Source organism: Jaculus jaculus, chromosome 3, assembly GCF_020740685.1.
Source record: "Jaculus jaculus isolate mJacJac1 chromosome 3, mJacJac1.mat.Y.cur, whole genome shotgun sequence".
Classification (NCBI taxonomy): Eukaryota; Metazoa; Chordata; class Mammalia; order Rodentia; family Dipodidae; genus Jaculus; species Jaculus jaculus.
Genome location: NC_059104.1, coordinates 179,176,180 through 179,387,306, shown reverse-complemented (window position 1 = coordinate 179,387,306; position 211,127 = coordinate 179,176,180). Strand labels below are relative to the sequence as shown.

At 47.9% G+C, this 211,127-nt stretch overlaps 1 protein-coding gene and 1 non-coding gene across 2 annotated transcripts; both read right to left on the bottom strand.

Annotated features, from left to right (window-relative positions):
* Positions 1–21,732: 21,732 nt before the first annotated feature.
* On the bottom strand, positions 21,733–21,838 carry LOC123459744. Its single transcript, XR_006636491.1, has one exon. It is a non-coding gene; the product is annotated as a U6 spliceosomal RNA (small nuclear RNA).
* Positions 21,839–36,484: 14,646 nt separating this feature from the next.
* Parva (parvin alpha) lies at positions 36,485–209,019 on the bottom strand. Its single transcript, XM_045145426.1, has 13 exons — positions 208,866–209,019; positions 90,712–90,801; positions 90,562–90,632; positions 88,121–88,223; positions 69,895–70,035; positions 58,735–58,850; positions 53,092–53,150; positions 50,538–50,557; positions 49,421–49,482; positions 48,792–48,860; positions 47,207–47,308; positions 45,606–45,678; positions 36,485–38,788 (listed from the first exon to the last, which is right to left on the bottom strand). The coding sequence occupies exons 1-13, from the start codon at positions 209,002–209,004 to the stop codon at positions 38,712–38,714; spliced, it is 1,122 nt and encodes a 373-aa protein (XP_045001361.1). The 5' UTR covers positions 209,005–209,019; the 3' UTR covers positions 36,485–38,711.
* Positions 209,020–211,127: the final 2,108 nt, after the last annotated feature.

The window sequence follows — 211,127 nt, the reverse complement described above, 5'->3', positions numbered from 1 at the left end:
AGACAGAGAGAGAAAGAGGCAGATAGAGAGAGAATGGGCACACCAGGGCCTCCAGCTGCTGCAAACGAACTCCAGACGTGTGCGCCCCCTTGTGCATCTGGCTAACGTGGATCCTGGAGAATGGAGCCTCGAACCAGGGTTCTCAGGCTTCACAGGCAAGTGTTTAACCACTAAGCCATCTCTCCAGCCCTGTTATTTATTTATTTGCAAATGGCAGGCAGGAGGAAGAGAAAGAGAGAATGAATGACTATGCAGGGCCTCTTGCCGCTGCAAGGAAACTCCAGAAGAATGCATTACTTTGTGCAACTGGCTTTACATGGGTACTGGTGAATCGAACCCCGGGCCACCAGGCTTTGCAAGCAAGTATCTTTAACCACTTAGCCATCTCCTAGGCCCATATATATGCATTTACATATATATATATATATATGCATTTACATATATATATGTGTGTGTGTGTGTGTGTGTGTGTGTGTGTGTATATACATATATATATATATATATATATATATATATATGTATGTATATATATATGTATCTTTAGGTCGTGAGACCGGCAGGGGTATCATGGAGGGGGAGATATGAAGAAAGGAGGTAATAAGACAGATGCGATAAGAAAGCAGCAGGGAAACTCTCCGGGGGAAGAAAGGAAACGGGGTGGAGGGGCGGGAGATACAGGGAAGTTAGTGGGCAAAAGGAATGATTGAGAACAAAGTAAAGTGACATACATGTATGAAAACGTTACATGTATGTTAGCCTAACAAAAATAATGTAATTAAAAAACCATGAAGATGTTCTTTTTAAATTATTCTTCTGATTTATTGACATTTTTTCTTTCTTTCTTCCTTTTTTTTTTTTTGTTTTTCAAGGTAGGGTCTCACTTTAGTTCAGGCTGACCTGGAATTCACTATGTAGTCTCAGGGTGGTCTTGAACTCTTGACGATCCTCCTACCTCTGCCTCTCAAGTGCTGGGATTAAAGGCGTGCGCCACCATGCCAGGCTGACTATTTTTTTTTTATTTCTTTGAAAGCATTTTTAATTTTATTTTTAAAAAGATTTTTATTATTATCATTAACAACATATAGATACATCATGTGTTGGTACCCTCTTTTCCCTCATCCCTGTCCCCATTAATCTACTGGGGGCCCTCCTCAGTGGGGTTGCAGGTATTGCCTATGGGGTTGTAGGTGATGTGTTGAGGGAGCAGCAGTTATGTTTTGGGGGGAGGGAATGCCTCTGGGCATGATGTCTCAACCTGTGACTCTTGCAATCTTTCCACTCCCTCTTCTGCAAAATTCCCCGAGCAGAGGTGGGTGAATTTTAAGTCTACTTCAGTGACGAGCTCTTAGGAGCCTTTGGATCTCTACTTCGGTAGGTGGTGAGTGTCCTCAGAGTCTGTCTCTTTCACCCTGGCGCTGATGATCAGTTTCACCATGGAAGCAGCATTCTTGCTCGTCTCCCCACTTCCTCTGTGGTTTCAGCTGTGGCTTGGTTGAAGTGTGAGGGGTAGTTTATCTCCTCAGTCTCGCTGCCTTCTGAAAAAGAACAGATTCTCCAATGGAGAGGGAAGTCAGCATAGTTTCAATGGTGAAGCACTATTAATTTAGGAGGAAGAATTGGATGTGTGTAACCCCTCTTTTAGCCAAAGACGAGTGAAAGCTGGACACTGGGGAGCAGTGTGATGGTGACTTCTGATGGGAAATCTAGAACTACACCCTTGGATTTATGCAAATTTTTGTATATGATGAGCATAGCATATTGAAGGAAAAAGACAAAAGCCCTGGGGCTTCCAAAAAGTGAGAGCTCAGGTTGTACCCCCCAAAAGAGTCCAGATAGAACATAGAGCTCAACATAAAAACGAACTATTAACATTCAACACGAAGTAGTGTATCATTGTGGGTGGGAAATTCACAAAATACAGAAACCAGATGGAGAAAGAAATCACTGAGCTTGATTAGACCGACTTTTAAAAATGTTTGAGTGGTAAAATAAATCAAAGTGCCTATATGAAACATTTGGGCCACATTGATACTATGTGGTGTTCCTAAAACCAATGATTAAAGAACATAGTGTCTCGTAGGGAAAAAAATTGGCAAAGAAAATGAATAGGAAAAATACAAATGACCAATGATGAGTGGAAAACCATTCAATGTCCTAATTATTTGATCCTAAGATATCAGTTATATAAAAATAAAATGTCATTTTTACATTCATTAAAATTTTTTGTTTATTTTTATTTATTTATTTGAGAGTGACAGAGAGAAAGAGAGAGAGAGAGAGAGAGAGGAGCAGATAGAGAATGAGCCCCAGCCACTGCAAACAAACTCCAGATACACATTTCACCTTGTGCATCTGGCTAATGTGGGTCCTGGGGAATTGAGCCTCAAACTGGGGTCCTTAGGCTTCATAGGCAAGTGCTTAACCGCTAAGCAATCCTCCAGCCCTTGTACATGCATTTTAAAATGATTTTAAAAACTGGGAATCCAACTATGAGCATGCATATTGGGAAGCAAAACTCCCAATAAAGTGATAAAGTGAGTTGAACTGATGCTGCATTATTGAAGTGGAAGATTCTTTTCTTCTGACCTAACCATTCCCTGTCCAGGTACCCATCCAAACCCTATCTCAAAAAAGATGGCTGACACCCAGAGAAGGACCCAAGGCCGTTCTCTGGCCTCCACTCATATATGCATACCCACACGTACGTGTGTACCCGCGGGCAGAGGTGCGCCCCCCCCCCCCGCACATTTAAAAAACAATAGCTGGGCTAGAAACATGGCTTAGTGGTAAGGCGCTTGTGTGTGACGTCTAAGGGTCCAGGTTCAACTCTCCCAGACACACAAGGTCATGCATGTGCACAAGGAGGTGGCACACATCTGCAGTTTGACTGTTGAGGCTCTGGTGTGCCAATTCTTTCTCTCTTTCCGTATCACTTTGACATTCTCTCTCTCTCTCTTTTGTAAAAAAAGAATAATTGGGAGCTGGAGAGGTGGCTTAGCAGTTAAGGCGTTTGCCTGCAAAGCCAAAGGATCCTGGTTCTACTCTCCACGACCCACATAAGCCTGATGCACAAGGAGGCGCATGCATCTGGAGTTCATCTGCAGGCTGGAGGCCCTGGCGTGCCCATTTTCTCTCTCTCTGAAATAAATAAATAAAACATATTTTTTAAAAGGAATAATTGGGCCATGCGTGGTGGCACATGCCTTTAATCCTAGGACTTGGGAGTCAGAGGTAGGAGGATCACTGAGAGTTCGAGGCCACCCTGAGACTATATAGTGAGTTCCAGGTCAGCCTGGACTAGCGTGAGACCCTACCTTGAAAAACAAAACAAAACAAATCAAAGAATAATTAGAAACTGCAACATCCAAGGGCAAATCCCACGGCTAGACCCTGGCAAGGTTGACTAGAGAGCCAAGGTCTGGCTGGACTCTGTGGTCTCTGTCTGCTCCCCGGGGCAGGTCACACATCCTCTCCCTCTGCAGAGGAGGGTCTCCATGTGCAGAACAGAAGACGGCCTCCCCACTGCTGCCAAGTCCCCTTTCCTCAATCCACGTGGCCCCTAGGGACAACCAGCACCTCCGGACCCCAAATCAAAACGCCTGCTTTGAGAAGGTCTAGCTTGACCCCTTTTAAGTCAGGTGCTCACTTGCATTCAGTCATTTGGGGACCAAGGAGGTGTCCATGCGGGTGACCTTCCTGGCCGAGGAGGTGCAGCTCCCCGGGTAGGTGGGCCATGGCTGAGCTTACAACTTTGTCTTGGTACCAATGTCACTTCGATACCACTTCTCTTATTCTTTCTGCTTAGGTTCTGCAGGTTTCCAGGTGGGGGGAGAGAGGGAGACAATGGGCACACCAGGGCCTCCAGCCACTGAAAATGAACTCCAGATGCATGCAGCACCACGTGCATCTGGCTTTTGTGGGTCCTGGGGAATCGAACCTGGATCCTTAGGCTTCATAGACAAGCACCTTAACTGCTAAGCCATCTCTCCAGTCCCTATTTTCCTTTCTAATGTGGTGACAACACCATTCATGAGTTATCTTGGGGTAAAGTGTGTGAAGATCACAGTTTCTAAGTTCACCATGACAATCCAACTTCTGTTAGCATCCTGGCTATCTCCCATAGCCTTTCCTAAAAGCTAGAGGGAATTGCAGAATTCTGGGGGCTCACTTGTTGCAAAACAGTATGAGACAGGACTTGAGGAAAATGCCTCAGCAGGTGGAAACAGGAGCAAGAGGGTGAGTTGACCACTGGCCAGAGGGAGCTGGCTATAAACCTGCCCCAAACAACACACCTCTTCTAGCAGGCTCCACTTTCCAATTTACCATCAGCTGAGGACGAAGCATTCAGAACACACGAGTTTGTGAGGGACATCTGATTTGGACCACCACAGGATGTAAGCTGAAAGGAAGAGGGGCCAGGGCAAAGTTCTCTCAAGTAACTTCCTAATATTCGAGAGCTGAAGGAATGGCGAGGTCAGGGACTGGCGGGGAGAGAGTCTTCCATGAGAAGCTCTTGATGGACCCACAGCTTGGCTTCCTGGTGACCTGTCCATCGTGGCCTGGGCAGCTTTTGGAAACATCAGGAAGGACAGTGCCAACTCCACTCCAGCCTGAGTTTGAGTAAGGCCAGAAACATGGTTGGAGCTCTGTGGAGCATCCTTGGGTCAGAAACATTTCATGCATTTTTCCAGAACCATCTTGGGTCATTTGCAGTGAGCCCTGCAACTCCCACACATTTACTTCTTAATGTCCCAAGGCCCTCACTGCTACCACGTTCCCATAGGAATGTGGCCGCCTGCCAGGAGACCTCATGTGTATTCATTTCCTTGGCTGGAAGGAAAAGGAGGCCAAGTGGGCTGGCTGATTAACCGTTTGGGCCCCAAGTTCACCCTGTAAGCATTCACTCAACTCTCCCTTCATGCTTCCAACAAACATCAAGCAAAACGGAAAGAGAAATATTTATTTATTCATATGCGCCCATCTGGGAAACAAGTCTCTTTAAAGGTAGGCTAATGGAAACCACATTCCTGAGTTTGTTGCGACAACATCCTCCACCCGAAAGGCATTTTCAAGTCATGAGGCTTTGAGAGGTGTGACTAAAAGCAATGTGACTGTTCTTTTTAAGCAAACATACTAGAATATAGAACATAGCCATCTAAACGAAGTCTCAATGGGCTACTTCCCTCCAACTACAGGATGCATAGATGCCTGTTAAATTTTTTTCAGAGAATTTACTGGTCAGTCTGGCACTCTTTTTTTTTTTAGTAATTTTTTTTTTTTCCTTTTTTGGTTTTACGAGGTAGGATCTCATTCTAGCCTAGGCTGACCTGGAATTCACTATGGAGTCTCAGGGTGGCCTCGAACTCATGGCAATCCTCCTACCTCTGCCTCCCGAGTGCTGGCATTAAAGGCATGCACCACCACACCGGCTACTTTAGTAAGTTTTTTTTTTTTTTTTGTTTTCTTAGTAAGTTTTTAATTTTTATTTATTTATTTGAGACAGAGATACAGAAATAGGCAGGGAGAGAGAGAGAGAACAGGCATGCCAGAGCCTCTAGCCACTGCAAACCAACTCCAGATGCGTGCACCCGCTTGTGCATCTGACTTATATGGGTCCTGGGGAGTCAAACCTGGGTCATTTGGCTTTGCAGGCAAGTGCCTTAATCACTAAGCCATCTCTCCAGTCCCAGTCTGGCACTCTTTATTTTGCTTTCTGCTTATCATTTGTCTAGCATTTTTTAAGGCACCTTCTATGTGCCAAGCTCTCTGTGGAGAGAATAGTGAAGATCCAGTTCCACTGAGGGTTCAATCGGAGGAGGTCCTTTGCCCCTGGGTCTAGTAGAAAATCAGCCTGACTAAGGTATGAAGTCCCCCCTGGCCTCATGTGTACTCTATCACCTCCAGGCAACTCTCCTGGCTCCTTTGAGTCGCAGGGTCCTCATTTCTAAGCCGGAGATGGTACTTCACAGAATTGCTCTGAGAGGGAAAGTCAGACAAGGTATATACCAGGAGCCACAGCCGAGAGGTGGAGCAGGATGAAGGCTGTGCATATGAGAACTCATGGCTATGGTTGAATGGCCTAGCGACATCCACGGTCTGCTCTCGCTGGATCACTTTCTTTTCTTTCTTTCTTTTTGGTTTTTCGAGGTAGGGTCTCACTCTAGCCCAGGATGACCTGGAATTCACTACGGAGTCTCAGGGTGGCCTCGAACTCACGGCGAGATCCTCCTACCTCTGCCTCCCGAGTGCTGGGATTAAAGGTGTGCGCCACCACGCCCGGCTCACATTCTTTTCTTTTCCAGGTAGGATCTTACTCCCAGGCGGGCCTCAAGCTCATAGTGATCATCCTACTTCAACGTTCGAGTGTTGGTATTAAAGGTGTGCATCACCACCCCCAGCTCTGAAACAGACTCTTAAAAAACAAAAACAAAAACCCACCATTTTCTTTGTGATACGAAGTACCATATTGAAAGTTTTCAAAAATCACATGACGAAAAACTGAAATCATCTTCATTCTCGCGCCCCTTGGCTACGAGTTCCCCTCCCTAAAGACCCCAGCAGGGCCAGCACCTGGTGTGTGTTCATTTCAGCTACCTTTCTCTGAGGTGGTGGCCCATGTCGCCATTGGTTGCTTGGCATAGTTTTCCTTTTTCTTCCAGGATTTGTGGAGGTGTAACTAGCAAAATAAAATTGTATGTGCTCAAAGTGTACAACGGGATGATTTGATGTAAAGACACATCATAAGAGAACTGCTACAATGTAATTAATTTATAGATTGTCACTTTGTATCCTGTATTAATTAGTTACTTTACCGTTGCTGTGACCAAATACATGACAGAAAGCAGCTTGAGGAAGGAAACGGTTTATTCAGCCTTACAGTTCTGAGAGAAAAGAAAGCTCACCGTTTGCGACAACGTAGAGGAAACCGGAAAGCAGCACACAGCATGAAGTAAGCAGAGGCAGGAGGACACAGAGGACTTGATCTCGCGTCGAGACAGAATCTAAAAACAGTGGATTCTTATAAGCAGAGCGAGCCGGGGCCTCCTGCCACCGCAAACGAACTCCAGGGCGTGCACCACATTGTACAGGGCTTATGTGAGTACTGGGGAATCAAACAGAGGCTGTCAGGCTTTGCAAGCAAGCTCCTTTAGCCTCTAAGCCACCTCTCCAGCCCCAATGGGGGATCTTTTGAGGTACCCAAAAGGTGCTGTTTCTACTTCTGTGAAAATGCCACTGAAATTTTGGTAAGGATCATTTGGGATTCTTTTCTACTGATCACGGAGCATGCCACTGACTGGATATGCCACCGTTTGGGTAGACGATATCTGATGAATGGACACTTAAACCATCTATAAGGTTTGGCCATGGGAACAGGGCAGCAGAGATCACCCTCATGCTTAGTTTGGAGTACTTCTAGCCAAATAAATATGGCATATGGCAAATCAATAAAACACAACGGTCTCCTAGAGGCAGCTCCCAGCAGTATGCTTGAAACTAATCTGACTACTTGGAAGCAGAGGATATTGATCTATCTGATCGGATACATTCTGAATGTTTCTCAAAAAGACTCTCACTGTGCTGGAAAGATGGCTTAGTGGTTAAGGTGCTTGCCTGTAAAGCCTAAGGACCCAGGTTCAATTCCCCAAGTCCTGCATAAACCAGACGCACAAGGTGGCACATGTGTCTGGAGCTTGTTTGCCGTGGCTGGAGACCCTGGTGTACCCATTCTCTGTCTCTCTACCTGCCTCTTTCTCTGTTAATAAATAAATAAAGGAAATATTTTAAAAATTCTCATTATTCTATTACACTATTGCCAGCACCCTCCCACCCCCACCAAAACTACGTACTGGAAAGGTGCAGAGGCTGAGGAGATGTCACCCAGCATGAGGGCCTGAGAGAGCCCGAGACCCCTTGAGTTTGATTCTTGGCACCTATGTAAACAGCTGGGCATGGCCACGCACACCTATAACCCCAGTCCTATGGGAAGAGGAAACCAGAGGATCACTGGGCTTTACTGGTCAGCCAGTCTGACAGAAAATAGCTGTTCCAGGTTCTATGAGAGACTCCATCTCAAATGCGGATAAGAAATAGAGGACACCTGATGTTCTTCTCTGACCTCTACATGCGTGTGCACAGGCACACATGCGTGCATACACCACCCATGCACACATGCACCGCACCACACGTACTCCACACACTTGCAAAACAGTGCAAAGTCTATATAACAATAATAATGATGTAAAACAGTGACGTTTTACTCAGTCCTGACTGCATGCAGTAACGGACACATGCTTCTGTGGCTGGCGTCAAGGACACAGAGAATCCAGCTGGCCACTTTAGGCCCAGCTGTGGAAAAGATTCATGCTCTAATTTTCTGCCGGAGCCTGACACAGTGAGTGCATTATGGCGTGCCACATGAGTTAACCAGGGTTCAGGTTCACACAAGTTGCCAGTTTGGAAGAAGAGCAGATAGCCCCTGGTGTCTCTCTGCTGAAGCTCAGGCCTGCAGTGTTGAGCTGAATTACAGTGAGCTTGTATGGGATGTTCTGGCATAAACCAAGTCCAGATGAAACCAGAGATTAGCTTCCCCAGAGGAATAATTATTTCAGAAACCTGGGGAAGGCACCATGGGGAGGAGCAGGGAGCGGACGCCTTTCTAAGAAGTCTCCCAACGCTGTCAGAGATGCGCCTCTTCAATACACTCCATGTCAATGAAAACTGGTTCTCACACCATATCGATTGAGCCAAAGAAAAGTTTCTGGTTGGGGTTGAAAACTACGTTAGATAAAGAGTTTCTCCTTGCCTTTCAGCGGGCTGCAGCCATCACTGCGATGCAGATGTGGCCCCTGAGCACGTCGGGCGGGTTTTGCTGGGACCAGGTGCTCTGATGCAATCGCAATCATCCCGGGCTCCCCGCAGCTCTGGACGGAGCCAAAGACAACATAGGCTGTGAGCACCCAGCTTACTTCATCGTCCTCTCTCCAGGCCATCTTTTCTCAGCTTCTTCTTCTTTTTAAAATTTCTTTTGTTTGTTTACTTTTATTTATTTATTTGAGAGCAACAGAGAGAAAGAGGCAGAGAGAGAGAGAAAGAGAGAGAGAGAGAATGGGCGTGCCAGGGCCTCCAGCCACTGCAAACGAACTCCAGATGCGTGCACCCCCTTGTGCATCTGGCTAACGTGGGTCCTGGGGAATTGAGCCTCGAACCGGGGTCCTTAGGCTTCACAGGCAAGCGCTTAACCGCTAAGCCATCTCTCTAAACCTTTTTACTTAAAAAAAATATTTTTTGTTTGTTTAGCTTCTGCTTTAAACTGAGATGGGATGACCGAAGAAATACCCTCAGGGTAGCCCAGGAATCTGGAAAATGTTTACTTCAACTCAATTCAAGAAGACTATAGTAGGACTGGAGAGATGGCTTAGTTTAAGGTGCTTAAGTCTAAGGACCCAGGTTTGAGACCCCAGTACCCACATGAGTCAGATGCACAAGGTAGCACATGCATCTGGAGTTTGTTTGCAGTGGCTAGAGACCCTAGCGTGCCCATTCTCTATCTTCCTCCTTCTCTCTCTCTTAAATAAATAAATAAAATATTTTTAAAAAATTTAAAAAAAGACGATAGTAAATACATACAGGGCGTGTTTAGGTGGCTGCAAGATGTGACCACTGGCTTGCACAGACTGTACCAACCATGGGAAAGACTTTCTACCAGGCTCCTTATACCACAGGCCTTATTGAATTCACTAAGAGCAGTAGGACGTAGGATTTATTACTCTTGTCTTACAAAAGAGAAAACTGGAATCAATAAGACTGATTTTTAAAAAATATGTACATTTATTTATTTATTTGCAAGGATATACAGAGAAAAGCAGTATGGGAGCACCAGGGCCTGTAGCCACGGCAAATAAACTCCAGATGCATGTGTCACTTTGCGCATCTGGCTTTATGTGGGTACTGGGGAATCAAACCCAGGTTGTTAGGCTTAGCAGGCAGGCACTTTAAGCATTGAGCCATCTCTCCAGCCTGAGACTGATTCTTTCAAGTTAGGACAATCAGCTGGTAAATAGAATTATCAAGACGTGAACTTGTATGCAGCCTGAAGATTGGTCCTCTGCTTTTTTTTTTTTTTTTTGCCTGGGCCACAGCACTGACCCCTAATGGATGAGCCTGGGGTGAGAAAGCTAAGGTAAAGTGAAGGGGAGCAAATGGGGGCTAGGGATGCAGCTCGGGTGGGAGAGTATTTACCTACCATGCCTGCAATCCCAGCCGTCAGGAACCACAGGCAGGGTGACCAGGCATTGTTTCAGGTTGCGTTGGGTACGCAGCAAGTATGAGGCCAGCCTGGGCTTACAGGAGCTCTTTGCTAAGGAGGTGGGGAGAGAGGGCAGACTAAGCAGAAGACAGGAGAAGGGAGGAGGGATGTGTGGAAAAGCCACAGAAGCCTGACTAGTGCTCATCTAGAGCCCAGCCTCTGGGGTCCTCGAGCCTGGAGGGAGGTGATTGATCAAATTTCCCCAAAGAATTTCCAGCACCTACCACAGGGACTTGAGCTGTTGCCAGTTGCCCGCTTCTCCGAGGGAAGACATTCCACATGGGATAGTCATGTCTCTGGAGAGCTCAGGTTTGCAGACTCCAGGTCCAGGGAGGGAGACTGGAGTGAGCAAAGGGCAGGTGATGGGGTTACAGGTGCACAGCACACGCCCCATGTAAGCCCAAGATGGGAACAGGGTCTTGTCCATCACTGTACCCCGCAGCCCTGCGAACTGTTAGCACATAGTAGGCAACCCTAAAGTGTGTACACCCAGCTGATTCAGAGAGCAGCACAAGTGAGTTGGCCCTTGTTTTAGATATTTTTGGGTGCCAATTAGCAGGAGGCAGACAGGAATTCATACTGCAGGTGTTCTGAATGCTAGGTTCCCAGCTATGGAGGTTTGGGAATTAACGCCTCCTGGAGAGAGTGTATTGTTGGGGGCGGGCTTATGGGTGTTATAGCCAGTTTCCCCTTGCCAGTGTTTGGCACACTCTCCTGTTGCTATTGTCCACTTTATGTTGGCCAGGGGGTGATGTCCACCCTCTGCTCATGTTATCATTTTCCCTGCCATCATGGAGCTCCCCCTCAGGTCTATAAGCTAAACCTCTTTTTTTCCCCACAAGCTGCTCTTAGTTGGGTGATTTCTACCTGCAATGTGAACCTGACTGCAACATGATCTTTGAGACAGAGCAAGGAGAATCTTCTAGAATAAGAGGTGACTATCCCTAGCCCCTAAAGAACTATTCTCTCTTTTCCCCATACAGAACAGAACCCTGAGTCTATTTAGGGATCCCATGCCTCCTCCTCTGTATGTTGCCAGAGTCACTCTTCATTGCCAAGGTTGGTCATTCGGCTGACCTCATGCTTATTACCCATGATTGGTTAGGGACGGTCAGGAAGCTCTGCCCTGGCCAAGGAGAAAGGTGTTTCTAAAGGTTGCCTGAGCTGGGTGTGGTGGTGCACACTCTTTTTTTTAATTTTAAATTTTTATTAACATTTTCCATGATTATAAAATATATTCCATGGTAAGGTGCACACTCTTTTAATCCCAGCACTCGGGAGGCAAAAGTAGGAGGATCACCGTGAGTTCGAGGCCACCCTGAGACTACACAGTGAATTCCAGGTTAGTCTGAGCTAGAGTGAGACCCTACCTCAAAAAAACAAGAAAATTAATTAATTAAAAAATAAAGGTTGCCCAGAAATATTTTGTTGCCTTAAAAGAGAAGGAGAATGGGGTTGGAGAGATGGCTTAGTGGTTCAGACATTGGCCTGCAAAGTCTAATGACCCAAGTTTGATTCCCCAGTACCCATGCAAGCCAGATGCACAAAGTGGTGCATGCATCTGGAGTTTATTTGCACTGGCGAGAAGCCTTGGTATCCCCATTCTCTCTGTCTGTCTCTATTCTTTAAGTTTCTCTGCTTATAAACAAAGAAGAAAATTTTTAAAAGAGAGAGAAAGAGGACAAAGAGGAGGAAGAAGTGGGGGAGGGAGGAAGGAGAACAAGATGGAAGGGGAGGAGAGATGTGTATTGGGAGGATGTGGTGTGTACCTATGATTCCAGCAGACAGGAAGGCTATAAGTTTAAGGCAAACCTGAGCTATATAATGAGACTCAGCCCCCAAAATCAAATACTATTTACCTACCTTGAGCTTAACATTTTTTTGGAATTTATTTTTACTTATTTATTTGAGCAACAGAAAAAGAGGCAGAGAGAAGGAGAGAGAGGAAGAGAGAGAAAATGGGCATGCCAGGGCAACCAGCCACTGCAAACGAACTCCAGATGCATGCACCACCTTGTGCATCTGGCAATTCTAAATAGAGAGAGAAAGAGGAAGATGGATAGAGAGACAGAAAGAGAGTGATGGAATGGGTGCACCAGGGCCTTCGGCCACTGCAAACGAACTCGAGACACATGTACCACCTTGTGTGTACATGGGTCCTGGAGAACTGAACCTGGGTCCTTTGGCTTTGCAGGTAAGCCATCTCTCCTGCCCGAGCTTTACATTTTTTGATTATTATATCTTATATTTCTGGTGTGCAAGGGTGTGTTATACGCACGCGTGTGTGCATATGGCACGTGCCTCACGTACTCACATGCGGAGGCCACAAGGGGTCATTCTCTGTTGCTTTCTCACCTTCCTTCCTTGAGACAGGCTGTTGCGCTTGGCCGGGGGCTTGTACCGGTCCTCCTCTCCATCCCACCGGCTGACTAGCAAGCCCCAGGGTTATCAGCTGCTCTTGCAACTGCCTATGATGGCTGGAAATGAGCCGCTAAGTTGAGACTACGTGGAAAACCACGTCTGCCCTTTGAGGATGCATAATGGTAATCGGGTACTTGAAACATCCCTGTGTCTTGTTATCTAGATGCATTTTCTCATGACTTAGACCAGTTAGGTGAAAATACTTTCTCATAGCTGATGGCTTCATAGCGTAGCTGCAGGGAAGTTGCTCATGTGGACAACACTAATTAAATGCAGCACATCACACCAGTACACAAGAAAAAAGACATCAAAGTAACATGACACCAACGCACGAGGAAAAAGGGACATCAAAGTAAACAGCACATGGCCTTTGGGGGGACATTCCAGATTCAAGCCATAAAAACGCCAGGCTAACCCTCATGACCGTCCTGTATTTTCTTGTTTTGGTTTTTTGAGGTAGGGTTTTGCTCTAGTCCAGGCTGACCTGGAATTCATTCTGTAGTCTCAGGGTGGCCTTGAACTCACAGCAATCCTCCTACCTCTGCCTCCCAAGTGCTGGGATTAAAGGCGTGTGCTTGTATTTTACCTATGAAATGGGGACAAAGGTAGTTCCTACCTTGGATAAAGACCAAATGAGAAAATGTCTGTGTTTTACAGTATGCACTCTTAGTCACAGATAATAAGTGAAGGGAATGCCCGTGAAAGTAATCAAGGAGAAAAGTCAGGCTTTCTCTCGTCTTGATAGAAAGAGAAGTGTGATGTTGAGGGCGTTTGAGAGAAAACAGACTCCTTGGGAAAGAGACCGAATTCTCTTGCCAGCTTTGGTCAGCGGCACAACTCCTCTCTAAGTGGCTTTAAAGGGCAGTGCAGCGGAGAGCAGAGGGCAAAAGGCCATGGAGTCCCTTGGACAGTGACCTGGTGCCACCAGCTATTAATAGCCTGTAAATCCGTGCATGGAGCCCAAGCCCCTCCCACCCCAAGGGCATCCATAGGGTCAGAACGTGCCTGCCGCTCCCCGCAGAACTCAGATGGCCCTTGAAAGGCTTCCAGTTACAGAGATGACTTTTTTGTCCCTACTGGACTGAGTCTGGTATTTCCTTCTATGGGGACCTCAATCTGAGTGGCCGGCCAAGTTCCCATTCAGCGAGCATGCAGTGACCTCTTTCTGGGTCCTGTGACACACACAATGTCATCTCACTGTCACCGCAGTGTGCACAGCGCTCATACAGAAACGGATCCCGGCTCGGGGGTGGTGGCCACCTGCTCAAGGCCACAATGGGGAGACTCAGTCGCCCGTGTCTAAGGCCAGTGCACTGACATTTCCAGTCCACGTGGACGTCTGCGAGCCTTCTGGACCCACTGCAGGGTGAACCGAAGAGGAGAGCTACGGCATGTTGTCCCTAGAGGAGCTGGCGTCCCCATAGGCATAGCACAAAAGCTAGGGTGTTGCTGGCCCGGGCACCATATTAGCTACTTTTCTCCTGAACAGTAAACAAGAAGCAACTGAAGAGAAGAAGGCTTATTTTGGCTCCGAGTTTGAGTCCATCATGGTGGGAAAGTCATGAGGGTGGGAAGACACAGCAGCAGGAGCATGAAGCAGCTGGTCACGTGTGTCTTTAGTCGGGAAGCAGAGAGAGATGGAGGCTGGTGCTCAGCTACCTTTCTTTCCCCCCTTTCTGCTATCAGTCTGGACCCCCTGCCCAGGGATGGAGCCCCCACATTTAGCATAGGTCTTCCCTCCTCAAGTCACCTGCTCTGGAAACACCCTTATAGACTGTCCCTGAGGTGTGTCTCTTAGACAACTTTATTTGTTTTATTTTATCTTATTTATCTGAGAGAGAGAGAGAGGGAGAGAATGGGTGCACCAGGGTCTCCAGCCACTGTAAACAAACTCCAGACGCATGTGCCACCTTGTGCATCTGGCTTATGTGGGTCCTGGGGAATCAAACTTTGGTCCTTTAGCTTCACAGGCAAATAACTTAATCACCAAACCATCTCTCCAGCCCTCTTAGGCAATTCTAAATAGAGAGAGAAAGAGGAAGATAGATAGATAGATAGATAGATAGATAGATAGATAGATAGATAGATGATAGATAGATAGATAGATAGATAGATAGATAGGGGAATTGAATGGATACACCAGGGCCTTCAGCCACTGCAAATGAACCGAGACCCATGTACCACCTTGTGTATACGTGGGTCCTGGGGAATCGAACCTGAGTCCTTTGGCTTTGCAGGCAAGTGCCTTAACTGCTAAGCCTTCTCTCCAGCCCATCTTAGGGGGTTCTAAATCTGATCAAATTGGCAGTGAGGACTGACCATCACAGGTCTGGGAGCAGGCAGAATCTTCTTCCCAGCAGGATGGAACCTGGCTTCATCACTTCCCTCCATGGAAAATCTTCGAGAACTTGTGGGATTCCCGAACACAGGACAGAAATGGGTTCCTTAACATTTCAGGCCCTTCACGATCCAACACCTGTCCTGCCCGAACTTACCCTCCCTCTGCTGTTCATCCTTGTGCAGATCCATGAGCTGTCCCCAGGCCGGCCGCTCTGAGGGCTGGGATTGTGCTTATTGACTTGTCAGATGGTCAGGGCCCAGCCCAGAGTCTGGAACAGCTGTGATGTCCAGGGAGTCCAGGAAAAGCTGTCACCTTTGTCCACGGGGCAAGTGGACTAGGACAAGGAGCTAGATAAGTAGTATTGGAGGAGGATATAGAATGGAGAGAGGCCTGCAGCCAAAGGAAGATCCACAGGAACGAGCTCTGAGGACTCCAGGCCTTGGGAGCTTAGCATCCTGTCCTCTAACATGGGCCGGGGGCTGGAGGGATGACTCAGCTGTCAAGTGCTTCCCTGCAAGCATGAGGGCCTGAGGGGACCAGAGTTCAAATCTCCAGAGCCCATGTAAATAGCTGGCTGTGACCACACATGCACTGTGGTCACTTGAATAGACAGCCCCCAATATATTCACTGTTTTATTAGTTTGTAGTTCGCATCTGCAGCCACCTAGCTGGAGGCGGTGTCACTGGGCGGATCTTAAGGTGTGGTGCTGGGTTTCAGATTTCAATCTAAGCTATGCAAAGTGCGCCTGGCTGGAGTTCCTCAACTGTGCTGTGCTGTGCGGCTTTTGGCCTTTAGGCTTGTGCTTCTCTGTCTGTGTTTGGTTCTGTGAAAGCAGGACAGCTTCTTCCACCATTATGGAACTTCCCCTGTATCTGTAAGCTTCAATAAATGTCTCTTCCTTCATAACTGTGTCTGGTCTGGAAGTACATCTCAGTGAACCTGAAGCTGTCTGCTACATGAATGTCATCCCAGTCCTGGGAAGACCATAGGTTCACTGGGATTCATGAACATCAAGCTCTGGACTGAGTAAGATTCTTTCACAAGGGGAAACAAGCCAGGCCAGGAGTGACAGAAAAAGACCCCCAGCAAACATGCTTTTCCATGCTCTGCGTGGTTTTTCCGAGTCCTCACAGCAACTCTGAAGTGGAGACCTCCCTTGTCCCTGTCCTTTAGTCTTGAGGGATACTGGAGAGGAGGGGACACCCAGGAGCCATGGATGAAAACAAACCCAGAAGCTCTGCCTTTGCATTGGGCGCATTGGGCTCTTCCCCAGCACCATCTTTCAGTAAATGCCTGCTCAGCCTTACCAGTGTGGCACTCTGGCCCAAGAGCTGCCTTGGGTTGCCAGTCTCAACTACCTGGGCACCAGAAAGCCACTGGTGTCCTCTGAAGAGGCATGTGTTCACTAGCCATGGTGGCAACCTGTAGGTTTTTCTGGAACATGCTTTAGAAGGCTTTAGTCCTGTCCTGCCTGGGGTCTGAGTCACCCTAAAACAGTCACACTAGCTCACACTCTGGCCTCACAGTCCTTGTCTTCCAGCCTTTTGGGGGGTTCTAACCCCATTCTCCAGTCCTCCTCTGTGGGCCTGGCTTCATAGGTGACCATCTCTGTAGACGCATGAGCTCCCTTTCTCTCTCATTTTCATGTTCATCACTTCTTGCTACCATTTCCTGCCTTGCCTGGCTCATGTTCCCAAGCAAGGATAGGAAGGAAGTCATGTTTAATGAGGACTTGGTGTATGATGCATCAGGCCCCGTGTGAGCCAGATGCACTTGGTGGCTCATGAGTCTGTAGTTCATATGCAGTGGCTAGAGGTCCTGGCATGTCCATTCTCTCTTTCTCTCTCTCCCTACCTCTCTGTCTCTAATAAATAAAAAAAAATAAATCTTAAAAAAATTTTAGTGGCGGAAAGAATGTAAGAGCCAAAGGAAGGGTAGCACTCATTACAACGTGCTCCCTCCAGACATAAAATGGCCTGGATATCCATGACCTCACAGTGCCTGACACTAATTATTCATAAGCAGATGATAGATTAGCATGGACTGCAGAGCCCCCCTACACAAGACCATCATAAGAGGAGAAAAAGATCAAGACATCAAAATAAAAGAGAGACTGACTGAGATGGGGAGGGGATATGATGGAGAATGGAGTTTCAAAGGGTTAAGTGGGGGGAGGGAGGGTATTACCATGGGATTTTTTATAATCATGGAAAATGTTAATAAAAATTGAGAAAAATTTGACAGAAAGCTGGAAGAAGCCATTCTACATGTAGTTCAATGGGAGAAGGAGATACCACCAGTGAAGATACTCAACAGTGGTCACTGAAAGCCTTATAATTAGCCAGCCAGGCCAAATGAGCCAACGGTGCAATAGTGGCATGTCTGTCATGGTGGAAACCAACTGCCCTCCAATTGGACTGGAGGCCCGCTCCATGGGGGGTGAGGGGACACATCCCTGATACTGAAAACTTAAACAGGGGTAGTCATGAGCCCTAGGGGTGTAACATCTGCTGATGTCTGGAAAAGTGTATATACTATGCTCATCAAATTGCCCAGTAAGCACTTCTCTTAATATTTATACCCTTATATTAACACTACTCTCACTTTGAGTAGAGAATCTTCTCTTTTCAGATGGCAGTGACCTTGGGATGACTCAGAAGGTATCATAATGCTGGAAAGAAGAGACTGGAGTACTGAGTAACATCTTGATCACACCTTCCAAGGCTCAGGGTCTAATGTGGAAGAGGTGGTGGAAAGAATGTAAGAGCTAAAGGAAGGGTAGGACTCCTTAACAACATGCTCCCTCCAGACATAAAATGGCCTGGATATCCATGACCTCATAGTGCCTGACACTACCTACACAAGACCATCATAAGAGGAGGAAAAGACCATGACATCAAAATAAAAGAGAGACTGATTGAGATGGGGAGGGAATATGATGGAAAATGGAATTTCAAAGAGGAAAGTTGGGGGAGGGAAGGTATTACCATGGGATATTTTTTATAATCATGGAAAATGTTAATAAAAATTGAGAAAATAAATAAATAAAAACAAAACAATTTTTTTTTTTTCGAGGTAGGGTCTTACTCTAGCCCAGGCTGACCTGGAATTTACTATGCAGTCTCAGGGTGGCCTCAAACTCACGGTGATCTTCCTATCTCTGTCTCCTGAGTGCTGGGTTTAAAGGCGTGCCTCACCATGCTCAGCTTAAATTTTTTTTTAATTATTTATTTGAGAGACAGGCAGAGGAGAGAGAGAGAGAGAATGAGTGTTCCAGGGCCTTCAGCCACTGCAAACAAACTCCAGGCTCATGTGCCACTTTGTACATCTGGCTTACATAGGTCCTAGGGAATCGAACGTGGGTCCTTTGATTTTGCAGGCAAATACTTAACCACTGAGCCATCTCCCCTCACAAGCACGTTCTCGTCGTCTATGCTTTAGGGCTAGGGGCCGCAGGGCACTGGGCTCTCCAGGCTCTGCTGTGCTGGCGCTGCAGTGTGTCTGCCTCATGGAGCTGAGGAACCAGCAGGAGCCTGACCCGAGAAACAAGTAATTCCCACACGGAGGCCACACATTCAGTCTCCCCCATAGAGGGCTGCCCTGATGTCCCGACCCTGACAGGGCAGGGGACTGGATCTACTTTGGGCTGTAAACATCTTCCAAAAGATACACAGGCAGAGTGGTGTCATGAAAGGACATGGGCTTTGGGGGTCATGCATCCCCTGGGTTTGCTTCACTCTGCCAATGCCAGGTGTTTGCAGCCTTAGCAAGTCACTTAAACCCCTTAGAGCCATCTGTAAAATTATGTGGGTTACCCCTCCCTGGGGCGGGGGCTGTGAAAGACAGGGTCTGTGTTTATATACAAAGGAGGGCAAGACTATACTTTGAGGTATCATTTCTGTAGTTCGTTACAAAGGAGGTGACCAGTGGTTGTAATATTGACCCAGGAAAATGGAGGGCAGGCTCCTCAGAGGCCCTTGGTGCCAGCCTTGACACCAATCTACTCTGCCCCCTTGGGCGAGTTCTGGTAGTTGTGAGGGGCAGAGCTTGATTGAACGAAGGATTGAATGCTGCTAAGATTCTGAGCATTTCATACTAAATCCTTGTAGCAGATAGATTCAAGTTCACTCTGATGAAAGGAACGGTTATTGAGGAAGGGATATTTATTGAAGCCTACAGATCCAAGGGAAGTTCCATAAATGGCAGAAGAAGCTGGCCTGCCTTCACAGGACCAAACACACACACACACAGAGAAGTACAAGCCAAAAGCCAAAAGCCAAAAGCCACAGAGCACATTTGAGGAGCTCCAGCTAGGCACACTTTGCAAATCTTTAGATTGAAATCTCAAACCCACCACCACACCTTAAGATCCACCCAGTGACACCGCCTCCAGCCAGGTGGCTGCAGACGCAAACTACAACTAATAAAAAACTGAATATATTGGGGGGCATCTATTCAAACCTCCACAATCCTCTCCCCTCTGCTTCCCTAGCAGCCCCAGGCAGGGATCCAGGGCGACAGGCTGAGAGATGTAGTTGCTGGCAGAAGCCTGTGTGTGTGGGTGGGGAGGGTGAGCACAGGAAAGGGCCCCATGGGAGATGCAAGGGACACTGGCATCTGTGGGAAGCACAGATCACAGCGACAGTTGTGGGGAGCACGCCTCACAGACACAGCCACTTGTGGGAACACACCTGATACAAGCAGTGGGGGGCGCACATCACAGACCACACCTGAGGGGGAGCTGGGACCCACTTTGGGGTCCCCAGGGGAGAGTGTGTGATTGTATCTTAGTCTGGCAGCTGCCTTCAGCAGAGGTCCTGGGGAGAATGGGAAAGTATTTTGGGGAGAAGGGTAAAGTGGAAGGAAGACAGCATGGTCCTGAGGGGGTCTTGGAGGCGCCAGAGTCCATTGCACAATCCTTTCCTGCTTCCAGGCCTCCCTCCCCACGGCACAGCTTGGGTTGTTGCTGGCTTTCCCTAGAGCAGGAGCGAGCAGTGAGCAGTGTGTGTCCAGGAATACTCAGCTACTGCCTGGGCTGCCAGAAATCCTGAAGGCAAAGGCTGAGGAATTCAAAGCATTTATGACTTAGCAGAATTGTTCCCAAACTGCAGACTTCTCCAAAGAGCCTTCTGGATTTCACTGCCCTCCCTCCTCTGCTCCGAAAACCGGCCAAGAAATCCCAGGTCCCGGTGCTCAGGGCTGTTTGCCTGCTTGGAGGGTCAGAGGACCTCTGTGTGGCTCGCTGTGTCTTGTGTTGGGATGTTGGGAATCCTGGCCCTCCAGTCCAAGGGAAAGGGCAGGGAGGCTGCAGACCGCGCCCAGGCTGGGGACTGCTAGCTCTTCTCTGACTTGGGCTTGGTGCCTGGCTTAGAGCCAGGGAAAGGGCTTTCCTGTGGGCTCCAGGGCTCTCCCGGACCAGATTAACACCTTTCCTTCAGGAGTGGCCTCTTTCTCACTCCCTGGGAGTTTGAATGGTGGCCATGGTAGTATAGATCGCATCTCCTGCACCATCCCAGGCATGATTAAATGGCCCAGAGGTGGGCACTGAATGTGCCCCGGTGGTGCTCTTCTCTGATTCTGGCTAGTTCCTTGCTGAGCCTCTTAGAGTCAGCAGCTCTCCCTGCAGGAGGCCCTCTCTTGGGGGAGATAGCCCAGTGGGTAAGAGTGCTTGCTCTGCAAGCATGAGGACCTGGGTTCAATCCTGAGTACCCATGTAAGAAGCTGGGCATGGCTGCTCATGCCCAGAACTCCAGCCCAGGAGAATTGGTGGTGCCAGGGCTTACGAAGGAAGAAAGGAAGGAAGGAAGGAAAGAAGGAAGGAAGGAAGGAAAGAAGGAAGGAAGGAAGGAAGGAAGGAAGGAAGGAAGGAAGAAAGGGAAGGAAGGGAGAGAGAGAAAGAAAGAAAAGAAAGGAAGGAAGGAAGAAAGGAAAAAAGAAAGACAGGAAAAAGTAGTAAAAGATTGTATCAAGGAAATAAGGTCAACGAGCAATCGAGGCCATTCTGCCTCTGGTCTTAGAAGGTGTGCACACGGAGTGTGCATATCCACATACATGTGCATATACTACACTCACATAACACACACACACCCTCTTCTCCATTCCCACCTCCCAAACCTCTCCTCCACTCTTACCCTATGTACTTGTGTGAATTGGATCCAGCCTCTGTAGTCATCCCCCACCTGAGAGACCATGCCAGGTGTGGCCCCTTTCTCTGGATCCAGCAGTATTCAGCCCCTTCCTCAAGTCCACACAGACACAGACTCTTCCTTCCCACCACCCCCACCCCAGAAGCCTCACTCGGGCCAGCTGCCTGCTTTCTCTGCCCAGAGGACAGCGCCCCAACCCCACTCGTCCCCAACAATGACAGGACACTTCTCTGTTGAAGAAGTGAGAATTCCTCAGTATTCAGACCCATGCCTCTTCCCCAGAGCACCTCTAAAGAACTTTGGCAGGAAAACAAAACAAAACATTAAGTACCCTCAAAAGAAAACCTTTGGAGTTTTGTTAAGTTTTTCAGAGTTTCTTGCAGGCAGTTAAGGAAGGCCCCTCCTCCTCTGCCTACTGACTCACAAGTAGATGATGTAAGCAAACGCATAAAGTTAAGGGGAAACACAGCATGTATATGTTAAAAGGACCACTGCTTCCCAGGGAGAGTGGAATCCCACTGACATTTATTTTTTTTTTTCAGGCTCAATTCACTTGTTCAGGGGCCATGCTCATCTTGTCTGTTTCATTGCAATTTCAGTATATGCGCTGCCAAAGCGAGCACTGACATGTGTGGCCTGCAGAGTCAAGGTTCAAGGAACCAGAGGCAGCAGGGTGCTGTGGGAAAGAGAAGGGGGACTTCAGAATGAGGTAGAGCTGGGTGCCAGTCCCAGGTGGGGTCTCTTTGACTCTCTGTTTCCTCTTGACAGGTAGGCTGTTACGATGCCCATCCTCTAGAGCCACGTGTTGGGCATTTGCGTATAGTCCAGCAAAGGTTCCCTGAACCTCTTTTCTTTAGCCCGAACAGAAAGGGGCTGGGGGCTCACGTTTTCCAAAAGGGAGTGGCTATTCCTCTTGTGAGATCCTTGGCTTTGGAAGGGCACAGGCTGTACATGGCACATCCAAAGGGGAGTGGCAGATCCCAGCAGGGATGTGATTACAGAGAGTCAATATGGGTTTGGAGGGCAGAGCATATGTGCATGGGGCGGGACGTGTGTCTGTCTTGTTTACTGTACCTGTTGCAGTGTGGCATCACTCTAGCCCATGCTGACCTGGAACTCACTCTGTAGTTCAGGGATGACCTTGAACTCACAGTGATTCTCTTACCTCTGCCTCCCAGGTGCTGGGATGAAAGACATGTGCCACCACACCCAGCTGATAGCTCGGTATGTGGGGGCTTCTAGCCACTGCAAATGAACTCCAGATACATGTGCTAGTTTGTGTATCTGGCTTTATGTAGGTACTGGGGAATATAACCCTGGTTATTAAGTCTTGGAGGCAAGCGCCTTAACCACTGAGCAATTTCTCCAGCCTGACTCTGTCCTCTTTATACAGCTCCAAACCCCAGCCCACTGAAAGGTGCCACCCACACTTAAGGTGGGTCTTCCTACCACAATCAACCTAATCGAGATATCCCTTACCAGTGATTCTAGGTCCTGTCAAGTTGACAGTGGCTAAGTTGTTAGCAGGTACTATTCATTCCATGGTTTTATGGAGTGAGTCCATGTTGGGGAACAATTAGAAACAGAAATGGGGTGACTAAAGAGTGAGCTTAGAGAAGTAAGGAAGGGCTGAGTGGAAGGATAGTCAAATGGCTCCCAGTTGAGCCAAGGATGGACATCAGATCTTTGATGGCTATTTAGAATCTGTTGTATGAAGATGATGATGTTGTAATAAGGAGCAAGACATTGGAGAAATGCCCCTAAATGTTCATCTTAGGGTGAGTCGTGTGGTGTTTGTAGCGTCAGTATGAACGGAGCAGGGTCACTCATCTTAGCAAATGTTCCTGAGATTTCATAGCAGCAGGGGCTGAAGGCAATCTAACTGGGACCTGTGATGCTCCATCACGCCCCTGAACTGTGTCCAGTGAGCCATCTGCCACTGCCATTAGGACAGAAGAATCATTTGGAAGGGGACCCTCATGCTGTGACCCTGTTTTGTGCACACATATAGATCAATGAAGAGCAGACATTCTTCTGGGTGAGGTGGTGCACTCCTTTAATCCCAGCACTCAAGAGGTAGAGGTAGGAGGACCGTTGTGAGTTTGAGGCCACCCTGAGACTACATAGTGAATTCCAGGTCAGCTTGGACTAGAGTGAGACCCTACCTCGAAAAAACAAAAAAAAGGAACAGACGTTGTGCACATGTTCCCTGACTTGAGTGCCTGACTTGCTTGTGGGTGTTCTGAGGGTGGCCAGCTCCGGGAGTGGACTAGATGTCTGGTCCCATGGTGTTTGGAGTCCCATTTCATCAGTTTAGACACACCTGTGCCACCATGGGTGAGAACACTTCACATGGGTGTTGAATCATCATGGGAGAACAGGAGAGAAAGCTCTCTCTCCATTTTATTGACAAATTGCACAGAATGTACATAGGTCAGACAGGCTTTTAATTTGTAAATGAAGAAGTATGGATGCTTGAGCTTTTTTTTTTTTTTCATTAAGTAGAATCTTTGTAGGGACACATCATGTGCTGGTACCATCATACCCTGCCCTCATTCCACTGAGGGCCCTCCTCCGGGGGATTGCTGGTATTTACCATGGCATTGTGAGCTGTGAGTTGTGAGAGCAGCTGTCAGCCATTGTGTGGGAGGGCAATGTCTCTGGACATTCCCTCCTACCCTGTGTCTCTTACAATCTTTCCATCCCTCTTCCACAAAATTCTCTGAGCCTTGGTGGGTGTGTTTGAAGTGTACTTCAGTGTTGAGCTCTCAGCAGCTTGTGGATTTCAGCTTGGGTGTGTTTTGAGTCTCCTCAGTGTCTGTCTTCATCACTCTGGTGCAGGTTGTCAGGCTCACCGTGGGAGCAGCGCCCTTGCCCTTCTCGCCAGTTCCTTGGTGGTTCCCCCTGCCTCTGGGTCCTGGATGTTGTGTGAGGGGTGGTTCCTCTCCAGCCAGGGAGTCAGCTATCTACTCTTGTCTTGTTGATAGGTTACGGTTGTCTTCAGTTCTCACTACCTTTAGCATCAGAGCCCCACAATTCTTGCCTGATTTCACCCTACAGAGCTCTGGCATGGCTATGCATCTGCCATCTTGACTGGAAGTAGTATTCTCTGGATGGTCGAATTTTATAAATAAAAAGCTTTCTGGTAGCTCCTGATTAGACCCATTGGTGATGAGCTTGGCTGGTCACAGGAGGTGACAGCCTTCGTACTGGGCCTGTATAGCATGCAGTTCCAAAGCAGAACCTTGCAGAAATCACACTGGAGAACCGCTGATGCAGACAGAACAGGTCCAGTGGGACTCAGAGAATTCAAACCGTCCCCATAGGTGTTGTATGGAGCAGAGAACTCAGAATGAGAAGAGAGAGAGATGAGAGCCCATGACCTTGGGTCCCTTAGCCTTAGTGTTGTCTCACTGCTCAGGACTTCAATTCAAGTGTCTGTTCCACAAGGGGTTCTACTGAGGCTGTTTAGAGGTGACAGGGTCTCCAAAAGTGAACTAGATGTGGCTGAAGACATGAAAGGTCCTCGGGCTTATAAGGCAGAGCCTGGGCTCTTCTTCTCTGACTCCTGGGGGAGTCCTTCCACTTTATGAAGTGGTCACCCCCTTCTGAGAAGGCCCTTGCTGGAGGATGAAGATTTCTGGAAGGATTGTCCTTTCCCAGAAAACCTCACCCCAGACCATACCAGACCCCAACCTTGGTCTCCAGGTGGGCTTCTCATTTGATCTGGGAGCCTCCCCCCACCCCCACCTTTTGAGCAAGAGCTCTGGATTCATGTCTTCCCTTAAGCTCTCCTTTTATTAAAGCTCTCCCTCCTCAACTCTATAATAAAATCTTTCTAAACCTTATCCTCTGGTCCATGGACCTCATTTGTTAAAATTTATAAGACAAGGATCCAAAGGCCACGGATTTAGAGTTCAGTGTGACCATTGATCTTCCAGGAGCCTAGCCCTTGCTCCTCAGTTTTTGCCCATCTAAGAGCTGAGATGAGGACCTCACACTCTCAAAAAAACCACCCTGAATTCCTGTATCACTATCCTCCAGTACCATAATCTACAAGGTAGTCTCTATCGCCCGAGCTGCTTTTAGAAACACCAAATATTTGCCAAGGGCATGTACCTGCAGGTGGGTGGCAAGACCATTGTCACGGTTTCCAGGAAGTCACAGAACAGCAGAAGTGAACAGCCCGGGCCCTGGCTCCAATACTGAGCCGATGTGCAGCAGATTAAATATTTATCTATTGTCCTGTCCACCTCAATAAAGCATAACGCCCTTTCATGTTGTTGCCTAAATGACGTTTGTGTGCCTTGGAATGCTTCCCTGGGCCAACCGATAGCATCTGAAGATGTGAAAACATGAAAATCGATAAAAAGAAATGAAAAGTCTGTTTCGTTGATAAAACATCATTCATCTTAATCACTGGTGCTTCTCGGAATTGCCTAACCCCTCTTTCAAATGGCAGCAAAACAGCCAGCTCCCAGGCGCCTGCAGAGAGCTTGGGGGAGTCGAGGCAGGAATACAGCCTACTCAGGTCACAGGGGCCACCAAGGAGAAGTGTTCTGAGGCCACTACCAGTGGACTGTTTTTTTTTTTTTTCACCCAGGATCTCCCATGTGGGAATTTGCAAGGATATTTCTGACATTTTCAAAGCTCTTGGAGGTCGGTTTGGGGGCGTAGCTCACTTGGGAGAGTGCTTGCGGAGCACACAGGAAACCCCAACACCACGCAGCCTGGGTGTGGTTGCGCCCACCTGTAATCCCGGCACCAGGCAGGGTGTGACCTGTCTATGGTAGGTGAGATATAAGTTGGCAGCATTGTAACGTTATCCTGCATGGTGGTCAGGATGAATTTGGAAAATGAAATAATGTATTTCACATCTCGCAGGTTCAAATAGTCAATGCTTTGGGTTGGTGGATCTCTGTGCCTATAGAGTCAACCAGCCCAGATCAAAGATAAGCAGAGAACAATGCATTGAATTTGTCATCACTCCCCAGACGCAGTGTGACGACTCCTCACCTAGCCTCTACTGCATCAGGCTTCGTAAGGAACCTAGAGACAACAGCATACACAGGAACACGCATGGACGTCCTCTGTAACTACTGCACACTTTATTTTATTTTAATTTTTTTGTTTATTTATTTGAGAGTGATAGAGAGAGAAAGAGGGGCAGAAAGAGAGAGAGAGAAAGAAAAAGAGAGAGAATGGGCATGCCAGGGCCTCCAGCCACTGCAAACGAATTCCAGACACGTGCGCCCCCTTGTGCATTTGGCTAACTTGGGTCCTGAGGAATCGAGCCTCGAACCGGGGTCCTTGGGCTTCACAGGCAAGCGCTTAACTGCTAAGCCATCTCTCCAGCCCTATTTTATTTTTTAAAAAAAATGTGTTTTATTTATTTGAGAGAGACAGAGGGAGAGAGAGAGAAAGAGAGAGAACTGGTGCACCAGGGCCTCCAGCCACTCCAAATGAACTCCAAATGTGTGCGCCCCATTGTGCATCTGGCTTACGTGGGTCCTGTAGAATTGAACTGGGATCCTTTGACTTTGCAGGCAGATGCCTTAACAGCTAAACCATCTTTCCAGCCCTACTGTCCACTTTATATAAAGCCCTTGAGTGTTTGCAGGTTACGGTGTCTGTGGGTTAACCCGGACCCTCTCAGGATGGATGGCAACACTTGTGCCCCCTCCATGGAAACCACATGTGGGGGAATGGCATCTTCTAGGAGGAAAAGGATGGGAGCACTGGTCCTCATTCTCATCTCGTAGTCTTCTTTGTTTCTTATTTATTTATTTATGAGAGAGAGGACTAGATTGGGGCAAGGGCTGGGTGGAGTCTCCACCTTCCTGTCTGGGTCCTCTTTGCTCTGCACCTGGAGATGAGGGCCGTCCCAGACCTCGTAAGCTCACAGCTTCTGCACACAGTGGGGAGGGCTCCACATAAGAGCTGCTGCTAATTGTTCTGAGGATAAACTGCAGTCTTCTGATACCTGTCATCTGATATGGCTTTCTACCTGTCGAACTTTGGCTCTTCTGGCTTTCCGTCCACTCCTCCCAGAACCAAGACTTTTCGTGGCTCAGGATGCTTAGCCTTCCCTGCCTTAGAATGGCTGCTGTCACTGAATTGTTGCTTTAGAATGTCATGTTTCTGGGCTGGAGAGATGGCTTAGCAGTTAAGGTGCTGAGGACCCAGGTTTGATTCCCCAGTACCCATGTAAGTCAGATACACAAGGTGGCGCATGTGTCTGGAGTTTGTCTGCAGTGGCTAGGAAACCTGCCTGGTGTACCCATTCTCTCTCTCTCTCTCTCAAATAAATAAAAATAGTAATAAAAAAGAATGTCAGGGGCTGGAGAGATGGCTTAGCAGTTAAGCGCTTGCCTATGAAGCCCAAGGACCCCAGTTAGAGGCCCGATTCCCCAGGACCCACCTAAGCCAGATGCACAAGGGGGCGCACGCATCTGGAGTTCGTTTGCAGTGGCTGGAAGCCCTGGTGTGCTCGTTCTCTCTCTCTCTGTCTCTCTCTCTATCTGTCACACTCAAATAAATAAATAAAAATAAACAAAAATAAATTTATAAAAAAAGGATGTCATGTTTCCATGGAACTCTTTTGACCAAATCAGATCACTTTCACAGTTTTTAGCACAGTTGTCTTTTTGTGTCTCTGGGGATTGGTTTCAGGGCCACCTACAGTCACCAAAATCTGCAGAAGCTCAAGTCCCTTTAATGAACTGACACAGCCTTGGCAGTGCATACAAAGTAAGCCAGACACACCTCCCCTTATTTTACTCTCCTCTGCATTACTTATGACATCTCATTACTAGAAATGCTGTGTGAATGGCTGTCCTGTATTGTTTGGGAAGTGTAAGAAAAAAGTCTGGATGTGTTCAGATGCCATTTTACTATTCATTCATCCATTCACTCATGTGCCAAGGTGCTCATGTGGAGATCAGAGGACAACATTAAGGTGTGTGTCCCCTCCTTCCCCTCTCTGAGCAAAGGCCTCTCCAGGAGTTTGGCTGCTGCAAATGCCAGTCTGGCTGGCACCAGTTTTGGGATTTTCCTGGCTCTTCTTGTTATAGCCATCTTGTAATTGCAGATGTGTGCGCCTTTGTGTCTGGCTTTACACGGGTGTTGGGGACGATTGAACTCTGGTCAGCAGACTTGCAAGCAAGTGCCTTTAACTATTGAGACATCGCCCCAGCCTCCCAGATACAAGTTTCTAAAAAATATTCATCATTTATTTGCAAGGAGAGAGAAAGAGAGAGAATCAGCACTCCAGGGCCACTTGCAATGGCAAACCGACTCCAGAGGTGCATGTTCCACTTTCTGCATCTGGCTTTACATGGGCACCAGGGAACTGAACCCGGGCTATCTGGCTTAGTAATCAAGAGCCTTAAACCTCTGAGCCATCTCCCTAGCCTCCCAGATACAATTTTTAATAAATTATTTTATTTAAAAAATCAGTGTGCATTTATTTATTTATATATTTATTTTATTTTACTTTTTTTGTTTTTTTGAGGTAGGGTCTTGTTATAGACCAGGCTGACCTGGAATTCACTATGAAGTCTCTGGATAGCCTTGAACTCATGGAGATGCTCCTACCTCTGCCTCCAAGTACTGGGATTAAAGGTGTGTGCCACCACGCCAGGCTAGTGTGCATTTATTCTACAAAGTGATGGGTTTTAAAATACCTTTTTTCTTCTTTTTTAAAAAATTTTTACTAACATTTTCCATGATTATAAAAAAAAATCCCATGGCAATTCCCTCCCTTCCCCCCACACTTTCCCCTTTGAAATTCCATTCTCCATCATATTACGTCCCCATCGCAATCATTGTACTTACATATATACAATATCAACCTATTCAGTACCCTCCTCCCTTCTTCTTCTTTTTTTTGAGGTAGGGTCTTGCTCTAGCTCAGGCTGACCTGGAATTAGTCCCAGGCTGTCCTTGAACTCACAGTGATCCTCCTATCCCAGCCCTGAGTGCTGGGATTAAAGACAAGTGATGGGTTTTATAAATGACATTCTTGTTCAAGTGTGTCATGTGCTTTGACCATACTCAATTCCTGTTGCCACCTCCTGTCCCCTGCTCCTACTGGGCCCGTCCCTTTATCTTCCCCAATAGTCTCCATTCTCTTTTCATGTCATATGTATGGCTTTATGTGATGGTTTAAATGCAAAGTGCCCCATAGGCTCATCCATTTGAGTACAAATACCCCAGATGGCAGCGCTGTTTGGGAAGGTTGTGAAACCATTAGAAGGGGGAGCCTAACCTGGAGGAAGCGTGCATGTGGGGGTGTGGACCTTGACGCTCCACATCCCGTTTTCCCTCTGCTCCCGGCTGCAGTGCGCTGGTGGCTTTTCACTGGTGCCATGCTTTCCCGGCCATGCTGAAACTGCCTCTTGACACGGCAAGCCTCCTTAAACTCCTCCTTCCATAAACTGCATCTCGTTCTATTATTTTCTTTCTTTTTTTTTTTTTTCGCCCTGGGGTAGGGTCTCGCTCTAGCCCAGGCTGACCTGGGATTCACTATGTCATTTCAGGGTGGCCTCGAACTCCCAGCGATTCTCCTACCTCTGCCTCTCAAGTGCTGGGATTCAAGGAGTGCACCAGCATGCCCTGCTTCGATCTGTTATTTTGTCTCAGCAAGAAAGTAACTGAAAATGTGTATGTGTGTGAGTGTGTGTATGTCTGTGTATGTGAATGTGTATGTGTATGTGCATGTGGTGGTTTGATTCAGGTGTCCCCCATAAACTTAGGTGTTCTGAATGCTACATACCCAGCTGATGGTAATTGGAAGTTGAAGCCTCCTGGAGGCAGTGTATTCTTGGGGGCGGGCTTATGGGTGTTACAGCCAGTGTCCCCTTGCCAGTGTTTGACACCCTCTCCTGTTGCTATTGTCCACCTGATGTTGGCCAGGATGTGATCTCCACCCTCTGCCCATGGCATAGTTTTCCCCTGCCATCATGGAGCTTCCCCTCAAGCCTGTAAGCCAAAATAAACCTCTTTTTCCCACAAGCTGCTCTTGGTTGGGTGATTTCTACCAGTAATGTGAAATTGACTGTAACAGTGTGTATGTATGTGTGTGTGTGTGTGTGTGTGTGTGTGTGTGTGTGTGCGCGTGTTCCACATATAGAGGAAAACTGTGATACTTATCTCTCTGGGTGGGGCTTCTTTCCCTGAATATGATGATCTCCAATCCCATATATTTTCCTGCCAATGAGATTTTATTTTTTTGCTTCTTATTTAATTTAATTTACTTATTTGACAGAGAGAGAGAGAGAGAGAGAGAGAGAGAGAGAGAGAGAGAGAGAGATTGAGAGAGAGAGAGAGAGAGGGCTCCAGCCACTGTAAATGAACTCCAGATGCATGCGCCAACTTGTACATCTGGCTTGGGTGAGTACTGGGGAATTGAATGTGGGTCCTTAGGCTTCACAAACAAGTGCCTTAACTGCTAAGCCATCTCTCCTGCCCTGAGATTGTATTCTTCGCAACTGAATAAAATCCCACGTGTTCTTCATACATTGCTCTGCTGCTGGACTTCCTAGGCTGATTCCAGAGCCTGGCTGTTATGAACAGTGTTTCAGCAAATATGGATATGGAGGTAACTTTGTGATATGTTGACTTAGGTTCCCTAGGGTATATGCTCAGGACTGTTACAGATGAGTCATATGGCAGTTCTATTTTTGTTATTTAAAAAAATATATATTTTCAGTCGGGCATGGTGGCACACACCTTTAATATCAGCACTCAGGAGGCAGAGGTAGGAGGATTTCCATGAGTTTGAGGCCACTCTGAGACTACATAGTGAATTCCAGGTCAGTCTGGGCTAGAGTGAGAGCCTACAGTAAAAAAAAAAAAAAAAAAAAATTATTTATTTATTTATTTGGTTTATTTTTATTTATTTATTTGAGAGCAACAGACAGAGAAAGAGGCAGATAGATAGATAGATAGATAGATAGATAGATAGATAGATAGATAGACAGAGAGAGAGAGAGAGAGAGAGAGAGAGAGAGAGGATGGGCATGCCAGGACCTCCAGCCACTGCAAAGGAACTCCAGACACGTGCGCCCCCATGTGCTTCTGGTTAACATGGGTCCTGGGGAATTGAGCCTCGAACCAGGGTCCTTAGGCTTCACAGGCAAACACTTAACTACTAAGCCATCTCTCCAGCCAGCCCTATTTATTTATTAACAAGGAGAGAGTCTGAGAGAGAATGGGCACGCCAGGGCCTCTAGTCACTGCAAATGAACCCCAGATGCATGTGCCACTCTGTGCATCTGGCTTTAGGGGAATCAAACTTGGGTTGTTAAGCTTTGCAGACAAGTACTTTAACCACTGAACCATCTCTCCTGCCTAATTTTTAGTTTTGTTTTTTTTTTTTCCCCCAGGATTCCCCACACTGATTTCCACAGCGGTTGAACTAGTTTACATCCGCACCAGCAATGTGTAAGGACTCCTTTCCCCCACATCCTCACCCATAAAAGCCATTTTTTTAAATCGGTACGTGGTTAAATTTAGTTTAATGTGTAGATGGAGCACTGGCTGTACTTTTCCTGCATGAAGTGAGGCAAATTTTTAAGTCACACTGATGCACTACTTCGTTCTCTCCACACTGTGATTTCTTGTTCAGTGTACACTTGCTGGACATGCGGCTAACGGCTAAGGGGAGAAGTCCCAGGAGGCACTCCTGCTGGAGCGGTCTCTGGTGGCACCAGGTAAAGGCCAGATGACGCTGAGACCCAACGTCTCCTCTGTCTTTCCTCAAGTCCAAATATTCATTAGTGTAGAAGACTGAAATGGGCCCCAAACCAGAAGACAAAACAAACCAGAAAATACCACCACAGCTGAGGGGGGTTTTGTTTTCTTCCATGAGGTTCATTTTCTTAGCCTGAAGTACCAAAATGCGACACTTTGCATGTCTTCACACACTGAGTCCTCTCATAGTTTTGCTGTCTTAGGAACACACGAACATATTAACACACGCCACCACCGCTGTGTGAAAGGCATGGCAAATTTTGGAGCTAGCCTGGGCTTATATTTCTCAGGGAAGAAGAACGGGTACTCAGAGTTTGTGGAAATAACCCTTGCCATTATACCTATGGGCGGCTGATGTTGATGCATCCTTCACAGAAACTGGAATCTGAACATGTTTGGGAAGCTGGTCTTTGGAAGCAGGTCCCTTAGCCAGTGTGATGATTCCTCTTCATTGGGAATGTGACTAGATTTAGAATCTTCGAGGAGGCGCACCTCTGGTCATGTCTGTAAGGACATTGCCGGACAGGGCTGAGGAGGGAAGACCCACCCTGAATGTGAGCAGCATCGTTCCATGGGAGGGTGCCTAGATTGAATCAAAATGAGGAAACAGGGCTGGAGAGATGGTTTAGCAGTTAAGTGCTTGCCTGTGAAACCTAAGGACCCCGGTTCGAGGCTTGATACCCCAGAACCCACATTAGCCAGATGCACAAGGGGGCGCACCCGTCTGGAGTTCGTTTGCAGTGGCTGGAAGCCCTGGTGTGCCCATTCTCTCTCTCTCTCTCTCTGCCTCTTTCTCTCTGTCTGTTGCACTCAAATAAATAGATAAATAATAAACCCCAAAATATTAAAATGAGGAAACAGCAGAACTCTAGCCTTCATCTCTCTCTGCTTCTTAACTGTGCATGTGACTGACCGGCCACCTCACGCTTCTGCGGCCGTGACTCCCTGCCACAACAGACTATGAGCCAAAACAACCCCTTCCCTCATTGAACTGCTTCTCTCGGGTGTTTTGTCCCAGCAACAAATACAGCCAAGTGGGTGACTCTCACCTCAGGGCCCTTGATCTGAGGATTTGTACAACTCTCCTGTATTTTCCAGTAAATCCGAGTGACTTTGATAGGAGAAATTCTCTGTAATGTTGGGGTTCATGAAGGGGTGAGGACATGCCCCTCTTGTATGACCAGGATGGACTATCTAACTTGGATTCCTGACTGTACTAAAGGCAGGGTGGATCTGAAAGAGTTTGCCACTTCAGCGGGGGAGAAACTGTTTGACTCCATCTAGTCTCATTTCCCAGTGGAAAAATAAATGGGTACTAATTTGGGGAGGTGGATTATGTATACATTTGCCGTAGTACTGGGGTAGGATGAAGCCTATGGGAACCACAATGTATACATGTTGTAGAGTCTAGTTATTGGAAAATTATAGCCCCAGAACACTGTTGATTCAAATAAGCTCCAATTCATTCTGTGGGGTTAACCCAGCAGCCACAACAAAATAGACGGTAATGACGAAGCTAAGCTAACAGTAATTAAGAAGTCCTGATGGCAGCATTGAAAACTGCAACCCACCCCGAGGCTGCTCTGATGAACGGCTGATACAGGAACCTGCTCCCAAACTCGGGAGGTAGCGACTCTATCTGCACGTGGGAGGCGAAAGCCTTTTCTTGCAGCCTGGTGTGAGGCCGGTCTCCCAGCACAGCCTTGCGAGGGATGCCGCGACTCTTAAAAAGCTGTTTTAGACAGCTGCCAATTAATAGACTTAATATCATGCACCCATGAAACCTTAATCAAAGTCACACAAAATGGAGCTGGGATGTATGGCTCAGTGGTAGAGTCTGTGTTTAGTGTGCTTAGGGCCTGGGTCCCATCCCCAAATCAGCAGGAAAAACAACACACACACACACACACGCACACACACACACACACACACACACACACACACACACACACACAGACTTAGCACAGTTTCTCAAAGAAGACTGAAAATTCAATTCAAGACACATGAGATGCCTTTGATAAGACACCCCCAGCTCCTGCTTGGTGCCCTGTGCCTCAGAATGGAGGGAGCTTGTTTTCCTCTGGGTAGGGTTACTTTTATTTAGCTAAAGCAGACTAGAGATGTACATTTGGAAGCACAAAGTGCTTAGACTATTTAAAAAATACTTTATTTTCATTTATTTGACAGAGGAGATAGAGGGAGAGAGAGAGAATGGGCACACCAGGGCCTCCAGCTACTGCGAACGAACTCTAGACGCATGTGTCCCCTTGCGCATCTGGCTAACGTGGGTCCTGTGGAATTGAACCTGGGTCCTTTGCCTTTGCAGGAAAATGCCTTAACCGCTAAACCATCCCTCCAGCCCAAGACTATTTTTTTAAATTACTTTTTGCATGTGCTGTGCATGTGTGTATTTGTACACTCATGTGTATGGGTGCACAAGCGTGGAGGCCAGAGAATGATGTTGTTCCTCACTCGTTGTCCATCTTACATTTTTTTTTAGAATTTAATTTATTTTTAATTTGATTTATTTATTATTTGAGAGAGTGAGAGAGGGAAAGAGGCAGACACACACAGACACACACACAAAGAGAGAGAGAATGGGTGCACCAGGGACTCCAGCCTCTGCAAACAAACTCCAGACGCATGCACCACCTTGTGCATCTAGCTTACGTGGGTCCTGGGGAATCGAATCTGGGTCCTTTAGCTTTGCAGGCAAATGCCTTAACTGCTAAGCCATCCCTCCAGCCCCATCCATCTTACTTTTTTTATTTTTATTTTTTATTTTTTGGTTTATTTTTATTTATTTATTTGAGAGCGACAGAGAAAGAGGCAGAGAGAGAGAGAGAGAGAGAATGGGCGCGCCAGAGCCTCCAGCCACTGCAGATGAATTCCAGACGTGTGTGCCCCCTTGTGCATCTGGCTAACATGGGTCTTGGGGAATCGAGCCTCGACCCGGGGTCCTTAGGCTTCACAGGCAAGCGCTTAACCGCTAAACCATCTCTCTAGCCCCCATCTTACTTTTGAGATGGTCTTTCACTGAACCCGGGGCTCAGTGGTTCTGCTAGGCTGGCAGGCCAATAGCAAGCCGTAGGGATCCCTGTGTCCACCTGCCCTCCCCTCACCAGGGCCAGGATTACAGGCACCTATTGCTGTGTATGGCTTACCCACAGGTCTGGTGATCTGCACTCAGGTCTCAGGCTTGTGCAGCAAGCACTTTATCCACTAAGCCACTGCCCATCTCCTCAGGTTCTCCTTTAACAACGTTTAAATATCCTATGTATAAAAAGTGTTGAAGATTTAACACAGGTGTTCAGTTAAAGCTTTATGCAAGACAAGCTCCAAGATTTAGCACACATGAAAAAGGCAATGGATATTAGGTAGCCATAGGATGGTATATGCAGTGGGCTGTCTATATGCCCACTCAGGCGGAGATTCTTTCTGAAAAAGTACCTAAGAGATGGTTCAAAACAGCTGCCGGCCCTCATGCAGGGTCATGGTGGCTGGAGAAGAATTTTTTTTTGAGAGAGAGAGAGAGAGGAAGAGAGAGAGAGAGAGAATTGGCACACCAGGGTCTCCAGCCACTGCAATCAAACTCCAGATGCGTGTGCCATTTTGTACACACGTGCAACCTTGCACACTTGCATCACCTTGTGCATCTGGCTTACATGGGACCTGGAAAATCAAACATGAGTCCTTAGTCTTCGCAGGCAAACACCTTAAACTCTAAGCCATCTCTCCAGCCTGTTTTTTTTTTTTTTTAAGAAAAACTAGATATCATCCATGTTTTTGGAGTTCTATGGTATTTATGTATTAACTATTACAAAAAATGAACTTAAATTTAGAAAAGAAAAAAGTAGTGAGTTTACAAAGATTTGTGTCTTTCTTTTTTCTTCTTTTTTTTAAGGTAGGATCTCACTCTGGCCCAGGCTGACCTGGAACTCACTATGTCATCTCAGGGTGGCCTCGAACTCACAGCGCTCCTCCTGCCTTTGGCACCACGCCCGGCTCTTTTTTTTTTTTTTTTAATCTTTCCAGCATTGGGGAATGGAATCCAGGGTCTTATGCATGGTTGGCAAATGCTCTACCACTGAGCCAGATCCCAGCCTGAGACCTGATTATTGCCTCAGTTTCTTTCTGTTCCCTTTACCCCCGTTTACTCACCACCACTATGCATTACAAAGCTGTATCTCTCACTTTCAAAACCATGGTCATGTCTAAAGCAGGAGACCCCACAATCTACAGGAAAAATCCATCTCCATGAGACAACAGGGCTCTACAACCAGAAACAGCCCTGTGATCCTGGATTAGGCAAAAACCTTAGTCCCATTGGGGTACATTTAATATTCTATTTAAAAACTTTCCAGGTATTGCCAAGTGTGTCTTCCTACTGCAGATGTATAAAATACAAAAATAAGGGGGTTCTCACTAAGGACATGTGTGTACTTACAGCTGGAATATCAACGGGGAAAAACGACGACGACACCAAAAAAACAAACAAAAAAAGGAGACACAAGTCCAACAGGAAAGCACGTTTAAGTGACTGCATTCTTATAATTCCACTTTAGCATTGCTCAAGGAGACCAAGCATTATTTATCTTGATTTGCTACCAGGAATTGGAAAGAGACTAGCAGGAACACTATCTACCCACTGTTTCCTAATGAAAAAATATGCTGTTTCATTAATTATGTAAAAAAGAATTTCGTTCTCGTATGCAAATTGACACAAGACAGTACATGGCCTTTCTATCGTACATGTTCACGATGCTGAGTACCAAGTCTTCCATAGGGCAAAATAGCCAGCAGACAGCAGTGTATCTTAACGGGCCAGGGGGCTGAGCTGTGGGAGGTCAGGACAGTAAGAAAGGGAAGCTCGGAATGTTGTGATCAAAGCCTGCCTCTGGCTGATAGATAGAGAAAGAGACCACAGGGAATTTCTCAAACCGGAGGGCTTCTCACAAGGAGCCTAACGGGGTGGAGTAGTTTAAATGAGAAATGTACCCCCCAGAGGCTCACTTGGTCCCCAGTTGGCAGCACCGTGTTTTTTTTTTTTTTTTTTTTTTTGGAAGGTAGTGGAGCCTTCACTTGGGGGTGTAACCCTTGCTAGAGGAAGTCGATCCCTAGGGGAGGGCCCTAAGGCTTTATAGCTTGGTCCCATTTTCTGTCTGCTTTCTACTTCCTGCTTTGCCAAGACGTGTGGGGTTCCCGGCTGTCCATCCCTGCCACCTTGGAGATTCCTGCTGACATGATTGGTCACAGTGAGGAAAGTGACTGAGTTCAGGGGACAAGGGAGCCCCACACAAGCTGGTGTCTGTGACATCATGATGAGGCTTCTAAGAGGAAGACCCAACATTGGCCTTGTTGGATTGAGGAGATGAGTGTTTAGTACCATTACTTTGAGCTTTCAGATAATCTCCCCTGCCTGCATCGTGTTCCCTAGGCCTCACGCCACCTTCTCCCCTCAGCCCCTCTCCTGATCCCGCGGGCCTCACAGCAGAACTCTGTGGTGCCACGTCAGGGTCACATGCAGGAGATACATGCAACCACCAGCCCTCCAGTCACCCACGCAAGGAAACTGCCCTGCTTTGGTTTAAATGACTGACATTTTTCCTTGCCTGGAATTAGCCAGTAATTGCATGTGGGCAGACTTAGCCAGAATGGTCTAAATGATCAATTAGAAGGCAAAAAGGAGTTCCTTTCTTTAAAGTTCAAGGGTCTCTGTTGAAGAGCCCTACTTCCCAGGCGATGCTCTGATGGGCCTGCACCCAGCTCTCTGTGGGGCCCGAGTATATTGTACATTTGCCTAACGATAATGAATTGAGTACTTCTTTTGCAGGAAAAATAGGGCATGTCCATTACATGCAATCAAGCAGAAAAGGCTGGGAGATGCACCACTCCACTAATTCCAAACAGAATGCTTCCCAAACGTCACCCTGAAACCAGAACGTGGGCTTGCTACAAATCTGAAGGAATTAAGAGTAATTTTCATCTGCACAAAGGATTTGTGGGACATGACTCCTGCCACACACGCAGTATTAATTGGGTTAAATTCAATTTGGCAATTTCAGTGTGAATCACCAAGCCCCGGCCTGGCCTGCCCTCCCCTCGTGTGAGATCAGAGCTTCTCTCTGCTTCGGGCGTGTAGGTGTGCCTGAGTGATGCACGCACACACACGCACGCACACACTTCGGAACAAGCGCAGAACGGAATGCAATCAACCAGTTATTCACAGAGAAGTTGCTCAAAGAGGGAGCACAAACGCTCACGGGTAGCAAGTCTCCCAACCTCTGAGCCTCGGTTTCCTCAACTGTACAACGGGGTAATGACATCTACTTGAGCGGGGTTCTGAGGGCTCATGAAATTTGAGTACCACAGAGCGAGCCCTGTGTGTCGACGACGTTGGCATGGTGTCTACCCGTCGGTGGTGACCTTGGTTGTCTCCATGTTCTGGGGAGTGTTCCACACCGATGGTGATTCCCACACCGCAGGGAGGGAAATCTGGGCACTGCACTGGGATGGGGGCAACTTTCCAGGGCCACTGCAGGGCCTGGGAGCGTGTGGTCAGACCGCTGGGTTATTGGTCACTTCCTTCCTGATTTCAACGGCCGCCATCCCCGGGGCCATCGCTGGGCTTGTGACAGAGAGCAGAGACAGGAACAAGCAGGGCCAAAGCAGTTCTGGGGCTACCCTGGTGCCCCGCGGCAAGCGTGGCTGGGCAGTGCGGCGGGTGGTGACCCAGGGCCTTCACTCCACGTTCCGGTACTTGGTAAAGAGGTTGTATAGCACTCGCAATGTGGACTTCAGGTCACAGTTGACAATGTCTGCAGAGGAACACAAAACCATCAGTCACCTCGGTGGGGCACACAGTTCAAGGTGGGCACTGGCTGGCCACTTCTGTCCCCGACTCATGCGTGTCTGTCCAGCGTGGCTCTTGGGTGCTCAGTGCCACCGGGGCAGGTGTGGAGAGGTGGGCACTTGGGTAGACCGTGCAGTGAGCACGCAGGGCAGACAGGCAGCAGGGGCGGAAGGGTGGGTTCCAGGAGTCTCACTTGCTGAAGTAAGCAGACCCCAGAGCATGCAGGCTGCCCCAGTGTCTCTGGGTGAGAGGGACCTGGTGTTCGCTCTGCCTGGAGGCTCACCTGTCCCTGAGGCCTGTCTTTCCTGTGTCTGCCTTTGGTTCTTCTAGGTAGGGTCTCACTCTAGCCCAGGCTGACCTGGAATTCACTATGGAGTCTCTGGGTGGCCTTGAACTCACGGCGATCCTCCTACCTCTGCTTCTCCTGAGTCCTGGGATTAAAGGCATGCACCACCACACCTGGCCTCAGAGTTCCTTTTTAAAATTTGTTTGGTATTTCAAGGGGTGTCAGCTGCTAGGGACACAGGGCTGCACAGGATGGAGGGGACCAGGCAGGGAAGATTCAGCAAAGTCCACTTCACATGAAGGACAGAGCCATGCAGAGGGCTAGGAACTAACCCAGCTTCCCGTCCTCCCTCTCTTCCTCCCTGTCCTTCTCTTCTCTTCTCTTCTCTTCTCTTCTCTTCTCTTCTCTTCTCTTCTCTTCTCTTCTCTTCTCTTCTCTTCTCTTCTCTTCTCTTCTCTTCTCTTCTCTTCTCCTCTCCTCTCCTCTCCTCTCCTCTCCTCTCCTCTCCTCTCCTCTCCTCTCTTCTCTTCTCTCATTCCCTTTCCTTCCTTCATCCCTTTTTTCTTCCCTCTTCTCTATCCTGCCCCATCCTTTTCCCTTCCACCCTCCCTCCTTTTCATCTCTCCTTCTCTTCCCCTTCCTTCCCTCCTTCCCTTTCTCTTCCCTCCTCTTCTCCCATCCACATAATGACCTAAAGTAACAGGAGCCTGCCAGCTAACGAACTGGGCAGAGAGCTAGGTGTGGTGGCGCACGCCTTTAATCCCAACAATGGGGAGGCAGAGGTAGGAGGATCACAGTGAGTTTGAGGCCACCCCAAGACTACATAGTGAGTTCCAGGTCAGCCTGGGCTACAGCAAAACCCGACTTTGAAAAACAAAAAAAGAACTGGACAGAGCCCCAGGAGAGCTGGCTGGGTCTCGCTAAACTCAGCTCTCACAGAGCTGAAAGCTAGAGAGGTGGTGTGGGTGGGGGACCGCTGGCTCCTGAAAGCAGAGCTGGGATGATTTTTGTGGGTTAGAGGCTGGGTCTGACCCTCTGACACATCACAGCCTTCATCCATCCCTTCCTCCCTTCCTCCCTTCCTCCTCCCTTTCCCTTTTCCTTCTATCCACTGTCCATCCATTTCCAGGTCTCCCTCTTCTCCAGGCCTCCTTCTGCTGGCTCCCGCACCTTCTCCATCCCCTCAGCCTTCCCTTATTGAGCCATTCTTTGGAGAACTAAACAAATTTTAAAAAGGAACTCTGAGGCCATGCGTGGTGGCGCACGCCTTTAATCCCAGCACTTGGGAGGCCGAGGTAGGAGGATCACAGTGCGTTCAAGGTCACCCTGAGACTACATAGTGAATTCCAGGTCAGCCTGGGCTAGAGCAAGACCCTACCTAGAAAAAGAAAAGAAAAGAAAACAACAACAAAAAAAGGAACACTCTACTGTTTAGGAATTCACACCTGGGAAATGAAATGATAAGGAAAAGCAAACGCAAAACCAGTTCTAGGCCCCCTCCCCCTTCCCCCCTGAAGTGTGTTTGGGGGGAGACTTAGAAAGGAGAGGATTCTGTTCAGACAGGGAGGCTACAGAGTAAGGGAGAGGGCACTCCTGAGAGCTGCTATTCCTCCTGTCCTTGACCAAGGTGGTGGCTGTCTGGGTGCCTCATCTGGTAATATTTCACTAACCTCCACCCATCTGTGTTATGCTTCATGGTGGTTTGATTCAGGTGTCCCCATAAACTTCGGTGTTCTGAACGCTAGTCTCCCCAGCTAATGGCAATTGGAAATTAAAGCCTCCTGGAGGTGGTGTATTGTTGGGGGCAGGCTTATGAGTGTTATAGCCAGTTTCCCCCTTGCCAGTGTTTCGTGCACTGTCCTGTTGCTATGGTGCACCTTATGTTGGCCAGGGGGTGATGTTCACCCTCTGCTCATGCCATCGTTTCCCCTGCCATCGTGGAGCTTCTCCTCGAGCCTGTAAGCCAAAATAAACCTCTTTTTCCTACAAGCTGCTCTAGGTTGGGTGATTTCTACCAGCAATGCAAACCTGACTGCAACATGCACCTTTTACTCAAGTCATTTTTTAAAATAAAAATGACATTGGAAGAGCTGGGAGTGGTGGTGCACGCCTTTAATCCCAGCACTCAGGAGGCAGAGGTAGGAGGATCGCCGTGAGTTCGAGGCCACCCTGAGAGTACATAGCGAGTTCCAGGTCAACCTGGGCTAGAGTGAGACCCTACCTCAAAAAAAAAAAAAGACACTGGAAGTAACTGTACAGGCGGTCAGCCAAGGTAAGTGATGTCAGACAAGATAACTGCTCTCCTGGGATGCCAAGCTGGGAGAGACGGCACTGAGCCACAGGGAAGGAGGCCAGGCTGTGGCCACACTCTGGTCCATAGAACCAAGCTTCCATAAAGTCAGGGCAGAGCCCTTCGGGGCAGGTGGGGTGGTGACTGCCTTGGTCTTGGGGGCTGTTGTGGCTGGAGCTGCCATAGCCAGGTATACAGAGACCCAAGACCCCAGGCTCCAGGTAATATTTCAGCTGTAAGCCAAAGGTTGTCAGGCTGTGAACTCTGTAGGCTCCCCTCACCTGGACACCCCTTCCCACGCCTGATCTTGGTTTCACACCAACCCAGCTCTGCCCTAGCTGGGCCCGGGCACATGTCAAACTCTCCTGCTGATAGAATCTGGGATCCCCAGGGGGCACTCCAGAGAGGCCTGGAACCCATGGCTGCCCTTCCTTCCTGCTTCCCTGTTGGCCTACATTTCAGATTCTCCATTTGGGACCCTGGTGGGAGGGTAGGTGAAGGGCTGGTCCCTGTCACCTTGCCCTGCTTGGGTTGAATCCCAGGAAGAGGTGCCTCCAGAGGGGATCCTACTCCCCCTCCCCCCGGGGGCTGATTCCTGTCCTTCCCACTGCTTGGGCTGAGTGTAGCAGCATTCAGATTTTACACAGGTCAAACAGGAGGCTGTAACTCTAGGGAGGAATTTCTGGAAAGGCAGAGTGGGGGGGGGGGCGATGGGAGTGTGTGTGTGATGGGCAAGGCAGAGGGGCTCTGAGGTCACTGTGCCAGGCTTCTAACTGGGGCTCCCCTTGTCCTCTCTCACCCACTATGCCCATGAAGGTGGCCCATTAGGCTCTGAGTATGGGTGGATGGGATGTGCCACCACGCAGACTCCAGCCACGGCTGTGCGAGCCTTTCTCGTGTCCCACGCCTCCTCTACTATTTGTAAGGACTACTGTGACATCATGGGGACTCCTGGGCTAATCCAGAAAGATCTTCTCATGTCAAGCTCATCCGTTTAGTAGGTAACATGACCAGATTCCAAGGATCGAGGTGTGGACTTCTGAGAGTCCATCTCCACTGCATGAGGGCACATGGTGTCTAACCTGGCTGTGCCATTCACCTTGGCCCCGGCAGTTTCTGTGGTCAACACCTGCTGAGCAGAGTCTGAAGTGTCTGCCACCGTGAGCTCTGAGCACTCTTTGTCCAGGGCCGTGGGGAAGAGGGCCAGAGAGCTTTCACATCTGTGGTTGTGGATGACAGCCACCCCAGAGATGGCTAGCAGAGTAACCCTCATTGTTCACGGCAGTCTGGTCCTGGCTAGCGGATACCACAGTTCACATACGCCACACACAGCCTGCTGTCCGGACCTCAGGCCCGCCTGAGTCCCGCCTGCCTGGCTGCGGTCTGAACCATATCCAGCGGTGATTTTACTTGATGATGAGAACGCGAGAGACACGTGCGTTTGTAAGACACGTCCACTAAAACAACAAGCCGCCAGCTGCATGCTCTTACTTCTTTCAACCTTTTCTTTCTTCTTTCTCTACCTTTCCTTCTCCCCTTTCCCCTTTCTTTTCTTCACTTCTATTTCCCTCCACCTCTCCATCCCTTCACTTTCTGCAAAGGACATTGAGCCCCACAGTCTTTCACACGCTAGATAAGTCATCTACCGCGGAGTTGCGTCCCCAGACTTGTTTTCTACCTCTTAGCTTGAGACAGGAATCTCTAAGTTGCCCAGGTTATCCTTGAATTTTCTACGCAGCCCTGGTTGAGCCTGGACTTGCCTCCTCCTCCCCAGTTGCCAAGATTACAGGACGGCACCACCAGGCCTGGCTCCCTGTGCCAATATTTCAATGGCTCCAGTGGTCACAAACGTGATGCTTCCGTTGGCTTACGTTCATGACTGAATGTAATTCTGAAGCCTGGGCATCAGGCGTTGTCTGAGACACAAAGTTTCTAGTGGATTTCAAGGCCCCACAGAGCTCTGAGCTCAAGCCGCCCAGCAGAGAATGACTGTTCCTGACCTCAGTGACATCTTTTTTTTTTGTTTGTCGAGGTCGGGTCTCACTCTAGCCCAGGCTGACATGGAATTCACTATGGAGTCTTAGGGTGGCCTCGAACTCACGGCATCCTCCTACCTCTGCCTCCCAAGAGCTGGGATTAAAGGCATAAGCCACCACGCCTGGCATCAGTAACATCTTGCTGGGAGAAATACCTCCACCCCAGCCGATGCGGTATGGAAACACCTTCAAAGAGCTCCCCCTAATGCCTGCAGCGTGGGCTGGGCACCACACTGCCCAGGTAGAAACACAGAGAATAGACTTGGTTGTGCTGGGATCCACTTCTCTTCACAAAACACCGCTTCTGCTCCCCTTTATGCCCTGGAAAATTTCTGCATGGGCACAGTGCCCAGTGCAACAGCAAATCACACGGGTGTGTTTTTCCACTCACATTGCTCAGGAAGGTTCACACTGAGCCGTTCAATAATTGGACAAGAAATGTCATCTCTATGCTGAGATGGTCTAACAGATTGACTGACATTGGGAAAATCATCTGTCCCGAGGAAAACAAAGGCTTGAACACAAACAGATCAGAACAAGTTTGTTTCTAATCTGTACCAGGAAGTTTCCATGAAGCTGTCCCAGACCCGGGCAGCAGACTGCAAGGCCAACGCTCTCCTGCTGAGGCTCCTGTCCTGAGCCAGGTGCTTGGGGGCTGCCCACTGGGCACTATGAGAAGAGTCCCATGGCATCAGGATGATGAGAGTGGCCTTGACAGGGCCAGTACCCTTGGGGGACACCTGCCATCTAGAAGTCTGTCTGCCCTTAAGGGTGACCTGGGACATAGGAAAAGGTAGGAATGAGAGAGAGATGTTGGCTAGACTTGGCAGCGCCAGGTCATGAGCCAGGATCCCCACTCCCCAGCTGGGACTGTGGCTCATTCTCTTCTCAAAAAACCAAAAAAGAAAAAAGTGATGCAAGCACCTGGTATGGGCTGGAGAGATGGCTTAGCAGTTAAGCACTTGCCTATGAAGCCCAAGGGCCCCGGTTCGAGGCTCGGTTCCCCAGGACCCACGTTAGCCAGATGCACAAGGGGGCGCACGTGTCTGGACTTTGTTTGCAGTGACAGGAGGCCCTGGTGCGCCCATTCTCTCTTTCTGTCTGTCTCTTTCTCTCTCTGTCTGCCGCTTTCAAAACATCTCTATCACACCTTCCAAAGCTCAGGGTCTAATGCGGAAGAGGTGGCAGAAAGAATGTAAGAGCCAAAGGAAGGGTAGGACTCCTTACAACGTGCTCCCTGCCAGACACAAAATGGCCTGGATATCCATGACCTCACAGTGTCTGACACTACCTGCACAAGACCATCTTAATAGGTGGAAAAGATCATGACATCAAAATAAAAGAGATACTGATTGAGAGGGGGAGGGGATGTGATAGAGAGTGGAGTTTCAAAGGGGAAAGTGGGGAGAGGGAGGGTATTACCATGGAATATTTTTTTTTAATTTTTATTTATTTATTTATTTGAGAGCGACAGACACAGAGAGAAAGACAGATAGAGGGAGAGAGAGAGAATGTGTGCGCCAGGGCTTCCAGCCTCTGCAAACGAACTCCAGACGCGTGCGCCCCCTTGTGCATCTGGCTAACGTGGGACCTGGGGAACCGAGCCTCGAACCTGGGTCCTTAGGCTTCACAGGCAAGCGCTTAACCGCTAAGCCATCTCTCCAGCCCGGAATATTTTTTATAATCATGGAAGTTGTTAATAAAAATTTGAAAATAATAAGAAAACAAAAAAAGCCAGGCATGGTGGCACATGCCTTTAATCCCAGTACTCGGGAGGCAGAGGTAGGAGGATCGCTATGAGTTAAAGCCACCCTGAGGATACAGGGTGAATTCCAGGTCAGCCTGGGCTAGAGTGAGACCCTACCTCGGAAACAAACAAACACACAAACAAAAAAAAAGCCACCATATAACTACTAACTATTCCCAGAGCAGCTCATGGCGGCAGGTATGCTCAGCAATGGAGAGGTGACTGAACGCCTATGGCGGGGTGAGCCTGGAGTATAGACAAACACCGAGTCATCTGATGTAACAGGAAAGAGACTTGGAAGCCTCAGGAGTCTTGTAACAAACTGTTCATGGAAACTGAGGAGCTACTGAGCCTGTCACCCAGACCCCCCAAACTAAGGTGCCGCTCAGTTGCCACCGAGCCCGGGAGGGAAGGGCGGAGTACCTTCTGGCCGGGGCTTGGGCTTCTCCAGTCCTCCATCTTGCATGAGCTCAAACGCAAAGGAGACATTCAAGACCTGGCGGGAGAGACGGGGTGCCTAAGTCGTGACACACTCTCCTTAGGTCCTGAGGACCCGGGACCTGCCCCTGGGAAGTACAAGAGCCCAGTATGATTGCCACGGGAACCAAGGCTGAGCTTGTGTGAGGGAAATGGACTGGTCTTGCTAAGGGTGGCTTTGCCCATCCCAATTGCCACTGGAAGGGGTTCTTCCTGTGCATCCACTTCCAGGACTTCCAATTTTTTTAATTTAATTTTTTTTTGAGGTAGGGTCTCACTCTAGCTCAGGCTGACCTGATTCACTATGGAGTCTTAGAGTGACCTCGAACTCATGGTGATCCTCCTACCTCTGCCTCTCGAGTGCTGGGATTAAAGGCGGGCGCCACCACACCTGGTTTAGGACTTCCAATTTTAGTGTGTCAGTGAACGTATCCACCCAGGGTCAGATGGCAAGGCATGTTCAAGAGGCACAGCAAAGTCTGTGTTAGACCAAACGACTCCTGACTTGCCAAGTAGGATGTGGCTGCCTAGGAAAGGCTGTGAGAACCAGCTGGCCAAAGCCAACATCAAACAAAACTCAACCCAAATCAACTTAAAAAGGGCTGGTGATATAGCTAAGTCTGCAGTACTTGCCTAGAATGTACCAGGCTTTGGATTCAATCTCCAGCAGTATAAAAATAAAATAAAATAAATCACTCAAGGGCTGGAGAGATGGCTTGGAGGCTAAGGTGCTTGCCTGCAAGACAAAGGACCCAAGTTTTGATTCCCCAGGACCCACATAAAGCCAGATGCACAAGGTGGTACATGCGTCTGGAGTTTGTTTGCAGTGTCTAGAGGCCCTGGTGTGCCCATCCCATTCTCTGTCTACGTGATTCTTTCACTCTCTCACTCTCAAATAAATAAATAAAAATAAAATATTAAAAGAATAATAAAGCACTTAAAATCACTAAGGGGCTGGAGAGATGGCTCAGTGGTTAAGGTGCTAACCTGCAAAGCCAAATGACCTGGGTTCCAGTCCCCAGTACCCACGTAAAGACAGATGCACAAAGTGGCACGTGCATCTGTAATTCATCTACAGTGACTCGAGGCCCTATTTCTCTCTGTTCTCTCTCTCTGTCTCTTTCTGCTTGCAAATAATTTTGGTTTTTAAATCGCTAGGCATGGTAGCACATGCCTGTAATCCCAGTCCTTGGGGAGTACCGCCACAAGTTCAAGTCTATCTTGGGTTATGAAGTAAACTTGAAGCATGCCTAGGCTATGGTATGAGACCCGTGCCTGGCTCAGCTCTCCCATCCGCACAACACAAAGGCCCAGGCTAACCGTGGCTCTCAGAGCTGACAGGTCTCCCAGCCACCACCTGTCACCTCTGGCAGAGACACGCCCGTGCAACTGCAGGAACACGTGCCTAGCGGAACTGGGTTAGGGGAGGCGTGAGCGAGGGTTCTCAGGAGGCCTGGGGTCTGGACTGGCTCTCTCCCAGCGGGGCTGTCAGGTCAAGTACAAGCGAGGATGTGGGCTGCAGGTCCCCCAGAGGCCCTTCCTCTTACCTTCTGCTCGAAGCTGTCTGGGGTCAGGAAGAAACTGTGTAGTGGTACAAAGTAGCCTTCCAGGAGTCCCATGAGCAGCACCAGGTAGACCCCATCTGCAAACTGCAGAGAGCCAGGCATTGGCTGGAGCCTTCTTCATTGGCTCCATGTTGTGGGGAGGCTGCTGGCAGGGAGGTCCACTAGGGAGCTGCCCCTGGACCCGATGGTCAGCATGAGAGTCACAGGTCCATGGCCCAGGGTCAGGTGACCCTGCACTAACCGTGTGACACGGGGGCCAGGGGCGGGTGAAGTGTGGCTCTCACTGTCAAGGCACTTGTGGCATTCACGGTCCCAGGGGAGACGGCTAGGGATGCAATGTGGCACCTGCCCTGCATGATTTAGGAAGGTCACCTTGCCTACTGGAGCGACACTGCTGTACGTGTGGACGGTGAGGAGTCAGCTAGGGCAGCCTTAGGAAGGACGGGTGATGTTCAAGGAGAGAGGCATGAGTCCTGCTTCTCAAACAGAGGGAAAACTACGGCGTCACCCTGGCCTGGCTTCTCCCTGCTGCCGTCTCTCTTCTTTAGAGCACAGAGGACAGATCATCCCAGTGTGGCCATTAGGAATGTGGGTTCCCATCCCAGTCCTGCTGGCTTGCTATGGGACTTGATCCTCTGTGCGCTTCATTTTCCTCTCACTGGTAAAACAAGGGCATAAGCACTGTAGCGCCTGCTCCACAGGGTCAGCGTGAGGATCAAGCCAGGAAACAGACGTGAAGTGCCTGGGAGCTGCTGGGCATTTAAGGCACATTTAATAAGAACTATTGCTGCTGCTGTCTGGAAAATGACAAAGCGATTAGGACTCTTGTTGGCCAAGCAGGGTTCTGCACGTCCTGGGTGACCCAGAGCGTGAGTGGACTTTGGAGGAAGTTAGGGTTTGGGCACGTGAGCCGACACACAAAGGTTGGATGCATGTCTGGCATTTTTGGACTCTTTACACGTGGCTGGTCCGCCACGTTTGTAGGCGTGGACAGGTGCTAGAGTGTTCAAGAGCCTGTGCTTCTTGGGGTCACCTTAGAAGGATGAAAAGAACTAGTGCTGGAGTGTGCGGTCCCTGAGCGTCGGGGGGACTGGTCTGTGCACGTACGGGGGTTCATTCTCGTAGGTTTTCTAAAGACAACTCACTGGACGGGAGGGGGAGATGGCTTAGTTAGTAAGGCGCTTGCCTTGCAAGCATGAAGATCTGAGTTCTGTACCCAGCAGCCACGTAAAAAAGCCAGACGTGGTTGTCCATGCCTGTTATCCTGGTACTGAGGAAGCCATGGCAGAGACAGGCGGTGGGTACCTGGTGCTCACTGGCTGGACGGCCTAGCCTGCTCCAGGCCAATGAGGAAGCCCATGTGCAATAAAGGTGGAAGGCTTTCCTCAGGGAACTACCCTCTGGTATTTACATTGCTCACTCAGACACGCATGTGCATGCCAACACACACCCCTAGGAAAGGTCCCATGGAGATGCAGTCCATCTCTCTGACCAGGACATATCCATGTATCATCTCTCGTGGCTATGTGCGTAGACCTGTCCCTCCCACACTTGGGCTGTCACCCACCTGGGTCTCCAGTTCAGTGACCTCCAGGTTCAGTTTATTCAGATGTTTGTTCACAAAAGTGATGAGAGTCTAAAAAAGAAGCACAGAGGTCCAGAGATGGAGACCCCCCCCAACACTGTGCTCAGCCAGGAGGTCACCCCAACATTCGTTCACTCATGAAGATGGACTGCTTGTGCAAAAGTCTTGGAGCCACAGGGTGACACACAGGCTCCTGGCTGGACGGTCTACAAGACACAGGGCTGAGAGGGACAAGGGAGTCCTAGAGGCAGGATGACATGGGGGTCATCTGAGTTCGGGGTCTGGAGGACAGAAGGGGAATTGAGAAGCAAGAGAAAACAAATGACCCTCTGGGTCCCTCCTGCCAATCTATGCTTTGGAGGCACCACCTGTGCCCAGGGACATGGGGAAATCTGCATGAGCAGCAGGGAAGATGGGGGTCAGAGTGGGTGGGAAGACAAGGCGGGCGCCCTGATGGGAGAAGGGCCCGGATGAGATGCCAGCAATGAACTAACAGCCATCAGGCACAGCCCGGGGTCACAGGGATAAGGTGGTGATAGCAGTTGTGGGATGCGCTTCACCAGTGTCTTGTGGGAACCTGCCCCTCACTTCCCCAGGCACCCCGCACCCACCTTCTTCACCACATTCAGTTTGTCTGGTGCATGGTCAAACAGGGTGTCAAAGGCATCGCGTTCTGAAAGAGAGAGACACACTGTGCAGCCCAGAATGGCTTCCTGGTGGAAAGCTCAGCCAGTCTCAGACCATGAACCTTTGATGGCCAAGCAGCTGACTAGTGTGGGGGTGCTCCAGGGTACAGCCTGGGTATTTCTGGGACCCCTGTACAAGTGTGGCCACCAGGAGACAGGGGTCTAGCAGGTAGCCTGACCTGAGATCCATCCTTTCTACCCACTATTTCCATTCCACCATATCCTGATGCCGTCACAGCTCCAAAGTGTTTCTGACATTCTTTGGAGGTCATCTGTTATCCAAATACCAAATCACCGTGGTGTCTAATATTCAAAAATAGCCAAGACAACCACCCTGGCAAAAGCAGAAGCAAGAAAACTAAGGGCCAGTTTGTTCCAGGACAGGACATGGTCTTCCTCCGAAGGAATCCACTTCTGTTAGTGCTCCGTGCCTCAGTTTCCCCTGAGTACAAAATGCCATCTTAAAGATGAGTGTCTCCCAGGTTTTCATGGGTATGAAAAGCATGTGTCCCATCAGCTCTGACGCGTTCTCCCAATGCACACCGTCTGTGTTACCAGCAGACCCCTTTGGAATGCTGCCAAGGGTGGCAGAACCCAGCCATGTCACACATCCCTGCAAGGATGCTTCTTGCTCTGGCTGCCAAGTTCTCTGGACCAGGAGGTGACGACGTACTGGGAAGTGGAGGCAGAGGCAGAGGCAGGACGAGTCTGCCAGTCCAGCATGGGGTGAGGAGGGTCTGGGACCAGCGGCCTGCTGTTTCCACTTGGACACTGATTGGCAACGCTGAGACTCCAGGGAAGGGGACCTCTGACCCTTATGGACTCTATAAATAAGCCAGCCAAGCTCTAGGAAATGGGCAGAGGGAGTGGAGCAGATGGATAGTGCCCAAGTGTGTTTAATCACCTCTTCATGTCCCTTCCCACCCAGCCAGTGTGCCGCCCCAGGCTGGGGTAGACCCACATCAGGCAGCAGAGGGCTGCTCTTCTCGGTCGCTCCAGAAGTTAGTACCACCACCATAGCCACCAAGATCATGACACTCACCATGTCTTCCGGAGAGAGCCCTGGAGGAAAAGAAAGGGTTCAAGGTCATCCTCAACTACATAGTGAGTTCTAGACAAGCCCGGGCTACGTCAAATCCTGTCTCAACAACAACAAAGGGGAGCGAGATCATGCGTCCAGTCATGGGACAGCACACTGTCCCACTCTGAAGGGTGCACACCTCCCTGCCTGCCCCGGCAGCCCATCCCCAGCCGAGGAGCTCAAAAGCCCTCCATCTGTTGATATTTGGTCCTGGGCTGTCTCCAATTAAGAAGACTTTATGACTACCTATTTTTGCCTCTGCTACACAGATTACTGGTGTTAATGCAAAGTTTGGCATAATGATGCTTAAAAGCCTCATTCTTGTCTAAAATGGAATCAGATTGTGCCTTGAAGTTTAGAAAGAATAGCAGACCAGGGGCTGAAGAGTCCCAGCTGGAGGGTCCTTTCTCAGGAGCAGAGACCAAGCAACTTGAGGTGTAGGGTTTGACCATCCAGATTTGACTGACCCATGTTCAACACTCCAGATCCCATGTAAGCCAGACGCACAAAGGTGAGGCAAGCACAAGGTCTCACATGCCCACTAGATGGCACCAGCGTCTGGAGTTTGATTACAGTGGCTGAGGCCCTGGTGCACCAATTCTCTTTCTCTCTCTAATAAATAGATATAATAACAACAAAAAAAGAATCATCCTAGGGAGCATTTGCTGGGAACATGTGAGGACCTGAGTTCAATTCCTAGCAACCGTGTAAAAAGCAGGTCATGGCTATGTATCCTGGTAACTCCAGCCCCGAGTGAGGCCGAAGCAGATCGCTGAGACTCTGCCTCAGGGAAGTGCAGTGGGAAAGCCCTCGAGGAGGAAACCTCTGCTGAAGGAGGGTGTCCCTGTGGTCCTCCGCACGGGAGTGTCTGGTTGTACAGATGTGCACACCGATGTCCACACGCTGCACCTACATTCACGCCCACCCCTGTCAAACTGTCCTGAGATGTCATAAAGACCGTGCCCGTGTTTGTGTCTTTGTGTAGAGGGAACAGCGTAACATGCAACGGGGAAGGTTGTTCTGGAAGCTGAAACCTCACTCTCCTAGTGGGGACAGTGGTTCCCCCACGTGACTGACTCTTCTCTCTGGCCTGTCTTCCTCTTTTCCAGAAATGAAGCGGTGGGCACAGGGTGGCCCAGCTGTCTTCCTCAGCTCAGAGTCAAGGCCAAGATGTTGTGTGCCCTACAGGTCCCTGTGGCCCTTCAGGAGCCAAGGTAGGTCCTGGGAGCCATGTGGAGGTTCTGGGATGGGGTCTCCATGGGCCACGTATGCGGCATGGGCAGGGACATGCTATATTTCTGCGTAGCCCTCAAGCTCTTTTACGTCACATGCACTACAGTCCCCATAGTCACAGCCCCGACTTCTGTCAGCCAGGCTGGGAAACACGAAGAGGCTTCCTACAGAAGGGACGAGTGGAAGGGTTGGATTGGCTGGTACAGGGAAAACTGAGGGGCAGCAAGGTGCTGCTCTGAATTCTTCCCACTTCAGAGATGGACAGACTGAGGCTAGAAAGGTTCAGGGACACAATGTGGGCGAGGCCAGAGCTTCCTGGTCTTTTGGCTACACTGCTTTTATAACAGGGCAACAGAGAGAAAGGTTGGGGGTCAAGGGCTGCTGGAATCTAGCCTTGTCCCACTCTGTGGAGTGGGGTTCAGGATCCACCCAAAGATCCCAACCTTTTCTCCCCCTCAAACCTTGGATTTCCTTCTAGGAACAAAATCCAGGCTGGCGGTGGTGGCGCATACAGCACTGGGGAGGTGGAGGCGGGAGGATGAGAAATTTAAGGTCAGCCTAGGCTACGTGTCAGGTGTCAGGCAAGCCTGGGCTATGTGAGGCCCTATCTTAAAAAAAATTGAAACCAACAAAACACAAAACAATACAAAAAGCACAGCAAAACCCCTAAAATAAGCAACACAAAAAACAAAACCCCTTAAATCAAGCTAAAATAAACAATCTCCCTAAAGAGCCTCAAAATTCAGAAATTAAATTTCCTATGGCAAACGTTTTATAAATACTGATCCTCTAATTCCTACAAGGAAATGGGGAAAAAAAACCCTCAAAAAATAAAACCAAAGCAAGACAACTTGAAGGTAGAAGAGGGGCTTTCTAGAAGGGTCGTGGTACGTGACCAAGCAGATCAGATTCAGAAAAGCAAGGCAAACGTCATCCCTTTGAAGATTAACAATTTAGATTCAGCTTCATGTTTATGGCATGATAATTTCATGCTGGTTGGCTTTTTTGGGGGGGCACACTTTTTTTCCTGGAGTGCCACAAAATTAGAATTTTTCAATCACTGCTAATTCCCCTCTCCCAACACTTCCCCAGCCCAGGCTGTAGCTGAAGCATCAAGAGGCATGGTTTGAATACTGGAAAAGGCTAAGCTATAATCATGGGCCCCGGCCTAATCCCTCTTGCAATCCCAATAAATGAAAACTAAATATCAGCAAATGGGTGAATTTCGGAGAAACATCTGTGTTCCATTACAGACTTGCTGGCAACAATGGTGTTGACATACTCTGTGTTACCAGTTATTTCCTCTTGGATTTGTCGAGACTGGAGGATTCCTTCTCGTTTCTGAAAAGGGGGGAGGGGAGTTGGGGAAGAGAAGAGGAAAAAAGAAAAAAACACATTTTAGAAAAATACAGAAAAATTGCTCGGCATTCCTGAAACTAAGAAAGCTGTGTTGAGGAAGTGGGCCTGGAGGCGAGAAGATGCTAGAAGGGAAGAGAGGCTATAATTTGCGGGCACGGGCTGTACCGTCTGCAGGGAGCACAATTAGAGTTTAGTCCAAATAAGTAGGCTGTTTCTTGGATGGGGAATCTTGCCTTTCTTTATTGGAAGATGTTGTGCTGGAAGCAAAGCGTTTGCCTCCGGGAGAGATCCGCAGTAAACCCAATGGAAATGAAGGCCAGGGTGTGATCTGCCTCCAGCTGAGGCCCCAGCAGGGAAGCCCAGAATCATGCAGCACTGGGAGCCAGATTGGGGGGGGGGCAACTTGGAGGGCTCAGACCCAGGTAGGGGAGACTTTTGTGCCACACCTCACTTAGGCACCTGGTCCACTACTGGGGACACATTAAACATTTATTCTACCAGCCAGCTGTGCCCCTCTCTTGTTCTAATTCACCTTCCTCATCTCTTATTTATTTATTTTTATTTATTTGAAGAGAGAGAGAGACAGAATGAGAGAGAGAATGGGTGCGCCAGGGCCTCCCCACACTGCAAACAAGCTCCAGAGGCATGTGCTAACTTGTGCATCTGGCTTACATGGGTCCTGAACCGAGGTCCTTTGGCTTTGCAGGCAAATGCATTAACAGCTAAGCCATAGCTCTAGCCCTCCCTCCCTCCCTCCCTTCCTCCCTCCCTCCCTCCCTCTCTTTCTCTTTTAAAGACAGGGTCTCATATAGTACAGGTTGGCCTTGCTTTCTATGTGATGGAGGATAGCCTTGAACTTCTGATCCTGTTGCTTCTAACTCCCATGTGCTAGAATTACAGGTTACCACCATGCGAGTCCCCACTTTCTTTCTCCCTGATCTCATACACCAGTGCTTTTCTGTACAAGACCCACGCAGGAGTTAGAACAAGACACCTTATCGTCACCTTCTTCTTCCTCTTCCTCCTCCTCCGTCCCCTCCTCCTCCTCCTTCTCTTCTCCTTCTTTTTTCTGTTTTTTCAAAGTAGGGTTTTGCTGTATTCCAGGCTGACCTAGAATTCACTACGTAGTCTTAGGCTGGTCTTGAACTCATAGCAATCCTCCTACCTTTCCCTCTCAAGTACTGGGATTAAAGACGCGCGCCACTACGCTTGGCTAGAACGAGACACCTTGGAACACGTACCTTGGCTCCAGGCCTCTGGGAACTTAGAATGAAAAGGAAGACAGGTATGAGGCAGGGGAGAATGGTTCCCTGAGTGGTCCTGGTGTGAGCCTGCTGTCTCAGCTTAGTGACGAATTGGACCCTTTCGCTCTCCTATCATTGTGGACGCCAGTTCTGGTGCTGCTCTGTGCAGGGGCATGTGCTGATGGAGGAATATGAGTTTGGACTTCCAGGTCAGCTACGACATCCAAGTCATCCATCCAAGGCTGAGATAAGTATTAACAAGGGGCCTCTGAGCTGGATGTAATGCTGCATACCCGTAATCCCAGCACTCAGGAGGCCGAAGCAGGAAGTTGTGAGTTCAAGGATAGCATGGGCTATATAGTAAGACCCTGTCTCAATATCATCCCTTCCCACCCCCCCAAAAGAAGAGGCCTCCAAACTCAGGTGGTTCAGCTGAAATGGTGGGGGGGGGGTGGACACAGGCATCTCCCTGAGGAGAGGTTATACTAGGGGGAAGGTGGCAGCCACGAGTGCCAGGAGGGAAGACTCACTCTATCAGGTCAGCTAGCACTGACCCTGGGCACAGCAGAGGTTGGCAGACTTAAGTCATCCATCCAAGGCTGAGATAAGTATTAACAAGGGGCCTCTGAGCTGGATGTAATGCTGCACACCCGTAATCCCAGCACTCAGGAGGCCGAAGCAGGAAGTTGTGAGTTCAAGGACAGCCTGGGCTATATAGTAAGACCCTGTCTCAATATCCTCCCTTCCCCCCCCCCAAAAGAAGAGGCCTCCAAACTCAGGTGGTTCAGCTGAAATGTATCCTGTGATCCTCCTGTCAAAACATCCAGAAACAGCCCCTCAGACACCAGGGTTCCCAACAGCCCCCAACACTAGGCTCCTTGCAAAATTCTTTCACAGAAGGAAAAACAGAGCCAGAGAGGGCCAAGGGGAAGAAGGAGTTATCAAGGAAAAAAAAATACATTTAAAGGGACCAGGTATTGGCTGGAGAATTGGCTTAGCAGTTAAGGCACTAGGTTGTGAAGCCTAAGGACCCAGGTTCAATTCCCCTGTACCCAGATCTGCCAGATGCACAGAGTGGCACATGCATCTGGAGTTTGTTTGCAGTGGCTGGTGGCCCTGGCCTGTCCATTCTCTCTCACTCTCTCTTTCTCTCTCCCTGTTTCTTACTCTCTTCCTCTAGTAAATAAATATAAAGGAACCAGGTGAAAATAAATCAGTACTTTTTCCAAATTCAGTTTAGCAACGTATCAATTTTTTACATGAGGCTTGTGGAATCTTTATCTCAGGAGGCTATTCCCAGACGTAAACCCTCATCTTCAAGCTCACACAGAATTAAATGCTTTTTTTTTTTTAGAAAGAAAAAGAAGTGGAGGTTAAGCAGCCCTCAACCAGCATCCTGAGTCACTTGTATCATTATTTATTCCCAGAAAGCTCAGCAGTTACTTCCTGCCAGTTTGGTTTATTTTTGTTTGTTTGTTTACTTTTTAATTTTAAGACAGGATCTCCCTATGAAACCTACACTAGTCTGAAACTCATTATAGAGGCCAGGCTAGCCTCAAACTCAGAGCAATCCTCCTGCCTTATTTTCCCAAGAGCCGTGATGACAGGTGTGTACCACCATGTTTGGCTATTTTGTCAGTTGTGAGTCCTGCTTCTGAGCCTATCCACTTGATAAGGTTTGACATGTAAAGGCTGACACACAAGCCATGGTTGCTGCCCACAATCCCGGCATGGTGTGGGGGGGGGTGGTGGACACAGGCATCTGCAGCAGGATTGTAGTCAAGGCTACATAGCATGACCCTGTTTCAAAAGAATGGGTCCCCCTCCCTGCAAAAAAAAAAAAAAAAAAAACCAACCCCAAAACGCACTAATGCCACTGTGTGTAATGTGTGCTTTTCCTGCACGCTAGCTAAATTGCCTGCAGGAGAAATTAACCCACAACAGCCTTCTGATGGCTGATAATTGAGCTCAAAATAAGGTTTGAGAAGAAGGCCTGTGGTGACCGCTGTTTCAAAATAGCAGTCCTGCGCTCCTGCTCCAATCAGCACGTTTTGTGTGTGGTAATTGCAACAGGTATGTGTTGTCATTTCTATGAGGGAGCTGTTGATCTAAGCTCTTCAATAAACGAATGACAGTCACAGACGACATGAAGGGTAGCTTGCATAAAAGCACTTCTCTCTGCTAGCAACAGAGGCACGACGCATTGAGGGTGACCACTGCGCTCACTAGGGAAATAAGTGAAGGAATTCCTGAGGGTAGTGATAGCGAGTCACCAAAGTTCTCTGGCCTGGACTCCGATGACCACGCTTCTCGTTTAAGAGCAGTTCTGGGTTCACAGCAAAACTGAAAGGAAGGTGGAGAGCTTTTCCCCTTTTGCTCCCAGTGCCCGAGCCACCACCACCACGGACTCCTTGTGGCCGAGCGGTGCCCCTGTTAACAACTGGGCAGCCTGCACTGACTCGTCGCGGACCCCAATGGGCTGTAGCTGACATTAGGGTGTGCTCTGGGGGCTGCGTCCTCTGTGGCTTTAGCTGTCACATTACCAGGCCCTGTTTCATGACCCAAGAGCCCCTCCCCCACACTGTTCCACCTATTCCCCCCCTCGCCCCATGGCAGGGTTTCAGAACATGGACTTGCTTGTGACTGCTGGTAGGAGACAGTGAAATGGCCTGAGTTCATGAGTCAGACACTCATCAGGACGCTGTGAGCTGGGTCTGGCCATGCACCGTGGACATACAGGACATCACGGGGGATGAAGGCAGGAACTCGACAATGAGAACCGTGAGCACCTGTCCGTCAGGTGCCCTCGACTCTGAACCGTGTAGCTTGGCCTTGTCTGTGGATAGCCTGTGCCCACTACCTGCTCTTGCTCCTGGCAGGCAGGACCAAGGTGTCATATTCCTGTTCTGCCTTTCAGATGCTTCACAGGACTAAACACTCACAAGGTATGGAGAGATTTTCTCTAAGACCGGATCTGTTACTGAGGAGTACCACTGGATCCTTCCATCTTGTGAACAGTGGATTCTGGGAAGCTCAGTTTAAAGGCCTTTTGTCCTGGAAAATGGAATACTGGATCCTGGAAGGTTTACCAGCGCTCAAAGCTCACTCACTGAGCGATGGCAGAGTTGCCACCCCCTTCCGTTCCAGAGCCCCGGATAGCCCTGGATACCCAGAGAGCCGTGTGTAAGGGGGTCTTGCTCTTGCCACATGTTTATTTGGAAAAAGAACAGAAACAAGCCAGCACAATGATGACCTTTTGCTAAATGGGCATAAAGTTGGAAAATAAAATTGCATTTGAGTATTTAATGGGGTTAGGAGCAGAGTGTGATAGTCACGGGGAGAGCGATCACACCCTCACGGTGGAAATTACACAGCCATATGTGAATGGAAACCCCGTCCAACAATCTGGAAACGATGACTGCAGGTCCCGCTGTGCTGTGCTCCGTGGCGAGAAGCAGCAGCTGGGGTTAAGCACACACGCTCACACACACGCTCCCTCCCATGCACCCATGCCTCTCCAATGCGTGTGCATCATTCGCTTAACCAAATGCACTCTGATTCTCCACACTGTGCAGGACACACGAAGTCACACTGACCACAGACGAGTGTGTGACACTCACGCGTCCTCCTGATCCACTTGAACTCTCACAGATACGGCGCTCTCACCTATCTGTCTCAGGGACTCTCCCAATACAAACATATAAAGTGGGGCTGGGGTGATGGCTTCGTCAGTAAAGTGCTTGCTGTGTGAGCATGAGAACCTAAATTGAGGACCCCCACCCCAGCACCCACGTTAATGCTGGCTGGATATGGCAGCTCGTCTCTGACCCCAGCTCTTGGGAAGCGGGTATGGGGTCACCAGGACAAGCTGGCTAGTTAGAATAGCTGAACTGGCAAGCTCTAGATTTACGTGAGAGACCATGTCTCCAATAAATGAGATGGGAAGAGACTGAGGAAGACATCCAACATCAACCCCTGGCCTCTACTTTCCCACACGTGTGCACGTGTACCCTCATACACACATACAAACATAATAACACATGCGCATGCACAGCCCCCACATACGACTCCCCAAACATGCAAAGCCCAGATACCTCCTAAAAGCTGCCCTGTGCACAAGCACGTGTTCTTCCATCCTTTGCACGCTTACCAGGCACACGTCAGCACGCGTCACATTCCTCTCATGGTTCTCCCAACACAGAGCACCCACGTTCACTCAGCACTCACGCAGCTGTCTGTCTACCAACATGCTTCAAGGGTCACGCAACTCAGCCTCAGCAACGAGTTAAGGACACACGTTCTCAGTGTGACATCCGGCTTACCTGGACCACGACCACTTGAATGGAAACATGGTCTGGGAGTCGGACTGGTGCCCGGAAATGCTGAGACAGAGCGACCAGCAGGTGGAGGATGGCCACCAGGCTCTTGGCGTGAACGGCTGGAACAGAAGAGGGGTTGACAGTGAGTGCGCCCTCGCCCAGTAATGGACGAGATAAGCAGCGACTGCATAAGCAGTGTGCCACCCAGCGCAGCCCCCCTTTCTGCAGCCCAAGGGCCAGGGGATACCCTTAATTATCACAAGCTTTATCCTGGGTCCCCTCAGTTCCTAACTGTCCCCTGGAGAGCTCTTCTTGGATCCTGTGATGAACAGCATTCCAATGTGGCCTCTACGCCCATCTCGGGTTCTCACGGGAACTGTGACCACAGCAGAGCTCAGGCCCGCATCCCTGATCATTCCCTTCCAATGACGACGCGCGCGTCTGCTCTGTACTCGCTCCCTCCACACTTGACTGTGAACCCTGGATCACCACCACTCCCCTGCCCAGGGCAGGGCACGGAGCTGACCCAGACCAAAGGAACCCTGGGTCCTTTCTCTGTCTGGGACTCTGGCTCCCAGGAAGAAGGCGAGGCAGGCGGAAGGCCTGTCTTGCACAGTGAGCGTAGTGCATGCCCCTAATGACTGGAGCAGCTGGGAGGGATATTCACCACCGAATTGGCGTCCACAACTGCCAATCCCCGTGGGGAATGCTAAGCGACTTACACCGGGGAAGGCTGGCGTAGGCTATTGGGCTGTAGAGGTGTCAGGAGATCAGCAGACAAACACGGACTCCCAAGGCCCAGGGGGTGGGCCAGCCGGGGGCTCGAATGTGTCTTGTCACCTCGACTTATTTACTGGCTACCTGACCTTGGGTGGGGCAAGCTCCTGAGGTCCCTGGGCCATCATCTCCTCGTCTCCACAAACAGGGTGACAGTTCCCACATGGACATACATGGTGTGAAGATTTCCTGAGATAATGAAGGCGCAGCTCTTGGCACGCAGCAAGTGTCCAAGAATGCCTGGTATTTTCTATTATAATTTATGTGAAAGTACCTGGCACCCAGGCAATCGAAGCCTGCCAGCCTTCTCCCTTCCTTTCTCATAAAAGGGAAGGTCTGCTAGGTTCTTTATTTGCCTGTGCGGCCCTACAGGCATCACAGTCTTTCATTACAGGGGCACTTAAGGCAAGAACCCAGAGTGCCATTTGTGTGCATGGCATGCACGGGACCCATTACGAGGGTGTCTCGGTCTCCCCTTGATCAATGAGTGCTCTGGAAGCAGCACTGAGAACTCAGCAAGAAAGGAAATGATTCAGACAGTCCTTTGGCAACCGGGAGAGTCGCTTGCTATCATGGTTGTGGCAAAGACTGCTTGGTATTGACAGGAAGTGGTAGCTCAAAAGGACACCAAACAGTGGGACCCTACCTTCCAAAAAGATTCAGTTCTGGCCTCATAGCTGGGACTGAGCCACTGACATGTTGTAGCCACCAAGGAACAGAATAAAGCCAGATCAGGATTGTCACACCAACCCCAGGCCCGATCCCCAGAGTTGCAAACACACTTGCTGTGCCGCCCTCTTGGAATGACAAAATTTTATGTTGGGAAAATTCAAGTCAAACAAGTTATTGCCTGGTGACATTGTCCATCATGTTAACTGTTTTGGTAAGCAGTGGAGAGTGATGTTAGAAAGACAGGCATGCACGGGACCCATTACGAGGGTGTCTTGGTCTCCCCTTGATCAATGAGTGCTTTGGAAGCAGCACTGAGAACTCAGCAAGAAAGGAAATGGTTCAGACAGTCCTTTGGCAACCGGGAGAGTCGCTTGCTACCATGGTTGTGGCAAAGACTGCCTGAGAGTGATGTTAGAAAATCAGGCAGGGCTGGAGAGATTGCTCAGTGGTTAAAGGTGCTTGCTTACAAAGCTTGACAATCTCGGTCCGATCCCCCCTGGTGTGTCCATACTTACTTTTTCTGTCTCTTTTAAACAAACAAACAAACAAACAAACAAGAAAGTCTAGGTAGTGGGAGTTATTCCAAAAGGAAGAATCACACACAGTCACATACAGCATGGACAATACTGGCAGCTACTATATAATACATTATTATCAAAAATATACCATGAGGACTGGGGATGTGGCTCAGCACTGCAAGGCGGTTCAGATCCCTAGTACCCAGGTAAGCCCGACACAAAGAGTGGCCCATGTGTCTGAGGATCGTCTGCAGTGGCGAGAGGCCCTCGTGTGCCCGTTTCCTCTCTCTCTCATTCTGTCTCAACTTAGAAATAAGTAAACAAAATATTAAAAAAAATATATAACCCCCCCAAAACATGCAAAGTCTAGGGGCAAGAAGATGACACCAACCAGTGGTTTGCAAGTTTATTTTCATATTTTTTGAGAACAGGATCTCATCATGTAGCCCAGGTGGGCCTGGAACTTTCTATATAGCCTGGCATGGTTTCAAACTCACCTGTCTACTGCCTGGGGCTTCTAAAAGGATATGGATTTCCATGTATGTATGTATGTATGGATGGATGGATGGATGGATGGTGTACATAAGTATGTATTTATGCAGAGAAGCCTTATGTTCTAAAAGTCAGAAGAGGGCTGGAGAGATGTTTCAGTGGTTAAGTGTACTCCCTGCACAAGCATGAGGGCCTGAGACTACCCTGAGTTCAAATCTCCAGAGCCCATGTAAAATAGTTGGGTGTGGCCATGCATGCCCGTAACTCCATTCCACAGGAGAACAGAGACCTGAGAATCGACTGAGCTCCACAAGTTCTAGAATCAGTAAAAGAAGACTCCAGCTCAAACTAGACCAGGCGGAAGAGCGACAGATAATGTTCCACTTCAGCCACCATAGGTGAGTGACCCCGCCACAGGTGAGCATAGTGGGTGCCTCAGGGCACATACATGTGCATTCATAAGCAAGAAAAGGGAGGGGTGCTGAAGAGATGGCTGAGTGGTTAAGACACTTGCCTTGCCTGCGAAGCCTAAGGAATCATGTTTGATTCTCCAGGACCCACATAAGCCCTACTGTCTCCCTGAAATCTCTGGGCTGGACCAAGCATGGGCTATGATCCCAGCTCTCCAAAGAGATGGTATGGTCAGTCACATAATGGGATACTTTGCACACACGGACAACCATGTTTAAGACAATGGAGCTATAAACATTAATAATGTTAAAGGGAAGCCGGATGTGGTGGCGCACGCCTTTAATCTCAGCACTCGGGAGGCAGAGGTAGGAGGATCGCCATGAGTTCGAGGCCACCCTGAAACTACATAATGAGTTCCAGGTCAGCCTGGGCTAGAGTGAGACCCTACCTAGGAAAAAAAATAATAATGTTAAAGGCAAATCCAACAGAAACAAGACAAGACTATCAATTTGTGGGTATATGCATGACTGTGTGGCTTTCTGTGCACAAATGCAAACATGCTTGTGGCCACCACTTGGAAACTATAAAGACCAAAAATTGTTATGTTAGAGTAGAAAGGTAGTTTATATTGTTTCCTATTGCAAAATTCACTTTAGAATAAAGATATGTCATATTTTCAATTAAAAATAATTGTAATAACTGTTCCATGTTCAGGAACCTTCATTGTTGCTGGCTCTCCAGACATCTCTTGGTAAGTTTCTCTGATGCTTCCCAGAGAGTGAGGCTGTCTGGAGCCTGAATCAAGTCAGGCTGGAAATGGGCAGAATAAGAGCCAGAATCCCAGCTTCTCTGTAGCAGCTGGGAGCTGCTGGGCCCAGACGCCTCTCCATGGCCAGAACACGACTTTCAGAGGGGCTGCTGAAGTAGAAATAGTTCTCCAAGCACATCTTAAAGTGGTACTATAAATTGGGGTAAATTTTCTGAAGGCAATTTGACAATAATGTATTGTGAACATAACAAACTGTGTACCTTTGGGCCCTAAAACATCACTCCTGGGTTCATCCTAAAAAGAATAATTATGGTTATCAGTGAAGAGAACTCAGGAGGCTGTACGGATATTAGTGCAAAATTGGAAAACCTGAAAATTTCATCTTTAGATAAATAAATGATGATACGCTCACATAACTTTTGCATATTGAAGTGTCATAATGAATATCTAATATATTGCAAATAACATAATTCTTCTAACATAAATTGATCTCATTTTTTATAAAACATTATATACACACACATACCTGCACACACAAACACACACACAGCCTCCTTTGTCTGTGGTTTTGCTTTCCCTTCTGTGGGTTCACTCACCTACAGTCAGCTACTGTCCAAAACATTAGTAGGAAATTCCAGAAATAAATAGCATATACATTTTTACAACACGTACCCCATTTGAGTTAACTGTGCCACTTCATACCACTCATGGTGTGAACCATCCCATGTCCAGTGTGCCCATGCCAGGTACACCACTCACAGAGTTAACTGTCTCCCAGCCTCAGTGTGAATGATCCCCCGGTCCGGTGTGTCCACACCAGACACACTACTAGTCTCTTGGCAGACATCTTGGGAATTGGACTGACTATCTCAGTATTGCACTGTTTTCCTTAAAGATGGCCCCAAAGCACAAGCACAGTGATGCTGGCAATGTGGACATGCTAAAGGGAAAGCACGGGACATGGAGGACAGAAACGGTACTCGATAAAAGAAAACAATATTGTATACTGAGCTTGCCAAGCTCTACGGTAAGAATAAATATTATGTGAAAAGGAAAGGGAAAATTCATTCTAGTTTTGTAGTTTCAAAGTGCGTACATTGTGACCCCACTGTATGGTAAATGCATCGTTGAGATGGAAAGGGCATTCGTGGTGCTGGTTCAAATGCAGAAGCAGACAGGTATCTCTATGGAGCACAGGAGCCACACAAACTACAGTCATCTAACTTTTTAAAAATGTATTTATTTATTTTGTTGAGAAAGAGGCAAATAGAGAAAGAAGGGGCACACCAGGGCCTTCAGCCACTGCAAACAAACTCCAGATGTATGCGTCACCTTGTGCATCTGGCTTATGTAGGTTCTGGGGAATTGAACTTGGGTCCTTTGGCTTTGCAGGCAAGTGCCTTAGCTGCTAAGCCATCTCTCTAGCCCTATTTTTTTTTTAATTTTTTTTGTTCATTTTTATTTATTTATTTGAGAGGGACAGAGAGAGAAAGAGGGAGAGAGAGAGAGAGAGAGAGAGAGAGAGAGAGAGAATGGGCACGCCAGGGCTTCCAGCCACTGCAAACGAACTCCAGATGCGTGCGGCCCCCTGTGCATCTGGCTTACGTGGGTCCTGGAGAATCGAGCCTCGAACCAGGATCCTTAGGCTTCACAGGCAAGTGCTTAACCACTAAGCCATCTCTCCAGCCCCATTTTTTAAAAAATCTTTTTATTTATTTATTTGAGAGAGAGAGAAGAAAGGGGAGAGGTAGAGAAAGAGAGAGAATGGGCATGCCAGGACCTTCAGCCACTGCAGATGAACTCCATATGCATTCTCTACCTTGTGCATCTGGCTTATGTGGGTCCTGGGGAATTAAACCTGGATCCTTTGGCTTTGCAGGCAAGTGCTTTAACCACTAAGCCATCTCTCCAGCCCTACAGTCACCTAATTCAAAAGGTGCTAGAAAACTGGATTTCCACATGTAGAAGAATGAAACTAGATCCATCTCTCTCACTCAGCACAAAAGCAATGCAAAATGAATCAGACCTCCATGTAAGACCTGAAATGTCAAGACTGCTAAAGGAAAACAGGGAAACACTTCAAGATAGAAGGATAGGCAGGGCTTTCTTGAGAAGAATTCCAATGGCATAGGAAATAATCTCAAATGTTGACAAATACATGAAATTAAAAAAAAAAAAACCTTCTGAACATCAAAGGAAACAAAAGGCACAGTGAACAGGCAGCCCACAGTATGGAAAAAGTCTTTGATAACTACACATCAGATGGGGGGTTAATATTTAGAAAATATCAAGAAGCCGGGCATGGTGGTGCACACCTTTAATCCCAGTGCTTGAGAGGCAAAGGCAGGAGGATAGTTATGAGTTCAAGGCCAGCCTGAAACTGTATAGTGAATTTTAGGTCAGCCTGAGCTAGAGTGAGACCCTACCTCACAAACCCAAAAGCAGGGCTAGAGAGATGGCTTACCAGTTACAACATTTGCCTGGGAAGGCTAAGGACCCAGGTTCAATTCCCCAGGACCCATGTAAGCCAGATGCACAAGATGGCACATGAGTCTGGAGTTCATTTGCGGTGGCTGTAGGCCCTGGTGCACCTACTTCTCTCCCTCTCTCTCTCTGTCTCTTTCCCTCTCTCTCTTAAATAAATGGAATAAAACCTTTTAAAAAACAAATAAACAAAAAATAATTATACACCCCCCAAATCATTCAACCAATAAATAGGCTAATGCACGTACCAGATTAAAAAAAGAAATAGAGGGCTGGAGAGATGGCTTAGCGGTTAAGCGCTTGCCTGTGAAGCCTAAGGACCCCGGTTCGAGGCTCGATTTTCCAGGACCCACGTTAGCCAGATGCACAAGGGGGCGCATGTGTCTGGAGTTCATTTGCAGTGGCTGGAAGCCCTGGCACGCCCATTCTCAATCTCACTCTCTCTATCTGCCTCTTTCTCTCTCTGTCACTCTCAAATAAATAAATAAAGATGAACAACAAAAATAATTAAAAAAAAATTAGAAATATGCCGGGCATGGTGGCACACACCTTTAATCCCAGCACTCAGGAGGCAGAGGTAGGAGGATTGCCATGAGTTCAAGGTCACCCTGAGACTACAGAGTTAATTCCAGGTCATCCTGGACCAGAGTGAGACCCCACCTCGAAAAACCAAAAAAAAAAAAAAAAAAAAAAAAGAAATAAAAATAGATAAGAAGTATTTGAAAAAGGATTCAACATCCTTAGCCACCAGGAAAATGAACATTAAAACTACTTTGAGATTCTATCTCATCCCAGTCAGAACGGTTGCCACTGGGAAAACAAATGACATCCGGTACTGGTGATCACACGGGTTCACTGCTGGCGGGATGAAAATGGGCAGAGCCACCACAGACAGTGTGGTGGCTTCGCAAAAATGGAAAATCAATGATCATACGATCCTGCTACACCTGTCCTGGGCGCATACCTGGAAGGCTCGAAGCCAACACAATGCAGAGATATCTGTGCGTCCATGTTGGCTACGGCACTGTTCGCAACAGCCAGGAGACAGAGTCAGCCTAGATATCCATCAACAGTTGACCAGAAAAAGAAAGTGTGCTACATACGCGCCGTAGAATTTTATATAGCCATAAAAAAACGAAGTCACGCCATATGCAGAGAATGGATGCCAATGGGGATCATTATGTTTAAGGGAAATAAGCCAAACTCAGAAAAACAAATACCATGTCCTCTCTCAATGTAGGACCTAGATTTAAATTAGCATGTGGTGTGTGTGTGTATGTGTGTGAGTGTGTGTGTGTGATGAAACTAGAAAGGAAATCATGAACAAGGAAGAAGTGCTCTTACAGGAAAGGAAGAAGAAAAGGAGAGAGAGTAACAGAATGCATGTGACATGAAAGCAGAATGGGGACTTTTTAAGGTAAGGAAGGAACCCAGGAGGAGGGAGGGAGGGAATGGGGAAGGGCACTGTGGGAAAAAGATGCATTAGAACAAAGTATAACTGCAAATATATATGAGAATGCTTACGGCAGCCCATTGTTCTGTATGTTAACTCAAAACTGTGATTTAAAAATAATGCAAAAGGGACTAAATTTATATATAGTAAAATTATGTACATATAGGGAAAAACAGTATATATAAGGGTTGGTGCTATCTATGGTTCCAGGCCTCTGAAGGGCCTTGAAAGACACCTTCCCTTAGATAATGGGGGCTACTGTATATGTATACATACGCACACACACACACAAACCGTGCTGTGTGCATCCCTTATTATCCACACACAGGCTGAAGAAGCACGCGACAGCATGCAGGAGCCGTCGCTGCACAGGCATCTGTGCGGGAGGCTCGGTACTCTGGCGTCCTGCAGGTTTCTGTTATTCATCACCGTGTGGTCTAGACACGGACACTCCTTTGGAATATACAGAAATACTTCGTGTATGCCACTCTTCCTGGTTCTGGGGCAACAACAGCGAAGAAACCAGAAACCCTGCCCTCAGGAAGCACACATTCATCATGTCATAACCTCTCTAGGCTTTATTTTCCTATCTGTAAAATGGGGATAATAAAAAGTGCTTAGCTCAGATGGTCGAGTGAACATTATAAGGATTAAACTGCTGAGCAGGTAACAAGCATCAGGACATAGGTTGGATGTTAGTATTTCAATATCTTTATGAATTCACATTTTAAAAATTTTCAATAATCAATATTATTGTTGTGAATAGGAAAAAAGTACCCAAGGCATAGATTAACCAAGGACCTTGGTAAGTCAGCAGCCTGCCTCTGCCACCTTTGTCCTGAGCATAAAGACCACGCAGTATCCCCAGATACATCACCAGGGTTGATAACAGAGAGAAGGGTGAGATGTGTGGCCACGTTCCTTCTAGAACAAACTGCTGCCTCTCAGTTCTTCCTGACACCCTGAGGCAGGGAGGGAGCAGCCCTGGAGAAAACTCTCCTCTCTGACCCATTCATTACTTCACCTCAGTTCTGGAGACAAGATTTATCTGGGGCAAGTAATTCACAAGACATAATCAGAAGCGAAGCAAAGACCTCCGACCTACGCCAGGTGACGTTGGCAGGTGCTTGAAAAGCATTCTTAAAGGATCAGCATCAAGCCAGGGTTGTGGTCAACTGGAGGACACCCACCCTCAAGACAGAAGCAACGAAAAGCCAGCAAGACGACAAGGATACCGAAATACAGAAAAGTCCCTGCTGCAAACTACAGAACACAACAGGGCAGATGACTTCACTACGTAAGATATTCATGGATATAGTCAGTAATTGGGCCAAAAGAAAATGAAAACAGATAGATTTGGTGGTAATCAAAGTTCATTTTTTTCTCCATACTTGCTTCCCAGTGAGCAATTCAGCATGCCCCAAACAGCTTACTCACAGCCACCAAGTGCCCTTGGTGTGACCAAAGCAAAAGAAATTCCTGTTCTTTTGTTTCAGCCTTTCCTGAATGGGGGAAGGGCATGAAAAGTTGATTTGTTTTTCTTTTTCTTTCTTTTTTTTTTTTTTTTTTGGTGTGTGTGTGAGGGGACAAAGAGATGCTCTGTACTGAAGGATCAGCGGCTACTGAGCTGGGTGGGGGGGTCTTCCCAACGCCTCTCGACTGCCCACCGTTTCCTCTTTTCTGAACATGTCAGCATCACCAGGCACAGGGAAATAAGGACCCTCCATGGGTCACTCCTGGGGTGCAGAGTCAGCGCCTCGCTCCACTGCCCTCTGGTACATCTTGGCTGGCAGAGAATGCCCTGTTCTCAGCTTAGCACACTGTTCTGTGCTAGCAAAGGGGTCATTATGCTGAAGGAGGTATGCCAACGGCACATGTCAGAAATATGAAGGAGAGAGAGAGCCACTGGCAGCCACCTGATCACAAAGCTGAGATCTAAAGGCTGCTTTTTCCTTTCTCAAGTTTGAAAGGACTCCCCCCCCCCACCTTCTGGAGGTTGAGAGGTATCCATTTTATGTCAAATTAGACATGCAATTAAATGTAGTAGGTCATCTCTCAGAGTCTAATCATTTTTATTTGTACTGTAAAAATCTGTATGTTTTTTTTCCTCTCTATTACAAAGAACAAAACAACTTGGTACCTGAACAGAAACTACATTTTTTTACTACTGTGTCATTTGACCTGTGATTTATCACTGTTTCTGATATGGACTCATTCAGTATATAGAACACACCAGGGTAGGTTCTTGAGGCAGGAATGATCTATATATTCAGATATCTGTGAGTTACATTAGTTTAGAAAAGCTGACTTCAAAACTGTTCTCCTCTCTCTCTTCTGGTGCAACCCCTGGTACGTGGGGGTCTCTCCGGTTATTACCCTGTGTTGCAGGGCGCACATGAGTCAACCTCTGCCCCCAGCAGGGCAGGCGTTGGCATCCCTGACCAGGGAGCCCTGGCGTTGTTTCTTGACCTAAACTCTCCTGCTTGCCTCTGTCTTATGGTTGGGGGTAACGTCCCACTTTAATGACATGTATGATTTTCCTCTGATCTCCAAATCTACCACTGTGTGCTCTCACCAACTCTAGGCTTGCCTCCGTGTCCTTACAGCCGTGAGTGGAGTCCTCCTCATCCCTCATCTCTCCTCCGAATTTCCTGCTCTCTGCTTTGCTACTCTCCCTCTTCAGGAAATCACCTGGCAGATGCCATGTGTGTTTTCTGAGTCTCTCTACGTATATATCTAGATTCTACTTCTCAGGTTCTTACAACCCTGTTCCAGTCTTTTTCTAAAGACCTCCATTTCTCTTAAATGAGCCTTCTACACTGTATAGCATTTCCACATGACAGCGTGTTTCCTCCTTTCCATGGGCTTAGCCTCCCTTCCTAGACCTCAGTCTCCCTAAAATATAACCCACAATTTGTGATTTCACCCCTCAATAAACTTAATAATTCATAATTAAAAAGTCTCCCATTCTAGTGTTTGAGATTTCATGTTTATCCTCACTCCTTCTGGCAGGCGAAGGAGAAGGACCAGGGTGTGGGGCTTGGGGTAGACAGAGTCAGGTCCTGGCTCTGCCTCTCAGCGGCGGGGACGCGGGACCTTGGCTTCCCAGAGCCTCTGAGCACTGTTCTGCGTCTTCTTCCTGTCCCTGGCTCACCCAAGTGTTCAGTGGAAAGCCTTCTACAAAAAAGAGGTACCTGACTTGGACATTTTGTGTTTACAAGAACAAAACCTTCTGTGTGTAGCTGTGTCTGCATGTGTGTAGGTCAGAGGACAGCCTGGTACAGGCCCTCACCCTCCACCGTGTGCAAGGCAGGGTCTCTTGGAGTTTGCTATTGCGTGTGCTAAGCTAGTGCTTTACATGGGTCCTGGGGATCGAACGCGGGTCTCACGCTTGCAAGGCAAGTGTCTTATCCACTACGCCACCTTCCCAGCGCTCATCTTGTGCTTTTACTCCCAGGGCAAATAGGACAAGCTCTCTCTCTCAATTGGCGCCTCTCAAGGATGAATGGGTTTGCACAGAGGACCTATCAGGGACATGGTGGGGACCACAGTGTCCTCGATCACTCCACTTCCAAAGCACAACTCACAGTCCACGTTCCACTTGATGCTCCTGGGAGGAAGTTTCAGGGTCTCATTGATCTTCTCCAGGACAGTCTGCAGTTTTTGCTTCTGGGCAATCTCTGACTGGGTGACCTCGGCCACATTTAACTTCTCACTTTCAAGTTTCTCTGGAGCAACAAGGGGAAAGAGCAGCTGTTATGTTGGTGCTCAGACTGCCCTGACGGATGCACTTATTTCCCCCCACCCCGTTCACTCACTTGTGCACACATTCTACAACCAAATACAGTCAAGCCTAGGGAGCCTTGGGGAACTGGTTCTAGAATCCCATATGAATGCTGAAAACCATGGCTGTTCAGTTCCCTGTGTAAACAGTGTAATATTCACATTAGAACCTTTCAGTGTTCTGGTACACTTTAATCGTCTTTGGATTACTTATAATACTCAATAGCACGTTATATGTTATACTCTATTTACAGAATTTTTAGGATCATGACAAGAAAAATAAGTCTGTGCATGTTCACTGTGGGTGCAATTTCCCATCAAATACCTTGATTAGCTGTTAGTTAAATCTGCAGATGTGGAACCACTGGATACAAAGGTCTAACTGCGCTGCTGCAGCTGTTTGGATAAGAAATGACCCCTCATAAACTCATGTGTTTGAACACCCAATTCTCAGCTCCTGGGGCCGTTTGGGAAGGCTGTGGAACCTTCAGGAGGTGGAGCCTTGCTGGAGGATGAGGGTCACCAGGGGCGGTGCCTTGAGGTGTTGTAGTCCAGTCCTGCTGCTGTTCTATTTATTTATTTATTTATTAGACAAGGAGGGAGAAAGAAGGAGATGAGAGAGAGGGAGAGAGAGAGAGAGAGAGAGAGAGAGAGAGAATGGGCACACCAGGAACTCCAGCCACTGTAAATGAACTCCAGATGCATGCCCCACCTTATGCATCTGGCTTACGTGGGTCCTGGGGAATTGAACCTGGGTCCTTAAGGCTTCGCAGGTAAACGCCTTAACTACTAAGCCATCTCTCCAGCCCCCTGCTTGCTGTTCTTGCTCTCTGCTTCCTCCCTGCTGATGGGATGCAGCTTCCTGTCCTGCCAGGCCTTCCCCATCACGCCCTGAGATGTAAGCAGAAATAAGCTTTCCCTCCCTGAGCTGCTTCTGGTAGGTGACTTACCTACTAGGGGCGGGACATGACACCTCGTCTAATGCCACAGTCAGCACCAATACCATGGGACCTGTGTGTGTGGTGGACCCACAGGACCACAGAAATGGGACATTTAACCTGTCATTTTTGGACTCTCTTCATTCTGGGCCGCCTCTCTCTCTCTCATTCTCTCTCTCTCTCTCTTTTTTTTTTTGTTTTTTTGAGGTAGGGTCTCACTGTGGCCCAGGCTGACCTAGAATTCACTATGTAGTCTCAGGGTAGCCTCGAACTCATGGCGATCCTCCTACCTCTGCCTCCCGAGTGCTGGGATTAAAGGCGTGCGCCACTGCACCCTGCATCTGGGCTGTCTCTTTCACTCACCTTTCCCAAGGACATCTCTGTCCCCAGCTTCTCCAGTCTCATTCCTATTGAGAAGACTCTGTCCACTCCTGTGTACAATATGTGTCACGTTCAATTGTGTCACTCTTATTTAAGCACCTCCTATCCTTTCAACTCCTGCCTCTCCCCCTCCCCACACCCCAGAGGAAACTTATTTGGTATGTCATATTTCATCAATTCCAAGGCATGCATTTTAACATCCCAAAATCAGATTGTGTTTTAAAATTGATGGCATCTTACAGCTGCTGCCAGCCAGGTGGAAGATCTGAGTCATTTCTGCTTTCACATGCGTGAATACGGCTATAGTTTCTCAGAGGATGATAGCTGCAATGTCCTCATAAGCCTACAAGAGCACCTTCAGTGAGTATCAAATAAAAACTAAGCAAGGGCTGGTTAACGCATTTGCCTGCAAAGCCAAAGGACCCAGGTTCGATTCCCCAGGAGCCACATTAGCCAGATGCACAAGGGGGTGCACGCGTCTGGAGTTTGTTTGCAGTGGCTGGAGGCCCTGCTGTGCCTATTCTCTCTCTCTCTTTGTCAAATAAATAAATAAAATACATATTTAAAAAACTCTAAGCGAGAAGAAAGCACTGGGTGACAGGTCACAGGCTGTGTCCCTTTCTGAGTGTTGCTCATATGACAGGCTTCACAACCCATGGTCCTCATGAGCCACAACACAGGAGACAGTCTCGTCTAAATATGGCACTTACGAGATGGTTAATCTGAATTCGTGCTGCATCTATTAGAAAGAACACATCGACCGTGGCTTGTTGATGGGAGTTATGGTACCTGCGTCTAGACTCCCTTTATCTACTCTCCACAGCTCATTAAAGATTGACAGACAGGGCTGGAGAGATGGCTTAGCGGTTAAGCGCTTGTCTGTGAAGCCTAAGGACCCCGGTTCAAGGCTCGGTTCCTCAGGTCCCACGTTAGCCAGATGCACAAGGGGGCGCACGCGTCTGGAGTTCGTTTGCACAGGCTGGAAGCCCTGGCGCGCCCATTCTCTCTCTCCCTCTATCTGTCTTTCTCTCTGTGTCTGTTGCTCTCAAATAAATAAATAAATATTAAATAAATAAATAAATAAATAAAGTATTTAAAAAAAAAAGATTGACAGAGGGACACGTGAAGTTCACTATTTATTTATTTATGAGAGGGGGGAGGGAAGGGGTAATGGGCACGCTTGGGTCTCTAGACACTGCAAATGAACTCCAGACGCATGCGCTACCATGTGCGTCTGGCTTACATGGGTTCTGAGGAATTGAACGTGGGTCTTTGGGCTCTACACGCCAGTGCCTTAACTGCTAAGCCATCTCTCCAGCCCCAGAATAGGCACTTGAAAACATGTCTACAATATCTTTTTTCCATATTTCTAAGGGCCGCTGTACCAATAATCAAATCATACGCTTCTCCTGGGATTATTTGTTTTAGATAATCACAGTTTACACAGGCTCATGCCCTTTGGGTAATTCTTGGATGACGAAGTTGCCCACTGGAGAATTTGTGCAGGTTCTGTGGGTTTATGAATCTTTTTCAGATCCTTGGTGGGGTGAATGCTGACGATTGTCACGTGCCGTGGACAGAAGTGGGCCTTTCTTTCCACCTAAGTTGCACAAGCCATCCTTCACTTCTGAAAGTCATGGATTTAATACGCATATAGCAAAACCCTGGAGAGAACATGTGCCTTTCCAATTTCAGGTGGAATTCTTATCTTAGACGCTCTCCTACTGAAGAAAGGGCGAGTTGTGTTTCTTTTATCCCATTAAAATCTTTTGGGGGTGTGTGCGGTGTGGCATACATACATGCATGTGTGTTTGCATGTGCCTAGGTACGCAAGTGTGTGTGCATGCATGCATGTGTGGAGGCCAGAGCATAATCTCAGGCGCTGTCCCGAGGAACACTGTCTACCTCTCCCTGAGGCGGGGCCTCTAGTTGGCCTGGAGTTCACCAATTAGACTAGACTGGCTGCCCAGGAAGCTCTGTGGATTCTCCTGACTCCACCTCCCGGGAACTGGCATTACCGTTGCACGCCACCACACCTGCATTTGACGTGGGTGCTGGGAAGCAAGCTCAGGTGCCCATATTTGCAAGGCAAGCACTTGCTATCTCCCCAGCTGTCCTCCATTGTTTCTGGATGGTGTAATTGTCCTTAGGAGCTGGCTGTTGTCATTGATGAGCATTGCAGCTACAGTGACTGGGGAAGGGCTACCCAAAACACTACACTGAGACACTCTGGAGCCTCGTCTTGGCCTAGATTAGAGGAAAAACTGCTGGGCTACTGACAGCTGACTGTCTTGGGAGTGAGCCGGGCAGCCAGGGAGGATGGGGAATAAGTGAGAACCACGCATTTTCTGGCTCTACTGCACGATAGCACTATCTACGAATTTTCATATTTATCATCTTTTACTGCCATTGGATTTAGGGTCACACGTTCAGAAAGAATTCCTTTAAAAAACAAACCAAAACAAAATGAACTTGGGAGGCCGAGGTAGGAGGATTGTTGGGAGTTTGAAGCCAGCCTGGGTTACATAATGAGCTCCAGGTTGGTCTAGGCTAGAGTGAGACTCTGCCTCAAAGAAAACAATCTATAAAGAACTCCAAAATGAGATTATAGTGTGTGTATATACTGGATCTATACATAATATGTAAGATATATTTGGTATACTATATATACACAGAATAATATATATAATATATAGCTTAATACACACACACACACACACACACACACACACACACTACTGGCTTTTTCCCACATAACTTATATCATTCTAGGTCAATATATACAGATCCAATTTATTTTTTAAAAGCACCATAATACATTATAGGGCTTAGTATGTATTTAACCATCCTCCTGAGATATATAGTCAGGTATATCCCAATGTTTTCTTATTGTCAATAAACATCCTATTTCAATTACTGATTATTTATGATAAAATAAAAGCTTTGCCTTATATAGTTTCTTATATATAGTGATCCTACTAAATCCCCTCATTAGTTCTTTTATTAATTTATTCATAAAAGAATCGAGATACTTTTCTGTTATTCCTATTTCTTATCTTTAAGGTATTTAAGCCCTCAAAATTTAAGAAGTTGCCTGAAGTGTTTATATAGTTACATAGTAATTTTCTTCATTGTTAACAAGGGTTTAAAGGTAATTTATTTTCTGGCCTCCTACTTTTCCTTCTTGCTCGTACGCCAGTTTTAGCCCTTTGAAAACTGCTGCTGAAGGTTCGTTCTCCCAGGAAACCATTTCTTGCATGTCTTCATAGTTCTGCAAATTGTTCATAATTAGCTTAACTTTTAAGAAAGTATTATGTGTGATTTTGAAATAGGATGTGGTTTAGAAAAATTTTTTTCAGGTGGATTACTTTGTGAATATTTTACTTAGCATACTAAAATGGTCTTGGAGAGACTCATTTTTGAAAACAATGAACAGTATTCAAAAAGCTCCGAAGTATGAAGACAAGGCAGAATTATCTCAATTACCCAGAATAATGGAAGAACTCAGATGTTTAAACTAACATATTGTCTCACCGTCATACTAAATTAACATAACTGACTTTCAAAGAATTACAGCATATAAAATACTCTTCAGGACAAGTGATTCCTGAGGGTTTTTTTTTTTTTTTTCTAGGTAGGGTCTCACTCTGGCCCAGGCTGACCTGGAATTAACTATGTAGTCTCATGGTGGCCTCAAACTCATAGTGATCCTCCTACCTCTGCCTCCCGAATGCTGGGATTAAAGGCGTGTGCTACCATGCCCAGCTTTTAAAATTTTTTTAATTAATTTATTTTATTTACAGAGAGAGAGAGAGAACAGGCAGATAGAGAGAGAGAATGGGTGTGTCAGGGCCTTCAACCACTGCAAATGAACTCCAGGCACATGCACCAAGTGTACATCTGGCTTACATGGGTATTGAGGAATCAAACCTGGGTCCTTTGGCTTTGAAGACGCTTGCCACTTAACTGCTAAGTCATCTCTCCAGCCTCTGAGTTGTTTCTTTTTTTTTTTTTTTTTGTTTTTCGAGGTAGGGTCTCACTCTGGCTCAGGCTGACCTGGAATTCACTATGTAGTCTCAGGGTGGCCTCGAACTCTCGGAGATCCTCCTACCTCTGCCTCCCGAGTGCTGGGATTAAAGGTGTGCGCCACCACGCCCGGCTGAGTTGTTTCTTATAAAGTTAATTTTTATAATTTCTTCGTGTGTATGCAAATATGTAGGAACACACATGTGTCACACCACAAAATGTTTGTGGAGCTCCGTGGACAACCTTGGCATGTCGGTAAACTTCTGCCTCCTTGGAGACAGTGTGTTGCCTACAAATGAATGTCAGACTAGCTGGTGTGAAAGCTTCAGACTCTCCTGGCTCTGTGTCCCATTGTCATAGGTGACTTGAGATCACAGATGGGCCACTTTGCATCTGGCTTCATGTGGGTGTTGGGGAGGATCGAGCTTAGCTGGAAGGCTTTGCAAGCAAATGCCATTAATCACCGAGCCATCTCTCCAACCTTGATTCCTTAGTTATTGAAAAGTTATTTTTGTTTCAAAATATATGAGGCAGGCACATTCACTAATGTCTTTTTCTTTCCTTTTTTTTTTTTTTAAACTTTTTTTTTGAGGTAAGGTTTTGCTCTAACCCAGGCTGACCTGGGATTCACTATATAGTCTCAGGCTGGCCTCAAACTCATGGTGATCCTCCTACTTCTGCTTCCCGAGTTCTGGGATTAAAGGCGTGCGCCACCACGCCCGGCTTCATTAATGTTTTCTAGTTGCCTCAGAGAATTTAATCTGTATACTAGTACCTGGATATTTGGTTGATGTACACAGACAATTTTTGCCAGCAAGGAGTGCCACATACAGTTAAAATGAATGAGAATTCTCTAGTTGAAGAGTGCAGATTAGTTACAACTAGTTAATTGCCCTGTCTAAATTTTCTTTATAAACTCTTTTCAGTGTTGAGGATCCATCCGAGGGGCTTGTGCATGCTAGGCAGATGATCAAGCACTGAGCTCTATTTCCTACCCTATGACATATTTTCTTAATATTTTGTTAAGAGACATAAATGTGTTTAGGCCGGGCGTGGTGGCGCATACCTTTAATCCCAGCACTCGGGAGGCAGAGGTAGGAGGATCGCAAAGAGCTTGGGGCTACCGAGAGACTACATAGTGAATTCCAGGTCAGCCTGGACCAGAGTGAGATCCTATCTCAAAAAACCAAAAAAAAAAAAAAAAAAAAAAAAGAGAGAGAGAGAGAGAGAGAGAAATGTGAAAAGTGTTTTAAAAAAATCCACCACTATGATGGTGAATTTGTTAAGTTCGTCTCTTTCATTTTTGAAGACAGGTCTCACTAGGTAGCCAGGAGCAATGAATGAAGACTCTTCTGTTTTAGCTTCCTGATTTCTGGGATTCAAGGTATGCTCCACCATGCTCGGCTCAAATTCTTCTTGGAATAATGACTGTGGTTTTAGTTTTTTCCAATAGAAACTGTATCATGCACACTTACCTTAACGTCTTCATTGCTATCCTTACTTATATCCTAGTCAACACGGTGACCTCAGCTCATTTAGACCCAATCACACCCTTCCTTCCCGTGAGCCACAGCTGCCTACGGTGTTCACGCCGCCTTCATGTCTTACGTGGATACACTGCCCGTCCCCGCGACACTTTACGTTTGTTCAGTTATGGCTTGGATCTGTCCCCAGGTTGACCTTTGCTGCTACTGCTTCTAATTTATTCATTTTTACTTAAAAAAATTTTTAGTTCTTTTTATTTGAGAGTAACAGATAGAAAGAGGCAGAGAGAGAGAGAGAGAGAGAGAGAGAGAGAGAGAGAGAGAGAGAGGGAGAGAGGGAGAGAAAGAGAGAATGCATGTGCCAGGGCTCCCAGCCACTACAAATGAACTCCAAATGCATGCGCCACCTTGTGCATCTGGCTTACATGGGTACTGGGGAATCGAACCGAGGTCCTTTGGTTTTGCAGGGAAGCGCCTTAACTGCTAAGCCATCTCTCCAGCCTGATCTTAGTGCTTTAACAGCCACAGTAGGACAAACCATCATCATCCTAAATGCATGTGTGAACTGTGAAGGGTAAGGTCTCTTTCCCCTCCCTCCCCTGTCCCTGTCTCCTTTCTTCTCTTCTCTCTCTGTCTCTACTTACATTCAAGGATAAGATTTTTTTTTTTTTTAATTTATTTGAGAGTGACAGACACAGAGAGAAAGACAGATAGAGGGAGAGAGAGCGAATGGGCGCGCCAGGGCTTCCAGCCTCTGCAAACGAACTCCAGACGCGTGCGCCCCCTTGTGCATCTGGCTAACGTGGGACCTGGGGAACCGAGCCTCGAACCGGGGTCCTTAGGCTTCACAGGCAAGCGCTTAACCGCTAAGCCATCTCTCCAGCCCAAGGATAAGATTTTTTTAAAGACATTCTTATTTTATTTAATTTTTTTTTTAATTTGAGAGTGACAGACAGAGAAAGAGAGAGAGAGAGAGAGAATAGGCACGCCAGGGTTTCCAGCCACTGCAAATGAACTCCAGATGTGTGTGCCCCCTTGTGCATCTGGCTAACATGGGTCCTGGGGAATCCAGCCTCAAACTGGGGTCCTTAGGCTTCACAGGCAAGTGCTTAACTGCTAAGCCATCTCTCCAGCCTGACATTCCTATTTTTATTTATTTATTTATTAGAGACAGAAAGAGGGAGAAAGAGATACAGAGTGAGTCAGAATGGGCATGCCAGGGCCTCTAGCTACTGCAAACACACTCCACACGCATGTGCCACCATGTGCATCTGGCTTACGTGGGATCTGGGGAATCAAACCTGTGTCCTTGGGCTTCATAGGCAAATGCCTTAATCACTAAGCCATCTCTCCAGCCCAAGATGGGTTTTTTATCCCTATCATTACCTTCCTCGGTTGAACAAGATTTTCTAGTTTCCTCACTGAGTGTTGCTCTGCAACGCCCAGGCCTGTGATCCAAGCCCCTTTCCGGCTTAGTGTCTACTCAGGCCTTGCTCTGCCCCTGTATGGGTAATGCCCTCAACCCCAGGCCATAAGCCATTAGGAATTACCACCTATCCCACTAGATTTACACGTCCTTGTTGTTTCTGGAAGCAGAAGAGTTTCCTTCCTTCTCAAGGCACTTTAGCCATGACTTAAACAAACATGTTTTTAAAGGCTTATCCAGATTTTGAAAGACTTCCTACCAAGATGGTATTGGTGAGGAAGGGTTTTGTCTAAGCATCTAGTCACCCAGAACGCTGGAATAGAAATCTGTTTTCATAGCTTCTTAACATCAACTGGAAGCTGTAAAACTTTTATAGTGGTAACAGCTATTATTTACGACTTGCTCCTAATTCCTAGTCTTTGACATTCCACTACTTAATATACTCACTGTTAGGTTTTAATGATCTTCGGTATATTTAGTAGTTCCATTTTTTTCCCTCTGTTTTACTAGGGAGGACTGTTGAAATGCATCAAATATTATGTGGTACCTACGGGTAAGTTGTTTTGCTCTGAAGTTTAAATGTGTGTAATCAATCTTCAGGATGGATAATATATTATAAACATGAAAAAAGAATTCAACCCGGGCATGGGAACCAACCTTAAAATCAGTGTGACCAAATTCCTCAAGGTGCTGCTTCTCCTGGGGGCTCATGGAGTCCTCTTTGCTTACTATCTGCCACAAAGGGTCAGCCTGGCTTTCTTTGGCATCTCCTGCTTGGTATTATTGGGCCCTCTTAAAGCATATCCCCCTTCTTTATCATCCACTCATAGAAAGGTGCATTGCTGGATTCACTACTGCCACCAAGCCCCCTCCTACTGCTCCTAAGGTCTGTTCCCCAAGTTCCACTCTGATCATGTCACTTTGCTCACATGTCTTCCACAGTTATACTCCCAAAGTAGTCTTGTCTAAAAACTTTTAATTCAAACTCTTCTATAGGGTATGTGATGGCTAGTATTCTATTATCAACTTGACAGGATTTCAAGTCACCCAAGAGACACCTGTGGGGATGTCAGTGAGGGTATTTCCAGAGAGGATTCGTTACGACAAGAAGAGTTACCCAGAATGTGGGTAGCACCATCACATGGGCTGGGGATCTGGGATGAGTAACAAGGAGAAAGCGAGCTGAACTTTAGCATGCCTTACGCTCTGCATCCTGACCACAGATGCAGTGTGTCCAGCCACCTCACACTTCTGCCACCGTGCCTTACGCTCCGCATCCTGACCACAGATGCAATGTGACCAGCCACCTCACACTTCTGCCACCGTGCCTTACGCTCCGCATCCTGACCACAGATGCAATGTGACCAGCCACCTCACACTTCTGCCACCGTGCCTTACGCTCCGCATCCTGACCACAGATGCAATGTGACCAGCCACCTCACACTTCTGCCACCGTGCCTTACGCTCCGCATCCTGACCACAGATGCAATGTGACCAGCCACCTCACACTTCTGCCACCGTGCCTTACTCTCTGCATCCTGACTACAGATGCAATGTGACCAGCCACCTCACACTTCTGCCACCGTGCCTTATGCTCTGCATCCTGAACAGAGATGCAGTGTGTCCAGCCACCTCACACTTCTGCCACCGTGCCTTACTCTCTGCATCCTGACCACAGATGCAATGTGACCAGCCACCTCACACTTCTGCCACCGTGCCTTACACTCTGCATCCTGACCACAGATGCAATGTGACCAGCCACCTCACACTTCTGCCACCGTGCCTTACGCTCCGCATCCTGACCACAGATGCAATGTGACCAGCCACCTCACACTTCTGCCACCGTGCCTTACGCTCCGCATCCTGACCACAGATGCAATGTGACCAGCCACCTCACACTTCTGCCACCGTGCCTTACTCTCTGCATCCTGACTACAGATGCAATGTGACCAGCCACCTCACACTTCTGCCACCGTGCCTTACACTCTGCATCCTGACCACAGATGCAATGTGACCAGCCACCTCACACTTCTGCCACCGTGCCTTACGCTCCGCATCCTGACCACAGATGCAATGTGACCAGCCACCTCACACTTCTGCCACCGTGCCTTACTCTCTGCATCCTGACTACAGATGCAATGTGACCAGCCACCTCACACTTCTGCCACCGTGCCTTACACTCTGCATCCTGACCACAGATGCAATGTGACCAGCCACCTCACACTTCTGCCACCGTGCCTTACGCTCCGCATCCTGACCACAGATGCAATGTGACCAGCCACCTCACACTTCTGCCACCGTGCCTTACACTCTGCATCCTGACCACAGATGCAATGTGACCAGCCACCTCACACTTCTGCCACCGTGCCTTACGCTCCGCATCCTGACCACAGATGCAATGTGACCAGCCACCTCACACTTCTGCCACCGTGCCTTACGCTCCGCATCCTGACCACAGATGCAATGTGACCAGCCACCTCACACTTCTGCCACCGTGCCTTACTCTCTGCATCCTGACTACAGATGCAATGTGACCAGCCACCTCACACTTCTGCCACCGTGCCTTACACTCTGCATCCTGACCACAGATGCAATGTGACCAGCCACCTCACACTTCTGCCACCATGCCTTACGCTCCGCATCCTGACCACAGATGCAATGTGACCAGCCACCTCACACTTCTGCCACCGTGCCTTACTCTCTGCATCCTGACCACAGATGCAATGTGACCAGCCACCTCACACTTCTGCCACCGTGCCTTACTCTCTGCATCCTGACTACAGATGCAATGTGACCAGCCACCTCACACTTCTGCCACCGTGCCTTACTCTCTGCATCCTGACTACAGATGCAATGTGTCCAGCCACCTCACACTTCTGCCACTGTGCCTTATGCTCTGCATCCTGAACAGAGATGCAGTGTGTCCAGCCACCTCACACTTCTGCCACCGTGCCTTACTCTCTGCATCCTGACCACAGATGCAATGTGACCAGCCACCTCACACTTCTGCCACCGTGCCTTACGCTCTGCATCCTGACCACAGATGCAATGTGACCAGCCACCTCACACTTCTGCCACCGTGCCTTACTCTCTGCATCCTGACCACAGATGCAGTGTGTCCAGCCACCTCACACTTCTGCCACCGTGCCTTACTCTCTGCATCCTGACCACAGATGCAGTGTGTCCAGCCACCTCACACTTCTGCCACCGTGCCTTACGCTCTGCATCCTGACCACAGATGCAGTGTGTCCAGCCACCTCACACTTCTGCCACCGTGCCTTACGCTCTGCATCCTGAACAGAGATGCAGTGTGTCCAGCCACCTCACACTTCTGCCACCGTGCCTTATGCTCCGCATCCTGACCACACATGCAATGTGACCAGCCACCTCACACTTCTGCCACCATGCCTCATGACCCCAAACAGTGGGCCAAAATAAACCCTTTCTTCCTTAAGTTGCTTTTGCCAGGTATTTTGTCACACTGATGATAAAAGTAATCAATATAAAGGAGCTGAACCTCTTTACTAAAAACAAAACCTGATGCCCCCAAAACATTATAGGCCATTGCTGAGGCCCTTGGTTTCCCACCAGGAATAGATGGTAAGACCTTATTGCTGAAGACTCCACATACTTGGGCTGCAAGGCCACTGAGAAATCCTGCTGGAACTGAGTTGATAACCTCCCCCATGTAGACCAGCTGACAGAAAGCTGGAAGAAGCCATTCTACATGTAGTTCAATGGGAGAAGGAGATACCACCAGTGAAGATACTCAACAGTGGACACTGCAAGCCTTAAAATTGGCCAGCCAGGCCAAATGAGCCAACGGGTGCAATAGTGGTATGTCTGTCATGGTGGAAACCAACTGCCCTCCAATTGGACTGGAGGCCCACTCCTTGCGGGGGGGAATACATCCCTGACACTGAAAACTTAAAACAGGGGTAGTCATGAGCCCTAGGGGTGTAACATCTGCTGATGTTTGGAAAAATGTATATACTATGCTTATCAAACTGCCCAGTAAGCACGTCTCTTAATATTTATACACTTATATTAACGCTACTCTCACTTTGAGTAGAGAATCTTCTCTTTTCAGATGGCAGTGACCTTGGGATGACTCAGAAGGTATCATAGTGCTGGAAAAAAATGACTGGAGTACTGAGTAACATCTCAATCACACCCTCCAATGCTCAGGGTCTAATGCAGAAGAGGTGGTGGAAAGAATTAAGAGCCAAAGGAAGGGTAGAGTTCCTTACAACATGCTCCCTCTAGACATAAAATGGCCTGGATATCCATGACCTCACAGTGCCTGCCACTACCTACTCAAGACCATCATAATAGGAGGAAAATATCATGACATCAAAATAAAAGAGAGACTGAATGAGATGGGCAGGGGATATGATGGAAAATGGAATTTTAAAGGGGAAAGTAGGGGGGGTAAGGGTATTACCATGGGATATTTTTTATAATCATGGAAAATGTTAATAAAAATCGAGAAAAAAAACTAGGATACAGTAATAAATAGGTATAAATAAGTATAATAGCTCTCACCAGTCCACAACTTAGCCTCTCCTGTTGCCAGCAGCTTCCATGACCATTGCATATTTGTTCCAGCTGATTAAGTCAGACACCAGTACTTAATTGTTAACTAAATACCACACTTAATATACCTTTTATTAGTTCACTGACCCCCCCTCCCCCGTGTCCTTTCTCTCTTCCAGGATACTGTCCAGAAATGTCCATCTATTCCTCATGTCTCCTTAGGCATCTCTGTTTTCTGACAATATCTAAATACTTTTGTTTTCCTATTTGCAAGGAGAGAGAGAGAGAGCATGAGCAAGCACAAACAATCACACATGGGCATGCCAGGACCTTTTGCCACTGCAAATGAACTACAGATGTATGAGTCACTTTGTGCATCTGGCTTTATGTGGGCCCTGGAGAAACTGAACTGTCATCAGGCTTTGTAAGCAAGAACTTTTAACTGCTGGGCCATCTCTCTAACCCTTCGGAAAATTTTTCACTTTTTTTTGTTTTCTATGACCTTGACTATTTTGGGGAACATTGGCTTCCTCATAGGAAAACTAGGTTGTGGGGGTAGGCAGAGGACATCAAGAGAGCAAAGTGTCTTCTCATCACATCATCCCCCAAACCCCCACACTTCCCAACTCTAACCACTGAAAGTCAGCACCATGTTCAGACCCTCACAGGGGAGGAAGTCATCCTCCACCTCACTGAAGTGGACACAGCTTCATACATGACTTCGAATGCTTTTGCATGGAAGAAGGTGTCTTTTGCTCCAACTCCTGTAATTCATTGTGTGCTTACATCAGTATAGAATGGACGGTATCTATTTTAGATTTTGGGTTATCATCCAATGCTGCTGTTGTTCCCTACTCTCACCAACTCATTCCAGCCCCGGCCACTGGGTGCTTTTTCAGGATGGTCTTGCACCTGCCGCTGTCCTTAGCACAGAATTCTTTCTGGCTCTTCACGAGACTCCAGGGCTAGAATGACTCGTGTTCTGCAGTGGTGCTGGTTCCTGCCGTAAGAGGTTCGCTGAGAGACTTGAGGACATTGCCTCCGCCAACCTCTCCAGGAGCAGGGGACCCCTGGACAAGAATGAGGTGTGTGTTCTGCACACCGTGGAAGGAGACACGGCCTTCTCCTGGGCATGGGAAACTCTTGCTGTAAGGTGATGGAAAGGGCTGGAGTTGTTTCTGTGACAGGGAGGACAGGCAGGCGTCATAAGGAGATAGGAGCAGGCCAGCATCAGACGCCTCTCGGCAGTGTCGCCCAAAGCGCAGAGACGGCCTGTGTCAGGGGACACAGCCCCCACAGCAGGGGCCGGCACCCTCACTTCCTCTGGGTGACACTTATGTCCTTCCCAGAACTCCCTGGCCCCTGCATTCACCTGCAGACAGCTGTGAGAACACCGCTGGTCCCCACCTCCTGCCTGAGGGTCTGTCCTCTCTCAGCACAGGAGAACCTTCAAGAGATGTTTGCATTTCCTGCATGGGTGATTTTCACTCGCAGGACAGTGGGGACCTCAGGATAAATGTCCTCTTTCACTCTAAACTATACTTGCAGCTGGCTGCTCTGAGGGCCCAGGTTGCAAACAGAGCTGCCATGCTTATTAATACATACATACATATATATATATATATATATATATATATATATATATATATATATATATAAATTTTTTTTTTTCTGAAACTGGGTCTCATGGAGCCCAGGGTATCCTCCAACTTGCTGTATATCTGAAGATGACCTTGAATTTCTCATCTTTGTGCCTCTACCACGTGGATACTGGGAGGTTGTGGGGCATCAAAGTGGGGATGTCTAGGAGACAGTTGAAAAAGGTGAACGCTGTACTGGTGGCGGTCACGCGAAAGCCATGTGGCAGATGAAGTTCATACAGGAATGGGTGGGAGCACCCAGAAGTGGGTGTGAAAGCACAGGGACGAGATGGAAGACTGAGAAACCATCAGCCCTGCAGACGGGGGAGCAGCTGCCTGTCAGCAGAGAACCACGGGGCGAGCAGGGACGGGCAGGAGCCCCCTGCCTGGGGCAAAGCAACACGAGGCCAGCAGGACAGGAAGTCCGAATGGGCACTGATGACCTTGGCAGGAACAGTCAATGGGGAGATGGGGAGGTGGCCAGCTGTACCGTGTGAGGCAATGGCTAGCCAGTGAAGGGAATACAGTGAGAGCCAAACTCTCTTTTGAGCAACTTGATGGGGATGAAGAAAGTCAGAAAAAAATAGCTTGACACTTGATTATCCATCTGAGGTAAATGGTAAGACCCTATTTTTTAAAAATTATTTATTTATTTATTTTTGGCTTTTTCTCCCTTAGGCTGTGTTGGTGTGGTTCCTACGCTGCCATCTTAACAAGAAGCCTACTTATTTGAGAAAGAAGCAGGGAGAGAGATTGGGTGTGCCAGGGTCTCCAGCCATTGCAAACAAACTCCAGGTGCCTATGCCACCTTGTGCAGCTGCCTTACGTGGGTACTGGGGAATTGAACCTAGGTCCTTTGGCTTTGCAGGCAAGCATCTTAATGGCTGAGCCATCTCTTCAGCCCCAAGACTCTTATTTCTGAAGCCATTACATGCTGCTGACACAGAGCAAGGAGAGATCTGGCTGGAATCTGGAAGGGAGCCAGTTCCCAGGTGGTTAGCCCATATGGTGCTGGAAAGCGATCCGCGGGCTGCTGGGGGCAGGGGGCGTGGCCAGCAATGTCATGAGCAAGCAGGGGGGTGGGGCGGGGGACACTGCCTTACTAAAGCAACCAGCCTGACAAAACGTACACACCCGCGCAATGGTGGCACCCAGCCTTGGTGGGTAACCAAAGGCTTCCTGACCAGCTAAGATCAACTCAGTGGCAAGGAACCCATAGCTGGAACTGGAAACCAGGTTCGAATTCTGTGCAGTCCAAGATTATGGTCTCCAATGTCAAGTTCCCATTAGTCTTTGGCCAAAAGAGGGGCTCCATCCATCAAAATCTCTACAAATTAACAATGCTTATCCCATTTAACCTATGATGACATCATTCTCCATTGGACAATCTGTTTTTCTCTTTTAGAAGGTTGTGAGAACCGAGGAGACGAACCACCCCTCACGCACCAGCCAAGGCCCAGGTGCCACCACAGGGGACTCGGTGAGGTGAGCAAAAGTGCCGCTTCCATGGTGAGCCTGCCCTGGGCCGGGGTGACGGAGAAACGGGATACTCAGCACAAGCCAAGATCCAGAAACTGCTGAGAGCTTAACACTGAAGTAGACTGAAAACACACCCAACCACAGCCCAGGGCGTTTTGCAAAAGAGGGGCAGGCAGTTTGTTAGGGCCACAGGTGGGAAGGGCATATCCAGAGGCACTGCCCGGCTTCTGCCCTCCGCAATGACCGACTGCTCCTCTCACAACGCATAGCTCACGACCCCATGGTGAATTCCAGCAACCCCACTGAGGAGGGTCTCAAGCAGAATGGGGGCAGGGAGGAGGAAAATGATGGTACCAACACATGCTGTGTCCCTACAAAGTATATACTTCATGAATTAATACTTTTTTAAAAATCAGGAAAAAATAGCTTGAAGGAAACTGAAGATCTTGGGATCACTCAAACTTGTCTCTAGAATCATCTTTCCCAGGTGCTCCTGAGCCATTCATTTTCCTGAGAACTGGTCCTCTCCACCTGGATAGCCTGTCTGTAAGTTTATAATGCGGAGACCCAGGGAGAACTGACCTGAAGTTTATAAAAGGAGCGTGACCTCCGCCATAAATCAGTTTTTCGTCATGAAGGCTAACAGCGCAAGCCATGTCATGTGGTCGTATTGGTGACCCGGAGCCGCACAGCTGTGAGGCCCTTTTGTAACTTTCCCCAGAGGCAGGATTGCTCCATGCCACGTGCCATTACTTCGTGGCCATGTTCCACTTTTGCTTAGAAAGCCAAGCCCAGAACACTTAAAAACAGTTGGTGATCCTGGACTGGGAATTTGCTGGAGGGGCCCAGAGCCACAGTCACCCGAGAAGATGCTTAGCGGGCTCACACCTCCACGGCTATGTATGTCAATGCTTTCCCATCTCCATTCTGCATTTGGCGTTTTCAGCCTTTAAATATTAACACTCATTAATATTGATGTTTGAGGACTAAATCAGTTTAGCTTCCTAGAAATTACTACATTGTATATTAGCTGTTCATTTATCTAATATACATTGATTAAGTGCTAGGCAACCTGACAGGGCTGGTGAAAACTGGAAAAATAAATGAGACATGGGCTCTCAACCTAAAAGCCACATGCATTTACATGAATGACAAACAACATGGGATGTCTTACAGAGAAGTGTGGGTACCTATAGATCAGGGAGCATACATGTCTGCACACAGATACTCACACGGGGTGACTATCTTTTCTGGAAATGTTGGGGGACCAGCCAGGAGTGGTGGCTCATGCCTACAGTCTCAGGCGCTACTGAGCTATCCTGCCCTTCCCTGTTTGCCTTAGGTTTTTCACATGGATAGCTGGGAAAGTTACCCGAGGGTGGGGGGCATACACGGTTACTGGGGTGTACAGAGACACACAGAATCCTGACAGCCCAGAGACACACGCTCACACCTACTGACACCCAGCCCACACACAGAGGGACATGTGGGGACCACACCCACAGTTTTATAATATGACAGGCAAAAATATGTGTGTCTATAGATCATGAAGAGGTGGACACACACATGCATAGATCACACAAGGACACACATATACAGGTTAACTGACCATGAAGGAACACCTTCACACATACCCATAGGCAGCAGAGGTCCATCAAGGCACAAGTCCATAGGTCACAGGGCACACAGGCTCAGAGATCACAAAGAGCCACACACATGCCCATGGATCAGAGGAAGACATACACACCCATGTCCATAGATCACACAGGAACACATCTCCATGAACAACACATGCCCAAAATCACAAATTCACATCCCACACATGTCAATACACCTAGAGGCCATAAGCACAGTTTCCTGGAGAGGGTGAGACCTGCTTTATGGCTGTTCATTGACCTAGCTGATGTCCCCGGATGGCCAGGGAGGAGGTCCACCTGGTTACCACGACTTCCTTTGCAATTCCACCACCTAAAACACATTCTAAGAGCCATCTAAACCTGCAAAGCTCAGTTGTCCCATCCTACATGCTCAAAGCTCCTCTTGGGGCTTGCTGTGACCTGAGGATGACTCCCAGCTAGCTGTAAGCGATCACCCTCACACCACCCCCGCCCATTTCCTACCGAAGAGTTTCTGCAGAACTTGACCGTCGTATAGATCTTCGGCCAGGTCTTTCACAATGATTCTTTCTCCAACCAACACGTCATTAATCCAGTCAATCAGTACCTAGAGAAGAGAGAAGAGAGACAGAGAATGAGAATCAGAGAAGAGTTGTAGGATATTTTCTTAGAGACCAGCTTTCTTATGCTGGACAACTGAAATCTATGTGAACTTCTGCTGTTTTTTTAAAAATATTTTTATTTATTCATTTGCAAGCAGAGAGAGAAGAGAAAGACAGACAGAATGGGCACACCATGGGCCTCCAGCCCCTGCAAATGAACTCCAGATTCATGTGCCACTTTGTGCATCTAGCTGTACGTGGGTACTGGGGAATTGAACCCAGGTTTTGCAAGGAGGCACCTTAACTGATGAGCCATCTCTTGTGCCCCTGTATTTCTGCTTTAAAGGCAGCAGAGTGGCCTCAGGACCAAGTGGTAGGTCTCAGAGTGAAGCCCCGGGGTCCCATGTATTTGCAGAGGTGAGCCCTTCTAGCATGGACACCACCAGTGATTCTAAGAATCCCTTTTGGTCCTGCCAGGCCTTCCCTCAATGGCAAGTAGCGCTCTCACAGTGTGTGGCCTTCATGCCACACAAAGGGCTGGGCTCCAAAGTTGTGCAAGTGGGTTGAAACCCCAGTGTCACCCACTAACTTGTTTATGTATCAGTCACTGTCACCTACGGGCCTGTGTGCTTGCAGATCTCTGTTGTCCATGAACTACGCCTGTCTGCTCCCTCGGTGAAGTCTGGAATGCCGATAGCCTTGTGCGCATAGATTCTGTTACCTATGAACTCGTGTGTGTCCGTCCATCTCCCTGATCTGTGAATCCGAGGAAAGCTAGATATCTCCTCTGAGCAGCTGGTTCCCTCGCTATGAAACCGAGAGGAAGGGACCTCCTATGTTAGGTGGTGGAAAAGAATCACCTATGACAAGGGCCACTGGTATAGCAAGCATTCTTCCTTGCTGGGCACAGTGGCACATGCCTTTAGTCCCAGCACTTGGATGGCAGAGACAGGATCACTGTGAGTTCGAGGCCACCTTGAGACTACATAGTGAATTCCAGGTCAGCCTGGGCTAGAGTGAGACCCTACCTTGAAAAACCAAGCCAAACCAAAACCAAAACAAACAAACCAAACCAAACAAGCATTCTCCCTTTAACCCTTTAAGACACTTGGAAAGGGTGGTGGCTTATACTGACAACTGCCACATCTGTGGGTACTACACAGAGGGTGTCAAGAAAGTTCCAGATGATCAATGTTTGTAGCCTAGAATCACTGTGGGGTTCAGATTGTGGCCCAGGATGTGCAGGATGCAGGGCAGCAAGCCCAGGCCACCTTCTCTTTTTGTAGCCTCTGGCAGGAGGCACAGACAGCTCAGATGCAGAGGGGCATTTACACATCGCCCCTGAGAAGGCCGCCCTCAATCACGCAGTACCTCCCAACACGGACCGAATCTCACGTAACTGTTCCACTGAGGAAACCTCAGTCCTGGGACAACACCCTGGGTCTGCTTTTCAATAGCTTGGCTACCTTTGAGCTTTCTGCTGGTCCTCTCCCTCCCCGCCCTTCCCTTCTGTGCTGGCTAATCTCCGTTGTCAATTTGACAGGATGTAGAATCACCAAGGAAACAAATTTCTAGGCCTATGAGGAATATGTAGATTAAGTTAATTGAGATGGGAGGCTCCTTAAGGAAAGCAGCAGCTGACTTCGAACCTCAGATCCTGGCAAAAGGGAGCTGTTTGTCATCACTTTCCTCATGTTCATGACAATACCACGGCCATCGTCACACACTGTCCTGGTCAGTATTTGACCGTGAGCTGCCGGGGAGCAGCTCTTCTCTCTGCTGTGGCCTTCTTGGCACCTGCACAGAGCAGGTGGACTTGGCACTGGTTCAGAAGTTACAGGCACTTGCTTGCAAAGCCTGGCCTGGGTTTGATTCCCCAGCACCCAAGGAAAGCCAGAGGCACAAAGTGGCTCGTGAATCTGTAGTTTGTTTGCAGTGGCAAGAGGTCCTGTGTGCCCATTCTCTATCTCTCTGCTTGCAACACACACACACACACAAAACAAACAAATAAACAACAACAACAACAACAAAACACAGGTTATCTACAGACACCTGCAAAGCTGGGGTGGGAACCCCGAGCCTCTCCTCAGCTTTTTGTTTTTTAAAAATATTTTTAAAATATATTATTTATTTGACAGAGAGAAAGAGGCAGGGAGAGAAAGACAGAAAGAGAATGGGCATGTCAGGGCCTCCAGCCATTGCAAATGAACTCCAGATGCATGCATCCCCTTGTTCATCTAGCTTACATGAGTCCTAGGGAGTTGAACCAGGATCCTTTGGCTTTTTAGGCCAATGCCTTAACCGCTAAGCCATCTCTCCAGGCCCCTGCTCGTCTTTTCTTACCTTCATCAGCTCTTGAAGCTTGGGGTCACTGCGAGAGTTTGGATCCACCATTGTGCGCACCTCATTCTCCTCTAGAAGAAGAGAAGGAGTTGAGTGGAGTGACAATGTATGCTGACGGTACCAAGTTAACCCATAGGCAAGGACAGTTACCCAGCATGGTGTCCTCAGGGTCCAGCTCGAAGGGGATGGGACTGAGGGGCAGGTTGATGGCGTTCATTCCTTCCTCCTGGAGCTCAGACACTGGAAGACAAGGAGAGCCTGGTCACCTCTCAGTCTGCCTGAGGTGGGGGCGGGGCATGGGAATCTACAGTACACGTGTTCAATATTGATATTGAGGGTGAAAAAAAAACCCATGAGGGTAGATTACAGTTGTTACTCAGTCTGCAATCGATCGGTGGCCTCTCCTTGCTAAAAGGACTTAATTGTCCCTTTCATCTCACCTTTTCTGCCTGTCACCTCTGCTTTCCTGAGAAAGAGGAATGACTTCGCCCACTGCAGAAGTCTGCCTTCTCTCAGGAGTTGTGTGGGCACGACTCCCTCCGGAGGCTTCTGCCTTTGGCCCTCCTCCCAGGGTCACTGTAGGGCACCCCCCCATCAACTGTGGACTGGGTCAAGGAGAACACCAATTTTAGGCTCTTTATCTCCTTAACCCTTTTCATCCGCAATTCAACTTCTCCTGGGCTGGCTTCCCTAGGATAGTCTTCCGATTATCTGCCCTCTCTCCTATATCCAGCCCTTCCTGCTGCATGGGGACATCTTAGTCCCAGCCTCATCCTTGGCCTCTGCTATGGGCCACTGAGTGCTCATGAACTGTGGAACTTGGGGACAGATACCCCCCGCCCCAACCCCACTTCTGTAGCTGAGAACTCAGCTCCACGGGGTGAGAACGAACTACCTTCCACTTTACTACTAAATCCTAGACACCTATAATCTCCGGTCCTGCAAGAAACATTAAAAAGGGCCAGGGACCCTGGGAGTCTCCCCCTCCCCCGCCTGCTCTCTTCCCAGGACCCAACCCCTGCCTGTACTTTGGGGAAAAAAAATTGCTATTCCAAGCCAGCTGTGCACTGACCACTTGGCACATGCTGACCTTGGCTTACCCGTCCTAGAAGCCATGACTTACAGCCCTTCACTTTTCAGCAACTAAGCACAGAAGGGCCATTTTCTCGGAAGGCACTGGTCACCAGGGGATTTTAAGAAGCTAGTACAGCAGCCACAACCAACCTTAATGAAAGCAACTGTCCATCTTTCCATTTTATTTATTTATTTTGGTCTCCCTGGTTGTCAGCACAAGGCACTCACACGCACAGCTGCGCCCGGACAGGGCACGAGCCTCCCAAAGGTGGGCCAGCCAAAGCTACAGGAGACAGACACTTGGTGGAGGGGGAGGTTGAGGCAGCTGCCATGCAGGCCCTGGGCAGCAGTCGAGGGGACGTCCCTCAGGCTCTGTCTCAAATCCCCCAATTCTTTAAACCACCATCCTGTAGAATCCTCCTTCATTAACCAAAGCAAAACAGGACAAAGGACACTGTCAAAGACTCCATGATTCTATAAGTATGGGACTTTCTTGTAAGTAGAGTTGCTTCCTTAGACTTCCACAATTTCTTCTGATACCATCCTCTGGATCTAGCAACTTGTTCTTGTCCAGGTCATTTTAGTTCCTTTTTTTATTTTTATTTTTTTTTTTGAGGTAGGGTCTCACTTTAGCCCAGAGTGACTTGGAATTCACTATGTAGTCTCAGGGTGGCCTCGAACTCACGGAAAGCCTCCTACCTCTGCCTCTTGAGTGCTGGGATTTAAAGGTGTGCACCACCATGTCCTGCTGGATTTTGTTGTTGTTTTTTGTTTTGTCTTTTTGTGATTATTTTGTCTGGTGCTGAAGACTAACACGAGGGCCTTATCCACTGAGTTAAATCCCCAAACTCTCCAAGTGATTTTAAGACAGTTTAGGGGTAGCAAGCCCCCCCCAAATAAACTGAGGGAGAAATGTCCTTGAGTGTGTAAGGATCTGTGTTTTTCTTATGTCTTTTTCTCTACAGAGGAGTTTCCCACCTTTAAAAATCTGACAAGAAGACATTAGGAAGATTGTAAAGTACCTAGGTACCTAGTGTGAGAATTAGACTGCCCAACCCACTCCCTATCCAGGAAACTCCCATGAAGGACCCCAGTCAGGGTCTCTAGCAGGCTTTCCCATTTCTAGAAACCTCCTCCTGGGCAGGACCCCTGCCACGGTCCTTCTCTTAAGCTCTATAATAAAATCTTTCTAAACTTCATCCTCTATGGTCTGTGGATTTTTGTGTTGAAACTGATAAGATGCCAGGTGTGGTGGCACATGCCTTTAAACCCAGCACTTGGGAGGCAGAGGTAGGTGGAGCGCCATGAGTTCAAGGTCATCCTAAGACTACACGGTGAAATCTGGGTCAGTCTGGGCTAGAGTGAGACCCTACCTCAGAAAAAAAAAATAACAAATAAACAACAAACAAATGAAACTGGTAAGACAAGACCCTGAGTTACTCAGGGTAAGTTTTGCGGGGCTGTGAGCATCCTGAACCCTAACTTCTGAGTTTCAGCCCAACCAACGGTTGAGAAAAGTTCTGCCCTTCTCAAAGACAACTCAAACTCCTGTGTCACGTTCTCACAGAGAAACACAGCTTTATTGAACAATTTCTTCTGTGCACGTACAGGGCGGGGGCAAAAATGACTTGACGCAGGCCGGGCTTCCTGTGGGCCAGCTGCGCTCCTGCCCCAGGCCCGCGTGGGTGTATACAGTGGCGGCTAGCCATGGGTGCTCAGATTCAGTGCACTAAGGATCCCCTCCATGGTTGATTCAACTTCATTTTATGTGCTCGGTGGTCTGCATGTGGTTATTTACTGCTTACTGTGTGTGATTATTTATTGCCTACTGTCGCCCACTGCAGAGCCAGAGACCACACAGGAAGTCCATCGATGGTGGGCTCTGAGAGGGTCCTGTTCATCTGAATGCTGAGGATGTCCACATTCAAACTCCAGCCCGGGAGCGGGTGTGGTGGTGCACGCCTTTAGTCCCAGCACTCGGGAGGCAGAGGTAGGAGGATCGCCTTGAGTTCGAGGCCACTCTGAGACTACAGAGTGAATTCCAGGCCAGCTTGGGCTAGAGCGAGACCCTACCTTGAGAAACCGATAAAAAATAAAGATTAATAAGCCGGGTATGGTGGCACACACCTTTATTGCTAGCACTCGGGAGGCAGAGGTAGGATTGCTATGACTTCAAGGCCACCCTGACATTACATAGTGAATTCCAGGTCAGCCTGGGCTAGAGGGAGACTCTATTTTTAAAAAGAAACCCTACAGCTCAGTGGTTAAAGGCACATGCTTGCAAAACCTGCCGACCCTAGTTTGATTCCCCAGTACCCACATAAAGCTACATGCACAAAGTGGTGGTGCATACACCTGGAGTTCATTTACAGTGGCAAGAGGTGCTGGCGCATGCATTCTCTCACTCTCTCTGTCTGCCTCTATCTTAAATAAATAAATCAAAATATTGAAAAAGGAAACAAAACTCCAATTTGGGCCTGATAGAGTGAAAGAGAGAGACAGTAAGAAAGAGAGAGAGAGAGAGAGAATAGATATGCCAGGGCCTCTAGCCACTGCATACAAACTCCAGACACATGCACCACCTTATGCATCTGGCTTTATGTGGGTATCAAACTGGGGAATCAAACTTGTGTCCTTAGGCTTTGAAGGAAGTGCCTTAACCACTAAGCCATGTAGCCAGCCCTAAAGTGATTCTTATATCCACTGAGATCTGAAGTTCAGAAATCCAGAATAGAACTTTTCAACATCCTCACTCCCACCATAACAGAATTAAAAAAAAAAATTCTTTCTCTATTCTTTTTTTAAAAAAATTTTGGTTGTTGTTTATTCTTATTTATTTGAGTGCGACAGAGAAAGAGGGAGAGAGAGAGAATGGGCGTGCCAGGGCCTCCAGCCACTGCAAACGAATTCCAGACACGTGTGCCCCTTGTGCATCTGGCTAACGTGGGTCCTGGGGAATCGAGCCTCGAACCGGGGTCCTTAGGCTTCACAGGCAGGCGTTTAACTTCTAAGCCATCTCTCCAGCCCGCTTTCTCTATTCTTATACAGTGGTTAAAGCCAAAATCCAAGGAACCACGAATCTCTCCTTTTCCCTCACCATTTGCATAAAAGACAGTGGCAAGTTTCCTAGACGCTACCTCCAAGCCAGGGCCGGTGTCCAACCCCCTCTCACGATCACCCTCCTGGTTCAAGTCAGTTTCCTTTCATCTGGACCATCAAAATCACCTCCTAACTGGCCTGCTACTTCCTCTGATAGTTTCACCACTCCCACCTAATTGCTGCTATGCATCTAGACATCTTGAATGTTCTATGAAATGTGTCACCTATCCGCCTGCCTTAACTGTTCCCGTAGTTTCCCATCATAAACCTCTTTACCATGACTTAAGAGACCTGCTCGCTCTCTGCCTCTCTCTGTCATCAGAGAACGCATCACCAGTCCACATAATGACTGATAATGTGTTTTACCTGCTTTCTCTACTAGAATGTAACTGGGTGAGGAATGACTTTTTTTTCTTTTTTTGTCAAGATGACCTTGAACTTCAGAATCTCCTGCCTCTACCTCCCAGGTGCTGGGATTACAGGAACGGGCCACTGTACCCATGGTTTATGTGGTGCTGGGAGTTGAACCCATGGCTTTATGCACGCTAGGCATGCACTCTACCATCTGAGCTGTCTCCAGCCCAAGGACTGACTTTTTTTTCTTGTCCTCTGTTCACATCAGAGTCCTAAAGAGGCCAAATGGTATAGTGCTTCGGAGCCATCTGAGTAGATCTAAATATGGTATCTCCAACTTTGTAGCCATGTGACAGCTTGGAGCAAGTTCATCAATTTCCCATGACTCGATTTCCTCATTGGCAAAATGAGTGAAAATAAAGATGATGAAATGAGTTAATATACATATTCAAGAGTGTCTGTGCCTGTGTAAGAGCCACGTAAAGATGTGTTGTTATTAGTACTTGAAATGGTATCTTTTATTTATTCATTTATTTTTTCACATAGAGAGAAAGAATGGGTGTGTCAGGGTCTCTAGACACTGCAAACACTCCAGATATACATGCCACCTTGTGCATTTGGCTTATGTGAGTACTGGGGAATCAAACCTGGGTCCTTAGGCTTTGTAGGCAAGGGCTTTAACTACTAAACTGTCTCTCCAGCCCTTAAAATGATATCTTAAACATGGTACATAGTCTAGAAATATTTGTGGATAAGTGTGAAGATCATACTCCCATACTCAGGTTTTAGGGCAGACAGAATTTACCAAAGTAGTTGACGGGATGGAAAGGTCTTCCCATTGTCTGGGGGTCGAGGTGGGGAGTGGAAACCGTTTACGCTTGAGTCTGATTTTTAGCCTGATTCTCTGTGTGTATGCACACACATTTCTCAGGTAGCTTATTTCCACCTTGCAGTTTTTGTTCTGAGACAAAAATCTTGCTATGTAGCCCAGGCTGGCTTCAAGCTCATGGCAATTCTTCTCGGGGGGACTACAGGTGTGAGCAACCTGTCTGTATACTTTAAGGGATAAAAAGCCACAAGACTGATACAGTTGGAGCCCATGTGTAAACATAGAGGTCTTTAAACATCTCTATAGTGTGATGAGAAAAGCCATATTCAACGCGGCCAGGTTTCCTAAAGGTGGGTCTGAATGGGATCCCTAGCATAAGCAGTGGTTGGAAATGTGTTCCCAGGAAAGAATGTGGAGTTTGAGCCCTCCCTCTGCCCTGCCTCCTTAATCCACTCACAGAGACATAACAAACTCTAGAGGAAAGGCTGGGATACGTTTGCAATTGGAAATGGGTTTTGGAGGAACTGATCATCATTCCCATTCCATTAACTGCTGACTCTCGGCCAACTGTTTGTAAAAGTGAATATGCAAACTGCCCAGACTGGGCCTTGTCCCTGCCCTACAGGGCCCCATTAGTGGCTACTTTCCCAAAACAGCCCGCCTGCTTTGGACAGTGCCTTTCTATTAAACCCTGGTAGGGCTCAGCAGAAGCCCCAGGACCAATCCCAGCGCTTGCAGACAGACAAAGAGCTGTGAGTGGGTTTGCTCAGCACAGACCCAAGAGCTGTTTATCCTCCCACAGGCCGAGCGCAGCTCCCAGGGTCTCGCAATGCCATTAGTCATAATGTCATAAACAGCTTAAATGGCTGGCTGAAGGCCCGGCTGGGGAGGTGGGAGGGCGCCTGACTCCTGAGGCACTCACCCCCAGATAGGGGCTCTCCTGTTTCTCTCTCTCCAGAAAATGGGATCCGATGCTGGGTTCAGCTGTCCGGCAGAAAGCACACTTAGGAGTTCGCAAGGGCAGGGTTCGAATCCTGTTTCGATTGTCATCAGCTGTTGGATGTTACGTGCCCCCCCCTTCCCTGCAATTAGATCTAAAACAATCTTCCCTGACATTTTTGTTTTCTTCCTCAACTTATTCCTTTGATTGAGAGAATTCATTTTGGCCTAGTGTCTAACTTCCCCCTCTTAAAATTCCAGGTGAGATCCTGACTGAAGAGGGGACTCTATCGTATGGTAAATTCCAGTCACTGAGCTGTGAGAAGAAATTTCCAGAAGCTTCTAGGAAGTTCTCCTCCATTGAGAGTCCCCAGGAAGACAAGACATCTTTTGTTTATTTACTTATTATTTTATTGCATTTTATTTACTTGAGAGATTGAGAGAGAGAGAATACGAATGGACGCACCAGGGCCTTCAGCTGCTGCAAACAACTTTCAGGTGCTGACACGGTTTGTCACCAGCATGGTTGTGCGCTGCTGCATTAGCAGGCAAGCTGGTGGTCAGGCTCCTGGGAAGGTCTCCTGTCTTGGCCTCCTGTCTTCCTGTCAGCATGCTGGGATTACAGAAGCCTGCCAAGGCTTCCAGCCTTCTTTGTTTGCAAGACAGGGTCTCACTCTAGCCCAGGCAGACCTGGGACTCACTCTGTACCCCAAGCTGGCCTTGAACACATGGTGATCCTCCTATCTCAGCCAACTCTCTGACCCCCCCCCCCCCCCAGCCAGTGCAGGGATTAAAGGTGTGTACCACCACACTTGGCAGCTTTTTATGTGGGGGCTAGGGAATCTGAATATGGGCACCCAGGCTTGAGTAGCAAGTAATTTATACACCAAGCCATCTCCCTGGCCCAGGAAGGGGATTCCTATTGGTACTGGTGAGGTACCTCCCCAGGAGCCACCCTAGTTCTATGTGGCTTGATTTAGGAAATAAATAAATACCCTTACTGTTTAAGCTGGAAGGTATATGTTTTCTTGAACCTTGAGCTCAACCTCCCTAATCAATATGTGGGGACACTGGGATTATGAAGGTGGGTGGATACAATGGATCTGTAATTAAAGGTAACCACCCCTCTTCCCCCTAGGAGGAACAGAATAGCTACTGGGTTTCTTGTACCCTGGACTACGCCTGGGTACCCAAAGAACCCCAAGTGGCTCTCTGTATCCCAGTGCTCAGACACAGTCACCACTTCTCACACCTGTCCTGTCTTTAACCTGGCACAGGCTTGCTTCAGAGGAAGTACACAGCACTGCTTATGGGCTAAGTGAATGAAGTGATACCTGCATAAATGGACCCTTATTTTTTATAAAAAATTAATTTTTTTTTGATTAGAGAGTGAGAGAGAGAGAAAGAGGCAGAGAGAGGGAGAGAGAATGGGCGCACCAGGGCCTCCAGACACTGCCAACAAATTCCAGATGCATGCGCCACCTTGTGCATCTGGCTTACGTGGGTACTGGGGAATTGAGTCTCAAACTGGGGTCCTTAGGCTTCATGAGCAAACCCTTAACCCCTAAGCCATCTCTCCAGCCCCCTTGTTTTATTTTTTGAGCCAGGGTCTCATGCAGCCCAGATTTGGTTTGAATTTCACAGTTGCCAGTGTTCACCCCCAAGTGTTGGGGTTACAGGAAATGGGTCACACAGCAGTTCATGTGATGCCAGGATCAAATCCAGGGCTTCCCACACGTGAGCCAAGCCTTCTACCAGCTGAGCTCTGGCTCTGGCTCAGCTCATCCTCAGGGAAGAAGAAAGTCAGTTCCGTGCTGAGAGGACAGTATTTTTTTTTTTTAACAAATGCTCCTACATCTGGATATCTAAATGCAGAAAAGTCAATTTAGACACTGAGCGAATACCTTCCCCCAACCCGGAAACTAGCACAGACCCCAATATAAAGCAAATTGCTGTCCCACAAGCCCTGGATGGTTCTGAACCCACTGGCGCTCTGACACGGAGGATGGAGGGGACAAAAGGAATGAGACATCACAACAGACTACTTGGAAGGAGGAGGACGCTCAGAGAATAGGGGTGTGGTGGGAAGGGGACAAAAGAGGGCAAAGGGACAGAAATACAATCAAATTACAGTATGCTCAGGTAGTGAAGTTCTCAATGAAATTTTTTTTTTTTAATTAAAACACCAGAGGTTAGGTATTTTATAAAGAGATTCATTTAGCTCTCAGTTGTGGAGGTTAAAAAGTCCATGATATTTAGGGTCTGAGGAGATGGATCAGTAACTAAAGCAGATGCAAACACACACACACACACACACACACACACACTTCTAAAACAGGGAAATTTTCTCTAACCTAAGATTTGATGTTGGTCTTTATTAAAGGTTCTACTCTGTGAAAGAAGCTGTTTAAGAAAATGAAAAGTCAAGCCATACATGGGAGATAAAATATCTGTAAAATATCTATCTGATAAGACTTGTAGGCAACATAAGCAAATAACTCTCAAAAGTGAACACAAAACCAACTGTTGACCCACAGAATGGGCAAAAGGTCTAAACAGAATAAAAGAAATGTATAGACGGCAAACAGGCACTTGTCACTGGGGAATGACTAATTAAAACAAGATGTCACCACATGCATATCACAATGGCAAAAGCTAAAAAATGGCAATCCTCGGGATGGAGACATGGCTTAGTGGTTAAGGTGCTTGCCTGTGAAGCCTAAGGACCCAGGTTCAGTTCTCCAGGTCCCACGTAAGCCAGATGCACAAGGTGGTGCAAGTGTTTGGAGTTTGTTTGCTGTGGTTAGAGACCCTTGTGTGCCCATTTTCTCTCTCTCTCTCTCTCTTTTTCTTTTCTTTCTTTTTCTTTTTTGTGGTTTTTCGAGGTAGGGTCTCATTCTGGCCCAGGCTGACCTGGAATTCACTATTGAGTCTCAGGGTAGCCTCAAACTCTCCGCAATCCTCCTACCTCTGCCTCCCGAGTGTTGGGATTAAATGTGTGCGCCACCAGGCTGGCTTTAATAACATTTTTTTAAAATTTTTTGTTTATTTATTTGAGAGCGACAGACACAGAGAGAAAGACAGATAGAGGGAGAGGGAGAGAATGGGCGCACCAGGGCTTCCAGCCTCTGCAAACGAACTCCATATGCGTACACCCCCTTGTGCATCTGGCTAACGTGGGACCTGGGGAACCGAGCCTCGAACCGGGGTCCTTAGGCTTCACAGGCAAGCGTCCTCCAGCCCTAATAACATTTTTTAAAGTGACAATCCTCAGTGCCAGCTGTGGTGGTTTAAATATAAAATGTCCCCCACAGACTCATGTGTTTACAATTAGGCCTCATACTCAATCCCCAGCTGGTGTTTGGGAAGTTTGTGGACCCTGTGGAGGTGGAGCCTTGCTGAGATGGGTCTTGGGGTGTTCAAGCCCAGCCCCACTTGCCACACTCGGCTCACTCGCTCTGTTTCCTGTCTGCTGATGTGGAGGTGTGAAGCCTGGCTGTCTGCTCCCGCCAGCCTTCTCCTGCCATGAGGAAACCTCCCCGGGAAACTATAAGCTGGAAACAAACCCTTTTCCCATAGGTTAGAACATGAGGGACTGAGGATATGGCTCAGTGGCAAAGCTTTTGCCTGGTATGTATGTGGAAGGCCCTGGGTTCAACTCCTAGTATGGAAAAAAAAAGAACCAAAAGACATTTGTAGAAGTCTCATATGGGACTCACTGGACTAAAGCGAGGGGTCAGCAGGACTGTGCCCTGCGTCTTTGGAGGGTGACTCATTTTCTTCCCTTTTCTAGCTTTGAGTGGTTGTCTATATCCCTGGCCATGTGGTCCCCTTTGGCCATCTTCAAAGGCAGCATGGGAGGATGGGCGAAACCTTCCTATTGGCGTCGCTCTGACCTTCTCTTCTGCTGCCCTTGTCCATTTCCTATACTAGGTCCTATACTAAGTCCACCTGATTAGTCCAGGCCAGTACAAACTATTTAGTATCATCTGATTAGCACCCCAAATCCTACCCTAACCCTTATTCCTACTGCCACGTAAGGTACCATTTGCAAAGCCCAGGAGTCAGGACGTGGACATTCTAGGTAGACTGTTGTTTGTCTACCATGGCCGCTGAGAGGACAGGTTCTGTTATTTTTTTTTTTTAAGTTTTAATTTTTATTTATTTATTAGGGAGAGAGAGAGAGAGGAGAGAGAAGGGGAGGAGAGAGACAGAGAATGGGGTGCACCAGGGCCTCTAGTCACTGTAAACGAACTCCAGATGCATGCCCCACCATGTGCATCTGGCTTACGTGGGAGTGGCAGAATCAAACCCGTGTCCTTAAGCTTTTCAGGCAAGCGTCTTAACTGCTAAGCCATCTCTCCAGCCCAGGTTCTGTTCTTAATACTCACCTTTCCCTACCACATGTGGGTTTGCTTCCTTTCCTATGAGATTGCTCCAGGTAAGGGGAAAGTCCCAACCAGACTCTCCAACAAGGGAAGCTTTGTCATTGCCACGTTCTCCTGTATGCCATACAGCTGTTTAGTCACCAAAGTCCCACATCCGTGCCTGGGAGCCCAGCCAATAAAAGGAAACAGATTGGCTGGTGCTGTGATGAGAAGTGACAGCAGAATCTGAAGTCCTTGAGTCCTACAGTTTCCACCCAAGTCTTTGTTTTGGATGGCTTTCACCATCTTTGCAGAGGTGGAAGGTGGCCAGACACATGGGCCCTGGGCGTGACTTCATGGTTCAGCCCAGCATGTGACACTAAGCTCAGAGGGAGAGGGAGGCACCATTGGCTAGCTTCAGCCTGTCAAAATATCCGGAATGCAAACATTGGTTGAGATCTTCAGTAAGGTATGGTAGTTCAATTTAAACACAGGAAGGCACAGAGGGCCCAGGGGCTCCACGCGAACAACACATCACTGTGCTTCGCTACGGCCTGTGCTCTTTCTGGACAGAGAGCCACACTCCTGTCTTGGTTTTAGCGTCTACTCAAACAGACGGTCATGTACATGCGCCATCCTGGCGTACAGGGGGACTCATGACGTTACTGTGCACGGGTGAGTCCACGTGCCTTAAGCATGTCTAGTGTGGGGCAGGGAGTGACCTAGAACTGGCCCTACTTATCTCACTGACTCCTGATCATGGAGGGAACATCTCTGGTGTTGGGAATCATGAGTGCACACACGGGCAGATGAGCCCCTGGTGGTGGTGGCTGGCCAATTCCTATGGGACACTGACTTTGGTGGCCCCCAGAGCCCCACAGAGCCAGGGCCCTCACTGTCACTAAGTGATTGGAGGATGCTGTCCTCAATGGCACTGTATGCAATAAGGACCCTAGCTCTTGTCTTTTCCCCCCTTTTTGTATGTGTATGTGTGTGTGAGTATGCATGTTCAAATGTCTTTGGACATACATGCCTACGTGGGTGCATGTGGATGCCAGAGGACTTCTGCCCACCTTCTTTGAGACCTGGAGTTCACTGATTTACTAAACTTAGCCAGCCAGTGAACTCAAAGGGATCCGTCTGCCTCCGCCTCCCTAAGTGTGACATAGTACATGGGTATTTACTTGGGTACTGGGTCTTGAACTCAGTTCTTCCTGCTCGCAAGGCAAGCACTTACTGACTGAGCTATCTCCCCAGGGTCTCCCCCGGCCCCGAGGCAGTTCTGAGCCAATCATGACCCCACAGTGCTGCCCCGGGGGGAGGTATATGTCTGAGACTCGTCACCTGTCTCAGTCAAGTTTCCCTTCAGCACCTCTTTCTGTGTGGGTCTTTGACCTTCAAGTCTCTATCCTTATTTATTAACTTGGAACAGCTGTTCATTTATTTTTTCTGTGGCTCCATGGTGCTTACAAAAGGGTGTTTCAGCTACTTGACTACTCCATACAAGTTGCAGCTGAGCCTGGCTGGTAAGCAAGGCTATGTTTGGACTGGGTCAGTCTGTTGGAGAACTGGGCCATGGTTTGTCTGAACAGCCAGCATCAGTGGTTTAGGGTGAAGGGGTGCCATTGCAGAAACTCACTGATGGTGAGAAAGTACACCACTTGTACCTCTCTTGGACCAGGCATGTAGATGTGGTACATGCATGTACACACACACACATCCAGTTAAGCTTCACAATAATTTCCCACTTAACAGATGAAGAACATACGGTCCAGAGAGGTTATTTCACTTGATCAAGGCCACAGAACTGGAAAGTACAGCTCAGATTTGATGTCAGGCCAGCTAGCTCCAGATCTCACAATCCTAACACTACCTTATATGTTGGCCCTATTCCGTCTAACAGAACGCAACCTTTCAAACCCAGCCACTGCTTCCCCCAAACATGGAAATTCCCCAAGTGTCCAGCAGCTATGGGGTGGTTAGGTAATGTGAATCAGGCCTAGAAATGCTAGTGAGCAAATATATGACGTTAACATAGCTTATTTCTAGGAGGTAGGATTGTTTTCCCCGTGGTTCTGTTTTGTCCCGGCAATGAGAAGGGAGGGAAGGGAGAGAGGCTGGAGTGGAGGGAGGGAGTAAGGAAGAAAGGAAGGAAGCAAAGAAGGAAGCAAGGGAGGGAGGGAGAGAAAAGAAAAGGGAGGAAGGGAGGGGAGGGGCAGGGGAGGAAAGAGGAGGAAGGGAAGGATAGGTTGGTTGTGGATGTCTGTGCACAGATGGATGTGCAAGCCAGGGCCCACGTTATGCTATACATTTTCTCAACCACAGATAAGGAAGCCCACAGTCAGGAAAGATCAGAGATTTCCCTCACAAGACTCCCAGAAGCCCTTAACAGTTGTCCATCTCCTTTCCAGATGTATCAGCTGTCATGACTGGGTAGCGGGAAAGGAGTCTCAGGGGACAGGGTGTGGGTGGCAGTGACCCAAGGAGATGTGGAGGAGCTAGAAGGATTCCACTGGACTGCTTTCTTACAGGTACCTGGCTCCACTTCTGAGAGCCACCTGGAGGAGACATCCCACAAGTCTCGACAAACTCAGGAACTATGTCTCCATGCTTCTGAGCTATAGTGAGTGTAGTTGGAAAGGCTCCAGAAGCTGGACCCCAGCCTGAAAAAGTGGACGAGGATGTGGTTACAGTGGGACCTGTACTGCCCATTGGAGCTGGGTGGCATAGAGGTGGCTGTGGTAGGTGTCACTTCCACTTGGGGGCTTGAGGGTTTCTCTACCAGAAGGAAACCCCCAGGAGACTAGTGGGAGATAAAGACCATACTTTTAGAAAAGAATCTGGGATGGGAACATATTCTTCTTATTAGACTTCAAGAGAGCAGTTCTCCCCTTTTCCCTTCCCCACAGCCATGTGCAGCCCAGGCCTGACATTTTGGAATCCCCTCTGTTTTGGCAATTGAGCAAATTTCAGTGTGGCCCCAGGACTGTAACAAGGAATGATCCTCCCTACCCCCAGTCACCACCTGCGGCTCTGGGTGGAGATGAGGCACCCCAAGCCTCACTTCCTCAAAGGAGTTTAACAAGAAGATACAGGTCACCTCATCATGTAGGCTTGGGTTACAGGTGCTTAAGGTTCTCTCACATGTCATGTCCTGTAAGTCCCATGCAAGTTCCCTTCTTCACAGTGCCAAGGGAAGTGGATGAGCCTTTGTCTTCTGCAATAGTGACTTTTTAAAAAAAAAAATTATTTATTTATTTGAGAGAGAGAGAGAGAGGAAGAAGCAGGTAGATAAATAGATGGATGGATGGATTGTTGGATGGATGGATGGATAGATAGATAGATAGATAGATAGATAGATAGATAGATAGGTAGATAGATAGATACTAGGCATGCCAGGGCCACCTAGCCACTACAAACTCCAGATGCATGTGTCACCTTGTGCATCTGGCTTTATGTGGGTACTGGGGAACTGAACCTGGGTCCTTTGGCTTCGCTGACAAGTGGCTTAACCACTAAGCTATCCCTCCAGCTCTCGAACGGAGACTTTTATATGTGCTCACTGCTTCCTCCAGCCCACAATGACTGTGGACCTGACTCTTAGAGACAGCGAGCCCTTGGCCATACACACTGTGAATGTAGTGGGGTAGGGGGCTCAGCGGACAGGACTCCAGCTGATAGGAAAGCACAGAGGGGCCAGGAGTACCAGGGGAATTTCGTGGCAAAGGTGTTGCCAGCACATTCAGTGCCCGGTGGTCTGTTCTCCAGCCCATCTCACTCGGCAATGTGCAATTACACACCTGTGTGCGTATCTGAAGAACACCTGTCTTCCCCATGATTCCACGGGTTCCAAAAGACCTGAAGCCTTGCCCACCACCGTCTGTCAGCATCCGACTCACAATGGGGGCTTCATCCGTATTTATTGAGTGAATGAACAGGGTGGCAATGTAGCCCCCTGAGCTGTCTTCCCTTCCAGCACAGTCTTACAGCCAAATAAACAGCTCTATTTTTTTTTCCTTTCTTTCTTTCTTTCTTTTTTTTTTTTTAGTATTCAGAACTGAGCTTTTATTGGCTCTAGCTCTTTTTTTTCTTCTCACACCACAGTGACAACATTAATTCCTGGTAGGTCTGAGCTCTGAGAAGGGAAGCTGGGATGGGGAAGTGACAAGGCAGCCATAGGGATGGAGACAGGGTGACGTGAGCTGGTCCAGAACATGGGAGCTCAGAAAATGTGGTTCGAGACACTTTTGTTTATCACTTAGCCCTTCTCAGTGGTAGTGAGGAAGCCCTGCCCAGCTCCGGACATGTATGCACCAGAGCACCGGCAATGGCGAAGGCTGTCAGTCACTATGTAGCCAGAGAGCCACCTCGGCCCGCTGGTTATGTCTTTTTCTAAACCAACAATCCATGTGGACAGCAAATCTGTACAGAGAACCTATTAAAAGAAATTGTAGTAAATCGGAGGCGCTTTAGCTGTCTGGTGTCCAGCTGATTGCAGGCCCTCCATGTCCACGGTGCCTTCCTTTTACACAGCCTTCCATTCGAGTCAATTCAATGGATAATTATTAGGTCTTGACTCTGTGCGAGGCAAGGCATTGGGGGCCTTGTTCCAGCTGATCCTTCAAGCACGGGGCACGATTTAACTTACCGACAGAAATGAACGTGCACAGCAGAATCACAGAGTGGCGAAGGCCACAGGAAACCACAGAGACCACTTCAAAGAAGACAACACTGAGCCTGTGTGAGTATGTTTGGGAGAACTGGTACCACACATCGCACATTCATTTAAATATATGTTTACCAGCATTGCTGAGCAATGTTCCTCAGCCACTGTGATGGGTTAATCTTGCTAAGTGGATTTAAAATCACCATGGTAACATGCCTCTAGGTAAGCCTATGAGGGTGTTTTTGAAAGATGCAATAGAGGGGAGAAGACTCACCCTAAGGTGGGTGGTGGCATCTCATGGGTGGGGGTCCTAGACCGAACCAGAAGGAGAACGCGAGCTGCGCATCTGCAGTTATCTCTCTCTGCTTCCTGACTGTAGATGTGATGTAACGAGCAGCCTCACACTCCAGCTGCCATGACTCCCCTGCTGTGCTGGACCCTCGAACTATGAGGCCCAGTAAACCCTTCCTTCCTTACCATTGCTATTGTTAGGTATTTTTTTGTGTGTGTGTTCATTTTTATTTACTTATTTGAGAGTGACAGAGAGAGAAAGAGGCAGATAGAGAGAGTGAGATTGAGAATGGGCACGCCAGGGCTTCCAGCCACTGCAAACGAACTTTAGATGCTTACATCCCCTTGTGTATCTGGCTAACGTGGGTCCTGGGGAATTGAGCCTTGAACTGGGGTCCTTAGGCTTCACAGGTAAGTGCTTAACCGCTAAGCCATCTCTCCAGTCCTATTGTTAGGTATTTTGTCACAGTGGTGAGAAAAGTAACAAAAACAGCCATTCTTCTGTGCCCTGGGTGAAGAGAAAGGAGAAACGGCTCTGGAGTGTGAGAGAGTTCCTCAAGTTTCATGCACCTCACCCGGACGTGGGCCTCACAGAGGCTTCTCAGGGAAGAGGTGCCTCGGTGACTTCCTAAAGCAAAATCAGGAGGTCACCAAGCAAAGAGGGAGCAAAAGGGCCAGAGATGTGGGAACAAAGCACATCTGTAAGAGCTCTGGTGGGATGGAGATATTACAGTGGAGTGTTGTCAGAGAGTGATGCCAGGGCCACACAAGCCAGACACACAGCACATGAGTTGACTCCTGGAAGCAATGATGAGCTTCTGGATTTAAAAAAAAAAAATTGGAATTTTGCAAATCTGTAGGAGATTCAGCCAAGCAGAAGGCTCTGTGGTTGGCATGCTACCATCTCGTTGCTGGGACAGAACACCTGACCAGAAGCAGCTTATGGGAGGAAAGGGTTTATTTCAGCTCACAGTCTCAAGGAAGTGCTTTGCTGTGGCAAGGACAGCATGGCAGAGCAGATGGTGGGGGTGTCACATCTTGTCACACCCTCTGGGAGGAAGCAACAAAAGTGAACTTGCTAGCACTGGCAAGGGAGCTAGACTATAAAATCACAAGGCCTGCCGCCACTGACCCATCTCCAGCAAAGCCCCACTTCCCAAAGGCTCTGCCAGCTGGGGATCAAGCATGAGGCTTAAGGACAAATGCATGAGGCATGGGGGACATCATTTTACGTTCAAACCACCACAGTAAGGTAGTCTGCATTAGCCTGGGCTCTGGAGAGAGGCAGAGCTTGAGTTAAGTTCAGCTTTATCTCCTACTTAGCTTTCATCCCTCCAACACGGGACCATCATACACTCACAGGCTGGGACTGAGGCTGTGATGACACAACACACATAAAATGGCCAGCCCAGCATTCCTTGCCTTCACAGACAACTGCTCATTTACCCTTTCACCACCTCTTCCTGGTGTGTGTAACAGGTGGCCACTAGGAGAGACAGGACAGCTGCCAGAGATGACCTAGCGAGTCTGATAAGAGTGACTTGACAAGTGACTTGAAGAAATGAGATGCTGACCCATTCATTGTCTTGGGTGGAAAGTGACCGGGTGGTGAAAGAAGGAACCGAGCAGCCCCACACGATGTTTACAACGAGGAAGGATGTGCCCCGGCGGGAGGTGAGGCATCATGTACTGGGTGCAATGGAGTCTGCAGAATGGATGCTTGGGGAAGAAGATAGCACAGTGAAGGTGCTGGGCAATGGCTATGGTGGCTGTCATGGATGTTGGTGCCACTAATAGCAGTGCTAGGTATGGTGATTGTCGCGTAGATCATTAAGTCACAGGGGGCGGGGGACAGTCATCCACTCTGTCTCGGTGAGCTGGAATGCTTTATAACACCCCCATACCTGTATTAGGGTTGGTGAATTTTTAGGTTGGGGAGTAGTGTTCCATAGCCAGAGCACCTGGCCTGTGGTCTCTCGGGATCAAGGTCATTTCCCACTCTGGGGTTACCAGGGCTCTGTGGAGAAGTGGCAGATTCTACGTCTGAACACAACTAGGGCACAAAAGACGGAGATGAGGCTGGGTCATCTCACTGCCAGGAACCGGCCAGCTGTGCATTACTACAAGGTGGGATGGTGTCACAGAGGCTCTGGTTGGCCAACAGCAGTAAAGATAATGACATATGTCAACTATTTTATATCCATGAATTATAATAACAATACTAGAAAAACAAAATGCATCCACCTCTGAAGGATATTGGGAAACTGCTTATTTCGAAAACATAAATATCTTTCTAGATCAAAGTGAACCTTTGACTGATCAATAAAAGGGAAAGTCTTGTTGCTATTGTCTTTGTTTTTTTTATTCTGCACAGTGCTGAGGGCTGAACTCAAGACCTCACTCATGCTGGACAACTGGTCTACCACTGAGCTACATCCCTGGCTCTGAGAAAGTTATAAAGTATTTCAGCTCACAATGACAGAAAGGATGAATATCCCCAGTTGGACTTGGAAACCTTTGATGATTTAATTATCTAAGCAATGATCACCAACCACTCCTCAGATTGCAAAACAAGTGGAGTCAAGGAATGGTGCTTCCCACCTTCTCTGAAGAGACGCACTGCTTAAGGTCCTATACCTACCCAACAACTTTTGGGAAATGCAGAGGTCAGAGGAACAGGTTCAATGACACCATTAATGTGCAACTAGCAAAACACAGACTGTTATAAATCACAAATTTCATTAGTAACTATATTTTAAGGAATCAAAAAGACATGAGTGGACATTCACCAACTGTAATACAGGATAAGGGATACTGTGATCTTGATTCTAACATACTGTGAACATAATGATCAAAATTCAAAGCCTGGGGCAGAAAGAATATAAGAGCCACAGATTGGAAGGGAATGTCCAGAGGCACTGCCAATCCCCCATCCCCCTGCACCTTACAATGACTGACTGATGCTCTCACATCTATACCCTGCAAACCTGGGGGGAACACCAGCAATCCCACTGAGAAGGGCCCTCAGAGGATGGGGAGAAGGCTCAGCAGATAAAGCGCTTACCATGCCAGTATGAGTACCTGAGTTCAGGTGTCCAATACCCTGTAAAGCATCCCAGCATATAGGAGAATTGCCCCAGAAGCTAGGAGGCTGGCTAGCCTAAAAAATGCAGCAATGACTAATGAAAGGAGAGACCCTGTCTCAACAACAACAACAACACAAAAAGGTAGAAGGCCAGGACCAACACCTGAGGCTGTCCCCTGACCTCCACATGCACTTACCATGCACACACACTCACACATATGAACATGCGCACATACACAATAAGCAAGCAAGCAAGAACTGTGGTGCTTAGGAGCAACCCCTGAAATATTTCTTGTATATTATATATTTATTGTGTACCTGGGATAGACTTCAAACTAATTTTCCAGTGGAGACGAATGACCAGATGGGAAGTCTAAATGGAATGGATCTTCCTCAAATCCATCTCTGATGAACTGACTGACTTACTGGGGAAGTACTTTGTTTTCCATAATCAAAATTTACCCTTTTCTTTTCTTTTCATGATTTTCATGTTTTTAGAAAAATGTTCTGGCTTTCTGGGACAAAGTAATTCAAATTTGGCCTCAAAGTCTCTATCAGCCTCCTGAATGCTGGCATTACTGGTGCATGCTGCCACACCTGACTTGTTTTCAGATGCATGCACAAACTCATGGATGCCAAAGGAAAACACCAGGTGTCCTTCCTCTACCACGCCACTGTATTTCCTTGAGATGGGCTCTGAGTGTGGAGCTGCAGTTTTCATGAGTCCCAGCAATTCTCAAGTCTCTGATTTCCCACAAGATGGGCTACACCCAGATGTTGGGTCCTGGGGATCTGAACTCATGACATCTCAGGCCCTCTCAGGCACTCACACTTTCAGCAAACACACTTACCCACTGAGCTATATTCCCAGTCCTATTTATTGCTTTTTGTTAAAAATATTTTTTATTTATTTGAGAGAGGAACAGACAGATAGAGAAAGTGAATATGGGCATGCCAGGGCTTCTTGTCAGTGCAAACAAACTCCATACACACACACCACTTTGGGCATCTGGCTTTACATAGGCACTGGGGAATTGAACCCAGGTTATCAGGCTTTGCAAGCAAGAACTTTTAACTATTTAGCCATTTCTCCGGCCCTATTTGTGTTTTATATTATATTATTATTATTATTATTGGGTTTTTGAAGTAGGGTCTCACTCTATCCCAGGCTGACCTGGAATTCACAATGGAGTCTCAGGGTGGCCTCAAACTCACAGCAATCCTCCTACCTCTGCCTCCTGAGTGCTGGAATTAAAGGTGTGCACCACCATGCCCGGCTCTATTTGTGTTTTTTAAATAGCACATTGGATCAGGATTTTGGACAGAAGGAGAAGCTAACCACAGGCTTGTTTTTAAAATTAGAAAGCATATGAGGGCAGGATGCTTGTGAGCCCATGGATAATGTCAGGCTGGATAGATGGCTTAGCAGTTAAGGCATTTGCCTGAGAAGCCTAAGGACCCGGGTTTGATTCCCAGTACCCACATAAAGCCAGATGCACAAGATGGAGTTAGTTTACAGTGGCAGGAGGCCCTGGCACACCCGTTCTCTCCTTCCTCCTCTCTTTCTCCCTCTCAAATAAATAAAACAAAATAAAAATCTTAAAAACAAAAACTTAAAAGCAAGTAGCATTAATATGCTTCATGTATAATGACTTTCATAATTTATAATAAATGCCTATCAATGTTCCTAGGGAAAATTAATAAAATACAGGAAGTATTAAATATAAAAAAATTACAAATAGCTAGTACATATGGGGGATCTATTTATCTGAACTGAGAAGCACAGATAAAACAGCCCTTCTCTCTCAGTAGCAACATCACCTTTCTTCCCCTCCTGTCTGCCCCAGGGCCACCCCAACCCCCAGGTGACACTAATCCTGCTTAGGGGCCTCCAGGGCTTAGTTTTAACCGCTGGGTTCTCCACTCTCTTGCCATCTACTCATAAGCTGTCATCCACTTTGGCTGAGACTTTCAACACAAATGCCTTGTCAGAGGGGCAAACGGACACTTGGGGGCTTATATATTCAGCCATGGGGATGTTAATCTGTGACAGAAGCCCAGAAACCCCTGGGGTAGCCAAGGCTCCTCTTCCTATCTTCAAGGGCAGGAGAGACTCACCAGGCAGAGCTTTCACTAAGTGTGGTCTTTTAGGAACCAGGATCAAGGAGCTGAAGGGAAGTAACCTGTGGAACTTGCCAGGAGGCATCTCAGCCCAGCCACATGCCCAAATGCACATTCACACGGGCTCTGTTTAATCTACAGATGGAAGCTGGGTGGAAAATCTTGCCAAGACTTCACACACACACACACACACACACACACACACACACACACACACACCAATCAAATCCACGCCAGTTCCTGTCTAAAGCCATGCATTCCAAGACAAATTGCATTGTGGCCCCCATACATCACCAGCAAGAATCATGAGATGCCCCTGGCCCCAGCTGGAGGGGCACAGTAGAGGGGTCTTAGGAAACGCATTTAGCGGGCGACAGCTACAAAGGGCACATGTTCTCTGTACGGCGCTGGAGCCCACACTTGCAATTACTATCATGCAGGAGCAGAGAACAGCAAAGGGTCCAATTAGGAGCTGCTTCCCTTCCCAAGCCTTTACTCCTTCATTTCTTCATTCATCTCCTCTCTCCTACCCATCTGTCATGCTACACACCTAAGTACACACACACACACACACACACACACACACACACACACACACACTCCACACTATCTCTAACATGGCCAGGCTAGCTTGCATCGGATATAAAATAGAACACCATTAGGAGCAAGAGGCAGGAGTCCTCATCTTCAAAACCAAACCCCAGAGATGAGCCGAGACCCTATGGCATTCCAACCTAGACTCGACCCCCTCCCTGGGATGCTCAACTCTGTCCAGGCTCAGACCTACCTTTAGGGCAAAGTGCCCCACAGCCCATGGTCTGTGACTACAGCGGCAATCATGGTCTCCTCTGCTCACAGCTGCCCTCTCCCCGTGGGCTCCCACAGCCCTCTGCTTTTGGGAGTCCTCAGAGGTCTGACGGTCTGCAAAGCTATAGGATCTTTTCATCAGTTTCCCAAGGAGACTGCTGCCTGTTTGGTTATGACTGAGCACAGCGCACCAGTCAAGTACAAGTGGCTGCCTATATAATTTAATATGATGCCACTTGAGACTTGTAGATCTGCCGAAGAGCAAGCGGTATCATGCCTCTTGGCAACAGAGATCCAGACTGCCTGCTTGTTTCTGTTACGGTGGGTTAGACCTCAAGTGACCGAGCAGAGCAGGCCCAGGTAGGGGCTTGCTGGCCACTTCCCAAGAGTCAGCGCTGGGGCCACTGCAAAGACGCCTTCCCCATGAGGCTCTGACACCACAGCCTGGAGGTCCTAAGACTTAAGCAGAAAGAGGTGTGGGTATAGCTGGGTGACCCTGGGTAGCCCTGGACATGTAGTGGTCACACAGTACCCTCAAAGCTTTCACTCAATTGATAAAGGGCAGCCTGCCCCACCAGGAGAGAATGTTTAAGCCTAAAGATAGATAGTTGAGGTGTGATTGTGCCCACAGATATGTCTGGAAGCTCAGGCTCGTGATGTAAGGCATGAGCTCAGGAAAAGAAGAAAACTGTTGGACTTGACTATTTGTCACTGTGGCCCCTGAAGTTTGCTAGCTGGATGGGTTGATGCAAAAAGCTGTGGCCAGGAAAGCAGGCGGGGACAATTCGTTTCCATTGTCTCAACTTGCAGGTGAATCAACAAGGTGACTGACATTTGGTGTTGGGCTAAATTACACAGCTCTGAGGACCAGTTCACCTGTGGTCTCATGGGACATCCCTGTCAGGTTACAGTACAGATGCCTACCATTGAGGTCTGGCCTCCAGGACCCTGTACCCAAGCCCCCTGTCTTACAGGTGTGAAGAAACCAAGCAAGGGGATGAAGGTGGTCTTGCTGTGAGTCTGATCTAGAAGAGGCTTCTGCCAGAATTCAGCAGAGAACTTTCATTCCCTGTTGCATTTGATCCTGCAGGTCAAGGTATGGACTGCTCTGGAGGCAGGCGGCAGAAGGTGCATCTTCCAAGGGGGAGGTCAGGGAAACTCACACTCAGATCCTTCTCTGGATCTTGAGAGCTCCCAATGATGGATGAAGGATCTTGTTTAGTTGGGCTGGGATGGAGGAGGACGGAGGTGGCACTGGGTACTTTGGCCAGTACCTATATCTTTTGGAAAGCTCCCGGGCTGGAGAGATGGCTTAGGGGTTAAGGCGCTTGCCTGCGAAGCCTAAGGACTCAGGTTCGATTCTCCAGGTCCTGTGTAAGCCAGATGCACATGGTGGCACGTGCGTCTGGAGTTCACTCACAGTGCTAGCCACCCATTCTCACTATCTCTTTCTTTCTCCCTCTGTCTCTAATAAATAAATAATAATAATAATAGTAGTCATAAAACTGTAAGATCCCACAGACTTCCCACAAACCCTAGAAGAAGAAATACAGGGTTATCATTTCTATGCTACCAATGGTCATTTGGAAAAAGGCACTTTTTGTAACCTCCAAATTCATGATTATCATCTAATGATATTCTTCAAAATAGCCAGCAGCTCAAAGGAATAGCATATGCAAATTCATCTGACATTCTTTAATTAAACTATTGTGTGACTGGCATAAAACTGAGCCAGTTACACACATTATCTCACTGAATCTACAGGACACAGAATTTACAACAGCGAATTTATGTCATACCTGCTGCTTAATGTATTAGAGTATGTAAAAGCGAAATCTAGAAATAGCACTGTGGGACTAAGCTAAAAGGTTCTGATTCACAGCAAAGGAAATTTAATTAAAGTATGTAATGTCAATTAGTGTCATCCATAATCAGATTATCCCTCCCCAGAAATTATACAGATATAAAAGTCTAGAGTTACCTGCATGTTTGATGTAACTAGGATAAAATTATCTAGGTTCTGAAAATATCCAGATATCAGACAGGAAAAAGGGATCTCTATCTAGCCTCCTGTATCATCAGATTTCATTAAGTAGGGACATTCACATCTACCTCTTCTCCCTCCAAGAGCAGTTTGTACAGACCTGAATATGCCTGAAAACCTGGGGTTTCACATGGATTTGGGGTGCTGAAGATCACATGCCTTGTTCTGATAAGTCTAAGTAAGAGGCTGCAGAGCTCTCAGAGAGCTCCCACCAGATTTGGGGGGAGGCTGTGATAAGAATCAGATTCTCTCATGGAGAAGCCCTGGGGTCCCATGGAGTAAAGGAAACACTTGACAGAGAAAATATGGCAGATTAAGCAAACCATAGCCAGGATTCAACTGGGCCATCCACCGGCACCCAACACCCAGACAAACCTTTCCTTTTCCCTTAGCCATGGTGTGTGTCACAGCCAGACTTGTGGACAGTGGGGTACCAGAGCACAAGAAACTAGCAAGGGCTACTGTGTGGTGGGGAGACAGACATTAATTTAAAATATTACAAGTGGGGCTGGAGGGATGGCTTAGTGGTTAAGGCATTTGCCTACAAGGCCAAAGGACCCAGATTCTATTCCCCAGGACCCACGTTAGCTAGATGCACAGGGGGCACAAGTGTCTGGAGTTCATTTGCAGTGGCTGGAGGCCCTGGAGTGTCCATTCATTTAATCCCAGAACTCAGGAGGCAGAGGTAGGAGGATTGCTGTGAGTTTGAGGCCACCCTGAGACTTTGTAGTGAATTCCAGATCAGATTGGGCTAGAGTGAGACCCTACCTCAAAAAACCAATAAATAATAATAAATAAAATAATACCAGTTCATGGGGCCTAGGGAGATGGCTCCATAAGGTGCTTGCTACAAAAGTATGAGGATCTGATCTGAGTTTGGACCCCAGCACCCATATCAAATGCCTGACAGGTGGTGGTGGCTGGCTGGTAATCCCAGAGGTAGAGAAAAGAGATACCTGAGGCGGGCTGGAGAGATGGCTTAGTGGTTAAGGCATTTGCCTGCAAAGCCTAGGAACCCCAGTTCAAAATTCCCCAGGACCCATGTAAGACAGATGCACAAGGGGTACATGTGTCTGGAGTTCGTTTGCAGTGGCTAGAGGCTCTGGTATGTCCATTCTCTCTATATATCTGATTCTCTCTCTCCCTTAAATAAATAGATAAATAAAATATTTTTTTAAAAAAAGATATCCCTGAGGCAACTTGGCTAGCTAGATGAACTAAAATGGTGAGCTCTGGGCTCAAGTGAGAGACCCCATCCCAAATAAGGTGGAGAGCAATCAGAAGACATTCAACATCAACCTCTGATCTCTATACATACACACACACACACACACACACACACACACACACACACAAGTGTACCATACACATGAGAACACGCATGCACATACACCTGCAAACAAAATGATCCAAGTTCATCAGCTTCCACTGAGTTCTAACTTCTGCACATCTGAGCCGGGTATTGGCGAACATTTATTCCACAAGATCACGGCAAAAATGAAATAAGTTCTCATGCCCAAAGCCCTCGAGTTAAGGAAGATGAGTGTACATTCTGCCACTACTGTTACCTTTCTTAATACTTAGGAATGGCTTCACCAGTTACTCCTTTGTGGGACCTTGACCGGCTACCTGACTTCTCATGTCTCAGATTTTTCGTGTCCATGCTATACATTTTCACTAAAAGAAGCTGACCACAATCTCGACTGAAAAAGATGAAGGGAATGTGCAGAAAGGGGTTGGACAGATGCCTGGCATGCCATGTTTGATAATGTGAGCTGCTAGTGGTGATTTTTATTCTCCAAACATCTTTACAGTGGTTCATGATACACGTACAGTGCGGCTCAGAGCCCAGCTGAGCACCGCTGATCTTTGGACTGGACAATGGCTGCTGTGGGGAGCTGGGGTGTACAGGGAGAGAGGTTTAGGAGCATCTGTGGCCTCCACCCTCAAAGAGGCATTGCATCCTCCCGTTTTCCCAGTCATGAAAACCAAAAATGTCCCCAGACAAACATTACCTAATGTCCCCATGGGGCGCACACAAATGGCTCCCGCAGAGGACTACTGACACAGCTGAAGCACACCGACCAGGAAGAGCAGCAAAGACAGCTCGGGTCTGCGGTTCTGGGTAACAAAGGTAAGTCTGCGGTGAGTGAGTCGGTGAAGGGAGCCGTGTACCCAGAGTCAGGGCAAGTTGCTTAGAAGAGGGGTCCATAAGTGACGCTTCCCGACCATCAAAAATAGATGACCTTTTTAAAATAGAAAAATGATTTGAGATCGAGAGAAAGAGAGAAGAGGGGGAGTAGAAAATGGGTGCGCTTGGGCCTCTCGCCACTGCAAACAAATTCCAGACACGTGTGCCATCTTGTGCATCTGGCTCATGCGGGTCCTGGGGAGTTGAACCTGGGTCCTTAGGCTTCGCAGGCAAGCGCCTTAACTGCTAAGCCATCTCTCCAGTCCGGATGATCTTTTTGACAAACAAAAAACTCTGTTGATGACATGAGATTCAAAACTGTCAGAACAAATTAAACATCATGACTAAGCCCAAACTGGAGGGGCTGTAATATATGGGACCTCATTTTCTGTTACATGCAGTTCTCTCCTCTCATCAAATTCCAATCAAGCTTCTCAGCCAGCTGTCGGCTCACATGGATTTAGGTAAGCCGAGAAGAGGGGAAAAACGAGAAAAGAAAAAGGGAGCAGGGAGCAGAGAATGAGAACCTTCAGGTCACCCCCAACCCTGAACAGTGGAGCAGCGTTCACTGATGCCTGTGGAGATCTGCTTCCAAGACAGACAAAGTCTGGCCCTCCCTGGCCTCTTGCTGCTAGATGCCCTCTCCTAACAGAGACCTCAGCTGCAACTGAGTTCTGCCTCAGTTTCCAGGACCCATCCTGACCTGAGACTGTGGTGGACTCAAACGGCATACTCATGCGACCCCAATACAAATGCCTTATTCTAGCAAAAGCCATGTGCCCCACCACTTACTCAGGTCCCCACCACAAAGCTTCTGCTTTGGTTCCTGTGGGTGGATTCATCAGTCCACTCTGTTTGGCATCTCCCAGTCCAGAGGTCTGTGCAGACCCCTCTGCCCTGTGCCTGGGACAGCTGAACATGGTGCCACCATGAGGTTCTGCCACTCAGTCTACCCAGTGAGACAACCTCCCTGTTCTTTGCTGCCACTGAATTTCAGTATAGTGATGAGGCACTCTCGACAGGCTACAGCCCTGTCGAAAGTGCACGCAGACCAGAGATCTCAGTGTACCCCAGCTCCGGAGAAAGAGTTCTCTACCCAGGCCCCAGGCCTCCCTGCCTTCCCCTCAGCATGGCTACAGCTGGCCATGCCACCACATGACCACAGCAAATGCCGGGCTCTGGGTTTGGGTGGGTAAAGTCAGACTGGAGCCCTGAGCCCATGACTTAGTCATACCGCACAGACATTACATACACGAGGGCCTTGGCAGGTGATGGGAACACAGAGCCAGTGCCGTTTTAATTTGTACCATCTATTCATTCCTGCGCTTCACACAAGTGTTTAATTTTTAACTCACAATAGCCCCAGGAGGCCGGGACATTTCTCTATGAGGAGATGAAGTTCAATGACCTAGCAAGGCCCTGGACAGAGATCTAAACAGGTGCCCACTCCTATGGATAACTGGAACCTATGTGGTAAGTGAGATGTGTATGAGTGTGTATATTTATGTGCATATGTATGTGGGCATACGTGTGTGTGCACATGCATGTGGAGGCCACAGGTCAATGTTTTAATGTTGAATGTCTTCCTCAATTATTCTTTATATTTTTAAAAAAATATTTTATTGGGCTGGAGAGATGGCTTAGAGGTTAAGTGCTTGCCTGTGAAGCCTAAGGACCCCGGTTTGAGGCTCCATTCCCCAGGACCCACGTTAGCCAGATGCACAAGGGGGCACATGTGTCTGGAGTTCGTTTGCTGTGGCGGGAAGCCCTGGTGTGCCCATTCTCTCTCTCTATCTACCTCTTTTTTTCTCTTTCTCTGTCACTCTCAAATAAATAAATAAAAATGAACAAAAAAATTAAAAAGTATATATTTTATTTAGCCAGGTGTGGTGGTGCATGCCTTTAATCCCAGCACTCAGGAGGCAGAAGTAAGAGGATCACCGTAAGTTTGAGGCCACCCTGAAACTACATAGTGCATTCCAGGTCAGCCTGTGCCACAGCAAGACCCTACCTTAAAAAACAAACAAACAAACTGTGTGTATATATACATATATAAATATAAATATAAATATAAATACATATATAATTTATTTATGAGAGAGGCAGAAAGAGAGAGAGACTGAGAGAGAATGGGCGCGCCAGGGCTTCTGGCCACTGCAAACAAACTGCAGTTGCGTGTGCCACCTCGTGCATCTAGCTTATGTGGGTCCTGGGGAATTGAACTTGGGTCCTTCAGCTTCGCAAGCAAGCACCTTACCCACTAAGCCATCTCTCTAGCCCTAATTTTTTTTAATTCAAAAATTCTCCACTTTTTCATTTATTTATGTACTTACTCATTTATACATATGTGTGTGTGCCCATGCACCCATGCTAGGCCCTTTTGCCACTGCAAATGAACTCCAGATGCATGCTCTACTTTACACATCTGGTTTTATGTGGGCACTGGAGAATCAAACCTGGGCCAGAAGGCTTTGCAAGCCAAGCACCTTTAACTGTTGAGCCCTTTCCCCAGCCCAAATTTATTTGTTGAGCTGGAGATAGAGCCCAAAGCCTTAAGGATGGTGTAGGTGTGCCCTCAACCACCTTATTTTTTGAGACAGGTTTTCTCACTAAACCTGGAGCTCACTGATTCAGCTAGCCTAGCTGGACAACAAAGCCTGGCCATCTTCCTGTCTCCATGTCCCCAGCACTGGAATGGCGGTCACACCCATCTTTTACATGGGTGCTGGGGATCAAACTCCGGTCCTCGTGTTTGTAAGGCCAGCGCTTCAGCACTGAGAAGATCAGCTCCCAGCCCCCACATAGTCTGATTTCTTTCTTTTCTTTTCTATTTTTCCTCTGATAAATGTTGAAAGTATACACAGCATCTACTTTGAGAGTCAGCAACTGAACTTGGAGCATTCCTAAGACTCCTTTGTCTCTTTACTATGCTTTTTATCAAAACTAAGAGAGTTCAAGTCACGCAGATGAACTGTGGAATTCTAGAAACTCTCAAGGGATGAGGGCACAAATGATTACTATGATTTTACGAGAGCTGTTGTCCCAGTAGTCAAGGCACCCAGAGGGACATAGATTTCCTGGCAGACAGGCAATGACCCATTAGACAGACTGGGACAGTATCTATAAGGCTTGAAGCTTGGCCATGTACTCTGGCCCCTGAAGACACAGGGCCTGCCTGAGGTGCCCTAAGGTGGACTATGTACCAGCTCTCCTTGCCTGTGTGGGTACGAGGGACCTGGGCTAGGTTTTTGCAAAGTTCATATCTGCATGATAACTATCTCTTGCCTTCTCCATTTCCCCTTTGAGAAGATTAGTATTTGAGGCTTTGATAATATCACAATGCCATCCATTATAGACTGTACTGGCCTTTCCTATGGGGCGGGGGGGCGAGGTCATTAGATTGATCTTTATATGAATGGACCTGCAGAAATTTTATTATAAGTATAAGCCATTACATTACAAGGCTTGAGCGACACACATGCGCCCTCCTCACCAGTTATGGCAGGTGCTGTGGCATTTCTGGGTCACGTTTCAGAAAGACAGCCAGTGCGTAGAAGAACGTAGAGCCGGAAGCAGCTGTCTCCCCTCCAAGAGGATCTGTCCGAGAAGCGGCCATCTTCACTTCTGAGATTTTCTCTGCAGACTGAGGGAAGTCAGTCCTGTTCTCATTTTTCTCTATTTTTATTGAAAACATGGCTCTGGTTAGAATGTCTAAAGCCAATAATAAGGGGACAGTAGACCAGAAGCCACAGATTACACTTTTACCATAGGAAACAAAAATGACAGAACTTAGATTCTTATCTGATGTTATAATTGGAAAAGACCAGCTTCCATGTGACCACAATCATTACTGCTATAGAGTCTCACTGTATTTTTGTCACGTAACATCAAAAATGCAGTTCTCCATATGTTGACCAAGTGAGGCCATCTGACATTTAGTGATGATAACATATTCATTTATAACTAACCTATTAACATATATAAACCATCATATATCTGTTGTTCATTTGAGCTGGGTCACTGTAGGTTAAACTAAATATATTTCTATCTATCTATCCATCTATCTATCTCAAATGTTAATTTTCTTGTTATCTAACTCTGTATCTATCATCTCAGATGTTATTTTCTTGAGATATATTTCCAAATGTGGAACTGTTGAGGCAGGATGGAGAGTCTGCTATCCTTTTTCAAGTTGTGACACTATTCTCTAGAAGGAAAAATTAAAAGATAATTCAATCATGCTGGGACAGAAAGGGAAGTGAGCTCCCTCCTGGATAGACCCCATGGTGCTGGAGAGTCCTATGGGAACCACCCGAAGACACGGATCCCCACAGCACAATAAGAAGAGGACCGTTCAGATTATGAACCTAACGGGCAGGACAAGAAGTGCACACTTGTGCAATAGTGTCACACAGCCTCTGCAAGTAACCAGCTGTTCTCTGACTGGACACAAGGCCTGCTCAGTGGAACAGAACTCCTATCTGGTATTGCAAACCAAGTCAGATTCCCATGGTCAGGAAACTCAGACTTCAGGAAAAAGCCCTCTCTGACGGTCCACCACGAGATGTGCCACTTCGACCACATCTGCCAAGGCCCAGGAGAAACTGCAGAGGAAGCAGTGACACGAATACTACTCTTATTGCTAGCCTGGAAACGCACTCCAGGGTGATGGTGACAGACACAGAGATCACAACCCTGCAGAGCCCACGGAGAACGCAACACTAAGCTGGGCTGCCAAGAGGCGTGCCATGGCTCAGGGAACATTGTGGAAGAGAGCGTGGAAAGAGTGTAAGAGCCACAGAGCGGGTAGGAATATCCAAGGCAAGGTCGGTCTGTCCCCTGCCTGCTACAGGGACTTCCTGAGGCCTCCAAGACCCCACTGTGAATACCATGACACCAATGATGAGGGGTAAATAGGAGCAGGGGTGATGGGATGCTATGTTATAATATATATAAAATAAAATGATAATTCATAATGCCTCCAAAGTCTCAGTGGACCTCTTTCCACAAAGCTGTACCCAGGTTAGATTTTAAAGCTTTTATTTCGTTCTATTTATAATTTTTAATTAGTTTTTAAAAACTTATTTAGCAGTAGGTGTGATATGTAACTTATAGTTTTCCTGTGATTTGTCTACAGTGGCTATTTTTCCTATGTAGACTGTGTGCTCACACCGTTTGACCATCTGTCCAATGGAGTCTTAAACTGTGTCCTTTCAGAGTTTTAGAAAACTCCCCAAAGCATGTGGCTCTTAAGTGTCTACTTGTCATGGCCATTCTCCCAATCCATTGCTTCTCTTCTCCCCTTTTTGTTTTCTTGATTTTCTTTATATCCCCAAAAGATATATATATATATATATATATATATATATATATATATATATAATACACACACACACATATATAAATATAATTGAACCCATCAAACTTGTCACTGGTAATTTCTTCAATTGCTTCAATAGTCACAAAATTGTCTTTCCTCAACAATTGGGATAAGTATACCATTAAAAAAAATTAGTTCTTTAAACCATCTGGCATTTGTTGTGGTATAAGGATACAGTGACCATATTTTCTGAATCAAAAATTGGAACATCTGATCTGACAAACGCCAGGGTTCTTATGGGTAAAATGGGACAGAATATTTGAAATTGAGACTCTGCTGGAAAATGAAGGACATATGGGCCCCATATGCGTGGAGCAAGCTGGCATTTTAAAGGTACAGTGCCAGACCCTGTGCTTTCTAGTTCCGGTCAACTCTAAGCAAGAAAGATCTTTTCAGCCTGAGGCCTAGTCTCACTACAGCGTGAGCTCAATCTTACGGACAGGTAGGATGTTGACACGGCCAGGTGTATTAGAAGGTAGGATCTAGAAGTAGTTGAGAATCCTGTGTTTGTCCTCGGGACCCATCTCTGCCTTCTACTCCCTTTTCTCTGCCCAGCAGTGGGTGCATCAAGGGGCCACAATTGCCCTCCACCCAGAGCTAAGTCAGGTAAATGACAGTATCTCAAGGGAGACGAGAAGAGTGGAAATGAGCCCTCTGTTGTGGAGGCACCGTAGGTCCTGGTAGTTGGGGATCTTTCCCACATCATTTTATCAGTTTCTAGAACTGGGTGCCATTCCCGTCCTCACCCCCCCATGTAGCACCTCCAAGAGGGAGTACTCTTTGCCCACTCTTCTGTAACCAAACCCCTTATTAAACTATACTCGGGGGCTGGAGACATGGCTTAGCGGTTAAGCGCTTGCCTGTGAAGCCTAAGGACCCCAGTTCGAGGCTCGGTTCCCCAGGTCCCACGTTAGCCAGATGCACAAGGGGGCGCACGCGTCTGGAGTTCGTTTGCAGAGGCTGGAGGCCCTGGCGTGCCCATTCTCTCTCTCTCCCTCTATCTGTCTTTCTCTCTGTGTCTGTCACTCTCAGATAAATAAATTAAAAAATGAACAAAAAAATATTTAAAAAAAAAAACTATACTCAGGTTATACAATTTGAGTCGCCACCATTATTTCTTCTTCTCCCTCCTCCTCCTCCTCTTCTGTTTTTGCATATGTGTGGTGTAGTGTGTACATGTGTGTTTGTGTGTGTGGTTGCATGCATGTTTTCGGGTACATGTAAACACGGGTGTGGGGGAGCGTGACTGTCGGGGTCAACCTCTTTTGTCATTCTCAGAATACACTCTACCTCCTCTTTTTGAGACAGATTCTCCCACTGGTCTGGAGCTCACCATTAGGCTACACTAGCTGGCAAGCAAGCTCCAGGGATCTTTCTTTTTCTCCCCACACTCCCTCAAGATGTGGACCATGGCACCCAGCATTCACATGGATGCTGGGTAGAACTCAGGTCCTCAACGTTGTGAGCCACCACTATACCAACTTGGCTATCTCCTTAGCCCCCAAAGAATCATCATTTCTGACGGAGGCCCTGACTGGCCCATGTGCCCAGTACTCAGGCTGCCTCAGAGAACAGGCATACAAGGAACCACAGAGTCAGTTTCTCAGATGCCATCACCAAGTTGTCTATGGGCACACAGTGGTTAAAAGTTGGATTCCTTCCAGAACCAGAGTCCTCCTCCTTGACAACTTTGCCAGCCCCATCTTTGGAAGTCAGGACCTCTCAGCTCCACCCCCCTGGCTGTAGAAATGCTAGACTCTGGAAAGATCACCACACGCTGTCACCCAGCTGCCCACACTGTCTCGAAAATCTGCATTTCCTATGCTGGCTCCACCCTATCCCCCACTGCTTTCTGTCCTCCAGGCCAGGGCGGAGGGCCCAGGCTGCCTCACATTCATTTCTATGGCAACAGCCTCACAGTAGACTGCATGTCATTCATGTGCAGAAGTCCAAGTGGTCTGGGCCTGGTCCCCTGCATCCCCTTTAGTTGGCTACCCAATTCTTTTTTTTTTTTTTTCTTCAAGATAGGGTCTCACTCTAGCCCAGACTGACTTGGAATTCACTATGGAGTCTCAGGGTGGCCTCGAACTCACCACAATCCTCCTACCTCCTCCCGAGTGCTGGGATTAAAGCGTGCACCACCACGCCGGGCTATCTCTCCAATTCTTGTGGCCCTTGAACTTTGGCAAAACTCTCATTGTCTTGTGTCTCTAAGGACTGACCTGTGACCTGCCCCACGCCCTACTGTGTGTTCCTGTTAATTACCTGGATTCCAGTTCTGCGAAGTGCTTGCCACTTAGTGTGCCCTCTCAACGGGAAAACCATGAGCAGGAAGTACGAGTCTGCCTGTGAAGCCACCACACAGTGCCCAGAGGGAAGAATGGAGGCTCAGCCCAGCCAGCATCCTGGAGCCAGGCTCAGCACCACAAGCCCATGCTGACAAGGGCATATGGCGAGGGAGATACTAAGACAGGACATGGAGAGCCTGCATCACTTTCCTCATTGCCGTGACAAAATACCCGGCAAAGGTGACTTAAGAAAGGAAGAGTTTACCTTGGCTCGTGGTTCAAGGGTACAATGCATCATGTCAGGAAAGGCATGGCCACACAGCCTTGCAGTCAGGAAGCAGAGAAAGAGAGGAAGGCTGGTGCTCAGCTCGTTTTCTCCTTTGTTTTATTTTTATTTTTTTAGCCAGAGACAGACACAGAGAGAACTGGCATACCAGGGCCTCAGCCACTTCAATCCAACTCCAGATGCTTGCGCCACTTAGTAGGCATGTGTGACCTTGCGCTTGCCTCACCTTTTGTGCAACTGGCTAACGTGGGATCTGGAGAGAGATCAAACATGGGTCCTTAGGCTTCTCAGGCAAGCACCTTAACCGCTAAGCCATCTTTCTAGTCCATGTTTTTTTTTCCTTTTTGTTCATTTTTATTTATTTAGCTGAGAGCGACAGAGAGAGAAAGAGGCAGATATAGAGAGAGAATGGGTACGCCAGGGCCTCCAGACACTGAATACGATCTCCAGATGTGTGCGCCACCTTGTGCACCTGGCTAACATGGGTCCTGGGGAATCAAGCCTCGAACCGGGATCCTTAGGCTTCACAGGCAAGCACTTAACCGCTAAGCCATCTCTCCAGCCCATTTTTTTTTTTTCCGTTTTATTCAATCCAAGACCCCAGCCCAGGGAATGGTGGAGCTCCCACTTAAGGCGAGTTTTCCCTCCTCAGCCTAACCTAGAAAAGCCTTTAGAGAGACAGAGACACACCCAATGGTTTGTGTCCTAGGTGATTCCAAATCCTGTCGTGTTGACAACCAGTAGCAACCATTACACAAGTAAGTGTGAGGGAATGGCCAGGCCTCCAGAGAAGACACAGGACCCTGGAAGATGGAGGAAAGGGACAAGTCCAGAAGGAAGGACTCAGGGTTGAGAGTCAGACACAGAACTGTATGAAATCCTGCTGGCTGAGGATGCAGGGGAGGGAAGACAAAAGCCACGTGACACCTGCTTCGGTCCAAGCACCTGTACGTCCCTGTCTGACTACTTGAAGGCATGTATAATGGCTTCGAGGTGGACACGCCCAGGGCCTATACCAGTCAACCAAGCAGCCACAAGTGCTTTGTTGAACACAGTCACGAATGCATATCCTTAACCTGGTGGTTACCAAGAGCCAGAGATTCACTTGTCTATCTTTGGCTCCCATCTCTGCAGGGGAAAGTGTCGCCCAAGAGAGGAAGGGATTCAGAATGGCTGCTTTGAAGATGTCAAGCCAGTAAGTGTCCTGGAAACACCTCTGTGTTTTGGTGGATTTGGAAATCACCTTTACTCCACTTAAGGTCACAGCTGCCTTCTTCTGCTGTCTTCCCTTCCAAAGAGGGGCGAGGCCTTTTCCCGGCAGGTCCTCGAACGTGAGCGTGCTTTCTCCTGGTTTCTCGGTAAGCCGGGGCATGACTGCTTAGGGTGCCCCCCTGTTGCGCCGCTGTGAGCTGGCGCTGGGCCTGTACCCAGCTTGCCAGTGCCGCGGCGTGCTCCCTGGGGTGTGAGGATCCTGACTCTCACCGCTGCCTCCGCTTGACTTTTCAAAGCAGCCTCAAGCTCTCAGCCCTGAGTGTGTTAACGCTGAAAACAGCACTTTCCCTGGCATTTCCAATCTCTTATGGATTCCACGTTTCTTTCCTTCAGGCACTGACCATCCACCATCCTGATCAGTCTCAATAGGAATGACTAAGCAATCCAGTGACAGACATACAACCACTTCATGCATCTGTTTGGATTCTCTTTTTATTTATTTATTTGAGAGAAAGAGAGAGAAAGACAGAAAGAGAATGGGCGCACCAGGGCCTCTAGCCACTGCAAACAAACTCCGGACACATGCGCAACCTTATGCATCTGGCTTACGTGGGTACTGGGGAATAGAACCTGGGTCCTTTGGCTTTGCAGGCAAGTGCCTTAACGGCTAGGCCATCTTTCCAGGCCCAGTTTGGATTCTTTTTATCAGCCCTGCTAACTAGGCATGAGCATCTCCACTGGACATTGAGGCCTAAAGGGTTAAGAAGCTCCTTTGATTCTAGCAGGGACAGAACAAAGCCCAGGGCCCCTTATCTTCGGTCTTTGTCGCAGCCTCTTTTCTTTCCTTTCTCACACTCAGGAGGCTGACCAAGCAGAGCTGAGTCTCCTCCTCGGCGGGCAGGGCTGGAGGTGGGCTGCAGCGGGGAGGCCCCCCGAAACTCCAAGTCTCTCAGGTTTGATAATGTTACAATCTTTCAACCTGCTACCAGGCAGGCTTCCTTCCTCATCTCCAACTTACCACATGCTATGTTTTGACCCTCCACTACGACTATACATGTTTTGAAGCGAGGCAGTGAACTGGATAGCAATTCCGTATCTCCGATTTCCTACAGCGCTGTGGAAAATTATGTCACATTGGGCAAATGAAAGAGCCAACAGCAGGCAGCAGGAGGCAAAAATCATAAAAATGTAGTCATTTCTGCTTCATCCTGCCTCGCTCAGCAGATTTAGTTGGTGACCTCTCTCTGAGTCATGAAAAGGCTGCAGAGCTCACTCCGATCTATGTTGGCAGGAAACAGAGTTTATTCTGTCTTGCATTTTTCTCTTAATTTTTTTTTTTCACTGTAAGACCATAGTTTATTCCTTTCTATGCAGAATGTCTCTATAATACCTTAGGACAAAAAATATATACATAAATGTAATCACCTTTCATCTTCACGGTGTGAATTTAACCAAAACCACTCATTTTAACTAGAGCCTAGAGGCCTTCCGCCAATTACCTCCTCCACGTTTTCTGTGATATTTCTCTGGAAGTCCGTTGGCTCAACAGTTAAGTCATGGGAAAAGTTCAAGATCCCCCGTGGTCTCACTTGGACAGTGATTGTTCAGGGAAACTTTTTTTTTCTTCTGATACAGGCTGGCTTCAAATGCTTGTGTAGCTAAAGATGACCTTGAACTTCTGATCCTCCTGCCGCCACCTCCTAAGTGAACCACCGTACCCTGGTCATGTGATGCTGGGGATAGATGCCAAGGTTTCATGAATGCTGGGTAAGCACTCTACCAACTAAACCTCAGCCCCCAGCTCAGAAAAGTATTTGGAGTACATAAAAGTTTAGAGGCAAGGGACTGATGCTCATTATTTTTGACATATGAAGCTTGGCAGATGGTCTAATCTTTCACATCTCTTACATTCTGAACTCTGCTCTGGAGGAAAAATAAAGAACTACAATTTAGTAGAGGTCAGAAACACAAAGTTTATAACTCTACCCCCCACAGCTGAGGCCCTTGAGGATTATAGCTGTTAATATTTTCATCATAAGCAACAGAACCCCCTTCATAAAACCCATTAATCCAAGCAATTTTTTGAAGAAAAAAGAAATACTGTGGTAGGCAGAATCTGAATATGGCTCTTTAAGATTTCCTGCCCTAATCCCAAAACCGTGACAAGTGGTGGGTGCTCTCATGGTAGGTTACTGGTCAAAGAGATTTCGTATGTAATTAGTTTTGATTTGGGGTGACTCAAAGGAGATTACTTAGGTAAGCCTGACCTAATCACAGGAGTGCTTTCTGAGCAAAGTTTTCTCCTAAAGGCAGCAGAGCAGGAAGTTAGAGAGACTCCTGTGAGGGGACTCCTGAGGAGAGACTGTATTTGGGAGAGGGAGACTCTGAGAGGGGAGACGCCTGTGAGGGAGAGTCTATGAAGGGCAGAAGGTTCTGCTTCTGACTTTGGGGGAGGTGGGAGTGGCCTCTGTTGGGAAAGCATAGTCACTGGCCAAATCCAGAAAACACACAGGGATCTCAGCCCTGTGACTGCCTGATGACCTGAGCAGGCTTTGCAGCAGGTTCCTCCCCAGAGCCTCAGGAAGCCTGGGCAGCAAGCACAGCCGAGCCCACCTGGCCTTCTGGCCTGCCCGGGGAGACCATAAATAGCCAGTGCTTTAAACAGTCACGCCTCTAATACACACACCAAGACAAGTTCACAGCTAAGGACCCCGTGGGAAGGGACGCATCAGGAGCGCAAGCCAAACTCTGTGTCTCAGGAGTCACCTGGACTGTCTTCCCTCAGCGTGTCTTTGGAGCTTGGCCACACATGGCTTCTGGCCCCACGCCTGGCTGAAGCCACAGGGCCAGAAACTATCATGAACCAAAGAAGTCGCTGGGCCCTTTGTTCAAATTCCCCAGAGAGAAGCTGGCCACTGGGGAGTCACTCTTCCAGCAAATATTAATGGAGACTATGCGGTGCACTGATAGTCGGAAAGGTGTTGGGGACACAGTCCTCACAGGAAGCTTACATCCTAGCAAGGCACAGACACAAAGGAAAGGCAGAGAAACATGTGATGCCAAGAGCAGGCAGTCTAGAAAGGAAAACAGCAGGGCGAAGGACTTAAAGGAAACAGGAAGCAGGTGGCCACAGGCGTACAGAGGTAAGAGTGGTACAAAAAGAGAAATACTTGAACAGAGATTTGAGAAGAGAAGGAATCCAGTTATTAAACTCCCAGGAAGGAACATTCAAAAGAGAAACAGAACATGCCAAGGCTTTGGGGCAAAAATATGCTTGGTAGATACGAATATAGTTTGGGCAGATAAAAACATGGAGTTTGGGGTTGCAGAGATGGCTTACTGGTTAAGGTGCTTGCCTAAGAAGCCAAAGGACCCCAGTTTGATTCCCCAGGACCCTCATAAGCCAGATGCACAAGATGGAACATGCTTCTGGAGTTCGTTTGCAGTGGCTAGAGGCCCTGGTGTGCCTATTCTCTCCCTCCTGCCTCTTCCTCTCTCTCTCAAATAAAGAAAGAAGAAAAAATAAAAAGGAAAAAAGAACAGCACATTCTTGTAAAGAAAAAAAAAACATGGAGTTTAGAAAGCTAGGGAAGAGAATGACAGTAAAAGAGGTGGGAGAGGTGACGTGAGGCCAGCAGAAGTGGGGTCAAAAGCCCTGTCCCACGTTAGAAAGCCTTCGGGGCGTTGGTGGCAAAGGCCGTGATATGATTGGCGGGTCTCAAGATCTACTAAGCACTGTTCCAGAGTGGTTCATGCTGCTGAGCCTCTGGGCAACTTAGTCCCAGAGAAGAGGGTAATGGTGTTAGACTGTGTTATCTCCTGGACTAGCGTAAGACCCTCCCTTGAAAAAACAAAGAAAGAAAGAAAAAAAAAAAATCTAATTCTGCCACTGCCTAGTTACTTTAGTTTGTACTAATGACTGTGCCTCCCTGTTGTGGCGGGTTGAGTAACTGAGCCTCATCTATGACACGGAGACAATAATGGCTACCTCAGGAGAGCTCAGGGATTCGGGATAGAGAGGAGAGTCTCTAGCAAGAAGCTCGAAGCAGAGCAGATCCTTAGCAGGTATTTCCTGAGTGGGTAAGTTCATGGACAAAAAGGCTTAAAGTACATATGATGAGTGAATATTGATAAAAAGTAACTACCCATGGGAGGGGGGCTGGAGAGATGGCTCAGCAGCTAAAGTGCTTGCCTGCAAAGCCTAAGGACCCAGGTTCAATTCCGCAGGATCTGCATAAAGCCAGATACACAAGGGGGCACATGCATCTGGAGCTCATTTGCAGTGGCTGGAGGCCCTGGCACACCTACTCTCTGTCTCCATCGCTTTTTCTCTCTCTCAAATAGATAAATAAAAGATTTTAAAAGCTTAGGATGAACGCTTCAGCTGAGGTACATGGTTAAAGCAAACCAGAAGTTGAGCTCTCTCTCTCTCTCTGTCTCCCCAGCACATTCCCCACCCCAGTTGTTCAGCCAGCTCCAGACCTCCAGCCTCCAGGTCTCCCCCATACGGGCTGACTCACAGCAGAAGAATGCCTCCTCCTTCCTGCCTGGAGAAGGCTTGGATGCCAGGCACAGTCGTGCCCTGTTTCCATCTTTGTCCCACCTCCCATCATGTCTGCAGCTCTCCAAGTCTGCTCCTTCATTTCCATTCCACTCTATTCCATTCAGTTCAGTTCATGAGAACAGGCCTGCCCTGTGTCCCTGTGTGAAGCGGTCCCGGACTCCATTCACACCGCTCATATCTAGTGGGGACGACTGCCAAGGTAGTCCGTTCATGTACTTTGATGAGCGTGGCAATGGAACTGCGCCTACGGTACAGCAGCAACAGGAAGGTGCATGAGCCCCTGCCGAGGCCCAGGAGGATGGGGTTGAGGGAGGACGGAGGAGACTCTGGGAAGAGGGACCCAGGAGGTGGGCTCAGCAGAATGAAGGGGAGTTAGCTTGACAGAGGCAGGGAAAGGAGGTTCTGTTTTCCATTTTTTGCTGCTCCTGTCTCAGAGTCCTTTTCTCATTCTTCCAAGTGTGTTGTAAACTATATGGAGTAAAGAACCACTGTCTGGGCTGGCGAAATGGCTTAGAGGTTAAGGCGTTTGCCTACGAAGCCTAAGGACCCTGGTTCTATTCCCCAGCACCCACATAAGCCAGATGCACAAGGGGGTGCATGCGTCTGGAGCTTGCTTGCAGTGGCTAAAGGTCCTGGCGTGCCCATTCTCTCTTTCTACCTGCCTCACCCCCTCTTTCAAATAAATGAAATACTTTTTAAAAAAGAGAACCAGTGTCTTTTCTTTTTCTTATTACCAAATTATTGCAGACAGGTACTTTGTAAAGTCTAATAATAATTTATGTTTTCTTTAATATTCAATATATATTATTATGATTTATGTATTCTTTATATTATGTAATTTGTTTCAGTAGACTAGAAAGTACTGAAATAAAGCATGCATAATTCAAGCGCACAGATCACATGATCAGCTGTGGCCACACCATGACATGACTATAAGCTTCTCCTCTGGTAATGACAATGCTGTGACAGTGTGAATGCACGTAGTACCACCGACCGTACGCTCCATGGTGGTTACAGTGGAGCTTCTCATATTATGTGTTTTTTGTCACAAAAGAGTGTCCTTTTCATTTTCATACCCTTCTCAACAGAACTCTGAAGTTACTTTAAGGTCTTTTGTTTTGTTTTATTCTTGAATTTGTGACCAATATACTTAATATTTTTCCCTTTGGAAAGAGTCTGTACTTCCCCCTGATGCAGCCCTGCCCTGTTCCTGATTAGGGTCTGTTGCTGCAGGCACCTGCTGAGTGCCCTCCCGTCCTCCAGATTCCGATCAGAGCTGCCTCTTAGATAAGGCTGCTAAGCTAATTTTCCTAAAACCCCCTCACATCATGTTCCCACTCAAAAACACCCGATGTCTCCCCAGGGCCTCTGGTGTCAATTCTAGCTCCCCGACCAAACTTTCACTCATTACTTACTTTATACACATAAGGCATTTTTATGTCAGGCGGCCACAGGTCCTCCTAGGCTACATGGCCCCTCTACTTGAGCCCACCTTCCTCTCCGTATGCAGAACTCTTACTGCCCAGGGTCAGACAGACCTCCGATGCAAGGCTGGTGATGAAGGTGGCCCAGTGATGTACGGTTCCAGTGGTCTGAGATTTACTAGCTCCAGTATTTCTCTCAAGGCTGATACTAGCGCATGCAGGAAGGAAGCTGCTAAGTAACCTTCTTTTCTTTCCCTTTCCTCTTTACGTTTCTTTTCCTTTCCTTTCCTTTCCTTTCCTTTCCTTTCCTTTCCTTTCCTTTCCTTTCCTTTCCTTTCCTTTCCTTTCCTTTCCTTTCCTTTCCTTTCCTTTCCCTCCCTTTCTTTCTCTTTCTCTTCCTTCCTTCCTTCCTTCCTTCCTTCCTTCCTTCCTTCCTTCCTTCCTTCCTTCCTTCCTTTCTTTTTCTTTCTTTCTTTCTTTCTTTCTTTCTTTCTTTCTTTCTTTCTTTCTTTCTTTCTCTTTCTTTTCCTTCCTTCCTTCCTTCCTTCCTTCCTTCCTTCCTTCCTTCCTTCCTTCCTTCCTTCCTTCCTTCCTTCCTTCCTTCCAGGAGTCAGAAAGAGAGAGAGAATGGGTGCACCAGGGCCTTCACCTGCTGCAGAAGAACTCCAGACACATGCGCCACTTTGTGCATCTGGCTTACATGGGTCCTGGGGAACCGACCCTGGGTCCGTTGGCTTTCCAAGCAAATGCCTTAACCACTAAGCCATCTCTCCAGCCCTGATAAGTAATTTTTGGCGACTTGGCCACTGTGAGGTTTATAGTTAGCTTAAGACAGTGTCACCATTCCAGCTTTACCTCCTACTAAATTACATTTCTGCGTTCCTCATAGTGCATTATCGCCAGCCCTCATGAGAGGAAGACACTCTCACAAAGAGCTGAGACAGGACCAGGAGAAAACAGCTGCTTAAAGTCACACAGTGGAGGGAGGAAGAGTGGGTGCACCAGGTACCTTAGCTTCTGGAGAAGAGGAATTTCAAAGGGTGAAGGGAACAGGGACCAGGAAGCTTGGGAAGGAAGTGGGATCAGACGAGAAAGCCTTAGGTATCCAGGAAGGCCTGCCAGGTGCTGGGGGAAGTTCTGCAGCAGAACCTGAGCTCCAAAGAGAGGGAGGAGGAGGGCGATGAGCAGGAGCTGCCAGTGGGAGGGGAAGTGACGTATGTGGGGGGAGGGGCGGGGAGGCGAGGAGACAGAGCTGCACGTGGTCAGCATTAGGGTCGCACTCCACGCTGGACCTCATCCAGAGGCAAGGCGACCCTGAAGTCCACTCGGAGGCGGCATCCATGTGCAGCAGCCAGGCGTAGTCTGCTCTCTGAGCGAGAAACTGTGCTGTGTGCTGCCTCCAGCAGACCTGAAGGAGAAACTGGTCACCTGATGACAGGTACAGCCAGCCACTGCAGAGGCCACAAGTGCCCCAGGCAAGGGCCAAAGGCAAAAAGCCAGCCTGGTCTGCCAACCTGCAGGAGGAAAGGAGGCGAGAGCAAAAGCAAGGGACTTCGTGGAGCCTCGTTTGTGACTTTCGTCCGAGGGCTTAAGAAGGTCTTTAGGCCATCATAATCCTCAAAAGCCCCCCAGGAAGGAAAGCACAGACCTGTCTCAACACGCCCCTTTCCCTGCTGCCCTGTCCCAGGTCTAGCTCTGTGGAAGGTTCAGGAATACCTTCTCAGGAATTACCCGGGCCTAGTTCTAGTTAATCCCGGCTGAGATAGCATTGCGGCATTTATCCACCACGAAGGTGGAACCCCCTCTCTGTTGGAGAAGGCCAGGCCTCAGAGCTGGTCCTTGTCGCCACAGTGCCCCTCCCAGCCCTGCCTCTCAAAGCCAGCTGCAAAAACTGCTTAGGGGGACCCGAATCAGAGAGCAGTCTGCACTAAGGAGAAGTTACGGGGGGTGGGGGGAGAGCTAGTTTGGGGCCGGCCCACATTTTTCCCCTTTATATTATATTTATGTGAAGGATCAGGCGTGTTGGAGAGAGACGGGCAGAGGCCTGGTAACAACAGCCTCGCCGTCATTCTTGGTTACTTACATCTGTGGTCAATTTTCCACACTTTATTCCATAAAAGGTAAACGAGACACGGTGCTTGCAAGAGGGTAATCCAAACAATAAGAACCACGTTGCTGTTAAGGCCCATCTGGCTATCATGCCCAGGCCTAGACTTTTAACTCCTTGGGGTAAGAAAGATGCCCAGGCAGAGAGGCCCAGGCCCTCCTCTGGTCTCTTCCTTCCCTTCCCCTCAAGTCAACTGAAACAACCACCTCTAAGCTCACCCCAGCATTCTCTCTGAGCCGGCCTGGCTGGGGAGAATCTCCCTGCAGGCCTTGTGAATGAGCAACTCACAGGATCTTTATACCAAGTGCCTTTGCTCCTCTTTCTCTTTAAAAGGAGACATTACGATCTTGAAGAAGAAAGAAAGAAAAAACCCCAGCTTTATACACAACCCAAACTAAGATACTCTCTCTCCAATGCTGCAGTTGCCTTCATTTCTGATTCTCTCTCTTCAAGCCAAAAGGGTCATTTACATAATTTTTAATTTCAAAAAGCAACTGACACCAGCGAGGAAACACAGTGAGGGCTGGGCTTTGCTTTTTATTTGGGCTTACATTTTCAAGCCATCTGTTAGCCAAGAAAGTTGCAAACTCAAATAAGGAATGGGAAAATTTGTAAATCCGATGGTGTTTTTTTTTTTTTTTTAATTTCCTCCTTTGGGTGGGGAACTAATGATAACAGATTCCAGGAGAGTTTCAGATGGGTAAGGTCATTGGGGAAAAAAAAAAGAAACTTGGCCTTTCTCTGAGGTGCAGCCTTCCCACCTGGGAAAGGAATTCAGTATTTGACCTAGAAGTTCAAGTGTATTTGATTCTTCAAGTTGGTCATTAAGAACTCTAGTCTTCTCCAGCTCCCTCCACGGGTATTAAAGCCATCCCCACAGATCTGTTTCACACACCTTTTAATTGTTTGGGTGGTGGTGTGTGTGGGGGTGTAAATGCCAGACACATGTACCACTTGTTTATTTAATTATTTGCAAGCAGAGAGACAGAGAAAAAGGAGGTGGGGGATGGGCACACTGCACTCTAGCTCAGGGCAGCCTCAGAATCATCCAATTTCTTCTTGTTGCTGTTTTCAAGGCAGAATATCTATTGCTCTAGGCCAGCCTGGGCTAAGACTCCGGAGGGATCCTCCCATGTCCCTCCGCCCCTCCTGAGTGCAGGGATCAAAGGTGTGTGTGCCCGCACTTTTCAAGGAGGCATCTTCTAGAATCAGCCACAGCGGTCCTCATTTCTAGCCACACTCTCCTTTGTGTGAAACCACAGGGCAGGCCTGAGCAGGTGCCGCCCTTGAGATGGCTGTCGGAGGCCAGGGTTAAGAAGGAGCGCAGGGGCTGGAAGGTGGCTTAGCGGTTAAGCGCTTGCCTGTGAAGCCTAAGGACCCCGGTTGGAGGCTCGGTTCCCCAGGTCCCACGTTAGCCAGATGCACAAGGGGGCGCACGCGTCTGGAGTTCGTTTGCAGAGGCTGGAAGCCCTGGCGCGCCCATTCTCTCTGTCTCCCTCTATCTGTCTTTCTCTCTGTGTCTGTCACTCTCAAATAAATAAAAAATAAAATAAAATAAAAAAATTTTAAAAAAGAAGGAGCACAGGGTCTGAGAGGTGGCTCAGTGGGCGCAAGTCCTTACTGCGGAGCTATGAAGACCCAATCTGGATCCCCAGCATGTGTGTGAGAAGCTGAGTGTGGCCCTGCGCTCCTATAACCCAGAGCTGGGAGTTGAGGGGGGCCGTAGAGACAGGGGCTCACTGGCCAGCCCGTCTAACTGAGCTCCGGGCTCCGTGGGAGACCGTATAGCTCAAGGCAAACAAGACGTTAGGGCGAAGGTGGAGGAGGCCTACTGTGCTCCTCTGGCCTCTGCGTGCGTGGGTATGTGGTCTATGCATCTGCACACACATGTGCGTAACACACGCACACAAAGACAGAACACAAGCTCAGATAAAAAGGCTATTCCTGGCTTCCACAAGGCTGTTGAAAACAACTGCTGGAACCACGACTAATGATCCCCCCCCCCACTGTTTTTATGAGATTCTGGAAAATCTTGATATATATGTATGTATGTATATATGTATACATAGAGAGAGAGAGAGAGGACACGAAAGCCTCCTGGGAGATCAGTGAGCAAGATACGCACAGGATCAAGGGTGGCTCTCTTGGGCCCCAGGCCCAGGTGACCAGCTGCGTGTTGGCATTGTCGGACTGAACAGGCTTCATCATGCTTTCCCCCTGCAGCCCTCTCCCTTCCCCCTGTCCACCCTGCAAGCTGTCTTTTCTGGTCACACAAGGCAATTCGGAGTAGAAGGAGTTAACAGTCACCAGGAGAGCCCCTGGGAGACAAACCATCAGACCCCATGAGCATAAATCTCTTTCAGAGCAGGTCGGACTAGATTCTGCGCCAGCTCCCCAAGTTTAGCATTCATCCTCAGTTAGAAAAAGCCACACTCACATCCATGCGCTCTTCATTTCCCAACCCATTTATCTCATGAAATGACAACTGGGGGGAAAAAAATGCTCCTGTCCAAAATATGCAGTATTTTTTAAAGGGTTAATGAACTAGGCTTAGTCACTGAATTAACAGGCTTTTTATTGGAATCCACTTTTTAATAGAAATTCGTAAACATCTGTAAGCAATACTTTTTTAAAAAAAATGCAGGCAAAAAAGAAAATGAAAAAACAAACACATGACTTAAGTATTATTTAACTATAGTAGTACTTTCACAACCCAGAGCAAAGTAGGGAAGATTTCATGTTAATTAAAAAACTGATTTGATTCCGATCCTGCACTGGGCACCACCCCTTTAAAGAGCTCTTCCTCTTGGGAGAAAGAGGTCTCATCTCTTGTGACTTTGGGCCAGGCCAGGCAACCCTGATGTAAACTTGTATTTCAAGCTCTTAAGGGACCAAGGCTGTAGCCAGAGCGGGCAAAGTGGGAAAATTTTCACAATGGCTGAGTCTGAATGATTGATCAGAGTGGAAAACAACAGAAATGTTAAGAACACTCCCAAAGGGCACGAAGCTAAGCTTGACAAGGGTGAGCTCCTCACAAGTGGTCAGGCAAGGGTCAAGTAGCCCCGCTAGGATAGGGACAGCACGGAGATCGTGTTTAAAAGGACGTGAGCGGTGGGGATGCAGGAGAGGCGCCACCTGGGCGCGGGTGAGGGACTAAAGACAGGTGGGGCTCAGAAAATTAGAGAAGGAGCCCCGGATGATGGAGAGGCTCCACTGACTCTAAACTGCTGCTCAATCCTTTACGGGAGTTCTCTGTTGTGTCCCACGGGTGCGAAATGGGCCACAGCCTTCCAGCTCTGGTGGGAGCTGGGTAGACAGTGTCACAACCTACAAGCAGAGGGCTGGCCAGAATTTGGCTGTGGCGACAATGGCAGTCCAGATGCCAGGGCCAGCGTCCAGAGGCCTCCATCCTTGCCTGAAGGGGCCTATGCAAGTGGTGGAGCTCTGGCTGGGTATCAGAGGGACCAGATATTTACTCATGTAAACACACCCCGCCGGGAGTCAGTCCTGGAGCAGGGCAGACAGGTTACTCCCCTCCACATCTGTGTGAAAGGGTTATTGCTTAAGTAAGGAAAATAAGGGGGGGTGGTGGAGCCAAGAGAAGCTTGTATTGGTCAGATTTGTCAATAAACATTGGCTTTGCTGATAAAAAGTTGCCCATTTGCAATTAGGCATCTTTGTTCTTTGTTCTTGGGGCAGGAGGAGGAACAAAAGGTTGGCAACTCTTCCGACCTGTTGGGCAGGTTTGGACCGCTCTCCGGAGGTGGGGGGGTCAGTGGAGTGTCTGAAGAACACTTTAGGGTAATTTATTTGACAGCTGCCCCAGGGAACCCCAGCAACCCAGCAGCTGCATCCACGCATGATTCTCCCCTCTGTCTCTCTTTCTCTTCCCGCCTCTACTGCCAGCGAAGAAGGGACATAAAATAAATGGGAAGTGTACAGCTACCAGGGAATACAGTAAGTATCGTCATTAGGGTGAGCAATGAGGCTACTTAAGAGCCGTGTCATCACCCCCTTACCTCCAAAATTCATGGAAGAAATGAGCTCTTGTGAGCTCTAAGGCATTCTCTCGGTGAAGAAAGGCAATGTGCCTCAGCTTGTACCTCCCACCTCCCGAATGCTAACTGTAAAGCCAGCTTTTAAATACAGCCATTAAAATAAAAATATTCACTTGAAAACAAGCCACGGTTGCCGCACAGCCCACGGGAACAATGTTCCAAGACTTCTAGTGGATGCCTAGAACCAGTATCCTGTTTACAAGCACTGTGATGATAAGACAGTCTGGCTGGCAGCTGAGACACCTAGGTCCCTAACAGGCACAGGACTGCACACAGTGTAGACACATTGGACAAGGCGTGACTCACACCCTGGGTAGGATGGTGCAGGAGGGCATGAGATCTTATCACGCTGCTCAGAAGAATGTATAATTTAAAACAGGAATCGATTATTTCTAGAATTTTAACTATGATTAACCATGAGTACTTGAAACAGTACTGGGGGAAAAAACTACTGATAAGGAGAGAGTGTTGTATAATTTGAAAGAAAGGTAGTAAATATTCAAAACATCACTGACTTTCTTTTAAAAATATTTTATTTTTATTTATTTATTTGAGAGAGAAAGAGAGAGAGAGAGGAAGATGCAGATAAAGAGAAGAATGAATGTGCCAGGGCCTCTACAAACTCCAGATGCATGTGCCACAATGTGCATCTGGCCTATGTGGGTTCTGGGGAATTGAACCTGGGTCCTTAGGCTTCACAGTCAAACGCCTTAACCACGAAGCCATCTCTTCAGCCCCCTTATTTTCTTGTCATCTATGCTGTTGGTATTATTGACATCAATGCACCAATATGGTAGGAGCATCCTTCTCCCCAGTTACATGTCTGGGGGTACTGATGCCTTACAATTGGCGAGCATTACACATCAGGGCTTGCTTTCTAGTTCTATTGATAATGTAGACTTGAGAGAGTGATGAAGGAAATGGCATGACAGATTAAACTTAAAAATGAGGCATGTCTGTAGTCACCGGATTGCGAATAACTTTTAAAGAAGAGGAAAGTCCCCTTCTATCATTTGAAGACTGTAGTCAGATGCAGCCTGGAAGGGGAGTTACGGTCTAATGTACTCAGAGCTGAAACGACAAAATGGGCTTCATTTTAATGAATATCACACATAGAAAGGTGAAAATAATTCAGAGGGCCATCTATGACATTTAAGTTTGTTTTTTTGGTTTTCAGTACTGAGAATAAAACCCAGGGCCTTATGCATGTTAAGTAAGTGCTCTAACACTCAACTACATCCCCAGCCCTTGGGATTTTTTGAGACAAGATCTGACTGTGTAGCCTAGATGGTCCTCAAATTAAAGATCCTCCTGCCTTGGCCATGCCTGGCTACAATAACACTACATTTATTGGGAAAGGGTTAAGGGATTGCGATGGAATTCTACTTGTCAACTTATTCAGTTGCATGCTAATAAGTGTTCAATCAACAAAAGTGCTCTGGAATCAGCTGACTGCATAGAATTTATATCCCAGACTACTGATTATTTTATTATTACTTGTGGATCATATGCTATAGCTTTTTAAAATTTTGTTTATTTTTATTTATTTATTCGAGAGCAACAGACACAGAGAGAAAGAGGCAGATAGAGAGAGAGAGAATGGGCGCTCCAGGGCCTCCAGCCACTACAAACAAACTCCCGGCACGTGCACCCCCTTGTGCATCTAGCTAACGTGGGTCCTGGGGAATCGAGCTTCGAACCGGGGTCCTTAGACTTCCCAGGCAAGTGCTTAACTGCTAAGCCATCTCTCCAGCCCATGCTATAGCTTTTATATCAGTAAAATGATATAATGGTTATAAACACATTCCTACACATACTTATATTTTTCTCCTGGGTAACTGGTCATTTGAAATTTACTAACATGCAACTGAATGGAGGCATCTAAAGACATGGGCCTTGAGGAAAGGGTTGGTCTGTGCATTCTCACAGCGAGCAGGGTGAAGGGCCAGGCTCCTATCCTTAAAACTCTGTACACTAGATTAACACAAAACATGCTTTCCCTGCCCATCCACAGACTCGACCTCTATCCCCAATCCCTGTAGCTCTTCCATTTTCATTCACTTAGCACTTAGGAAATGAAACCATTACTTTTTAAATTTATTTTATGTTTTATTCATTTACTTTATTTATATCCATATTCGTATATGCAAGGGCACGTCGTGATAGCACTGTACGTCTGGCTGGGATTTCCTGGGCACAGAGCGTGTGCTGTGCTGGGGACAACACACACGCATCCGTGCACATGTGGCTCCTGGTCCAAAGGTGCCTTGGAGACTATTGCTTGGGTGCCGCCATCCTCAGGCCTCAGCCTCGGCCTGGTTTAGGAGTGTGTGCAGGGATGAGGGACTGAAGGGCCGGGAGTGAGCACCAATTATCTAACCACTCTCTTTTCGTCCCTTTAACCTTCCTTCCCTACAAGGTATGAAGAACTTTATAGGAGAATGCAACCTGAGTGGCCTGAGTGAGAGACAGAAGCAAGATTGCTCTCTGACACTTGTGGTAATCTGGGGCATAACGCCTGGGGCACACGGATAAAGGCTTCACCTTGCCCAACTTTTTGCCCATCTTTGGTCATCGATTTGGAGACCTCCTTCTCCACCCTGTCCTAGAAGCAATGGATACCAAATAAAATGGCTGCACCTTCCCTAAGGGAGGGCCACAGGCCAGCGGGAAGCCCTGTTCCAAAAGTTAAGTTTCCACCACTAGTGAGACTTCTCCCGGGACGGTGGAGAGATAGAGAAGAGGGAGAGGGTGGCACCTGCCTGTCACGTCTCGCCATCTTTCCCACCCTCCTCACTGTATGTGCTTCCTGCAGGCCGAGCCCAGGCACAGGGGCGCTCCAAAGATGCCCACAGTGGCTTTCCTTGTCTCGTCATGAACCTTCTGTCTGGCTCAAGAGAATCAAAGTTTGTAATGTGACAGCCATATTTGAAGTTTTTAACCTAAAAGCTTTCAATTTATATTTGTCCATAGTTGCTTCCTCTCAGCTTTGTCCTGTCCCATTGACGCTAACCATGACTGAAGTTTCTAGTCAACCAGTGCGTGTGCGTGTGCGTGTGTGTGGTGGTGGATGGGGTTTGGAACTCAATGTTGGGTGCCTTCCTCAATTGCTCTCCACTTTATTCATTGAGACAGGGTCTCTCATTGAACACAGAGCTCACCAATTCAGCTTGACTATTCAGGCAGCAAGCCTCGGAGACCCTTCTGTCACTACCTCCCCAGGGCTGGGATTGCAGATCCTTGCGACCATGCCCCATCTCAATGAGGGTAGTGCGGTCCTCATGCTTGTATGGTAAGCCCTTGACCCGCTGACTCGTGGCCTCAGCTCCGACAACTGCTTCTTTATGTTTTCAAGCACCAACCAAAACTTGCTTTTCATAACTGGGTCTTCATAGTTGGAAAGAAACATTTATAAAGTCCATTCTTTTTTTTTAAAAAAAATATTTCATTTCCTTTATTTATTTGACAAAGAAAGAGGGAGAGAGAAGGAGAGAGAGAGAGAATGGGCACACCAGGGCCTCCAGCCACTACAAATAAACTCCAGACGCGTGCACCCCCTTGTGCATCTGGCTAACGTGGATCCTGGAGAATTGAACCTGTGTTCTTTGGCTTTGCAGGCAAACGCCTTAACTGCTAAGCCATCCCTCCAGCCCAGTATAAAGTCCATTCTTGACTTCATCAACAGGAAGTGGAACCCCACACCACACAGCAAGGCTAGGCATACTTTTGGCCACTAAACTATTGATTAATACTGAAACCTTTACGGTGGCTTTGTTTTCCCACCTGAGGTGGGGATCTGACTGGGCTCGTGAAGATTGATCAAACTTCAGTGACAGGGAAGGGAGGGAAGAAGTTCTGTCAGATTCAATGGCAAGAAACTGTCAGCCAATGTCACCATCTCACGCTGTCAAAATATCCGCTGCAGCTTGGTTAGCCAATATAGCAAGGAGTTATGAATAATGTTCCAGACTAATGACAAGCTTAAAAACGATAATCTACTTTTCTTTCTCATTCAATATTTCTATTTTATTAATTAAAATGAAAAAGCTTGCCTTATTCAAGTGGTCTTTACTTTGTTTCTGATCCTTTTATTATTGCTTTTTTCATGCTGAGATGTGGCTTATTAGTGCTTTTTTTTCAAAATAAAAAAATGCAAAGCCTTTTATTTCAGACCAAATGACTCCAATGTATTAATTCCCATATCCTTCCCCCTTTCTCTCTCCTCGTTCCGCTGCCAGCCCAGAATGATCATGTCTCTGTAATGGCACAGCACTCCTGCGTTCAAGCTCTCACCCGGACTGTGGGGAAGAGCTCCCGTTTTACCTGTTCCCATCCTGACTGCACCCCACTGACCACACAGGGGTCAAAAGATCTTGTGGGATGGCCAGGTGGTGATCAGAGCAAAGGCCCTGGAAGCTCAAGGAAGACCAGCTCTCTCCCGCTCCCCTCACAAGTATATTTTGTGACCCTAGGCTAACTGCGTGCCATCTCTAAGTCTTGGTTACCCAACTGTGAAGTGGGTATATTAACAATCCCCACATTGCTGGGCATGGTGGTGTGTGCCTGTAATCCCAGCACTTGGGAGAAAGAGGAATATACCTTCAGCTCTATAGTGAGTTCCAGGCCAGCCTGGGCTGCTTGAGTCTCAAACAACAAGCTATAACAATACTGCTATTATACCTGTGCCATATGGATGGTTTCTGTATTAGAGGCTATACACGTTTATGGCTTGGAATCCTGTTAAACACGTGAGCTGCCTTAGAGAAACCATTATGGAACAGACATGACACGCTCCTGGAAAACTGGTGTGCTGAAGGCTTGGTCTCCAATGCAACTCTCAGACGTGGAGCTTGGGGGATGGAGCGTATTGGCAGGGCTCTCACCTCAGCAGCCAATTAACCCATGGGTGGATTCATAATTTGATGGAATCGTTAGGAGAAGATGGAGAGTGGCCGTGGAGAGCAAGTGGGTCACCTTGGAAGGGGCCAGCTTGCCCCTGGTGAATTTCCTCCACCTCTCTGTCTCCTGCCTGCCGTGAGACAAGCGGCCGCCCTTACCACATGACTCCACAGCCTACCCAGCCAATAGGGCCAGTGGGCCGAGGACTGAAACTCTGAAGCCATGAACCCAAATCAACCTTTCCTCCTTTAAAGTGTCCCTCCCCTCCCACCATTTTTATCACAGTGACAGGAAGTTGGCTAAAGGAGAGAATCTTTGAAAACATATACCTGCTTGCTTAAAACCCAAATGCCCAGCCCTTGAGCACAGACCCCATGTGGTCAGGACCTTCCCCATTCCATACCAATGCTCTTACTCATTGTGTTAAAAGTTTATTCTCACAGCATCATGGAGCATTTGGAAGGGATAGAACTTTCTGGAACAATTCCTTTGACATGAGTTTATTCATGTGTTTAATTTTTTATTCGTTGCATTTAGTTCAGTAAGTACTGCTGAGTATTCACCTGTTAGACACAAGGCACACACTGGCTTTTGGTTGCTCCTCAAGGCCACCAAGCAAACCCCTGCCTTAGAGCCTTCGCATGTCCTAGTTTCTCTGACTGGCCTCACCATCCAGCTTAGATGTCACTTCCTAATCTAAAAGAGGTCCCAATCAAATTACCAGGCGAACGAACAATGTCCACGTCATTTCTGGGTTTTTTTTTTTGGTTTTTCAATTTTTCGAGGTAGGGTCTCACTCTGATCCAGGCTGACCTGGAATTAACTCTGTCATCTCAGGGTGGCCTTGAACTCATGGCGATCCTCCTACCTCTGCCTCCCAAGTGCTGGGATTAAAGGCGTGCACCACCACGCCTGGCTTCCACTTCATTTTTTTACACGTCTTAGCACAATTTGTAATTACACAGTTATCTCTTGGATAACTTGCTTGAAACCTATTAGGTTGTGAACACCGTGAAGCCAGGAAACAGTCATTCTGATCCCTCCCACATCAACTATTGACGCAGTCGAGCTGAGTGGACAGGAACACACGGCCAAAGTAGCCAGCTTGGGAGAGGAGTGTGGTTCCCTGTAGAGACGGTGCCGCTTTCTCCGAATGGGAGACTCCAGTTCACCAGAGCAAATGAAACCTGTCATTGGCCATGGAATCTACTTTTTTTGCCTGGGAATGAAGTGTTAAAAAAAATAAAATTTCATTTGCTGCAAGCCTAACAGACTGGCCCCCCTTTTTTATGTGAGAGACAGAGTGAGCAAGTGAAAGAGAGAGAGAATGAGAACTGGTGTGCCAGCGTCTCCAGCCACTGCAGTTGAAGTCCAGATGTGTGCACCATCTCATGTGTGTGTTCACCCTTGTGCACACGTGTCGCCTGTGAGTGCGGCTTACATGGGACCTGGAGAGTCGAACATGGGTCCTTAGGCTTCACAGGCAAGCGCCTTAACTGCTAAGCCATCTCAACAGCCGTGAAGGGTGAAATTTTAATTAACCAAATGCTTACCCAATGAGCATTTCCTTGTGGCTGTATGTGCATGTGTACGTTCACGTGTGGGTGTAGGTCCACACGTGCTATGGCACACGTGTGTAGGTGAGAGAACAACTTGGAGAGTCAGCCCTTGCCTTCCACCCCCTTGGTTTCCCTTTACTGCTGCGCTGACCACACCAGCTGCTCAACGAGCTTCTGAGCTCCTAGGAGATGCCCCTGTCTCTGCCTCTCTGCCCGTGTGCTGGGGTTACAGAAGCCCGCCACGGCTACCAGCTTTTACACTGGGCTTGGGGATCCAAACGTGGGTACTCAGGCTTGAGTGGCAAGTGTTTTATCCACAGAGCCATCTCCCCAGCCCCTCCATGAGTCTTTCTTTTTTTAGTGTGTGGGGGGGGGGGGCGAGAGGAGGATGTGGTGTGGCATATGTGTGTGTGTGTGTGTGTGTGGTGACATAGCACATACACTCGTGTGTGAAGATATGCAAGCCCTATGTGCCATTGTGTGTAGGGGAGTCCGAGGAAACATGGATTATCTCTTCCACTGCTTCCTTGAGAAGAAGTCCTTCATTGAACCGGAAGCTATTAGTGTTTGGGGAGCCCCTGGTTCTCCACAGGACTGGGGTTACAGGTGTACCCGGCCACCCAGCTTTGCTGGGGATCTAACTCAGGATGTCTCAGGCCCTCTCAGGACCCTTGCTCGCATCACAAATGCTCTTACCCAATGAGTCACCTCCCCCGCCCTGGTATTTCGTAATGTTTGCCACATGCCTGATGTTTGCCACATACGGTATCCATACTCGCTAATCACATACCCAGAAGACACGAAACCTTCCTGCATTCCATCCCTGCAGGGCTGTCAGACCTATAGGCTGTTCACAATGACACAGGAGGCAATTACGTAATAGGACAATGCTGGAATGGCCAGTTGCCAGCGTGACTAATACACAGAAGAAAAATAAATATTAAGGACAAGCAGAGAGCTGTCACTCAGGGGAACTTTGGGGGGCGTCCACAGGTGAGGGAAGGAGTCGAGGACAAGGACTCTCTGCAAGGTGGTCAAGATCTCTAGATAGGTTCTGGAAGTGAGGAACCTGACGCAGAAATGCTGATGATGGGGAATATGTGGAGGGGCACATACTGAAGGGTGGAGCGGAAGCCCCGGAGACCTCAGGGAGAGGGGAGAGGACAGTTCTCATTTCTCTCTGATGGCCAATTTTGCGTTCCTCTTGCCATCCAACACTGGGCCTTGTGTCTAACAGAAGGTGGACACTCAGCAGTACTTACTGAACTAAATGCAATGAATAAAAAATTAAACACATAAATAGACTCATGTCAAAGTAATTGTTCCAGAAAGTTCTATCCCTTCCAAATGCTTCTAAAAGAAGCTCTAAGTAGATCTCCAAACTTTCCAATACCAGTTACCAGAAAAGTTAGAAGATATAGATAAAACTGTATTTTATACACTCATTATTGGAAGCAAATATGATCTCGACCTAAAACATCTGTACACACACACATAAAAGTAGGGAAGAAGAGAAAGAGGGAAGAAGACAAGAGGAGAAGAAGGAAGGGCATATGAGAATAAACTTTTAAAATTTGCTTCACTCTAAGCTAGCTTGACGAATCATAAATAATAACTCATAAAGAAAAACAAATGTTTCACAAACAAGTATAAGCTACTCTATAAAGACACAGCGCTTACATCACCATCAGGACACTTTAAAATTTTGACATAAAAACTTACTTAGAAATATATGAATATTTTGATGGATGCTGAAAAAACATCAATAGCATTCAACAGTATTTATTATTTTTTCAAGGATTGGGCATTGAACCTGAGGCCTTCTGCAGGTACAGCAAGCTCTCCACCACTGAGATATACCCTCAGCTTTTTAAAAACTTTCTTTTGAGAAAGGTTCTTGCTAATGCCCAGGTTATTTTTGAATTTAGAATCCTCCAACCTCTGTCTCCTAAGTAGTTGTGATTACAGGCAGGTGCTACACTCAACATTAATGTGGCTTTTTTGGCCCTCAGGGGCCAACCAGACCAACAACTCATTAGGACATAAGTCATCCTTGACACTTGGGTTTTCCTGTAACAACCTATGTCTTCTGAGGACAGCATTATCCACACATCCAGCTTTTTTTCCCCTTCTTTTTTGGTTTTTTGAGGTAGGGTTTCACTCTAGCCCAGGCTGACCTAGAATTCGCTATGTAGTCTCAGGGTGGCCTCAAACTCACAGTGATTCTCCTACTTCTGCCTCCCAAGTGCTGTGGATTAAAGGCGTGTGCCACCACGCCCGGCTCAGCATTAAAGTTTTTATAAGAACGCATTAGAATTTGCTGGGTATGCTGTTTCATCCTTATCCCAGCACTTGGGGGCGGGAGGGGCTGAGGCAGGAGAATCTCTGTGAGTTCGAGGCCAGTCTAGGCTATAGTATTTCAGGATTGCGAACCCCAGCCAAGCCAGAAGCAGCCACCAGTTTTCCCAGTTTCGCCTCACCCTGCCCTCTTACCCATTGCCAACGTGGGGGTCAGCAGCAACAAGCTTGGGTTTTTCTTTCTCCAAACTTTCACTACAAAGAAACACTCTTGGGCTGGAGAGATGGCTTAGCGGTTAAGCGGTGGCCTGTGAAACCTAAGGACCCCAGTTCGAGGCTCGATTCCCCAGGACCCACATTAGCCAGACGCACAAGGGGGCGCACGTGTGTGGAGTTCCTTTGCAGTGGCTGGAGGCCCTGGCGCGCCCATTCTCTCTCCCTGTCTGCCTGTTTCTCTCTCTGTCTGTCCCTTTCAAATAAATAAATAAAAATAAACAAAATTAAAATACTTAAAAAAAAAAAAAGAAACACTCTTAGCTCTAGGTGACACGTGTTTTCTCCAGCTAGCCAGCCATGCTACCAGCAGTAGCAGAACTTGGTCCCTTCTGAGCCTAGCATCTAGAGCATTCAATACAGTCTCTGATTTCAGAGAGTCCTTAGCCCCGAGATCCCAGCATAGGAACTGTGGCGACACGCAGAAGCCCAGAGCAAACACTTCCTAGGAAGTCCCAAGAGGTGCTACCTAGTACTTGCAGTGATGGAAATGTTTACTTCTGCTCTGTCCAGTATGGCTGGACAATTAGCTGTTTGATTGGTGGTGACGACTCACACAAATGTGACTGAGGAGCTGAATGTTTTAAGTTGAATTGTTTCAAACGTGAAGACTCATGGGTGGCTCCGGGCTGCCATGCTGAATTCACTGTGCGGACAAGTACGAGGTGACCCTCTCAGCCCGCCTGTCAGGGGTATTGGAAAACGCCGCAGGACAAGGTGAAAAGGAAATGAAGGATAGAAACAGGAAACACAGAAATAGAAATAGCACTTTTTTTTTTTTTTTTTTTTTTTTGCAGATGACACAATTAGGTAAACTGAAAAGGCAAAACAAAGCAAATGCATGCCCATGGTATAAAGTCAGGAAAGGTAATAAATGGTGCTATTCCCAATTCTGAAAAGAATAAGATACTGAAGAATTTGTATATTTAGATAGACAAGGCACCTAGTAAAATCAAATTACAAGGAAACAAACAGAAGAAATACCAAAATAAACACAGTTAGAGCCATTGCCTCTGATGAAACGGGCTCATGGTAATGTCAGTGACATACAATGAAAAACGGATGAACAAAATAGCAATTACATTCCTGCCAGAATGCTCTAGAACGTGATAAGCCACCAGCAAAATGAATAAGGAAAAATTCATTCGAAATAATACCAAAGAGTGGAGGAAGATGTCATAATCAAATTTTAAGACATATTATAAAGTGATCTTCATCAAAACTGAATTTTGTTGGATCAAAGCCAGGACAAAGACAAATAAAATGGTGATTACAGAGATAGATTTGAGCACTTACAAGTCCTAAGGACACAGCAAGCAAAACAAGCCTGAGACTCACAATAATGGATGAAGGAATTACCATTTAATAAATTCTGGTAGAACAATCTGAAATTGATATGAAAAAAAGCATATTGTACCCATAACTCACCAAATATGATCATTCTTTCCAAAATGGTCAATGAACTAATTAAACACAGAAAGCAATAAAAACTAAAGGCTAATGTATCCCAGATGTAGCAAAGAAAAAAATTTATAACTATTAAGAAACTAAATAGTATTATATTGCTGACGTAGGTGAGCTGAGACATTTAAAGTATTAATAAAATCAGCGAAACAACTGGGAACTTAGAAGACCAAGCAAGGTAGGATGATTGCTGTGAGTTCAAGGCCAGCCTGAATAATACATAGTGAATTCAGGTCAGCCTGGGCTAGACCAAGACCCTACCTCAAAAAAATAAAAAAGTAAATAAAAATAAAGTAGCAGAACAAATGCAAAGGGGAAAATGAAATTTTAAAAGTGTGATAAAGGGCTGGAGAGATTGCTTAGTGGTTAAGGCGTTTGCCTGCAAAGCCAAAGGATCCCGGTTCAACTCTCCAGGACCTATGTAAGCCAGATGCACAAGGTGGTGCGTGAGTCTAGAGTTCGTTATCAGCGGCTGGAGGCCCTGGGACGCCCATTCTTTCTCTCTCTCTGACTCTTTCTCTTTTGCTCTCTCAAATAAATAAATAACATTTAAAAACATTAAAATTGTGACAAATATAAGGCATATTTGCAATTCACAATAGCAATAAGATCTCATGTTGCAACATGAACATATACTGCTGTCTGTGATATGATCCCATTCGGCTAGTGGGGGGGAGGGGAGGGCAGGGAGAGGAAAGGAGCACTAGCAAGTCTCAACCCTGAAACAGCAGCTAATTAATAAGTACACCTTGTGCACAGGGAAAGTACCTGCTGCCGGGCGTGATGGCGCACACCTTTAATCCCAGCGCTCGGGAGGCAGAGGTAGGAGGATCGCCATGAGTTCAAGGCCACCCTGAGACTACATAGTGAACTCCAGGTCAGCCTGGGCTAGAGCGTGACCTTACCTTGAAAAACAAAAAACAAAGAGAGAGAGAGAGAGAGAAGTACCTGCTAAGCTGTCACCTGGGAATGATTACAGCCTCCCTAATAATCACAGAAGCCTGAATGCAGGAGGTCCCTGACTTGTGAATTTTTATTTATTTACTTATTTATTTATTTTGGTTTTTCGAGGTAGGGTCTAGCTCTAGTCCAGGCTGACCTGGAATTCACTATGGAGTCTCAGGGTGGACTCGAACTCGTGCCACTCCTCCTACCTCTGCTTTCCCCCAAGTGCTGGAACTAAAGGCGTGCGCCACCACACCGGGCATGACTGCTGTTATTATTATTATTTTTTTTTTTTGTCTTGACGATGATGTCAGATAGCGTGCACACAGCCACAACTCTTTTGAATTTTGAGCTTCTTCTTAACTGTGATATGCAGGTCAACCCGTCCTTTGTGGTGACGCTGGCAGCGGCTGGGGAGCGCTGATGCCCACGGTGCGCCGTGCGGCTAGCTAGGACTTGTGGTGAATTGGATGCTGTCTACTAATGAGGGCGACATTAGGTACTTTCCTTATCGCTGGGACCAGACACCTGACAAGAAGCAAGAGAGGAAAGATTTATTCAGCTTATGGCTTGAGGGGAAACGGTCTGTCACTGCAGAGCAGGCACAGTGTCAGGAAAGGGAGGCTGGCTGCTAACGCCACATGCCCTGGTCAGGAAGCAGAGGGTAAGCAGGAAGTGGGTGTAGGCTGTACAACGTCCAGGTCCACCCCCAGTGACCCACTCCCTCCAACACGGCTCTGCCACCTTTCAAAACTGAGCCACCAGCTGGGGTCCAACTCTACAACAGATGCTTACTGGGAACTTCTAGTAGGTTCTCACTCAAAAGAGAATCAAACTTGCTATTGCACTTGTAGGAACGAGGTCCTCATTCCTGCCTAGACCCGTGAACACTGGCTTTACTTAGTTTGACCTGTGGAAACTGAAAGACTTCAAGAAACGAACTTTGCCAACTGGCTGTCCATATATTTGGAGCCCCTGAAGAGTGTAGATATTTATATACAATAGTGATGGAACTGATTTAAAATTTGCATGCATACACACAAGCACACACACACACACACACACACATACACACACAGTTTTGCCATCATGATGGGCGGCACTGTGAACAGTAGTAAACAAAAACCTTTGGAGCTTTCTGCTTACCTAGGCGCTGTCATACTGTCTACAGCAACATCAGACATCAAGACACAGATAGACTCTTCTTGTAAAAGACCTACACAGGTATAGGCTTGGTCTTTGCTGCCCCTCTCAAACTCAGATGCCATGACCATCAAATGATGGGCCAGGCAAGAACACCGCTCCTGGGACTACACCACAGTAACGCAAGTAGTCCAGAAGTTACCGCCAGGAGGCACGTTCTCTTTTCCCGTCCCTCAACTTGCTGAGCATGAGTCTGGGCTGCAGCAGCCTGTCTCTTACTTGTTCTAGAAGCTGGACTCTCTCCCCATCTCACTGGCCTCATGGGGATGGGGTGGGAGACTCTGCTCCTGCTGGGCTAAGTCCTGCATTCTCCCTGCCCACAGTAACCACGTATTATCTGACCTTAGGAAAGAACAGCCTGAGCTAGATTAACAGGTCTCATCAGAAAGACTGATGAGCTCTGTGGCTCTCAATTGATTCCTGGTAACATCCCTGTGCCACACTGCAAAGAAACCCATGTCTTCCACCCCATGCCCATGTTCAGTGAGTTAGGCTGTTAAGATTTTAAGAATTAAAATAAGAAAATTCTTGACTTCACATCCTTCAGTCACCAATACTGTCCAATTATGGATAATTAGAACCAAAGGGACCCTGCAAAATTCTATTACAAAAGTGGGTTACGTTGCTGACAAAGTCTGTATTCTGACCCTGCCGAGGACAGAAAGCCTGGGTGGTCTTGTTTTGTACTGCGCGATCCCACAGACCCACAGTTGGCTGTCTAGACCAGATGGCCAAGCAGTAGGCTTGCCTATCAAGAGGCCTGGTACCTAAAGGCAAGCTGGGCGATCAGATCCTCTCTCGAATGAGTCCAGCTTGGAAAATATCCAGGGCAGCGGTTACTGCTGAAATGTCTGGAGGTTGATGGATACTGTGGGAGGTTTCCTTGTGCAAAAACAAGGTAAAAAGAGAGGCCAGCAGGAGCAAAAAAGATCCGAAAGGAAACCGAGGAGCCACCCATTGCCGCCACCATGGCACGGCTGACTGAAAATGCAGAAACTATAGCCGGGCATGGTGGTGCACGCCTTTAATCCCAGCACTCGGGAGGCAGAGATGGGAGGATCACCATGAGTTCGAGGCCACCCTGAGACTGCATAGTGAATTCCAGGTCAGCCTGAGCTAAAGTGAGATCCTACCTCGAAAAACAAAAACAAACAAACAAACAAACATGCAGAAACGTCCACCCTGGTTTGCCAGGGCAGGTTCTGAATGTCCTTCCACTCTTTGCCTGTGACAGGTTTTAGTGACTGTCGACCTAACAGGAGGGTTACCTAGACTGGCCTCAGCCTCTGGCCATGCCTTGAGAGAATGTCCTGTTTAGATTCATTGAGGTAGGGAGACTCGGCTTAGCTGTGGGCAACACCACGGCATGGGCCAGGCTGCCCAGAGCCAGCGCTCATGGCTCGCTGCTTCCTCGCCGTGGGCTGAACGTGATCGGCTGCCTCATTCCTGCTGCCAGACCTGCCCCACCACCAGGAATTAACCTTGCCTCCCGTCGGTGGATTTTTGCAGGTGCTTTGTCCCAGCAATGAGAAGGCACCAAGCGCAGATCTTCATTAAGGAAGGTGAGGGCTGTCCGTCCTATGGGTGACTATCCTAACCTGCTTCTTTGGAGTGTTAATCGGAGGCATGGCCTGTGTTTTCCAGTGAGTCTGTGAGGAGTCAGGGAGGCTGCGAAATCCCAGGAGAGCCACTGGACTCTCAGGACAGTGCTCTTCCGGCTGCCCTGTGTCCTGGCTGGGCAAGTGGCTCTGGGTCAATGCTGCTGTTTCCAGCGTACAGGCCTCGGACACTTGGTCTCCCCTGGCATAGCAGCAGCCTTGGCCATACCTGTCCCTTACCAAGCTGTAGTTCTTTATTTTTAAAGGAACAGAAACTGAGGACTCAGCACAGCTGAGGCTGTCTCTTCTCTTGTTTGGGGGGGGGGGCGGGTGGCTTTTCCCCTTCTTGCCTACTCTAACTGTTGCTCTTGGAACCCTTATGGGGAAGAATGAAAGGGAGCTAGAATCCAGCCCAGTCATTCCCCTGGGCCTCTGAAAAGCCCCCCCCCCCCCCCCCCCCCCCGCTAATTAGCAGCCCAGCCTCCTCCTGTTCAGCTTTCCCTCCATGTGGCACAAACCTCGGCATGGGACCTCCTTTCCCTGGGACAATGTGTCAGCCTCGCCACTCACATTTTCACCCAGTAATTCCTTCCCTAATGCACACCCATCTTCCCCGGCTTGAATCATCAAGGACTCATCTCCCTGCCATCTTCTTGGTTTTTATCCTTCGGGCTTTCTGGGGCTCAGTGCGTGGGGACCTTTCTTTGTCTGCCTCATGGAGTGTCTGGTAATGTGGTCCTCCCCAGGCGGCTTTCTCAACTTTGGGCTCGCATCCAATCCCAAACTGCTCTCCCTCACTTACAGTTTCTATCTTTTTTTCTTTTTTAGTAAGTCTTTCTGAACTGCTCCTCAGTGGCTCCTGGCTTCAAATCTTACTTTCCAGACAACAGGGGTAATATTTGTTTTTTCCCTCATCTTCCCTCCACTACAAATCACTTCAGAACAGCTCCTCCCTCAGAGAGATCAGAAAAATCTAGGCAACAACGGTAGAACAGAAACAATGAACACCATTAAAATTAAAAACTTCTGCCGGGCGTGGTGGCGCATGCACTTGGGAGGCAGAGGTGGGAGGATCGCCGTGAGTTCGAAGCCACCCTGAGACTACATAGTGAATTCCAGGTCAACCTAGGCTAGAGTGAGACCCTACCTCGAAAAACCAATAAATAAATTAATTAATTAAATTAAAAACTTCTGTGCATATGAAGGACAGTCAACAGAGTAAAATGCAACCCATGGAATTGGAATGTTTAAATCATATATTGGATAAGCAGATAGCATCAGGACATGTAAAGAAGCCTACAATCCAATGATATAAAAGCAATCCAATTTTAAAAAGAGCAAGGGATGGGCTAGAGAGATAGCTCAGTGGTTAAAGGCACTTTTTTACAAAGCCTGACTGCTCAGGTTCGATACCTCAGCACCCATGTAAAGCAAGATGCACAAAGTGGAGTCTGTTTGCAGTGGCAGGAGGCCCTGATATGTCCATTCTGTCTCTCTCTCTCTCTCATAAATAAAATTTCTATGCAATCTTCCAGACACAAAATGGCCTGGGTAGCCATGACCTTTTAGTGTCTGGTACTACCTACACAAAACCCTCATAATAGGAGGAAAAGATGATGATACCAAAGTAAAAGAAAGGACTGGAGAGATGACTTAGGGGTTAAGGCACTTGCCTGTGAAGCCTAAGAACTCCTGTTTGAATCTCCAGGTCCCACATTAGCCAGATGCACAATGATGTCACACAAGGAGGCACAGGCATCTGGAGTTTGTTTGCAGTGGCTGAAGGCCCTGGCATACCCATTTTTTTTTTCTCTCTCTCTCTCCCTCTCTCAAATAGCTAAATAAAATAAAATGCTTATTACCAAAAAAAGGTTTTTTGGGGGGGGTTGGAGAGATGGCTTAGTGGTTAAGGCACTTGCCTGCAAAGCCAAAAGACCTTGGTTCAATTCCCCAAGACCCACGTAAGCCAGCTGCACAAGGTGGCGCATACATCTGGAGCTCATTTGCAGTGGCAGGAAGCCCTGGCATGCCCATTCTCTCTCTCTCAAATAAATGAAAATAAAATATTAAGGAAAAGGTTTTAAAAATAAATAAATACATAAAATTTCTTTAAAAAAAAAAAGAGCAAAGGACCCGACTAGACATTTTTCAAAAAAAGACATACAAATAGGCACATGCAAACAGGCTCAAGGAGCTAATTTTTAGGGAGCTGTGAGCAGAAACCACAGAGGAGAATGCCTCACACCCAGGAGGAAGGGCCTACAGTACTCTACCACTGTGCGCCATCTCCATCCCTATTTTTGTCTTTCATTTTGAAAAAGGTTTCACAGAGTTTACCCACACTGGCCTGAACTTACAACTCACCTGTTTAGGCTCCTGAGTAGCTGGGATTATAGGCTTGTGCCACCAAGCCCAGCTAGGATAACTACTATGAGAGAGAGAGAGAGACGGGGGGGGGGGGGGGGCACAAGTATTAATGTGGATGTGGAGAAGCTGGAACCCCTGTGTCCTTTCGTAGGAATGTAACATGCTGCCACCGCTACAGGAAGTGACAGGCCAATTCCCTTAAAAATAGAATTACCCGGATGACGCAGCAATCCAACGTCTAGGTATATACCTCAGATGAAAGCAGGACTCAAATAGGGATGCGTATGACCTTGGGCGCAGTGGCATTGTTAACAATAGGGAAAAGATAGAGAAGTAACCCAAGTGTTGACTCACACATAAACACACAAATAAAATGAGGTCAATACACAAAACGAAACATCATTTGGCCTTAAGAAAGGAAATCCTGACACGCGCTACAAAATGGACATGCACTGAATACATTGCACTCAGTGAAATAAGTCAATGCTGAAAACACAGAGATTGCATGGTTCCACACTTATCCTTTCCTCTCTCCCTTCCTCCCTCCCTTCCCCTTTCCCTCCCTTCTTTGTTGTACTGGGAATCAAACCCAGAGTCTACCCTGTGCATGCCATGCTGGGCAAGCATTCTAACACTACCACTAAGCTACATCGCCAACCATGTGTGGCTCCGTCTATGAGATACCTACACTCCTCCGAGCCACAGAGAGGCAGAGTAGAGTGCCAGCTGCCAGGACCTGGGGCAGGAGCAGCAACAGGGAACAGCTTAGAGAGTACTGTTGACTTTGGGTTTTGTATTATGAAAGAACTAGTTGGTTTGAACAATAATGTGAATACACTTAAATTTACTGGAGTGTGCACACTCCAAAATGGCTAAAATGGCAAATCTTAAAATAATTTTAGTATTCTATGACAACTTTTAAAAAGAACTCCTTGGCCGCAGCTTGATTGCTCATAAATGCAACCACTTAGTGAATTGAGCAAGGTACTCAGACCCTCCAGGGTTCAGGGTCTCACAAGCCCCTGGGGGGATTCAGTGACTGCTACCATGTGCTCAAGAGTGCTTGGCGCACAGTACTGCCCAACAGAGGTCAGAGACCGTGTCGGCAACAGTCACAGTGCGCAACGCCCCACTCGAAGCGCGGGGTTCGGTTTGCAACCTCTCAGTCCGCCCTCGCTGAGGTCACACTGGCACGTGAGGAAAGAGAAGTTCAGGGGAGTCCAGAGACCCGCCCAGGTCTCCGTGCCCACAGGATGCTGACCCGATCCCACCTCAGTGATGTGCAGGGGTGTGGGATGGAGGGGAAGCACTCCTTACACTGGCCCCAGATCCAGCCTGAACTGGATCTCATGGCCCATCCGTGAGCTGGGGGGTGGGGAGGGAGACGATTCAAGGACGCCGAGCAGCTCTGCTTGGACGCAGGCCAACAACCCACCCACTAAAGAATCCCAACTGTCTTGTCCTCCTCCCACAGCCGCCCGCCCGGGAGGAGAGCAGCTGGGCACAACAAAGAGATCAGAGGCCGGAAGCCGCATCCAGAGGTCAGCCCGGGCCTCCGGGCAGATGCAAGAACAGGACCCCTTGAGCAGGGCCTGTCCGGGCCACCCTCACCCCGAGCAGCCCAGCCCAAGGGAAGAAAGCCTTCACCGCCCGGCCAGAGAGCAGGAGCGGCCATCCGGCAGATCAAGAGCGAGCACCCAGTAACCGCTCCGACTTCACCCTCTCTCTGGGCCCTCGGCCCACTGCTGACTTCCCGGGACCACGTCTGAGCTTGCGATGGGTCTTCCGGTCTGATTTCAGATGCAGTGCCAGCGGGAAGCCTCCCCTGAGCTTCAGTTGGCATGGTCTGCTGTCTTTCAAATCAGTGCTTCCTCCTCCTAGCTCCACTCTTAAGGACCTTTACAATACCCATGGCCACAAAAGCTTCCGGGCAGAACCTAAGGGCAGTGGGTCAAGTCCAGGGGAACAGGGGAGTCATGGGAGCCACCCGGGGAGCTGCCTCTAGAAGGCCATCTGACAGCTCTAAAACCCTCAGGCCAGGCCTAAGCAAGAAAGACGGCCTGGGGCAAAAAAAAAAAAATAAATAAATAAAAAATAAAAAAATAAAAATAAAATCAGGAAAAGGATTTCGATATTTGCAGGGTTTATTTTTCTCTCAACTTCAGGAGTCTGTATAAACCCACACTTAACTTGAGTCCTTCTCTGTAGAGAAGGATCTTAAAATAAGTCCTCTCTGAGTGAAAAATTCTCCCCTCCTACCAATTGTTTTTATATTAGAAAGTCATACATATTCATGGCAAAAAATAAATTAGAAAAATGCACACAGAAAAATTAAATGCACCCCAAATCCTACCTTCCAGATTTAATCACTGTGAATGTTCCCAGACTTTATTAAATATAAGTATTAACATATGTGTATACACACACACACACACACACATATATAGATATAGATATATAGATATAGATATTCTGAAAAAGATTTTAGGGAATATATCATGAAAATCATTTCATATCAAGGATACAGAGAGCAGCACTATGTTTTTAAGGATGTTGTAATATCTAATTAATGATATGCCATAATGTATTTAACTGGTCTCTTCTTATAGTTTATTTCAAATTTTTCACATGGGGGGGAGCTGGAGGCTCCGCTGTTAAAGGTGCTTACAAAGCCTGATGGCCCAGGCTTGATTCCCCAGTATCCACATAAAGCCAGATTTACACAGTGGCACATGCATCTGGCGTTCATTTGCAATGGCAAGAGGCCCTGGCGTGCCCAATTTCCTTCCCCCCTCTCAAGTAAATAAGAATTTTAAAAATAAATTTCACATAAGGAAACAGTGCTGCTACTACACATGATTTGCCACCCTGGCCCACTTATTTACTGAGAGTGAGCATGTGGAGGTAGATGCCCCTGACCCCGGCACTTGGGAGGTGGAGGCAGGAGGACCAGGAGTTCAAGGTCATTCTCAACTACACAGCGAGTTCAACGCCCACCTGGGCTACACGAGATCCTGTTTCAGAACAACAACAACAAAACTGGGGCGGAGAGATGGCTCAAAGCATGAGTGCCCGAGACCCTGAGTTCAATTCCACAGGGCTCTGGCAAACGGCTAGGCATGGCCACATACATATGTAACCCCGGTCCTGCGAGGAGCGGAAGGTTCATGAAAATCACAGGTCCGCGTTCAGGGAGAAACTCTGTCTTAAGGAAATACATGGATGAACACTGAGGAAAGATACCTGATATTCTCCTCTGGCCTTTGAGAATGTGCACATTGCACATACACACATGCATGTACCACACACACACACACACACACACACACCATACCACCCTATATCACATGCTACACAAGCAAAAAAAACAAAAACAAAAACAAAAACAAAAAAACCTAAATCCTAATTGTGCAATGGCTGGATCATAATATTTTTGGTAATATGCATAAATCTCCAAAATCAATCTATTTTCATCAATATATACAAATTTCCTTAAAATGGCAGGCGTAGGTTTGTACTTATAAACTAAAACAGCCCTTAGCTTTCTCAAGCAGAATTCCCCATTAGTAAAACTTCTTTTTTTTAAAAAGAATTATTTTACTAATTTATTAGAGACAGAGAGAAAGAGAGAGAGGAATGAATGGGCTAGCCACTGCAAACAAACTCCAGATGCATGCACCACCATGTGCATCTGGCTTACATTGGACCTGGAGAATCAAACCTGGGTCCTTAGACTTCACAGGTAAGTATCTTACCCACTAAGCCATCTCTCCATCCCCCGTTAGTAAAACTTCTAACAAAAAAAGACAAAACTCCTTAGGCCTTTATCCATGAATAACTAAGTAAGCAATAATACAGTTTTTTTAATTATTTTCTTTTCATTTACTTATTTATTAGAGACAGAGAGAGAAAAAGAGAGGAAGAGAGAGAGGGAGGGAGAATGGGCACACCAGGGCCTTTAGCCACTGCAAATGAACTCCAGACGCATGCACCATCATGTGCATCTGGCTTACGTGGGACCTGGAGAATCAAACCTGGGTTCTTAGGCTTCACAGGCATGCACCTTAACCGCTAAGCCATCTCTCTAGCCCAATACAGTTTTATTTTGACTATGGTAATTTGCTACACACAAACCCACATGGCAGATGTGCCAGGAAGGATACCACATGAGTTTGTAAGATTCACCCTTCATTTTCTTTTTTTTGGGGGGGGGCAGGGGGTTTCAAGGTAGGGTCTCACTCCAGCCCAGGCTGACCTGGAATTCACTATGTAGTCTCAGGGTGGCCTCGAACTCACAGCGATCCTCCTACTTCTGCCTCCCAAGTGCTGGGATTAAAGGCGTGCACCACCACGCCCGGCATCACCCTTCATTTTGTAACTGTCCATCTCTAGGCCCTCTTTTCTCTCTTCCTTTCATTGCTCCTTTCTGTTCCTCTCCCTTTCTTCTCTCTCTCTGTCTCTCTCTCTCTGTGTGTGTGTGTGTGTGTGTGTAGATATGCACTGCCTGAGGAAAACATCAGGTGTCCTCCTCTGCCATATTTTCCTGAGACAGTCTCTCACTTCCAGTTTTTCAGTTAGATTGGCTGACCAGGGCCTCAGTGATTGTCCTGTCTCTGCCCCCCCCTCAGTGCTGAGCTTATAGACCTGTGCGGCCATGCTTGGCTTTTGTTTTTTAATATGAGTGCTTGGAAATTGAACTCAGGGCCTCTCACGTGTGCTCTCACATGCTGAGCCATCTTCCCAGCTGCCCCTTTCTTCTTATTTAATTTTAATTTTAATTTTTTTTTAATTTAATTTATTTATTTGAGAGTGACAGACACAGAGAGAAGGACAGATAGAGGGAGAGAGAGAGAATGGGCGCGCCAGGGCTTCCAGCCTCTGCAAACGAACTCCAGACGCGTGCGCCCCCTTGTGCATCTGGCTAACGTGGGACCTGGGGAACCGAGCCTCGAACCGGGGTCCTTAGGCTTCACAGGCAAGCGTTTAACCGCTAAGCCACCTCTCCAGCCCTAATTTTAATTTTTTTTGACACAGGGTCTGGCCCAGGCTGCCTTCAAACCCCTGAGCTCAGGGGACCCACCCATCTCAACCCCCAGAGTCAGTAGCTGAAAAGACAAGACAGGTGGTACCTTCCCCTTCCCATTTCAAATCACTTCTCTTACATCTCCTGCCTTCTCTTGGTGGCCTGGGTTCCCTTCCCCTGCTGGCCTCTCCCCTCTGGGAGCAGCAGGGGACCCTGTGCTGGGCCGGCTATGCGGAGCTGGGAAAAACTCCCAGCTGTAGAAAAGCCGTAGGAACTGTGAACTCTTCCATTTTTGGTATTCATGATTTAAGTTCTGTGGAAATGGGACTGCTCTGAAGTCCCTGACTCATCCTCCTCTTTAACTGGTTTCCTGTAAATGAGGCTTTTGTTTTGGGCAGGGTTCCTGTCACCCAGCAAGGCCATCCGAAGGGCTGCCCTGGCAGGGGACAGTCTGAACGGGGGCCCTTTGCAGCAAGATGCCCACCGGTCAGCTCTGCTTTCGGAAAAGCTGCTGGGCTGGCCCTGATAATGTAAAACACATGCCCCATCTGCCTGCTCATGGTGACAAAGCCAGTTATGCTCATAATGGCCACAATTATTCTGCAGATGAAAATTTTTCTAAAGCTAGTCACCCAGGCTGGTCAATCATCCTCACCAAGGGCAACAAGTCCTCAGTCATTCCCCTCAAGATCTCTTAGCCCCAAGCAGCAGCTCACCGTGGCATTACGGTGTGCCAAGGGGAAACAGACGGAAACGGTTCTCCCAAGATTTCCAGCTTGGCACAGATTAGCGCCTTGTAGCTAAGCAGAGAAGCCACACTACTTTTGTCCGGGGGCCTAGAGAGCTTTTCAGAACTCTGTGGCTTTCAGAACCCAAATGCATTCATGACAAGGCTTCATCTTTAAGAAAAAAATAAAATAAAATTGGACCCAGAAAGTACTGCTATCAGCAAAACACTAAATCTCTCTGTTGGTTCTCCCCCAACCCCTCCCCTCCCCCCACCCTCTCTGGCTTGTGGAAACAGAAAGATAAGTCTCTGATACCAGAACAAATAAAAATTGAGTTACTGACATCTCATGTTGATGCTGAAGTTAATTACCGCCGTATTTCAAAATGAAAGTATTCTAACATCTATGCCTCAAATGAAGATCTGTGATAATATATATTGCAGTCGGCAAAATGTCTCGGGTTCAGATGATGTAAAGTCCAGTCCCCCCTTGAGAGTAAACACTGGACAGTTGTTTCTCATAGGCTAAAAGGCCTCCTCATCTCCTCCAAATAAATTTAAGCAGCAATGACATCAGGGAGTGCTGCCTAGATAACAAGAGGGCATCTGGGGAGGGCAGGACAGGGCGCAGCGACGGCGCTGAATGGCAGAGTGGCTAGTATGGCTTCAACGCAGCGCTGTAAAAAGTGCGGCTTTGTCCTGTGACTTACAGAAATGAAAGCTGGCCTAGGAGTGGAGCTGCTCTCGTGTGGCAGACACACCTGCTCTCTTCCCTTCTGCCATGTTCGATTCTTAGCTCCGTTCTGCATGCCGCCTTTGCTATTAGCTACCCCACAGGGCCTTGAGGAGGGCATGCATTCACAGGTTTCCGGGTTCCAGGCCTGTCTGGTCAAATGTAAACTCTCGACGTCTTTAATGCCTGCTATCCAGAGACGTCACCCCAACATGGTGAAGGGGAGGGGCAGGCAAGCGTGGACAGCAAGCCGCTCCTGTGAGCGGACAGTATGTGACAGTCCCCAACACTGCATGTCCAGTCTCTCTCTGTGGTGTGACTTCCTGCTTGGGTGGGGACCCTTATTGTCACAAGGCGCCACCGACTCTCACCAAGGCCAACCATTAGACGTCATTAACACCAAGGCTGGTCTGTCACAATCCACAGGATTCCTCACCTAGCAAGGTTTCATGGGACACAGTGACAAAGGGACTAGTCAATCCAGCTTTCTCTCACACATTCATATTTGTTTTTCTCTCTCTCTGTCTCCAATGATGGGCCTCACATTCAAGCAAGGCCTTACACATTCTCTACCCCCAGCCCTAACTCCTTTTTCTTTTCTTTCTTTTTTTCTTTTTTTGGTTTTTCGAGGTAAGGTCTCACTCTGGTCCAGGCTGACCTGGAACTCACTATGGAGTCTCAGGGTGGCCTTGAACTCACAGCGATCCTCCTACCTCTGCCTCCCAAGTGCTGGGATTAAAGGTGTGTACCACCACGCCCAGCCCTAACTCCATTTTTAAAATTACTTACTTCAATGACTTTTCACAATTCTTTTTTGCTTCTTAGAACAACAAGATCAAATGTTCATAAGGATTTGTTGGAATATAGTTTTTACTTTTCAGGCACAAACTTAAGGAACAAAAGAAGGGGAATTTTCAGCAGCCACAAGAATGTCTTTCTCCCTTGCCAAATCAGAGTATGGTACACAGATAAACAACAGAATGCAAAACATAAAAAAAAAAGAAAAAAAGAGAACTCTCCAAATGCTTTCTGTTCACTGCTCTCATTCACATTTGAATTGCTGTTTCAGAGCCCTAAATTTCTCTAGCCATGCAAAAATGACAAAAACATAGGAAGTATTATTTAATTCTAACATGAAGAAAAAGAAGTTTTGGGCCTCTACCAAAAAAAAAAAAAAGTCACATTAAATCACATTTAAGCCACGTGAACTGCTAAGAGTGCGCAGGAAACACTACAAACTCACTCAGGAATCCTTGGCTAGGGAGGTGACTGTCGTAAAATGTAAATAGCTCCTGACTGGCAACTCTGGCTACTTTGGCCTTAATTTAAGAACCAGAGTGTAATTACCTCTTATTCACTATGGTCACCAACACCACCGAGGGGAAAATAAACCACTTCTTTTGGGTTGAAGTTGCTGACAAAGGTTTGACAAGAAAAAATAATGAATAAGCCCTGTGTTAACACAGAGGGAATCTTGAAGATCAGCTAAGCGGACATGCCAGGCTCAACACCATGTGGGCCCGAGGTCCCCAGAGCCCAGCCAAGGGCAGGGCACACGGCTGACTCTGAGCCCCACAGTGGCTTCAGACTAACAAAGGCCAAGAGGTGCTGAACCCCCTCCTCCAGTCCCCATGTTCTGCAGACTTGATGTGTGCTCTCCTGTGACCTTCCCTCTGTCTAGGCCGCTGCCCACGGGTGATTGGGAGCTCTCAGCTGCAGTGAGCATGTTGCTGGGCTCCCTCGCATTGACCATTCCCACCCTGAAAACCAGGGGCAAGACAGCCTTTGTGAGAGGCTGATGAAGGTGCCAATATCTTCCATCCTGTCTGGGTGGCACCTTACATGGCCATCATCGTGCCTGAGTGCTCAGATAGGAGAGGGCTATAGGCAAGACCACATACAGATGCCAAACCTCGGAGACGAGGGGCTGGAGAGTTTGCTTAGGTTAAGCGCTTGTCTGTGAAGCCTAAGGACCCCGGTTCGAGGCTCGATTCCCCAGACCCACGTTAGCCAGATGCACAAGGAGGCGCATGCGTCTGGAGTTCGTTTGCAGTGGCTGGAAGCCCTGGCGCGCCCATTCTCTCTCTCTCTCCTCTCTGCCTCTTTGTCTGTCACTCTCAAAAAAAAAAAAAAAAAAAAACTCGGAGATGAGACGAAGGGGCTGACATGTAGTCTGGTGGTACACTGTCTGCCTACTATGCAGCAGGGCCTGGGTTTGACCCCTAATACCTGGGGAGGGGAGAAACCTCAGAAGGAAGACTCTACCTCGTGTGTGTGTGTGTGTGTGTGTGTGTGTGTGTGTGTGAGAGCACGTGCTGGTGGGCACACACACATGCATACGCACATGTATGTGTGCAAGTGTGGAGGTCGGGGGACAACCTCAGGATATCAGTCCTCATCCCCCTTGTTCATGACAAGGTTTCTCCTGTTTGCTTCTGCAACCACGTTTAGGTTTCTCCTGACCCTGCCTCTCACTGCCATAAACGCTTTGGGATTATAGACACATGTGTCTGTGACCCACTTTACATGGCTTCTGGGGATCCAAACTGCAGTTGTCAGGCTTACACTGTGTGGTGGTTGGAATCTGGTGCCAACCCCCTCCTCGCCCACTCCCGCCCCATAAACTCATGTGCTTTGAATGCTTGGTCTCCAGCCGATGGCAATTTGGGAGGTGGAGGCCTGCTGAAGGAGGGGTGTTTTGGGGAGGCAGGCCTAGGGGTGTCATAGCCAGCTCCCCCTTGCCAGAGTCCAGCTCACACTCTCTCTTGCTATTGTTTTCCATTGGCTGTGGCAAGGAGGTGATGTCTGGCCTCTGCTCCACCATCTTTTCTCTGCCATCTTGAAGCTTCCTCTCGAGACTACAAGCCAAATAAACTCTTTCCTCCCATGAGCTGCTTTCGGTTGGATGTTTTGTCCAACACAAAGGTAACTTCAACACACAGTAGGCACTTTCGACCGCTGAGCCATCTCCCTGGCCCCAAGTCTACCTCTGGGTAGGGGTTCCTTCTTAAAATTTGTTTTTATAGCACACTGTACAAGTCTGAATATAGATGGTATTAAATTCTAGGAAACAGCCCTCTGTATTTCATGTGTCTATTATGAATGCTAGGGAGCTCATGGCCCCAGAAAGGGAAAACATTGTCATCCTTTCTATCATTATTATTAGTGATGGGTTTGCCTGTCACGCTCAAATATTTCTGCCTCCTGTTACAATCCTTTCCCATCCCTGGGGCATGGGCATGGTGTATGAATGTCAACTATATATTTATTCTCTTGGGATATGTTTGGGTGACAGGGAAGAGTTCAGGTCTTGAAGCCAGACAGAATCAGATTTGCGGCTTGGACAAATCATTTAAGGTTCCTGTGCCTAAGTTTCCTCCGTAGGTAAAAGGAATCATATCTTGAAGTAAAGCAGGAAAGGTTTATGCCAGTCTAATCTCCCTTGGACTCAAACATAAACAAATGCCTGGCCCGCGCAGATGCCTCTGGTCAGGTACCTAACGCGAAGAAGAGACCCGATGCACCAGGGCTATGGTAATTATTACCATTAATAAGTCAACCACAAAAGCAAGACAGTAGACGTTACTGACTCCACAGGGTGATTTATAGTTCAGGCTCCACGGCTGCAAATTAATATGGCTGTTTTCTTCCACTCTTTCAGGCAGAGCCTTGAAATTCGGGACTCCAACTTCTCAGCGGTAACCTTGGCTGCAGGGATGCCCACTCGTTTTCTAGTCAACGTGAGACATTCACACTGGCAAGGGCAGGAAGCCAGGAAGCTGGTGTGGTCTGCTCACACACACGACACCCTTCGCTCTGACCAGTGTGACTTCTTGGCCCTCGATATCTTTTGTCCTTTTCCTTGTAGGCAGAACCCTCTGGGGTAAAGGACATTTGGGGCCCACACATGTTTGCAGAACAGACTGGTACATCCTGTCCTTGCTACAGAGCCTGGCACATCAGGAGCAAAACAGACTTCTCTTTTGACACACTTTCTCGGAGGAGTCCTGGGGAACCAAGGCTTGCTGCTGAACCACCCCCAACCTTCCTCTCCTGCTGGCTGGTGAACTGCCTCCTGGAGCCCCCTGGTGGCCAGTCTGATATTCACATCCTGCTCTCCCACCCTTTGGGGTAAGGGGAAAAAATACCCCTAAAAGATCCACCCAAGGGTTAGTCACCTGCATGCATCAACCACTAGGGGATCCTGTGACAAAGGGGGGGTACTCCATGAAGGCTGGCCTGGAAGATGACACCTTCCTCTCAGGTTTCAGCCATGACCTCCGAGTCTCTCAAGTACCCGCTGTGTGCCAGGCTACACTGGCATGAGGATTAGTGGATTATGACTCAGCCCTGGCTCTCAAGGAGCTTCCTGAACACAGAGGGAAAGACATTAGCCTTGAGAAGAAACGTCTCAGAAGGCAGGAGCGTTTGCTGTGTGAGCGTAAGGACCTGAGTTTGATTCCCAGGACCCAGGCAAGAAAAAAAGAAAGAAAGAGAGAAAAAGAATAACTCCAGGCATGGCTTTGCATGCTTGTGACCCCAGTGCTGACAGGGACAAAAACAGGAGGACCACTGAGGCCGGCAGCGGGCTCCGGGTTCATGAAGAGACCCTTTCAGATTCAATGAGAGTGCGGCTTCTTTCCCCAGGGACCAGAAGGGAGACAGGCAGGGAGGAGGCAAGGCAGTCCAGGCAGAGGAGAGGTGTCCAGTGAGCACCACAGCTGGACTTCCTGGGGGAACCACAAGGAAGCTGAGGAGCTCCCAGCAGGCAGGATGGGGTTAGGGCTGGTGACAGACAAGGAGCTGAATAGAACTTTCTCTTGATGGTCTTGAAGGCCATAGTAAGGAGGGTAGATTTGCTCTTCTCCATCAGCGACTTTTCCTCTATTCTGAGTAGCTGTCATACCCTAGACCAGGGGGCCACTCCATCACTGACTTTCCAAGCCATGCTATAGGCTTCCTTCACACATTTATTTTATTTTATTTTTGGTTTTTCGAGGTAGGGTCTCACTCTAGTCCAGGCTGACCTGGAATTCACTATGTAATCTCAAGGTGGCCTCGAACTCACAGCGATCCACCTACCTCTGCCTCCCAAGTGCTGGGATTAAAGGTGTGCACCACCACGCCCGGCCCCACACATTTAATTTTAAGTTCACAGAGCAAGCAGGCGTAGGCCACCTGTGCGCCCCCGACTTCAAGCTTCTAGGCTCAATAGCAGCGTAACCATAAGAACATTCTACAGGTTCTTGGAAAGGGACTCCCACAAAATCCCTGACTGGCGCTCCTAAACATTCCATTTTCAAAACCAAAACCTGACCAATCTATCACAGCCCAGAGGAGATGAGGGAGCTGTGGCGCCCTAAGGGATGTGGTAACCTAGATGGGATCCTGGGACAGAAAAAAGAAACTTAAAAAGCCAAGCAAGGATGAGCACTAATGAATTTATGTGCCGGTATGGGTCCATCCACGAGACCAGAGCATGGGTTGATAGTAAACGAAACGGGGCGCTGGGGATATGGCGGACTCTCTGCACTATACTGCGCCCACATGTTTCCTGGAAATCTATAATTGCTCCAAAAATATAAAGTCATTTAAATAATTATTTGTTTATCTACACAGCCAAAGGAAAGGAAAGGATGGGATTTTATGATCACTAAACATTACAAAACAGACCGTAGGACCTTGACTTGTTCTCTGGTAACATCCGATGTCATTTGTTGGCTACACCAGGCTGGTCACTCTGTTTAGTCCTTGGTCACAACAGAGCCACTTCAGCCCGTGCGCTGTCAGTTTCCCAGCCTGCTTTACAGAGGTGGGTCACTTGCCTGAGGTCGGGTAAGTGGTAGACTCCATGTGAGAGCGGGTCCGCATGAGCCAGGGTTAAAGAGGCTTAAAGGATGTTTCTGTTACCTTCTGACTTTATTTGGCTTTTGCTTTTTTTTTTTTTTTTTTGGTTGAGAAAAGGACTCCTGTAACCTAAGCCAAAGATGACCTTGAACTTCTGATCCTGCTGCCTTGACCACCCAAGAACTAGGATTATAGGCATGAATCACAAGCCCTGGTCGATGGGGGTGTGGGATCTGAACCCAGGACTTCGTGCATGCTAGGCACTCTACCAACTGAATTCCCTACAGCAGCCCTGGGACTCAGTTTTACTGACTCAGGCCCCATGTGTTATTTCCCTGAAGAAGAGCCTACGCTGGTTTCACTGTATTGTTTGAAGGCACAGCGGGGCTTTCCAGAGGAGGAGAAACATGGTCGGAGCCGGGGTGTGGGCAGCTGCAGCGTGAATCAGGGATTGGCTGTGGGCACTGGGCCCCGTTGAGGTTTTCTAGTGAAGTGTTCAAAGAGAGGAGGAGAAACAACCAGAGAGAATGAACTTCCCTAAAAGGAGAAAGCAAGAGGCCTCACGTGGGACCCCTTGGATCCAGCCATGACCGACCAAACGGCGTACACTGCTGAGCCCCAAATGCGTGCCCGGAACAGGCCTGCAGGCCTCCACAGACAGGGCCGATAGCTAGTCAAAAGAAAACAGAAAGCAACAGCCCAGGAGGTGGGGTGGCTGGCTGAGACCCCAGCCAGGGGAAGGGAGGGCTTCGGGGGGTGCCTCTTATGAGGAAGGGAAAGCAGGAGTGCTTCACACAGGAGACCTGGGGTTACACCATGAACGTTGGGTCAGGGAAGACAGAAGTCCTTCACCCAGACCCCATACCAGCACGAGACACACCTCACCTCTCAGTCCCTAGGCCTGGCCACCCAGCCAGAAAAGAGGGTCCCGGGGCTAGGGTCCCACACTGTCACACCGAGCTCTGGTGCGCCCCAGGCCCTCCCTGGTCAGTTAAGAGCAGGATTCTTGGCAGGCCACTACGTGTCACCTGGAGATATTTTGCAATCTGTGACCCTGGAGGCTAAGGAATAACCAGCAAGTCCCTTCCATCACTACCCCAAAGCCAAGAAGCCAATTCGCATAGCCTGACGGGCAGCAGTCAGTGGTCAGTGATCTAAAGAGAGACTCTCAAATCCCCGCTGGGAAGTGATACATTGCAGGTTAGATTATTTGGTACGAAAGTCGTGTTTTCGCTTCCCAATGGTGCTACAACAAATTACCACACACTCAGTGGTTTAGAACAACGCACATTTATTCGTTCAGCTTTCTGGAGGGCAGAAGTCACAGCGGGTCTCACAGGGCCAGAGTCAAGATGCTGGCCGGGCTGTGGCCCATTCGGGAGGCTCTAGGGAGAAGTCCAGTCCTCCCCTTTTCTAGCTGCTGGTAGCAGCCTGCATTGCTTGGCTCGCGGCCCCTCACCATTCTCCAAAGTTTGTCACGCCCATCTCCCTGACCTTTCTTCTACCTCCATACCTCCTGGCTCTCTCTCCTGCCTTCTCTTCCCCTTTAAGGTCTCTTATCATTCTACTGGCCCATCCAGATAATTCAGGACCATTTTCCTATTTATGGTCAACTGACTAGAACCTTCATTCCATTTTACCCTTTATTTCCCTTTGCTGTATTTATAGGTTGAGATGTGGAATTTAGGGGTACCGTGATCAGCATACTTTGTTAGTCAGATTTTCACCTCTGACAAAATACCTGACAGAAACAATTTAAAGAAGGAAGATTTACTTGGTTCATGACTTAACAACTTTTAGTCCACGGTAGGCTGGCTCCATTGCTCACAGGTCAGTGTTAAAGCAGAACACCATGGAGTAGGAAGCCGCTGACCACGTGGGCAGGGCTGGAGAGATGGCTTAGCAGATAGGGCACTTGCCTGCAAAGCCTAAGGACCCAGGTTCAATTCCCCAGTAGCACAAGATGGCACAAGCATCTGGAGTTTGTTTGCAATGGCTAGAGGCCCCGGCATGACCATTCTTTCCTCTCTCTCTTCTCTCTCTCTCTCTCTCTACACACAGACACACACACACACACACACACACACACACACACACACACACACACATCTTGGTAGGGCTCACTCTGGCCCAGGCTGGCCTGGAATTCACTATGTAGTCTCGGTGGCTTCAAACTCATGGCAATCTTCCTACCTCTGCCTCCCGAGTTCTGGGATTAAAGGTGTGCACCATCATGCCCGGCTCTATACACAATATATAAAAAAAAAGCTATCCATAGGCTGGAGAAATGGCTTAGCGGTTAAGCACTTGCCTGTGAAGCCTAAGGACCCTGGTTCAAGGCTCAATTCCCCAGGACCCACGTTAGCCAGATGCACAAGGGGGGCGTATGCATCTGGAGTTCATTTGCAGTAGCTGGAGGCCCTGGAGCACCCATTTTCTCTCTATGTGCTTCTTTCTCTGTCACTTTCAAATAAATAAAAATAAAATAAAAAACAAAAAATATATTTAAAAGAAATCTATCCCCTAAGTCACACCTCCAGTAACCTACTTTCTCTAACCCGATCCTACTTCCTAACAGTCCACTGAGCTATGACCTCATCAATGGCATGATCCATTGATGAAGTTAGCACCCTCGCAAGCTTCTGTGGTGGTTTGAATGTAAATTGTCCCCCAGAGCCTCTTGTGGTGGTGATTAAGCCCCATGCTTTACCCCCAGCTGCTGGAGCTTTTCAGAGGGGGTGCTTTCCTGGGGGAGGTGCCCCTGGAGGCAGGCCACGGAGTCTAACAGTCCAGCCCTACGTGCCACTGCTAGCAAGCTCACTCTCTCTCCTTCCTGCCTGCTGTTGTGGAGATGTGATGGCCGTCTGTCTGCTCCTGCCATGCCTGCCCCGCCATGACAAAAATGTTCTCTTGAACTATAAGCTGGACATAAACGCTTTTCTTTCATAAGCTGTTCGGGTCAGAGTTCTGTCCCAGCAATGAGAAGACACCTGTAACAACTTCTCAACACCACCAGGCACCAAGCCTTTCCACACATGAGCCTCTGAGGATGTTTTATGTTCGAGCCATATCACCCAGCACAAAATTCATCTTTTAAGGTCAAACTATGGGAGGTAACCATCCTGTCTCCAAAATATGAAAATAATTACATCAAGCATCCACTGTGGACCATCCCTATACACTCATGCACATTATCCTATTGTATTCAGGCGCAGTGAGGCAGGCACAGTGAATAACGCAGCTCACCACACTCCCTGCTCAAACCCTCTGATCATCAGGGTCTTCCTGTGTCCCAGGGAAGAATTTCCCACAGGTCTTCTGGGCTCTGTCTAGCTTCGGTGGCCCACCTCTCACAAGCCTCTCCGTGCTGCAGCCATGGGGTCTATTTTGGTTCCTGGAACCCCTGAACCCATGTTCCTCTGCCTGTTCACCCCTCCTTCTGGAACATTCACCACCACGGCTGGAGCTGGGCGTGGTGATGCACGCCTGTAATCCCAGCACTTGGGATGTAGAGGTAGGAGGATCCATGGTGAGTTCGAGGCCAGTCTGGGACTAGAGAGTGAGAGCCAGGTCAGCCTGGGCTAGGAGGAGACTCTAACCTCAAAGAAAGCAAACATAGCAAATTCACATCGCTGGTCCAACCTCATCATTCAGGTCTCAGCTCAAATGTCCCATCCTTAGGGACAGCCTTCTGTAGTTCTCTCATCTGAACTCACCAAGCCACCACTCCCTATGGTTCTGACAATTTGTTTAACATCTGGGCGAAGAGATCTGAAACCTAGTCTATCTATTCAAAGTTGTGTCCCTAGCTCCTAAAGCTAGAGGCTAATCCCTACCTCAAACAACAACAACAAAAATAGGGTTTAGAATATACTTGGCACTCGATAAACGTTTGTGTATTGAACAAATCTGAATTGTAAGTGAGGAAATGAAGCAATATGGCCCCAATTCCAGAGGCTCTGGGCTAGGATTCACACAGAGGAACCATCTACTGACTTCTGCACTGGAGCAGCCATCTGGCTGAGATGTACGGACACAAGGACTGGGTGCAGCTCCCCAGTGTCCCCTGCTCGGGGAGCGTAGAGAAGCAGTGACAGGACAGGCCCCACTTCATCCGTAGGCTGAGTATGGTCCACAGGTGCACCCAGAGGCCTGGGAAATGGCTGGGACGTGGTCACTGCAAACCAGGAATTCACGGTCAAGTTGGGGAGGCCAATCCAAGACATGAGCGACAGAGGCCCCGGAGGCTATCCATGCAGGGTGCACTGCCAAGGCAGGAAGGGCTCCTGGGAGAACACCAATGCGGGGTGCAGGGAGGGCGTGCTGAGCCTAAGCACAGGTGTAGACCAGAGAACCCCAGAACCCACGGACACAGGGAAAGACAATTAACAAAGGAAGCCAAAAAGAAAAAAATTGAGTTGGGCCTGGGAGGCTAAATGGAGGAATGCACGCTTTGCCTTTAAAGGGCTTGTTTTAGTTTGGAATTAAATACCTTTATGCCCACTGGTTTTCTCGATGAGGCAACGTAGCTGTCCCTGGTGAGCTCGAACTTGCAATGTTAGAAATTAAATTACATTATAGTAGTGATGTGAGTAATGTGCTTATCTTACAGTTTCAAAAGTTTCAGAGTCTTCACACAAAACCCGTTTATATTCTGGAAATGCTTGTAAAAGTTCTAATTTCTGCAGTAAGTAAATAAGCAATGGGTACACTGAGTGGGGCCAGTGCACACCAACGCTCAAGAGGCTGTGACAGAAAGATTGTGAGTTTGAGTCATCCTGGGCTACCCTGTGTATAAGAACATGTTCTGGAAGGTTCTTGAGCAGGAGAGAAGCCTGTGTTCCCTGTTAGCAGAAGAAAGTGGTCTGGGTTGCAAAGCAACAGTGTAAGGACCAAAGTGGCCTCCAGCCCCAAAGCCTCCTACTGACCTCTGCCTCCCAGGGTTAGGCCGTGCCTTGCTTTGTGGACCTTCACGAGAGCTGGGTGACTCATAACCCATGGGGTGTTGCGGGGAGAGGGGGACCCTAACGTTCACAGGCCTTGAGAGCCGGAGGAGGGGCAGGGGAGAGGCTGCTGGCCCCTGCGGGGGCAAGATTTGAGCAGCTGGGGACTTGGGGAGGAGTAAGCCAGCTGTAACTGGAGTCTGAACAGCCCTCCTCTCCCACAGCCCCACCCCAAGGGGAATATTTACAGTTTCCTGACCTCAGAAAACATCCTGAAAAGCCGTCTGCAAAGAATTTTTTATTTATTGAGTGAGCATGTTTTAAATAAAACATTTTTAAAAACCTCTCTCCATTGTTTATTTCCTCTACGCTTCAGTTCCACAGAATAACAACCTGTAATCTCTGGCCTTTCCTAGCCTCAGTTTCACCCATGTCTGCAGTAGAAAACTGGATCTCATACTAATTTTATATTATATCCAAGGTAGCACTAAAGCTCTGGAAATGAACCTTAAAAAAAAAATGGCTTAGTGGCTAAGGTGCATGCCTGTGAAGCCTAAGGACCCAGGTTCAATTCTCCAAGTCCCACATAAGCCAGATGCACATCGTGGCACAACCATCTGCCCATACTTTCTCTCCCTCTCTGAGTCTCAAATAAATAAATAAATAATAAATAAATAAAATCTGTGTCCTTTAAAAAAATATGCATATATACAAGGTGGAAGCCGGTGTGGTGGCGCATGCCTTTAATCCCAGCACTTGGGTAGGAGGATCACCGTGAGTTTGAGGCCACCTTGAGACTCCATAGTGTATTCCAGGTCATCCTGAGCCAGAGTGAGACCCTGCTTCTAAACACCAAAAAAAAAGGTGGGGTGCTGGGGAAACTGTTCAGTGGACAGAGTGCTTGCCACAAGCATGAAGGCCTGAGACAGCCTGAGACCATCCACGTAAAAAAGCTGCATGACTGGGCGTGGTGGCGCATGCCTTTAATCCCAGCACTCAGGAGGTAGAGGTAGGAGGATCACCGTGAGTTCGAGGCCAGCCTGAGACTACATAGTGAATTCCAGGTCAGCCTGGGCCAGAGTGAGACCCTACCTCGAAAAACCAAAAAAGAAAAGGAAAAAAGCTGGGTGTGTGGATAATGCTGCCCTCAGAAGACAGGTTGTTACCGGAAAACCTAAGTGTCAAGGATGACTTACGTCCTAATGAGTTGTTGGTCAGGGAGGCCCCTGAGGACCCCAAAACAATACAGGCTATTGCCAAGGCTCTTGAGTTTGTGGCTATCAAGCTAATTTGTACAGGGTAATCTTTGTACAGGCTAAGCCTAAGGACATAGAGGCCATGCACCTTAGGTGGGCCTTCTTGAAGACGGGAAACTCACAGCTTCTCCAAAGCTTTCCTGATGAAATAAACACAAACAGCCATGATCTGATTGATGCAAACTGGTCATCCGTCATGCGCAGACTCCCCATCGCTTACACTGCCTGAAACCGCATAAAAGCTGTGAGTACAGTCAGTTCGGGGAGCGCTCGAGTGCACCCCCCAACCCTCCTTTAAATCCTGTTTTGCATGTCATGTGTTCACTGCCAGGCGCCGCTGGACGGTGGCGACACTGGTTGTCCACCAAGCTCGATGGCTGCAGCCTACTGCTGAACGCACGAGTGCCGGCCACTGGCCGCTGAGAAAACTAAGCTGGAATTAAGCTAGAAGCCTCTTCCCTCCTGGCTAGCTGTTAGCAGGCTGGAAAGTGCTACGCAGGCTGCTAGTTAAAAGGCGTATCCAACTATGGATCCGCCCTGCATGCTACATGATTGATTAGCCGGGCAACAAACGTCCACCGGTATAGTCGTGGTGTGGCTTATGGAAATAACCACCAAGCCATCTCTCCAGCCCCGGCGAGATCTGAGTTCAGCGAAAGACCTTGTCGCAAATAAATTAATTAATAAATAAAATAAAGTGGAACAGCAATTGAGGAAAGCACCCAATGTCGTCTATTTCTGGCTCTCACAAGCATGTGCACAGTATATGTGCTCCTGTGTGTGCAAACACACACCTCCACAAGAACACCACGTACACCCCCAAAAACAAACAAAACAACAAGGAGCCAAGTACAGCAGCGCACACCTGTCATCCCAGGACTTGGGAGACTGAGGCAGGAGAATCACAAGCTCAACATCAGCCTGGCCTACAGAGTGAGACAATGTCTTAAGAAAAAACAAAAGTAAAAACCAACAAATAGGAGGCTGGAGAGACGGCCTAGTGGTAAAGCACTTGCCTGCAAAGCCAAAGACCCAAAGTTCGATTCCCCAGTATCCACATGAAGCCAGATGTATATGTCTGAAGCTCATTTACAGTGACTGGAGGCCCTGAAACTCTCTCTCTCTCTCTCTCTCTCAAATAATTAAATTTTTTTTAAAAAAGAATTGAAACAGAAAACAACAGTATACAGTATTGATGAGGGTGTGGCAAACTATCTCTACACAGGGATCTTGTAGCGCAAGCATGCTACCTGAGCCAATGAGAGAAGAAAATCTCTGAAATTAGTACTACAGAGATGATGACTTATCTTTTTTTTTTTTTTTTCCTGGTTTTTCGAGGTAGGGTCTCACTCTGGTCCAGGCTGACCTGGAATTAACTCTGTAGTCTCAGGGTCGCCTTGAACTTATGGCGATCCTCCTACCTCTGCCTCCCAAGTGCTGGGATTAAAGGCGTGCGCCACCACGCCCGGCTTGATGACTTATCTTGATGCTTGTCTTTATACTGAATGTTTTCATGCTACTTTTGCAATCAAGGGAAATACAGTCACAATGTAACCTGTTTCCAAAGTCACGGTCTTGAGGTCCACCATATTGCATGCCTGTAGACCACCTGAAGAAGAGATGTCCTTCCTCACCACCACGCCTGGTGTCCACATCCACAGTCTTATTCTGTTTGAGCCTCCCTTCTAGATCCATTCCAGCTCCACCTTCTTAGATCCCATTCTGCCTCCTGCCCCTTTCTTCCTGTCCCCTCCTTTGACTACTATAAAAGGAGCAATGCAGATACTTTTCTCTGCTTACACATAAGGAAACAAAGGTCTGCAAAGTTTAAGTGAATAGCACTGAGCCACCCAGCTGGAGGCTGGCAAAGCCCAAATTCTTTCCTCTGTAAACTGCAGAATGAGACACGTGTGAGTGATTTCCATTACTGTTCTCAAGTGGACCTTGGAAGGACCATGTCAAGTATATTACAGGGTCTTCTCCCAGCCTTCCACGACCTTCTGCAGTTGACTGCAGGCAATGGGTCCCTAAGCTCCAGGAAAGATGAGGATGGCCAGGGTCAGGTGCCAGGACGCAAGGCGTTCTGGGCTCTGCCACATGTCTAAAACCTCCTGGCAGAGTCTCCAGTGACTCAAGCCCCACATCTGGAAGTAAGCAGGGCCACCCACATGACCCAAGTGGGCCAAATCCAGAGTCTGCTTTCCATTCTCAGCAGACTCTTGAGTCCCCACCTAATTCCTGGCCCAAGGCCCTGGTCAGCTGCCATCCCCGTGCCCAGGAAAGGTGGCTCCATGGCAGAAGACTCAGCAGTGCCCACTGCTGGCCACTGAAAGTCCCACTTCTGTGGACACTAGACCCTGCCCTAGCACTAAGGGCTTCCATCTTCCTTTCCTATGGCTGACCAACACCTAGGGTGCTCAAGTCCCTTTAGAAATGAACCTCTTCCTTAGGACTCTGATACAATATCTGCAAGGTGCGATGCCCTGTAATAAGTGGACTGATCTCCCCAAATCATGAGTCCTCTGCCCCAAGCAACCCGGAGTATCCCACTGTCTCCTGATTCACTAAGCCCTGATGTCTGTGCTGGCTGGAAGAACCTCCCATTTGCCTGGCGTACTCTAACATTTAGCTGGGCACTATGTGGGTGCCACTACGTCAGAATCCCTCCCTTCCACGGTACAGGTGTCAGAGCCCTGGAAGAGTGCAAGGGTTCCCCCTTGTCACTGTTAGGGAGTAACTCTTGACGTTGTCCCCTGACCTCCATGTGGACACCATGGCATTTGCGCACTGAGGCACACGTGGGTCCACACATACACACACAAACAATTTTTTTTGGGGGGGGGTGTTTGGTTTTCTGAGGTAGGGTCTCACTCTAGCCCAGGCTAACCTGGAATTCACTATGTAGCCTCAGGGTGGCCTCAAACTCATGGTGATCCTACCTCTGCCTCTCGAGTGCTGGGATTAAAGGCGACAAATAATTAAAAAAAAAAAAAAAAAAGAAAGAAATAGCAAACCTACAAAACTTCTTGTGATCAAGTGGGGGTGTGTGTGGGGGGAACAACAGCTTAACTGCATGGTACAAAGCAATTCATATTTCCTGAGCCTTTACCAATTAGGTCCTACATCTACTTGCTACCATGGGAGGGTGTGGCCAGAGGACGAGGTCAGAAATGATGAGTGCTGACTCCGTCCCTCCTGTCCCTATCCCTCCCTCTGCTCACTGGGTCACGAGTGAGCAGTGACTCTTGCTCTTCTGAGGAGCACAGTTCACGGTGAGACCCTCTATTATACCTACAACTGTCTCCCCAGCTGCTGGTAGTGCACCCTGACGCCGTGTCCCTCCTGCCTTGGGGTAGTGACTGTTCTCTGCTGCCATCAGCCTCAGTTGCCTCATCATTATCATGTCAGTTTCCCAACCCCATCCTTCGCCAATGCTCCGTCATCTCTTCCATCGCTCCGGAGCGTGTGCCAAGTGTTAGCTTCCAGGACCTCGATGGACGGCTGAGGCTGTAACACCGGAGATGAATTTTAACCCTACGCTAATTCTGTAGATGAGAGAAGTTGCCGTCCGTGGTCTGGAGTTGGGGAATGTGACAGCTTCGGTGGCTGGCTGAGTGGCCGAGGCCCCTGGGAAGTGATGACGCTGGCTCTTGTGCTGGGCTGTCCTTCCATGACTAACGGCGGTAGTGCCGCGGGAAGGAGCTTGGCTCCCTGGGTTGCTACGGTCAGTCTTCACTGTCAACTTGATTGGATGTCGCAGTCAGGTTTGCATTGCTGGTAGAAATCACCCGACTAAGAGCAGTTTGTGGGGGAAAAGAGGTTTATTTTGGCTTACAGGTTCGAGAGGAAGCTCCATAATGGCAGGGGAAACGATGGCATGAGCAGAGGGTGGACATCACCTTCTCACCATCGTCAGATGGACAACAGCAATAGGAGAGTGTGCCAAACACTGGCATGGGGAAACTGGCTATAACACCCATAAGCCCGCCCCCAACAATACACTCTCTCCAGGAGGCTTCAATTTCTAATTGCCATCAGCTGGGTACCTAGCATCCAGAACACTTAAGTTTATGGGGGACACACTGGACTCAGACCACCTTACTGGGTTTAGAATCCCTAGAAGATACACCTGACCGTATCTGTGAAGGGGTTTCCAGAGAGGTGTCACTGAGCAGGGAACATCCACCCAGCAGAATGTTCTAGAGTCCCAGACCGACAAAAAAGGAAAAAGTATGCCACGCGTGGTGGCTCACGCCTTTAATCCCAGCACTCAGGAGGCAGAGGTAGGAAGATCACTGTGAGTTTGAGGCCAGCCTGAGACTCCATAGTGAATTCTAGGTCAGCCTGGACTAGAGCGAGACCCTACCTCAAAAGGGGGCAGTGAGTGGAGAGATGGTTTTGAGGTTAAGGTGCTTGCCTATGAACCCTAAGGACCCAGGTTTAACTCCCCAGAACCCACACAAGCCAGATGCACATGGTGGCACATATATCTGGAGTTTGTTTGCAATGGTACCCATTCTCTTTCTCCTCTCTCTCTCTCTAATAAACAGATAAAAATAAAGTATTTTTTTAAAAAAGGAAAAACCAAGTAGAGGGTCAGGATTCAGCTCTCTCTGCCTCCTAACTACAAATACAATGTGGCCAGTTGCCTGAAAGTCTCACTGCCATGTTGCACTGCGTCCCCCCAAAACCACGAACAAAAAGATCCCTGTCAGATGTTCTATCGCAACTGACGAGAAGAGTAACTAATACAATTGTCTGTATTGTTCCATTTTAGGTAAAGGAAGGAAAAAAAAAAATTCTAAGTGTCATCAAAGACTGACCAGTGATCACAGCTTCCCAGTCCTGCCCCTTGCTAAAGGTGTCTGCTCTGTCCCTGGAAGTGAATAGGAGTCAGTCATGTGTAGCTGCTTCCAAAACCAGTCCTTCCGAGGCAGGGCCTGTTATAAATAAATCACAGGCCACAGGCGACAAGTCTGCAGTCATTACAGCGATTCCTCAACTTCCTAAGATTTGTGAACGCTGAAGCCACAGAAGCTGGGCTGGGACTAGCCTGTCCCCTCATCTGCTATGGCCCACAATTAGGCAAGGGGTCTAAGCAGGTACATCTTAGGAAACAGGATCCTATAGGCCAAAAAAAAAAAAAAAAAAAAGAAAGAAGGAAAAGCCTTGGAAAAACAGTAGCACACTATATCTTACTTTGCCCTTGCTTTGAGAATTCACAAAATCCCATCTTATGAGCAGGAAAAGAAGTCTCTCTTTGGGGGAAGGAGGCTCATGAGGCCCCACCCTCCCTGCTGGGAGATGGGGAGATATTTGCACTGGTAAGTTGGCGCTAGCCGGGTGTCCTTGGTCTCCTGTCTGATGTACTCTGAAATCCTTCTTTACGCCAGTCCTCCACTGAGTACAGCAAGAGGCAAGAGAAATGGTGACAAGCCCCGAGAAAGGACAACCTCCCTGGTCATCCAAGGAGTTCCAATAAAATCAACCGATGTGTCCCCATTAAATAAATCACAATAACAAAGGCAAAGAAGAATTCGTATAAAACAGACACTCTGGTAGATTCTGCTGGGGCAAATCAGAATATCTTTTTAGAAAGAAATTCGGTACTATCTAGCAAGAAATTGATGAGTCAGGCATGGCAGAGCATACAGGCCTCCCAGCACTTGGGAGGAAGAGGAGGAGGGTCAGCAGTTCAAAGTCATGCTCAGCTACACAAGGAGTCCAAGATCAGCTGGGCTGCATTAGACCCTGTCTCAGGAAACAAGGGCCTGGGGCTGGAGAGATGGCTTAGTGGTTAAGGCCCTTGTCTGTAAAGCCAAAGGACCCAGGTTCGATCCCCCAGGAGGCGCATGAATCTGGAGTTCGTTTGCAGCAGCTGGAAGCCCTGGCACACCCATTCTCTCTCTCTGCCTCTTTTTTTGTGTCAAGAAAATTTATATATATATATATATATATATATATATATATATATATATGTATGTATATGTATATGTATATGTATATGTATATGTATATGTATATGTATATGTATATGTATATATAAATATATATATTTTTTAAATTTTAAAAGGGGGGGCTGGGGAAATGGATTAGTAGTTAAGGCACTTGCCTGCAAAACCTAAGGACCCTGGTTCGATTCCCCAGGACCCACATAAGGCAGATGCACAAGGTGGCACATGTATCTGAAATTTGTTTGCAGTAGCTAGAGTCCCTGTCATGCCCATTCTCTCTCCCTTTCTCTCTCTCTCTCTCTCTCTCAAATAAATACTTTTCTTAAAAGGCATCAACAAGGGCTGGAGAGATGGCTTAGTGGTTAAGCGCTTGCCTGTGAAGCCTAAGGACCCCGGTTCGAGGCTCGGTTCTCCAGGTCCCACGTTAGCCAGATGCACAAGGGGGCGCACGCGTCTGGAGTTCGTTTACAGAGGCTGGAAGCCCTGGCGCGCCCATTCTCTCTCTCCCTCTATCTGTCTTTCTCTCTATGTCTGTCGCTCTCAAATAAATAAATTTAAAAAAAAAAGGCATCAACAAGCTGGGCGTTGTGGCATATGCCTTTAATCCCAGCACTCAGGAGGCAGAGGTAGGAGGATCGTCATGAGTTCAAGGCCACCCTGAGAATACAGAGTAAATTCCAGGTCAGCTTGGGCTAGAGTGAGACCCTACCTCAAAAAAACAAAAAAACAAAAAAAAAAACAAAAAACACCAACAAATAAAAATTTAAAAAAGAAAAAATAAAATTGGAAGGGTTTCATAATGTTTGATTTAATAATTCCAACCCATAAAATCTGTTCTATATATATATGTTTAAATATGGAAAAATATTTTTATAGAAGTTATCACTATTAAATTCTCTAGTGGCAAATAATCATTGGAAGGGGGAACCCAGCCCACTACTGAGGGAAGATGTACTGAGGTGACCCCAGTACATATTCTAGATGGATTGTTGTTACTCTATGATGCTCATTAAAATTAAACTCCAGAACTGTTCACAGTAACATTGTGACAGGAACTGTCACAAAGAGAGAGAATAAAAATGTGTATATAGATTTAAAAAAAAAAGCGTCAATAACAAGATCCGCAGGAAGATACTGGAAACATGTGAAACGTGGGCTGTGTTAGCCTAAGTCAGAAGGAGTCGGTGCCCGCAGACCAGGTCTAGCCCGTGAGCTGTTAGGTGGCTGTGGTAAGAAGGGCGATCTAACAGCACGCAGTAAGAAACCGTAGGCAGCCTGACGTTGGTGTGTTGCTGGAAGGGAACAGTGTAGTTCACTAAGTACAGACCAGCTTGACCACTGTCAAATTCAAGTCGAGTTCCAGGTGACACAAGCTGTCAACAGTCACACACTGGAGGATATCCGGTTCACAGAGGACTGGAAAACAAGACCTGTCCCAAGTAAAAACACTCCTCTCCCACGCAGCTCAATTTTTATCATGTTACATTGCCATTTTGAGAAAAGTGACATTTTTTGATGTAAGATAAATGGAAAAAAAATATCCTTTATTACGCCGGGCGTGGTGGCGCGTGCCTTTAATCCCAGTACTCGGGAGGCAGAGGTAGGAGGATTGCTGTGAGTTCGAGGCCACCCTGTGACTACAGAGTGAATTTCAAGTCAGCCTGGGATACAGTGAGACCCTACCTCGGAAAACCAAAAAAAAAAAAAAAAGTGCAAACAGTTTAATGTTTTTTAATGTTACACTGTCATTTTAAGGGACAAAGCATTTTGGTTTGCTGATGTAAGATGTGTGAACAAAATATCCTACAGCGCTCTACCTTTAGGGAACTCTTGTGTAGGAACACACAAACTAAACTCTTGTGTAGAATGTGGTAGCATATCCTTGCAACCCTAGTACTAGAGAGGTAAAGGCAGAAGAGCAGAAATTCAAGGGCATCCTTGGTTATGTAGCAAGTTCAAGGCCAGCTTGAGCTACATGGCAAATTTGAGGCTAACCTAGACCTCCAGTCCCTGTCTCAAAAAAAAAAAAAAAAAAAGAAACACAGAAAATGAATGCATAGGTAAACAAAACTAAATGTACAAACAAGCCGAGAGGCAGGTTAACCTAATGGTTAGGAGCCGACACCCTTGGTTTGGCTCTGCTGGTTCCAACATTACCGTGAGCTGATTGGTCAAACTCTACACTCAATCTATTCATACATAAAAAAGGGACAAAACCTCCGTACATCCAACTGGCCAGACAGAATTTGACCTCAATATCCAAGACCTCACAGTGCCTAGCAAGCAATAACCACACAAGACCCTCGTAATAGGAGAAAAAGATGATGACATCAAATTAAAAGAGAGACTAATGGACAGAGGGAGGGGATGTGACGGAGAGCAGAGTATGAAGGAGAAAGTGGAGGAGGGGAAGGGAGGGGAGGGAAATTCCATGGTTTGTCGTCTGTAAGGATAGAAGTTGTCAATAAAAATATATGTAATATAAAAAAGGGACAAAAGCAGAAACTACCTCATGGCTAATCACAGGGTTGAACGGGATTAAGGGAGTCTTTATATAATGTTATATACCTCTGGTCTCAGGACACTATAAACGCGCATATAATGAGTTCTGTTATCATGCCAAGTTGTGGGGGGGGTAAAGCCACGCGCGACCATGGCGACCGAAGCTCTGTGGACAGAGGCGCAGAAGGTGTGGTGGAGACAGCGGCGCAATCGCAAGGTGGCAGCCACGCTGTTTGTGTCCCAGCCGCCACACTGGGCTGTTTCCTTCACTACCGGTCACATCAGAGATTGGTACTGGGGTCGTGTTATCCTCATTCTGTAGAGGAGAAAACTGACATTTAGAGAAAGAAATGGCATGCTCAGGGTCACCAGGCTGTCAGATTTGTGTCCCTCTGGGTTAGGCACAGAGGACCTGGGTTCTGGAGGCTCGACTGCAAGCTTCTAAGAGCCGACGTGCCCTGTCTCACTCTAGGGGGAGCTAGAATTGCCAACCTATCCCAGAATCCAGACCGGACAGGAAGAGCTGGGTGGTGTCACCAGCCAGGGTCCTCATTTGGTCCCTCCCCCCCACGCCAGTGATCAGCAGCTGGTCTTCCTCAGCAGCCTGGGAGAGGGGTGTTCTCAGGGAGTGGTCTAAGCAGGAAGGCAGTTCTTGGAACATTCCAGGAGGATACAGGGGCTCGTGAGTCACTCTGTCCTCGTCCTTGCCAAGGCCCTGGATGTCATTTATGATTTTCGTCACTGGGTTTTCTGCTCCTGGTTGGCTGGGGGCTGCTGGAACAATGATGCCTCAAAAGGAAATCAGCCTATGAAACAAGCCCCATCCCTCCTGCCAAATGGACTGGACGCAGAAGGAGGGGCCGCTGGCATCTGGCTGTTTCGGGATCTAGAGAGCTCGAGGGGAAGAGGAGCTGCTCTGGGCAACGCTAGGCTGGCCCACGCAGCCCGCTGCCCTCTGCCCTCCACATAGGGGTGTTATTCTGCCACTGCCCCTCTGCATGCAAGGCCAGCATACCAGAAGATTGCAAGATCTTCACCCCGAAGTCAGGGTGAGGGGCCTCCCCAGAAAACAGGGACAGGAGGCCTGGGGGAGGACAGAGTTGGCTGAGCACACAAAAGATCTCTGCTTTGAACTCCAGGTCACTATTAAGTGCTGGGGACAGGATCCTGGGGATTAGCTGCCCAGAAATGTGTGGCCAGCATTTCCAATAAATTTAGAGATGAGAATAACTGAATTCCATCCCTTCTTTTTCAAGAAAAAAAAAAATCAATTTCTTTTCTTTCTTTCTTTTTTTTTTTTTTTTCCCAAAGTAGGATTTTACTCCAGCCCCGGCTGATCTGGAACTTGCTATGGAGTCTCAGGGTGGCCTCGAACTCAAGGTGATCCTCCTACCTCTGCCTCTCAAGTGCTGGGATTAAAGGCGTGCGCCACCATGCCTGGCTTTCTTTTCTGTTTCTGAGACAAGGTCTCACTGCGTAGCTCAGACTAGCCTCAAACTTGCTGTGTACAGACAGTTATGGTGGCACATGCCCATAATCCCTGCATTCAGGCAGCTTAGGCAAGAGAAGAGGATCAAAGAATTTAAGGCCAACCTTGTATCAGTTACTTTTCTCCTTACTGTGAGAAACTGCCTGACAAAAGTAGCTTAAAGAAGAAAGGGGTTGATTTGGGCTCACGGTTTGAGGCACGCTTCACCGTGGTGGGAAGGCATGGCACCAGGAGGTTGCCACGCTGTGTCCACAGTTGGGAAGTAGAGAGGTGAATGTTGGTGCCTGGCGGCTCGCCCCTTCTATTCCGCCCGAGGCACCAGAGGAATGGCACTGCGCGCAGTTAGGGCGGCGTTTCCAGCCTCCACCTCACCTAGGAGAGTCTCACAGATGTGCCCAGCGGCTTGCCACCGAGGGGATTCCAGATCTGGTCAAGCTGAAAATCAAGATTAACCACCACACCCTGAAATGAGATAGTAAAGATGGGCCCAAAATGTGTCTTTTGTATTTTTGGCCTGTTGGAATAGTTGTTTTTTTAACCATAAATAAAATTTTAGATAGTGTAATAAGAACGGAAATATTCTATGACCTGCCTAGACACCTTGCGAACAAAAGAAAACGTCCACGGGTCAACAATGCCTGCGCAGGGTCTGCCAGGGGGTGCGGTGCCCAGGGGCCAGGCCCGGCTTTAACACACCCAGGTACCAGGTCCTTTCATAACAGCCCTGGGAGGTGGCTGCTAGAAACATCCCATTTTGCATGTGCCAAGGCTAGAGCTCGGAGACAACAATGAACTTGTCCCATGAGCAGCCAGCGTGTAGTAGAACCAGGCAGCCTGGTTCCTGGTCCCTACTGAAGCTTCTCATTGCTGATCTATCAAACTGCTGAACCAACTAGGAAAAATAATAATAATAATAATGCCAACAGCTTTAAAGACTAGGGGAACTGTAAATTATTAACTGGTTGCTATGGATACTGTTAACATGTCATTGCTGATTATTATGGATGAGTGAATACACACTATTCAGACAAGCCAGTGGTGACAGTGGGCAGAGTGGGCCTTCAGTTCTAGTGAAGAAATTGGTGGAAATCCTTGTTCTTTATTTTTAATTTTTTTATCTGTTTATGTTTGTGCGTGTGCATGTGCATGTTCATGCGTGTGTGCGTGTGGGCATGTGCGTGTCAGGGAGTTTGCACAGAGGCTAGAGGACAGCTTTGGGAGCAGCCTTCGCCTTCCACTCTTTGGTCCTCAGCTTCTCCCTCATTTGGGGCAGGTCTCTTACTGTGAGCTTCCAGCACACTCTCCCGTCTCTGCCTCCCTTCTCACCATGGTTGCACTGGGATTACAGAAGTCCACCTTACTTCAGGTTGTTTTTCTTTAATATTTTGTTTTTATTTATTTATTAGAGAGAGAGAGAGTGCGCACCAGGACCTTTACTCTCTGCAAACTCCAGACACATGTGCCACCATGTGCATCTGGCTTAGGTGGGTTCTTGAAAATTGAACCTGGGTCCTTAGGCTTCATAGGCAAGTGCCTCAACCACTACAATCAAACTCCAGACATTTCCACCACCTCATGGGCATGTGCAACCTTGTGCTTGCCTCACCTTAAATAGTACGTCTGACTTACATGGGATCTGGGATATCAAACCTAGGTCCTTGGGCTTTGCAGGCAAGCAACTTAATCACTAAGCCATCTCTCCAGCCCAACTTCTGAATTTGAATTTGCAGTCTGGGGATCCAAACTCAGGTGCTCAACATTGTACAACAACCACTTTATCCACTAAGCCAATTCCCCAGGCCTAGGCAAGTTACTCTACCCAAGCGTCAGTTTCCGTACCTGTAAAATGGAGGTGATAGGACCTTCCAGAGTTCCCACAGGAATTAAATATGAAACTGCACATGGAAGGCTCCTGCCAGATGCTTGACTTATGTGAGATACTTGCACAGATAAAAGGAAAAGAACTAGAGGCTGGGGCTGGGAATGTAGCTCGGTTGGCAGAGTGCTGATCTGCATACGTGAAGCCCTTTGTTCTCTCCTCAGCACAGGCATTATCCCAGCACTCAAGGCAGAGGCATAAGGATCCAGAGTTCAAAGTCACCCTTGGCTACACAGTGAGTTCAAGGCCAGCCAGTTTTAAGACCCCATTTCAAGCATACACGTACACACACGTGCGCGCGTGCGTGCGTGCACTGGGGATGGAATAAACTGTGATCATAGCATCACCAGACAGACCTTGTCCTTTTCAATTTTTTAAACAATATTTTACTTATATGTATTTAAGAGAGAGATACACTGCCAATGAGCTCCAGACACATGTACCACCTTGTGCATCTGGCTCACGTGGGTCCTGGGGAATTGAACCTTGGTCCTTTGGCTTTGCAGGCAAGTGCCTTAACCACTAAGCAATTCCTCTTCAGTTTTAAAAGTGAACTGAAAACCTGATGTTCACACATACCCCGATGCTCTGACGGGGAGGCACGGTTTTAATTGTTCAGATCGTGCCTCTGGAATATTGACTTGGGACATTTAATACCATCTCCAAAGGCCAAGTTTGTTTGTGTCTGGGCAGAAGACAGGCCTCTGAGCCCCACTGTTGATCTTAGGCAGGGACCTCACGGCCATGCCCACCTTCCTTCTGGCCCCTGGCCAGTCCTGAGCTGGCTTCACCTGGGCCTCAGGAGAACTGGCCACAGACAAGCCCGAGTCTTTGATGAATTTTCACTGTTTAATTAAAGTGCAGCTGGGGCCTGGGCCGCGCTGTTCCCTTCGGCAAGATCTCTGTCTCTGGCTGCGTAACCAGGCCACGCTGAGGCCACTTGGCCAGGGCAGAGCTCAGACTCTGGCTGGTCTCTTTGCCCAGGAAACCCTGTGCGTACCTCTGCAAGGCTCCAGGGCTCACTTTCGGGGGCCTACTTCTGCAGATGATAAATACTTCCTCCAGGAGAAGTGACAGTCAGCATTCAAAACCTGGCTGACGTCTCAGGCTCTCTGAAGACCCGCCATGCAGGGCAGCTGACCCACAGCAAGCACGGTGGGCACGCCGGGCCAACCCCACCACTGCATCCACTATGGGAAGTTGGGAAACTGCCCTCATGAATGAGCCTTGTGACCCTCATAATTAATAGGGGAAATGTCCAATATATCCCAAAGCAGAGACAGGAACGCTAAGCCTCCACGTGCTTTCCTCCTTGCTATTTCCTTGGCATGCCGCTGTGTGTGTGCACATCTTGATGTGGGTGCTGGCCATCTTCCTTAATCACGCTCTGCCTTTTTTTTTTTTTTTTTTTTTTTTTGAGGCAGATTCTCTCATTGAACCTGAAGCTCATGGACTGGGCTAGATTAGGGGGCCAGCAAGTCCCCAGGGATCCTCCTGTCTGCCTCCCAGTACTGGGATTACAGAAGGGAGTTGCTGTGCCTGAATTGTTTTTTGTTTATTTTTATTTTTATTTTTTTTTTATTTGAGAGTGACAGAGAAAGAGGTTGAGAGACAGAGAGAATGGGTGCACCAGGGCCTTCAGCCACTGCAAACAAACTCCAGATGCATACGCCCCCTTGTGCATGTGGCTTATGTGGGTCCTGGGGAATCGAGCCTTGAACCAGGGTCCTTAGGCTTCACAAGCAAGTGCTTAACTGCTAAGCCATCTCTTCAGCCCGTTGTGACTGAAATTTATGTAGATACCAGGCACTCAAACAGGTCGCCCTGCTTGCCTGGCAAGCACTTTGCTGCCTGGGCCACCTCCCCTGACCTGTCTGTGTGTCCGTCCCATTTTCCACCTGTGCCTTAGCTCCTGCCCTTCCATACCTGAAGCAAAGTCACATCGTGTCCTCACAGGCATTTCAGTGTGTATCTTGAAAAGACATCGAATTTTTTTTTTGTTCATTTTTTTTTTTTTTTTTTAATTTGAGAGCGACAGACATAGAGAGAAAGACAGATGGAGGGAGAGAGAGAGAATGGGCGCTCCAGGGCTTCCAGCCTCTGCAAACGAACTCCAGACACGTGCGCCCCCTTGTGCATTTGGCTAACATGGGACCTGGGGAACCGAGCCTCGAACCAGGGTCCTTAGGCTTCACAGGCAAGCGCTTAACCACTAAGCCATCTCTCCAGCCCAAGACATGGAATTTTTAACATAACTGCCACATCCTTTTCCCACCCTAGGGTCGAGGGTGGAGCACCATCAGCATTCCCAAAGTGTGCTATGTTTTTGCAATTATCTCATAAATAACTTCTAGACGTGAATTTGTTTAAAGATACAAGCAATGTTCTACGTGCATTATAGAAGGTTCTAGACTGCAATGTCAGTAAGTCTCCTTCTGCCCTTCAACCTAAATTCACACTAGAAGCCAGGTGTGTGGTACACGCCTGTAACCAATCAGTCAATGAAAATACCTAGGATGATGCCTAGCAAAGAACAAAAATTCAGTAAAAGGATGGAGGGATGGCTTAGCGGTTAAGGCGTTGTTTGCCTGCAAAGCCAAAGGACCCAGGTTTGATTCTCTAGGACTCACATAAGCCAGATACATAAGGGGGCGCATGAGTCTGGAGTTCGTTTGCAGTGGCTGGAGGCCCTGGCGCGCCCATTCTCATTCTCTCTCTCTCCCCGTCTTTCTATGTCAAATGAATAAATAAATAAATAAAATATTTTAAAATTCAGTTAATAGTAGTATTTACTATTACTCTTTTTCTGAAAAAAACAGTGACTTTGTCGGCATCCAGGCAACTGAGTCCAGTCGTGTGGGAAGAAAACAGTGTAAAATTTGTCACTTCCCCATATTTTGTTTAGACCTTTGAGCCATGTGTCACAGCACAGTAGTGAAGAACAAGCTACTGGTGCCACACTGCCTGGGTTCAAATCCCACGTCCTCCCCTCACCAACAATGGCAAAAAGGCGCACACGGACGTCTGTTTCCGGTTTCACCGCAGACAATGAAATTCTGTTTCTCAGCCTCCTTTACACTGACGTGTGACCACATGGCTCAGTTCCAACCATAAGTGGCCAAACTCATAGACACCATGTTCAGGACTGGCTTGCAAGCCTCTGCCTGCATCTTTAATAGCTCTCCCGCTCCACTGGCTGAAGCAGGAGGGTTTGAAGATCCAGACGGCTGCAAAGCCTGCAGAAAGAGGCCTTTGTGCATGTTCTACAAGTGCCCATCACCAGCTTACATATCCAGCCCCAAAAAGGTCTTTTTTTTTTTTTTATTTTCGAGGTAGGGTTTCACTCTAGTCCAGACTGACCTGGAATTTTTTTTTTTAATTATTTATTTATTTATTTGAGAGCAACAGACACAGAGAGAAAGATAGAGGGAGAGAGAAAGAATGGGCGCGCCAGGGCTTCCAGCCTCTGCAAACGAACTCCAGACACGTGCGCCCCCTTGTGCATCTGGCTAACGTGGGACCTGGGGAACCGAGCCTCGAACCGGGGTCCTTAGGCTTCACAGGCAAGCGCTTAACCGCTAAGCCATCTCTCCAGCCCCTGACCTGGAATTTACTGCGTAGTCTCAGGGTGGCCTCGAACTCACTCACAGTGATCCTCCTACCTCTGCCTCCTGAGTGCTGGCATCAAAGGCGTGTGCCACCATACCTGGATTTTTTAAAGATATAGTTTCAAACATTTTATTTATCTATTTTACTTATGTTTTTGAGGCAGAGAGAGAGTGTGTGTGAGAATGGGTGCACCAGGGCCTCCAGCCACTGCACATGAACTCCAGACGCGTGCACCACCATATGCATCTGGCTTACGTGGGACCTGGAGAATCAAACCTGGGCCCTTAGGCTTCACAGGCATACGCCTTAACTGCTAAGCCATCTCTCCAGCCCTGTTGTTTTTTTGTTTTTGAGACAGGGTTTCATGTAGCCCAAGCTGGCCTTGAACTTACTATGTAGGCAGAAATAATTCTGAATGTCTGAATTCATGCTAGAGTTACGGGCCCATGCCACCACACCCAGTTTTCTTTTTCTTTTTTTTTTTTTTAAATATTTTTATTTATTTATTTGAGAGCGACAGACAGAGAAAGAGGCAGATAGAGATAAGAAGAGAGAATGGGCACGTCAGGGCCTCCAGCCACGGCAAACGAATTCCAGATACATGCGCCCCCTTGTGCATCTGGCTAACGTGGGTCCTGGGGAGTTGAGCCTCGAACCGGGGTCCTTAGGCTTCACAGGCAAGCGCTTAACCACTAAGCCATCTCTCCAGCCCCCAGTTTTCTATAGTGCTAGCAATCAAGTAGAATTTCATGTGTGCTAGGCAAACACCCTACCCATTGATCTACAGTCCCAGCCCAACAATATCAGTACCATTTTGATTAGTCTGAAGGGTTTTGGCCTTGAAATAATTCTTGACTATGTGATATTTCTTCTTTCCCTTTTTTATTTCCCCCTCCAAAGTAGGATCTTGCTCTAGCCCAGGCTGACCTAGAATTCATTATGTAGTCTCAAGGTGGCTTCAAACTCTCAGTGATCCTCCCACCTCTGCCTCCCAAGTGCTGGAATTAATGGTGTGCACCACCACACCTATCTTTCCTATTTTATTTTTAAAGATAGTGTGTGGTTTAAATCAGATACCCCCTCCCCCCAACACACACTATAAACTCCTATGTTCTGAATGCTTGCTCCCCAGCTAATGGCAATCCCAGCACTTGGGAGGCAGAGGTAGGAGGATCACCGTGAGTTCAAGGCCACCCTGAGACTCCATAGTGAATTCCAGATCAGCCTGGGCTAGCCTGAGACCCTACCTCAAAATAAAACCAAAAACCAAAAAACAAAAAACCTACATATGTTGGGCTGGATAGATGGCTCAGGGGGTTAAAGGTGCTTGCTTACAAAGCCTTAAGGCCTGGATTGGATGCCCCAGTACCCACATAAAGCCAGAGGTACAAAGTGGCACATAGGTCTGGAGTTCAATCGCAGTGGCACTGGGCCCTAGTGGGCCCATTCTCATTCTCGCTCTTTTTCTCCATCTCTCTACTTCCAAATAAATAAAATCAAATAAAAGCACCTACATGTGCAGGCTGGAAAGATGGTCAGTAGGTAAAGTCCTTGTCATGCAGGCACAAGGACCTAAGTTGGGACCCCCAGCACCCACGTTCCAACAGAGAATGGTGGCGGGAGGCGGAGACAGGAGGGTCCCAGGGCCTGCTGGCCAGTTAGTGTACTGAATGAGTGCGTTCCAGATTGAGTGAGAGACTGTCTCAAAAATAAGGCAGAGAACGAATGAGAAAGACACCCAATATCAACCTCTCGCTACCACACTCCCCCACACATGCATGTGCACATACAAACGCAACACATACGTGCACAGAAAAGCCTACATGTGAAAATTCATATTGCTCGTAGCCAAAACTGTAAGCAGCCCAAGCGTCCATCAGCTGATGAATGAGCGAGCTACAAGTGACACACCCACATATTAGGATACTTTATTATTATTATTAATTTTGTGCAAGAGAGAAAGATGCAGAGAGAGAGAAAGAGGGAGAGAGAGAGAGAGAGAGAGAGAGAGAGAGAGAGAGAATGCGCATGCCAGGGCCTTATCCACTGCGAACGAACTCCAGACACGTGCGTCCCCTTGTGAACATGTGTGACATTGCACACTTGCATCACTATGTAGGATCTGGAGATTCAAACATGAGTTCTTAGGCTTCATCAGCAAGCAGCTTAACTGTGAAGCCATCTCCCCAGCCCTAGGACACTTTTTACAGGCTGGAGAGATGGCTCAGTGGTTAAAGGCACTTGCTTACAAAGCCTGAAGGCCCAGGTTTGATTCCCCAGTACCTACATAAAGCCAGATGCACAGAATGGTGTGTTTAGAGTTCATTTGCAGTGGCAAGAGATCCTGGCACACCTTCTCTCCATCCCTCTCTCACCATGCAAATAAATAAATTAATTAATTAAATAGAATATATTTTTCAGCCATAAAAAGATATAAGGCCACCTACTTACTGTATGAGTCCATTTACAGGAAATGTCTACAATGTGCAAATCTTTAGAAACAGAAGCTAGATTGATGGCTACTTAGAGGCTGGGACTGAGGAAGTAGATATAGAGGCTCTTGATGACAGCAATGGCCATATAACTGTGGATATACTGAAAACTGAATAATGCCACTGAGATGTGTGTGTTATGTCCCAATACAAATTTTTCTTTTCTTTTGTTTTAAATTTTTTTTTTAAATATTTTTTTTTGTTCATTTTTTATTTTTATTTATTTGAGAGCGACAGACACAGAGAGAAAGACAGAGAGAGAGAGAGAGAGAGAGAGAGAGAGAGAATGGGCGCGCCAGGGCTTCCAGCCTCTGCAAACGAACTCCAGACGCGTGCACCCCCTTGTGCATCTGGCTAACGTGGGACCTGGGGAACCGAGCCTCGAACCGGGGTCCTTAGGCTTCATAGGCAAGCGCTTAACCGCTAAGCCATCTCTCCAGCCCTTGTTTTAAATTTTTAACTCTCTATTTATTTATTTATTTGTGTACAGAGAGAGAGACACACACACAAATACAGAGAGAGTGAATTTGAATTTATGTACCAGGGCCTCTAGCCACTATGAACAAACTCCAGACACATGTGCCACCTACTGCACCTGGCTTATGTGGGTCCTCGGGGGTCAAACCCAGGTCCTTTGGCTTCGCTGGCAAGTGTCTTAACCACTAAGCCATCTCTCTAGCCCTCAATAATACATTTTCAATAAAACGGATTTCTTAAAGCACCCGTTCTTCTATATGGATCACCCCATCTTTCCTCTGCACCTCAACTTCCATCAGAAACCCAAGCACATGCCCACCTCATAAGTCCATGGGAACTGCCTGCCCTATGTGGGGATCCCTACGCCTCTGTGTGCAAGTGACAAGGTCATGACACACACATGCTAATGAGCCTGAAGTCACAGCTAGAGGTCTTGGCTAGAAAGGGCCCTTTGGGACGTGCCAGCAGCCCAGGTAGAAGATGGAGCTTATCACTCACTGCTACAGCAATGATAACGCAGTGAACCCAACCCTTCCCCACAAACCCAATCTCCAGCCCCCGAGGCACAAGCAGAGCTGTTTGATTTATTTATTTATCTTTTGCACTTAAGAGCACATGCTATACCATGAATCATACTTCCCAGTTCCAGTAGCTAGGAGCCCAGATGCCTTAAATTGATGTCACAGCATCTGAAAAGCTGACACTCGGGCCCCACAAACTGAAGGACAATTGCAAGGAAGGACAACTACGCAATTCATAGCCCGGACTCTTCTCCCCCACCTGCTCCGACACCAATTTAAGCAATTTTGAACTCTGCGCTCCATGGCAGAATGTTTCAGATTCATTGAAGTGTCAGGTCTCAATTGTGTTAACCTCCCCCTCTGACAGAGACATTACAAGGTGTGATCTGGGCGGCCATCACCCGGGTCACGTTCTGCACGGTGACAATGAGAAGGAAAGACTCAATCTCCTCACCACAGTCATCACGGGAGCCTTGCAGCTTACCACAGAGACAGCCATAGAGGAGGGCAGGTGACGGGTCATTCTGCTCTCCAGGACCCATGCTGGAGGGGCTACTGAGCCACCAAGAGGCCTGGCAAACCCAAGCCAGGACTTTGGCTGGTGCAGGACTTGTTTTATACCAGAACCATGTGTCCTTTGTGTTTTGTAAACAGCATTAAAACTGTCAGTTCCTGCTGCCCAGGCTTCTCATAGCTGTCACTACTCACTACCTGGCATCTGCAGGTCCTCGTCACTGGGGCTGAGAGCCAGGCGGAGGCTCAGCCCTATGGTCAATAGGAAAACCCCTCCCAATGCAGAGGGAAGTTTGCTTCTAAACCAGAGACACAAGAGTGTGATGTACACAGAACAAGAATCTGGGTCTGTCCTCCAGCATCAGCCTCCTGACCTGTGGGTCTAAGGAAATTGTGATTCTGCGCTGAGGTGACAATAGCCTTGGCCCCTTACCTACTCAGGGAGGGTCCTAACTTTCCTGCTGAGTTCTGCCAGCTTCAGCACCAGGACTCTGCCTCTGAAGTGGTGGATTCTGTGAAGTCTCCCCGTGTCAAGTCCAAGGCACTAGGTAGATGTTAAGAATTCTCTGCAAAGAAGCCGGGCGTGGTGATGCACGCCTTTAATTCCAGCACTCGGGAGGCAGAGGTAGGAGGATCGCTCGCTGTGAGTTCAAAGACACCCTGAGACTACATAGTGAATTCCAGGTCAGCGTGAGCTAGAGTGAGACCCTACCTCGGAAAACCAAAACACAAAAATAAATAAGAATTCTCTGCAAAGAGTCCCTACACCCTACCCCATTCAGTGCCTACTTCAACAAAGCTGGCACGTCCTGACCCCTAAACCTGGGAGTGGCACTGCAGACCTCCCCTGGTCTTCCCTCTCCTGCCACCTCTTCACCCCCATAGCTGCAGCCAAGACGAAAGCGGAGGGTGGAATGACTGTTTTGAGTTGAGAAGTAAATGTTATACCGTAATTAGTAGATCAATCGTACTACCAGTGTGTATATTCTGGAAAGAAAGGACCACAGGGGCCACTATCCTGGGCCTCCCAAGTCACGGGGAACCACTGGTGTGGCTTCTCGTCAAGGAGAAAGCAACCCCGTCAGAGCCAAACACCATCACCTGCAAGAGCTCAGTTGTATTTTATGTAGCGCTGCAGTCACGGTTCCCTATTTTCATACTTCAGAAGAGAGGAGTGGCCTCTGGATTTTAAAAGAGATAAAGGAATGAGTGAAGAGAACAGGGTGTGAATCACAGTTGAAATAAATGCCCTGGACACATCCCTCCTAGACCGAGGGATCTGCCCTCCCAAGTGGCTCCCAGAACTGCTCCCTGAGGGCTAGGGCATGATCGAGGCATGTTCCAGTGGGCTCAGGTCCATGACAGAAGTGAGGAACACCTGATGTCTGACTCCTGTTCCAGGTGGAAAAAACTGAGCCTAAGGCCGCAGCCCAACGCACTTGTCACAAGCCAACTGAAACTCAGCAGACCTTTCAGACTGACCCCTCTTCTGTTTTCAAAGAGGTCAGGAGTCCTCCTCTGGCTTCAAGATTCAGTGTGAGGGCTGGCCCTGGCATGAATGCCTGTCAACTCAGTGTTCAGAAGACCAGCGCAGGAAAATAATGAGTTCAATACCAGCCGAGCTACATTGCAAAATTCTGTCTCACAAACAAAGCCCACGGGCTGGGGAGATGGCTCAGTGGTTAAAGGTGCTTGCTACCAAGGCCTGTAGTTTAGGGTTTAATCTCCAGTGTCCATGTAAAGCCAGATGCATAAAGTGGCACGTGCATCTTGAGTCCACTTGCATTCTCTCTCCTCTCTCTTTCTCTCTCTACTTGCAAATAAATAAATAAAAGATTTAAAAAAATCCAGCTGGGTGTGGTGGCGCACACATCTAATCCCACCCACCACTTTGGGAGACACAGGTAGGAGGATTGCTATGAGTTCAAGGCCAGCCTGAGACTACATAGTGAATTCCAGGTCAGTCTGGGCTAGAGCAAAACCCTACCTTAAAAAACAAACAAAAAAAAAAAAAATAGAGGGCTGGAAAAATGGCTTAGCAGTTAAAGTGCTTGTCTATGAAGCCTAAGGGCCCATGTTCAATTCTCCAGATCCCATGTAAGCCAGATGCACAAAGATGAGGTACACGCAGGGTCGTACATCACCACTAAGTGGCGCAAATGTTTGGTGTTCAATTACAGTGGCTGAGGTCCTGGTGCACCAATTCTCTCCCTTTCTCCCTCTCTCTCTCTAAAAAAAAAGTACAGCTGGGCATGGTGGTGCATGCCTTTAATTTTGGCACTTGGAAGGAGGATTGTCGTAAGTTTGAGGCCACTTGGACACTAAATCATGAATTCCAGGTCAGTCTAGGCTACTGTGAGACCCAACCTCAAAAAACCAAAAATAAATAAATTAATTAAAAGTTCACATAATCTTAGCAGTCATGGTTGGTACATGCCTATAATTCAGGAGGCTTAGGCAGGAAGTTCTCAACCTTAAGGCCAGCCTGGGTCACCTAGTGTGATGCCGCCAAAGAAATGGAGGAAAGAAGGAAGAAAGACAGTACATAAGTTAAAAACTTAAATATTTACTGGTTATAAGTCATGAGTCTGCTTTAAAACAATTCTTTGGTATATATATAATTTTACCATTTATTTAAGTCTAACATAAATTTACCTACGAGATAGATGCATTTTATTTTGACATAAAGAATTAAGTCTAGGGCTGGAGAGATGGCTTAGCAGTTAAGGCGCTTGTCTACCAAGTCTAAAGACCCATGTTCAACTCTTCTGATCCCACATAAGCCAGACACACAAGGTGACACACGTGCTCAAGGTCGCACATGGACACAAGGTGGCGCACTCATCTGGAGTTTGATTACAGTGGCTACAGGCCCTGGCGTGCTCTCTCTCTCTCTTTCTCTCTCCCTCTCTCTCAAATGAAAAAAAAAAAATTTAAAAAAAAAAAAGCTCTGGTCTAGATCATTCCCCTCCATAGAACTGCACACAGGAATGGGAGAATTCAGGACAGGACTTAGTGTTTTCAGCTCCCAGGTTTTGACTCTGGACTTCAGCAGAAGACACACTGTGGTCATACCTAAGGCCAGGTGTGCATATTGGGGCAGCAGAGACGGTTCTAAAAATGCCAAGGCATACAGCAGCCTTCCTCGGAACCTGCTCTCTGGACACACTGCCCTCCCACCCAGGCCTTGGATGACCTGGACCTACAAGCCAGATGCTAAGAGAAACTTTCCACCTAACAATGTGAGGTTCACTTCAAGCAGTCTATAGAGGCACCACCAGAACCCATGATTATCAAGTCTAACTATGGCGACACGAGCCAGCTGTTGCTCCTGCACCCTTTAATCGCGTTTCTGGGGCTTCGTCCAGAGGAAATTATTCTGAAGAGCAAAAAGGAAAAGTGTTTGAGCACTATTTCTAGAAGGAAAAAACACAAGAGTACTAAAAGAAATGCTGAAGTAAACATGACAACCACTTAATAAGAATGTTATATGCCTATAAAAACTTTGTTTATTAAAAGTTAAAACAAAATGAAAATATTAAAATATAGTAACATGAAACACAAAAACGAAGGATTTTATATATCTAGCATATATCACAATTATGAGGAGAAAATTATAATAAAGAATAGGGAGAAATGAACCAAAATGTTAATATGAATTGGAAATGGAATTTTGCATAATTGTTTTCTCTCTATTTTCTATAAATCCAATGAGCATGAGCTGATTTTATAATAGGGAAGAAAAAGGCACCCAGGGCTCGGCATGGTGCCATACACCAGTAATCCCAGCACTTGGGAGGTGGAGGCAGGATGATCAGGAGTTCAAGGTCAGCCTCAGTCACACAGGAAGTTGGATTACAAGAGATCCTGTCTCAAAAGAAAATGCAAAATGATCTGACTTATTCTTATGTAGAATGTGCAATAATTGATATTACTGCTTAAACTGATGAAGTTCATTGCTTCTTCCATCTACAGAATGACATCTCCCTGAGGCTGGTGTGAAACAAAGATGACAACGCAGGCTGGCCTTTTCCAAGTGACCAGAAGTGCCCCAGAACTGCATCTTACGTGAGCCCTGCTAAGAGTCGCCAAGCAAGTGTTCAGCCTGGGCCTGAACACTTGCAATGGGCAAAGTCAAGGGGAAGATAAGAAAAGATAGGGCACTGGCCCATTCTTAACTTTCAGTCTTCGCTCCTGCCGCCTTCCTCCCTCTCTCCCTCCTTCTCTCCCTTCCTCCCTCATTATTTTAGTTTGAGACAGGTCCCCACTGGAACTTGTAAACCTCCCGCCTTGGCCTCCCACATAGCTGGGATAACAATCCTGGGCTGAGATGCTCCACTCCTGATTGGTTATTTACTGAGTCATTGGTTGGGCACTTGATTGGCTGATTGGCCGGAAGTTATGGTTACGGGACTCTTGCAATTACCTTGGCTTTACACTTGGGTGAGGGCGTGAAGCTGAGACCCCCAAGAAGGGATAGGTGTAGGTGCGGGGATGGGACAGGTTTGGGGGAGTAAAAAGGAATTGAGAATCTTTCTTGGAGAGTGTTGGTCTGCGCATGTCTCTTTGCTCCCCCACACTTACCAGTAATCTAGCTTTTCCTTACAGTCCCATTTAAGCACTCTGACATGAATGTGTGTATTCCCACCCAGCAAGCTTTCCTGACCTGAGCACGCCTCTCACCCACCCAACCCTCCCTGAGCAGCAGGTTCTTTGTAGACTCCGTGCCCAACTGTTGAGGTCAGTACCCAACCTGTGGTCCTAGAGGTTTGCCAAATGAAGGAATTGACTGAAAATGGCTTCCTGTAAAAAAATAAAGTGATTCCTGGGAAGAGGAAGCATTTTTATGAGCTATACACACACGTGCCACCCAAAGTTAAAAGAGAGTTTGTGGTAACCTGTGGACTCCTTCAGTGGAAATAAGATGCTCAATGATATCCCAGGCAATTCAATCAGGACACGCTTAGGTCCTAGGGTGCTGTGGTGGACACCCAGAATATATGTGATAGCAGAACAAACCAATCCTGGCCGCACAGCATCTTTAGAGAAAATGAGAGGGTCAGTGAGGCCCAGGTCCAGACTGATATCCAGGCTGGACTGCTGGTCCCTAGGCAAAACCCCTCATTTGGGGCTGGAGAGATGGCTTAGCAGTTAAGGCAGTTGCCTGCAAGCCAAAGAACCCAGATTCAATTACCCAGGACCCACGTTAGCCAGGTGCACAAGGGGGCGCACGTAGTGGCTGGAGACCCTGGCACGCCCATTCTGTCTCTTTCTCTCCCTATTTCTCTGTCAAATAAGTAAATCAATAAAAATAAAATGGAAAATGCTAATAAAAATTTTAAAAAAGAAAAACAAATAAATAAAATAAAAATTATTTTTTTTAAAAAACCCTCATTTGGGTGTCCCACTGATTTTCAAACGTATTCAAAAACTTAATGGGGGCTGGAGAAATGGGTCAGCAGTTAAGGTGCTTGTCTGCAAAGCCTAAAGGCCCAGGTTCAATTCCCCAGGACCCACATAAAGCCAGATGTATAAAGTAGCACATGCTTCTGGAGTCCGTCTGCAGAAGCTAGAAGCCCTGGCGTGCCCATTCTCACTCTTTCTCTCTCCTTGCAAATATATAAACTAAAACATTTTTTAAAAACGTAACAGAATGTTACCATCTGCCTTTTCAAGTACGTTACGATAGGAATTGTACTGCTTTCTCCTCAGATGCCCTTTTATCCACAAGGGCGAACAGGGATTTTCAGACGCTCACCACCATTGCACAAGAGGGCTCCGTCTCTTCTCCAGCACTAATGGCCAAAATGTAATTATGAACTGAGCTTGTTAACCAAATAGATTTTCCATGAGACAAGGAGGCCTAGCCCTAATATGGAGGTGTCCTTGGGCCAGAGCCCACTTATCCTTGTATCCATCTCCTCCCCTCCCCCCGACATAGAGGTGCCTTCAGCTTAGAGGTGCCTTCGTTAGCCGAGGAAAGAAAGAGGTCTTTGTGATGATGTAGTTTCCAGACCACCCCCAACCCACGCTAAAACTGAATATGAGAGAAGCCTGGTGAAATAAGAGCTCAGAAATTACAGAATGAAAACACTGCAAGGGCTCCAAAAGGTTATTCAGTCTAATCCCCTAATTTTAGAAATGGGCAAATAACACCAAAAAGGGGAAGAGACTTGTCTGAGAATATAAAACCAGTTAATGGTGAGCTATTTTCACCAGGGTAAATATGGGGAAATTCATTCCACAGAAATCCCAATATTGATGTGAGTTAAATTATAGTAGGCAGAAGGGCTACATAAAGAAGCCTCCCACAGTGGGTGACAGGCACAGGCGTGGGTAGCATGACATGGGTGACATGGGTGCCCCATGTCAGAGCGGAGTGGGCACCCGGTACAGTGGGTCACCGAGAAGAAGGCATCTCACCCTTCCTGGAGGTGCTGTGGAAGGCGACATGCAGTGAGGGGAAAGGTAAATCAGGTTATGTATTTATTTTTTGAGACAGGATGCTGGGATTCATAAGTTGGGCCTTCAATGAATAGTTTGTGAAGGAGAGAATGGAAGATCCTTCTAGAAACGCCAGATAGCACACACACAGGTGAGAACAGGGTGTGTTTGGAGAAGGAAGAATGCTGTGGCTGTGGATAAAATGGAAATTTGGAAGGGAAATGAAGACCTAGAATCCCATGCTAAGAAAAGAGTCCTGGCAAGAGGTTCACACTATGTTTTAAATACCGACATAAGGCTGGAGAGATGGCTCAGCAGTTAAGGCACTTGCCTGCAAAGCCTAAGACCAGGGTTCTATTCCTCAGTGCCCACATAAAGCCAGATGCACAAGGTGGTGCATGCATCTGGAGTTTGTTTACAGAGGCTGGAGGCCCTGATGCACCCATCCTCCCCCACCCCCATTTCTCTCTGCTTGCAAATAAATAAATAGATTTAAAAAAATAACCTAAGGCCAGGCGTGGTGGCGCACGCCTTTAATCTCAGCACTCAGGAGGCAGAAGTAGGAGGATCGCACTTAGTTTGAGGCCACCTTGAGAGTAAGTTCCAAGTCAGCCTGGGCTAGAGTGAAACCCTATCTCGAAAAACCAAAAAACCTACTTGCTGGCCATGGCAGAGCACACCTGTAATCCCAGCACTCAGGAAGCAGAGGGAGGAAGGTGACCATAAGTTCTAGAGCTGCGTAGTGCAACTGTCTCAATGGGAAAACAAAAACCAAACAAACGAAAACCGATTTGGGCCAAATAATGAGGGAAAAGAAGATCGGACATACAGAGACTTGCTGGCTACACACTGCAATATTTTAGGAAGAAAATAAACAAGGGAGAATTGTTTTAAAACTAAACAAACAAGAAGACAAAAAGCTCTTAGGCAGCGCAGAGGAAAGCCCTGCCGTTCAGCCTGTAGACTCAGCAGCACGTGGGAGTAGGAACGGGCAGGAGGGCTGCAAGGTGAACGGCTGCCCAGGCCCACAGGCCGCCGGCTTCTACGTTGTCCAGCCCTCACGTTGAGAATGCATTTTGCATTTTAAAGATATTTTTATTTTTATTTTATTTGATAGAAAGAGGGAGAGAGAGAATGGGCGCACCAGGGCCTCCAGCCACTGCAAACAAACTCCAGATGCATGCACCACCTTGTGCATCTGGCTAACATGCGTCCTAGGGAATTGATCCTGGGTCTTTTGGCTTTGCAGGCAAACACCTTAACCTCTAAGCCACCCCTTCAACCCCATTTTGCATTTTTTAAATGGCTGAAAAGAATTAGAAGAAGGTGACTGTGCTACAGTGTGTGAATATTATATAAAATTCAAATTTCAGGGCTGGAGAGATGGCTTAGCAGTTAAGCGCTTGCCTGTGAAGCCTAAGGACCCCGGTTCAAGGCTCGGTTCCCCAGGTCCCACGTTAGCCAGATGCACAAGGGGGTGCACGTGTCTGGAGTTCATTTGCAGAGGCTGGAAGCCCTGGAGTGCCCATTCTCTCTCTCTCCCTCTATCTGTCTTTCTCTCTGTGTCTGTCGCTCTCAAATAAATAAATAAAAATTTAGAAAAAAAAATTCAAATTTCAGTGTCAGTAACTACAATTTTATTGTAACTCAGCCACACTTGGTTCATTTACCTATTGCCTGTGTGACAAAGGCAGAGCTGAATCATTGTGACCGAGGTCATAAGGCCCATGACATCTAAAATATTTACTAGCTGTTCCTTTAGGAAGAAGTTGCTGACCTCTGAAATTCAAAGCATGGGCCACATTCCAGCCAGGGGACGCAGCTGGATGATGGAAGGTTGGAAGCAAGTGGATCAAATAATTCCACTGATAGTATGTTGAGTTTAAGGTCCTGTGACTCATCCTAGAGATGACTGGAAGATGTACTTGGACCAGGGGTGAGAGGTCAGGATTTGAGGTGTTGACATGGTAACCCCCAATGAGCAGATGGTAACTGAGACTAGGAAAGCAGGTGAGATAACCAGGGGACAAAGAGAAGGCTGAAAGGTAAGAAGTGCTGGAAACGCCGACTAAGAAAAGTAAGAGAGGCGCCAAAAACGAGGTTCAGTCAGTGAAGTGCTTGCTGGGCACGCATGAGAACCGAGTTCACTAACATGGAAGACGGATGTGGCGGCACACACCTGTAAGCCCAGCTCGGGGGAGGCAGAGACAGGCGGATGGACCCCGGCTTCACCGGCCACCTACTCTATCCACTGGATGAGTTCCAGGCCCATGAATTAGACAGTCTCACTAAAGGTGGAAAGGGTCTAAGGAAGGACAACCAAGGTTGTCCTCTGGTCTCCACACATGCACCTATATGCGTGGAAAGGTGCACACAACACAAAAGAGGGGAAGAGAGAGAAAGAAGTGGAGAGGGGAGGAAAGGGAGGGAAGGGGAGGGAAACAGAAGGAAGCGAAGGGCAGGGAAAGGGCAGAGAGGGGAAGGGAGGGGATGAGAAAGAAGGAAGGGAAGGGAGGGGAGGGGAGGGGAGGGGAGGGGAGGGGAGGGGAGGGGAGGGGAGGGGAGGAGAGGAGAGGAGAGGAGAGGAGAGGAGAGGAGAGGAGAGGAGAGGAGAGGAGAGGAGAGGAGAGGAGAGGAGAGGAGAGGAGAGGAGAGGAGAGGAGAGGAGAGGAGAGGAAAGGAAAGGAAAGGAAAGGAAAGGAAAGGAAAGGAAAGGAAAGGAAAGGAAAGGAAAGGAAAAGGAGGCCAGCCAGAGAAGGAGTCTGAAAAGAAGAGGCACAGAGGGACCAGCTAAACAATGTCACATGCCTCTGTGACCCCAGTAGAATCAGAATTGAAAAGATTTTGGAATCTTCAGCAAGGAGCTCACTTAAACAGCAGAACAGAATTAGTGCTCTGGCTGCCCTTGGGACTCATAATCTCCCAGTTTTCCTCCCTTACCACTTCTATCCTCTTCAATCTCTCCTACTGTTTCCTCCTTCTCTCTCGGTTTCTGAACGTAGGGAGACCACGGGGCTTGGTCCTTGAACATCTCCTATGGCCTAACCATGTTCAATGATCCCATTCAGTCCCACGTCCTTAACTAAAGTGCCACTGGGCGGTCCCTTCACCAGACCCTCCCCTGAACCTAACTTATAGAGTCAGTTAGTCTCCACATGGAGATCAGACGGGCACCAGTACCTAGACAGGGCCCAAACTCAGCATGCTCTCTTCCTCCCCAGACCAGCCAGCCCACAGGATTCTCCATCATAGTTATGATCCACTCCACCTTCCCAGGGGTTCCAGCCCAAACCTCTGGAGCCATCGTGGTTTGACTCTCATCTTGCTTTCAGTCTTTCGGTGACTCTCCGTGGATCTTCAAACTCCACCCAGCATTCAAAGCTCACCCGTCCATTGCTCCCACTCTGCATCAGGCTCTCGCCATCTGTTACTTGGATCATTCTAGGAGCCTCTTGACTCATTTCCTGGCTTCTGCCTCTGCCCCTTGTATTTATTTATTTATTTATTTATTTATTTATTTGATAGAGAAAAGGGGGTGGAGAGAATGAGTATGCCAGGGTCTTCAGCCACTGCAAACAAACTCCAGATGCATGTATCTGGCTAACATGGGTCCCAGGGGATCGAACCTGGGTCCTTTGACTTTTCCGACAAACGCCTTGACCTCTAAGCCATCCCTCCAGCCCCCTCTCCCCCTCTTGAGTCTCTTAACACCACCGGAGACAGCTGGTGAAGACAGGAGGGAAGCCACATTCTTCCTGTGGACATTCCTGAACCTTCCCACCTCACTCTGAGGTTCAAGACTCATAATGGTTGACGTGTCCAGGCACTCAGTCCATTCCCCATCAACCTTCCCAGCTTCCTCTTGCCTCAGGTCAGTCACATGAACCTCTTTGCTGGTCCTCAACACACAGCAAGGCCGCAGCCTTCAAATGTGCCATTTTTGTCACTCGGGATGTCACTTTCCAAGATTTATATATGCATATGTATACATATAACTCTCCTTTACGGCCTTCAGGGTTTTTTAAGGAATAATTTTAGTATGTATATATTCATTTGGGGAAAGAGAGAGAAAGAGAACGGGTGTTCCATGGCCTCCTGCCACTGCAATTGAACTCTAGACACATGCACCACTTTGTGGATCCGGCTTTATGTGGATACTGGGGAACTGAGCCCAGGCAGTCAGGCTTTGCAAGGAAGTACCTTTAACTGCTGAGCCATGTCTCCAGCTGAACCTTCGGGTTTTGACTAAAAGGTATCTGTGGCGGTTAATACTGATTATCTTGATGGGATCTTGACAGACTCAACTAGGAGATAAATCTCTGGCCATGTCCATGAAGGAGAGTCTCTTGGGGTTAACTGAGATGGGAAGCCCCTCCTTAACTGAGTGGCACCACCCCATGGGCTGAGGTTCCTAACTGAATACAAAGGAGAACCGCATGGTGAGCACCCGAATTCACTGCATCTTGAATGTGCACGCCACATGACCAGCTGCCTCATGCCCCTGCCACCAAGCCTTTGCCACCGAGATGGACTGTCTCAGCCTGAACTGTAAGCTAGAATAAGCCCTTCCTCCCTTGAGCTGCTTTTGGTTAGGTGTTTGGTGACAGCAAGGAGAATGGTCATGAACAAAAGGCCCTCCTCAGGCCGGGCTCCTCTCGCCTCGCCGCTGAAAATCCCCATCATCCCTTGCCCCATGGTGCCATTTCTCCCTTGCTGCTTGATTTCCTTCTATAGCACTTATCAATACTCTAACAAAAAATACACATGTGTTACCAACTTACCTCATTTATTGTCTCTTCCTTGGGACTGTAATTGTAAGCTCCCTGAGGGTAGGAATTTCTGCTGCAGTTTCCTTATCAGCACCTTGCACTAAGTCTGGTTCATAGAAAACACTCAAAAAGTAATTGGAGGGCTGGAGAGATGGCTTAGCAGTTAAGCACTTGCCTGTGAAGCCTAAGGACCCCGGTTCGAGGCTCAGTTCCCCAGGTCCCACGTTAGCCAGATGCACAAGGGGGCGCATGCGTCTGGAGTTCGTTTGCAGAGGCTGGAAGCCCTGGGGCGCCCATTCTCTCTCTCTCCCTCTATCTGTTTTTCTCTCTGTGTCTGTCGCTCTCAAATAAATAAATAAAAAATTTTTAAAAAGAAGTAATTGGAGACCGAATGCACATGGAGGAAAGTGAATAGGAGAGGGGAAAGAAGATGGGTATAGGCAACTTGCTCTAGAACTTTGGGAGTAGCTCTAGGGGAAACCGGCACCTGATTTTCTATGCATGGGAAAGACTCAAGGATGCAGTCATAATATTGGGGCAGATGGAATAGCAAGAAAAGGACTGTAAGTAGGAGACACAGGGGGCCTTAGTGACTTTCTCATTGCTGTGACTAAATGCCTGACAAGAAGAGGAGCTGTGGGGCAAGAGAGATAGCTTAGTGGTTAAGGTGCTTGCCTACAAAGCCTAAGGACCCATGTTCAACTCTCCAGATCCCACGTAAGCCAGATGTACAAAGATGAGGCAAGCGCAAGGTTGCACATGACCAGTAGGTGGCACAAGCATCTGGTGTTCAACTGCAGTGGCTGAGGCCCTGGTGCACCAATTCTCTCTCTCTCTCTCTCTCTAAAAATTTTAAACAAAGGAGGAAAGCCAGGTGTGGTGGCGCATGCTTTTAATCCCAACACTTGGGAAGCAGAGGCAGGAGGATCACCGTGAGGCCACCCTAAGACTACATAGCAAATTCCAGGTCAGCCTAAGCTAGAGTAAGACCCTACCTCGGAAAACCATGAAAACTAATAATAATAATAATAATAGTAATTAAAAATAGAGGAAAAGTGTATTTTGACTTATGGTTTATGAAGGAAGAATGCCATCTTGATGGGGAGGGCAATGGCAGCCAGGGCCTGAGGCCACTGACCACACCTGTGCAGGGGAGCAGAGTGGGGACAGGAAGTAAGCCAGGCTACGAAACGTCAAGGCCTTCCTCAGCAGTTCTCAAGCCCGGGGGAGCTCTACCTTGAAGCCCCAGGATACTCTGTGGACACACAGATGCCAGTGTTTTCACACATTACTAAGAATGAGAGAAAAGTGAAAGACTGGGCCTGGCATAGAGCTGTGATGCCCAGCCAGACTCAGCTCCGGTCACTACAGTGATGGTTTACGGGCCACGGCCGCGGGCAGCCAGGAGCCCTGAGAGCCAGCATACACTCATGAGCAATGGTCATCTCACACCAGTCCCATGCCATCTTTGTTCATCACCCTTGTTCATCTCCCAATCATCCATCCATGGCCTCCCATGCATTTGCTAACAGACCGAATGATAGAAGCAAGACTACAGTTAAGTGTAACAAAGGTAAAAACAAGATCTCAGCCTGGAGAGATGGCGCAGTGCTTAAGGTACTTGCCTGCAAAGTCAAAGGACCCAGGTTTGAGTCCCCAGGACCCACATAAGCCAGATGCACAAGGGGGCACACGCGTCTGGAGTGCGTCTTCAGTGGCTGGAGGCCCTGGCGTGCCCATTCTCTCCCTCTTCCTCTCTCTCTCTCTCTCAAATAAATAAAAATTTTAAAAAAGGAATTATCTTTCACTCAGCTTGAAAATCCCAACTGAGTGAATCCCGGCTAGGGAAGGACAGGGTTCAGGAGGGGCAAATGCACCAATGTGTTCGAGAAGGATACAAACAAGCCCAGTGAGATGCAGCCAGCGGGAAGAAGCCGGGCATCCTGGCTGTAGGCACAGAACACGGAGTCGCGGCTGGGGAAGGGAGGCCCTCTCTGTTCCAATTGGGACTGCTCCGCTTCCCTGGCAGTTCCACGACCTTGACTTCTGGGGTTCACTTTGACGGGCGCAGCTAGCCCCCCCCCCCCCCAACTCTCCTCTCTTCTCCACTGACACGGAGCCTCCGTTGGAAGAGCACGTAGGAGCCGGCTCCTCTATACCGCCGCACCTTTCTGGCCAGGCAGCTTCCCACTGGGTCCAGCAATGAGGACTACCAGCAGAACATTCAAGAGCAGGAGAGAGTGCTGCACATTTCTGACATCGGTCGTGTCCCTTTTACAACTGTTGTCCGGTCCTGCTTCCAAGTTCAGCTTCCAATGGGCTCCAGTGCTTCCCTGTCCCTTCAGGCTTAGGGGAGGTACAACTTCCCTGTCACCAGTCCTTGGGCGCAGCAGCGTCCCTTCTTGGTTCTCTTAACCCTGCCCACGGCTCTGTAAATAACTCCTTCACAAACAGCTGCACGGTCTCTGCTAAGTTAGCCTTCTGTTTCCTCAGGGACCCTGACGAGCTGGACATTCAGGCCGTCGGACAACATTAAGATGGTGTCTCTGAGGACCAGAAGGAGAGAGAGGGAGGATGCTCCGCCTGCTTAAGGGAAGACTCCAGAGGGAAGTACAGTCTACTTTCAAAGGGGAAACAGCCACTACTGGACTCCAGGACAGTAACTAGTGGGTACAGAGTGACCACCTTTGGGCTAATGTAAACTTTCCCCATAGTTTGGTAAAGGTAAGGTGAGCGTTCCTGGCCAGGTAGAGCTTTAGTCACTCTGAGCTGCCCCATCTTCAGACGGGTGCATCTGTACCAGGAGCACTGTAGGACACGGTGTAGAGAAAGGGCCATCTCAGCCAGGATCTCATGATTCACCAAGTGAACACTAATCAATGTTTTACCAAGCCCACAATTCCAGCTGCTGTGGTTTCATTTTTCTGTGATCAACTTGGGCTGCAAAATACTAAATGGGGGGCTTGGGGGATGACTCCACAGAAATAAAGAACTTACTGCCGAAGCTGGAGTACCTGATTTTGATCCCCAGACCCCATGTCAAAAGCAAGCAGCCGGGCTGGGGAAGATGGTTTAGTGGTTAAGGCATTTGCCTGCCAAGCCAAAGGACCCTAGTTCGATTCCCCAGAGCCCACTTAAGCCAGATGCACAAGGGGGTGCGTGTGTCTGGAGTTCATTTGCAGTGGCTGGAGGCCCTGGCATGTCCATTCTCTCTCTCAAATATATATAGAGATATATGTATATCTCTCAAATACATATAGAGATATACATATCTCTCTTTCTATATATATTTTTTAAGCCACTCTGGCTTCTGTAATCCCATTGTGCAGACACTGATGGAGACAGGAGAACTTCTCAGAAGTTCACGGCAAGCTCAGCCAGTAACAGCAAAGTGAGAATCCAGAGCAAGCAACATTGCTTCAAATGAGGCAGACAGACAAGGACCAACCCCAAAGTTGTCCTCTGACCTCCACCTGTTGCCACGGCATGCGCTCGCCTGCGCGCGCATGAACAAGCACACACACACACAAGCAAATTAATAATTTTTTAAAACGCTACATGGAAGATTTCAAAAATAGCAACTCACAAGTTTCAAACTGCACGCCGTTCTGAGCAGCATGTTAACACCTCACGCCAGTCATTCCTTACTCCAGCATATCCCCACTGCAAAAGCTACCTGCACCGGGGACGCAGAAGCCACCTTGGAGTCAGAATGGCCCCCACTAAGTAGCCTGATGGTGCATCAGGACGCCCATGACACTCACCTCATCACGTGGACAGTGTCTCACCTCTTAGCATTGTCTCACCTCTTATCGCCACAGGGCTATGTAAGGCACAATAAGATTTTTCCAGAGAGGCCGTATTCACATGACTTTTATTAAAGCCTATTTTCAGAATTATTGTATGTTAGCAGTTGCTGTTGTTAAACTTACTGCACCCACTGTACAGGTTAAACTTGATGATATGGACATGTTAGAAAAAGACATACCATATTGGGTTTGGTGCCCGTGATCTGGGGCATCTACTCTGGTGTCTTGGAATACAACCCCTGTGGATCAGGGAGAAAGTACTATTATAAAATGAGAGGAAAACTTTGGAAATAGGCTTCACTGATTTCCTCTGTAATCTAGTGCTGAGCTCTTGGGTTGAGTGTACGAGTTCTCAACACTAAAGTTGTTTTGTGCTTTAAGATAACTTGGGACTTTACTTTTCCATCTCAGCACTGGTTTGCCAGCATGACGGAGGCCCTGGTTCAATCTCTCATACCACAAAAAGAAAACGAGCCGGGCCTGGTGGGGCGGACTTGTAAGCCCAGCTGAGGCGGTAAGGTCTGCAGTTCCTGCTTGGCTACAGAGTGGGTTTGAGGCTAGCCTGAGCGACTTATGTCTCAAAAGAAACTGTGACAAGAAGGCTGGCGACATAGCGCGGGGATGGAGCGCTGACCTAGCATGCCCGAGGCTTTCGATTCAGTCCCCAAAAGGGCACAAGAGCGACAGAGTCAGAAAAGAAAGAAAAAGGAACATTTCTCACCCAGCAAGTCTACCCACACATCCATCTTCTATCCACACCACTGCCATGCTTCCTGAAAAACCACACCTCCTTTTCTCACTTTTCACAACAAAACCGGGGTGCAAAACACTGCCTGCGGGGCAAAACATTTTACATGAAAACTACGCTAGGAAAAGACAGAAAGAGAGAGAGAGAGAGAGCGCGCGACCAGATTCACCGCGGTAGAGGAAAGAAAGTGATTTTTGGACAAGCTCGGCCTCCGGGTTCACAGTGAGGTCATGCGCGCCCCAAGACGCTGCTGGCCTGAGACCCAGTTTATCAATCCCAGCGCCAGGGGGGTGGGGGCCGCGGGGACGGCGCGGTCTTCCCTCATTCATTCTGCAAACATTAGCTATCGATCACCTCCACCCACACTGCCCGCCGGGCACCGGCTGGAGCTCGGGACGGACCAAGTCCGCGGCGGTGGCGGTGGGGGTGCCGAGAGCACCCCGAGGGCAGGCTCCCACCGAGGCACAGCGTGGCGGCGCCCGGGCAACTTTTTTCTTTTTACTCCCCCCTTCCGCGCCCCCGGTGGCAACTTGGGCACTGCCAGGCCCGGGGCGCGGAGAGGGCGGGGACGCGGGCCTAGCGGAGGGCCGGCGGGGTCCGGGCCTGGGCTCGGGGGTCACGCGGCCTGCGCTCGGCGGCGCCGGGGGAGACCCGGGGAGGGAGAGCGCGGTGCGGGGCGCCCTGCACCCCGGGGATCCCCACCCCCCGAGCCCACCCTCCCTTCCTCTCGCCCTCCCAGCTCGGCTCCAGCCTCGCACGGGGCCTGGCTCCTCTTACCCTCCTTGGCCTTCTTCCTCCGGGCCAGGGTCCCTCCGAGTTTCCCCAGGAAGGAGGAGTCATCCTTCTTGCGGGACGGGGGCGACTTGGGAGTGGGAGACTTGGGGGCCGACGGCGACTTCTGCGGGGAGGTGGCCATGGCGGCGGGCGGGCGGCGGGCGGGCGGGGGCCGGGGCCGGGGCTGGGCGGACGCCGGCGGGACGGAGGCTGCGGCTTTCCCGAACGGAAGCGGAATTATTCCAAGCATCCGAGGCAGCTCCCGCTCGCCGTTCCCTTCCCTCGCTCCCTCCCAGCCTCCTCCCCTCCCTCGCGCCGCCCTCCACCCTGGAAGGAGCTGCGCGCCTGTGGGTGGGTGGGTGGGTGTGGGGGGTCCCCCGCACCTCTCTCCACCCCCCACCCCCCCGCCCAGGGCTGCCGTCGGGATGCCAGCGCTGCCCTCCGCAGGGACGCACGCGTGCCACCCTAGCCGCGGTGAGCATGTGAGAATTCTCCCCACGCTGCCCTGCACGCGCACAGACCTGGTACCCCAATCTCCCAGCTGCGTGAGCGACTTACACCACCCCCCTTTCCCCAGGTCTAGTGATCGCAGATGCGAGCCTGCGAGAAACAACTGGGGAGCCCCTGAATGTGCGGCCCACTTCTCCGTGTGCCCGTGTGCTCCAAGACCCAGACGTTGGAAGAAGGAAGCTCACTAGGGAAGGGCCCGCGTTATTCTCGCCGGGTCTCTCCTGTGTCTCTTGACATTCTCAAGGGCTTGGACAAAACGAAAGTCACAACTGTAGCAACAACAGGCGTGGGCGAAGGCACAACCGTGGCGTCCTGGGAGACCCTCCCCTCGCTTACCCTGCAGCAATCCAAGCCGCGGATGGCTTCTAGACTCACTTGAGGCAACATTGGAATCGCGCAAAGACTGTGTTTCAGAGACTTATACTGGCAATATTGAGACACATTTTAAAAAATGTTTTACTTGGTGTTTATTTATTTGATAGAGAGAGAGAGAGAAAGAGTATAGGCACAGCCAGGGCCTACTGCCCTGCAAAGGAACTGGAAACAAATGCATGTGTGCGTCTGACTTTTACACGCGTACCAGGAAATGGAGCCCAGGCCATCAAGCTTTGCAAGCAAGCTCCTCTAACCACTGAACCATCTCTCCAGACCTAAGAGGCCCATTTTACTGCACTTATCACCCTAAGCTCTCCCCTGGGCACTTGCGTGTCTCTCCGACACACTCACACAGCACCATAGCCAATTCTCAGCCAGAATTATACACACACAGATAGATAAGGAGTCCAATTGGACACTTGATTCAAAAGGAGCTTGGCTCGACAGCCATTGGAATGGCCTCAATCCAGTGTCTGAACCAAGCTGGACCACGGTTGGCAGAGGCTGAGCACTGGGCAGACGATCAGGTAGCCATGCAGGCAATGTCTACCCAGGCGTCTGTTCTTAGACGTGTGCATACTTACGCGTGGACGCTCAAATAAGGGCACGTGGACCCAGTGTGGTCTTCCTAGCTTTCCAGAAACGGAGGCAGGAGGATCTGGAGTCATCCTTGGTTATAAAAATCGTATGAGGCCAACCTGGGCTACATGAGACCTGGAGAAGGCAAGGGCAGGAGAGAGTTCACGCAGTCTGAACAGTAGAACTCCACAGCTGCCTTTAATCTCCAGCCGCACTTGAAATCCCTCCAGGCCCAGGGCTTCCTTCCCAGGAGACTTCACAGAAGCTTCCTTGGAGCCACCCACCTTTCTGCTGTCTACCCAGCAAGCTGACAAGCACCAGCTCCCAAGTAGAACAAAGTCTAACAGGGTGTCCGGTGGCTGGGCTGGAGAGATTGCTCGGTGGTTAAGGGTCCTTGCTTGCAAAGCGTGGTGGCTCGGGATTCTGTTCCCCAGGACCCATGTAAAGCCAGAAGCACAAAGTGGCACGTGGGTCTGGTGTTCATTTGCAGTGGCAGGAGGCCCTGATATACCTGTTCTCTCTCTTTCTCTCTATCTGCCTCTTTCTCTCTGTCTCTCTCAGATGAAAATTAAAAAAAAAAAAAGATGCCCCATGGTGTCCCCACAGTGTATAGGTCCATTTTGTACTTCTTTAAGAGTTATCAGTTTTACCCAAAAAAAAGGAGGGTGGCTGGACATCATGATGGTTCACATATATAGTCTCGGGCTGAGGTAGGTAGATTACCATGAGTTCAAGGCCAACTTGGTGTATATAGTGAGTTCAAGATAGCCTGAGTTAGAGTGAGGCCCTACCTCAAAAGAA

Excerpts from the sequence above, each read along its gene's own strand:
- Parva (XM_045145426.1), bottom strand. The coding sequence starts at position 209,004 with ATGGCCACCTCCCCGCAGAAGTCGCCGTCGGCCCCCAAGTCTCCCACT. Across the intron at positions 45,679-47,206 it reads CAGACAGCTTCGAGCAGAAG|GTCTTGAATGTCTCCTTTGC; the intron begins GTAAGAGGAAGG and ends CTCTCCCGCCAG. Across the intron at positions 38,789-45,605 it reads GCCCAAGCCCCGGCCAGAAG|ACATTGTCAACTGTGACCTG; the intron begins GTACTCCGCCCT and ends GTTCCTCTGCAG.